The sequence below is a fragment of the Lutra lutra genome, chromosome 10 (assembly GCF_902655055.1).
Source record: "Lutra lutra chromosome 10, mLutLut1.2, whole genome shotgun sequence".
In the NCBI taxonomy this organism is placed as follows: domain Eukaryota; kingdom Metazoa; phylum Chordata; class Mammalia; order Carnivora; family Mustelidae; genus Lutra; species Lutra lutra.
In genome coordinates, this window is record NC_062287.1 from 13,492,469 (window position 1) to 13,695,055 (window position 202,587).

Below are 202,587 nucleotides of genomic sequence, written 5' to 3' on the forward strand. Positions count from 1 at the left end.
GAGACATCCATCTATTCCAACCAAAGCGAGCTTCCAGAGACGGGTAGGATTACGAAAGAGGAGGTAGTAGCCTGACAGGAGTTCAAGGTGGCTTCCAGCTGGAGGGTTGCGGCCCCTTTAAGACCCAATCCGGGACTTGGCCCTTTAAATCTGTGTCAGTTTCTCCTGACGTCAGCGGGCGGGCCGGCCGCCCTGCTGTTTACCGCCTCGCGGCACCGCGCACTCCCCGGAGTTGCGCGCACGGGGGCCGCCGCGGCCGCCCGCCCTTAAAGGGCCCGCGCCCCGGAAAACGCGCGGTGCCGCGCCGCGCGGCGAAGGGTCGCTGCCACCTTTCACGCTCCTCACCCTCAGACCCTCCTCCCTTCCCGGCCGCCCCCGCCGCCGGCTTCCCTCCCTCCCTCCCTCCCTCCCTCCCCTTTCCCCGGCGTCTCCTAGCTCCCAGCAACCAGCCGCCCCTCGGCTCTCACGGCCCCGGCCGGAGGCCGCGGGGTCTCCGGGCCGCGCTCAGCCCCTCGCGAGCTGGTCCGTACCCCACACCCTCCTCTCCCTCTCCCGCCGCCCCTCCCCGCCGGGCCCCCTGGGAGCGTCTCTGCGGCTCCGGGGAGGGGACATTTCCTAATCTCAGGCCGGGGTTAAAGTTCTGGTCCTGGTGAGATGCTGGAAGCTGCGGCCAGAGCCGCAACCCGTCCCGGAGGAGTCCTGTCGCCTGTCGCCGTCCCCGCCACCGCCGCTGTCGCCGCCGCCACTGCCGCCTTGCCGGGGCCATGTTCGCTCTGGGCTTGCCCTTCTTGGCGCTCTTGGTGGCCTCGGTCGAGAGCCATCTGGGGGTTCTGGGGCCCAAGAACGTCTCGCAGAAAGACGCCGAGTTTGAGCGCACCTACGTGGATGAGGTCAACAGCGAGCTGGTCAACATCTACACCTTCAACCACACTGTGACCCGAAACCGGGTGAGGGCTGGCCTGGGCCGGGCTGGGGGCTGGTGGTGAGTGGGTGAGCAGACCAGCGCTCTGCCAGTCAGTCAATCCTCTGCTCTTTTAGGGGGCCATGAACGCGGCACCCCACTGGGTTTCGTTTTCCCAGAACCGCAGTGGACTCTTTGACCAGTCCTCCTTGCTGTTGCCATCAGCGTTTTTCTGAGGCTCCCACTGGACAGTTTCTAAAGTTGTCTCCTTCCCATCTTCTCTTTGAGCCCCTCCTTTCCACCAGCTGTGCTCTGAGCAGGGCTGGTCCAGCACCCCAAAGCTGACAGCCCCACACGTCTGGGTGCAGGCGGAAGCAGGCTAGCTAATGGGCTTGGCCCACAAAACCCCAAGGAGGTGAGACAGACTGACTGAAAGGCTCTGCTTGGCCAAGTTATAGCTGAGACTCCCCAGAGAGATGAGTGCAGGACTTCCCACTCTCTGCCTTAGAAAGCCCGCTGGCCTTGTTCAGTCAGAGGTGGTGGAGATAAGACCAACTCCAAGTGGGATGGGAGGAGAGAGAAAGTTTGTCTCCAATGGGGAATCTACCTCACCCTGACTTTCTCTTTCATTTTTTCCCCAGCCACGTGTTAAGCATTATTGTAGCTAGATCTAGGAAGTCTAGACCCCGGGCAGAGCTGAGATTTGGAGAACTGTTGGAGCCTGGCTCTGTGGTCTCCTGCCTGGCTCTCTCCATGATTGCATTTACTAAGAAGTGGTAGAGCTGAGAGTGGCAGTGTGATTATTTTTCAGAATGGGGCAGGATCTGCCTTCTGTGGCAGACCAGCAGCTGCCTTTAGTGCCTGTTTCTCTGAAGTTTGATGTCCTCCTGCTTGGAGTGCTTTCTTCCTTCTCCCCCATAACTGGGGTCATCCTGAGAGTTACTTTCTACCCCTCTGGGAAACATTGCCCTCGGGCTCGGGTCTCAGCAGCCCAATAACAAGCATTGCCAGGATCCATTGACTGATTTTCTTAAGCTCCCACTGTACGTTCCTCCATGCACCAAGAGTGAGAGTGTCTGCATTTTACAGAGGGGGAAATCGGGGCTCAGAGGTGTGAAGTGACTTCTCCACAGCCCTGGCCCTTGGTCAGAGCTAAGGATAGAACTTGGCTTTCTTAGCTTTCAACAGTCTCGTTCCCCACCTCCCCACTGGCTCTGGCCCCCAGATTTTTTGTTGAATGGGGACTTCCTGGCTCACAAGGAAGAAAATTGAGGAACACTTCTTGCTCTCCTGTGTCCCTGTGTCCCTGTGCGAGTATATCCCGTGAACATGGATAGGTAGTGTTGTGTTTCCTGTTGGGAAGTGAGGCCCTGTGGTTGTGTGGGTCCCATTGTCCTGCACATGTCTGCCAGCCAGGACGGGCCCTCTTCCAAGAGTCTCTCCTCTAACTCAGAGCAGATCCCTCCTGGAGACTGGGGCTGCTCTGGCAGAAGGGGCAGAGCTAGCTGACCATCCTGACTGGGGTGGTTGGGGTGGAGAACAAAGTGGTCGGCATGACGGGCTCATGGTCTCCGGAGCCATGTGTCCCAAGGAACAGAGGTGGAGTCACTGCAGGCTTGACTGAGGGGCGTCTCCATGTCATTCTGCAGACAGAAGGCGTGCGTGTGTCCGTGAATGTCCTGAACAAGCAGAAGGGGGCTCCTTTGCTGTTCGTGGTCCGTCAGAAGGAGGCTGTGGTGTCCTTCCAGGTGCCCCTAATCCTGCGAGGGCTGTGAGTAGGACCTGGGGATCAGGGAGGGGGAGAGCCTCACCTAGGGCCTGATCCAGGGCCTCAGGCCACCCAGGAGCCCCTCTGTTTCTTGTCCCCGTTCCCTGAACCAGAGGGCTGCTCAGTGGCCAGGCCAGCCAGCCTAGAGCTTGTCAGCCTAGCTGGGGGAGGAGTAGGTAGACGTTGGAAACCAGAGATGGGGAGTTGGGGCCTTGCTCCTGTGGTGTGGCCTGCTGGCTGGGACAGTAATAATGTCCTGCTTTCTGCTTTGGGCTGTAGGTATCAGCGCAAGTACCTGTACCAGAAGGTGGAGCGGACTCTGTGCCAGCCCCCCACCAAGAATGAGTCCGAGGTCCAGTTCTTCTATGTGGACGTGTCCACCCTGTCACCGGTCAACACCACCTACCAGCTCCGGGTCAGCCGGATGGACGACTTTGTGCTCAGGTCTGCAAGGGCCATCCCAGGGGACCATGGGCCTGGCCTCTTTGCCAGGCTCTGCAAGTGACCATGATGGGGGGGCTCTTCTCCCTCCAGGACTGGGGAGCAGTTTAGCTTCAATACCACGGCAGCCCAGCCCCAGGTAAGATCTGTCTGGCAGCTGGACCTCAGGAGAAGCGGGGACATGGGAGCGGGAGTGGTCAGCAGAGTCCCAGGTTGACTGCACCCTGGCCGTGGAGGGACTGTCTGGAAATAGGAGCTCTGGCCCTGAGGTGGTCAGGGACAGGCCACATGGACGTGCAGAGGCATGGGGTCTGGCTGCCATCTTTCCTCCTTGCCTCTTGGGACACTATCGTGAGTGCCCAGCTGAGGTTGAGGGGAGTGATGTAATTGGGCTGCTTGGGGTCAGGGTTCTTCTCCCCCGAGAGCCTCCACTGCCCAACCCTGAGAGGGTACACACTGTTCCCTTCTAGAGGGACAGAGAGAGCATCCTTATGAGATGGGGCTCTCCTTGCCCTCCTGTGCCCTCAGTACTTCAAGTATGAGTTCCCGGAGGGAGTGGACTCAGTGATTGTCAAGGTGACCTCCAACAAGGCCTTCCCCTGCTCAGTCATCTCCATCCAGGATGTCCTGGTAGGTTGTCTGCCCTTTTTTGCTCTCCACCAGCGGGGAGCAGGACTGCTAAAGAGGGGGCCCAGGGCCTGGGTTCCTGCCCATTTGCCTCTCCCCTCCTCCTTCTGTAGTGCCCTGTCTATGACCTAGACAACAACGTAGCCTTCATCGGCATGTACCAGACTATGACCAAGAAGGCTGCCATCACTGTGCAGGTAGGAAATGTGCATGACCCTGTAGGAGATGTAGCCAGGGGATGAGCTTTCCAAACCCTTGTGCCTTCACCCCTGCCCCCATTTTTACCCTACTGATAAGACTGAGACTTGGCCTGCCAGTCTCTGAGATTTGGGGCTCTGCACTTAATGTGAGGGTTGAATCATCATCCCAATCACCTTGTGGGGTAGGAAAGAGCAGAGAACCCTTTCTGGCTGTCGTATCTATTTCATTCACTGTAATGAGAGCTAGGAGGGGGAAAAGGAGGGGCACCTGGGTGGCTCAGTCGGTTCAGCGTCTGCCTTCAGCTCAGGTCATGATCCCGGGATCCTGGGATCAAGTCCCGAATCGGGCTGTCTGCTTGTCGGGGAGCCTCCTTCTCTCTCCCTCTGCCTGCTGCTCCCCCTGCTTGAGCTCACTCTCTCTCTGTCAAATAAGTAAGTAAGATCTAAAAAAAAGAGAGAGAGGGGCGCCTGGGTGGCTCAGTGGGTTAAGCCGCTGCCTTCGGCTCAGGTCATGATCTCAGGGTCCTGGGATCGAGCCCCGCATCGGGCTCTCTGCTCAGCGGGGAGCCTGCTTCCTCCTCTCTCTCTGCCTGCCTCTCTGCCTGCTTGTGATCTCTCTGTCAAATAAATAAATAAAATCTTTAAAAAAAATAAATAAATAAATAAAAATAAAAAAAGAGAGAGAGATTGAGAAAAGGGTCCTGGCTGCCGCTGAGTGCTGCCCTTGAAAAGGCCGAAACCTGTGGTGGGGGGCAGGGGGGATGAAGCCGCACACTCACCTGACAACATCCAGTCTTGCTACTGAGGGGAGCAGCAGGCCCCTCCACTTTTTCTCATGGCTTATGCGCAGGCCGTAAGGCGCGCGCATGGGTCCCCTGCTGGTGGGTCATGCACACATGTGCTCACCTGGGTGGCACGTGGTCGCGGTTTGGGCTCTGGAGCAGACAACCCTGCTGTACCACTTACTGGCCGTGTAACCCTAAAGCCTAATTAAGGGCAGCGTTAGTGCTTATCTCGTAGGGACCCTAGTGTGGGCTAAATAAAATCAAGTGCTCATTTTGTGGATTGATTTTGATGGTGGTTGACGACAACGATGGTTTTGTCATCCCCATCGTCATCCTGCAGCGCAAAGACTTCCCCAGCAATAGCTTTTACGTGGTGGTGGTGGTGAAGACCGAAGACCAGGCCTGCGGGGGCTCCTTGCCTTTCTACCCCTTTGTAGAAGGTACACGGTGTGCCCTGGGCCTCCTGGGGTGGGGAGGGCTCGGTCGCTCCCCAGGAGGTAGAAGAACCTGCGTGGCTGATGGGTGGGTCCGCCGGGATGTGAGGTTTTGGCCCCGGACTCTCCCAGGCCTGGTCCCACAAACTTTAGCCAAGCTCCAGGCAGCTTCTTGTTTGACGTTCTGCTTCCAGATGAACCGGTTGATCAAGGGCACCGCCAGAAAACCCTGTCAGTGGTGGTATCTCGAGCAGTCACATGTGAGTGTGGGTGGCTGAGTGAGGAAGAGGGAGGCTCTTCCTCTCAGACCGGTCGGGGGGGGCGGGGAGGGGGGCGGCCTACATGCAGATGGTGGGCCTGGAAGGGGGAGTGTTCTTGGGAGCCTTCACGATGGGGGGGTGCGGAGGTGGGTCCCAGGGTGGTGTGGTACAGAGTCAGACACTAATAATTGAAGTACTGAGTTCCAGTTCTCTCTTCACCCCATGCGAGCCGTGCAGTCTCACTGGACCTCAGTTTCCCTGTCTCTCTGTCTTGATGGTAATAGATCTGTCCCAGTAGTCTCACCAAATTGTGAGGTTTAGCACAAAATTAGCCGGAAAGTGTTAGGCCCCTTAGTCATGTTTGATAAATATTTACCGAGTGATTGAATGGAGCCCTTTGTAAACTGGAAAATAGAACCTAAAAATAAGGGATTGTAACGGGAAGGGAACGAAGCTGCCTGTCTTGTAGGAAATCTTTATTCCGCAAATATTTCTTGAGCGCCGTCTTTGTGCTGGGTGTTACGCACCGGCTGGAATCCTTAGGGAGTTCCTGTCTGAAGAACAGGGGTCGGCTTCTGGGCAGTGTGCTGAAGCTGTGAAGGGCAAAGGACAGTCACTGGGATCATAGGACAGAGAAGCTTTCCTAGAGGACGCAGCCCCTGAGCTGTGTTTGGAAGGAAGCTGTGTTTAAAAAACAGGATGGAGGGGGCACCTGGGTGGCTCAGTGGGCTCAGGTCATGATCTCAGGGTCCTGGGATCGAGCCCCAGATCAGGCTCCCTGCTCAGCGGGTAGCCTGCTTCCCCCCATCTCTGTGCCTACTTGGGATCTCTTGCTCTCTCTATCAAATAAATAAATAAAACCTTAAAAAGAAAAAGAAAGAAAAGAAAACAGGATGGAGATTGTGAGAAAGAAGGAGAGGAGAAAATTCTAGCTGAGGGAGCAACAGGAACAGAGATAGGAATCACATCAGAGTTTGGCCTATTTTGGGGAACTGCCCGTTGCTCACCCTGCCGGGCCCTTGTGTGCCATGACAAGCATCCTTGGAAGGTCTGATGTGCTCATCTTCCTCTCTGCCCCCCGACAACAGCAGAGGCCTATGTTGGTGGTATGCTCTTTTGCCTGGGCATATTTCTCTCCTTCTATCTGCTGACCATCCTCCTGGCCTGTTGGGAGAACTGGAGGTAAAGCGGGGCCACTGGGCATCCCCCTTTTCTGGGGTGGGTCGAGCAGGGGAGCTGGCCTGGCAGGATCTGAGCCAGCCCAGGACCCCAGCTCCACACCATCTTGGGGCATAGGAAGGCAGGTCCCTTTCAGGGTCAGTACTCCATGGGCCTCTCCTCTGGAAACCAGCCCCTGCCCTCAACCTTCTACCCAAGCAAGGAAACCCCACATTGCTTCCCAGCCTGGGAGGAACCTTAAGGTCGCAGACAGAGGACAGGGTTATGGGTGGAGAGGGTGGAAGGCAGGCCAGCCCAGGGTAGAAGGGATCCTCATCCTGGCCCCTCTGGTTTGCCTCTGGATTCTGTTCCTGCAGGCAGAGGAAGAAGACGCTTCTGGTAGCCATGGACCGAGCCTGCCCAGAAAGCGGTACCTCCGGAGGCCTGGGCAGGGAGGGCAGAGTTTGCTCTGTGATTTTCTGGATGGTTCCCTCGGGGGCTGGAGGAGGAAAGGCCAGCTGGGGGCTTCTGGGTATTCAAATCGGGAATAACACTCTACAGATGGAAACGGGGCTGGGCTCTTGTGCCCCTGCGACCCTAACATGCCCATCTTACTGGCCGCCACTCAGTTCATTCTCTGGGTCTAGCTACACTGTCTGTCCGCCTCAGGCGATATAGCTCAGAGTCTGGGGGGGTTATTAACCTTTCATTCTCTCTCTTTTTCTTCCATCCTTCCCTCTCTGTCTATCCTCCCTCCTGCTTGGGACCTTCTCTCTCAGCTTCTCTCCTTGGTAAGCTCCAGGGGCTGTGGGCAGAGGAGCTGAGGTCCAGAATGGGCAAGGGAGGGGATGCACCAGGGGGTCTGTGCGGGACCCCGGGTAGCCCAGGGCTTGCTGTCCTAGCTGGTCATTTAGACACATCAGTTCGCTGACCGCTGTCTCTGGAGTGAGGACAAAGGATAGCAAAGGCTTCTATGGGGCCATTCGTGGGAGGTTGGGGCAGCCGTTGGGAGTGGGAGGGAGGTGCATTTGTCAGGATAGGTGCTTACTCTTTGCTGCTGCGTGGCCCTCCGTGTCTCTTCTCTGGAGTCTTCCTTCTCTCTTCTTGGCTGTGGGCCCCGCTCTGCTGCCAGAGCTTAGGGGCCCTTGATTTCTCGTTGCAGGTCACCCTCGGGTGCTCGCCGACTCCTTCCCTGGCAGCTCCCCTTATGAGGGCTACAACTACGGCTCCTTCGGTACGTGTCAACACCAGAGGTTGTCCTTGTCCACTCACAGCCTGGGCTTCCACCTCCAAGGCAGCAGAGTGGCCGCGGGGCCCCTCCCGACCCCCGCCTCCCCGTCCTCTCCCACCGAGACCTCACCATGTCCCATGCCCCATCCCCCGCAGAGAACAGTTCCGGGTCCACAGACGGCCTGGGGGATAGCACGGGCACCGGAGACCTGTCCTACAGCTACCAGGGTGAGTGAGGCGGGCAGGGCCTTGCAGGGCTGGAGCAGGCTGGGTGAAGCGTGGTGACGGGCACCCGCCTCTTCTGCCAGACGCTGGCACCAGGAGAGGGGCTGCTGGCTCCCTGCCCCTCTCCCCTCTCATGCTCTCCTCCTTGGCCCCACGTCCTGGTAACTTTCCCTTTCCTTTGAAGGGCACGACCAGTTCAAGCGGCGCCTCCCCTTTGGCCAGATGCGGCAGCTGTGCATTGCCATGGGTAGATGTGGGGTGGGGGGGCGCTGCTCTGCCAGTCTGCTCCTGCCAGGGCCGTTGACCGGGGCCGGTAGGCTCCAGGGCCAGAGAGACGCTTTGTGCATGGCTTCCCCAGCTAAAGCCAATAATTGCCCGCTCTTGTGTCTTTTGAGAGAAGCAGGCATTGGCCTCGATGCTGGTGGACTGTCACCCCAGCTACCCCTAGGCCAGATGTTCTGGTTTGCTGCCACGTTTGCCAGCACCCTCACTCCCTGGCCTGCTGGGGTAGGGCCTATGGGCAGGGATATCATGTCCTGGCCTCTGGGGACTTCGCTCCGGCAAGGTAACAGGAGGAAGCTTCTGAAGGCACCAGAAAAGAACAGGAGCAGGTGTCACCCTTGCTATACCCCAGAGCCCACTGGGTCTCTACCAAGTGGGGGCCAAGGCCGTGTCCTCTCAGAACCCACACAGCTGGGCACCTAATCAGCATGACTTCTGCCGAATTCAGTTCTGTTGCTTATGTCTGGGGCACAAGGTCTGCTCAGGGTCCTGGCCTGGAAGTCCTATGTCAGTGAGGGGGACAGGGCTGGAGGGGTCCCTCTTTGGTGGCCTCTTCCCAGAACCCACCCTTGTTTCCCTTGAGAACTTAGAAGCACCTGTGATACCTTTGCCCTGGGCCTGAGCCCACCTCCACCCCTGCTCTGAGCCCACAGTTTGCCTCTGCCCATTGCCCAGTAATTGTGACAATTGCCCTAGGTGGGTGGGGACAGACCTTAGGTTCTGTGCCTGTGGGTTAACTGTTCCCTCCTGCCCACCCCAGATCGCTCCCTCGACCCCGTGGGCACTCGGCCTCGCCTGGACTCCATGAGCTCTGTGGAAGAGGATGACTACGACACGTTGACGGACATCGATTCTGACAAGAATGTCATTCGCACCAAGGTCCGATGCCCTGTGGGCTGGCGCTGGCCATGGGTTTCCCAAGGAAAGTAGATTCTGTGTTCAGGCCCCCGCACGTCTCCCTCTGGGGTAACATCTTAGGGGAACAAAGGGAAAGAGCTCAGCTGGGGCAACGTCGATCCCAGGAGAGGATGACTCCGTTCCCAGCCCTTCCAGACCGACCAGCCAACAGCAGTGGGGTGGCCTTGAGCCGGGCCCTGCAGAATTATGGCCTGTGGGAGGGGCGGGGGGATTCTCTTGTCCTCCTCTAACCCGGGCAAGAGGGGCTTCTCCAGTCTCCCGGGCAGTGGGAAAGCGGGGCTCACTGCAGCTTCTCCCCAGCAATACCTCTATGTGGCCGACCTGGCACGCAAGGACAAACGCGTCCTTCGGAAGAAGTACCAGATCTACTTCTGGTGAGTGGGTGGAGTGGGCCAGGCTTCCTGGTACTGGCGGGGTGGCGTGGCTGTGTCTCGGGCTTGGCCTCCTCACCGCTGTCCCCCACCCCACAGGAACATCGCCACCATTGCGGTCTTTTATGCACTTCCGGTGGTGCAGCTGGTGATCACCTACCAGACGGTGAGAGGCTGGGCTGGCTCCTCTGGGCCCATGCGGAGCACCCTTGCCGAGTGTCCCAGCCTGGGGCTTTGGCATGCGCACAATTCGTAGCTCACAAGACCTGGGTTCAGATCCTGACTCTGCCTCACGGGCTGGATGACCTGGAGCGCGCTCAGGGAGCTTCAGTGTTCTCATCTGCAAAATGGGGCCGTCCAGTAACGGTGACGGCACCTTCCCCAGCTTGTTGTGGGGTTTACGCAACTAGGATCATAGGACTTTGTAGGCCTTGGTTTCTCTTCCCTTTTCTCTGGCCTGTGAGGCAAGACCCTCTGTCATGGTCATGCCCCATGATCTTGGGCTCCACGTAGTGCGAGGGGCGGGGACTGTGCCAGCCGCTTGTGTGGCACTTTGCCATCCTGCCACGTGGGACTGCGTGGTGTGGCCTAGGCCTGGCTCCCTCTTGCCTGGGCTCCGGGCCAAGTCAGGTGTTTCAGCAGCCCCTCCCACTGCCGTGCCCCACTGCAGGTGGTGAATGTCACTGGGAATCAGGACATCTGCTACTACAACTTCCTCTGCGCCCACCCGCTGGGCAACCTCAGGTGGGGGTCCTTGGGAGTGAGCTAGGGATTGGGGGTGGGGGGAGGGGCGGGGAGGGCTCCACCAATGCCGGCCGCAGGTAGGGCTGAGGCCATGCGCCCCTGTCCCTCCTTCCAGCGCCTTCAACAACATCCTGAGCAACCTGGGGTACATCCTGCTGGGGCTGCTCTTCCTGCTCATCATCCTGCAGCGGGAGATCAACCACAATCGGGCCCTGCTGCGCAACGACCTCTACGCCCTGGTGAGACAGCACCTGCTGCTGAGGCCTCGCCTCCAGGCCCTTTCCAGCAGGCATGGTCTGGCCCACATGCCCCACCACATGCCACACCGTTCCTCTCTCCTGCTGGCCCTCTTTGGGTCCCTCCCTCTGTCCCTCTTTCCCCTTCTCTTATCCCCTCCCCCTTCCTGCCTCACCTTCTCTTTCCCTTCCCTTCTCCCCACAGGAATGTGGGATCCCAAAACACTTCGGCCTGTTCTACGCCATGGGCACAGCGCTGATGATGGAGGGGCTACTTAGTGCCTGCTATCACGTCTGCCCCAACTATACCAACTTCCAGTTTGGTGAGTGGGGCCTCCTGCTTCCCTGGCTACACCTAGAGCAGGGACCTGCCTGAGGTCCTCCACCATCCCCGGGTCCCCGGCAGGGATCCCCAACACTCTGCCCCTGTGGGAGACTCCGGAGCTGGGCTTCCTGTGGGCACACATGTCCTAGTTTTATAGAAGAGAGGCAGCTGGATGCTACCAAATTCCTTTGTTGAGTATTTTCTATGGAAAGGCACGGATAAACGCCGAGACAAGGAACATACTTGAGCTCTGGTCCCTGATCTTAGGGTGCTCAGGCTAAGTTGTCCTTGCTGTCAGGGGAGGTCAGACTGGATGCCAGCCAGTGGGGCTGCAGTGTGCTGTCCTAGGGACACTGAAGGGACTGGCGTTAGAGCCTGCTGCCCTCCTGCTCTGTGGCCATGGGAAGGCGTTGGGCCTTTCTCTGCCCCCCAGGCTGTCTGGGCTGGGAGTTCACTGCTGAAGTTTGGTGGATGTGTTTGTAGCTCACTCTCCTGTCCCCCATCCCAGACACGTCGTTCATGTACATGATTGCTGGGCTGTGCATGCTGAAGCTCTACCAGAAGCGGCATCCAGACATCAACGCCAGTGCCTACAGTGCCTACGCCTGCCTGGCCATCGTCATCTTCTTCTCTGTGCTGGGCGTGGTGAGGCCCTGGCCCGCGGTACCCACCCCGCACGCACCCCCTGTCCCTTCCCTGAGGTGCCTTCCCTGGGCCTGCCCGGAGAGCCCCAGCCCCGCTGCTCCGGAGGAAGGGTGGGCTAGGGGAGCGGCTCTCCTTGGCTCCTCCTCAGTCCTGCCCGCGGCGGCCCCCGGCAGGTCTTCGGCAAAGGGAACACAGCGTTCTGGGTCGTCTTCTCGGTCATTCACATCATCGCCACCCTGCTCCTCAGCACACAGCTCTACTACATGGGCCGCTGGAAGCTGGGTGAGGACCCGCCCGGGGCAGGGCGTGGGGGTCAGGGCAGCCAGGCCCCCAGAAGGAGGGGTCGGTGGCCTTGGGGACCCGCACTCACGACCGACTTTGGGTTCTGCCCTCTTGCTGGAGGCCCTGGAAGAATCACAGTGTGAGGAGTTGGATGAGGGTTGGCACAGCCATGCCGTCCTGCTGGCGCGGGCTGGGGGCCGGGAGAGAGCAGCAGTGCCTGTGCCCGTCAGCACTGTCCCTTCTTGCAGACTCGGGGATCTGCCGCCGCATCCTCCACGTGCTCTACACAGACTGCATCCGGCAGTGCAGCGGGCCCCTCTATGTGGTACCGGCCCCTCCCCAGCCCTCCTCAACCTCTTCTGTCCTCTCTCTTCCCTCTGGGGTGGGGGCGGGGTACCACTGACAGCCCAGGGGAGGGTGGGCACCGGCTGACTTGGGCCTTCTTCCACTTTTCTCCCTGTCTCTCTTCCCCCCTCTCAGTCCCCGTGTCTCTGCTTCCCTCCAGGACCGCATGGTGCTGCTGGTTATGGGCAACATTATCAACTGGTCGCTGTGAGTCTGGCCATTGCCTGTGGTAGCCTGGCTGGGCGGACAGCTGGGGACTGGGCCAGCCACTGGCTGCCTTGGGGGCCACGAACAAAGTCTCAGCTTTGGGCATGAGAAACGGGGGCTGAGGAGAGAGATGTTGGCACCTCGGGTTCTAGAATTTCTGTGGGCCTCCAAACCCAGCCTCACGCCATCATAAAATGTGGGGTAGGGGTGAGGGAGAGCCCTTTCCTTGCTCTTGCCCTCCCCGGCCTCACCAGCTCTCCCTCCCTTTGCCAGAGCTGCCTATGGGCTCATCATGCGCCCCAATGATTTCGCCTCCTACTTGTTGGCCATTGGCATCTGCAACCTGCTTCTCTACTTCGCCTTCTACATTATCATGAAGGTGAGGGGTGCTGGGCCTCCGCCGCCCGGTGCCCTGCCTCTGTGGGACAGAGCCGGGCCCAGCCTGCTTCCAGTAGCACTGAGAGGGGGAATTTTTCCTTCAGCTCTGCCATGAGGTCTGAGGAGGGGAGAGGCTAAAGTCTCCTGCATGTACCCCAGCTGTATCCAGACTTCCCTCCTCCGGGAGTGGCCCTGTGGGTGGAAGAGCCCCGTGGATTGCAGTGGGGGTCTGAGCCGGGGGTCACAGATCTGCACAGGCAGGGGCCTCCGACGGCTGGTGTGAGAGGAGCCTCTGCACCAGGAGAGCCCCCGACCAAAGCGCCCCGTCAGCACGGGGCTCTGCGCACGGGCCTAGCTAGGGTGGACATGGGGTGAGGACCCCAGGCTGCTGGCGTGGGACACGTTCACTGTGTAGCTACGCAAAGTGAGGGTGCGAATCTAGGAAGGCTTCCCGAAGGATCCATCCTGTGTGCTGAGAAGTGGCATGAAGGCCGGAGTGGGGGGTGGGAATCGGCCGGGCCAGGGTCTGGCCCTCAGGCTGCTCTTCCCTCCCGCAGCTCCGCAGCGGGGAGCGGATCAAGCTCATCCCGCTGCTCTGCATCGTGTGCACCTCCGTGGTGTGGGGCTTCGCGCTCTTCTTCTTCTTCCAGGGACTCAGCACCTGGCAGGTGAGGAGCGACCTGCCGAGAGGGTGGGGCTTGCCCGCAAGCTCGCTGTGAGCCCACCCAGGGCCCCTTCTCTTCACAAACATCGTTTGTGAGCACTAACCCCGCCCCTTCACAGCCACCTTTTCACTTAACCCTCCTGATGGTCAACATGCCAGCATGGGGCTTCCCCCCCAACCCCCGTTTTACCTAGGAGGCTGCTGAGGTTCAGAGAGGCCAAGGGACCTGCCCAAGGTCACATAGCCAATGAGTGGCACAGCTGGGTTTTGAAGCCACAAGTGCCAGGCTCTCCCCTCTGGCCTTGCAGGCACCTGCCATGAATCAGGTTTCGATTCTGTGGTCAGAACCAAGCCTGGCTGGGTCTCTGCCTTTGAAGTACTTAGAATCTAGTTCAGAACAGAGAGACCATCAGTTCCTGGACTGCTCTTTGCAATATGATACACAAGCTGAAGCGGATAGGCAAGGATGGGAGGGAATGGACACGAAAACAGAGGACAGAGTTAGGAGGTCCAGGAAAGCTTCCTTGCAGAGGCAGACCTCGCTCATGGACTTCACAAGGCCTTGGGTGATGAGAAAGGGCCCTGTGGCCCAGCGATGCTGTGATCAGACTCATGACAAGAGGCAGAACTAGACGAAGCAGATTTGGGGTCAGAGAAAGCATGAATTTGGGGGCTGAGTGAAAACTGAAGTCCCGAGGGCAGGATGGTTGTCGTCTCAATGGCCTCAGCATGTGGCACGGATGGCCGCTAGTCGCAGTGATGTCCAGTCAGGGTTAGTTGGATAGGGTTATGGCAAGCAGGGAGGACCCAGAGTGCTGCAGGTCGGGGCCCACAGTCCTGGCTCCTGTCCTGGGCAGGGCGGGGGACGGTGTGGCCTGCTGGTAAGGCTCTGGAGAACAAGTGAGCCCGGAGTTGCTGATGAGAGCAGGGGCAGAGGCCAAGGCCGGGACCCGAGGTGGGAGGCTTTCAAGGTCTTCTAGCGTCTCCAGGTAACTCAGCCTGCTGCTCGTAGATAAGGCAGGAGACTAGGAGGGAGGAGAGTCTAAAAGGAAAGGGCAGAAGCCAGCATCCTCCGGGAGAAATCTATCACAAAAAGCCCATTCTTAGCTGTGGGAGATGAGGGCAAGGGTGAGTTGGGAGGATGGTGCACTCGCGCCTGGCATGGGCCGCAGCTTGGCCACGGGGAGCCACAGGCGGGTCTGGTCCGGCCTGGGTGGGTACGCCCCAGGCAGCTCTCCCTGTTCCTCCCCAGAAAACGCCTGCCGAGTCCCGGGAGCACAACCGCGACTGCATCCTCCTGGACTTCTTTGACGACCACGACATCTGGCACTTCCTCTCCTCCATTGCCATGTTTGGGTCATTCCTGGTCTGTGAGGCTGTCCTGCCCCAGCACGGGGGTGGAGTAGAGCCAAGGTTGCCCCATGGCCTGTGCCTGACTCACCGTCCTCCCCCACAGGTGTTGCTGACGCTGGACGACGACCTTGACACCGTGCAGCGGGACAAGATTTACGTCTTCTAGCGGGAGCCAGGCCCCTTGCTTTACTCACGGAGGGGGGCCCCGAGCTCCTCTGCCTCACTGCCTAGAGCCTCTGTAGCTCTGGGGGTGTAAGTCCTCACCCTGCGGCCCAGCGCTGGTGGTGGTGGGCCCACAAGGTCTGGCCCAAACTTGGCCTGGGATGGTCGTTGCGGGGAGCTGTGAGCCTTGCAGCTATCCTCTGCTGGGGAGGAGGCCTGCTCCCCTAACACCCCAGATGTTGGCCAATGACTGCTGCTTCAGTGTTGAGGGCCTCTGATGGGCCCTGTCCGTTGGCTCTCCATTTGTTCCTCTTCAGGGGAAGGAGAGAGTGTTGTTGCCCTGCCCATCTCACGCCTTGCATTCTGCCCGTCCTTCCCCTCTTCAGGAGCCTGCGACCCCAAGCCCTTTCTTCTTCCCGAGCTCCAGTCCAGGGCCTGGTTGGGCCTGATTCTCTGTCCTGCACCAGGGCCTCACTGCTTTTTGGGGCCGTCCCCAAATGCCATCACTGCCCGCTCCAGTCGGGAGGAATGGGGGTGTAGGATTTTGGAGGCTGGCCAGCTGGTGCCAGGCTTTTGGTGCTAAGGCCTAAGAGGGGCTGCAGGCAGTGCTGCCTCCTCCCTCTGACCTGTGCTTGGGACTGGCTCTGTAGTAGTAAGGATCAGTCCACGTGTGAGAGTCGCTTTGATCTGAGGGGTTGGATTCAGAGGTCAACTTCCTATCCCATCAGCCCCCAGACTGACGTTGGCACCAGGATTGGAGGGAGAGATCGGTTCCCCCCTTCCCTTCCTTTTTCTTTCCAGCCCTCCGTCCTGCCAAGCCCCATTTGGGGGCCTTTCAGTGCCATTGACGCTGCCCAAGAATGTCCAGGAGCAAAGGAGGGGGATACAAGGCGCCCAGCTCCTCCTGCCTCCTCACAGCCATGGGAGCCCCAGTGCCTATCTTAGAAGGAGGCTCAGGAAGGGACACCATGTTCCCCTCGGTGTCCCCGGTCCAGCCTCACTCTGGGACCCAGGCTGGCTTCCGTGTTTCCGTCCTGTCTTCGGCCCAGTTTTGTGTTAGTCACACATACACGTATGTGTAGGAGTTTACACTGAGTTGCCCCAGCTCTGGGCCCCTGGCTGCTGTGGTCCTTCGATCCCCATCACCCTACCTGGTCCATTCCAGATGCCAAGGCTGGGGGAGGTCAGGTCGGGCCTCTGCCTTGGGGATGGGAGTGTGTTTTATTTTGCCCAACTTGTTTTTATGGCTCTCCCTGGGACTGGGGAGAGGAGGTGGATCTGGATCTTTTTTCAGAACTCCATTCAATGTCTGTTTCCATGCTACAGTTGCGTTTCTGTTTTCTATGAACGAGTCTGCATTCAATTAAAGAAACAACCAGACGTGCTTCTCAGGCCCCTGTTTGCTCCCCCTTTCCAAGTGGAGGTGTTGGAGGGAGGGTGGGACAGAGGCCTTCCGTTTCCCAGCTCTTCTGGTCTGCCGTTCTCTTTTCAAGAAAGTAGAGTCCCCCTTGTTTTCCCCATGTGTCCTTGAGTCTCCCATGTCTCTTCTCTCCTTTGAGCAACTGCATCAGTTCAGGAAACATGTACCAGGGGCCTGCACCGTGCCAGGCACTGTGCTGGGCAGAGAGGATAGTGGAGTGAAGAAGTCTTAGCGGTGCCGTCTCACCACTGAGATCCGCCACTCTCCCCCACCCCCCCTGCCTTACCTGGCAAATGGCAGCAGCCTCTGCCCACCTGGCCCTTCACCTGCAAGGCAGGCCAGCTTCCCTTCTGGCCTGAGCCTCTCCCAGCCTGGCAGGCTGTGGGTGCAGCCAGTGCTCCCTGACTGTGACTTTAATGGACAGGAGAATGCAGAATGAGGCGGGGCTGGTTCTCCAAAGAACACAAGGTGGTGATTGTATGATGGGTAAGTGTGCATGTGGATGGCAGGCAGGCTCCCAGAAGAGGGAATTTGGAAACAACCCTAGAAAGTTGATTTAGGTTCCAAACAGGCCTAGGAGGCCAAGATTTGGGGGACCAGGAAGCTGGTGAATTCAGACCTAACCAGAGGTCCGAGGTCCGCCTCCCTCTAGCTGATCCCCTCCCTGCTCTTCCCAGCAATCGCCACTGGGGGGCACTCCAGCTCTGTCCCTGGGCTCTGGCGTTAGGAGGCTGGCTGTGGTGGGCGTCCCCTCCACCGCCCACTGCCCTGTGCCAAGCGCCGCTGCGCCTCCCCTGGAGGGTGTCCAGGGTGTGGCGGAGAGTATTAGCTCCTCCTTGTCAGGCCGCCGTAGGGAGAGGGGTGGGGTGGTCTCACAGCAGGCAGCCCAAGAGACCCCACTGGCAGTCTCTCACCTTCTTCGGGTACCCCTTCCCCAGACCCCTGAGACCAGCTCTAAGCCACGGTATGAGTGGGTCTGCTTCCAGGAGTGGTGGAGTCCAGTCTGTTCTCCAGGGTCGGGAGGAAGGGAAGGATAGCAGCCTCGGAGCCTCCCACCCAGCGCTGGTGTCTCAGCCCTGCCAGGCCTTAGAAACACTCTGGCTAGGGGCCAGGGTTGACTGAGCTGCCGCTGAGCCCTCAGATTCCGCCCCCAGCGAAAGCAGGGGACTCCAGACCCACCGCAACGGGACGCTTTCAACTTGAGCAGGGTGGGACAGCTGAAGGAGGGGGTCTGCCAGCCTCTCCCCTCCCACACGGGGGCCAGCAGGGACACCCAGCTTCTGCCACTCTGTGACATCCCCACCCACGTGGCCTTGAGTAAGATATTTATCTGAAAATGAGGTTAGTAATTATGCTCCCACGATATAGCCCTGAGGATTAAATGAGAACATTTGCAAAGCATTTCCCTGGCATGTCGTAGGTTCTCAGTAAAGTTTAGTTCCTATCTCCAACTGGAGCGAAACCCCCGGGACAGAGTGGTTGGTTAGTCCGATCCCCCCAGCTCTTTCCCCCTCTCTCTGGCCAGACCCTCTTGAATTCCCCCGTGGCCTCAAACTCAGGGGCAGGGAGCAGTGAGGAAGGAGCAGCGCTAAGTCCAGAGAGCAGGGGTGGCCTTCATGGTCCTGCCCATAAAAGGCTTTTCCCGGAGGCTTCCCGGCCGGCAGCTCAGCTCCGCCCTGCCCGCTCCATCTCCAAAGCACGCAGAGAATGTCTCGGGCAGCCCCCGGCAGACTGCTCCAACTTGGTGTCTTTCCCCAAATATGGAGCCTGTGTGGAGTCACTGGGGGGGCCGGGGGTGGGGAACAGGCTGGGTTCTTCTAGCAGGGAGGGGGCCGAGGGGTGAGCCAGCGGGGGAGGCTGACATCACCCCGGCAGCAGCCCTTTAAACCCCCCACTCAGCCAGCGCCCCATCCTGTCTGTCCAAGTTCAGACACGGAGTGCTCCTTCCCTCCTGCGAGCCCGAGGAACCCCTGTAAGTGCATGTATCCCTGGGTTGGAAGGCAGACAGGCTAGGGCTTGACGGTAGCAGTAGGGGCCCTGGAGACAGGGCCTTCGGGGGTCCTGGTCTCCAGCTTCCTGGGTGGAGAAGGCCACCCTCTCTGTTAGTGTGCATTCCTGATCTCCAGGTGGGGAGGTGGTCCTATTTGATGGCGGGGATGAGCCTGCCAGATCCCATCTTGCTCAGACTGGGGAGCCCGGGGCAGGTGGAAATGTTGAGGATGACTTGGCTGATGCAGAGGGACTGATGGTAAAGACCCTGATGCCTGGGGTGCAGCAGGGGGCTCCGGTGTTCAGCCCTCGTCATGCCCATGGGGTGTGTGATGGGCTCAAGGTTAGACACAAGGCCGTGTTTGGTGTCCATCCAGGAGGCTGTGCAAGGGGGTGGGAAGTTGGGCAAGTTCTCCAGTTCTGGAGAGCAAGGGCCCGTGGGTGGGTACCCAGGGCCTGAGCAGCAAAGGAGAAGCTCCGGGGAGCCACTGAGGCAGCGGGGAGGGCCGCAGGCAGGTGGGCAAGGGCACAAGAGGGGCTTTTCTGGACACCTGGCTCCTTCCATCCTATGAAAATGGGAGGTAGCCCCGCTGCAGGCAGAGGGGTAAGGGATGGGTCCTGCGGGAGTTTTGCAGTGTTGGCCTGGGTGGGCCTGGGACCCTGGGCCCTTCCCAAAGGATCTGGCTGCTTCCCCTCAGTGGTTGCTATCCAAAGGGTAGCAGTGAATAGGGCCGCTCTTCTCTCCTGCCAGAACTGAGATAATCCTGACCTCTGGCCGTGTCAGAGAGCACCAGAGGCTTGCTCCTGTCCTCCGAGAGAGCGGGGGCCCGGCGGTCCTGCAGAGACCCCTGGTTCTGCTAGTAGTTGTGGATTCCTGCTGGTGGCAGCTACACACTGTCCCTTTATAGCTGGATTTTATTCTTTCTCTGGGTGACAGGGGAAGCTGACAAGAGCCACAGGACAGGGGCTGTCCTGCCTGTCCTGTCCCAGGAAGCTTTATCAAGAAAGGCTCCTGGGTGATTTGGCTGGCAACCCTCTCCCTCTCCACTTCCCAGCAGCACATCTAGGTGGGACTGGTTGGAGGACTGAGAGGGATTTCTTGGAACTCTCCACTTTCAGACTCTTCACCAGAAGGGAGAAGGGTGGGGTGGGTGGGGTGCCTTTCATCCCCCTCCCTGTTCTGATCAAAATCCAAATACCGTCTCTAGATCTGTGGGCTGCAACTTTGTGTCCTTGTCACAGTGGGCCTCGATACCACTGTCTGCTCTGAATCTCCTAGACTGGAAGCTGCTGGGGGTGGGGGGCACTCTGCCTTGGCCTGTTCTTCACAGGTCCAGCCCACTGTCTGGGAGGGAGGGCAGATGGGAGGCCAGGTCGGTTGGAGAGTGTGTGGGGGGGCAGGCTTGTGGAAGGTGGTGGGTGCCTGGACCACAGGGATGCATATTGCCTGCCTGGGCTGGTGGGGTGAAGGCTGAGCCGGGGCCGGGATGAAGGGTGGACCCAAGGTACCTGGTCCCAACTGACTCATGGGTTTTGACCACTAGTCTTTGCCCCCCAGTGGTTGGGAAGCAGGGAAGCAGGTGTGAGACACACACACCGCAGGCGGGAAGGGGCTGGGCCGTTTATAGGGAAACAGAGCAGAGACTGCTTTGGGATTCTCTGGGTGTCAGCTGGCAGGGGAGGGGGTGGTGGTGCTCAGAGGTGGCCCAGCTCTCTGGGGCTTTACACATCCTGAGAGAAGGGAGAGTTTAGATGAGTCCATCTAGAGTTCTTTGTCTCCACCTTTGCTGTCCCCTCAGGGGATGACTTGGAAAAAGAGTGAAGGGCAGCGTGGGAAGAAGTTTTTGTCCCTGGGTCAGGGCGGGCTCTCCCAGGTCATCACCAGGAGGTGAGTTAACAAGACAGTGGCTCGGTGAAGGCAGAACCCTCTGAGAGAGATCCCTGCCTCCCCCAGGCACAGACAGGGAGTTTGAACACCGGAAAGTTGTCAGCTGGAGGGGAAGAAGGGTAGGGCAGCTGACCGGGGAGCATGGCAAGCGAGGACTTTCACTCGGCTGTCCATGGTGGCGGGGAGTGGGGAGAAGGTCTGACTCTGGCCAGAGAGGGAGTCAGGGTAGCATGCTGACTACCCGCTTCCTCCCAACCTCCGACTTGTCTGAGGCCAGGCGATGGGTCTGGCCTCATTTGTACCTTTCTCGGAGGGAGGGCTCTCCCAGGGAGCTCTGAGCACCACCCCTGGGTGACCCCTGCAGCAGGTCGGGTTCCTTGGACCAGCCACCTTGCAGGCCCTGCTCCTGCAGACTTTCCCCCACACGAGGCTCTGCCGAGCAGGGCCAGCCCCAGGCCTCACTCAGGGCAGCAGCTGGTGGCTGGTCTACACAGGGAGGGGCTCCCCGTGTTCTGGCTGGCAGATTCTTGGCTCTGGGGGGTCCCTGGAGGGCTCTGGCTCCTCATTGCTCAGCTACGAGGGTGGCGGGAGCCCAGAGCACAAGGGGAAGTCCGTGGGTCTGTCAGTTTTCTCTCTCTCTCTCTCTCTCTTCTGGGCCACTTGAGGAAGTATGGCTTCTTGGCCAAAGGCTCTTGGGTTCTGCTGGCTTCCTAGGCCTTGCCAGGGGTGGGTAAGCTGGAGCCTCTTCGGCAGCTGCAGGCTGGAGGCCAAGCTGAGCCAGCAAAGAGCAGGTGTTCTGCGGTTCCAGCTTTGGGGCTAGAGGCTAAAGTGGAGGGAGAAGGTAACTGTAACTTCAGGCGGAACCAGCAACCCCCCTCACGCCTACCTGGACAAGGAAACCTGCTGCTCTCTTTTGGTGCCAGGGGAGGGGGTGGTGTGGCCTCCTCTGTGGCCTCCAGTGCCTCTGTGGCCAGTCTTAGCAAAGAAAGAAGGCTCTAGAACAGCGATTGTCAAACTCTGGCCCGTATGCCAAATGCAGCCCTGCTGTTTGTCAAGTTTTATTGGCTCAAAGCCATGCTCCCTTGTTTACGTATTGTCTGAGGCTGTTTTCATGCTGCAGTGGCAGAGACCATACGTGCTGCACAGCCTAAGATGCCTGCCACTGTCTGGTTGTCACGAAGTCAGTTTACTATCCTTGCTCCGGACTTTCCAAAGAGCTGGTGTCCTGTTTCTCTGGTCCCTAAGTTCAGAGAGGCTCCCTGGATGGAGGGGATGATGGGCAGTGCCATGAAAACAAAATGAGGAAACCAGGGGAGGTAAATCAATGTCTAGGACGGATGGGCACCGCCCCCTCCATCCCCCTGGATCTCCAAGGCCTGCTTAGCACAAATGAGAGCTGAGCTGTTCTCTGACCCTCTGACCTCCCTTCTCTGGCCGTGCTGCTTTAGCTCTCTCACAACATGGCCAACAAGGGTCCTTCCTATGGCATGAGCCGCGAAGTACAATCCAAAATCGAGAAGAAGTACGACGAGGAGCTGGAGGAGAGGCTGGTGGAGTGGATCATAGTGCAGTGTGGCCCAGATGTGGGGCGCCCGGACCGCGGGCGCCTGGGCTTCCAGGTCTGGCTGAAGAATGGCGTGGTGAGTGGCGCCCCGGGAAGTGGGGCTGGGGCTTCGCCATCCTGCTGGGCTTGTGGGGCAGGCACCCCAAGCTGAGTACCAAGCTGCGTTCTGTACCTGGCAGATTCTGAGCAAGCTGGTGAACAGCCTGTATCCCGACGGCTCCAAGCCAGTGAAGGTGCCCGACAACCCTCCTTCCATGGTCTTCAAGCAGATGGAGCAGGTGGCTCAGTTCCTGAAGGCGGCGGAGGACTACGGGGTCACCAAGACTGACATGTTCCAGACTGTTGACCTCTTTGAAGGTACGAAGAGAAGAGGGGTGGAGGCGGCAGGTGGGGGACAGGAAGCTGAGGCAGAGGGGACAAGGCGTGGTCCAAGCATGCCACCACACATCTGCAGAGTGGGAATGGGACGTGCCCAGAGCGTGCCAGCCACACTTGAGGGCATCGTAGGATTTGCTGCAGCCTCCTCATCCCCCCGTTGACCAGTTTTCTGGGCGGGGCGGGGGGGGTCAGGCCCTGCTGTGGAGTCCTGTGGACGTGGACCTGAAGTTCACCCCCCCCTTCCTTTCTTTATTCTCGCAGGCAAAGACTTGGCGGCAGTGCAGAGGACCCTGATGGCCCTGGGCAGCTTGGCGGTGACCAAGAATGATGGGCACTACCGTGGAGACCCCAACTGGTTCATGAAGTACGTGGCCACCATGGTTCTTTGTGCGCTAAGCATGTATCTCTGTGTGAGATGGGAGGTGGCCTGGGCTAACCTGGGGCAGCAGATAGCTGGGAAGGTACAAAGTGAAGGTCTAGGCTAAGGGGAAGATGGGTCCCTGCTGCTTGCCAGTGTCCATGGCCCGTGGGACACGCAAGGTGAAGGAAACAAGAAAAGTGAGATGGGGGACGTGGGATGAGGCTAGGATTGACAGAGGAAACAGAACTCTGGTGGAGAATGTGCAGTCCTGGTGAGTCTCTATCCTGGTTTTCCCGCTTCTAGGAAAGCCCAGGAGCATAAGAGGGAATTCACAGAGAGCCAACTGCAGGAGGGCAAGCATGTCATTGGCCTACAGATGGGTAGCAACAGAGGGGCCTCCCAGGCTGGCATGACGGGCTACGGACGACCTCGGCAGATCATCAGTTAGAGGGAGTGGGCCAGCCCCCAGCCCTGCCCTTCCCCAGCTCGCCGGCCGCAGCCATCCTGCCTAGCCTGCTCACCCACACCGTGTAGTTCCTTCAGCCCTGGCCAAGCTTTGAGGCTCCGTCACTGAGCAAAGGTGACCACACTTGGGCAGCTCTCCCCCACCCCTCAGCCCAACTTCTTACCCCAAAGCACTGCTCCCCTAACCCTCCTCCCAGCTCCCCTACCGTCTCCCACCATCTCTCGCCACCCTGGGCCGGGCAATGGAGGGGGGACATGGGCTGGGGGTGGCTGGTAGGGGCAAGTCCACCATCCTCCTTGGCCGCAGATTCCCGTTGAAGGAAACCCAGCCCAAACTCCCGTTTTTTTTTTTTTGTTGTTGTTTTTTTTTTTTTTGCTGGAATATTTTGGAGGTTGAAATTCAAAAAAGAAACAAATATATACATCAATCTTTTCTCAGGCCTGGCTGGCAGAGTTTGATTTGCCCTAGTCACTTCTGGTTCCAAGAGCTGTGAGCAGGCAAGAGGCAGGGAACATTTACATTTTCCTGGCTGTCAGCTCTGAAGGACCCCCTCAATTCAAGGATCCCAGGGGGGTCAGCTTCCTTCAGAGGCTCAGGCAGAGGAGGAGTGAATCTCAGGGACCGGGGACCAAAGGCCAAGAGGAGCGACATTCATGAGCTCTGGGAGGCAGATGAAAAGGGATGGGGAGCGGCAGAGTTGCGTGGAAGGTTTTTATTTTGGAAAAGCTGTGCAGAAAAACATTCAACCAAATGTTGCTGTGAAAAGAGAAACCCAAATCTTAAGCGTTAAAAAAAAATTTAGATCAACCAACTAGCTCAGAAGAGGGGAGGAGGCCAAGGCCGGGAGGAGTCCTAGCCGGTCAGGCAGACAGCTGGCCTCAGGGGTGAGGCCGTTTCCCTGAGCGCTTTGCAGAGGAAGACAGGGAATTCGCAGGGCTGGAGTGGCAGTGGCAGACCCGTCATACTGCTGCAGACCGGCCTCGCAGGCCCTGGGGAGCCGTGCCCAACCTCCTGGCCTTGCCAGGAGCCTCGTACGGATCCCTCAGGGTGGAGGATGGGGGGCGATGGTGGAGGAGTCAGGGCTGTGTTCAAGGTTGGCTTCTGATCAGGGCGTAAGGAGGCAGCGGCTTTCAGGGTGAGTGTGCTGGGCCGAGGGCTAACTATCACACCAGTAGGTCCTAGGCTCCAGGTAGAGGCAGGAAGGGGAGGAAGGACAGGAAAAGATTGCTCTTTCTAGGTCCTGGGTCATTAAAAGGACAGGCATATACCCACAGGCTCTTCCCAGCCTTCACCCTGAGCCCTGTTCCCCCGTGACCCCGGGGACGTTTCTGCGGAGAGGCTCCTCTGGCCAAAGCAACCGCCGCCCCACCCACGCATGGGTGAGGGTCCCTGTGACCCACATCACCGGCTTGCCCAGGAGAAATGAGGAGACAGGCTTGCCCCATGGTGGGGACGCCGAGCCCTTGGTCAAGACCTTCTGACCGGAAGCTCCTGTCCCGTCGGAGGAAGACCCAGCGGCTGTGGCCACACTGTTCACACGGCACGATTCTTCTGTTGCTGCACCTTAAGAAGGCCCTCGGCCTCCCTGAACGTAGTCAGAGGGTGCTCTCCAGCCTGTGGATTCCTGATGGGAGCATTAGGCTGCCTTCTCTCCTGGGCTCCCGAGACTTCAGAGCAGGCTTCCGAGCTTCCCCAGCTTTGGGAAGGAAGAGCCTGCCCCATATTGAGCCTGTTGGGCCTTGGGTCAGCAAATCTGCTCCTCCTTCCCCTGCAGCAGGTCTGGGGCTAGGTGACGATGAGGGCAGTTCAGGGTACTCCTGTCCTGGGATAGGCCCCAGGCCCCTGGATCCAGCAGGTCTGGGGCAAGGAGATCAGAGGTGGTGGGAGGGCCCTCACTTTCTGTCTCCACTCCGTCTGGATCCTTGCTGTTGCAAAGTGGCACTGATTCTAGCTCTGTCCCCTCTTCCCTGGCTTTTTGGCTTCGTTGGGGCCAGTGGCAGGGTCCACTCCTGCAAACTCGGTGAGAGGCCACATTCCTCTGGCTCAGATAGATTTCCAGCATATAGTACACGGTCCAGAAGATGGTAAAACTGCCTACCAGCACCAGAGTCTGGGGAAAAGTCAAGCACCCAAGTTAGGGATGGTTTCCCAAAGCCTGTGGCTTTTCTCAACCCAGAACAATGAGCTCAGAAAATCTGTCACCTTTGGGACTGCCTCTCCCACCCCAAAGCACTTGCCCCAAGGAGCTCCCTCTTAGAGCTAGTAGTTGAGTGGGGGCCCAGCCAGCTCCTTGCAACCCGTCACTTCTCAAGTCACCTGGAGTCCAGGTCCAGCAAGGTCCAGACCCCCCAGGACACTCCTGCCCGCCCGCCTGCCTGGAGCTGGAGGCCGAGCCCTTGTACCTTGAGGGTGTTAGGGGTGATGGTGTAACCGTTTTCCTCGGGGATTTTCAGCCCAGGAGGGCAGGGCAGAGTGAAGCCGTCATGCAGGTATTTTCCACTCATGGCACTTTCTAATAGTCTGTGCAGAAAAAAAGAGAGGAGGACGCCCTCCTGAACTTCGTTCCCTGACCCCTTGCCCTCACTGGTTCTCCCACCTCACAGCTGGGGAGGGAGGAAGGCCCACAGCAAGAAGGGTCTCAGGGCGGTGGAGCTCCCTGCATGGCTTCTCCCGGCCCCAGGAGCTGCCTCCCCCCCGGCACCTGCGTCCGGCACCCACCTTTGCCTGTCCCTGATGTCCACTGGACTCCACACAGAGCCGTAGAGGGTCAGCTGCCACTGCCGGAGGATGCCAGCCTGGAGCATCTCGTCTCCTAGAGCCGCAAGCGGGGCAGTCCGTGAGCCCGGTCCCCCCACTGGCTGCGCAAACAGCAGAGGCCCTGCCCAGCCCCCCCGCCCCAGCCCCTGGGGGGACTCGGCCACACGGTCCACTGCCCAGGGGTTCTACAGAGGTGCTTCGCAGGGGCCCTCAGGGACAGAGACAGCGAGGCTGAAAGGTGTGGTTCCGAAGCAAAGACGTTCTGCCTTTCTCTCGTTCACATTTTAGGGTTTCAGCTGGGATTTTGCTTGGGAAAAAAAAAATGTCCTTCTACTAAATTAAAGCAAGGTTTGAAAACCAGCAGTCTAGTGAATACCTAACTTGGCAGGAAGCCAGGAGAGTTAGGTTTGGTTGTCACTCTCCTCACTGGAATAGTGTATGACTTGCGCCAGTCACTTCAGACCTTGGGTGGGCCTCAGTTAAAAAACAAAGGAAAAAAAAAAACCAAAACAAAAAAAAAAAAACAAAAAATGGTGAAAATTAGTCCTGCCCTTACCTGCCTACCAGGGCTGGTCGAAGGATGGTTATATGTGAAAGGACTTGAAATGTGGTTTCAACAAGGAATTTTTGTTGCTATCCTGAGGAAAAATGGATCAGTCACTTCTCCAAGGAACATGAGAGGTAGGATCAATGAACAGTCTCAGATCTTAGGGCCCATGTTCTAGATGGGGTGTATTTTTTGGCATCTACCCTGTCGGTCCAATGGCAGTATTCTCCATGGGGCGGTTTCTGTGGGGATTCTGAGCTCCAGAGGGACCAGATGGTGGGGGGGACATAGGGTGGGGGCCAGGCTTACCTACATCCCTGATCACAAGTCTGTAAATCCCCTTCGCTCTTTCCCCCCAGCACCGCACAGTGGAGAAGGTCCAATCATTGAAGCCATTTGGGTCTCTGGGGGGAAGAAAAGAGTAGAAAACCCAGAAGACATGGGGCAGGGAACCGACCCTCTGCCACAAACATGATTTCTAACTGTAGGAGCCATCAGAACATAGCTGTTGTGGCCAGAGCTCCAGCTACTGGGGAGCGCACCATGAGGGGTCCCCAAGTGCTATCCCTTCCCCGGAGATCCCACGAGTTGAGGGACTTGTCAGCACATGCTAGTGGGAAAAGCAGATGTGGAGAGAGCACAGGCCGGGGAGCTCGACAGATCTAGGCTTAGTGTTACTTCCTGAGGCACTTACTAGCTCTGTGACTTGTTTCCTCATTTGTAAAAAGAGGGTAAAGTCTCCTCTGCATCATTCTTGTAAGCATTAGAGGAAGTATTTGTCAAGTGCAGTGCTTAGCACATTGTAAGTGACCTCTACGAAGCAGGTAGGAAATGGCTTTCCTGCCGCCACAGTCAGCCAGTGCCACGATTGCAGAGGACAGTGTCCGTGTCTGCTTTTTCTCTATCTTTTCCTTGCAAAGACCCTCACTGCCAAAAAAAGCTCAGAAGGTGCAGGCAGGCATACGTACGAGTCCATGCTGCGGGGCGCACCGATAAGGGACATCATGCCACTGGGGCAAAACAGTTTCAGTTCCAAGCTGCCACGGCGTGGGTGAGTGATGGAGACTGTCACTGCCACGTGCTCTAGCGTCTTCAGCCCCGACATCTCCAGGTCCATCCTGCTGACTGTGGGAAGTCAGGCTGGGCAGCTGGGAAACCAGCCCCATCAACACTTACGCCCTCACTTCCTCCCAACACACACAAAGGCACATACTCACTGAACCCACATACAGATACCCAACGCAGCCCTAACCGGGACCCAGTGCAGGCGAGTGAATGGGATGTTGTGGCTGATTTCAAGGGGCTGAAAATCTCGTTTAGTGTCTCATTGGGAAGATCACATATTTAAGACACAACGTAAGAACCAAACAGGGCAGCTTCAACCATTCATTCATCCAAAGAAGAATTTACTGAGTACCTCCTACATTTCAGGCACTGTACTAGATGCTGGGGATAGAAAGGTAAGTTGGACATGATCTCTGCCTTCTACCTGCAAGGGGAGAACGAGAGGGTGTGAGGAGGACATAACTGATGCTAAAACAGAGAGGCTCTAGGCACGGGGCAGGGAGAGCCTCTGGAGAAGGGAATGAACACGGCCCGGTCGAGAGTGCTGTGGGCAGTGGTATGTTCCAGGAGGGGAGATGGCCCAAAGGCAGGGGAGAAATGAATGTGTTTCATACAGAAGGCAGTACAAATTTCTAAAAAACTAGCCAATGGAATACACTTGGAGGAAATGGTGCTGAATGAAAAAAAAGCCTGTCTCACAAGGATACGCAGAGCGCGACTTCGGCTGCGTGATCCTCATGAATGATACCAGCGTGGAGCTGGCTGCCAGGTGAGTTGCTGCCAGGCACGAGGGATGGGGCTGAGGGCATAGGCACGGCCACCAACGAGTGACACTATGGAGTCTAGTGAGGCTGGGGTGGCCTGGGTCTTGGTGGTAGTGGTGGGTACCCAAGGCTCCAGGTGTGGCAAACCTGTGAGGGAGCCCCGCCCCCACCCCGACACACACACACTCATATAAACAGGAGTGTGTGTCTGCGTATCCTTCATGGACCATAGCCATGTCCTTTCACTGGTTTTGCTACTGGGCTGGAATTGTTTCAGACATTCACGCGGGGAGAAGGGTGCATGAGACTCCCCTGGGCACTGCTTTGCAGTTCCCTGGGAATCCACAGTTATCTCAAAACAAAGTTTAAGAAAAATGAGAATGACTGCCATGGAAGAATTCCTCAGTTGGGGGATGGTGGAAAATTAGGGGGCAAGGAGACACCGTTCCTTCTAAAGCACTTCTTCCCACTGATCCGTTCCAACAGGTGAGGTGGAGACCAGCACCTCCACCTTCCAGGGTGGTGGACAGCTACATGGAAGGAAGACGGGAGGCAAAGCTCAACCCTTGACACCACCTTCTGGCCTTCCAGGCCGTGTGTCTGTGGGCCTCCCGCTTAGCCCCACTCCAGTTCGCTCACGGAAATGCACCAACCCCCGTCATCCACTATCACAGGGCACCCAGAGGACTGCTGTCCCATGTCATTGTGACCTCATACTGTTTACCTCCCGACCTCAGCACCCACTTCCATGACCACACCCCAGGCCACGTCATTATCCAGCACTGCCTCACTTCCAAACAGCTTAGAAACTCTCTTTGTGGGTTTCATCAGATAAGCAATGCACGTTAGCGAAGAACAATCAGATGAGTCGCTGAGCAAAACGACAACAAAGAAGTTCCCACACTTCTTGATAACATGTTGGGAAATACTGATATGGACCTCTCCCTGGGCATAGATGTGTGCATGTGTGAATGGTCTTTCATTCCACCTGGCAAGTCTTCCAAGCCAATGTCCCACCCACCTTCTCTGAGCACAAGGACATCTCATCTCTCTGCTTTCCTCAATCCCTTTTTGATCTCTTCCTTCATCTCCTTGGGTGCTGCCCAGCTCCTCTTTTTTTTTTTTTTAAGATTTTATTTATTTGACACACAGAGATCACAAGTAGGCAGAGAGGCAGGCAGAGAGAGAGGGAGAAGCAGGCTCCCCGCTGAGCAGAGAGCCCGATGCGGGGCTCGATCCCAGAACCCTGAGACCATGACCCGAGCTGAAGGCAGAGGCTTTAACCCACTGAGCCACCCAGGCGCCACCCCAGCTCCTCTCTAATAACAGCTCAGATCCCACAGCTCAGCTCTCCATCAACCTCTTGTTTACTTTCTCAAGTTTCGTGGGTTTTCTTTTCCTTCCACAGCAACTATCTGGCCAGAGTCCAATATCGGACCAGCCCCATTAGCCATGTCCTTGGCCTGATCTTCTTATGTCTTTGCTGCTACAGATGAAAACCAAAAACAAATAAACCCTTTCTCAACCCTTCCCTCTCTTCTGCCCACCACGTGAAGAACATGGGCTCTGGTTCCATCCAGCCTGGGTTCAAATCCCAGCTCAGCCTTGTCCTAGCTCTGAGGAGCGGATTCATTTCCTTATCTGGAAAACTTGGAGAGTAACAGTACCTACTTCCTAGGCTTGACAGGAGGATTATATTAGTTCATACACATGGACTAATACTGACGTATTATACTCAGACGTATACTGAGTATTAAGACTATGTAAGTATCAGATATTACATCTTTTCCTTTACTGTTAAACTTCTTGGAAAAGATGTCTACATTTTCTATCTCTACTTCTTACCCTCCTGTTCATTCTTAACATTTTTCCTGTCAAGACAGTATACATGGTTTTAAAAGTGAAAGAACAATTTCCTACCCCATCCCTCACCATCCTCCTGGGCCACTCTCCAGAAGCAAACACTTCTTACTGCTCTCAGTTGTTTTCTTCTGGGATCTACCTTCATGTTCCCAAATAATGGGCATGTGTGACTATTTCATGGTTAATCAGTTTTAGACATTATATATCGACTTCTAATTATAGCCCGTGAGGATTTGATACCACACCGACCTTCTTCCTCCCCTGCCGTCCCCTCTGTCCTCTCAAAATAATTATAGCACCATTTTTAGATAGATTAATATTTTGTTTCCTTACTATGGCCTTATAAATCTTATGTGGGATTTAGCCAAGTAGTATATAATGATTATATTTCGTTTTCTGAACAATCTGCTGATGTCCCCTCTGCAGTTAGTGACTGTCCTGTGTTTACTCCATGTCCCCCATCACCATGCTTCCCAAACTGCACAAAAGAACGACATGACCTTTCTGACTACTATTTCTTCAAATGAACAAACAGATCAGAAGTTCCCCCAGTGCCACTTTCCCCAGCGACTCCATCTCAGGCTCCCTGGCTCCCGTTCCCATCCGTTGCCCTGCCACTGGGTTGGGACCTTCCTCTCCTGCCTTGGGCTTCTGTCTCCTTTCTGCCTACACTCCCTTTCTCTCTCCCCCATCCTCTCCTTCCCTTGGTTTATCCTTCCTTGTGGAATCACTGCCTGTCCCACCAGTTTCAGTGAAAGTATCCTTACTCTACCTTCTCATGTATCCCCATACCTATCCTGTATCCCAGGATAAGCAGTTTGGCTGAGTTTTAGCAACCAAAAACAACATCCTTAGGATTTGGAGAGTTTTTTTGTTTTTCTTCCCCCAAAATAGCCAGTGATCCATATTGGCTTAGAGCCAGTCGGAAGCTCGAAGCATGGTGGAGTTTTGTACTGGTAGGCTTCCCTAACTAAAGTCAGCCGTCCTGGCCCTGTACTGGTTCATGGAGGAGCCCTCTGTGTCTGTATCTCCAAGTCTTTCGGTGAGGGGTCCTTCCATTGCCCCAGAGAGGAACCACCAAGCTCCTGGCTGCCAGGGCCCTGGGATCCGGGCAGCTGGCTTGGAGGGGAGGGACCACCTCTCCCAGCACATTCCCTGTCTCCGGACAAGAAATTTCCCAACTCCTGGCAGAATAAGGAAGGGACATCATCTGGCTGCCAAGGGTGGGAGAAGGTGCCCCCGCATCTACCTTTTTACGGATCCCTATTTTCCGCCTCATACCCACCACTGTCTCCTGGAGCACATGGTAATTCTGAGTCCCGAGCCCGCTGGGACTCTGGGGCATGAAGGGGCTTATTTCTTAGTATCACCCTTGCAGACACTTGGTATGCAATTTTCTCAGCCCTGCTCACTTCTCCATTCGTTTTTCATCTTCTAAAAATGTGAAGAAGTCTCTCATTTGCTAAGCTCTCTCTCCCATTCTCTTTGTCCTTGTGCTTATACCATTTTTATTCCTTTATTCTTCTTTTGGTGAGGTTTTGGGAAAAAGTAGAAATAAAAGGACATGACAATTTGCCATCTTTAACCAGAAATCTCCTGCCTCTACGAATTACTCAACCAGCTGAGATGGAGCATTTGCCCCTATGAGGACCTGGAAACGGTTCTCGAAGGCACCAGGGGCCTGTGCAGCAAACCCAGGACCGCCCCTTCTGTCCTTGTCTCCTTGCCCTCTCTCACTGAGACAGCCCTGAGTTCCCAAGATTCCATCCTCCTCACTTCCTCCTCCCCCCTTCCCCCACCAGCCCATCTCATCCCTCCTGTTCTCCTCCGGAAGGGTCTTTCCTCGGACCACCACGCTTTAACGCAGTCCCAGTCCGTTTGCCGGGTCCTCTTTCATCCTTTTATCCTTCGTCTGCCCACCTACCCTGCGGACCTCCTCCCCAGACCTTTTCTTCCCTTTTGAACTTACTTCCTGCTTTCTGGATATAACCGTTAGGTGTTGCCCGAAATCTCAAACACAGCAGAGCCAAATTCCAGGCCTTGGTCCTTCATACTGCCCAGCCCTTGCCCAGATCTGTTCTTGGGTCTGGGGTCTTCATCTCATTTTATGTCACTACCAACTAGACAGTTGCTCAAGCTCAAAAACTTGGAAATCTTTTTTATATGTTAAAAAACATAAATGCATGTATATGTTTATATATACATTCATACATTATATATATACATTATATATATATAATATATATATAATATATATATTATATACATTATATATACATTCATACATATACATTCTGACTACAGAAAATTCCAGGCATATATAAAAAATAGAACAGGTGTTCTTAACACCTAACTCCAATATTTATCAATTTATAACCAATCTTGTTCCACTAACAGTCCTCACTTCTCCTTCCCAGAGTCATGTGAAGGCAGAGACCGAGTATATAGCTCTGAAAGACAAGGGACTGGTCTCCTTCATCCTCCCCTACCAGCAACTCGTGACAACTTATCTCAAAGGCTCCCCACATACAGACCTCCAGGTCACATTTAACTTTCTTACTGAGGCACAGGCAGTTCTGTCTGGCCCTGCCCCAGCCATGCCACACAACTCGAGGCTCCCTGAAGTTCTGTGGACTCTACATGTGTGGCCCCTGCTTCTAGATGGCCCTCCTCACCTCTTCCCCCAGCTTAGGTCGGTCCCTAGCTTCTCTAAGAGCTCTCCTGTTTTGCCTGAGTGGGGGTTGTCTCTCTGACACTGTGTCATCTCTACAGCAGACAGGCTGCCTTCCCCCTCCCAGACTGTGAGGTCCTAAGGGCAGGAATCCTGTCTTATCTCTGAATCCCCAGAACTTAATGCAGTGCCTGGAACGAGGTGGGTCTCGCGTTAGCAGAATGAATGAGTGAATCGATCGAGAGACATTGCAGAGAAGTACGGAAAGACGGCTTTGCATGGGAATGGACAGGGCAAGACCTGGGGAGAAGCAAGGGGTCCGGAGTGGCTGACCACGCCAGAGCTTCAAGCGTGCGACTCTATAGCAAGGCAAGAGCACTGACGGAAAATGGGAGAAACCTGGAAAGTAAGCTGGCTTTTGGAGGGTGACAATGAAATCTGAAATGTCGTATTTGTGATGTGCCGTGTGCTGGTGGGACACCCAACACTGCACGGTGACACAGGTAGAGGAAGCTGCAGGGGGACACCGGTGGCATGGCTGGAGGAGAGCATTAACGTGGCAGACAAGGGGCTCACAAAGCATCAATGCCATGTTCCAGAATGTCACAGAACAGAATGGAATCCGAAGAGAGTCCCACGAGAGCCCGTCTGTGTTAGGATATGTGTGGGGCCATGCGACATGCCCTTTCTACTGGTGCAGACAGACTCCGGTGGCCGCGCACGTGGGGACGCTGGAACCAAGTGAGTTACGGAGTTAAATGAAGGAAAACTCAGAAGGGTGCTTGGCTCGCAAGAAGCATTCAAGTCCCAGCTGATGAGGACCGTCTAATTATTCTCATTTGGGAATAAGTCAGGGTCTTTCTCAACTCTCCCCCCTTGACCAGAAGGTCCCAGGGCTTCCTCCACTCGTGATCTTGGGGGAGCTCTGACAATCTCTATCCCTCTCACCGGTAAGGGATCAGAGGACGAGATTTCGAGCCAAGAATCCTTCGTGGAAGTCATGAGAACTGCTGCACGGCGGAGGGAGAGACCCGAGGGAAGAGACAGAGCCACAGAGGAGTGTGAGGAGGCACTCACGGGCTGGGAATGGTGACTGGGCCCAAAAAGGACGCGAGGACCTCGGCAGCGGAGCTAAGAGAGGGCTCTGGAGAGAGGAGGTCATGGAGGCTGCACAGGGAGGCTGCTGCCCGGGCCCGGTAAATAGGGTCACAGCGGCAGAAAGGTCAAGAAGGATGAACTCTGAACTAACCCCCATGCCTGACCGGGAAAGGGGGCACTGTGAGCCATGGAACTGAGTCTTTAGTGGTAGAGATGGGGTGATAAAAGTGACCAGTGGCTGGGGCACCTGTGTGGCTCAGTGGGTTAAAGCCTCTGCCTTCGGCTCAGGTCATGATCCCAGGGTCCTGGGATCGAGCCCCGCATCTGGCTTTCTGCTTGGCCGAGAGCCTGCTTCCCTTCCTCTCTCTCTGCCTGTCTCTCTGCTTACTTGTGATCTCTGTCTGACAAATAAATAAATAAAATTTTTGAAAAAAAAAAAAAAGTGACCAGTGGCTTTAGTTCATTCACTTTTAAGGGTTCCAGGTTAAAGGCCGGCAGGGACTTCCATTTGTTTCCCCATAGGTGACCCAAGGGCGTGTGAAGGCAGGAGAAGAGTCCGTGCAGAGGGAGAGGGTGGGAGGGACAGGGGAGGCACAGAGCGGCAGCAGGACTCCTGCCTCCATGGAGGCCTCGTCTGTTACACTCAGGCTTCAAGTAGGGTAACAGGGTAACTACGAGGGGCTTCATTTCCTGAAGACGTGCAGACGCGCTCGTGTGTTAGACACTCCTCCCCAACCCCGCTGCCCCTCCTGCCCTCTGGTAGTGATTTCAGACCCGGAGGCAGCTCTATGGCAACCAAGGGGCCCCGGTCCTTTTCCCCCCACATCCTCTGTCCGGCTCCCTCATGCACTGCCCAGCACGGCGGCACACGTGGTTATTTATGTGAAGTTAAATATAATACAATTAAAACTTAGCTCCTCATTCATACTAGCCACATCTTAAGTGTCGAATAGCCCTCACACGGCCAGTGGGTAGAGAGCATTTCCATCACTGTGGAAAGTTCTGTAGGACACCACCCCTCTACAGTGTTAGCAGTACCACACCTCCTCTCTTCTCTCGGTGACCTTCAGCTCCCTCCCTCTTAGAAACAGCTGACTTTGAGCCCTCGGACACCGATTCCCACCCCGCCCCCCCCCCCCGGTCTGGGGGAAAAGACCAAGCTTGGTCACAGGGGCATATCTGTGGACTGTCTAGTCACTCTAAACCATATTAACTACAGTCCCTTCAACCTCCAAGTGCGCCCACAGGCTTGTACTTTCTGTCCTGTCTGCTGGAGGATAAATGGAGCCACAAGAGAGAAGACACCTTCGCTGAACTCAGAAATTCGCAGCCGTCCTGCCTGCTGCCCTCCACGCTAGCAGAACTCTGGGTCTACACCTCCCTTTGCTTCATCCTCTCTGCCCACTAGCCCATTTCCCACTCTCCTCGGCCCAGGACAACGTGTCTTTGCTTTTATGCTTCCTAGTGACAAAGAAGCGGTTGCCGGGGAGGTTTGTCACCCGTGCTGGGGCAAGGTCCCCTGGCCAGTGGGAAGCAGAGGATGACAAGGTTGGAAAGGCCCCCAGCCCTCTTCTAAGTTAACTCCCATTTGGCAAGTGCGACTCTGCATTACTTTGCTAGTTAAAGGACAGTGGGGAGTGCTGGGTGAGAGGTCCCGGTTAAAAGGTTCACTATCTCCAAGACTCATCAGTGCAAAGCCTAGGGGTTCCGACTGAACTGCATTCCCAGGAATGTTCCTGGACTTCTCTGCCTTGGCGGATGCCCTTTCCAAGACAGCATTCCTTTTACGGAAAATGCGACGAACCGGGCCTGTGGATTTCCTTCCACGTAGAGGGAGTGGGCAAGTGACAGACACGGTTAGGGAGATAGACAATGGAACACTTCTTGGGGAAACCTCCACCGGAGGGAAGCTGCCCTGCCCCTCCCTTCTGGCTCCCTTCTTTGGCCATTCCTCGTCTTATTCTTGCTCTGGTTTGATCACTCTCTAGGATCAAACCGGGGTAAGTGAGCAGGGAGTTCTAATTTGGGCCCAAAACATGGCATGCTTCAATCTTCACAAAAAATAGCAAATAACTCTGCCTGGCAAAATTCTTTAAGGGGGAAAAAAAAAATCCCCCTCGGAGCTGGGAGTACGGAAACTCTCACTCAGAACTCGGGGGAATCTGCTGTCGGGCACAAGCGTCCCCATCCCGCTGCCCTCTTGTCCGGGAAGGGGTTCAACCGCAGCACTTCACACAACCCCACGGAGCCTGGGTGTGATGGAGGCGGGGACAGAGGACAGATAACCGCTCCCGGGGGGGGAGACATCGGCATCCTCCTGTCCCGCCCCAAACACCCCACCAGGCTTCTGTATCACACAAGCCGGAGAGTCAAAGGAAGAGATTCATTTTCTTCATCCAAAGGCCACTGGGCTGAAGGGCACTGCCTGGCCAGTCCCCAGCCTGGAAGTCAGAGCAGCATCTTTCAAGTCCTGCCTCCGGCTCAAGTCCCAGGGCCACTCCTCCCCCTGTCCCGCCCTTCTAACCGGTTGCTCAGCAGCTCCTTCCACTACTAGTAACTCAGGAGAAAGGTCTTATTTAAGCAGCCAGGGGGCCAGCCAAGTCAGAAGCGGCAACATGTCCTAAAATGGTCAAAGAAAACTCCACAGGTCTGCCTGGAGCTCAGCTCCTAAAGGAAGGGGGCAGAGTCGGGCAGGGCCGATGAGCTGGACTTCCCCGGCACCCCGCCCCAAACCTCAGGCCCGAGATTAACCCCCTTTCTGCTGACTACTTACCATTCCACAGGACCTCCAGTGAGTGGGGGGACAGCGGGATAGCCTTGTTCTCTTTTAACACAGGGCTGACATAGGAAGCTAAGTAAGGGACAGAGGTCCAGATCTAGTAAAGGAAAGGGGTGGTGGTGATGAGCGAGACGGGCCGCGCGCACTCATCCACTCGATTCTCGGGGCCCAGCTCTTCTCTCTCCTGTCCTCATCACCTCTTTTCACTCCCGAGGCTCCTGCCGACACCCAGGAGCGCTCCCTACGGCACCAAAACACGGAACCAGAGGCGAGTGGCTGCGTCCAGGGTGCGAGAGGATGACCAGAGCACCCTGGGAGCCCCAAGCTACACTCGCTAACAGTTCGGAAACTTCTGTGAGCGTGTTGAGCCTGCTTCTCCGTTTGAAAAATGGGTATCAGATGGCATGAGGGTAAACGAAACGAAGAACATTTATTAAGAGCCTACGACGTGCCAGGCAAGGTTTTAGGCATTTGCCCCCCAGCCCCCCCATCCTGCCAGGCAGGGGTCCCCGCTCTGCCAACACCCATTCACCTTGGCTGCGTTGACGAGCCTCCAGGCATTGAGCAGGCCGAATCCGTGCTGGTGGCTGTGGCTGAAGCCAGCCTCGTTGGTGACCCAGTCGGCACGGCGATCCTCATACTGCGAGAACAGAGGTGCCGCTTAGTCTCGGGGATTTCCGAGGTATGCGTGACTCTCGAACAAGTCAGTTCAACATGGCTGAAACTCCATGTGTAACTTCTAACTGCCCAAACCTTAACTACGAATAGCCCCCTGCAGACCAGGAGCTTTACGGGGAACGGAAGCAGTTGATAAACACCAATTTTGTATGTCACATCGATAATGTATTGTATTCCTACAGTAGAGTCAGCTAGAGAAAAGGGAATGTTATCAAGAAAATCTTGAGGAAAAGAAAATACATTTACAGCAGATCCATGCATCGAGACCCATGTTGTTCAAGGGGCAACTACAAGGTCAACAACGTAACTCGGGTTTCCTTGCTGCCCCTGTTGGCTGACCTGGGCCAAACTCCCACTCGGGGCCGAGGGGAATGGGTTCCCCAAGGAGAGCTGGAACAAAAGGTCCAAGCCTCATGAAGTCACCACCCTCCCGGCTTGCTCCTGGAGAGGGAGCCAGGAGTCACAGGCCCCGGAGGAAGGGAGCCCAGCGTGCTGCTCGGCTGGTGAAATGGCTCAGGCAGAGCAGGTACGAACGAGTTCGGGCCAGAAATCTTGACGGGCCACTCGCACCTGTTCTACACACCGGCAACTCTGGAAAGCATCTGGCCCCTCGAGTTTGGGCGAGTCTGAAGCCGCCTGCTCCCTGCACGTGCGCGGAAGCAGAAGCGTGGGGAAGGCGGCTGGGTCTCACCTGCGTGGCTGTGAAGACAATGATGTGTTGGACATCCCGCCACGTGAGGCACGGCCGCACCTGCAGCATCAGCGCTATCATGCCCGCTGCGAGGGGGGCCGCAGCCGAAGTCCCCGTGTGGCCCTCGGTGCAGCCTGTGCCCTTCTGAAGGTCCCAGTCAGTGGTCACCTGGGGAGTGGACGGGGGGAGGGCGGGGTTAGACACAGAGTGCACGGGTGCTATGGGGAGGGGGGGGTGGGTAGGGGAGTGGGGGATGGGCGCTCAGAGTAAGCCTCTCGGGTGGGCCCTTCCCTTGTGAGAACCAACCTCTGACCAGAGGGAGGCCCACTATCGGGTCAGCACAAAGGAGATCCTTAGCCCTTCGAGGCCCTGCAGGACAAGCTCTGGAGAACTGAGAAAAGATGAGTAAAGACTAAAGAGCTACTTTGGAGGGTCTGGCTGCAGGCAGAAAGGAGAGAGCGCTGTGGGAGATGCCTTAGGTGCAGAAGACAGCCTTTCTGATTCCTGCTCCTCTAATAATAGCTTCCCCAATTCCCCACCCTGACCCTCCAGGACCTGCGGCCATGCTAGACAGAGGAAGTGGCTGAGGGAGCTCCTGGGCCCCAGCTGGAGCTGGGACAACAGTGACGGCACCATTCAAGGAAATCCAACTTGGCAGCTCGGCGACAAGGGCTGGAGTGACATCAGTGGGAACAAAGGGAGTGTGTTCCCAGGGAGAGGGAACTGAGTCCTTGCCCACCCTGTGAGCTCAGTGCGGGCTTCGTGTCTACACGGCCTGCCCGCCCTGGCCCAAACTGCCTCACTGCTCTGGGCCTGGTGCCTCAGTGTGGTTCCCGAGAGCCCCCCTTCTCTACCTGTGGTTCTGAGGTGGGAGGCGACAGTAGGTGGGGGCGGGGAAGGGGAGTTACCTCACGGGGAGAGATGGCATCAAGCTCTTCTTTTCATGCTCTCATTCACCCTGGAGCCATAAAGGGTTTGCCTAAGTCTGCCCCACGCTGTGGCTCTTTGGATCTAGGACATGGTGCCAATGTTAAGACTAGAGAATTTTTTCCTTCCAGGCTTCTCTCTGGGTCAGATACCAGGATGCTAACTTCTGCCAAGAACCCCTTCTCCTCTGTCCTCACTGCTTCCCTCCCAGCTGTTACAGCGGCCGCCAAGAGATGGGGTTTTCACTCAGACCCCGTGTGCTCCCAGAAGAAAAAGGAAAAAGCCCTCCAAGTTGCAGCCTCAACGAGACTGGGAAGGCTGGTCTGTGCCAGGGAGCAGATTGGGTTTTTTCCTGTTAAGGAAACAGCATCACGGGATAGTCTCAGGGGTAGCTGTGAGGGCCGTGAACATGCCTAGGGCGGCAGGAGCCCCAGGCAGCCCTGGGAAAGTCCAGGGGAGCACCCCAGGCGCCCAGCGGGGGAATAGCACAGGCGGCTCGCCCTGCCCCCAAGGAGTCCGCGGTCACTGAGCGGGAACTGGCAGCGGGGTTTCCAAGGCAAAAACATCCCAAAGCTGGGACCTTGGCTACACAAACTCCTCTCACTTCTGGGCCAGTGACAGTTCAGGTGGAGGCGGGGGTGGGAGTAGGAAGGGGAGGGGAGTTAGAACAGCCAGCCACTGCCGAGCAGGTCTCAATGATGCTAGGGAGGCCTCGGCGAGTGGGCTCCCCAGTTTCTGCCAGGGCACCAAGAGCACAGTTTGCTCCTGCTCTTTCCTCTCACCCAGCCTGGCTTTGGGGAGCAGGGGGCCCTCTGAATCCGACGCCTGCCTGCTGGGCAAAGCCTCTCTGATGTGTTTCCTTTAGCCCACTCCCTTTTTCCTTCTCCCTGGGCGGGGGCGGGAGGCAGAGGGCCACAGGCACAGGGCCTTGGAACCATGCGTTGGCCAGAAGTCACTTATTGGCAAAATAGAATTTCAGTTTTGGAGAAGGAATGTGACCCAGCAGGAAGACAAAGACGTCTGTCCCTAGGCCTCTGGAGAAGGAGGACACCCCCAGGCTCTAGCCCAGCTCTTCCCTGGAGCTCTGGGGTCCCAGTCCAGAGACCTGGCCTGAACACGCCGGGATGGAGCTAAGCCAGCGGGTGTGGGCAGCAGAGCCTGAATTCTTTAAAAGGTTCCCCAGTGTGACAAGCTCCACTCCCCTGCTCTGATCCCTTGTTGGACACGGCTCCAATTCTAGCTCCAAGGAAAGAAGTGTTTCTTGGGTTTACAGACATTTCCCAGACCCCTTTTCCCACCCATCCCGTGAAAACAACCACTAGCTTTACTGCCGATGAGGAACGTGACCAGAGCTCATAGTATTTATGTAAGGGCTGAAGAGTAATGGAATGAAGATTATTTCCTAAGCCCACAGGAATTAGCCAAAGCCCAAATTCCACCAAAAGAAGACATTTCAAAAGAGTTCTTTAATCAGGGTGATGCGTACTAGTCTCTATAAAAATACATATATCCGTAAGTTAAAATGCTGAAGGTAAAAACCACGTACAGGTTTGTTCAGGGTCCTAGTTCCGATTTCCCAACAGTGGCATGCCCGGATGAGACCCCGATCTGCTGGGGAAGAGGAACTGGAGGGGCGGGCGGGGTGGGGGAGCAGCGACCCTGAGAAAGACAGCCGTGCTGCCTGAGGGGTGTCCTGTGGGACAGTGACGGGGAGCGCAGGGCACAGGAGGCACTCACAATGCTTCGGAGCATCTTGTCCCCACCACTGAAGGTGACCGCCAGCATGGAGGCACACTCCTCGGCATAGAAAGGCATCCGTCCCTCCTCGTCCACAGCGCCTGGGGGCAGAGCAGGGGAGACGCGCGCCAGGGGCCTGATGGTATCAGTTATCGTCTGGGAGGCTGTCCTGTGTTTAAAAAATGATCTCTGCCCCCCAAGTGCCTCAGAGGGCACATACGCCTCACCTGAACAGGTAACCTCAAACAGCAGAAGGGATTCTGGGCCCTAGTACCATTCTTCCAGTAGGCCCCACGGTAGAACTGGGGGTGTTCCCCTTGATTACTACTCATCTGTTCACACATTCACCATTCTCCATGTTTATTCACTCATTAATGATCTACTGCGGGTCCCACAGTGGGAGAGGCATCGGGGCCACATGGAAAAGGCCACAGTCTCGAGCTCAAGGAGCCAAAAGTCAGAGAGGAAGTAAGGTAAGTAAATGCAACTGGGGCAGCAGATGTTGTGGTGGGGGGCACAGGGATGGGGCATTTCATTCAGGCTCGTAGGGGTCAGGGAAGGCTTCAAGCAGGAGCCAAGTGGCCCATGGGAAGGGAGGCTGGAGCAGAGGCCTAACCAGATGACAGGCTGAAAGTGTTCCTGGGGTATGGTGACATCTAAGGAAGTCCTGAGATCCCCAGAAGCAGGGCTAGTCCCTCCTAACTATATGGCTCTGAAGACAAGATCATGCTCACATAGACAGACACCATGGAAGCCAGGGCACCCCGCAAATCCACAGCCCCTCCCCCCTCCCCACTGAGGGACACACACACCCCAAAATATGGAAGCCCTCTACCGCCGAGGGATACACACCCCAAAATACACAACCCCCTCCACACTGAGTCCCACACACACCAAAACAGAGTCCCCTCCCCATGGAGCGACACACCAAGCACTCCTGCACACACAACCGCAGGCCACTACCTATGGTGACGGTGTAGATGGAGTTGGCGTAGCCGTCGTAGTTGCAGTTGTCGTTGTGCTGACCGCCATTGCCACTGGCCACCACAAAGATGCTCCCGAAGCCCCTGCGGCCAGCAATCACCCCGTGTTGCAAGGCAGCCTGAGGAGGACAATGGTCATGGGTCAGCTGAGGAGCTCAGAGAAAGACCTCTACCTTCCATACCAATCCTCTCCTCCCCTTCCAGAAAGAAAAAGGGAAAAAGCCCAAAGGCATTGGGCCAACAGTGGAGAGAGATTTAAAGATGGAAAGCAAGAAAGGGAGGGAGCTGGGAGTTGAGCAAGTGTCTGATGAGTCTGCTGCTTATCAGATCTGTGGGGCCAGTGATGAGGGGGCAAGCGCAGAATCACAGGGAAATGACTCAAGGCACCGTCCACTTCTCTAAGAACTGGTGTCCCCTGTGCTGCCCCACCTCCAGGTTAGAAGGAGTCGCCCCAAAGGAGGTGGTGGGTCTGGATGCTGTAAGTCTGGCCCCACAGATGGGGTAGGCTGGGAAAGTGAACGACTTGACCTGAACTAAGAGGGTATCCTTGGTCTCGCAATCTTCACACAGTTCAGTTACCTTTCCAAGCTGGTGGGGGCCATCCACTGTCTTCCCATCATCATCTGGTCCCCAGCTGTTGAGAAATACCCAGAGGGAAGAGCCAGAGCCCCACTGTGGTGGCCCATCCAGGCTTCCCATTCCCAAGTGACCACGCCCTGCCTGGGCTCTTCCTGTCCTCCCAAGGGTTCCAGTCCAGGCCCCCATGATTAAAGGACACAGGGTTCAAAGATCCAGCCTTCACTCCAAAGTGGAAAGTGGAAGTACATGACAAGGCTCTTTTTTTCCCTTAGAAACTTTCCCCGTCTAGGACCACCTTCACCTGCCCCTGAAAATCCTTTCTTGGGTCCCAGGGAGCAGGAGACAACACATATTGGTAGAGAGGGACTGGAGGACACCCCATCTTCTGATCTAGGGATCTCAGACAAGGCTCGATGGCAGAGTACCCACAAAGGACCTACATTGTCTGTGTGAGTTCCTGGGTCTGAGGGGCTCTCTCTTCCTTCTCTAAGGGAAATGTCCTCTATGGATGACATCATGCATTTAAGGGGGTGTGGGCTGGGGGAAGAGCCGGTGCCAGGTGCCATCGGTGCTGTGAGGGCGGCGCAAATTCGGTTTCCCCTTTCTCAGGAGCCCAGGCCCCGCCCGCTCCCCACCCATTGCCAGAACCCAAAGCTGCAGTTGCATTTATGCTGCAGGGTGGCGGGAACTGGCACTGGGTGTTCTGCTGGGCTGTGGTGGGAAAGGAGCCCTTCGGAGCTCATGAAACAGGTAAACACGGGGCAGACACTCCTCGTGTGGGCCCCTGATGATGGGGTGGCGTGGGGCTTACGACGGAGAACCCAGGGCCGGGGGTTTGGAGACGCGGGTGGCGGACTTCCGGCCTGAAGGCGGCAAGAGGACCCCAGCAGGCACCTGCTGCTCCGCTGTGGGGGCTGCGCGTCCCTGCCCAGCCGTACCTGCAGCTGTAGATGTCGTTGATCTGGTAGTGTGTGTTGAACGCCACAGCCTCCATGCTGTCCGTGAGGGGCCCATCCAGGACCCGGATACCTGGGCGGTGAAGGCCGCATCAGCTCCCCGACCACGTGGGTCCCTGATGGGGAGCTGGTGGTGGTGAGCCACATAGGGAGGCTTCCTTTCCCTGCTAAGAGCTCTTTTTTTAGACCATGTGTATGTACCAGAATGGGCTTGTTTGTTTAACTAATGCTGAATCTTGGATTCTAAGGATCATTGGGGCTGGTGGAACGAGGCCTGGGCTAGAATGTAGGCAGTCAAGTTTCCCTTATTTGCATCCTTAATCTTGTAGAGCCCGGGTGCAGTGCTTGACACATACAGTGTGTCCAATAAATGGTACCTATGACCATTACTGCTCCACGGATGCCTACTTTTACCCTCTAAAATGGGGTGGGTCACATCCTGGTGGTCAGGTAGCAACAGATGGAGCTTTGGGAGGGGACTGGGGTCAGGAAGTTTCTGGCTCACTCTGGAGCTCCTTTATGGAGAGGGCTACTGCCCTCTGCTGGAGAGTAAGGGGAATACAGCCAATCCGTTCAGTCTGCAGGTTCCAAGCACTTATGAGCAGTCCGGGAGGGTTTCCGTACTCAGGCTCTTCCCGTTCCCCCTTGATGTACGTTCCCTCTTGATGTAGGAAGACTAACAGAAAGAGCCTTAGAACAAGCTCCAGTAGGGGCCAGGGCTGCTCAGCTCTCCTTAGAGGAGGGAGCGCAGACAGCAACTTTCAGAAGGGCTGGGAGATGGGAGGGGAGTCTCCACAGACAGACTGGATGAAGGAAGAGAGGCAACTAAAAGGGTACTTGGGAAATTATGGAAATACAAGTATAATCTAGATAAGGAAAAGGAGTTATTGTTATAGTGAGCTGGGTCATTTGATGGGACATAACCACGATCAGAGAAAGGGGGCAAGTGAGTGAGTGGTTGGGGCTTGAGGCCTCCGTCCCACTTCAAGACCATTCCCACTTTGATATGTTTTATATAATAGGGTTTGCGGCTAACGACATGTTTGAAACACCACTACACTGACAAAAATCAATGACCTGATACGTCCTACAGATCTATCTATCATAAACTTATCCTTTGCCTGATTCCATGTGTGTTGAAAGGGGGATCAACACGGTCAGCCCTTGGGAGAGGAGCAGGCGGGGAGTGAAGCCCACCGAGGCTAGTGTGGAAGGTACCTGCTATGCGGCTCCCGTAGGCCACTCCGACGGCACAGAAGCTGTTGTTGGGCACGGCGGCAATCTCTCCCGCACACCTCGTGCCATGGTGGTTGCCATTCTCCGCGTCTGGGTGTGGCATTGGGTCAGGGTCGTTGGAGTTGAGGTCATAGCTGCCCTCAGGGCTCTGTAACATTGGAGGGGACACGTGGTCATTCACGTGGTCATTCACAAGTTTTAATGGGTTGGGTCCTGGCGCTCAGGGGGAGAGGAGACCTGGGGGAACCTGGGACTTTGGGGCTCCCAGCCAGCACAACAGGCCCATCCCTCTCTCTCAGGCTGCAGAGGTGAGAACAGGACACATGGGGCAAAACTGAGAAGTGCCCCAGGTCTCAGCAAACTTCTCTCTTGTCCGTTACAGAAACGGGCCCAGGAGACAGCCCTGCAGCTTGGGAAGCCCAGGATAAGAGATTTAGAGCTACCTAAAGAGCAGGTTTTGGAGGAGGAAGGTGCTCAGAACTCTGGGGAGAGGCAAGTTGCCTCCAGAGGCCACTCCTTACTCCCCAGGGCAGGGAGCAGCAGCCGGAACCAGGAAGTGCCACCCCAAGTTCTCTCCCCGGGTCTTAACTGCCAGACTGGAACGCTGGCTGGGGGAGTGGGGAGGATGAAGAACACCATCCCACCTCCCAGGCCCTTCTGTGTGGCCCGGGGACCCCTAAGAAAGGGGGCCAGGCTGAGGCAGTAACAAGAAGGAGATAAGATGTGGGCGTCGGAGGGGGCGTCCCAGGGCCACTCACGTAGTTGGGTGCGATGTCCTGGATGGTATGTTCCACTCCGTCATCCACCACCACCACAGTCACCCCTCGCCCCGTGACATTGCGTTCCCATACACCTGTCACGTTGATGTCCCTGCCAGGGCTCCGCCTGTTATTCTGTGGGAAACATAGGCTCAGGAACTATTCCAGAGCCTTGGGAGCCTAGTGACACACGACATAGCTCACAGACAGATGAGTCAGAGCTCGCAGTCCCTTTTTCCTTCCCTCCCGGCCACCACCAAAGAGCCGCACAGTGGTTGTGGACTGAGAGGTCTGGGTGGGGACAGAGGGACAAGGGAGGGCTTTGCCACAGGCTCGCTCTCCAGGAAGGCCTGGCATCCTTCACCGGTGCTAAAAGTGAAACGGTGGCAAGGACAAGCGTTGGAGGATACGATTCGGCCATATAACGTATATCCTATGAACACGACAAAACATAACGTGGTACCAAGTGTTTACAAAGCATCAGGCACACACATATTAATTCACTTCTCCCAATCAGAACTCCGCCAGGTACACACTGTTACGATCTCCACATAAATGGAGGAGCTGGATCTGAGCCCGGGCAGCCTCGCCCCAGCACCCACACCCCAACTTCTGGCTCTCCAGAAGCCAGCACAGGGAAGGAGGAGCCCGAGGGCAAAACATGCCACCGAAGCCAACAGAAATGAAACGTGTCCTCAGGCAAAGGACGGGGCAACGGGAGAGTAATAGGGTCAAAGGCCCTCTAGAGAACAGAGCACCCCAATTTCTCCGCCTGAGGGCTGCAGGCGGCAGGGCCAGGCTCACCAGGTGCCACTGCTGCGGGTACTTGGGGTCGTTGAAGTGGACGCTGCGCTTGGCCCGCTTGAGCAGCCTCTGCTCTGAGTGCCAGCGCACAGCCTCGTGCCCAGCTAATACGGCCTCCGCCTGCCGCCGCACAGCCTCCGCCGGCTGCCCCTGCTGCTGCCCCGCCGGCTGGATGAGGAGGTAGTACCCCCGCAGCTCCCCGATGCGCCCAGCATTCAGCAGCCCCGCTGCCTGGGCCAAGGCATCTGCCTGCTGCTCCAGAGTCTCTTCCGGACCGCCGCCTTCCAGGCTGTCCAGGTGCACGGCCCAGCTTAGCCCCCCTGGACCGTGGGCTCTGGGCCCATCGATCCCTGCCAGGCCCATGACCCAGGGAACCAGCAAGAAGAGCCCGGCCAACTCCAGCCAGAGGCAGGTGGATAGGCCCAGGGGGGCATCCAAGTGTGGCACTTTCCGCCTCCCCTTCGGCATCAGAGCAGCAGGCTGCAGACAAACAGAAAGGAAATCAGGGACCCCTGTGGGGAATCTATAAGGAGACCAAGCCATCCCTGTAGGTCACCGACAACCAGCCTACAACCTCCCAATCCACTCCGTTTACGTTTGTAAACACGGGATCCTCTCTTTTCATAAACATTTATTCCAGAGCAACGGGCGGGGTGTGGGGTATGAGCAGGTACAACCCCAGCAGATACCCGCGAGGCGGCAGGATGGCAATGCCATCTCACCAGATAATCAGGGAGGACGTCCAACTGCTAACAGGCACCACACTGCTCTTTGCCACTGCGACTCTGAAAAGGGCTCAAAAGTCGTATCGCTCCCGTAGGTGACTGGCAAAATCATGACTGTTCTTCCTCCCTTATTTCGAGGGGACATAAATCTTCCCCCCAGCTGACATCTCAGTCCAGTTGTCCTCAGGGCTGACTCACCACGCGGGTGCCCCAGTCCTACCTGGGCTCTGTGCGAGGTTGAGCTCCTGGTCTGGCTAACCACCTCACACTCATTTTGTGCAAATGGAGACAAGGCATTTGTCTTGTGGAGTGGCGGTTCTGAGCACAGACTGCAGACCTGTGGGCCCCAAGCAAAGAAGAAATGGTGTCATTCCAAATTCAGTGGAGCCAGCAGAGGCTAGCCATGACCTGTGACCAAGGGAAGTGGCCAATGATCAAATGTCATTTCCAGGGATCTCAAGTGGGTTGCAGACTGGCACAGAAACCCCACTTCTTATCCTAACCATCATGCCACCCTCTTTTCTTTGTTCCCCAGAGGTCCAGAAGAGGGCTTGAACTGTTGCCAAGACACCCTCCTAGAGAAGCAGAGAGTACTATTTCCTAGAAGACGAGGTGGTAGCTAACGTCCTGATTTCTGTACCTCTGATGGATGCCAGGGGCAGTAAGAGGTAGGAAGCAGAGGAAATGGTGAAAACCCGAGAATGCAAACAAAACTGAACAGGCCTAAAAAGCATGTGGGCAACCAGGAAAGGAGAAATGATCAGACAGTTGGAAAGTAGCACTAAACATGGCCATCCTTCAGCACGAACTTGGCTGGGTGGCCTGTAAGTGAGGGCTTACGCTCCAAACTTGGGATCGCCAGCCATGGTTTGATTTCAGAAAGGCCACATTTAGAACCAGGGGGCAACGGTGGGGCCAGGGACAGGTGAGGGGGGCAGCAGAACCTGTGTGTACCTATTGGCGACTGGGTTCCTTTGGAGTCATCTGCTCTGTGCTGGTGTCACCCCGAGGCAGGGCTTCCTACCCACACGCGCCCAAAGGGATCCAACCCAAAACGTGACAGAAAAATAGGTATTTTACTGAAATCTCTTTGGAAAGGGAGAAGAGAACTTAGGCCACCTGACTTTTCCCTCCAAAAAGCTGCATTCCGTGTCTCCTTTGCATTCCCAGGCGCATTCCCTCTCAAATTCCTCGCGGCCCTCCAGCAGCCTCCACTGTCCCAACACACTCAGATGCCTTTCCCAGACCTTACTAAGTAAAACAACATCTTGCCAAATAGCCAGATAGTGCCCCACCTAGGCAGGCCCCTCTAAGTCCCCTAGATCCCATGCATTTCCGGAAGAGAAGAGAACCCTGACCACCACTTCCTCCTCTCTATTGGCAGGGCAGGACCGTCTCCCACTCCCACCCCAGGTTTCTGGGAAAGGAACCTTAAATAGTCCCTGGAAGCAGATCACAACCTCACCCAACTGCTTTGCGTCTCTTAACAGCTCTCAGGTGCCAAGGGGAAAAAAAGAAAGAATATGGGCAGCCCTGAGTCCTGGAAAGAGACTGTCCCAAGAGACTGACCTCCTCGCAGCCTCTCCACCCGGTTCCTAGAAACCAGGTTGAGTCCCGAGTCAGTTTCATTGATTTCCTTCTCTCCGGCCCCGACTGGCCCGTGCACTGTGACCCTCCCCTCAGAGGGACCCCTACTACCCTGGGATCCGCGACCCTGGTGTCCCGTCTCCCAGGGCTCCCCCACGCTGGGGCTGAGGGCGCCCTCGATGCGGCCCCCTGGTCCTCAGGGGCCGGTGCCCCCCCCCCCCCCGGCTCTGGGCCACTCGGACTTCCCCTGCCCCACCCCCACCGAGTTCTCAACTCACCGGCCCGGCCGCAGCTGCTGCCGCCGCCTCCCTGCGGAAACTCGCGGCTTCCCGGGAGCCCGGGGAGCCAGTGACAGTAGCATCACTTCCGCCCGGCGGCGCAGCCAATCAGCGGCGGGGCCCCGGCCCGGCCCAGCGGCCCGGAGCAACCGGCGCTAGGGGGCCTCCCGCTCCGAGCATCCTCCGCCGGGAGGGGAGCGTGCGGGCGTGCTGGGCTCCGCTCGCCTGGCCCCACCGCCCCGAGTTGTCGGGGTGTCTTCAGCGGGGGCCCTGTCCGGAGGGACGGTCTTGCCCTTCATGGCGTCCTCTGGAAAGGGTGTCTCGGTTGCGACCTTTTTAAAAACACCTCGTTCCTCTTCTCTCTCTGATCGCCATGGCCCCGACTCTCCCTGGGACCTTCCCAGAGGAGCTCCTCCCTCCGCCGGGTCTCCTTCCTTCTCGCCGTCGCCTCTCTCTCCCTCCCCGCTTCCCCGGGAGGGTCCACTTGTACGTTAGGGGGCTTCCGCGGAGTCCGCGGCTCCTCCGCGGTGCCGGCTCTGGCCGCCAGAGGGCGCCGTCGGGGGCGGCGCAGTGCCGCCGAGGCCGCTCCTCTCCAGACCGAGCCTCGCCCGCTCCGCTCGCGCCGCCGGAAGTGGGAGGTGCGGTGCGCGGGCCGGCGCTCGACCCCTCCCCCGAGGCTCGGCCGCCCCCTCCCCCCGCTCCGCCCGCTCAGGTGCGTCCCGTCCCTCCCCCACTGCCTCCCGGGGGCGCGGCGCGGGAGGTGTGTGCTGGGCGGGCGCGCGGGGAGGGGGCTGCGACGCCGGGGGCCAGGGCAGGGGCGGAGGGGGGTCGTCGAGGCGGGGGGCGTGGAGGGGGCCCGTGCGGACGGGGCAGGGGTCCCGGCCTAGGAACGGGACGGCGCCGGCGACGCGGTGGGGCGGGGGTGGGGGGCGCGATAGAGGGGGATGGGGGGGGCCCGGCCGGAGGAGGCGGCGGACTTAGCGGTCCCCGGTTGAGGCGGCCGTGGCCGCCCGGCTCTGCTTCCCCCATTGTCCCCTTCGCGGCCGTGCCCCGTTCCCCCCCCCCCCCCCCCCCCCGAGCACCCGTCGCTCCCGGCGTCGCCACCTCGCTGGCGGTCGCCCCAGGGATTCCCTTGACACGTTCGACTTCTTACCCCGCGCCGCAGCCTGCAGCCCGACGTACCTGGCCCGCTCCCCTTTGGGCTGTAGCGGCAGAGTCGCACGTAGAACCCATGCCCTGGGCACCGAGGACCCCCGACCCTGGGCTCTGTCGGGGCAGGATGTTTGCACCCAAGGGAGCAGTAATGGCGATTGGGGCCCATTTCCTCCTAGGAGCTTTGTATAATGGGGGAAACTGAGGCACAGCGGATCGCCGGCCTGTGACTGAAGTGTTGACAGCGCCCAGTCTCCATCCTTGCCCATGCTTGAAGGTTCCGGGCGGAGATGGGGCGGTGTAAATACCTGTGATGCTATTAAAATAAAAACAAGAATTTAAACTAACACTTCCACCCCCCCCCAATTTTTTTCCCCCTTTGTCTTCACCGTAGAGGGCTGTGAGTTTGTCCTGCTACACAAAGGATGACCTCCTGATCCAGGAAAGGCCTCCATCCCCATCCCCTGACTTGGATTACCCTGTTTCTCAGCCTCTCTGTTTCTTGGAGGAGTACCCAAGATTCCTGTACTCTTTTGCATTCCTGTAGTAACTCTGAAGAGTCTGTATTTTTCTCCATCAGTGGCTCTCAAACATTTCCCGTGTGTGGGGAGCACACTGACGCTAGAAGATGCTCTGATTGCCCAACATCGCATTGCTCTTTTCTCACACATGAGCACCTCCAAACAACTTTACTTAAATGAACAGAGGATGATTGTAATGATTTAAAATGTATGCTGTGGTTGATTATTAGGCCCCAAATGCATTCTTTGTAAATAATACTAGGTAAAGAAGGCATGTGGACCGTTTGGACGATTCTCACACACTGTAGTCTGTTTTAAATGACTGCATCTCTGCCAAAAGTGGGAAAGCTTTGCACAGACTCCTAGAGATTTATATAAAGCTGGTGATTTTTGAGGATCCGTGTCCACTGGGGCCTCTTGTGCCCAGAGGCTCTTTTAATACCCTGCTACAGAAAAACTCTTAGTATTTTCTCTTGGGACCCAGCTTTTTCTTTGTGTTTCTTTCCTGGAACAACTCTGGTATGGACCTTCCAACAGGGAAAGATAGGCTCGTTTTAAAAATTGGAAACATGCAGCCTGTAATTTGTTTCTGAATGTACAGAGCATGATGGCGGCGGCGTCTGAGGTAGCTGGTGTGGTGTCCAGTGCCCCCAATCCTCCAGAATCCTCCTCTAGTTTATGTGCTTCCAAATCAGACGAAGGTCTCCCAGATGGTCTAAGGTAACGTATGCATCCTTGACTGGGAAGATTTCATTCGGGCGAAGGGCTTTTGTGGGATGGCTTCTTACGGAAACGGAGTGGAGTTTTCCTCTTTTTGGCTCTAATGGCCCTGGGCCAGAGTAAGCTTTTTAAAGGTGGAGACTGTCTGATCCCTGTGTGTATTTATGGTACCTAACAGAGCATCTGGCACTCAGCAGGCATGCTAAGTGTGTCAGTGGAATACAGGGGGTGAAACTCTTCTGAAAATGCTAGTATTTCCTCACCCTTTACTGTATGTTCAATTAATTGTATATTTATAACATAATATCTGTGTCTATATCTGCATATTATGCCTGTATATTTACGTTATGATTACATATATTATAATGATATTATATATCATTATATATCATTATATTGTGTATATATATATCATGATATTATATATCATTATATATCATAGAGATACGGATGTGTACACGTATATATGTGTAAAGCACGTGTATATTCGTACATACCCACAGATATACGTGTATCTGTATTATCTACAGATAGCTTTGTTCCTATGGCTTCCTGCTTCACGTAGATATTTTGCCTCCTGTCTACACTCTTGAGGGCTGAATTACGGTTTCCCAGCTTTGCATCGTACAGTCCTTAATGCATAGTTATGTACAGTGTTGTGCTAAGTCAACTCTATATTCCTCCTCAACTCTTTTCTAGAGCACCTGGGACCCGATATAATAGATCATACTGTACCAACAGTTGAATATGTATTAACACATTTAATCCTCATAACAGCCCTAGGAGGGAGGTGCTAATGTTATTCCCATTTACAGGTGAGGAGATTGAGACACACGTGCCTCAGGGTTGCCGAGCTACACTGGAGTCAGGGTTTGAACCCAGGCTTGTCTGACTCGGTAGCACCTCATAAATACCGGTTTAAATTAGAGATTTGTTGGCTAATGGGTAATGGGGGAAAATGTTGAGTAAGCCTAACCATAATCCTGGATCTTCATTTTATAAGTAGAATCATCCACATACTCCTAGGAATAGTGATGGCACCTAGGGTTGATTGAATATGTACTGTGCCAAGCCCTGTACTAAATACTTCAGATGCCCGATTTCACGTCATCCTCCCAATAACCCTATTAGGTGGGTTATGTTTCAGTTTGACGAATGAGGTGAAGTAACTTAATGAGAGTCAGACAACTGGTAAATAGCGGAGCAGGATTTGCACCCGGGGACTGCACTGTATACGCCCAAATTAATAGTCTAAGTGTTTCCCCCACTTCCCCAGGTAACTCTCAGGAAGGAGTCAGCTAGAGGTCTTCATGAAGGTTTTCGTACCCCAAAGGCACTGTTGGTTCTTTTATTTTGAACAACATGTGTTGTTGAGGACAGGAAGGCACCGTCACCTAAAGCCTCAGTCAGTGCTGGCTTGGGGTACTTAAGGACATCAGTTGACACAATCTGTTTTTTTTTTTTTTTTTTGCTTTTTTTTTTAAAAAGGGGGCAAAGAAATTTCACACAGATGCAGTCATTATTCCTGGGTGGCAGGTTCACTGTTGTGAATGTTAGATGTCACTGTAAATCGGTTTTAAAGATCTCCTCAGAAAAAGCAATACGTAACTGGCCATGACAAACGACAGAACGGCTTTCCCAGTGTTTCTCCGTGTGCATGTATTTGTCCGGGATAAAGGTCCCACTGACAGCTTCAGTTTTGGATTTGGTGTCTGTACCTCATACAACCTCAAGTGAGGATCCTGTGTTCTGGGAAACTGTCGAGGAACCCGAAAGGTGGTTCTGGCCAAAGATCTGTGTGAGGGATTTGAATGAAAATTATTTTTATGAAACGTGAGAGTGGAATAAAAACCTTTCTTCTAAATTAATATTTTTTTATTAGAACATGATGTGTAACCAAGTCAGTACAGCTCACTTAATGAAAAACTCTTAATGAGTAGTAGGCTGTTTGAGTGACATTCCCCAAAAGTATTCAAATTGGGCCTCACAAATCTGAGGCTCTTCAGGGTCATTTATTATGTTTAGTTACGGTCACCCGACAGGAAATGTCTGTTTCCAGCACCCAGCTTCTAACCATCAGGCTCCACTCCCCGCATATGGGTCAAAATCGCTGGGCAAAGACCAAGTTCCACGTCATTCTGATAATTTGAGGGGCTTATGTAGTCTGGTTTTGTTCTTCTAGTCGTTACGTTAAAGATATTATGTCTTTAATCTTCCTTAAGATTGGGTGAAGAGTGAAACTTTTTATCTTGTGTTTTTGATAGCCCCAAAGACCCTGCACAGAAGCACAAGAACTCGCCTCTGTCGAGTGTAAGTAGCCAAACGATAACCAAGGAGAATAACAGAAATGTCCATTTGGAACACCCAGAGCAGAATCCTGGTTCATCAGCAGGTGACACTTCAGCAGCGCACCGGGCGGTTTTAGGAGAAAACTTGCTAGCCACAGCCCTTTGTCTTTCTGGCGGTGGGTCTCAGTCTGATTTGAAGGACGTGGCCGACACAGCAGGAGAGGAGGGGGACACATGCCTCCGGGAGAACCTCCATCCTGTCACTCGGTCTCTTAAGGCAGGGGGCCATACAAAGCAGCTTGCCTCCGGGAATTGTTCTGAAGAGAAATCCCCACCAGCCTCCATCCTAAAGGAAGGTAGCAGGGACACAGGCTTGGATTTCCGACCTGTGGTGCCTCCAGCAAATGGGGTTGAAGGAGTCAGAGTGGATGAGGATGATCAGGATAGCTCTGCCCTGAAGCTTTCTCAGAACATTGCTGTACAGGTCAAGTATCAAGTTTCTACTACTAACATGGAATTTGGGCTATTGATGTATTTCTATATTTATCGAGGGTAGGAGACGTTTTTCTTCGTAGGTGGTGGAGAACTACTCTGTCCCGTTTTTTTATTGGCGACTATCGTACGATTTTCGTGCGGTGCTGTGTGATGTCATCCTTCTGGTGTTCAATAAATAATAAAGCCAGGAGCCAGGGTCCTATCGTGGCGCCGAGAAACTTTATGACCTACGTATAATCTCTTTCACCGACTAATGGATGAGTGTAGGTCATTAGCATTCATATTTCCCATCTTTGTCCTTGCAGGAGGAATCCTTGTTAATTCTCTGACCTACCTCTTAAGAAGCATAGTGGATCCTGCCTCCTAGTGCTTGGCGTGCTTTGTTATAGGAGGAAAGATGGGCACAGTAGGCAGTAGGGGGAGAAATTCTTATTTCATACTTGAGGCTGTCTCTCTGTCAGCTCTTGGGTCTCATTCAGGTTCTTTTGTGGGATAAATGTTCCATGCAGTATACATGCCAGCTCCTATTTGCCAGACCTAGAGTTCTTCCCTTGTTAAGAAGCCACTAAGGGAAAACAAAATTTAGCTGCTTAGTTACTTGTCACAGATTTCTAGGTAAAATTACTAAAGAGCAGTTCTGCCTTTTAAAACGTCTCTGAACAATCCTGAATATAATTGTTTCTTTCTTTGTAGACTGACTTTAAGACGGCCGATTCAGAGGTAAACACGGATCAAGATATTGAAAAGAATCTGGTGAGTACTTAAACTGTCACAGTGAATATACAAGATCATTCACTCAGACTATCTAGAGTCATACCATCTCAGCTGGAAAAGGTGCAGGAATCTCCTTTTCAAATCCCTAACAGATGGTCAGCTAACTTCTTTCTACTTGATCACTCCCAGAGATGGGAAGCTTACTACTCGTAAAGCAACCTATTGTATTTGACAAAGAGCTCTTATTGTTGCATCTTGTTCTGAGGTGAGGATTGCACCTGTCATACTTAGAGTGCTCTCCTGAGCTGTGTAGACTAAATCCAAATCTTCCTTTACTTGTTGGCCCTGCGTATCCTTGAAGTTTGTTTATCCCTCTTCCTCTTACTCCTCAAGGATGAATCTTTCCAGAAAAAAACATTCCCAGACGTTTTTAACATTCTTCTTTTCTTCATCGAATATATTTTCCAGCCTTCCCTTGCCCTGGTGACTTTTCCACCTGGACACGTTCCATCTTATCAATGTTGCTTTGAAAATGTGATCCTGAGAACTAAATACAATAATCCAAGTACAGAATAATGAAGTCGCAACACAGTGGGGTTCTCCTTCTGTCTATCCTGCTAGACACTATTTCTCAAGTCTCCCTTGGCTAACTGTGGCAGTCTGCTCAGCATTTTGAGCTTTCAGCCAGACTCCCATCAGGTCTTTTTCTGGTGTACCGTTGAGTCGTATCTTCCCTTTTATTCCTAGTAATTGGTTTTTAAAACCTAGAAAGCTGCACATTTATCTTTGTTAAAATGGTCTCTGATCTATCTCTGGTATTTTGTGGTAGAAACTTCCACCCTCAAGAGTATGGATACCAGGGGCGCCTGGGTGGCTCAGTGAGTTAAGCCTCTGCCTTTGGCTCAGGGCACAGTCTCAGGGTCCTGGGATCGAGCCCTGCGTTGGGCTCTCTGCTCAGCCGGGAGCCTGCTTCCCCCCTCTCTCTCTGCCTGCCTCTCTGCCTGCCTCCCTGCCTACTTGTGATCTCTCTCTCTGTCAAATAAATAAATAAAATCTTAAGATTTTTTAAAAAAATTATTTGCCAGATAGAGAGAGAGTACGCACAAGCAGGCAGAGAGGCAGGCAGAGGCAGCAAGAGAAGCAAACTCCCTGCCGAGCAAGGAGCCCAATGTGGGACTTGATCCCAGGACCCTGGAATCAAGACCTGAGCCGAAGGCAGCTGCTTAACCAACTGAGCCACCCAGGTGCCCCTAAATAAATAAAATCTTAAAAAAAAAAAAAAAAAGAATATGGATATCAAAGTGTGTATTTTTCAAGAGGAAGGATGATGCTGGGAAAGGTACCCTAGCATCAGGAAAGGTTTTTAGAGTAATATGTGTTAACTGAGTGGAAAAAAAAAAGGAGAAAGTGCTTATAGCAACCAGATAAGAAAGTAGGTATTTGTTCAAGTTGAAGAAATTGAGGGGCAGATGGAAGGAAGGAAGTTATGGGAGTATATTAGCAAGATGAAGTGAATAAAGTTTTTTAAATACAGGGTAGCAACTTGGAGTTACTCCTAACAGTAGGTAAAAAGATCCTAGAGATAAGCGAGCTGGTGGAGATGTGCTGGGTGAAAACCAAGCCAGAAGAGAAGTTCCAGGGAAGGGGGCGGGGTGGGGATTCACCTTTTCTTGAATACTTACTCTAAGCACTTCACATAGAGTATTTATTTTGTCCCCACCGTTGTATGGTGGGGTTCTGATGACTATAGCAATCCAAGGGGCAACTAAGTTATAAATAAGTTTTAGCATCAGTCTGAAGCAGGAATGGAAACTACCAAGTGATTGGGCCAGAAGAGGCACAGGGTTATGTTTTGTGTGGCTGTTTTCTTTTGGGTAGCGGGGTGGCCTACATGCCTTTATTTTGTTTTATTTTATATTATTTTATTTTTTCCAAATTTTCCTTTAAATTCTAGTTAGTTAACATACACTTGGGCCCACATGCTTTTAACAAGTCAGTGGAACTAGGCAGGTGTTAAGCTTGGTAGCAATGCAAGAAATCTGGCTCCTGTTTTGTTTCCTTTTTTTGTGCATTTATGGTAATTTCCCACTGGCTGCATTTGAAATTATAACTTCTGGTTCTAGGAACTGATTAGACACTGATTAAACCAAGTAACTTTGGCTTGTTAAGATGAAATGATAATGGATGAAGTAGTTTACTCTATAGCCTTTCAGTTATGTTTTTGTATGTACTAACAGTGTGTACCTTGAGACTTCTTTCCACGAGACTGGTGGTTTTTTCCCCTGGCCCCTGTTGCTCTAAAGAAGCATTGTGGGCGGAGAAGGTACCACAAGGAAATAAAGGGAAAGAGCTGTGCTGAAGAAAGAAAATATTCCTCTTACCTACTAGTTGCATTTATTGGTTCTTAATCTTTTGCTTGGTTTAAAGTCCTCCTTTGGAATCTTTTGAAAACTTAATTCTCCTCTCAGAAAAATTTATCCTCCCCACCACATTCCCCTATTTCAAAGAGTTTAGAGACCCTTGAGGGCGATCCATAGATCCCAGGTTCAGAATCCCTATAAAGACGTGAGCCTGAGGGTGCTGGGTGGCTCAGTGGTTTAAGCCTCTGCCTTCGGCTCAGGTCATGATCCCAGGGTGCTGGGATCGAGCCCCAAATCGGGCTCTCTGCTCAGCAGGGAGCCTGCTTCCCTTCCCCCTCTCTCTCTCTGCCTGCCTCTCTGCCTACTTGTGATCTCTGTCTGTCAAATAAATAAATAAAATCTTAAAAAAAAAAAAAAAGACATGAGACTGGAGAGTCTCTGGGAGCCCTAATCACATTTCAGCACCTGGACTAAGGACTAGTTTATTGCAGAGCTAAAATCCCTTTTTTTTAAAAGATTTATTTATCTATTTTAGATAGGGAGCACAAGGAGGAGGGGCAGAGTGAGAGGGAGAGAGAATCCCAAGCAGGCTCTGTGCTGAGAACAGAGCCCTATATAGGGCTGGATCTCACAACCCTGAGACCGTGACCTGAGCTGAAACCAAGAGTCGGACACTTAACCGACTACATTACCCAGGTGCTCCGCTAAAGTCCTATCTTGAAACTTTGTTTTTATTATCATAATGTAATAAGTTTTCCTTTGTTCGCCTCTAAAACCTGTTTTTTCTTTGAAAATAGTTAATCTTTTAATGAATAAGTTCAGTTGAATGCTCTTTGTTTAAATTTGACATGGGCTGCCTTATACTAAGTGTGTTTTAAATTGACCGTCTCTTAGCATCCCTTTGAAACATAACTATCACTTTTCTTGATTTACGGATATGGGGAGGCAGAGCTGAACTGTGATCCTCAGAAACCTTTCTTCTACTCTTGTGCTCATGTATGAGAGCTTGCTGATTTGTCCAGTCTGAATATCAGGTTCCCCAGACCTCTTTAGTGGATCTGTCCATTTTCAGCGCTAATGGCCAGTAAGGAATCCTCTTTTCTGGATGCAGTTTTGAATAGGTGATCTGTTTTTTGTATTTTTGTTTTTACCTACTCATTTCTTCTTGTTCTGATAAAATGCTTCCTTCTTCTTATTCCCTAGAGCAGTGATTGGCAAATTTTTTCTGTAAAAGGTCAGAGGGTAAATGTCTTAGGCTTTGGGGCTCTGTGGGTTCTGTTGCAACCATTCCATTCATTGTAGGATAAAAGCAGCCCATAATCCATTGGGAATGTCTATTTTCCTATAAAATTTATTTATAGGGGCACTGGGTAGCTCAGTTGGTTGAGCTTCCAACTCTTGATTTTGGCTCTGGTCATGATCTCAGGGTTGTGGGATCCGAGCTTAGCACGGAGTCTGCTTTTCTTCCTCTCCCTTGGCCCCTCCACCTGCTTGTGCACGCAAGTTCGCGCGCTCTCTCTTCCCCCCTCTCCCTGAAATGAATAAATAAATCTTAAGAAAAAAATTCAGACAATGGCCGGATTTGGCCCACAGGCCATTCCTTGCCACCCCCTTCCCCCGAGCCGTGCTGTGCAACAGGGTTTCCTGTAGTGATGGAAATGTCTTCTATCTGTGTTATCCAGTGTGGTAGCCATTTATTCTTGGGACTAAGTACTGAGTACTTGGAAATGTGGCTAGGTGACTGAGGGGCTGTATTTTAAAATGTTCTTACTTTAATTAATTGAAGTTTATATAGCTACTCATGGCTAGTAGTTAGAATATTGGACCCTGCAGCTTAGAGCTCTGCACAGTGCCTCGAACAGGCAGCTGGTGTTTTTTGCAGTTAAACTTGGGAATTAAACTTTTCTTCTCTCGTTACACATAGGACAAAATGATGACAGAGAGAACACTGTTGAAGGAGCGTTACCAGGAGGTCCTGGACAAGCAGAGGCAAGTGGAGAATCAGCTCCAAGTGCAATTAAAGCAGCTCCAGCAAAGGAGAGAAGAAGAAATGAAGAATCACCAGGTACCCTGCTTATGTTAAATCTCAATAAGTATGGCTACACTCCCTAATCAGGCTGTAATTTTGTTTCTGAATTGGTGGAAGAGCAATGTTTATCTTTTTAATGGTTGTGTTAGAATTTTAAGGATAAAAGGAAGCTTTGAGGGTATCTTGTTCAAAATCTCAGTTTTTTGTTTTGATTTTATTTATTTGACAGAGAGAGCGTGCATGTCCTTGAGCCATTGGAGGGGCATAGGGAGAGAATCTCAGGCAGACTCCCCATTGAGCGCAGAGCCCAACGAGACACTTGATCCTACGACTCTGAGGTCGTGACCAGAGCTGAAACCAAGAGTTGGACACTCAGCTGACTGAGCCACCCAGGAGCCCCCAAACTCTCACTTCTATTTTAGTTTAGAGACAAAAGTTAATTAATATATTTTGTTGACATATGTTACCTGGAAAACCATGTAATTAGACTCTTATGTTATATTAAAAAACATAATTCTAGGGGCACCTGGTAACTCAGTTGTAAGCGCCTGCCTTCAGCTCAGGTCCATGATCTCAGAGTCCTGGGATGGAGCCCCACGTTAGGCTCCCTGCTCAGCGGGAAGCCTGCTTCTCCCTCTCCACCTCCCCCTGCTTGTGTTCCCTCTCTCACTGTGTCTATCTGTCAAATAAATAAATAAAATCCTAAAAAAAAACCCAAAATATAATTCTAATAGATTTTAAAAATCTACTTATGAAAACTGGAAAAAGTGTAAATTAGAAGGAAATTTAGGAGAATGTTTATAAAACCTTGGCTTGCAAGAGGTCACTTTAAGCCAGGTAAAAAACCCAGAAGCCATAGAAAAATGAATTGATTTAATTATGTATACTTTAAAACTTCTGATATGGCAGATGATACAAAAAACATCAGAAGATCAGAGGTAGATTGGGAAAGTATTTGTAGTACATCTGATAAAGGGTTTAATATCCATATCTGTGTTCTGAGTCTCCTACAAGTTCATGGTAGAAGTCAAGTACTCTAGAAAAAACTCAGGAAGGGTTATTGTATAGTTTCCTGTTTTTCCTATAACAAATTACCATCAATTTGCCACCTGAACACAACACAAATTTATTATCTCACAGTCCTATAGGTCAGAAGTCCAACAAGTCACTGGGCTAGCATCCAAGTATTGGCAGGGTTGCATCACTTTCTGGGGACTCTGGGGGAGAATACCTCTCCCTACATTTCCAGCTTCTAGAGGCTGCTTGTATTCCTTGACTTGTGGACCCCTTCTCCATCTTCAGGTTCAGCAAATTTGCATGCCTGACCACTCCTTCCTAGTCACAACTTCCTCAGATCACAATTGAGAAAGGTTCTCCACCTTGAAAGACCTGTGTGATTATATTATGCCCACCCAGATGATCCAGGACTATCTCCCTGCATCTGGGTCTTTACCTTAGTCAGATCTGCACAGTCCCTTTTCCCGTGGAAAGAAACATAGTCACAGGTCCCAGGGATTAGGTTAGATTAGAACATGGACATATTTTGGGGGAAGGTGTTATTATTTTGCCTACAACAGTTATTAATGGTGGGGCATCTTGGTGGCCTAGCCAGTCAAGCATCTGCCTTCAGCTCAGGTCAAGATCTCAGGATCCTGGGATCAAGCCCTGAGTTCGGCTCTCTGCTCATGCGCTTGTGCGCACTCTCTCTCTCAAATACATAAATAAAATCTTTAAAAACAATTATAAATGGTAGTATACAGAAGAAGAAAAGCAAGTGGATAATATATAAAAAGCTCAGCCTCAGCCTCACTGGAATTCATTCATTCATTCATTTAGCAAATATTTTCAGAGTTCCTGATCCAGTCTCTGCAAATTTAGCAGTAAAGGGAACATAGTCTCTGCACTGAATGCTTATTTTAGTTGGAGGAGGCCAACTGCACAAACAGTAGAGAATGGGAGTTAGGAGAATGTTTCTTAAAATGATTAGATACCATTCCTCTCTCTCCCCTCAGAAGATTGGCAAAAATGAAACAGGTTATCAAGAGTGAGGAAAAATGAACCCTTTTCAGACATTTGTATATGAATTGTTAACAGCGTTTTTGCAAAAGTTACTAAGAATTGTCAGTTAAGACTTAAAATATACAATGACCTAGCAATCATTTCATTAAGTCTTTTCTACAGAAATAAAAGTTTTTATATGAAAATGTAGATACACAGTGTATTTATTGCAGTATTTTGTGTAGTTAGAGAAAACTGGAGTCAACTTGACGGACTCCTTACATAGAATAGTTAGATAAATTGGATATATATACATATACATGTTATGTCATATACTGCTATTTTTAAGTTAAATCTATATATTTATTTTACTTTACTTTTTAAGATTTATTTATTTATTTGAGAAAAAGAGAGTACACTTGAGTGGGGGAGTGGTAGAGAGAGAAGGGAGAGAATCCCAGGCACATCCGCACTGAGCACGGAGCCTGACGGGGCTCGATCCTGCAGCCCTGAGATCATGACCCGAGCCGAAACCAATCACATGTTTAACCAACTGAGCCACGCAAGTGTCCCCAGTTAAATCTGTATTGACAGTATGCTCACATCAAGTGAAAAAAAGCAGGATGCAAAATAATGTGTATAAAATCATCTCATGATTGACTGAGCCTGGGTGGCTCAGTTGGTTAAGCATCTGCCTTTGGCTTAGATTGTGGTCCCGGGGTCTTGGGATCAAGTCCTGCATGGGGAGTCTGCTACTCCCTTTGCCTGCCGCTCCTCCTGCTTGTGTTCTCTCTCTGTCTCTTTCTCTGACAAGTAAATAAATAAAAATCTTTAAAAAAAAAATCATCTCATTTGGAAGAAACACAAAAGCAAAGAACTACATATTTAAGTATATGTGTGTTTGTGTGAGAATAAAGATGTGAAAGCAGTTCTACGAAACAGTGAACATATTAATTATGGGTGGAATTGGCATGGATTAAGGAGTGACTTAACTATCACTTTTTTACTATTCCACTTCTTACTGCAAAGACATATATTTTTATTAAAGTATAAGAGGAACCAAAAAACTCACACATAAGAAAGCAGAACCTTAACAAAACAAAACAGGACCATTTTTGTAGGACATAATGAATTCCCACCCCGTATAAGAATGCCTTTCTCAGCATTCTTAGCAGGTGTTCATTTGGCCTTTATCTGAACATGGGTAATGGAGGGTTGTTGCTTCTCAAGGCAGTAAATTCCATTTTGAACAGTTGTGATTGTTAGAAATTTTTGCTCCTGCTGAATTGAAATCTGCTTTATTGTAACTTTCTCTCTTACATCTAAATACTGGCTTTCAGAGCTACGCATCAACCCGATTCCTTCAATTCAGCTTGAATTTACCAGAGTCCATGTATTAACTTGTGTTCGTTGAAAATAACCTTCAGACCAAAAGAACTAATTCATTTCCTTCTTTATTTGTGTGTGACTATAATTATGGGGGACTCAGGAGATACTAAAAGCTATCCAGGATGTAACAATAAAGCGAGAAGAAACAAAGAAGAAGATAGAGAAAGAAAAGAAGGAGTTTTTGCAGAAGGAGCAGGATCTGAAAGCTGAAATCGAGAAGCTTTGTGAGAAGGGCAGAAGGTAAATGATGCTGTCAAGAGTAAAACCCCTGTGTGCGTGTGTGGATTTATACGTAGCATCCAGTCGTGTTTGTGTTCCTAGTTTTGGTCTAATTTTTATTTGAAAAACAAGTGCACAAATAAAATCCTCTAATGATTTTAGCTTTTTCAGCACATTGTGTTAGATTCAATTAAAAAAAAAAAATGTTTTTTTCAGATTCAATAATACCTTGAAAATAATAGCAGCTGATTGTTGGGTCCTAAGTATGATCAAGATTTTGAAAAGCATCTAACACCTGCTTCACTTGCTTTGAACCTGGTTTTTTTTAGAAGTTCAGGCTTTGGGAATATTTTGATTATGTTATTCAGCACCAAAACAAATTTCAAACAATAACATTGTAAGTAAGCCTTTGGAAAGAATTATTCAGTGGATCTCTGTTCTCTTTTGGGTACTACAGCAAGATCAAGGTGTGCATAGAATTTGGTCAAATATTCAGTTTTCCAAGTTTCTTAACATGGAAGTCGAAATAATGTGAACCCTGATGATTTTATTTAAATTCTAAAATGTGCTTTTATCAAGAAAATCTTGGCCTGCTGATGAGTCAGAGCTCTGAGGGAAAAGTAGCAAGCTCATTGGTTGAATCATTTTCCAGGTGTGAAAGGCGGTAACCGTAAAAGGTCAGCATGAGAAAGAATGTTTGAGAAAGAGCCTAAGGACCAATCTGTTTGAGAATTGAATGATAATGCTTTGAAGGTCGGTCAGTTGTCCATGAAGATCCATGTGTCAGCGATTATGAAGAGTGTGCTAGAAGCATAATGCTATACCTGGTATTGTTAGTGATCGGACACCCTGCCACCTCCCACCAACAACATGGCCTCTGCCATCATCTTCACAGGCTGGAGGGGGATGGTGAAACAGAGACGTTAGCAGCAGTCTTAGCAGAAGCTGGGAAGGTGAATCTGTCATGATAATTCTAGGCTCTGTGAAAGATTTCCTTTTGATGTGTACTCTACACTCTTAATGTGATCTCTGACCACTTTCTCTGCCTTCTGAGTGGATAAGCCCAGATGGTGATTGATGCTAACAGTTTACTGCTCGTGGTCTGGAAGATACAATTGGGCTTTCTTATGTGTTACAATCATTAGAATGACACTTTCTGTCATGGTTTCTGTGGAATGTGGAGTTCACTTTTCCAGAAGTAGGTGGAAGAAGTCTTCTGTATTTATCTTTGTTCTAGCAGGGATGGATGGATTGCATTCCATCATCCACAGTAACTGTGGGCCCAGAGATTTTGGTCATTGTGTTTGTCTGCTCAGACTGCCATCACAGAGTCATCACAGACTGGGTGACTTAAACAATAGTAATTTATTGTCTCACAGTTGTAAAGGCTGGAAGTCCAAGATTAAGATGCCAGCAGGGTTGGTTTCTGGTGAAGCCTGTCTTCTTGACTAGCATAGCACTGCTGCCTTCACTCTCTGTCCTCACATGGCCTTTCCTCCCCGTGTGCTTAATCGAAGTGTCTCTCGTCTTTGTGTAAGGACACCAGACCTATTGGATTAGAGCCTGATCCTTATGATCTCATTTAACTTTAATTACTTCATTAAAGGCCTTATCTCCAAATACAACCAAATTGCTGGTGAGGGCTTCAACACATGAATCTGCGGGGGACCCAATTCAGGCCATAACAGTCATGTTTCCTGTTCATAGCTCTCATTCCGCCAGCCAACACTTACTGAGTGTCTACTGCGAGCCTGACAATATGGGCCTGGAGAATAGAAGGTCCTCGTGGAGCTTATTGTTGACTAGGAGAGATGACAAGTAGATAATTACAAACTAGTATAATGATACCATAATAATGGTGGTATGAGAGCACGTAGAAGGGGTAATGGAACCCAAACGAGGCGGGGGAGTCAGAGAGGCATTCCCAGAGGAAGTGATTTCCAGAATTAAATCCTGAAAGGTGAAGGGGAATATGAACTCCGCACGCAGTGCATGAGCCTTGGTTTGATCCTGGATTAAACCGGTAACTTGCAAAGAAAGAGTTTCAGGGGTGGAGGTTGGTACATGGAGGAACTGGGGCAAAGAATAGGGGAAAAACATTGTAGGCAGGCGGCCTACAGACAAGAGAGAACAGCACCTGAGCTGTAGGGAGGTGGGGAGGAATGAGACCAGTACAGCAGTGGGAAGCCTGTCACAAAAGACTCATGTATCAGGAGTTTGGGTTTTTCCCTGATAGAGATACTGAAAGATTTTAAGTGAGGAGAGGTATCAAAGGAGGAGTTCTGCATTTTAGATAAATTACTTTGGCGGGTGGAAAGTGGATGGGAGTAGTGTAGAGGACCAGTTAGGAGACTTAACCTGTCAGAGCCTGCATGAGAGTGACAGTGGCCCACATTGCAGTGGCCCTGGCTGGGAGGAGAGAATTTCACATTGATGCTATATAAAAGTGAATTTACAGAGCGCCCGGGTGGCACAGTCAGTTAAGCGTCCAGCTCTTGGTTTCAGCTCAGTTCGTGATCTCCGGGTCGTGAGGTTAGAGTTCCGAGTCCAGCTCTGTGCTCAGCGAGTTGGGCTCTGTGATTGGTGTGGAGGCTGCTTGGATTCTCCTTCCTTCTCCCTCTGCTCCTGCCCACTCCCTGCTCTCTCTCTTTCTCACAACTAAATTAATTAATTTTAAAAAATTTAAGGTGAATTTACTTAATAGAAATCTGCTGAGTGCTTTGTACTCTTTGAGGCTAGTATGTATTTTAATGTAATTATAATTGTAAAGAGGACACCCTGAGTTAACCAAAAAAACCCCAAAACCAAGGGAGTAATATTCAGTTTAGTCACATGTTCGATGATTTTCTCCTGGATACCTGGTAGCTTTGTTATGGCCATTGTCCTGCTTTTGTGGGTCCCTTCCTAATTCCCAGATTTTATTCTTGGGGGGTATTGCTGGCCTAAGGAAGGGGAGCAATGAGTAGGACTCTTCCCCAGTAGAAGATGGTGAGCCTGCACTTTAAAAGACATCGTTAGTTGATTCATAGAAGTACCCGGGACAAAAAACAAGAACTGACATACCAAGCATGATTCTTCTTTTTAAAAAAATATTCTGAGCATGGGGCACCTGTGGGGCTCAGTTGGTTAAACGCCTGCTTTCGGCACAGGTCATGATCTCGGGGTCCTGCAGTTGAGCGCTGCACTGGGCTCCCTGCTCAGCGGGAAGCCTGCTTCTCCCTCTCCCTCTACCGCTCCCCTGGCTCATGAGGTTCATGTTCTCTCTCTCTCTCTTTCTTAAATAAATAAATAAAATCTTGAAAAAGAAAATGTTTTGAGCTCACCTGATGAACTCATATGATAGAGTGATAGGTAAGTAGCACATCGAGGGACTTACTGTTGGACATATTTTTTAAAAAAGATTTTATTTATGAGAGAGAAAGAGAAAGAGAGTAGGGGAGGAGCAGAGAGACAGAGGAACAAAGAGACTCCACGCTGAGGGCAGAGCCTGTCACAGGGCTCGATCTGAGGACCCCGAGATAATGACCTGAGCCGAAGCCAAGAGTCAGATGTTCAACCGACTGAGGCACCCTGGCACCCCTGGAAGCATTACTGTAGGTGTCATTTCAGAGTCTGCACTAAATTGAAATCAACAAGGTGCATGAAGATTTGTTTTGGAAATTTCTCTCCAAATGCTAGTTTATGTAACTGGTATGTGTAGAAGCCCTTGCAGCTTGCCTAGCAAATCACTAAGTCTTGTGAGCATCTCCTGGGTGCAGAGCAGTGAGCCAGGCTCTTTCAACATCCTGTACGTGACCATAGCTGTCCTTCCTTCCAGCAGTCCGCTCGTTCCCGTGAGTCTACGCTTTGACCACTTCATGTCCCCTTTCTTGCTCGGTGACCTCACTCCATTTCCCACCAATCTTCCAGCTCCCTGGAAGCATGTCTTCCTCATGCCAGCCTCGGGGCACGTCCCCTGCTTGGATTACCCCCTTGGTGTTACCCTCAATTCTCTTTCCTCTCATTCTTCTGTAGTACTCCAGTCCTGGGTCAGGTCAGCCGTCTGACTTCTCTGCCCTTATATCCGGGCTGCTGAGTGCTTCTGGAGACAACCCTCCACCTGTGTGTCTGCTAACATCACCTGAATCCTCGGGGCTCCCTCTTCCTCTCAGGGTTGTCCCAAACTTTTACCTCCCTTTCTCACCTTCCTCTCCCCACCATTTCTCTCCTTAGTCTTAGCAGATGATCTCACTTTTTATTTCACTGTAAAAATAGAGACCATTAAGTGAAACCTCTTTCCGTTTCTCAGCTCTCAGCAGACACAGCCATCCTTTCCTCTGGTCACTGTATCTGAGTCTAAACTTTGTACCTTATGTAAATTCAGTTCACTCTTGCTTCTACCATTTCTCCAAACATGGCAGCACTCAGTACCCCCGGTCTAAACTGAATAACCAAGAGTCATCCTAAATTCTTCTCTCTTCGCCCTTTCTACCACATCTACTTTTACCAAGTCCTGTACATTCTTAATATTAATTATCCCTTTCTTCGGGTGCCTGGGTGGCTCGTCGGTTAAGCAGCTGCCTTTGGCTCAGGTCATGATCCCAGGGTCCTGGGATTGAGCCCCACATTCTCCCCCTGTCTGTCGTTCTCTCTGCTTGTGCTTTCTCTCTGTCAAATAAATAAATTAAATTAAGTAAATAAAATCTTTAAAGAAAAATTATCCTCCTCCCTGTTCACGCTGACCCTGCCAGTTCAGGATCTCGTCAGTCCTGGATCACTGAGGTAGGGTATGAAACTTTCTATGCCTTCACTTTTCCTCCCTTTTCACTTGTATAGTACACAGCTACCGTAGAAATCTTTTTCAAATCCACGTCTGATAATGTAAATTCCCTGCTGAAAATTTTTCATAGTTCTTTATGGCTTTCAGGGTAAAGTTTTAGCTCTTTAGTGTAGTATGGAAGGCCCTCAATGACCTAGTCCCTGTTCATGTCCCCAGCTATAGTTTTACTGCTCCCCCGAAGAACCCTGCTGGTTTTTACTTACTGCTACCTGAACTCATTTAAAAATCAGCCTGTATTATCTACTCTAGAAAGCTTTTCCCAGATCCTCCCCATCTTCTCCCCTTCACACATCGTGAAGGTTTCATTTAGATGACCCTCCTCTGTATGCATTAGCATGCTGAGTATACCTCTGTCTTAACACACACCTCTGATGGTCTTTTTGTTGACCTGAATGCCTCCCCCATCATATAGTTAGTTTCTTGAGAGTAAGTGTTTTGATGATCCATTGCTGTGTAAAACAACCATCAATAACTTAATATCTTGGGGCGCCTGGGTGGCTCCATCTTTAAGTCTGCCTTCAGCTCAGGTCATGATCCCAGGGTCCTGGGATCAAGCCCCACGTCTGGCTCCCTGCTGAGTGGGGAGCCTGCTTCTCCCTCTCTCACTCCCCCTGCTTGTGTTCTCTCTCTCGCTGTATCTCTTTCTGTCAAATAAAATCTTAAAAAAAAAATTTAGTATCTTAAAACAAAATAATTTATTATTTTTCACAGCTTGGGGGGTTGATTAAGTCTCGGATGGATGGTTCTGCTAGTCTCCTCTAGGTTCATTCCTGTAGCTGTGATCAGATGGCGTCTGGGACTGGAACACCCAAGATGGCATCATTCATATTTCTGGAGCCTTGGCAGGGACCCCTGGAAGGCTGGGCCCAGCTGAGACACAGACAAGTCTAGGCCTTTTCTCATTCTCTCTCTCCATAGTGTCTTTTCCCTCTCCAGGTGGTCTTTCCAGCAGAGGGGCCAGATTTCTTACTTGGTGGCTCAGAGCTTCCAGGAGTACAAAAGTGGAAGTTTCTAGGCTTTCCTAAGGCACAGACTTGGAACTGGCACAGGGCTATTTCTGTGGCATTCTTTTGGTTAAAATGAGTCACAGGGCCAGCGCAGATTTAGTGTTGGAGGGGGCTGAGCAGGAACACCAGCAGGCCTGGTTCTTTGGGAGGGGTCCATATTTGGAAATCTGTTACTGCAGCAAGTAACACATCTCACTTAACTTTTTCTGCTCAGTATGTGTTAATATCTTTTGGATATAGGGAATCACAGAAGTTATACAAATAGGAGATGCATAATTGGAGATGTTTTAGAAATATGCGGGATGAATTTTGGGGAAAGAATGAGGCTGGGACACCAACCGGGAAGCTCTTACAATAAACTGAGTTTCTAAGGATTGTTACAAGACTCATGATGGTGGAATGAAAAGGAAGAAATGGATTCTGGAGTAATTAATGCTTGATTATTTTAGAGATTAAGGCTGGGGGAGGTGTCAAAACTAACTTCGGTATTGACCCTGGGTAACTGTGTGCTACCTGGATAGTAATTGGAGTGGAATTCCCATTTTAAGTTCTGAGGGTAAGGGTAATGTGATGATACGAGACATAGAAGTTAAAATCCTCAGTCGGCCATTGAAAGTGGGACCCTGGAGTAGAAGAAATGCTTTGTCTCGGTTTGGAGTTGACTGCATGGTGGTGACAGTTACAAGACTGAAAGTGTTCCATGAGAGAAAGTGTAGAGTAGGGCTCAGTTCTGAACGCTGAGGCACACCTACAGTTTGGGAGTACAAAGAGGAAGGGAAGGCAGAAAGAAAAGGAAACAGCTTAGAATAGTAGTATAGGGCTTCAAAGGGGGAGGTGCTTGACAGTGTCAGAAACTGCAGGGAAGTACATGAGAACCAGGTCTGAGTAAAGGCCATTGGTAATTACTGAGTGTAACCAGCAGGGATTTGTAGGCAGAGGAATTAAATTACTGGATTTACTTTTCCCCCAGTATCTTATAATGAAGATTTTTAAACATTATGAGAAGCTGGAAATGTTGTATCTTAACACTCACTCCCTAGACTCAACAATTAACTTTCTGCTAAATTTGTTTTAGGAATATCTTTCCATCCCTCTATCCATTCATCAGTCCATCTTTTCTTTCTTTCTTTTTTTTTTTTTTAAAGATTTTATTTATTTATTTGACAGACAGAGATCACAAGTAGGCAGAGAGACAGAGAGACAGGCAGAGAGAGAGGAGGAAGCAGGCTCCCCGCTGAGCAGAGAGCCAGATTCGGGGCTTGATCCCAAGACCCTGAGACCATGACCTGAGCCGAAGGCAGAGGCTTAACCCTCTAAGCCACCCAGGTGCCCCTTTTTTTTCTTTTTGAAGTATATCAGAGTAAGTGGCAGTCACCAGTAACTTCACCTTTAAATCTGTTAATGTGCATATCATTAATTAGAGTTAAATAGTATTTGTGTTTCCTTTTTTTTGGTAATGTATATGCAGTTAAATACATAAATCTTACGTATGGTGTTCCATGAGTTTTGACCAATGTCAAATGCCTGTGTAATTCAAACCCTGTTAAGATACAGAGAATACTACCCTTAAATCGAATGGTCCCTTCACACTTTCCCAGTCTTTTCTTGTCCCTTCTTCCAAAGGCAACCACTGTTCTGATTTTCTCACCGTAAGTTAACTCTGCTTGTTCTAGAGTGTCACATAAATGAAATCATGCAACATGTACTCTTTTGTCTAGGACTTCTTTCATTCAGCATAATGCCTCTGACATTCATTCATGTCTCTATATTGTCAAGTAGTATTCCTTTTGTTAATATACCACAGTTTATCCATTCCCGTTTGAGAGGTATGTAACAGTTTCCAGATTTTGACTATTATGACTAGAGCTGCTGTGAATAGTCAAGTATGTCTTTGTGTGAGCATATGCTTTTATTTCTCTTGGGTAAATTTCTAGGAGTAGAATCACCAGCTTGTAGGGTAGGTATATGTTTAGTGTTATAAGAAACTGACAGATGGGGGTGCCTGGGTGGCTCAGTGGGTTAAGCCTTTCCCTTTGGCTCAGGTCATGGTCTCGGGGTCCTGGGATCAAGCTCCACATCGCATCACATCGGGCTGTCTGCTCAGCAGGGAGCCTGCTTCCGCCGCGCTCTCTACCTATCTGTGATCTCTGTCTGTCAAATAAATAAAATCTTTTTAAAAAGTTAAAAACAAACAAACCACCCCCCCCCAAAAAAAAAGAAACTGACAGATCAATTTACCTAATGGATATACCGTTTTACACTCTACCTACAAGGTATGAGAATTCTGGTTGCTTCATATCCTTGCCTTTCAAGTGGTGCGTTACGTTGTGGTTTTATTTGGCATTTCCCTCTTTGCTAATGATGTTGATCACTTTTTCCATTTGCTTATTGGCTGTGCGTGTTTGTTTTTGTGAAGTGTCCACTCAGATTTTTGCCACCCTTTTTTTTTTTTTTTAAGATTTTATTTATTTATTTGACAGAGAGATCACAAGCAGGCAGAGAGGCAGGCAGAGAGAGAGGAGGAAGCAGGCTCCCCGCTGAGCAGAGAGCCCGATGCGGGGCTCGATCCCAGGACTCCGAGATCATGACCTGAGCCGAAGGCAGCGGCTTAACCCACTGAGCCACCCAGGCGCCCCTGCCACCCTTCTTTTTGGCTGTTTTTGTGCTTTGCCTATTGCAAATATAAAGCCCTTAGTCAGTTATATATTCTGTGAAAATGTTCTTCCACTCTCTGACTTAGCTATTCGTTTTTTAATTGTATCTTTTGATGAACAGAAGTTTTAATTTTAAGGCTGTCTAATTTATCAAGTTTTCTTTTATAGTTATTGCATTCTTTGTCCTAAGAAACCTTGGCCTACCCTGAAGTAGCAAAGGTGTTCTCGTCTGTTTTCTTATGGAAGCTTTATCATTTTAGCTTTTATCTTTATGATCCATCTCAGGGTAATTTTTGTGCATGGTGAGAAGTAGGGGCTGAGGTTCATTTTTTGAGGTTCATGTGCCTATCCAGTTGTCCCAGCACGATCCTTTTCCCCCATTGGATTGTTTGACACCTTTGCCAAAAACCAAATGACATTTTGAGTCATCTGTATAAATAGTGGGTCTCTTTCTGAGTACTATTCTATTGCATCGGTATATTTGTCCATCTTTATGCCAAATCATGCTGTTATGATGATTATGGCTTTATAGTAAGTCATGTTCACAAAATATAAAGTCTGCTTTTTTTTTTTTTCAAGGTTCTTTGGATTTTGTACTATCTTTAGGTCATTTGCACTACCATATATGTTTGAGAAACAGCCTGCCAGTGTCTACAAAAACAAAAAAAATTGGTGGTTCATAGTTCCTTTGAAACTGTAGATCAGTTTGGAGAACACTGGCATCTTAATACTGAGCCCCCCAATCCATAAATATATATCTGTCTGTTTATTTAAATCTTTATGTTACCAACATTTCAGAATTTTCAGAGTATAAGGTCTTACACAGCTTTCTTTAGGTTTCTAAAGAAATTTTTTTCCTAAGTATTTTATGTTCTTTGACACTATTTAAGGAGAATTAAATTTTCAGAAAAATTTCCAACCATTTCTTTTTGTTTTTTTCTTTAAGATTTTATTTATTTATTTGACAGACAGAGATCACAAGCAGGCAGAAAGGCAGGCAGAGAGAGGGGAGGGAAGCAGACTCCTTGCTGAGCAGAGAGCCCGATGCGGGGCTCGATCCCAGGACCCTGAGATCATGACCTGAGCCCAAGGCAGAGGCTTAACCCACTGAGCCACCCAGGTGCCCCAACCATTTCTTGCTAGTATGTAAAAATGCAATTTATTTTGTATGTTTACCTTATATCTACTACTTTGCTAAATTTACATATTAATGTTTTAGTTGTTTTGTAGATTCCTTAAGATTTTCTACATAAACAATTATAGCTTTTATGATAAATTTACATATTAATGTTTTAGTTGTTTTGTAGATTCCTTAGGATTTTCTACATAAACAATTATAGCTTTTATGAATATACAGTTTTATTTCTTCCTTTCAAATCTTAAGCCTTTTATCTCTTGTAAACATTAGTACACTGACTAGGACCTCTGGTACAGTGTTGAATACAAGTGGTAGAGTAGACATACTTAGCTTGTTTCTAGTCCTAAAGGGAAATGTTTAGTATTTTACTGTTAATTGGGATAATAGCTATAGGTTCTTTATAGATGCCCTTTATCATACTGGGGACGTTCTCTTCAGTTTCTAATTTTTTGAGAGTTTTAACGTGATTGGGTGGGTGCTTAGTTTTGTCAAATAGTTTTTCTGCACCTACTAAAATTATTGAATGGTTTTTCTCCCTTATTCTGTTAATATGGTGAATTATATTGATTTATTTTCGAATGTTAAGCCAATTATCTATTCTTGGGATAAACCCCCTTGGAAAAGATACATTATTGTTTTTATATATTGCTGGATTTGACTTGCTATTATCTTTTAGGGATATTTCTATCTATACTTACTGAGGCATATTCTACTTTTTAATTTTTAAAAATGTAATTATATCGGTTGCTTGAGGGGGTGATGTTAAGATCTCTATGATTATAAGCTTTCCTCTTTTTCCTTTTAATTTTGTGAATTTTTGTTACTTATATTTCGAAGTTATATTGTTAGATACATATACATTTATGATCATTACATATTCTTGATGAATTAGCCAGTTTGTCATTATGAAATGTTTCTTTTTCATATTCTTTATTTTTTTTTTCCGAGATTTTATTTATTTGACAGACAGAGATCACAAGTAGGCAGAGAGGCAGGCAGAGAGGCGGGGAAGCAGGCTCTCTGCTGAGCAGAGGGCCTGCTGCAGGGCTTGATCCTAGGACTCTGGGATTATGACCTGAGCCGAAGGCAGAGGATTAACTCATTGAGCTACCCAGGCGCCCCCATATTCTTCATATTAAAGTTTACTTTATGTGATATTAATATAGATGCTGCATTCTTATGCTTATTTTTTACATGGGGTATATTTTTCCATCATTCATCTTCAACCTGTGTGTCAAAGACAGCATAATAATTGGATCTTTCTTTTTGATTTATTCTGACAAGCTGCCTTTTAATTAGAGGCTTTAGTCAGTTTATATTTAATGTAAGTATTGATATGGTTGAATCTAGGTGTACTCTTTTGCTATGTAAATTGAATATTCTTGAATATTTTTTAGAATTTTATTTTAATTTGGCGTTTCCTTTCCCAAATATACATCTGTTACATTAATTCACTGGCAACATTTGTTACAAAAATTACATAACTGCTGCTTATTTTGTATTAGACTTGTAATTTTCTTGGATAAGGTATTTGGGAAATTTTCAGAGTCTTAATTGTAGAATCTTGGAGTTATGATCCTTTAGATTTTTAACAATCAAAGATTTTTAGATATAATATACATCAATAAAAGGCACTTATTTTAAGTTGCATGTAGATGAATTTTTACAAACTAATCATGCATGTAAGCACCAACACAAAGTATAGCACATAGCCATTACTCTCTAGTGTTCCTTCTCCATCACTGCCCTTTCTTCCCCTTAGTTCCCAGGTAAACACTTTGTCACTATAGATTACATTTACCTTTTCTAGAAATTTGTGTCTAGCTTTTTTCACTCAGCCTATTTTAAGGATTCATCCTTGATGTTATCATGGATATGAAATACCTCAATAGTTTATTCCTTTTCTTTTTTAAGATTTTCTCTTTTGGAGCAGTTTTAGGTTTACAACAAAATCGAGAGGAACATACAGAGATTTCTCATATACCCCTGCCTCCACACATGCAGAGCCTCCCATTAATCAACATCACTCGCCAGAATGGGACATTCTTTGCTAAGGGTGAACCTATGCAAAGTCCATAGTTTACCTTAGGGTTCACTCTTGGTTTTGCACATTCTGTGGGTTTGGACAAATGTATAATGACATATATCCATCATTATGATATCATACAGAGTATTTTTCAGTGCCCTAAAAATCCCCTGTGCACTACCTATTCATGTCCCCCTTGCACCTGTCCCCTACCAAGAGCCACTGATTTTGTTACTGTCTCCATAGTTTTGCCTCTTCCAGAATGGTATATTAGTTGGAATCATACAGTATATAGTTATGTAAGACTGGCTTTTTTTACTTAGTAATGTGTATTTGAGGTTCCTCCATGTCTTTTCATGGTTTGGTAGCTCATTTATTTTTAGTCCTGAATAATAATCCATTGTCAGGATGTACCAGTTTTTTTAAATCCATTCATCTACTAGCAGATATCTTGGTTGCTTCCAGGTTTTGGCAGTTATGAATGAACATAAACATGCTGCTGTAAACATTCATGTGTGGATTTTGTATAGACCTAAGTATTCAGCTCCTTACAGTAATTACAAAGAGTGCGGTTGCTGGATCATATGGTAAGAGTATGATTAGTTTTGTGAGATATCACTAAACTGTCTTCCAAAGTGGCTGCACCATTTTGTATTCCCACCAGTAATGTATGAGAATTATTGTTGCTCACATCCTTGTCGGCATTTGGTATTATCGGTTTTGGCCATTCTTATAGATGTGTAGTGGTATCTCATTGCTGTTTTAATTTCCGTGTTTCTGATGACAGTTGATGTGGAACATCTTTTCATATGCTTACTTACCATCTGTGTGTCTTCTTTGGTCAGGTGTCTATTAAGGACTTTGGCCCATGTTTTAATCAGGTTTATTTTCTTATTGTTGAGTATTAGGGGTTTTTTGTATATTTAACCATCCTTTATCAGATGTATCTATCATAAATATTTTCTCCCAGTCTGTGATTTGTCTTCTAATTCTTTAGATACTATCTAATGCAGAACAGAAGTTCTCAATTTTTTTTTTAAGATTTTATTTATTTGACAGAGAGAGAGTGATCACAAGCAGGCAGAGAGGCAGGCAGAGAGAGAGAGAGGAGGAAGCAGGCTTCCCGCCGAGCAGAGAGCCCGATGCGGGGCTCGATCCCAGGACCCTGAGATCATGACCCGAGCCGAAGGCAGAGGCCCAACCCACTGAGCCACCCAGGCGCCCCAGTTCTCAATTTTTTAAAAGATTTAATTATTTGAGAGAGCGGGGAGAGGGAGGGACAGAGAAACTTAAGCAGACTCTGCACAGAGCTGGTTACCAGGTTTGATCTTATAACCCTGAGATCATGACCTGAGCCGAAGCCAAGAGTTGGGTGCTCAACTGACTGCACCACTCAGGTGCCCTAAGACGTTCTCAGTCTTGAAGTCTACTTTGTCAGTTATTTCTTTCACAAATTGTGTCTTTGGTTTGTATCTAAGAAGGCATCACCACACCCAAGTTCAACTAGGTTTTCTTTTATGTTACCTTGGGAGTTTTATAGATGTTTTGTTTTTTTTTTTACATTTAGGCCTATAATCTATTTCGAGTTAACTTTTGTTAAAGGTGTAAGGTCTATGTTTAGTTTCACTTGCAGGTGGTTGTCCAATTCTTCTAGCACCATTTGTTGAAGAAACTGCTTCATTTTATGGCCTTCATTCCTTTGTCAAAGATTAGTTGTCAAAGATTGTGTGAGGATCTGAAATAGACTCTTTTTTCTGTTTTATTGATCTGTTTGTTATTTTGCCACTACCACACTGTTTTGATTACTATAGAAAATACTTAATAGAAAGGCTTGAAGTCTGGTATTAGTAGTTCTCCAAATTGGTTCTTTTCTTTCAATATTCTTACAGCTGATCTGGGTCTTTTGCCTTCCATATAAACTTTAGAATTAGTTTGTTGACATCCATAAAATAACTTGCTGAGATTTGGGTTGGGATTGCATGGAATCTATAGATCAAATTGAGAAGAATGGACATCTTGATAATGTTTGATTTCCTATCCTTGAATGTGAAATATCTCCCCATTTATTTAGTTCTGTTTTTGATTTTGCTCATCAGAGTTTTATAGTTTTCCTTATAAAGATCTTTTATATATTTTGTTGGATTTATACCTAAGTATTTCATTTTGGGGGGATGCTAATGTAAATGATACTGTTTTAAATTTAAAATTCCGGGGCGCCTGGGTGGCTCAGTGGGTTAAGCCACTTGCCTTCGGCTCAGGTCATGATCCCAGGTCCTGGGTTCGAGCCCCACATCGGGCTTTCTGCTCAGCAGGGAGCCTTCTTCCTCCTCTCTCTCTGCCTGCCTTTCTGCCTACTTGTGATTTCTCTCTGTCAAATAAATAAATAAAAATCTTTAAAAAAAATTTTTTAAATTCCATTTGCTCATTGATAGTATGTAGAAAAGCAGTTGACTTTTGTATATGAATCTTGTATCCTTCAACCTTACTTTAATCTCTTTTTTGTTCAAGGAGGGTTTTTTTATTCTTAACAATTTCCTATATAGATGATCATGTCATCTGCAAATATATTTTTGTTTTCCTTTATAATTTGTATACTTTTGATATCCTTTTCTTGTCTTATTGCATTCTTCCAGTATGATATTGATGAGTGGTGAGAGGGACATCCTTGCTTTATACCTGATCTTAATGGGAAAGCTTCAAGTTTCTAACCATTATGTATGATGTTAGCTGTAGGTTTTTTGTAGCTAGTCTTTATCAAGTTGAGAAGATTCCCTTCTATTTCTAGTTTACTGAGTTTTTATCATGAATGTTGGATTTTATCAAATGCTTTTTTTGATAGGATCTTTGGTTTTTCTTTTTTAGTCCTCTGGTGGGACAGATTATGTTAATTAATTTTTGAATGTTGAACTAGCTTTGCATACCTAGGATAAATTCCACTTGGTCATGATTTAAATTCTTTTTATATTTTTTTAGATTTGATTTGCTTACATTTTGTTGAGGATTTTGCATCTTATGTTCATGAGCGATATTGGTGTGTGGTTTTCTTCTAATATCTTTGTCTGGTTTTGGTATTAGGTTAATGTTGGCCTCATAAAATGAGCTAGGAAGTATTCCCTCTGCTTCTGTCTTTTGAGGGAGATTATAGAGAATTAGTATAGCTTTTTCTTTTTTCTCTTCTTTCTTTTTTTTTTTTTAAGTAATCTCTGGGCGTGCCTGGGTGGCTCAGTTGTTGGGCATCTGCCTTTGGCTTGGGTCGTGATCCCAGGGTCCTTGGGATGGAGCCCCACATCAGGCTCCTTGCTTGGTGGGAAGCCTGCTTCTCCCTCTCCCTCTCCCCTAACTTGTGTTCCCTCTCTTGCTGTATCTCTCTCTGTCAAATAAATAAAATCTTAAAAAAAAAAAAGTAATCTCTGCCCCCAATGAGATCCCTACCCTGAGATCAAGAGTCTTGCTTCACCAACTGAGTCAACAACTGGTCCAATTTTTTTCTTACATGTTTTGTAGTATTTATGAGTAAATCCTCTAAGCCTGATGCTTTTTTGTTTTGGAAGGTTATTAATTATTGATTCTTGAATAGATCTAGGTATTCATTCTTTTTTAATGCTGAGTTGTCCATTTTGTGAATATCTCTGTGCAGTTATTCTAATATAAACTGGCTTCTATTCTTCCTGGTGAGAAGTCAGTGACCATTCATATTATTGTTTTCTTCTATGTATTATGTCATTTTTTTCCTATGGCTTCTTTCAAGATTGTCTGTCTTTCGTTTTCAGCAATGTGGCTTTGATCTACCCAGGTGTGATTTTCTTCATATTTTTCCTGTTTAGGGTTTTCTGAGCTTCTTAATCTGTAAAGTTATGTTTTTCATCAAATTTTGTGAAATTTTCTGACATAATTTGTATATATTTTTTCTGTCCCATTTCCTCCTTTCTTTCTGGGACTCTGCTTTCACATGTTAGTCACTTTGATATTGTCTATAGTTCTTGGAGGCTCTGTTCATTTCTTTACTATGTTTTTTACACTCTTCCTTATATTGGGTAACTTCTCTTGATGTATCTTCAAGTTCACTGATTCTCTCTTGTATCATTTCTATTCTGTTGTTAAGCCCATGCAATGAATTTCATACTTCCAGTATTGTATTTTTCAGTTCGGTCATTTCAGTTTATTTCTTTTTTATAGTTTCTGTTTCTCTGCTGAAAATTCTTACTTAATGCACTCCTTGAGAATGTATTTTTTCTGTCCTTTTGCATAGTTAAAGTAAATGCTTTAAAATCCTTACCTGCGGGGCGCCTGGGTGACTCAGTGCATTAAAGCCTCTGCTTTTGGCTCAGGTCATGAGCTCAGGGTCCTGGGATCGAGCCCCACATCAGGCTCTCTGCTTAGCAGGGAGCCTGCTTCCCTCCCGCTCTCTGCCTGCCTTTCTGCCTACTTGTGATCTCTGTCTGTCAAATAAATAAATAAATAAAATCCTTACCTGCTAATTCCAGCATCTTGGTGACCTTGAAGTTCTTGTCCCTTGAATTTCTTTTTTTGTCGACAAGGATTTAGAATCACGAAGGATCATTCTAAATAAGAAACCAGCATCAAAAGTACATACTATCTATTTACATCAAGTTCTAGGATAGACAAATCTATAGTGAGAGAAAGCAGATCAATGATTGTCAGTGGCTCAGGGTAGAGGAGAGAGATTGATTGCCATATAGTAAATATCCAGGCTTGCAAACCATAAGTTTCTGTGGCAACTACTCAGCTCTGTTGTTGTAACTATGAAAGCAACCATGCACGATAAGTAAATAAAATGAGCATGATTGTGTTCCCCCCAAAAATTATAAAAATAGGTGGTGGCCTGAATTTGACTCACAGGCCATAGTTTGCCAACTGCTGCTCTTGACTGTGGATCATGTTTCCTGTTTCTCTGTGTGTTGGTAATTTTTGGTTGAATCCTGATTTGTAGAGACTCGGGATTTTGTTCTATTTCTCCAAGAAGTCTTGGTTTTTTAATTTTTATTTTATTTATTTATTTTTTTAAGGTATTTATTTATTTGACACAGAGAGAGAGAGAGATCACAAGTAGGCAGAGAGGCAGGCAGAGGGGTGGGGGGAGGCAGGCTCCCCGTTGAGCAGAGAGCCCGACCGGGGCTAGATCCCAGGACGCTGAGATTACGACGTGAACCAAAGGCAGAGGCTCAACCCTGGGAGCCACCCAGGTGCCCCTAGTCTTGGTTTAAAAAAAAAAAAAATCTGTCATGGGGCACGTGGGTGGCTCCGTGGGTTAAGCCTCTGCCTTGGGCTCAGGTCATGATCTCAGAGTCCTGGGATCAAGCCCCGCATTGGGCTTTCTGCTCAGTGGGGAGCCTGTTTCCCCCTCTCTTTCTACCTGTCTACTTGTGATCTCTGTCTGTCAAATAAATAAATAAAATCTTTAAAAAAAAAATCTGTCACATTGGGCTTAAACATCAACATCCAGTTACAGTAGTTCGCAATTTTGTCCTTTAGTTCTCAAGCTGGTAAGCCTGTAAAGTTTCTATCTCAGTTTTAGCCATCAGCATAGAACTGTCTAGGGTTGGCCCTTGGCCAGATAACTACAAAACAGGAAACAACAGTGATACTCACTTTTCGCAGGTGTCAAGTCTTCTCCAGTTTATGGCTGGTTCTTATTTGCTGTCTAATGCCTTCAGATAGGTGCGCTTTTTTTTTTGTTTTTAACATTTTGTTTAGAATTTATGGCTTTGACCTGTAAGATGTTGGTTTGTTAGAAGCAGCTCTGTCCTTATTAGAAGTGGAACCTCTCCAGATTTAATTTGTAGGATAATTCTGTCCACATCAGTTTAGATGGGCTAAAGTATCGATCAGCTGGTGTCAGGAAGACAGAGTTTCAGCCAGACAAAATGAAGGTCTGATCTAATTGGCAAAGGAACTGAAGGTAGGAGGTAGGAATTGATCTGAGGTAGGAATTGATAAGATTTGTTGACCCCTACAGAGAGAGGAGGTGTAATGACAATGAGATGTCTGAGATACAGAAATGATAACTATAGGAAGGGGAATAGGTTGCAGTGGCTTTGGGGTGGGGCTTGCAGATTTGTTTCTTTTTAACTGCAATTTATGGAGGTATACTTTATATGTGATAAAATGTACCAGTTTTAAATGGTGTATACAGTCACCCCAGCAGAAAAATGATATACAATATTTCCACTACCCCCCCAAAATTCCTTCTCTGATGTGGGATGCCCAGGACCCTGAGATCATGACCTGAGCTGAAGGCATACTCTTAAGGACTGAGCCTCCCAGGCACCCCATGTTTTTTTTATCTTGGGTAAATGCTTAGGAGTGGAATTGCTGGGCCATATGTTTGCTTAACTTTATATGGAACTGCCAAACCGTTTTCCAAGGCTGCTTTACTATTTTGCATTCCCACCAGCAAGTGTATAATACTGCCGTTATTCCATATCGTCACCAATACTTGGCATTATGAGTCTTTTTAGTTTTAGGCGTTTTCAGAAGTGTTTTAATAGTCTCTCATTGTGGTTTTAGTTTGCGTTTCCATAATGACTGTTGATGTTGTGCGTCTTTTCACGCCCTTATCTGTATCTGTCATTCTTCATTCTTTTTTTTTTTTTTTTAAGATTTTATTTTTATTTATTTGACAGATCACAAGCAGGCAGAGAGGCAGGCAGAGAGAGAGGAGGAAGCAGGCTCCCCGCTGAGCAGAGAGCCCGATGCGGGGCTCGATCCCAGGACTCTGAGATCATGACCTGAGCTGAAGGCAGCGGCTCAACCCACTGAGCCACCCAGGCGCCCCGACTTCATTCTTTTTTTGATGAAGTGTCCATTCGAGTATTTACCCATTTACAAAAAGCACGTTATTTTCTTATTGAATGTTCTTGATACAGCCCTTTCATCAGATACGTGTTTTGCAGATATTTTTCTCCCAGCCTGTGACTTGCCTTTGTGTTTTGTGATGATGCCTTTTGAATCGTAGAATTTTAAGTTTTGATGAAGTCCAGTTTTCCTGTTTATCAGTTTTTTCTCTTGTGGTTTGTGGATTTTGTGTCTTTTGAGCTCTTTGCCCAACCCAGAGCAAAAACCAATTTAAATAGAAAAATAACATTGTTTACCTTTTTGGAAGTCTCTTTTTTAGTGGAAGAAGCTTAATTCTCCTATCTTACTTCTGTAAGTAATCCATTACAGTATGGTGATTTGATTGAAGTGTGTGAAGAAAATCTGGTCATCACATAGGTATTTGGAAAGGTGAGGAGTATTTTAATAGCTTTAAAATTTTTTTTAAAATTTTTTTTAAAGGGGCGCCTGGGTGGCTCAGTGGGTTAAGCCTCTGCCTTCGGCTCGGGTCATGATCTCAGGGTCCTGGGATCGAGCCCCACATCGGGCTCTCTGCTCAGCAGGGAGCCTGCTTCCCCTCTCTCTCTGCCTGCCTCTCTGCCTACTGTGATCTCTGTCGGTCAGATAAATAAATAAAATCTTAAAAAAAAATTCTTTAAAGTTTTTATTTGAGAGCAAGAGAGAGGTTGCACATGAGTGAGGGGAAGGGCAGAGGGAGAGGGAGAAGCAGACTCTCCACTGAGCATGGAGCCTGATGTGGGGCTTGATTCCAGGATCCCAAGATCATGACCTGAACCGAAGTCAGACGCTTAACCAACTGAACCACCCAGGCACCCCTTAGTAGCCTTTTTTAGACAGTTGTGGATATTTTTTTTTATAGTATCCCAAAATGGTACTGATGATAGTTTCTTAAAAGTTAGTTGAATCCTATGTTAATTTAATTGAATTTAAATAAAAACTTTTAAAAAAGGAAAAAAAAAGTTAGTTGAATCCATTGGCTTAAGTTATACTTTGAATGGATTTTTTCACTGTGTTGTATCAGGGAAGACAAACTTCCCTCTGCCCTATTGGGTTTAATGTCTTAGCTGCAATTAAATTGACAAAACGGAGATTAACAGGAGAGCAGTTTACAAGTACAACTTGTATAGGTGTGGGAGAGTTGAGTGATGAGTAACTCAGAAGGTGGTTGGAATTTGGGGCTTATCTGCCATCTGAGTAGGTGGAGGGGAGCAGGGAGAAAGGCACTTACAGGAAAACAAATGACTTCTTAGGAAGGTGGGGAGAAAGGGGACTTAAGGGACTTTTTGGAAAGATAAGTGGCTTTTCAGGAGAACAAACAGATTAAAAGTTTGTGATAATATTTGTCTATACGGGTAGGAGTGGTTTTTCTGTCTCTTTCAGAACCATAACACTCCTCTACAGAAGGGATTTGGGGTAGTTTTTATTCACATTCTGTCTCCTGGGAGTAGATCCGCTCTGAAGAGGAATTTATGACATCCTTATTTCCCAGAAGTTGCTGCTTTTTAGGCAGATAAGGGAAGCTCCCAGAAGGCTTTTTTCTGCATCTGTTGAACCTCAGATGTCTTCAGCTTAAAATCATCTTTATGCCAAGTCTTCGGTTCCAATTGGTTCCAAAGTGGATTTGGTAACAGAGCATTGATAATTTGGATAATACTGGTTTAGAGTTACTCAGACCTTCTAAGTGTTGACTTGTTTTATCATATAACCTTTAAGGAATCTCATTTGTTTATGTCACTGTTGATCTCATCAGAATAGTCTGTAAGTAGTGGGGATCCTTCAAGCTCCCAGTGGCTGGTATAGATTTTCCAAATTCTAATTTTTGCTTGAAAGCTCAAAATTGGTTGTTGGCAATAAATACTGTCAATTGTTTTCTTTGTAATAACAAGAGTATTTCATTCATTTTCAAGGATATATTTGCCAAATACTCAAAGCTCAAATAACCATAGTTTGTCTCTCATTTGTTCTTTTAACTAAAAATGGTGTTTCATGAAAAAAGGGCTAGCTCAACTCACAATTCAAATGGTGTCACAAGTGCTTTTCCATGAGACAACCACATACTTGGGGGCATGTACATTTTATCAAACAGAATATTTTAAAAATATGTAGTTAGAGGTCAGGATTTAATTAAATTATTATTTTGTATGGCTTCATCACAACATCCTTAAGTAAAGCTTAAACCATGACAATAAAAGGTCAGTCAGCTTAGGTTATGGGAGCATCGCTTGTGTTTGTTGCCAGGAATTCACAGACAACATTCTCTCTGATGCTTGGTTGGTGCCAGTCCTAGATGAATAAAATCAAAATAGCGGATCTAACTGCAGTTGCAGATTTGTCCATTTGTGAAGCAGAATTACAACTCTGCAGATGAGATCTTAACTCTCTCACTTCAGCTGTGAAGCAGTATCTTTAATTTGATGAGTTACTGTGTCATTAAAAAGGGACATTGCCATGACTTGTTTTACTGACTTTTTATCCAGCAGGTATGTAGCAATGTCAGCTGGACAAGGTTGTGCTTCTCTGGTTAGTGAAGTACCCTAATTTCCCTGTAAGATGCTTCAGCGGCTTTTTCATTTCTGGGTTGAAAGGCTTTAACGATTTTTGTGAATTTTAAAGACTTCATCACATCTGCGTTTAAAATAGGCCCTTTTTCTTTAAATTCTGAATGATTGATCTCGAAATGTCACTCTAACTTAACTGGCACAATATAATTAGAAAATGTTTTGTGGCTGAAGAGGAAGTAAAGGAAATTATGAATGTCTGTAAAGGCAAGCGAAAGATGGCTTTTGTCATACTTTGGTTTCTTATTTATAATTATGCCCAGTTTCTTTGGAGTAGATTCTTTCTTTCCATGAGTCAGAAAACTGTAGGCCACTGCGCCTTTTTTAGGATCTTTTAGATGTATTACATTGCAGCTATGGGTTGAGAAAGTGAGTCTTCTAATCTGTCTTTTTTGAGCCAATGATTCATTTTTCAATGTAAGAGGAAAATACAAATAAATTTTCTTTTATTTTAGGAAAAAAGTTAAATTCTAAAGTAATAAATTTTATTTAAGATTTTTATTTATTTATTTATTTATTTGAAAGAGAGAGAGTGTGCATGAGCGGTGGGGTGCAGGGGACAGCAGAGGGAGAGGGAGAAGAAAACTCACCACCGAGAGGGGAGCCCGACATGGGGCTCAATCCCAGGGTCCTGAGATAGTGACCGAAGGCAGATCCTTAACTGACTGAGCCGCCCAGGCACCCCTAAAGTAATCCATTTTAGATTGAACTTAAAAATAGAGAAAATTTTCAAAAATTAAAAACATTTATTGCAAAAACAAACTAACAAAAAGTACTTGTTTCCACCCAGTTGCCTGGAGAACTTGGAAATTTTACAGTGATTATTTATTAGACACGAACGAGATTATAGAGATTATAGCAAGTATAACTAAAGATAGCTAGTAAAAGCACAACAGAGGTACGGAGAAGGAAAAAAAAAATTGAGACCTTAAATTATGCCTTAAACCTATTACTTTAGAGCATGCTAGAAAACATGAGAATACAGAAGCATATATTCCATTAGCTATCAGTGACGGTGCTGTCATGTGTCCTGTAGCCTCAGGAAAATCCACTATAGACTCGTGAGGGGACGGGAGTGACAGAGGCAGGTACCTTCAGTATCATTATGAAGTAAGTTCCAGCCTTACAGACCAGGCCCTCAAAGGGTTTTGGGGCCTGTGGACTATCCTTTGCAAACTGCTGTGCTAGATGAATTCTTCCATACTCAGGGCTCCCACTACTACTGTCTTTAGGGTTGTGGCACTCATTCGCATCCCCAGCCCAGACGATGCCACTGAGCGTTGGACTCGTGTGTCCACTGTCTGCAACTTTCTGGACCTCCCTCAGCTGAGCGCTCTCTTCCTCCTTGGCCTCTGCCCATGCTGGCTGTTCTGCCCAGTTTCCTCGTTCTCTTCATTTACCTGGCAAACTACCTAGATAGTGAGTTTTCTTGGGGCAGGACCTGGGCATCTTTATATCTCCAGGTTCTAGCATAGTGCCCACGCACACATTGCTGCTTGGTAGATGTTGTTGAATTAAATTAAATCAAGGAAGAATTCCAGCCTCATAAACAATAAGTTTGCAAATCAACCCTGAGGTAAATTTTTCTGCTTATGTCTGACCTCATGCATCCTGTATTGGTTTGTATAAGTGTTAGTTTCAGAGTAAAGGATTTTATAACTTTCACCCCTGTATATTAACTTACTCAACAGTTTTCGTTTTGTTTCCTTTTGCCTTGCCTAGAGTATAAGATATTCTAAAAGAGAGGGTATTTGGGCTGAGGATGCAAACATCTTAATTTTTAGCTTTTTCTATGACCGTGGAGAGTGTTTCACCAGAAATTTATCAGCTTCTGCCCATTAGAATCATCTGAATTCCACCGTGCCTTATGGAAAATTCATATACATATATTTTGGTTTCTCTGAAGGAAGATGTTCTACCATCCAAATGAGAGAACTAAAATTTACTCAGTTCTTCCTATATGCCAGAGACTGTTCTGTGTGTTTTACATACATTAATTCCTTTAGTACACTAACAGCTCTATAAAAGGTAAACTCTATTGCTATGCCCATTTTATGTTAGGAAAATGAGGCACAGAAAGGTTAAGTAACTTGCCAGAGGTCACATAGATAATAATAGGGTCTGGATTTGAACTCAGAGCTTAGTTCGGTTCCAGAGGCCATGCTCTTCACTACTGTGAGTAGCTTCCTTGTAAATCTAGGTACATTACTTTTATCGTTAACCTGTGTTAACAATAATAATAATGCTTATTATTATATAACATATTAATATATATATAATATATAATATAATAATAAGCTTACTATAAGTTGTACTTGTTAGCTGTATTAGTTATAATTGTAAAATTATAACTAACTTAATACGCAAATAGATAATAGTGTATATGTACAATAGATGGTTATTTAGAAATCAAATTCTTGAAGAATACTTACTGCTGTGGAAAAACATGTTTGGCTGAAAAAGTAAGAGAAAGATCACAGTTTCTGTTTGAAAGCACACATAATGGATTTATATGTGATAAATATATAAATATTTATTTTAAAAGACTGGAAAGAAGTATATGAGTGATTCTTTGTATTACAATTGTGAGAAGGTAAATTTGAAAAATACTTTTAAAATGTCGTTTGTTCAGGGTCGCCTGGGTGGCTTAGTCTTTGGCTTTGGCTCAGGTCATGATCCCAAGTTCCTGGGATCAAGCCCCACATCGGGATCCCTGCTCAGTGGGGAGCCTGCTTCTCCCTCTCCCTCTGCTGCTCTGCCTGCTCGTGCTCTCCTACTCTGTCAAATAAATAAATTTAAAAAAAAATCTTGAAAAAACAATAAAATGATGTTTGTTGGATACTTCCCACATACTAGGTCCCATAATAAATTCTTCATGGGTGTTTTCTCAGTAAATTCTCCCATCAGTCCCATGATCTAGGTATTACTCATTTTTCAGATGAAGAATCCTAGAACGTTTATGTAATTTGTCTAGGGTCATATAGCCAGTAAGTGAGAATTGGAACCTCTATACAAGATTCTTTCTGTTCTGTATTTTCTAAATTTTTCATAAGTTACGTTATTTACGTGATCAAAAACAAAATTAATTTTATAAATCATGCAAAAATTGGGAACTACAAGTCAGACTTATACGATCTGCTAGAATTTACTTATTTGAGCCATCAGTTCCCTAAACTAGCTATGCAAAATAACAGAAGTCTGGGACTTATAAGAAATGAGATGAGGCATTTAAAAAGTTTAAATAGACTCACTGGTTTCTCTTCTACCAAGAATTTTTTTGACCATTTACCATGGGGAACTGATTATTTTTCCGGTGTGAGTTGCAGGTCTGATGCATATGTTATAGGCTAGTTGACATAATGATAAAGCTGAGCATTTTTGACTGTTTAAGAATTCCTTAACTATTTTTGTTGTGGTTGCTACTGGTTCCTTTTGTGTTGCTGGATCCCAAAGTAGATGTAGCCAGTGCCCAAAGAGAAGATTACTGTATGTGAGTATGTGGACTGACTCCTCCCCATGGACATGGTTAGAAGGATTTTTCTTACAGAAATATGTATCTATAGTTGACAAATGTATTTAATGAAAGAGATACTCAGTGACGTCTCTAATCTTCAAGAATAACATCAAACAAAGAAGGAGCTGTCCCGTTTTTCTGTAGTTATTCCACTGTAAGCAAAATGGGTCACTGAATGACTCCATAGCGTATTTCACATGTTCTTTTGGTAAGAGAATTCTGACTCCTCGTGTGGTTTTTAATTTGAGGAATATGTGTCATAGCAGGGAAACACAGTTACCTATAAACCTTTGTCTGAAGAATCATTAGAGAATTCTTATTTTGGCAGGAGGTTGGTTTGGGAATGACAGTACATAGAGATCAAGGAAGAAAATGCCCACCTGGTCATTTCTGTTACGTGAATAGACCTTGTCAGTAGGAGGGTAGACTCGTGGTGAATCTGTGAATGAATGTGTGTGTGTCACCTTCTCTGTGAAAGAGGGAGCAGGGATACATGAAGGACGGGGTCAGATGTAAGGTGTGTAAGGCTACTGCTGAAAAACAGAAGGGGACTGAACCTGTTTCTTTTACCATAGAAAAGTGGCAACATTTTTCTCAAGATACAACTCTTCCCAGCCTTTTCCTTTTCTTTTCGACTTTTTAAAATACAGTGAAAACATTCCATATTCTTTCCACTGATCTGGGTAATCCTTTGCTTTCCAGCCATAAAACTTGATACAGTCCAGTGCCATGTAGTGAGCTCCTTCTATGGGCTCTGTTCCTTTAGTCCTGAGTAGGGTGCTTGACTCTGCCACCCACGGCAAGAGCTCTGGGAACAGGCGCACCAGGCGGTTGGTCACCCTGACCCTGTGCGTGTATGTTATGTTGCAGGGATGGGGCTGGGAGGGTGGTGTGAGAAGGGAGGACGCTGATGGAAAGGGTAAGTTCTGAGGAGTGAAGAGAACAGTTTTTTCTTCTGAAGAATGTTTCCTATGGCTAAGCAAATATGAAAATCAGTAAGCCAGCGTCTGTGTGCTGAGTAGTGAGTCAGAACTTGCTGCATTAGACCTGAGTATTAAATGGGTCTCTGTGTTTGGTTCTGCACTCTTCATACCTGTGCTAAAGGACAAATGGGGAAGTAAGAGGAATAGTGTAATGATTCTGAGCCTTCCCTAAGCATAGAACTTTCTGCCTGCAGTGGGCTTTGGTTCTAAGTACACTCTTTCCTGCTCTGGGCAACCTTATTTTAGCAAGTGGAGATGTGAATATGTTTACCGTTTTTGTTAAAGATTTTGTTTATGTGAGAGAGTGAGCAAGCACAAGCAGGGGCAGCTGCAGCGGGAGAGGGAGAAGCAGATTCCCCGCTGAGCAGGGAGCCCGACACAGGGCTCAATCCTGGGACCCCAGGACCACGACCTGAGGTGAAGGCAGACCCTTTACCATCCAGGCGCCCCATATTTTTACTTTCAAATATAGGGCCTTTATGCAATTATAGACCACTTTTAAACATTCTTCGTCTAGATCTATATGAATACTTAGAGTAAGACTTCCTATAATATGCCTGCTAGATCAGTTTCAGGTTTTACTTCTGCCTTGATGTCCCTTAGCAATCTTGTCTTTCTCTCCTCTCTTGTTCTTGGTTTTTGATCTTACAGAGAAGTGTGGGAAATGGAACTGGATAGACTCAAGAATCAGGATGGCGAAATAAATCGGAACATTATGGAAGAGACAGAGCGGGCCTGGAAGGCAGAGGTGAGAAGAGCTCTGTGGGAAAGCCTTGATTTGGGGCTTCCAGATAGTATAATCTTTGGGTGTGGTGTTATACTGCTAAGCTGTACAAGTATTATACCATACAGCCACTAAGCACTTGTTTTAACTAGCTGGGGGTAGCTTCGCATATGTAAAATTATTAATGTGTGTGTGTGTGTGTGTGTGTGTGTGTGGTTTCCTTAGATCTTATCACTAGAGAGTCGGAAGGAGTTGCTGGTATTGAAACTAGAAGAAGCAGAAAAAGAGGCAGAATTGCACCTTACTTACCTTAAGTAAGTACCCTCCCATTAGAGAGTTTTAATGGTCCTGCAGTTTTGCGTTTTTTCGGTGGTTTGGTTTCATTTGGTTTGGTTAGTTTTCTGAAACCCGAGGCTTGCTAGTCTGGCACTCACTCTGTCTTCACAGGAACTCCAGGGCCACCTCTATCTGCACAATAGCCATGGTTTAGTGATTTCTCTTCCTGTATCTTACAGTTTTGTATTTTTGATTGTATTGGTTCCAACTGCATAAATAGTATCTCTTCACGGTGTCAAAGCATAACAAGTACCTTTGGAGATTTGTTTCTCATAGTCATTTCTCCTCTTTCTGCCATGGAATCTGGAGGACCTCTGTGGCATTTCCAGGCAGACAAAAGCCCTCTCTCTGTGGTTGGTCCTCTTTCTCTAAGAATTGGCTTCAGAGATGCCCGACTTAGAGTGAAGCACACGAACCCCGGCCTCTTCCTGCCCCTGGTTGACCAGCCACTGTCCTGCTAGCTCCGAGAGCCAGGAGCTGGCCTTGCTCTAATTCTTTGAATTCCTGTTGGTTTCTTGAAAGGTCAACCCCCCCAACACTAGAGACAGTTCGTTCCAAACAGGAGTGGGAGACAAGGCTGAACGGAGTTCGGATGATGAAAAAGAATGTTCGGGTAAGTGTTGCACCGTGTGACCTTTATGTCACGGTTCAGTCTGTGCTTACACCTCTGGTGACTGGGAGGGACCTTGTACATTGTCACTGAGGGCCTGTACCACCCCTGCCTTTGCTCTCCTGATACCGGACAATGCCCTCTTTCTCGGGCAGCTTACTCAGCTCAGCAGAAAGGGTAATCTGCTCCTGGCTCTCTTTCTAGGACCAGTTTAACAGTCATATCCAGTTGGTGAGGAACGGAGCCAAGCTGAGCAGCCTTCCTCAAATCCCTACGCCCACTTTGCCTCCACCCCCATCAGAGGTGAGAGGGCTGGCGTGGGGCAGTCTGCCTTTCTGTGCTGGTGGCACAGCCAGAGTCTTCTCCTTGCTCCTTTTGTGAAGAGATTGGTTTTACTACCGGTATTATTTATTATAACATTATTATTGGTATTATCTGGCCTAAGAATTACTCACTGATTTCTGCTCCAGATTCCTAAACTTTCATTTTCATTCTTTCTCTCTTGTCCTTCACCTCTCCCGCTCTATAGACAGACTTCATGCTTCAGGTGTTTCAGCCGAATCCGTCTCTGCCTCCTCGGATGCCCTTCTCCATTGGGCAGGTCACAGTGCCCATGGTTATGCCCAGCGCAGATCCCCGCTCCTTGTCTTTCCCAATCCTAAACCCTGCCCTTACCCAGCCCAGCCAGCCTTCCCCACCCCTTCCTGGCTCCCATGGGAGAAGTAGCCCTGGCTTGGGTTCCCTCGTTGGCCCCCACGGTCCACACATGCCCCCTGCTGCCTCCATCCCGCCTCCCCCAGGCTTGGGTGGTGTTAAGGCTTCTACTGAAACTCCCCGGCCCCAACCAGTAGACAAACTGGAGAAGATCCTGGAGAAGCTACTGACTCGCTTCCCCCAATGCAACAAGTAAGTATCTTTCAGGACTAATTTTAATAAAAAAATGTGTCAGAGAAATGTCTGTGGTTGAAAATAGGGGAGGTTTCCTGGAGATTTCCCACAAGGACAGCGTAGAATCTGTCTCCTTCAACATACGGCTTCTTAGGGCCCAGATGACCAACATTCTTCAGCAAATCAAGACCGCACGGACCACCATGGCAGGCCTGACCATGGAGGAACTGATCCAGTTGGTAGCAGCCCGCCTGGCCGAACACGAGCGGGTGGCAGCCAGTACTCAGGTGGGAACTCAGACCCGCTCAGGTTGGGGAGAGGCAGGTTTCAGAAGAACTGGGGGTGGCGCACGGCACTGCAGCCAGGGGTCTCTAGCCTGCAGTCTTCCTCTGTCGGACTGGGAAAGAAATGAATTCTTTTTGTTATCTGCTCTGTCGCTCAGACTCTCTCTCCTTACTCTGACAATATTTCTGTCCACAGCCCCTCGGTCGGATCCGGGCCTTGTTCCCTGCTCCGCTGACCCAAATCAGTACCCCAATGTTCTTGCCTTCTGCCCAAGTTTCGTATCCTGGAAGGTCTTCACATGTAAGGCTCTCTTTCTTTGAAAACTGGGATGTGGAGAAGCTAGGGGGTGAGGAGGGAACAGGTTTACAGGTGGAGTGCAGGGAAAAAACTGCCCTCTCATCAGCTGGGCTGTTGGCCACCCCAGCTGAGAAAACGCAGGTGCTTCCAGCAAGAATCTGTATTTGAACTTCTCTTTCTTTTAGCATCATGGGCACAAGAGGCAAGGAGACCCAGAGGTTCCTTACTCTTTGGCTGTCCCTTCTCTGTCCTGCAGGCTCCAGCCACCTGTAAGCTGTGTCTAATGTGCCAGAAGCTTGTCCAGCCCAGCGAGCTGCACCCAATGGCTTGTACCCATGTGCTACACAAGGAGGTGGGTGCTGCGGACCTTCTTCCTTGCCACTCCTTCTTTGCTGAGTTTTTCTCAAACATGTTGCTGTGTTGATACTCATCATTAATATCTCAACATGAGGTTTTCAGTAGGTTGTGGCTTAAATGGTCAACAGAATTCAGAATGCTGGCAGCTAGGATCTCCCAGCTTCCTTTCCCCCCATTCTCTTTAGGGGACTGGGTGAGCAGCACGTCCTAGAGCACTGATAGGTTACTTTTCTGGAACACAGACAATAAGACATAAGTATCTAACCATTGTTTCAAATATAGCATTGTCAGGAGACTGCTTAGACAAGGATGGAATCGGGAACCTGAATGTGAGATTAGTAAATCCATTAACAGAACAGCTTGGAGGTCTGCCTGTTGGGGATGATCTTCACAGACTGACAGGTTATTCCTGTGGTGGATTATGTTACCAGACAGAGTTAAGTCTCCCAGCAGCAGGGATGATTCCTTCTTGACTGTTTTCTTTTGTTCATTTTTATTTTCCAAGAGCCAGCAACTGAATTTACGTCTAAATTCTTAGGGGAGAATCCTGAATAAGATTTGAGGTTGGCAGTATCTGGAGATGGGAACACATCTCGGCCTAAATGGATCACGAGAAGGGAACGTCCACCCCAGGTCTCCGACACAAAGCAGTGCCATATCATTCTTAGCTAATTGTTAATGGTCCCTGTAAAAAGAATAGATCCCCCTGCTCTGAAGAGTCTTTTGGGGGTAAGAGCCAATGAAATAGCCCATCTGGTCCCCATGGAAAGAGGCTGTCTGACATAGTCATGCCTTCCTCAGCCCTAGTGAACCTCGGTGGCACGCTCTCCCCTCCTTCCCTCATCTTTCCAGATAAACCTGAGATATGTCTTTCTTCCTTTCCAGTGTATCAAATTCTGGGCCCAGACCAACACAAATGACACTTGTCCCTTTTGTCCAACTCTTAAATGACGGACCTGACTGGGGAGGAAGAAGAGGAGAAACTGATGTGAACAGGAAGCGCGGGTTCAAGATTTCTAAAACTCTATATTTATACAGTGACCTATACTCATGCCATGTACATTTTTATTATATAGGTAATGTGTGTATAGAAAGTCTGTATTCAAATGTTCGTAAATGAAAGTATGTATATTATGCAGAAATGGTCTCTCCCCCTCCCCTTGCAGTTCCTTCGAGGGATGCAGATTTAGCTGATGTTTAGTTTGCCCTTGAAATTACGATATTCTTGCCTAGGGCTGTTTTCAAGTACAATATAAAAACCATCTAGGAAGCTGCTGTTGCTCTAAGGCCATCCTGCTTTGATTTGGCTCAGCCTCTAGTTCATTTTCTTAAGGCTCATGTATGCAGATTTGAACCCTGGTGCTCACCTGCTGTCCAACCAGATGCCTTGCTTACCGAAAGCCCACGGAAGCCCCAGTGTTGTTCTAGCCACTCAACGCCAAATGGATAAAATGAGACCGATGGAGAAAAAAAAATGTAACCCTAATAGTTTGAATTTCCATTGAATATTTTACTGTGTTAACGCTCATTATTTGCACATAGACATTAGGTTTACAGAATATTCCGTTTTACATCAGCAAATTCACAGTCCAAGAATAACAACATAACTGGGTCCCATTTCCCCCCATGCGTCCCGAAAACTTCTGTCCATCTGACTTCCTGGGTAGTCCTCTCTTTAGAAACTAGCACAGCCCACAGATCTTTCCTGGGCCAAGCCGTCCCTTGCTGCCACTGACTTGGCTTCCGATCAAGCTCTGACGGACCAACCTTGTGAAGGCCTCACCTCTTCCCCTTCACTTCTGGTCTCCTGCTCAGCTAGTCCCCGTCCCCACTGAAGGTTAAGGCAGTTGGTTCACAACCAAGTTGTTCGGTGACCTTGGGTGAGCTCCAGGCAGGCACTGGCGTGAGGAGATGTCTGTGCAGAATTACTTGCAGAATGATCTTGGGATGCCGGATTTTAATTTTTGAAGCAAGAAAATTATGGGGGACGTGTTTCCTGTCCTGGGAAAAATGGAGGCCAAAGTGATATGAAGGGGAGTTGGATTTCAAGTTTAGAAGTCATTTGTTCTATAGATAGCTATCTAGAACAAGATCGCTTTCCCATGTCTGCTTATCGAGCACTTCCGGTGTTTAGGTTTATACCTGTGAAAGCTGTGAATCTATGAGAGCTTTGAATCTTTTCCTATCCTTTTATCTGTACTCCTACGGGAAATGGCTTCAGCTTTCTTCTCTTTTGGAATTAAACAAGGAGAAACCAAGTGTTAATTAAAAAAAAAAAAAATCAGCTCCATGGGAAGGACGTTGTTACATTACCAACAGCTCAGTTTTTCCCCTTCTGTGACCTGGAAATGCTTCCTGGCACTGGTAGTACTATCAGGGTAGCAAAGCCTCTCCTTTTCAGATCTAATTACATTCCCTGCTCTCTTTTTTTTATCTTTTCCTTCTTTGTCCTTCATCCTTGTCCATTAGCCTCTTAGATGCAGTCTTTCCCTTCTCCTGCCTTACTTGCTCAGGCTTGTTGACTGGCTTCATTTTCAGGAGCTGGACTTCCCAGGACCACATTGGCATCTTGTGGGGTGATTGAAATGGCCTGAGTTCTCCCCTCTGTAGAGGTCAGGTGACCCACTTCTTTGGTTAATGAAATATTAATGTCCAGTTTGTAGCTATCATGAGTGGAAATGTGGCAAAATGGAAGACCGGTTCCTTTGTTCTTTTCATTTGGGGCATTTACTTTTTCTCTTGTAATCAAAAGATATTCTCTCTCATCAACTTTGCAGTAGCCTTTAGGCCACCGGGAGTGTTTTTCAGTATTCCCTAAAAATCTAGAAATTAGGAATGGGTATAAATGCTATTCTCTTTCGTTTCTACAAATATTTGAAGCCAAAGGAGTATAGAGAGAAGAAAGGAATAAGAGAGAGGGGACTTAACAGCTTCCTAGTAAAAGCCCCTTGAAAGCCAAGTATAGCAGGGGGACAGATGTTTGGGGTGTGTGGAAGTTGGGGCCTCACTGTTGCTCTCTTCTCTGTCTTGTTCGGGATCAGTCAGAAAGCAACATTTAAGTTTTGGGCACCCATGTTCTCCCTTTTCCCTCTGTCTCCTGGCCTGCAGGGGTAGAAGCCATGCAGATTGGTGGGAAAGGCCTCTAATGCAGTGAGTAGAGGTGGGACAGTCACTTTTCAGGAGTCGATTCTAAAAATAGAGATATATAATATTTTTACAAGCAAGAAACTGTTGTCAAGATTTATATATATATATATATATATATATATATATATATATATATATACTTAGACTTAATAGTTTCAGGATAGAAAAGAAGCAACTGTAAAAAGAAAAGTACGTACAAGTTAAAAAAAAAAATAGGATAGTGGGACTTACTAATGAAGGGGTTGAGTTTTATGCCCTGGAAAGAGCTGGGAAAAAGCCAGCTTTCCCCAACATGGAAAGAAATTATAAAGCAGAATGTGACGTTTTCATTACATGGTAGCAATTCTGGAAGTTTTATTTACACGGAAGTTCCGAGCTAGAAACAGTCTCCAGTCTTCCTGACAGTCTTTGTGGTTAGGAGGGGGGTGTTCCCAGTTGTCCAAAGCAGCACCAAGAGCAAGGGGAATGAAGAGAACCCAGATAAAGAACTGTGATTCAGTATTCTTTTTTTATTGGTTTATGGCTTGTGGGCAGCTGGCCGAAGCCAGGATCTCCAGAGGCCCTCCTGTATTTCCCTTTCCCTCATCAGGTAATTCCACACTCGGCAGGCAGGTCCCATACCTGGAAGCAGTGTGTTGACTCCTGTGTTAGCAACAGTACCCGGTGGGTCTACTAGGAGAATCACGTCTTCCACTAACACTGGTATCAGAGTTGACTGTGTTAGAACTGATGGGGAGGAAATGAACTTGGTCCCCACTACCTAGCCCAAGAACCAGCCTGGGTAGACAAGTACTATTTGGAGTGGGGAGTAGAGAGTAGAATAGGGGAGAAGGGTGGCCTCCCCTGAGGGGCTCTGGAGGTGAAGGAAGTACGGAAGCCCTGGGGCTGCCAGCCTTTCTCCAGCAGCCTTGTTACCGAAGGCAATGATGGTAGAGCCAGAAAGCCCCGCGGTCCGGACACTGGGTATAATACTAGTGCCACTGTGGGGTGCCAAGGTAATGGAGGTGACATCGGAGATGGGGAGAAGGTGATGAAACAGCTCTGTGTCGTGAGGAGATCTTACTGCTATGCTCAACTGAACAGGAAGAGATCCGGGCAGAGGCACAGGGGTACTTGTACCTATTGAGTGAATCTGGTAGATTTTGCCTGTGAGGGTTAAATTAGAGAGGTCTCCTGTCTATCCCTCTCGGCACCTCAGCTGCAGAGCTGCAGAGGAATAGGGATTTGGGGCAGGGAATGAACACCTAAGCAGGAGGACAGAGCCCAGCCCTGCTCTATTTGCTGTGTTCCAGTTGCTTCCTCCTAGGGCGCTGGGGGTGGGGTGGGAAATGTCAGCGTTATGAATCGTGTGTGGGGCAAAGGGTTTGGGTAGAGACAAGTGCAATCTTTCAGGTAGAAATTGAGTTGTCAGATGGAACTTCTTAGTGGGCACTTTTCATTTAAGAGAGTTAAAAAGAGCTTTTTGGCTAGGTAAGCCCTTCTTCTCAACTCACTTTTGGTCAGGCTCCAACCACAGAAAAGAAAACACTGGGCAGCAACACCCATCTTCCAGGATGGGCTTCTTTCTTGGAGATGCCGTCCGAAACTGGGACTGGCAAGTGGTCGTGGTTCTGCCTTTTCTAGCTCCAATCCCCTCTGTTCCCTGTCTTTGTGCTCCCTCTCCTCTCCTCTTCCAACCGCCCCCATCTGTACAAATATTCAGTCTCATTATTTTTTGTTTAATTCAAGAGGCAATCTTTGTACCAATGTTAGGTTTGTTTATACAGTCCCTATTACTAAAGCAAATAGCAAACTGTGCATCCGTTCCTACTGACTTGGGCCAGCAGGGAAACGACATTGGCCCTTTCTCCGCAGAGAGACACACACTGGGGTGACGTGGCTGTGATGCCGCTACTTCTGGAACTAAGAAAAGAAGAATACTTTGGGTTGGAGAATCCAAAGGGACGGTGGGCAAAGGTTCAAGGCTGAAGTGTCAAGCAGCAGAATTTCCCAACTCAGGCCTGAGGTGCCCAAGAGTATTCCTGCCACCAGAGTGCTTCTTTCTTCCGTCTCATGTTTCCTACAGGTGTCACTCCTGTAACCCACCTTGCCCGCTTTTCCTTCTTTTTTGTCAAGGCAGAGGCATCTGGTGGGTAGGTGAGGGTCTCGGGGTGCTCTGGCCACCAGTGCCATCAGTGTCTCCCACTTGTGACCAAAGTGAACCATCAGATGCGGCCCAAGGAAACCTCGGTCTCCTGCCCCTGGGCCGCCTCACTTCAGCAGGGAGATGTCATCAGCAAAGTCATCGTGTTGATGGCGCAGGCAGCGGAGGCAGCGCCACTGGCACACCATGAGGCAGAGCGGCAGCATGAAGAGGGCGCAGATGGCCGCCATGACGTAGGCTATGGTCATGAGGGTCGACTCGTCTGTCTGTGGGATGTTGTAGCCACAGTCTTCCATGTCCGGGGTGATAAATGGGCCTTCCACCGCCGCCGTCCTGAACTCATCGTGCACTGGGGAAAGGTCAAACGCGAGTGGGCAGCTCTCATCGTCACACAGCAGTTTGGGTCATATGACAAAAAGAACTGCCTGGTTGGCCTTGAAATGAGCCCGAGGGGAGGCTCCAGCCCCTCCTTCCTCGGAGATATTTAGGAGCCGGCCAGAGAAGCCGGGCTAGGTAGAACCATGTCTCCTCCCAGGGCCCTGGGAGCAACAACCCTTTCCTGTGTAACCAGGCGGTAGGAATGATACCTAAAGGTCAGTCTTCTGAGTTGACCAAAAAGACACCCCACGTATGCCCAGTACACTCACCGGCTTCTGCCGATACTACTCGCAAGACCCTGCCGCCATTCTGGAGGAGCCCTCGACCCCATCGGGTAGCAGCCCACAGGGTCACTGCCAGCTCGGCCTGCTGCCCAGGGATCTAGAGCTTCCCTAGGGGCTGAGGCGGCTCTGGGTCTCCGGCAGAGGTTACAACCTGGGCAGGCCTCACCACGCCAGGCAACACGGACAGAGCCCGAGCCAGGACGCTAGCTCTAACAGTGTGTTGACTCTGCCTTGAGGCAACTGTGACTACCTCCCAGACTGACGGGCCGGGGCTCCTAACTGCCGGACAGTGAGAACACGCACAGACGAGCCCACACCCTCCTCTGTGGCTCTCTTACCGTGACAAGCACTGACAGCAAAGCCGATTCGCTTTCGGGCCCGATCAAAGACGACGTAGAAGCCCTCCATGATCACAGCTCCCATCACAGTGCCCGTGGAGGACTGTGAGATGGCGAACTTGTAGCAGTCATCTTGGGACGTGGCCACGTCTTCCACTGGCCGTAGGTATTGCTAAGGACAAGCAGTCCGAGAGGGAGAGGATGTCCTCCCCTCTCCATGTCTCCCCCCACCCCCAGCCTTCTAGGGATCTGTGCTTAGGGGGTGCTCTTCCCTCCACCATCCCTGAGCTCCGTGGGCTTGCTTTGTGCCTCTGGACACTGCTCTCTTGTCTTCCACCTTCTGGGAAGACACACTGGCTCCCTGCCTCCCCGTGGGAACCTTGCCCTCTTCCTGGGACCCCACCGACTCCGACTGGGGACACACCTGTGGAAGGATGGTGATGCGGAAGGACTGATTGGTGACCTCGCCCATTAGGTAGAGGGAGATGACCGGGAAAATGTTCCAAGGGGTGGTGCCTGCCTGCCAGCACACCAGCTGCTCCCCCAGCCAGAACCCATCCGGGAACTTCTCCGTCTGTGTGGTCAAGAAAGGGTAACAGTGAGGAAACCGCCTCTTCTGCCATCTCACTTCTCCTGCTCTCAGATAACACTGGGCCCTCTTTTTGCTTTTCTATGGAGTGTCCAAACTAGGGAAAAGTACACTGAAACCCAAGAATTAGGGGAACAGAGCTGGAGAGTGAGGCCAAAACTCTGTACCAGGGGGCCTGTATGATGAGCACACCAAGGCCTGTCAAAGACTCGCTCTGAAGACATTGAAGTATAAGGATCTAAGGGTAAACAGCTTGGCTCTTGCTGAGGGCTGTGACCTTCACGGACTTCCTCGGACACTGTATCATCTCTTGTACCCCTGCCCTGAGTCCCACTGACCGAGGAGGCTGCCTTGATGGATTTGACGGCAGCTTCAAACACTTTCTTGGGCAAACGAAGGTTGGTGGTGCCACTATCCACGATGCTCTTGTCGTAGTTGTACTAGGATGGAGAAGGGAGGGTTAGAAGAGTCAAAAGCCTTTTTTGATGCTGGGCTCTGGCCGGAATCATAAGGGTAGATCTGACTGCTTAGGGTGGCATCCTGGCTTGGCACTTCTCTTAGGATTATACCCTTGGGCAAGTTGTTCAGCCTCTGTGCCTCAGTTTCCTCATCTTTAAAATGAGGATAATAATAGCACCTACCTCAAAGAGTTATTATAAGGATGAAATGAATACATGTGGAGCGCTTAGAATGGTGCCCGGCACGGCACCATTCTAACCATGCTAACTCTTAGTATCTTGGGTTGGGCAGACAGACATTCTCCAAATCTTGAAAATAAAATTACCTTGTATAGTGCTTTTAACTTTTCATAGTTCTTTAATATTCTCATTAAACATACATTAAGAATCTAGGTAAGGAAGACCCAAACGGTTGAGCTGCTGTTTATTGGGTACTGCTGTGTGCCAGGCACTGGGAGAAACACTTTATTTTTCTGTCTTCACCACAATCTCTGGAAAAGCTGTTTTTCCCTTTGCTTTGCAGATGAGGAAACTGAAACACAACCTAGTAACTTGCCTGTGGGCACATAGCCAGTAAATGGCAGAGCTAGAAACCTAGGTCTTTCCAGCTCCAAAGCCAGATGCTTCCCCTGCATCATTCCACACTGGCTGGCAGGCACGAGACTTGCCCAGGGCCGCCCAGCAAGGTGGTAACTGGAGCCCAGACATGCTTTTTTCCCTTACCAGACCATAAGCCACAAGGTCCCCGTGCAAGTGCCCTGCCAGTCCCTAGCCCCCAACCTCAGGTCCTGCTGTGTTACTGTTACCATTAAGCTCCCGATTGTTCTGGGCTCAGCCCCCAACTCTTTCTGCAGGTCCTGCTCCTCTGCCTCATCCTCCCAACCTCATAACTCAGGGTCTGACCTCATCCTATGTTGCCTCCCCCTTCCCTCTCCCTGGCCCCCCTTGATGGTGGTACCTCCTTGCAGTCCATTTTCAGGTCCTGCCCGTTGATCTCCACCCGCACAATGATGACCTCGTAGTACCACTCCCGCCGGATGGGTGTGTACCAGAGGCTGCCCGTGTACAGTGAGTGGTCGATACCCCCGATGATCTGGAGACAAAGGGAGGCAGGTACCCGTGTCCCGGCACAGAGGGACAGCAAGTCACCCAGAGAGCAAACAATGGGATCAGAGATTTCTGGGGGGTAGCAAAGCCCTTCACAGGCCACCTTTCTTATCTTCCTTCTTCTGATCAAATCTTGTCCCAAAGTGATTTGTAGTTTTTTAAATGTGTTAAGAATATATCAGGGGAGGACTTTACAGGATTTTAAATTATTTGTTTCAGAGTCTCACAGCCCTCAATATAAAGTTATTTAAATCCAAACTGGCACAATAAATGTTAAATGAATGATTATTTGCTTCTTTTACAAGTTTTATTTTCTCCGTGTGTTAGAGATGGAGAACCATTCACCAGTTATCCTAATTAATTAATAAATAGACTTTTAAACTCCTTACATTGCTGCCTTCTGCTCATCAGACTGAATCATCTTAATTTGAGATGTCTTTTTTTTTTAAGATTTTATTTATTTATTAGAGAGCATGGGGTGGGGGGGCAGAGGGAGAAGGAGAAGCAGACTCCCCGCCGAGCGGGGTGCCTGACATGGGGCTCGGTGAGCAACCCAGGTGCCCCAGAGGTCTTATTTACATTTCCGTTGAAGTTCCCTAATCTCATTCTTTCCAAGTTTACCATAGGTACCTAGATAATGCAAAGAAGAAAAGGATAGAAAAGAAAAGTGGAGGTGGCGAGTTTAAAGAGGTTTCTCTTGATTCTAAGTAGCAGAGCCCAAGACTGTGCTGCAGCCTTGGGGGTCGGGGGGAGGTACCCAACCCTCTTCCCAGGGCTAGAACCTGTCCTCTCCTAGGGCATACTCACCATGCTCCCTCCAACTGAGGCTAGCACTTCCGACTGGTTGAGCGGGAAGCCTGCGCCACAGAGCTGCAGGGAGAAGAGGTTGGGAACGTGGGTCTGCTTTACCAGGGAGTCAAAGAACGGCTCCAGGGAGTCATCGGGCTGTGGCAGAAACAGACAAAGAGGGAAGCCTCACACAGAGGGCCCTAATGGAGAGGCCAGCTTCCTGCCTAAACGGGAAGGCAAAAGCAAAACTCGGGGGATGTTCCTTGGCAAAGGCTATCTTGAAGTACTGAGATAGGCAGAGAGAGGGTTAGCAAGAGACACTGGCAGTGCAAACAGGAAAGATCTATAGGATCTTTGATCCCCATATGCTTAACCTGTTTCAGGTCTGGGGGTGGGGGGCTCCCTTATTCTTAAGATATTGAGAGTCAGTAGAAACCAGAGCCTAATCTTATACCTGTCACAGCATCCCTCACTATAGGCCTGACCTCTGCAGGGACGGGATTCAGACTGCCACCCTATCCCCACTAACTAATCCTTTAGGCTGATCTGTGTCCCTCCCTTAGTCAATTCCCTTTCTCTCCAAGCCCATCCCTTGGTAACATGCAGGGTGCAGTGCGGACACAGTGTCCAGGGCTTGGCCTCGCTCCTCTCACCCTGGCGATCTCAGCATAGGCCAGCCCCAGGATGCCCTCCCAGTTGGAGCCATTGATGAAGAACTTGTCTGATTCCGTGATGGCAGCGATGTTGGCGCGCACAGTGACGTTGGGGCCGTGGGGGATGCTCACCAGGTCGGTGCCCAGCTCCCCCTCCCACTTGCCCTGGGTGTAGGGCACATACACGCCCTTCCGGAGGTCCCGGTACGTGCTGGACCTGTGGAGAGGAGGAGAGGTCTGTGGAGGCGTGCCACGACCCTGGCACAGGGACCCAGCATCTAACCTACTCGCGAGGCCTCATCATATCTCAGGGGTATCCCACATAAGATAAGATGCTTTCAGGCTGCTCAGTAGAACATCCCAGATCCATCACCCAGAACAGAACATAGAGTAACCTTGCAAACAGATGAGGGGAGCTGTTGCTGCGGCTCACCGTCCTGTCTCCACAGCTCCTATCCCTAGATCTGAAGCTCAGGCCCTGCGTGGAACAAGCCTGGGCTTTGTGTATTGTGGCCACGGCCGCAGAGGGACAGCTAGCGGCATCGCTTCCTCCCCCCGGCTTCATCGGGCTCCCAGAGAAAAGGAGCCTTTGACTGTCGCTGCCTTGGGACCTGGTGGTACCATCTGAGTGGTAGAGAAAGTACCAGGCGGGAGGAACGCGGAACCTCTACAGCAAGTTCTTCCAATGAAAGAGCTGGCACCGCATCTCAGCAGAGCAGGTAAGTATTAACACACTACTTGTGTGGACCAGGCCTGTCGGCACGTGACACCTTCACCTGTGCCTCACGGCACCACGACCCAGGCCTGTGTGTGCGCCGGGTGGGGCAGGGGGCAGCGGTGGGACTGGGACCAGGAGCTGGAATGAATCCCTCTCCTGGGTCCTCACCGCGCCCCGCTCCGGGCCAGCCTTCTTCAGATGCGGAAGGCAGAAGACGCGGCAGGTGGCTTTGGCATCTGCCTACAAGTCCAAGAATGGGACGTAAGCCTCCCCTCACAGATTTCCACACACAGAGACGCCTCAGACATTAGATGTCTTCTCGCCACTTCTTGTGTTTATGCTAAGGAGGCTCCCACGTCATCTCTATGCCTCTTACCTTAAAAATTCACTTCAACCCTCCCTTCCACCAGTTAGCTAAATCTGGCTGTTGGAACCCTGGGTGGTGCAGGGAGACATTTTAGCTGTCGGGCCCTGATACTGCTCCAGTCCGTGGTGCTTATGGAAGGCTCTTCCTCCAGTCCCTTGAACTGTGTGATGCCACCAGGAGCGGCCCCTGGGCGAGGGCACAGCACAGGGAGCAGTCACAGTAGCCTGCTCCGCCTAGACCGCCTCGGTCTTGCCAGATGCCTGACAGCCCCTGTGGGGGCTGTGGGGTGGGGGTGAAGTCTCCATGTCTCCCAATTCAAGCAGAGACAAGACCCTGAGATGGCTCTGGGAGCTTTGGGGCTCCTCTCCTTCCTTCTTTCCCTCCCCAAGGGAGCTGCCCCATCTCAGTCCTGAAGAACTTCCTTCTGGCCCCTCAACCTACCCTTTCCCATAGTAGAGCGCCTCAAATCCCCCCTTTCCACTCTTTCTTGGAAAGGATCTGAGGAACTAGTCTTTCTCCCCGAAGCCCTCCCCTGACCCTTCTGGGCCCCGGATCCTTGGGAAGGGTTCTTCTGTCTAGCTCTCCCCAGGACTCACAGCTGCCTCTGGTAGTAGCGATGCAGGAAAGGGTGGGGGGCAGCCCCCACCGCAAAGTTACTGCTGCCTGTGTCCACGAGGATGTTGAGCTGTCGGAGAAAGGGGAGAGAAAAATGTTACCGACATGAGGCTCTGGGCTCACTACCTTTGTTGTCCTTCATGCCACAGCCAACAAAGTCTCCCTTTGGAACGTCCAGGGAGAAGCTTCTAGGACGCAGGGCTGGACAGCCTAGTGCCTGCTACCACCATGACCACAGACAGAATGTGGCATCCCCGGACACCCTCAGCATGGCCTTGTGCCTGCTCCTGGCTTCCCTGTGGAATCCTAACATTGTCTGTGTTGTCAGAGCCGCATTATCTCTGCATGTGTGTGGGTTTCAGTCCTCTCTTCTCTCTACCTTCAGACTGTCCTTACTTCAGGTACCTGTCCCAATCCATCTGCGAGCTCATGCCTTCCCTCCTCTGGTCCTCCTAGGAGGCATATCACCCAGCGGGCAGCTGGGCTCGCATCCCCGTCCAGCTCGGAAATGCTATTCTAGGAGCTGGCACTGGCCAGGGAAGCTACAGGGACCAGGACGGCCTGCAGGTGCCACATGTTTCTGACACTGCCTGCCAGAATGTGGCTCCCCACGAAGGGCTCCCCTCCTGTCTCAGAGGTGACATGGTCCTCTGAGTCCTACTATCAGAAAATAGGAGGGAGCCAGGAGCCCACTCTGCCGTCATGGTGAAAACCCATCTTGTCAGGGTCCTGGGTTTTGGCTAAATTGGATACGGATAGGTGTCTTCCCGGTGCCCCTTGCTGTGCAGTTCCTTCTAGCATTTCTTCTTTCTTGACCCTCCTTTCTCCTTCAATGGCCTGATCCCTCCCTCTGTCGGTCTAGAGCCATGTTTTGAATGCCGGTAGTATCCTCACAGGCAAAAAGAGGGAATGTCCCTGTCCTCGGAAGCCTGGAACCCTGAGAATTCAGCCTTCTTTTGCTGACTTTTCATGCCCATCAGCTCAGCGGCTACCCTGACCTCAGGGCCCTTTTACTCCCTCGTCCTCTCTCCTCAGTGCAGTGAAGTCAGCTGACCTCAGTTTTGGTGCAGGCTCTGACCTTGTCACCTTGGGCAAGTCACTGTGCTTCTCTGGGCTTCAGTTTCCTCCTCCCTGCCAGATCCTCGGGCTCCTTCCTGCTCTCAGTGGTCCCTGCGGCTCTGCAGATGGCACCTCCCCCAATGCCTGCGAGGGCCTCCTGCCTCCCACCCCCCCGCCAAAGCACCTCCTCTCCTCCCCATGGTGGCCCAGACCTCTGACCACCCCCCCCCCCCCGCCCTCCTCCCCAGCCCCCTACTCCTGGCCTGGTTCCCATTTGCCTGCCTGCCCTTCTTCCCTGTCTCTACTCCAGGCCCTCTCCAGGGTCTCCGAGTGGCCACCAGCTCCAGATGCTGTGCTTTCAGAATCAATAGAGCTGGAGGCACAGAAGCTCAGATTTCAGTCCACCAGGTTAATGATTAAAAGGCCCCCCCACCCCCGTCCCAGCACCCCCTCCCCCACCTGCCAGGACTCTGCTCCCAGCCCTAGGGTTGGCCTCATTCTTCCAGGGATCCCTCCTCTCACTGGACCCCAAATAAAGAGGGTCCCCAGGGCTGTGCAAGAGAGGGCTCCCTGGACCGTGTGCCTGACAGGCTCCAGGAAAACACAACCACCTTTCGCTCTGGCACAGGGTTTTTTTCTGAGGCCCCAGCTGGTCCAGGCCTCCCCACCACTCTCCCCTCCTGCAAACCACTCCCAGCCAGGAGGCCCGGCCTTTCTCAGCTGAGGAAGGCCTCCCACTTCCTCCTCCTCAAAGCAGGTCAAGCCCACCCACTCTGACACTGGGAGTTCAGGCCCTGTCTGCCCGCCACCCCCTCTCCACCCACCACCCAAAAATGAGAAACCAAAACAAACAGCTGAGATTCCCTCCTGAGCAAATGGCCAGCTGTCTGTTTGCTCTTTGCAAAGTGCTCCTGGCTTCTGGGAGAAGGGATTCCTGGTCTCATCCTTCCAACATTTCTTACTCCAGCCCCGGGCAGGTTTTCTCCCCCTCCGGCTCCCAAGGAGGCCTGTCCCAGGGCAGGGGCCTTAGGCAGCTGAGCCACTACTCATCCTGACACAGGGCAGGTAAGGGCAGCCTGGAAGAGGAGGGTTAGTGGTCATAAGCAGGGGCCGCCTGGCCTCTTACTGCTCGGAACAGACTCTCAGAGGGGGCCTCCCTCATCCTCACAGCCAGTCCTTGCAACCTGCCTGTAGCCTTGTCCGCCCGTCCTTTCTCTGCTCTGGGTGGGTGCCCGACCCTGGGAACTACACCCTTTCCCTCCAGGGGATTCGAAGCCGTTCTGCCCCCCACCCCGATCTGAGTTCCTCCTGTTGGCATTTACAAATGCTCAAGTCTGTCCATTAAAAACCTTCCTCAATCTCACCTCCACCTCCAGCTCCCCTCCCCTCCTTCACAACCGAGTTCTCAGCCAAGCTGTCTTCATTTCTTCACCTCCCACTCATTCCTCAATCCATCCCAAAGCCGGTTCTCCGCTGCCCCTCCCTCCACTATGAAACAGCCCTTACTACAGCTACCAGAGACGTCATGTCACCAAATACAAAAGGCATTTTCAAATCAGTCCTCCTCTGCCTGTGAGGACGTCTCCCTCCCAGAAACACTCTTCCCTGTCCCCCTGGCCTGTGGGTGTCCTCCCACGGCTCTGACCAGATCTCCTCTGTCTGCTTTGCAGGCTCCCTTCTCGAGGCTCGGGCTTCAGCCCTCTTCCCTGCAGGCTAGGCTCTGCTCTCCCTCAGCCACCTCCCCTGTGGCCACAGCTCCAAGGATCCCCTACGAGCCCATCACTCCTAAGCTCAGAGCCCTAAGCCCTTTTCCTCCCCTTGGAGCACCAGAAGCACAGAGCGTACTCCCTCAAAATCAGGATGTCCAAAGCTGACCTTCCACAGTCCCGCCCATCTGCCTTTTCCCAGTGTTCACTGTGTCAGTGGATGGCGTCACCGTCCATCTGTTCTGTAAGTCAGCAACTGGGGGGACATCCTAACACCTTCCTCTTCTTCACATCTCTACCCGATGCATCAAGTCCTGTCCAACTAACCTTCTCAAAAGTCTCGTGAATGTACTCATCTCTGGCCAGCTCCCTTGCCGCCCTGAGCCACGTTCTGGACTATCACAACAGCTTCTCGACTAGCCTTGGCAGCGTCCATCCACCCTTGACCTCTCCAACCTGCCTCTGCGCTGCGGCTGGGGTGGTCTTTTCTAGGTACAAATCTGACCATGTTGCCTTCCATGTCAATCATTTTCCTTTGCTACTAAAATAAAAATTTAAAGCATTGGCATTTCCTACGTGGCCCTTCATTATCGGGTCATGGCTGGACACCCAGCCTAGTTTGTTCTCTACGCCTAGACTCCTGCCCACCGGCTACACCTGCTTCTTTACAGGTCCTCAAACCAGCCACAGTCCTCCCCCTGAAGGCCATTCGCTCTGCCCAGACCACTTCCTCTCCGTTGAGTGTGTCTTACTCATCTCCCACCATCCCGCGGTCCAAGCTCTGAAGGGACGACTTTGTAAGAGGGAAAGACCAAGTCAGACGCGCTTATGAAAATGCTACCATACAATGTGTCACTCTATAGCTTCACGTTAACTCTCACCTCCCTTGTATCTAATTTTTAAAAATTCCCCATTGTATCCCCAGTGGGTATCACGGTGCCTGGCAGAAGGGACAAAGAGCTAGTCTTTTGTGCTTGTTGGGTGGCAGAGATCCTCAGGGACTCCCCAGCTGTGGGCCTTCTGAGGTGTGGTTTTAGCTCAGAGCTGTCTTCCCTTCACTGGGGCTGTGGTTTGACATGGGAAGGGGATGCAAGACTTAGGGTCCTGGAGCCGTCTTCTTCTCCATCCCTTGGGGCCAGGCTGATTTGGGAGTCTCTGCAGCTCTTTATTTAGATCCCCAGAGGATCACAACCCAGGGTCAGGGCTAGGTCACAGCCAATCACTTAACAAACAAATGTGTCCCTGGGGGCCTCTGAGGGATGGTGACTTCTTGGGAAGTGCTAATAAGCCCCTTAGGGAAAGGTGCACCTGCCCATTTCACTTGGCAAGCCGGGCTCCCCTGGAAGAGTTTTCAGCAACAGATCTTGGGTGATGAGATGGGTGTGTGGATGGGTGCGCGGCCAGTGAGTTCTGGGTTAACTCTTTGTTCCCCAAATCTCACCTGTCTTGGTCCCAGCTCTCACTAGCAGACAGGGACAGCTCAGATTATTCTGGATGAAAAGAGCCTTTGGGAGTCATCTTTTGGTTAGCCTAGGGAGATTCTGAAAGATCAACTCTGAAAGATCTCTAGTTTACTAAGATCCCAACCTCTCTTCATAGCCTATCCTGGGGCCCTAGGAGGGAGCTTTTTAACTCTAATTCTTCCTAACAAAGAGGAAGTCTCTTTCCTTCTATGTGGGCCTCTGAGTTGAAGGGGGAAGAGCTCTTACACACTTGTCTAGCAAGCCTTTTACCTGAAGCTGAGATGTAGAAGGCTTTCTTCCATTTTATAGAGAAGGAACTGACATCTGGAATGAGTGGGCAACTTGATCCGTTCTACAAAATGATCCACACAGCTGGATAGGAATCCATGGGTTCTAGGCAACTCCATATCTGGTCTTTCATGTCCTTGACCTCGGGTATCTCACTTGGAGAGGAAGTATATGGTAGATTGCTACACTAAGGAATCACACACCCCTGAATCCAGGCTCTTGTGTGATCTCCTGACGTTGACGCTAGGTTTGAGCATGTGACGGCTCTGGCCAATGGACATCAGCAAAGGAGGAAAGCAGAGGCTTGGGGAAGGCCTGCGCCCTGGGGATTCCTCTTGGAATGCTACCCTGAGACTCATCGGGAGAAGCTCCATCTTGCCTCCTTGAGGATGAAAGCCTTCATGGAGAAAGAGGTCCAACGGACCCCCCGCTCACCCCCCAGCTGAATGCGGCCACGTGAGTGAGCCCAGATAAGACCTGGAGAAGAGCCACAGCGAACCCACACAATCCTGGAAACCACTGTGACTCTTGTTCCCAGCCACCAAGTTTCAGAGTAGTTTGTTACATAGCATCAGATCCCAGATTCACCATCCAAATTCAGTCTTGAAATCCTTGTCCTTGGGGGCATCTCACCTACCATAGGTCAACTCCAATGAACATTTCTCACCACTTTTCCCCCTCCCTCACCATGCTTCTCAAAAGCACGATGCTCTCAGCTCTGCACCTTTGTGTATGCTCTTTCCTATGCCTGGAATATTCTGTTTTGGCTAATTCTAGTAATCTTTCAAGTCACAGTGTAAATATCCTTTCTCCCAAAGGTCTTGCCCTGACTCCCCTAGTCTAGATAAGGTGCCTTCTCCTGCAGGTCCACTGTACTTCTTGTATATCACTCATCAAACCTTTAACCATTTATGTAGGGCACTTGGGTGGCTCAGTGGGTTGGGCCTCTGCCTTTGGCTCAGGTCATGATCTCAGGGTCCTGGGATCGAGCCCCGCATCAGGCTCTCTGCTCAGCGGGGAGCCTGCTTCCCCCTCTCTCTCTCCCTGCCTCTCTGCCTACTTGTGATCTCTGTCTGTCAAATAAACAAATAAAATCTTTAACCATTTATATAATGTCTGTCCCCCATACTATGAGCCCCACAAGGGTAGGGAGCATGTTTGTACCCTTATTATCTTACCCATCCCTAGCCCTCAGCAGGTGCTCCATAATGATTTTTTTTCCTGCACTGACAGTAATTGCCTGATTTCCTGCAGTTCCCTGTGACCCTACAGTCTTCAGCTATTCCTTCGCAGTCCCACGTGCCTCAGATGGGTGGTTTAATCTGGGACTGTCTATGGGGACAATAACTGATGCCCACCATAGCCACGACACTGGCTGGATTTTCCACGCGGGTTCTTAGACCAAGGACTTCCTTGGTCTCAGAGCCTCGAGTCAGCTTCACCTGCTTTCCTAAGTGGATATCCCCAGACCTGAGCTTGCCCAAGGCTGAGAGAAGGGGGCAAGGAAGGACGAGAGGAGCCTAACGTCAGCATCTGGGAGAGGCTCAGGGCCAACAGAGCACACAGCTCCTGCCTCCAACTGACTCCAGTGGTTGGATCCCGTCCAGGTTCCCTCCACCTGGACCAAATCGGCTGACCCACTGGAAATCCTTTCCCTAGACGGATCCTCTGCCTTCCACTTCTCTCTCCAGGCTGAAGCTGATGACGGATACCTGGGGGTAAGCAGGCTCCCTGGTTGTTTTGTTTTTAGGGAATTCTAAGGTGGCAGGGTCACCCCAAACCTTATTTGCTTGTCCTCTTAGACAGGATGCTGCATGTCCTCCAGCGTCAAACCCAGCTCAAATGGTATTTATTAAGGCTTCCTATTCAGATGATATGATGGATGTGAATAATCCAAAAATGTCCATGTCTGTTCTTAAAGAACAGATCTACAATGATGGTTTTCCAAACTTTTTTCTTTCTTTTTTTTTTTTTAAGCAGCAGAACCCTTTTCCAACCTTACGCAGGATCCCACGTACCAAAGAGAAAAGAACAAGAGTTGTTCTTTTGGAGAAGAGGTTTTACTTCCTTGGTTTCTGTCCCCTCCCTGCGGTGGCTCTTCACACAGCTCCCCAGTGCCCGCAGGCTCCACAGAACCTGCCCGGGCACCCCCAGTCTGTGAGGTCTCACAGCAGCTACTGGCACCCTGCTTTTCACTGTCAGACAGCAAGTGTCTCCTACTGTCTAACCGTGTCCCTGTGCACAGGTTGCGGCGGCTTTAATCTTCTCTTGGTCTGTCCTCAGTTGAAAACATAGCTGATCTCTGGCAGAAGCCCAGTCTCCTCCAGGGCACCTGGGTCATGCTCGGTACAGGCTTGTTTGAGCCATTGGGAGATGCCATCGCTCATGCCTCGTGCCATTTGGCAAAAAGTCTACAGGCACTGGAAAAGAGTTGGTGGTGTTCACCAGCTCTGAGAGGCCAGTGTAGCCCAGACACAGGGTCTGGGTGGGGGGCATGGTGGGCAGTGGAGAGAGTAGCCACAGGTTGCTAGCAGTCCAGGAGACCTGCGGACAGGAGACAGGCTGGCACGGCAGAGCTCAGCCAGCTTGCTCTGTGGTTTTGTCACAATCTTGAGAAAAAAAGCCCAGGGAGTCCTGATTCCCCATTCTCCTCAGAGGGAGCACTGCCTCCCTCTCAGGAACCACTGGCTACAGCAGCTGCGCGTGTGGCGTCAGCAAATGCTTCCCAGCCTTCCGGGCCCATCCTGCCTGGGGCAGCTCCGGGCAGCTCACGGACTGGGAAAAGGGTCTGGCTCCTGCCCAGACCTCTCCACTGCCCAGGCCCCAAAGACAGATGCTCCCAGAAGAGAAGTTAGTGGTCAGACATGGCAGTTTCCCTGAGAGATGTTTCTCTCCCTGGATTTTCAACCAGAATTTTCTGCTTAGATCTTTATTGGAGATACCCAAGAAGGGTTCCTGACCTACTTTAGTGGGAGGTCCCAGTCTTTCCCATACCCCCACTCACAGCTGAACTCTTCCTCTCCTGACTTGGGGAGGCAGAGGAGAAGTGTGTGAAATGACAGTGTGAGGGTCCTAGCAAAGCCCTCTGTGCAACCTGCGGGGAGCTGCAGTCTCAGGGACGAGGTGGGCAACTTAGAAGTGGGATCTTGTCTCATCTTGCTTTGTCTAATTTGGATAGTGGCTCTTTGAGGTCAATGGTTTTCAACCTTTTTGGTATAGGAAGGAAGGAAGGAAGGAAGGAAGGAAGGAAGGAAGGAAGGAAGGAAGGAAGGGAGGGTGGAAGGATGGAAGGATGGAAGGATCTGGAATTCCACTATACAAAAACAATAAAAGTTGACTTGCAAGCAGGGAGAAGGGGGAGGGCTTGGTGATGGGAGGTATGAAAGGTCCAAAGTCTTGCCTCATACCTTCTTCCTAACCTCCTTCATCCTTGAGGTTCTTCTATAGAATCCCACAAATCACAGTTGAAAACCATTTGAGGGAGAGGGGGTGGAAAACCACTTGGCTCTTCTTGGTTTTCAGTACCCTGAACCCTCATTTTTCTACTTCTCTGATCATTTTCTCTTGCACCATTGAGTCCCAGTCTACATTCAACATTCTTTCCCTAATCATTGCCCCCCACTTTCCTCCACTCTCTCAAACAACAAGCCCGTTTGCGAACTTGGTTTCCAAACCATCTCTGCAGGTGACTCCAGAGTCTACCTGTCAAGTCCTAACATCTCTCCTGGTTTCCGGATCCCCATGCTTAGCTAGCTGCTGGATCCATCGACAAGAATGGCCCACTGGCATCTCAAAGGCAACCAACATGTCCCAGACTAGAGAACACAAGAAAGAACCCAGTATTTAGACTTGGAATCCAAAGACCCAGATTTGAACCCCGGCTCTGTTTTCCTTAGTTGAGTGTCCTTGGGCAAACCCCTTAGTCTCTCTGAGCCTCAGTTCCCTTACCTCCCCACCCTCCACCAAAGGACACACTAGTACTTATCCCTTGCAATTAAAGCAGAATCATAGGCATGAGATTTTGATAACCTATATTATGCTTTAAAAGTTCGCTCCTTTTGTTGTGTTCCAACAACCTCTTCTCTTCCCTCTCCCTCCCCAGGAGCACAGAACTCCTGGTTGAACTTCCACGTGAAGGCTGGATCTCTGAGGACCTCCCATCCTTTCTGTCCTCCCTGCCATCAGCATCTTTCAGGCCCCTGGGCCTTGAGTCAGGTCTTAGTCTTGGGCTCTAGACTATCCAGCTACGTTCCACCCAGAGTTGTTTTCCTCGAACCAGAACGATACTGGACCATTGCCCTTCTCATATACTCAAAGAACTCTCGCCTGCCTGCAGAATACAGCCCAACCTCCACTCCACCTCCCAGCACCACTGCCGCAACTCCCAGCTTCTCAGCCAGGCTCGTGCATCCTCTCTTCACGAAGCCTTTCTACCCCCCACTCTCCAAATAGCAAAGCTTTCTCATCTTTCTAGGCCATACTCAAATGCTACCTTTTTCAGCAAGCCTATCCTAACACCCTGTCAGTAGTAACTGCTTCTTTCTTTGCACTTCTAAGACTCACTGTTCTTCTTTTTGTACCAAATGCTTTTGGTCTTATATGATATTTAGCTGTTCATATGTCTGCATCTCACACCAAACCCCGAGCTCTCCAAGGGCGAGGGCAATGACATTATTTTTCTCTTCTGCACACAGTAGGTGCTCGACAAGCATTTGCTACACTGCATTGACTGCCACCAGATTTCAGTCCTAACAGCCATCATTATCCTGGGTTTGGAGACTGAGGCTCATCCCATTAGAATGAGATGATATCCTTTCATTTAAGTGAAAAGGATGAAATTGCTTCTTTCTCCCAGAGCGCCAGTCCTGCACTTAGAATTGCCCACCATGAGTTCTATTTAGATGTCTTACATTTTATTTATTCACTCGCTCAGTGTTTTTTAGGTGCGTGTTCTGAATCTGCTGCTATCATGGATATGAAAGACAAATAAGACACTGCAAAAAAAAAATCTTTTTAAAAGAACTTGTTCTCAAGAGCTTGATGTTCTGGGAGGGAAACAAATAAAAAACCAGTTATAGTATGTTCTATAATACTACTTAAGTCTAGTAAGGGACACAGGAGCAGGTGTCATGGGAAAATGAAAAGGAATGCTCTTCTCCCTCTCCTGTCCCCCAGACACCCAGGCAGGTGGCTGGGTGAGTATCCGGGATCCAGACGACAAAGGGTCTCAGCTTACAGGCCCGTCTCCTGGCCAACTGTTTAAACTTTCACTCCCCATTTCTTTTGCAAGAAGGGATGAGACCATTTGTATATATTGCAGGAATTACTGTCAAGAAGAAAATGATGTAGAACATATTAGAAAACTTTACATAAACTGCCACCACAAATATGAGGTATGTATTTGTATCCGGCAACCCCTCCTGGCAGCTCTCCGGGTCCCTCGGATGGTCTTGTTATCTTCCAGTTCAGCCCAGATCAGGATCGTGAAAATCATCTCATGCCTTCCTCCTCACCTGTCACACCAGTGTCCCTGAATCCTGTGTCTGGCTGCCCTGGGACGTTCCCACACCCTGGTCTTCCCTTCCCTTTCCGTCTTATTACGGCCACATGCAGTCCTCGTGGTGCCTCACACCCGGACTGCTGTGACAGAGCCCGTCACCCCTGTACCTCTCAGTCCCATTCCTCCTCAAAGTCAGATGTCTCGTCCTCAAAGATTGCTTTCTCTATGTCAGCCCCAGTACAAAGAAACTCAAGCTTTCCCTGATATCTGCCAACCCCAGCCCAAACCGTAGAGCTTCATATTTAAGGCTTCTGGTGATTTGGTTCTATCCTCTTTACCCAGACCTGTAGCATTAACAGAACTGGGTTTCTTGCTGTCTCCTGAGCAAATGCACACGACTCATTCTCTCATTCGCTGTGGCTTCCAGTCCTAGGGACCCAGGCTAATGGTGGGGAAGCAGTGGACATTCGAGTTAAGTGCAATGACAGTTTGATGGGAGGGATGCCACTTCTCCGCTGGGAACAGCCTCCCCTCTCCTAGCCATCCTTCAAGACCCTGCTCACAGCACACCTCCCCCCCCGGTGGGGGGGGTCTTCCCTGATTTTACCTCCTGAACACCTATAGTACTCACTCTTTGTACGACGGCACATCAGTGCTTCTCAAACTTGAGCGATAACCGCCCCCCCCCCGGCCGGCAAATTCTAACTCAGTAGGTCTGGGATGGGGCCAGAGAGGTTTGTAATAGATTCGGTAGCGAGGGTCTGGGAGCCCGCCTTTGGGTGCTGCTCTGGATAACCTTGTCCCAGCACTTACACTTCCATGCTCTATGCTCCTTATGGGCAGAAAACTTATCTCCTGTTTCTTGGTGGGTCAGTTCTCAACCCCTGAGCCTAAACACCTGGCGTTAGAAAGTGCTCTGCCCACCAGGTCCTCATCTGGTGCTCACAACAGCCCCACCAGCTGAGCAGAAAGGGCCCCCTTCTCGAGACTGCTGGGGAGAGAGTCAAAGTCACCACAGGGTACAGACAGCTGGCGCTGGCTTGGGTTCCCAGCCAAAGGGTGAACCAGAGTCATTCCAACTGTGGGCTCCCTGGCAATGGTTCCTTGGGCCAGTTTTGAACCATAGGCCCACCTTCCCTTTCTAGGAAGGGAGGGGAAGGAACTGGCTTTTGTTGGGCAATTACTCTTGGCCAATTTCTGGCCCAGGCCGGGGGATATACATATGATCTCAGGGGTCCAGTGAAGTCTAGTACCTGTCCCCTGAGTTCCATATGTGTGACACGTGGTGGTCCAGAGCATCCAAGCTCTTAGGCTTCATTGCATAGCCCAGAAGAGACACACATGGCTGGAGAAGTTAGCGGAAAGTCACTTCATATGTACTAGATGTCAGCTGTGTGTCTGGGTGCATTGTTCAAGGTGATGTCCCCTACAGAGTCCCATTTAATCCCTCATGAGAACCTTGCAAAGGAGATCCCATTTCTCCCACTTTGGAGACAGGGCCCTAAGCTCAGAGAGCTTCCCAGAATTTGCCCCAGGCCACACGACTGAGAAAAGGAAAAGCTGTGGGTTGGTGCTGGAATTCCTGGTCTGTCAGGTGGCTCCACAGCCCCTTTGTGTGTCCCCTTGGTGTGTCCATGCCCCAGGGTATAAGTCCTTGCATCACTTATCGGTAGCAGAGGTGTTTCAGGTCTCCAAGTCCCCCTGTTATCTGATCATACCTCGCCTCCTGTTGGTCCCGGCTGCTAGGGGCCTATGATCACCCTGATTTGAGCCTTTCTGGAGAAGTTAAGGTACACAGGAAAGAGAAGGGGAAGTGGGGGAGACCAGAGCCTTGCATCAGCTGGGAGGTGGGAAGCAGGCCTGGGCGGTGGGGACTGGGAAGACTTGCTTCTGTCAGGTAATTGGGAGATGGAGGTTTGTGTTTCTCCCAGATCCAGGGTAAGAGCTGTCTGAGAAGTTCACAGAAGTGTGGCTCTTCCCTCTCCGCAAGTAAACACACTCCCACCTTCACAGACCCTCCCAAGGGCAGGCCTCCCGGACACAGATCCCACAGATCCGGGGGGGGGGGGGGGGGAGGGGGTTGGCTCAGCAAAGTGCAGGCTCAGATTCAAGGTGACACACACCAGCACATACAGAACCGTCCCGCCACCCGCGCCCAGGCCCACCACCCACGGAGAAGGCAGATGTGCCCTGGGGGCAGCCCCAACACCCCACCCACGCAGGCACAGAGGGTGCAACCTCCACCCGCCACCTCAAAGGACTGGAAGGATGGGGACAGCGGGCGGTGTTTTCTCCATCCACTCCACCACGCTCCCGTCCCCCCCCCGCCCCCACCCCCGCGCCTATCGCCTCATAGAGGGAGTCGCATTCTTAGAAGGGGGCTCTGGCTCCTGGGCTGTGGTTAGTCCTTTCCCCAGGCTCAATTCAGTCCCCTCCGGCCTGTGCTCCGAAGCACGGGGAGGGGGAGGGGCTGGAGTGCAGAAGGCACTGGGGGAGGGGGAGGAGTTGGGAGGGGCTGGGGAAGCAGGAGTCTGTCCAGGGCTTCTGGGCTGGAGTGGAGGTCAGGAGGAGCTGAGAAACCTCACTTTGCTGTCCCCGTGCCAGCCCAGACAGTGGGAGCAAGGGGCTGCTCCAACTCGTGCCAGGATTCCTGGGTCCTCAGGGTGCTGGGAATGTTGGTCAGAAGCCCAGGTTCCCGGAACACCGGAGGAGGGGAGAGGGTTGGGTGGACCAAGATCCCCAGTGCCAGGGTTGGGAGACTCAGGCTTGGCAGGGCTGACACCTGTTCACAGTGCCCCTATTGCTTGAACCCTCCCCCCAGGCCAGGCTCTCCCATGGAGTGTTTCTCTGGCCCCAAATCCTTACTGAGGGGTAGGTGAGTGAGGCTGGGGCAAGGGGAGGGCAGTCAGATGAGGGAGGCAGGGAAGCCTGTGGGGGGAAGAGAGGTGGGAAAGGGGAACTTTGGGGGTGACTGCTACCAATCAGATCCCAGAGAAAACATCTGGGAGATGGTCCCTCCAGTCCACACCTCCCGCCCATTTTAGCAGGGGCCAGCATGCTGCACCCTTCCACCCCCATGCAGAAAGGAGGATAGGGCTGGCCTGGAGACCTTACCGTCTGCGGGGGGCTGCCCACGGTCATTTCCACGTAGTAGCCCTGACCGGACTTGCCCCTCAGGTTGTCCACCATCTCCACAAAGCTGCCCCTCCGGCTGGGCTCCTCGGGCTCCTCCACCGTCTCCCGGGGCAGCCGCAGCCCAAGGGGGGGCGCCCCCAGCCCGCTTCGAAGGGGCAGCCGGATGCCGGGCTGGGAGCAGCGGGCGGGCAGCACTCCCCAGCCCATCCACAGCAGGAGCCAGGGCAGCGCTTGGGCCATGGTGGGCCTGGCCTCTGGGGTCCTCTGGGCTCACTCCGGGACCACGTCCGGCCCTGTTGCTGCCCTCAACTCCGGGAGCCGGTGGTGGCCGCTCAGGACAGTGGGCTGAGAGGCATCAGGGCTCCGGAGCCTGCAGGCCCCTCGCCGGCCCCCGGGTGCAGGCTGTGGGGATCAGACAGGAGAAATCCGCAGAGAGAGAGGGGAGGAGACGGATCCGAAGCCGGCTACATCTGGCCAGTGGCGCCCAGCCTCAGCAGAGGTCTGGGAGAGGACGGCTCGGGCCCCCCGGGCGGCTGGGAGGGGCGGGCATGGCAGGTCGGCGGCCGCGGGCTTCTCGGTCCTCTGGCTGGCCGGGCGGCCGGGCAAGGCGCAGGGGCTCCAGGCGCCGCAGCTGCGTGTGCTGGTCAGGCCACCGTAACCCAGCTCCCAGCTCCCAGGCAGGCTGGGGAGGCGGAAAGACTTGTGGCGGCGGCTGTCAAAGCCAAAGGGTTTTCGCTCTTCCCTGGGATCGCTGGGAAGTGTAGTCTTCCCATGGCCGGCAGCCCGGCTTCCGGGGTTGGCGAGGGGTCTGGGATGCCCTCTGCCGAGGTGGAGTCCATCCTGCAGGACCCTGGCGGGGCGGGAGGGACCGTAGGAGAGAGTGGCGGCAGACCTCCCATTCGGTCAGTTCCTTCATTCTGCAAGTATTGAGCACCCACTGGATGCCTGGCATTCTTCCAGGCATTGGGGCTACTTGGAGAGAGAAAACCCATGTGCCCCATACCAGACAATGTGGCATGGATGAGTAAGGATTTGGGGAGACATCTGGGGATCTGGACCGGCTGGGTGGGAGGAGGAGCATTTAATTTGAGCTGTAAAGAATGGGTGGGATTTCCACCAGCAGAGATTGGGGGAGCAAGAGTAAGAGGGATAGAAGGGTATTCTGTTCGAGGCAGCCAAGTGCATAAGCAAGGTGCAAAGGGGAAAGTGCAGGGACAGTTTGTCTCCACAGGAATCTGCAGTCTGTGGGTCTTTTGTCACCTGAATCTCTGTGTGCCTTTGATACTCTACCTGCCCTCACCTCCACCTTGAATGCTGTGAGTCCCCAAGAGCCCCCTCCTTTCTGGGCTGCCCTTCAGACTCAGGGTAAGTGGCTGCTGTCAGCTTCAAAGTCTTGCCACTTGGAGAAGTATCTGTACTTTATTTTTATTTTTTTAAAAGATTTTCTTTATTTATTTGACAGACAGAGATCACAAGCAGGCAGAGAGAGAGGAAGGGAAGCAGGCTCCCCGCTGAGCAGAGAGCCCGATGTGGGGGGGGGGGGAGGGGGTTGGGGGGCATTGAGCCCAGGAACTGTAGGCAGAAGCTTTAACCCCCTGAGACACCAAGATGCCCCTAGTATCTGTACTTTAACTGGTAAGACCTTCAAACAAAAAGCTTGAGAGCTCTAACAGCTTAAAGGAGAAAAGCCGTATGATTATATCAACATATTATTTAACCAATGTGGAAAGCTGTTGTTAGAATTCAGCAGTTCTGATAAAAACTAAGAGGGAACTTCTTAAACAACCTAACAGAAAATCACAGAAAACACAGTAGTGGACAGGCTGAACTTACTCCCATTAGAATTTGGCTTAGCCAAGGGAAGGTCATTATCACTACTCTTCTCCCGCGTAGCTCATACATTTTTAATTTTATTTATTTATTTATTAGTAGGCTCCACACCCAGCATGGGGCTTGAACTGATGACCCTGAGATCAAAAGAGTGCCATACTTGGCTGCAGGAGCCAGCGAGGCGCCCCTCCCACGGAGTGTAGATCAGCCTAGCTAGCTGAGTAGGATGATAGCACGTACTTGTGCTATAAATACTAGAGAGCAAACAGTGGAGTGGTGGTTGCCTGACCATCTGCTCTGAGCCGCAGCCGAGGAGAGCGATGGAGCTGCCGGAGACCGCCTGCACCCCAGACGGACCACAGAATGGCATGTGCCAGAGGTGGACGTCCAACGTAGAAGGACAGCCCTGCTGAGCCACCAAGAGCGTCAGCCGTACCCAAGGCGATGTCAGCACCAGCAGGTGCCTGGGGTGGATTTCCAGGAGGAACTGAGCTGGGCATGCTTAGCTGAGGCACCAAGAGATGGTGAAAGCAGGATCCGAATATCCAGGTAGCTGATTTCCCAGTGAGAAACCAGGCTCCATCTACCGCCTGAAGCCTCTGCCCCACGTTTGCACTGTTAGTAAGAGAAGCTGCATGACACCTTCATCTGGAGCCTTCCCGCAGGTCTTAAGGATCCTGAAACCTTGCTGCAGACCTTGGATTTGGTGGAGCAGCAACCGTGACTGTGGGAAAGAACAGCGAGATGCTGCAGCACATTGACTGTAGAATGAGAGGTACCTGCAAGACGGCCAAATCTTCATTGGCAAGATTTTATGTTTTAAGTGCTCTCTACAGCCAACATGGGGCTCAAACTTACAACCCTGAGATCTGGAGACACAAGTCTACCGACTGAGCCATTGGCACATTCATTGACACCTTTAAGGCTTTTGCCAGGCATGTGAGCTTGATCCTCTGTGATTGTGATGAATTCAGGAAGATCAAGCCCAAGAATCTGAAGCAGCCAGACCATGAAGAAAGGTGGGTTTGGGGTCAAGGTGGGGCTATAAGGGGAGAACTTGGTTTCTATGACCGTGGGAGGACTGCCCCCCAAAGATGCTGGGATTGCTTGGGTACCACTTGTTGGAGCTGCAGGAGGCCCTGGGGTTGGCAGGGCAGCTGGCAGAGGAGTGCCTGCTGGTTTTGCAATTCCCCAGGCTTCTGTTGGATTAGCAGGCCCTGTTTGAGGGGTTGGGGGGGCCTCAGGGAAGAGGTTCTAGAGCAGCTGTGCCGATGTTGCTCCTACCAGCAGTGCTGGAGTCCCATCTCAATGCCCATCTAGATGGGGGACCCCACCTACTTCTGAGGGCCAAAGAACACTCCCCCAGGCATGTGGCCCCTCCACTTGGCATATGACCACCCACAAGCCCCACCACTTGGGTTCCCTGTGCTCAAAGGATGCCAATAGGAAGACCCCCTCCAGGAATGAGACCCTCTCCCCCAGGAATTAGGGGTCCACTCCCCCCAGGAGTGCATCCACCAAGACCCTATGATACTGTCAATCCTTCTAAGTCACGTTTTCCCCTGCAGTATCTCTTGCAAATCTGTGTAGGGTGTTTGTATTAGTAGCTAATAAATGCACAGAGCAATTAAAACATATATCAGAAAGCAAAGGAATGCTCATTTGCAGATATGGTAAGAGTAGAAAATCCTAACCAACAAGGTGATTAGAAACAAGTTTAAAAATAAAAATCAGTTAAAAAAATCAGTAGATCAATGTATGCGTGGAAATTCTGTATATGATAAAGATGACATTGCTACTACTCAGCCATCAAAAAAATGAAATCTTGCTATTTGCAACAATGTGGATGGAACTAGAGGGTATGATGCTAAGCAAAATAAGTCAAAGGGAAAGACCATTATCATATGATCTCACTTATGTGGAATTTAAGAAATAAAACAGAGGATCATTGGGGAAGAGAGGAAAAATAAAACAAGACAAAATCAGAGACTCTTTTTTTTTTAAGATTTTTTTTAAAAGATTTTATTTATTTCCTTCCATTTGGAAGGAAAGAAAACGAACTCTCTATCTCATGTAAAAATCACCTTCAGGTAGATCGAAGGGTTTAACGTGAAAAATAAAACTACAGAAAAAATAGAGGAACATTTAATAATCTTATGTTAAAGAAGGTCTCTCTAACAAAACTCGGAGTTTTGTTGTTGTTGTTATTGTTTTATTTTTTTTAATATATTTTTTATTTTTTTTTAAGATTTTATTTATTTATTTGACAGAGATCACAAGTAGGCAGAGAGGCAGACAGAAAGGAAGGGAAGCAGGCTCCCTGCCAAGTAGAGAGCCTGATCCCAGGACCCTGGGATCATGACCCGAGCCGAAGGCAGAGGCTTTAACCCACTGAGCCACCCAGGCGCCCCTGTTGTTGTTTTTTTGAAGGACAGGTTTGACTACTTGAATTTTTAAAACTTCTATAGAATCACTTCTAGTATTCCAAGTCTCTGTCATTTAGAACACAGGAGACTACAGCCTAGTTCCTTATCCTTTGTAGGTCTCAATTTTTAAAATGGGGATAACAGTAGTACCTACCTTGTAATAGAAGATTTAAATGAGGTAATCCATATAAAGCACTTAGAATGGTGTCTGGCATTTTGTAAATGCTCAGTAAAATTTAGCTATTGGCTTTATTATCACTATGACATTTACCAAATGAAAAATGACATTTACAAAGTTAAAGATAAGTCACAGACTAGGAGATATTTGTCACATAATAAACAGCCAAAGGGTTAATGTCTATACTATACAAAGACCATCTACAAGTCAATAAAATCCCCAACCAACCTGGTAGAAAAATGAATAAGAATGTGAATTGATAATTAATAGAAGAAATTCAAATGGCTAATAAACACGTGGGGGAAAAGTTCAGCTTCATTAACAGTGAAAGAACGCAGTCACAATAATATTTAGATACCATCACCATTTACTTATTTATTGCCTTTCACGTTGGACATTTTTGGTGTTGGTGAAAGGCTTGGTTGGGCTAAAATTATTCCATTTTTAGAGAGAAATTTGGCAATGTCTATTAAAATGTAAAAAAATGTAAACTCTCTGAGCAGTGTCACTTCTTTTTTATTTTTTTTTTTAAAGATTTTATTTATTTGACAGAGAGAGATCACAAGTAGGCCGAGAGGCAGGCAGAGAGAGAGGGGAGGAAGCAGGCTCCCTGCGGAGCAGAGAGCCCGATGTGGGGCTCGATGTGGGGCTCGATGTGGGGCTCGATCCCAGGACCCTGGGATCATGACCTGAACTGAAGGCAGAGGCCTTAACCCACTGAGCCACCCAGGCGCCCCCAGCAGTGTCACTTCTAAGATCCTATTCAATGAATCCAATGAATGCAGCATGTATGTAATGCCGAAACTTTGGAAACAAAATGAATGATTAAGGAGACAGTCACTGGGACGCCTGGGTGGCTCAGTTGGTTAAGCAGCTGCCTTCGGCTCAGGTCATGATCCCGGCGTCCTGGGATCGAGTCCCACATCGGGCTCCTTGCTTGTCAGGGAGCCTGCTTCTCCCTCTGCCTCTGCCTGCCATTCTGTCTGCCTGTGCTCGCTCTCTCTCCTCTCTCTCTCTGACAAATAAATAAAATCTTTAAAAAAAAAAAAAAAAAAAAGGAGACAGTCACTTAATGGAATCCTACTTCACCATTATAAAGAATGGAGTAACTCCTTATGAACTCTCCTTGAAAGCTGTCAAGTGAAAAAAGCGCATTGTAGAACAATATGTATGTTAAGATCTCATTTCTGCAAAACTTAAAAAGGATGCACGTGTGCATATATATGCATGCATATAAATATACATCTGCATAAACATTAAAAAGTCTGGAAGACAGAAACCAAAATGTCAACAGTGATTTCTTCTGAAGTGTGAAATTCCTTCCTTCAGTTGGCTTATTTATTCATTCAGCAAGTGTGTATTGAGAACCTACTACTACATGCTAAGTTCCGTTTTAGGCACCATGGATACAGCAATAAATAAAATGGACAAAATTCCTGTCTTCATGCAATTTACATCTTCCATAGGGAGACAGATAGTAAGAAAAATAAAATAAAATATCCAGTGTTTCAGATGGTGATATACACTATGGGGGAAAATAAAGCAGAGAAGGGAGGTAGAAGCGCAGCTTGCAATTTTAAATATGGTGGATTGAAAGAACAGAGGGAACATTTCACAATTTTATATACTTAAAAAATCATAGGGTTAACAAGTGTTTTTCTTTCTTATGTGGGTGATTGTCTGTATATTACCAGTAAACAGTATGAAAAGAGAAGAAAAAGTTGTAACGGTGAAAATTCTGACTTCACGGGTATGGCATAAATTTGGGGACCGATTTCGTTTTCTTCTTCCCACATCTTTGAGTGCAGAAGCTAACCTACAAAGGATGAAATTCTCAATCTCTCTTCCTCATTCATTGGGTATATTACTGGCATATCAATTGGTGTGTCATTTTTGTTATTTCCCCCCAAAGATTTACTTTTCTTAATTATGTTTGCCTAAGGGCATTTTATAAATTGGTTTGCATTTCGAAGAACAAACCTACAGGGAAAGCTGATAAAATGTAAATTGTTTATCTGTGTGGGGTAATCCCATTAATCCCCTGGTGACCCTGACTTTATTAGCTCTCCCCATGAGATGGAAAGGGACCGATGCTATGGAATACAAGTTAAGAATTTTGACGGCAGTTCAAGTCAACCGAATTGATTAGAAGTTCTGGGACATAGAGACCAAATCTACCAATGTTTTTTTTTGGATCCTGTTTTGTTTAAGGTCTGTGGTAGATGAGCGGGTGAGCCCTCAGAGACCCATCCCAGTCTGTCCCTCTTGCTGCTCAGGGAGACTTTATGTGTCGGGGGGTGGGAGGCAATGATTTGTCATCTGAAGGCAGAATAAAGGAAGTACGGGCAGAGCTGTTGCACAAAAGGCTGAAGTTAAACAAGAGAAATACATCCGGGATGTCTGGCTTGGGATCTACAGGGACAACAACCTGAGTTCCGCATTCTGGGTCCAGGGTCCCGTGGTTTCAGGACCCCATAGGAGTTGGTAGGAGTCAGATCCATATCCACAACAGAACCTGTCAGGATCTGCTCTAGGTGCTTCATTCTCTCCAACTGGGAAGTTCACTTTTCTGCCCTGCAGTTTCCCATTGGTGTATTGACCCTCTTAACTTCTTTGTTAGAAGGAGGTTGAGGACAAAAAAGATCTGCCCTCCACCTGAGCCAGATTAAGCTCTTTGGGATTATATTAATAGCAATCCTTCTGCCAGACTGAGCCTGTGGAGGGGGCTACACATTGTGTCACTTTCTTCTTAAAAATGTATTTAAGTCATCCCGACACCCAGCGTGTGGCCCCAACTCACGACTCCCAGATCAAGAGCCACAGCCACCCCTCCTCCGGGCCAGAGCCAGCCAGGCATCCTTGTCACCTTTTTCTTCTTAAACAGACTCTTTGAAATAGTTATGAGAGATATTATCATCCCCAATGTTCCAGACATTCAACAGCCCTGCGCTCTGAGTCAAAGGTAAACACCGGGAAAACACAGCTCTCAAGTCCTGATCAGGTGCTCACTGATTTCATCTGAGCCCAGGGAAGCATCTTCTGTTGGGGTGGGGGAGGTGGTCTCCCCTTACCTTACATTCATATTTCTTCTGTTTATTAAAGACTCAACGGGTTACTGATGATCAGTGTCTTCTTCACCTGATATTAATCACACTACTTAAAAAATGATGACGAATAGATTTCTTTAGTTAATTCACGTTACCATAAATACTGTGAATGACCCTTTCCTGCCCCGGGAAGAAATTCCCCTCCTAATCGAATTCAGAGCTCTCCAAGCACCCCTTGCGGCCCCTTCATTAACAATCTTGGACTACATCTCCCATCGTGCAATGGGAAAACGTGCACAAGTCCTCCGTGACCCGACGGGACCTCTAACCAATCCAGTGCCACTGCTCTCGTTCAGCGACCTCTTGGTTCCGTGGAGAGGCGGGACTCTCAGTTGCTAAGTCGGTACCCTTTCCGGAAGTGGTTGTTGGCCGCTGCAGGGCAACACCCCGGCGTCCCTGGAAGCGGGGAGCCGGGGTGGTGCTGGGGAAGCAGCGCAGAGCCGGGAGCGTTGGCCCAGTGCCTCCCCGGGCGGGGGGCAGGTGAGGACCTCCTGGAGAAAGGGGTCGCGTGGCGGGGGAAGGAAGGAAGCGGGAGAGTTGGGACACACTCGTGTGCCCGCCAGCGGGAGGAGCACGAGTGTGGGCGGGAACTGGGGAGAGAGGTTGGGAAGGAGCGGCCGGACTAGGGTGCATCCATCCAGAATCTCTCCGAGTGTTGGAAGGGGCGCTGGGCTGGGCTGGGGTGCCGGCGGGGAGCGAGCGGCGAGCCGGAGCTTGAGTGACGGCGTGTGAGCTTGCTGGGGCGCCCGTTTACTTTTACGGTCCGTGGAGAGTGAGGCCCGGCTTCCGAACCGCGCTCGAATACTTTCGTGGGGAGGCTTTCCCCGTGCCCGAATCCAGGGCTAGCCCGACCTTCTGCCGTCTTTGGGCCAGCTGGGGAAGTCGGGAAGTTTTGGAGGTTTGTTTTCCCCTTCCTTTCCTTGCACGGATTAAAAAAATCTATCTCCTCCACCTGGAATCGCAGCCCTCATTTGGCTTCCACGACTCCTCGCTCCCGGGCCTCCGAACTCAGCGGTCTTTGCAGGCCTGTCCTTTCTGCTCACCACAGGCCGCGTCTGGGTCTGGGTGATTTCGCCCGCAGTTCAGTGACCGTCTGTTTAACTACCGTGAGCCCCAGCCACACCTGTTTCCTGAGCTCAGACCTGCTTACCGATCATCTCCAGCTGCGTCCCTCCCCCGCCATCCTGGACCCCGATCATCTCCAGCTGCGTCCCTCCCCCGCCATCCTGGACCCCCAGGTCTGCGCCTCCTTCAGTAGTTCCTGTGTCCGTGAAGGACTGCCCCTGGAATTCAGTCTTAGGATATACACGGCAAACATTTGCTGGGCATTTCCTATATTCTAGGGAGTAGGCTAGGTGGGGCTATTGGGCAAGGCATAGAAGTGAACAGATAATCCCACGCTAGTCTAAGTGCCCTGATTTCCCTCCTCCCCATCCCTCACTTGCTGCAGACTTCAGGTCCTGTGATTCTGCAGCCTAATACCATACGCATCTGGTCCTTCCTTTCAATTCTCACAGCCACTGGCTTAGTTCATAATTTCTTGCCTGTGCTTTCAGGAAAGCTTCCTGAGTGGTCGTTCTGCTTCTGTTCTTGCCCTCCTGAAATTAGTTCTTAGACAGCTGTCAGAATATCTTGCTAAACTGCAGATCTCATCATGCCTGTCTCTTTTGTGAAATCCTGTGCTGGCTCCTCCTCACATACAGAATTCAACCTAAATCCTTCCAAGCCCTTTATAGTGTGCTCTGGGCCTTCCAACTGTAGCTCTCTCTCCTGCCACTCCACCCATTCATTGTCCCTTGCGTGCTGGCCCTGTCGGAGTGGTGAAGAGCTCAGGCTTTGGGGTCAGAGAGACATGGGGGTGGCATGTCAGTTAGGCTGTGCCCTTTGCTGTCTGTGAAGCCTTGGGAAGTTGTTCTTTTTTTTCTTTAACCTTGCCGAGCCTCACTTTCCTTATTTGAAAAATGGGAAAAATATTTTCTACCCCTTGGAGAGAACGGGGTGAGATGATGTATATATAGTATTAGGACCGTTCTTGGAACATAGGAATTATTCAGGGAATATAAACTTTTGTTGTCAAAATGAATTCTCTGCACCCACCGTGTTCTTCCTGCCTCTGTGCCTTTGTGCATGCTGTTTCTTCTGCCTTCTCTTCCCATATCCTGGTGAGCTCCTGCTGATTCTTGAAGAGTCCTCTCATTGGTCCTCTACTCTGATGCTTTCCCTGAGCTTCCAGAATAAGGTTAGTTGTCCTTACCTTGGTTTCTCATTGTACCTCCTGCTATTTAACATGCCTCACACATTCTACAACCACATCTTTATGTGTTTGGCTTCTCAGCTAGGCTTAGCTGGAGTTCAGGACCTCATGTAATCAGGCTTGTAGCCTTAACAGTTAGCACAGTGCCAGCCCATGGTTGGTGTTCAATAAGTGGTCATTGAATGTCAGAAAGGCCTTCACTTACATTCCCTGGTACTCGATCTGTCCTCTGGAACAAGGTAGAATAGGCCTTTCAGATATGTAATAGTAATAACAACAACCCATTTATTGAGATTTTACTATGTTTTAAGTATTTTATGTGTATTGAATAATTTATTTTTATTTAATTTTTTAAAAGATTTATTTTTTTAGAGAGAGCATTCACGCAAGAGTGAGCATGAGCAGGAGGGGCAGAGGGAGACAGAGAATCTCAAGCAGACTCCATGCTGAGCGTGGAGCCAGACGTGGGTCTCGATCTCATGACCCTGAGATCATGACCTGAGCAGAAATCAAGAGTCAGAGGCCTGATTGAGCCACCCAGGCGTTACCCCTCCCCCCGGCCCATGTATTGAATAATTTGATTCTCACCGCCCTCTGGGATAGACCTTGTTATCTCCATTTTACAGATGAGAAAATTGAGGCAGCTTGCTCTGCTGGTAAATGGCAGAGCTGGGGTTCAGAGCCAAGAACGTTCCCAGACCTGCACTCAGTTACCACTACATAATCACTTCTCACGTCTCCCGCCTTCTCCCCAGTGCCTTCTTCAGTAAGGCTGCTTTTCTCGGCTGCACTTTCTCTGTAATTGTTCCAGCAGAGTGGCAGAAATCCATACCCAGGGAACTCTGATTATGCGTATGTGTGTGTAAGTATGCTCTGTTAGCTCGCGGGTGTTTTTACTCCTCATCACGTCTCTAGTGCCAGCAAGAAGTGAACTTAGTAGGTGTTCAATAAATATTTCTCGAATGAATAAATGATGTCCAGTAGTCATTAAAGGCATAGGATTTCTCTTCCCTCCACTTTCCTCGTTCCTACAGTTCCTGTTCTTTTGGTCCTGCCCTTACCCACATCCTTTCTTAAGCCAGGCAAAGCAAAGAGAGGAGGGAGAATATAGCCCACCCACATCTTGATTTTTTTCTGACGGAAAAATTTGTTTGATATTGGAGTGATCCGTGAATTTAGATTTTCCGGGTTCTTCCTGACCTTTTCAGTATAGCTAATCAGGCATTCTGCGGCAACAAGATTTTACCTGCCGTCTGCTTTCCTGAGATGGGATGTGTCTAGGGATATGTGACATCTCCCACATGTGAGATTTCTCAGTTGCTCGGGGGTGGTTGATAAAGTACCTTGTAAAAGATCACTGCCGTGGGGCGCCTGAGTGGCTCAGTGAGTTAAGCCGCTGCCTTTGGCTTGGGTCATGATCTCGGGGTCCTGGGATCAAGCCCCGCATCAGGCTCTCTGCTCTGCGGGGAGCCTGCTTCTCCCTCTCCCCCACCTGCCTCTCTGCCTACTTGTGATCTTGCTCGCTGTCAAATAAATAAAATCTTAAAAAAAAAAAAAAAAAGATCACTGCCTTGTTGGATCGAATGATGGCTAGCCTAATGTCCCCAGCGATCCTTTCCCTCTTTTTCCTAACTCAGAGAACTCGAGATTCCCTTGGCTCCTTTAGCCACATCTGGTTCCTGCTCTGCTTTTCCAGAGTCAGTGACCCTACTTACCTCTGCTGTGTGTGGAGGGAACGTTACTTCGGCAGGGTGTTATGGGATCTTCAGGTAGGAAGCAGATCCCCACTTGGGTTGATGCACGGCAGAGGAGAACGCTTCTTCCATTAGCCTGTCTTCCTGAGGCACGAAGTTACTGCTTGGAGGTGTCACGGTGGGAGTGAGAGGGGGCAGAGTCTGACTCCCTTGGCTCCGGTGTGCTGACAGAGGGAGCCATCTCTCGTGAGTCCTGAGGCAAGATACGTTCCTTGGCCGGCTGTCAACTCTCAGGGTACGGAGAGGGCCACAGCAACAGTCCCTCCTCTGTCCTGTGCTGTTCATCACGGGTCCCTCTCTGGGGGTCCTGGGACAGATTCTGAGCTACCAGGTAAGGCCGTGAACACTCCTGACCTTCTTTTGGATGACAGGGTCTTTCTGCTCACTTCCCCTGCTAGAAGAGGGCTGTGTTGTGCTTGCTGCTCCGGGTGGAGCAGTGACAGCTTCTGAAGAGGCTGCTCTAGGCTCGTGTCAGTCACACCAGGGTGGTGACAGCCCTCCCAGCAGTGCCGTACGCGGTAGCCCCTGTCCAGGGTGACTTGTCTCTGCATCCTGGGGAGCTTCGGTGTGGGAGCTGCCTGAGGGGAGAGTTGTGACCCGGGGTCCTCAGTAGTTACAGGAGGAGGGATTAGAAGGGAGGAGCAATTCTAGAACGGGGACAGCTCGTCAGTTGAACAATTTGACACTGGTCCATCCCTGGAGCTACAAACCTTGGTTTCAAGTCAGACTCCCAACTTCCCTCAACTGTCCTCCTTCCTGGTCCTATGAAGCCTGCCATCACAGCCTCTGCCCCTTCTGCCTTCTCTCTGCTTCTGCCCTCGTTTAAGGCCTCCTCAGTGGTTTTCCACCAGTCTCATTCCTCCGGTCCTGCCGTGCCACTCCTGCCAATGTTCTCAATCTAGAAAAAGGCCAGTCTGTGCCACTTTCTTTCACCAAAGCCCTCAGCAGCTCCCTTTGCCACAGGGGAAAGGCGAGGCTCTTCTGCATGGTCTACACGGCTCTCCTCCGTGACCTGGCTTTCTGCCTCAGCCCCTGCCATGCCCGCTGGGGTCCAGCACTCCAGAACCGCTTGTCTGCACACGATGTCCCCTTGCCTAGAACACCTCTCTCCACTCACGCCACTCTTGACTGCCCTTCATCCCCAGCCCCTTGACAAAGCCTGCGATCCTCCCTTCAGCGGGAATGTTCTTTCTCTCCTAGTATTTCCAGAGCTGTATGGTTTTACTCCCCTTCTGCCTTCTAACATTAAAGTTGGGTTTGCTACTGCCACTAGATCGTCAGCTCCCTGAGGACATGGTTGAAGGCAAATAGGGATGTGTGCTGAGACTGTGGGACTGCCCTGGGATACGTTGGTATGTGGGAGTGAGGGGTGCTTCTAGTTCCTCTGGTGTTTCACTAGGGTTTTCTAGCTGGGGGTCCTATACTGTGAATTATTCCTCCTGTGTTGGGGGCGGGCGGCATATGAAGTCAAACTCAGAGAAGGCTGGGTTTCCAGATCCTTTGTGACTCACTATGTGTTCAGCAAGCCTTTGGGAGGTGTGTCTCAGGGAACTTTCCCAGGTGCAAAGCCTAGAAGGCCTGGGTTTTGAGCTGTTTGTCCCACACTTCACTGTCCCTGGAGTTGGAAAATCCCTGGCTAAGCTGGTGTGCTGCATGACCCAGCTCCGGTTTTTCCCCTTTTAAGCCGGGTCACTGATTTTCTCTTTGGGCGCAGGTGTTTGAGCCCAGACCAGTCATGGCCGGAAGACCCATCCGCATAGGAGACCAGCTGGTTCTAGAGGAAGATTATGATGAGACCTACATCCCCAGTGAGCAAGGTAGGAGGCCGGGGGTGCAGTTCGAGGGCCGGGATGATCTCGGATTGAGCTCTGTCCTTCCAATACGAAGCATGCTGTGTGTGCAGGGCCACTCCGTGTATTCGGTTAAATCAGGGAAAACTGTAGTCCATGGACCTGACCTGGCCTGTTGCCTTCTTGTAAATAAAGTTTTATTAGAAAATAGCCATGGTTTTGCTTATGTATTGTCTGTGGCTGCTTTTCATGGCACATGGGCAGTGTTGAGGGGTTGTGACAGGAGCCCTGTCATGCACAAAGCCTAAAATACTTACTGTCTAGCTCTTTACACAAAAGGTTTGCTGACTGGGTTGGATCAGTGATTAATTTAATTTATTTTTATTTATTTATTAGAGAGAGAATGAGCAAGGAGAAGAGGGAGAAGCAGACTCCCCACTGAACAGGGAGCCTGATGTGGGGCTCAATCCTAGGACCCTGGGATCATGACCTGAGTCTGAGGCAGACGCTTGACTGACTGAGCCATCCAGGTGCCCCTGACCAATGATTAATTTTAAAATGAAAATATAGGGGCGCCTGGCTGACACAGTCCATAGAGCATGTGACCCAATTTCAGGGTTGTGAGTTTGAGCCCTACGTTGGGTATAGAGATTACTTAAAACCTTAAAAATGAATGAATGAATGAATGAATATTAAAAAAAAGGAGTCCATCTTAAGAAAAAACAATATAGTAGGGGATATTGTGAAATATAGTGTGTCCTAAAGCCAGGAGGTAACCCAATTTCATAAGATGAAAACGAAAGCCTTTTTTTTTTTTTTTTTTTAAAGATTGTATGTATTTATTTGACAGAGATAGACACAGTGAGAGAGGGAACACAAGCAGGGGGAGTGGGAGAGGGAGAAGCAGGCTTCCCGCTGAGCAGGGAGCCCCGTGCAGGGCTCCATCCCAGGACTCTGGGATCATGACCTGAGTCAAAGGCAGATGCTTAACGACTGAGCCACCCCGGTGCCCCTTGTTTTGAAACAGCAGAAATAACAGAATTTACTGAGTGCTCCTCTGTACTGGTTTCTGTGCTAAGAACTTTACATGTATCTCCTTTACTCTTTTTTTTTTTTTTTTTTTTTTTTAACTTAAGTGATCTCTGTACCCCATGGGGGACTTGAACTCCTAACTCTGAGATCAGGAGTTGCATGCTCTTCCAATGGAGTCAACCAGGTGCCCCACATCTACTTCTTTTCAACCCTCACAGCAGCTCCATGAGTTAGGTACTGTTACCATTCCCATTTTACAGATGAGGAAATGGGGCACAGGAAGGTAAACCAACTTCCGTCAAGGCACAGGTCTGCTGAGCAGCGCAGCTGCGACCCACAGCCAGGTGTCCTCACAAAAAGCACCACCTTCCTGTTTATGCTCCCCCTTGCACCAGAGTGTTCTTACAGTGTAAAGCAGATCATTGCAGGGCTCTGCTTTTAGTAATAATCTATTTTATTTAGCAGAGCACCCTTAGTGGGGTGTGTGGGACTCTGCATGACCCAGTCTGCCACCTGGCTGGGCTCACCCAGTGCCGTTCTCTCTTTCCCACTCTGCCAGTCACATGACCTTTCTGACAGCCCCCAGAGGGGCCAAACTACCACTTGCCACAGGCCTTTTGCACCTGAGTGCTCTTTCCTCAGTGCTCTGCATGGCCAGCTCCCTTGTCTCCTCTAGGTTTCATTTGTGTTCCATTCTGAGAGGTTTCCCTTGGCCCTTTCCAAAGGAGTGCCCTCTCCACCTTGACATTCTCTCTCTCATTCCTCATTTACTTCCTTCATTTCCTTTATCAGAAGCTGTAATTCTTTGTGCAGTTGTCTGTTCACTTCTTTACTGGTGGTTTCTTCTCCATAAGGACAGACACTGTTTCTCTTATTCACAGCAAACAGGAAGCACTCAAAAACTGTGAGCTCTGTGAATAAGTTTGTCCCTGGCTAGCCAAATTCCAGCTGGTCCTTTGAAAACGTGCTTTTTCTTCCCTGGTCCCCAGGTATGTCATCCTCCCCATTCCCCCTGAGATGACCCAAACTGGTGATGCTTTTCTGGCCTGGGCTCTTAGTAGCTGAAGTATCGATGTGTTTATTTCATTATTCCTGGGGGCTCTGGTGACATTCCAGTGGTTAGCTCATCTGTCTTTTTCCCTGTTGGTGTGAGCTAGCTCTTAGTATGTATATGTATATATATATATCTCCGTGGTTCCTCCAGATCTCTGGTGAAAGAGCTTTCTAAATGCTTCCCACAAGAGTATAAAGCAAGTCTCAGAGTCTATAATATATAGCAAAATTGGAAAAGAAACAACTGCCGTCATGGGTGAGAGGGTTGAGTGGAGAACAAGGCTGCTCAAGTATCATCCCCCTTTCCCAGCTCAGACATCCCCGGACCCCGAGCAGAAGTCACTGCTCTGTCTCTGCTCCTGGGCACACAGTGCAGATCTCCATTCAGACACCTGCCCCGTGGTTTAGACTCCGTTCGTGGGTCGGTAAGGTCCTCCGGGTGCTTAGTCTTATCTAGTTGCGTTCATGCTAGTTGACTGAGTGACGAGCACTTTTGCAGCAAGATTTTGGAAATCTTGGGAGAGCTTGTGTCTCGGTAAGGCTGCCCTCATTCAGGATGGCTTTGGTTGTGGCTGGTGTGCTTCTTCCCCAGGTCCCTACCACACTGATGATCTTGGTCTTACCATTTTGCCTTGGCTTCAGATGACATTCCTGGAGTATGGCAGTAGCATGCCTTGGTTCAGTTGTACCATTTATCATTTAAGAAGATGAAATTAGGGGCGCCTGGGTGGCTCAGTGGGTTAAAGCCTCTGCCTTCGGCTCAGGTCATGGTCCCAGGGTTTTGGGATCAAGCCCCACATTGAGCTCTCTGCTTGGCAGGGAGCCTGCTTCCCCCTCTCTCTCTGCCTGCCTCTCTGCCTACTTGTGATCTCTGTCTGTCAAATAAATAAAATCTTAAAAAAAGATGAAATTATGTAAATTTATTGTTTATAGTTAGAGACATAACACTTGCTCACCTAGGAAAATTTAGAGAGTAAAGGTGAAGTAGAAAAAAAAATTGTCTAGGAAGAAACTCTGCTTTTCCTTTATTCTCACAGTCAAAATGCTGGCACTAGATGTCTGGGGGTTTCCTAACACCAGCTGTATGTCCTACAATTCAGTTCAGCCCTGACACTGTGTCCCCGGAGAGAGCATCTGATCCCATAGGCTAAGGGCTCAGTCCCACAAGACTGCCCTTACTTCAGACTTGCTGTAGCAAGTCCCAGGCTGTCCCTGGTACTTCTGACCAACAAGTGAGACACCAGAGTCCCATGTCCCCCTCCTTGGGTTTGATAATTTGCTAAAACAGGCCACAGAACTCAGGGAAACACTTAAAACTTATATTTTCCAGTTTATCGTATAATAAAGGGTATCCTAAAGGAAACAGATGAATAGCCAGATGTGGAGATCCAATGCGTGAGGTCCGAGAGGGCCCCACTGCAGGAGCGTCTGTCTCTGTAGACCTGGGACGCAGGTTCCCCCGGCACGTGGCAGTGCTCACCAACCACCACAGCTCTCTGAGCCCCGTAGTTTAGGGATCTTCATGGAAGCTTCTTCACCAAGTCATGATTGATCGAGCCCCTCTCCGGGGAACGGGTGAGGCCAAAAGTTCCAAGCTGCTGCTTTTTTTTTTAAAGATTTTATTTATTTGTTTGTTTGTTTTAGAGAGAGAGGGCATGTGTGCACCGGAGCCTGGGAGAGGCGTGTAGGGAGAAGTCGATTCCCTGCTTATCAGGGCTGACATGGGGCTCGAGCCCAGGATCCCGTGGATCATGACCTGAGCCCAAGGCAGATGCTTAACCGACTGAGCCACCCAGGTGGCCACCCCCTTTTTTCCAGATTTTTAATTTACATAATCTCTACACCAGCATGGGGCTCGAACTCACCACCCCGAGATCAAGAGTTGCATGGTTTACCAGCTGAGCCAGCCAGGTGCCCCAAGGCCCAAGCTTCTAAACATGGCTTGGTCTCTCTGGTGACCGTCCCCCATCCAGGAGTCTGCCCAGAGTCACCTCATTGGTAGAAAAGCTGCTTTGGAAGTTCCCGGGGCTTTCGGAGCTCTGGTCAGGAACTTGGGTCCAAAGTCAAATAGTAACGGGAACCGGGAGCCAACAGGTATATTTCTTATTATTTCTTATTATTGTACAAGTTACACTACTGCACAGCTATGATTTTTTTTCTCCTTTCCACATCCCCAGCTTTCTTCCTTTCTCATTCTCCTGCCTCTTCTTGCAGAAATTCTCGAGTTCGCCAGAGAGATTGGTATCGACCCCGTCAAAGAGCCGGAACTGATGTGGCTGGCGAGGGAGGGCATTGTGGCCCCGCTGCCTGTGGAGTGGAAGCCCTGGTAAGTTGGCTTGGCCTCTCCCAGGCAGAGGGAGCTGGCCCTGGAGGTCAGCTTGCATTTGCCACCTTTCGAAGCCTGGCCTGCACAGAGCTGGGAATGGCAGTGGGCTCTGCCCCTGCTGCGCCACCTGATGCCTTGGGCCTGAGCTTACGCCGACCTGCTTGGTCCAGGGTCCCAGGAGCGGCTGCCTTGGGTCGGGTCTCGCAAGGGCAGCATCTGTTTCCCACACGCTGGGGAGGTGTCATTGCTACTCTTTGCAGACTGCCATGGAGAGTGACAATACTGAGACCCGGTCAGCATGTCCACGGTGGATCGGGTGCTAAGGAGGGCTGGGTGGGGCCCCACAGCCTGGTGGGGATTCTGTCTCCCTTGGCAACCTGTCTCTGACTTTGAGTTGTGGATTTGTTCCTATTTTCAGTTTGGCTCTGAGCTCTCTGAATGGTGGCGAGCGGAGCCACTCAGCTTATGTCAGGGAACCGGGTTGATGGTGACGAGGCTAACAGGGTCTTGGAAGCTGTTGCCAGCCTGTCGCCGCCTGAGAACTGCATCCTGCCCCACTCTCGGGGGACGGTGACACCTGTTCTCTCTTCTGGCCGCCTGCTCTGTTCTTCCTGTCACCGGTGCAGTGCGCACCGGCTTGCCTCTGCAAGTGTGTGCTAAGTTTACTTCCTCTTGGAGTATGCCACTTGCCTATGCTTGTCCCCACCTAGTGCCTAGGTGTCTTCTGGGGTCCTCCGTTCTGCCAGTGTGGCACAGTTTTGTGGGCACGGTGTAATTATTCTGCTCTTACCCATCCATTCAATGTGTTGGCCAAGCTTCAAAATGACTGCATCTGTGGCCTTACCCATCCCTGCTGAAGAATCATATGTAATCCTTTTAGCTTCACCTTAGGTGGCAGGCTCCGCGTTCTCTTGATCTTTTTAGCTGCATCTCCTCGGATCTCCTCCAGTTTCATCTTTCTCGTAAGAAGTCCGTCCGTGCTGTACACGGTATTCCAGGTGCCGAGGACGCATGTTGGGTTTGTAGGATAAGTTCGTAGGAAGTGGTTTCTGTTTTGTTGCCAGTATCCACCCTGATACCCACATTTGCCTTATCTGTTTTTTTCACAGATTTGTTCGTTTGTTTTAGAGAGTACACATGGTGGGAGGGGTAGAGGGAGAGAATCTTCAAGCAGATTCCACGCCCAGGGCAGAGCCTGATGCGGGACCTTGATCCCAGGAGATCATGACCTTGATGGTGACCAAGAGTCCGTGGCTTACCTGACTCATCTGCTCTGGGCCGGACATTTGCCTCATCCATTAATCTCTATCTTCTGTTTTTGTTTTTATGTTTGTTGGTACATGTGCTGTTTTGCTTTTGGATCCATTTTTGAATGAAAAACCACATGAGAAGTATAATCAGTATAGTAATACCTTAATGCACACATACCTAATAAATAAATGGCAGCCGTGTTTGTGAAAAGGAAAGCGGAGGGTGGAAGGGAAGACACCGTCGTCGGTCATGGGTCAGCCGGGCGCCCGTGTGCCGGGCTTTGTGCCTGCTGCCTTCACGGTCCTGCTTGTGGTGGCCGGCGCTCCCTCAGCCTAGAAGGGAGCATGAACTCTCCTGCAATTTTTAAAACACTGTAAGTCATTAAAATTTATCTGCGCGTGCCATCTTCTATCCTGTCAATTCCAAGAGTAACTACTGTTAATTGGTGACTTTCTTCCTGGCCTTGAAAACACACCCGGCAGGACGCACATGGTTTTGTTTGTTACACTAAGTGTGTGCAGTATACATTGTTGCTGTTCTCTTGTAGACGTGTGGCCCACCTTAGCCTTTTATCAGCTACACACTTTTGCATGTAGAGATGTGCCCTAATTTTTAAAGATCCTGATTTATTTAACCACTCTTGTACTGAAGGGTGCTTCGATTTTTCTTGCAAATTAACCCTATGTGTGGGTCTACTTCTGGCTTCTCTGCTCTCTTCCATTGATCTGTTTGTCTTCCTTAACAGTGATACTGTATGTACTATCTTGATTACTGTAGCTTTATTGTAAGTCTTGAGGTCATTTAGGGTAAATCCTCCAGCTTTTGTTCACCATTTTCCAAGTTGTAATTATTGTAGGTCCTCTGCATTTCCATATGAATTTTAGAATCAGCTTGTCATTTTCTACAAGAAAAAGAAAATCCTATTAAGATTTTGATTGGCATTGCACCGAATCTATAAATCAATTTAGGGAGAATTGACCTCTAAAATTACATGGAGTCTTTCAACCCATGAGCAGGGCCCGTCTCTGTTTATTTAGATGGTTCTAAGAAATGTTTCCTGGTTTTTAGTGCACATGTCTTGCCCATATTTTGTTAAATTTATTCCTGAGTAGGGACGCCTGGGTGGCTCAGTTGGTTAGGCGGCTGCCTTCGGCTCAGGTCATGATCCCAGCGTCCTGGGATCGAGTCCCACATCGGGCTCCTTGCTTGGCAGGGAGCCTGCTTCTCCCTCTGCCTCTGCCTGCCATTCTGTCTGCCTGTGCTCACTCGCTCTCCTCTCTCTCTGACAAATAAATAAAATCTTAAAAAAAAAAAATTTATTCCTGAGTAGTGTGTATTTTTGATGTTTCTGTAAATGGTATATATTAAAATTTCAATTTCCTATTGTTTTTATATAGAAATAAAATTAGCTTTTGTATATTGATCTTGTAGCTGGCAACCTTGTAAACTCATGTGTCAGTTCTTTTTTTTTTAATAGATAGATTTATTTATTTATTTATTTATTTATTTATTTGAGAGAGAAGTGTGTGTGCTCTTGGGCACACAGTGAGCTGGGGGAGTAGGAGGGAGGGAGAGGGAGAGAGCAGACTCCCCTCTGAGCATGGAACCCAAAGCAGGAGATGGGGCGGGGGGCCCAGTCTCATGACCCCAAGATCATGACCTGAGCCGAAATCAAGAGTCTGACACTCAACTGACTGAGCCACCCAGGTGCCCCACATATGTCATTTCTAATAGTTTTGTAGATTACATAGGATTTCCTATATATGTGATCACAGTCTTCGTGCAAAAGACATTTTTACTTCTTCCTTTCCAATCTGGATGCCTTTTATTTTTATTTCTTTCCTTACTGTACTGACTAAAGCTGCCAATAATAGAAGTGGTGACAATGAATATTTTTGCTTTGTTCCTGATCTTAAGGGATTGAGTATGATGTTAGCTGTAGTTTTTGTAAATGCCCTTTGTCAAGGTGAAGAAGTTCCCTGTATTCCTGGCTTGCTCAGAGTCTAAATCAAAAAGCATATAGGTTTTTACCAAATGCTTTTTCTGTATCTATTGATACGATCGTGGGGTTTTTTTTTTTTTTTTTCTGTTTTAGTCTTAATATGGTCAATGATATTGATTGATTTTCAAATATTAAACTGACCTTACATTCCTGGGATAAAGTCCACCTGGTTGTGATCATATATTATTGGATTTGATTTTCTAAAATTTTGTTAAGTATCTTTATTCTAAAATAATAGTTTGAAGGGGATGAGGTAGATAGAGTTTGGGTATTTTTTTTTATTATTGACTTCCAATTTATTCATTTTTTTGTTACAAGTCAAGACCTCTTTTCTGGCTCAGTAAGTGGTTCTATTTGTGTAAATGTTCTAGGTGTTTTCAATAAGAATGTAGTCTCTCATTTTTCAATATAGGGTTCTATAAATATCCTTTCTATCAAGCATCTAGATGTGTTTATGTCTTCCTGTGTCCCTAGGCACTTTTGTCTGGTCTCACTCTGAATAACAGTTTGAGTACAGAATTGTCTCTTGAATTTGAACAGCCTTGGCCAATATTATGTACCATTATCTTCTGACTTACGGTTTTCCTTAATAAGACATATTTTCTTGGTCTCATTTGTTGTTCCTTAGTGGGTAGTAAATCTTTCCCCCCTCTGGTTATTTTTATAATTTTATTTTTATCTTTGGTGTTCTATAATTTCACTGCAGTGTATCAGGTGTATATTTATTTCTATTTCCCAAGTTCAGGATTTGGGTGCTTTCTTTCTTTGAGGAGTCCTGTCTCTTCATCCCCCTTTCCTCCCCTAATTTAATGATTTTACCAATTCTTACAAGTTCTGTTATGTTTTTTCAATATGTCTTTTTTTTTTTTTAGAGTTCTGTTCTTTCATTATAGCTTCTACTCTTTTTATCTCTACAGTAATTTTAGTTGTAGTTAATTTTAGTCTTCTTTTGATGATTCTACCATGCCAAGTGTCCTTGTGTGCTAATGCTTGTCTTCGCTGGCTCTGATTCCCCTTCACCATGAACTGTCTCCCCCATGGGGTTTGTTAATTAAGTATTGGGACTTTTGGACTCCATCTTCTTTTTTTTTTTTTAAGAGTTTATTTATTTAACAGACAGAGATCACAAGTAGGCAGAGAGGCAGGCAGAGAGAGAGGGGGAAGCAGGCTCTCCACTGAGCAGAGAGCCCGACGTGGGGCTCGAACCCAGGACCCTGAGATCATGACCCGAGCCAAAGGCAGAGGCTTTAACCCACTGAACCACCCAGGCACCCCTGGACTCCATCTTCTATAGAGTATCTTCTGTGTTTTATTCCTAGGTTGTTGAGTGGCTTTAACAATAGCTTATGCCAAGGATTTTTCAGTGGGTTTAGGACTAAATTTTTACATTAATTTTCTGATTTGGGATTTCCTTACCAAATTTGGACTCTATGTCTACAAGTGTCTTGGGGTTTTAATTTTTTTTTTTAATTTTATTTATTTATTTGACAGAGAGAGATCACAAGTAGACAGAGAGGCAGGCAGAGAGAGGGAGGGAAGCAGGCTCCCCGCTGAGCAGAGAGCCCGATGCGGGACTCGATCCCAGGACCCTGAGATCATGACCTGAGCCGAAGGCAGCGGCCCAACCCACTGAGCCACCCAGGCACCCCATTGGGGTTTTAATATTTAATGAAATTTGATTTTGCCTGCCTAGACCTGGATTGGGTGACATGTTTCCTTGCTCCACTATGTTTTTCTACTCAGGGAGCAAGAAGCCTTAAGGGCCCAGCCATATGCAAGGGTCTCATTCCTGGTTTCCAGATTCCTGAAAGCCTAAGGTCATCTCTTGTGTCTGTCAGTTGGCATTAAAACCCAGGTTTGAAAGGTCTCTGTCTAGGTCAGACACCAGACTATTGACCTGTTACTTCTCATACTAATCAGGCTTCATGTGTTCTTTCTTTTTCTGGCCTCTGAGAATTTGGCCCCAGGTGAGGAGAGGTGAGATGTTTCCTTCAGTTTGGTTAAGCATGTTGCCTGAGATTTTGTATGTGTATCTTGAGAAGAAATTTCTAGAATTTGATTTTAGATGTAATTTGATTTTAGATTTCTAGATTTTGAATCGATGTGTTTAAAGATATGCCGAATTTAAATATCATTAGTTAATGCCAAATGACTTTCCATTACAGTTTAACAATCCCTCCAATAATAGTACATGTGGTTCATTTAAAAATACTATCGATTATAACATTGTCAACCCCCCAGAAATGATCAGTACAAAAAAAATTGTCACTCCAAGGGCAGGAAATTATACCTGATCGTTTGAATTTGCATTTCTCAAATTGTTCATTGAGTGGAACTGGCTGTCTGTTGGCCGTTTGCTTCTTTATACCCTTTGCCAACTTTGTCTGCTGGGTCGCTTATCTTTTTATTTTGGAGAAGGTGAAACTCGGATATTTCTGTGTATTAATCTTCTACTACGGTTTCTGTTATTTTCTTCCATTCTCCTGTTTTTTATTGTCTTTACTCTTTCTTTTATCACACTGAAATTATACATTTTTTGTTATTTTTTTTCCTGGTAAAACATACATAACATAAAATGTCCTGTTTTAACCATTTTTAGATAGACAGTTGAGTGGCACGAAGCACATTCACAGTGTTGTGTAAGCATTACCACCATCCAGTTCTAGAACTTTTTCAGCTTCCTAAACTGAAAGTCTGTGCCCATTCTCCCCACCTGCCAGCTCTGGGCAAGCTCAGATCTACTTTCCGTCTCTGCTTATTAACCTGTTCTAGACGGCATCAGTGGACCCACAGTATTGGTCCTTTTGTGTCTGGCTTATTTTACTTAGCATCACATCTGCGGGCTTCATCTGTGTGGTAGCCCGTGTCGGTACCTCCTTCCTCTTCAAGGTGGAATAAAATTCTAGGGTATGTCTGTGCTACATTTTGTTCCTTCGTTTGTCTGTCGGTGCGCATTTGGGCTGCTTGCACCCTTCTGCCATTATGAATAATGCTGCTGTGAACATGGTGTACAAAAGTCTGCTCGAATCCCTGCTTTTGGTGTTTTTGGGCAGAATTACTGGATCATATGGGAGTTCTGATTTTAATTTTTAGGGAACTGCCACACTGTTTCTCATGGTGGCTGCACCCCTTTCCATCCCCACCAAGAGTGTACAAGGGTCCGGTGTCCGCACATCCTCGCCCACACCTGTTCGTCCCTGCTCGTTTGGCAGTAGCTGTGCTGCTGGGCATGAAGTGGCCGCCCATGTTCCCTGATGGTCATGGGTGTCGTGCATCTTCTGATGTGCTTCTTTGTCGTTTGTTAGCTTTTTGTCTTTCATCCCTGATATTTTCCCTGCTTATATCTGCATGTTTTCTCTTTTATTAGAATCGCGATTGAGCTTGTCAGGTTTTATAAGGAGCCTGTTTGGGATTCTACTGGGATTGTATTGGATTTATACATTAATTTGAGGATTATCAGTATGTTTATAGACGTGAGTCTTTTTTTTTTTTTAATGTAGTCTCTACACCCAGTGTGGGGCTTGAACTCACAACCCCGAGATCAACAATCATGTGCTCTGCCAACTGAACCAGCCAGGCGCCCCCAGACTCAAGTCTTTCTATTCAGTAACAGGGACTGTCTCTCCAAGTGCTTTTTCTTTTTTCCTTTTTCCTGATTTTTTGGTAAAGCTTTATAAAGATTTTGCACACTTTGGATTTAGTCCTGGGTATTGTGTCTTTTTATATGGCTATTGTGAATGTGTGGTTGGTTCTTTGTTTTTCTAATAGTTGTCCCAATGGATTGTTGATAACAGCAGATGTAATGAATGGCTTGTTTTGGGCTTGTCTATGTCAAAACACAGATTCTTGAAATGCACCTTTTATGTTGTTTTTCTTCTTTTTATTTTTTTTTTTTAGAGGGAGAGAGAGAGAAAAAGAGAGAATTGGCGGGGTGGCGGGGGGAGAGGCAGAGGGAGAGAGAGAATCTTAAGCAGGCTCCATGACCCTGCGATCGAGACCTGAGCCCAAATCAAGAGTCGTACGTTCAACCGACTGTGCCACCCAGGTGTCCCTACGTTATCTTCTTCTATTGTTGATCCCCACTGACTTGGATTGTCACCTCTTGTGAGTTCAGAGTCTTCTGCAAAACCAGAGCTTTTGGAATGGCTCTTTCTTCCTTATGCCATTTATAAAAATAGTAAGCAAGGTTGACCCTTGAATTTATCTCCAGGATCCCATGGCATCTGTACTTACCATCTAAAACCAAGATTATACCTACTCCAGTCCAGCATGAATTCCCAGGAACCCCGATGATTATATATCTTCTTCTAGAGAAGTCCTTAGGCATCCCAGTCCTTTGTTCCTAGCTAAGTTAAGTCCTGTCTTAGCCACATGGTACCCTTCCGTTCTGTGTTAATCCTCCCTATGTCCTCTTGCCCTCTTCTTTCTCCTTCTGCTCCTCTCTTCCTTCTTCACCGTTCTTCCTTCTTCTCCATCTCCTGGCCACTTTTCTTCCTTTCTTTTTTCCCCCTAAGTAGCTTTGGGCCTGAGCAGAGACTAATTTCTGATCTCTGCTCTCCACAGCCAGGACATCACAGGTGATATTTACTATTTCAACTTTGCCAATGGGCAGTCCACGTGGGACCATCCGTGTGACGAGCACTATCGGAATTTGGTGATCCAAGAGCGGGGGAAGCTATCAGCTCCTGGAGCCATTAAGAAGAAAGACAAGAAAAAGAAAAAGGAAAAGAAAGACAAGAAGGACAAAGAGAACCCCAAAAGTCCTCTGGTGAGTCCGTGGCTGCCAGTTCCCAGAGAGGCCAGGGCTGAGACCTAAGGGAATGTTGGGAGCCTCTAGGCCTTTCTAGCTGGGAGGTTAAGAACAGCATCAATAATACAGTGATTTCTTCATAGTATATCACCTCCGATCTGCCTATCTCTTGGCAAATTTTCCTTTTAGCTTCTGGAAGTTCTTATTGCCTCTGAACAATTCCTTTTATCCCCCTTAGGAAGCACGTGCTGTGTGGTGGGATTGGGGAGTGAGAGCACTCTGCCGAGCTCTGCGGCGGTCCGGGAAGCGGTGTCGTTTGTCCCTGTGGAGAGTGGGGGACGGGGGACAGTTGACGGAGAACCCAGACGAGTGGAGTGTCCTCCTTGCCCCTTCAGAGCCAGGTCTTCCCAGGGTGGTGCAAATTCCTAGATGTCAGATGTAGCCCTGATTCAACTGTCAGGATGCCAGTGCCTTCCACATCCAGCAAGGAAAGCTCTGGGCTGTATCTGCTCCTGTGGATTGTCTGTGTGGCCGGCGTCGGCTGTTAGTGGTGCATAATTGACATTTGATGGCAGTGTGATCATCTTAGTCTCGGGTAGCTTTGTTTTTTTAACTTGGAGTTGAAAGCGCTCTTTGCCCTTGTTTTGTTTCATTTGTTCCTCCAGTGTGTCTGAACTCTAGAGACAGAGTTATGGCCGTGACTTTATAGGTAAAGAAGCTAAGACTTGGAGCCATCCCGATGTGAGGCCCAGGCTCGTCCAGAGTGCTCTGGTGGTCCAGGAAGTCCTTCACCCAGGTGTGGGGCAGGTGTGAGGCAGGTGTGGCACAGGTGCGGAGCAGGTGTGGCGCAGGTGCGGAGCAGGTGTGGCACAGTGAGGAGAGGGAGGCCCCATAGGAACCCAGGCCAGCCGGGGGGTGGGGGGTGGGGGGGGAACACTGACTTTATCTTTTCAACCCTCTCATTTGTCCAGATTTCTGTTTGTAGTCTGTTTCCCACAGTGCTTAGTGCTTGCTTCTCAGTGAAGGTTTCCTCCAACTAACTAACTAACTAACTTCCTTCCTTCCTTCCTTCCCCAAGGCATCAGTTCTGCCACTGGATGGTTGCTGGTGAATTTGTCTCTTTCAACATTTCCAACCTCTAAACATACTCTTCCTTCCCTCCCCCTTCCCCATGTACTGCTACTCATGATCCCAAGAAATAAGATAGCAAGCCCATCCCTCCAGATGGAGAAAAGAGGTTGGGTAACATCCACATCAGTTGAATTTTCTGATGTTACATGTTTGAAAGGCCCAAGATGGATAATGGGCTTTTCGTTAGCCCAGAACTACTTTAAATGATAATCAGTGTCTGGGCAGGCTCTGGCATGGCTAAAGGTGATAGAGGGAATGAGGCGAGTGTTCTGGGGCAGAGGGTTGGGTGGCAGAGTTCTGGGTACGTGAGTAAGTGCTTGGAGCTCCCTGTTAAAAAGGATTCCTTTGTGGTTTCAGGAGCTGAGGACGATTGGATAGCCCTGGGCTGCCAGCCTGGATCTCGGGGCTCAGGACAGTGCCTCAGACCTGGGTTTGTGCAGAGGGCAGGCCTGAGCCAGGTGGGTGACCTGGGCTCAGGTGTCTTGGGCTCTCTGGCGGTGTGCGTGCATAGGCCGGCTGGACCTTAGTGTGAATGTTTGCAGGATGAGGTCTGTCTTTTAGGGTCTCTTCGAGACTGAAGATTCTCTGGTGTGGACCTCTCTTGAGCAGTACCAGTTTGGATCTCTGCTGGAAGACCTAGATGGAATTCCCACGGCTCAGCTCACTGGCCACGTTTCCCTTCTCTCCCTTCTTAGACAATTTCTGGTGGTCTTTGGTAAGGCGGGTGGATTTCATGAAATTCACCAGTCCCAGAACTGAGAGCCTGATGACACCTTAGGGATAATCTGGTTGGTGACTCAGACCTTTGTGAATAGTGAAACGCTGTCTTCCAGTCATTTCCTCCGTGGAGGTATAGCTTATTAAGAAAAAGTGGACCTTGGGGTGTAGGTCTTGGTGTCGCCCCTTCCCCATTACATGTACACTAGAGTGATCTACCGGCAGGTTCTGTGAAGCAGGGGGGTAAGCCATTGATCTAGTCCAGCTTCCTCTATAGGTGAGGAAACTAGGGCCCAGAAAACAATGGAGCTGAAAGGAGTTTTTAGCTCTTTCTTTTCTTTTCTTTTTTTTTCCCTCTTAGTTTTTGTTTTCCTTTAAATGGCGGGTGGGTTTCTGCTAAGGGCTTTCCCAGGACTGAGGTAGCAAGTATAAAACAGAAGTGCTTTGTCTTCGTTCTCTCTGCATGTTTATATACCCATCTAGGAAACACAGCCTGAGCAGGGACTTCTGCCTTCTTCCTCCCTTCTCCGTGGCCCACTCCCTCTCTCGGCACCTGGGCTTGCTGATCTGGACCCAGACCAGGAGATGCAGGCTAGAAGTGAGGGCTCCTTTAAGAAAGGGAAGAGCCCCAGCGTGCTGGGTGACATGCCCTGGCCTCTCCTGGGCACCCTGCCCAGCAAGCTACAGCCACTCTCCAAAGGCCAAGCTTCTCGCACCCACCAGATCTTTGCCGATGTGGAGGAAATCTTAGGCAGGGCCCCAGCCCAGTGCAGGACAGAATTGGGTGACCAGCAGGGCCTGGGGAAACCCCAGAAGCCGACAGACAAAATCTACCTGGGGTTTTCCGACCCTGAAATAGAAGAGCTGGAACTGAGGACCAGACAGCAGAAGCCTAGCACCCTGGGCGCTAAGAACACCAGGCTCCTCCAGAATGGGCAGGATGTGCTGGAAGGCAGGAGCCAGGCCTCTGTGTACTCAGGGCTTTCTGAAACCATCACCGGCCTACAGCTGAGAGGGGAGCAGCATGGCCACCACGTGGCCAAATGGGGCTCCACTGGCCCCGGGGGAGACAAGAGCCAGAGTCCCATTCCCTCACTGTCCCTGGAGGAGGACCGCTCCCAGTCCCTGTGTTCCTCTGACCACCTGCTGCCTACCAGGAAGAGCCAAGCGCTCTTGATAGATAGCGCCGCGGCCGATGGCCTGAGCTGGCGGGGCGTTTCTGGGGAAGGTGGTAGTGTGGGCAGGGGGAGGAGGAGGAAAGAGCCCCCAGAACTGTGGATGGGGCAGGTCTCCAAGCTTGTCAACCAGGACACCCTGGGGAGCTGCAAGGAGACAGGACCCGATGCCCCTGAGGTTCTAGGGGCATCAGCCAAAGACCCGCCGCAGGAGCTCTTCCTGCTGCCGCCCGCCCCGCTGGCCTTAGAGCTGGCCCAGAATGCCCCTGCCGGGAGTGCCCCCGGACGCTCCCCTGACCGTGAGGAGAGACAACCCCCGGGGTCCCTAGAGCCCCCTGAAGAAGACAGGAAGCCTAGTGAGTCTGAGCCTGACGTGGAGAGCAGCAGCCTGGCTTCTCACCTGGGCTCGCAGATCCTGGGTGAGGTGAGCAACTTCCCTTGGGACCTGCAGAGCTCGCAGGGCTCTGAGCAGGGCGGGGGCCAGCCGGCTCCTAGGGCCGGAGGGCAGTGCTGCAGCCCCTTCCTGGGACTGCAGTTGGCCCACTTGCAGAGCTCTGCCGACGAGCAGTCAGAGAGCGAAGACTACTCTGAGGACCAGAGATTCTACCGGCACATCCTGCAGATGGTCAAGATCTCCAGGCAGCTGGAGGGCCTGGAGCTGCCCGAGAGCACGCGGGAGACGCCGTGTAAGGCTTTCGCCAGCATGGTCTGTTGCTTGGCGGCCGAGTCTCCCAGAATGTCTAGTGAGGGTGAGCACGAGGCTGGCAGAGCCGTGGAGAGGGACCCGAGGCTCCTGGCTTGGGGGCCGGAGATGCTGGAGCGCCCTCAGGAGGTGGCTCTTGCCCCTGCTGGCCAGGCGGTCCCTCAGCAAGCCTGTGTCCAGCCCAGCAGCAGCCCCCTCAGCCAGGGGCCGGTCGAGCTGAGGTGCAGCAGAGGGCTCGCTTCGGAGCGGGGCAAGGTGAGGCTTCTCGGCCAGGTAGGCCTCTTAGTGAGTGGGGCCTATGGGCCTCCGTGAACCTGGCGGGGAGGGGCCGGGTCCAGCTGACGTTCTCACTTGTCCTCACTCAGCCGTCGGGCCTGCTTTCCTGTTGTGTGCTCTCCTCTGGTAACTGCTGATCTCTTAGCTACCTGGGCCAGCCCTCTTGTGGGCTGACGGGCCTTCTGTTTCTTATACCTGTCACCTCCAAAACAGCGGCCGAGGGCAGCTAGCCTTCCCTTCCCTGGAGCTTAGGTTCCGGGTGGGTCATCAGTTCTGAAGGTGAGCAAGGTGGTGCCGATCCTGGCACGCAGGTGGGATCTAGGTGCCTTCCCAGGACCTGGGAGGCCTTTCCCATCAGCCGGTTGTGGACAGAGGCTTCCCCAAGTGACACCCTCCTCACAAGCTCTGAATTTAGTCCCTTCTTGGAGTTCCCCGGAACTGGAAAGTTAATACAGTCATGGGGTGGGGGGGGAGCTGAGGCCCAGAATCTCTCTGTTGTTGGGTGAGCTGCTTCTGCTTCTTGCGTCCCAGGGGTCCCAGGAACCCGGGACTAACTGGCGTCAGGCTTCGCAGACCTTGTTTGTACCTTCACTTCCCCCGCTGTGGGGATTTGACATAGGATTCTGCCTTCCCTGTCATTCTGACCCTTTGTCCTTTTAAAGAGTCTCTCCGTATTCTTCACTCAGAAGTCAGGTCAGATCAGAGACTGGGGCGTCAGTCGGAATTTCCCAGGCGATCCTTTCTCTGTCGCCTGGCTGCGGGCGCGCCCGGTTGTTCCCTCCGGTTTCTAATTGCTCGAGTGTCCTGGTTCCCTGTTGGCTTTAATAACTACTGTAGCATGATAAATCTCGGATAAGCTGCAGATGATCCTGAAAGTTTTCATTAGTCCGATGGCAGCAAGTTTATCTCTTCTGAAGGGCAAGGCCATGCACAGCCCACAGTCAGAGTTAATGGCCAGCTCTAGAAGATGACCAGCTAGGAGCCAAGGATGTGTCCTTTCCCTGCCAACTGCTGATTTGGTAAAGGCCTGGGAGAACAGAGCCCTCAGCATGCCTGTCTCCCTCCCTCAATCCCCCAGCATGCCTGCAAATTAGCCACCAGGGGAGTCTATACGTTTCCGTAAATGTAGCGTGGGAGGAATTCTGGGGCTGGTTGGGAGTGCTGAAGTCAGGAGGAGCAGACCAGTATGCTCCCAGTTACCTTAGAGAAGCTTTCCTGGGCTCCTTTTTGGCCACAACCAAGACATGGTGTGAAGTACTGGCTGGGAGATAGCCCTGGGTCCAGTCCCGTGCCTGTGCCCCCCCTGGCTGGCCTGTGACTGCGAGCCAGGGGTCTTTACCTCCACCATCTGCCTTTGTAGGGACTCAGGCCTCAGGTTGTCATGAGAGCAGGAGAGATGGCACCTAAGGGCTGAGCCCAGCCCCTGATACTGGGTTATGTGGGCGTCTGATCCTTACCCGCTCCTTTCTGCCTGCCAGAAGTACTCTGCAGCAGGCCAGATGGTTGGGCAGTGACTTGGGCGTTTAAAGTCTTGGGAGTGGTTCTCATCCCTCTTGCAGATGAGCGTCTGTTGCTCTTCCCACACAGGAAGGGGCCCTGGTCAGAACCTGCCCGATGGTCTGGGCCCTTCAGCCCGGGCTGGGGAGGAGATGGCGGGCTGCCTGCGCGTCTTCAGCCTGACCTCCTCTGGGTTCCCCTTTCTTCAGTCCCCTTGGGATAGACAGGAGTGGTTTTGTGTTGTTTTATACACTTTAAGTTTGAGAAATGAATTTTAAAGAGCTTTTTGTGAATTATCCCCAGAATGCTCTCCTTGCTCCTGCTGCTCTGCCTGATCTATGGGAATGTGTGTCCTTCTCGCGGCTGTTGCACGGTGGCGTAGCCCTGGACTGCTCCCATGTGCTCCCCACCTTCATGGTCTCTCTTCAGCTTCCCAGCAAACCTTCTTAAGTCGCAAGACACCTATCATCTCTGTCTTGTCGATGAGTAAACTGAGAATCCGGGAGTCTGTGAATGAGCTGAGGTCTTGCAAATTCTGACTCCCAGCCTGGTTTCTTTTCCCATCCTCCCTAGCTGGAAGCCTTCATATGGCCAACATGAGAACAGGGAAACCGTCAGTCGTTTGAGCAAGGCTTCATTCAGCCGCCTTCCTTGTCTGTGGCAGAGGGAGAGGGTTCTTCTTTTGTCATTCATGTATTTAAAAAAAATTGTACTTATTTATTTGCGAGAGCAAAGAGGGAGAGAGAGAGCATGAGCAGGGCAGAGGGGCTGACGGAGAGGGAGAAACAGATTCCCCACTGAGCTGGAACCCCAGCGTGGGGTTTGATCCCAGGACCCCAGGATCATGACCTGAGCCGAAGGCAGACGCTTAACCTACTGAGCCCCCCAGGCGCCCCCATGTATTCGTTTCATAGTTGATATGTATTTTAATGAAAGGAATACATGCCCGTATCGAGCAAAGTCGAATAGTACCAGAAAGCGTATAATGAAATACAGTTCTCTGGTGTGCGTACCCCTCCCCAGAGGCAACCGCTTTCTGCTGCTGTGTACTTCCACATTTGTAAATAATATGCTTCGACTGCTTTTTCTTGGTTCATCAGTTCTGAACTTCCATCTATTGAGACTTCTTATTCTGCTAGATGAGGCTTTTGTCTCTGTCCTCCCCCCGCACCCCCCCCCCCACTTCCTATGTGGCTTCTGAAAGGGGAGCAGAACCCGCTGCGGCATCTGCCAGATGTGAGGGAACCGTGCGCTGTGTGCCGGCAGCGGAGTTAGGAGAATCAGCAAGCCAGCCTGTGATTTCTCACACAGTTGGCACAATGGTAATTTCTGGATGTTGTGTTTCATTAGCAGCCTCCGAGCGGAGGTGGTTTAAATTTGAGCGGGGAGGATTTAGATGTTTTATTTTTATATCTGTCTCTGGCACTCTGAGAGCCATGTGGTTTCTTGGATTTGTAACAAGATGTTTTGTGTTGCCCAGGCCCTGGGCTCCTCATTAGCCCCAGTCCACGTCCCTCCCGGGGGCCTGGCTCCCTTGAGAGGCCTTGTGGATGCCCCCGCCTCCACTCTTCGTGGATCGCAAAACCTGAGCTTGGGGAGCTCGGCAGAGTCTGGTCAGCTCGGAGAACTCACGCAGGTAAATGGTTTCTCTCACATTCAGTCTATCTAGTGGCCCTGGGGTCTCTGTGTGCCTCGCTAGGAATGGTGGCCCCTAGATAAGGAAGAAGGCATAGGCTGAGTCCTCAGAGTTTATGGGCAAACTGGGAAGCTGGGAAAATAAATCACGCTTCTGTGATGCTAGATGTGTAGTCTGAGCTCCAGAGGGTAGACCCGTGGCAGGGAAGCGGGTGGTGGGGGTGGTGGGAGGGGACTGCAGTGCTGATTTCCCAGTCCTTACGGCTGGGGCATTGGGAGTCAGGAAGGGATCCGTGTGACCTGGGATCATTTCCTGGGCATGGCAGACTTGTGGTGTGAGACCTCCAAAGAGAGTGGGAAGAGCATTCTGCAGGTCCTTAACGTGCCCCTTGACTTTCCTTCTCTACTTTGGAGCCTTCACAGGGTCTCAAGACTTCTGCTTATACGAAGGGTCTCTTGGGCTCCATCCATGAGGACAAGAATGCTCTCAGCCTCTTGGCTTTAGGGGAGGAGACCAACGCAGAGGATGAGGTGGAGAGCGACAACCAGGTAACGACGAACCCTCCTCCTGCCTTGGAAACCCTGCGTGCTGTTGAACAAGGAGTTTATTTTATTGTGGGCAACTACGTACCACGCGCAAGTTACTATTGTAACCACTTGGAAGCGTGCAGTTCAGTGGCATTAACTACTTTACAGTGTTAGACGGTCATTACCACTATCCGTCTCCGGAACTTGCTCACAATTCCAAACAGAAACTCTGTGCCCATTAAGTAAATAGTAACTTCCCCAACCCCTTCTCTCCCCTTTCGTCTCTTCTGTTCTGTGTTCTATCTTTGAATTTGCCTGTTCTGGATATTTCATATAAGTGGACTCCTACAACGTTGGCCATTTTATGTCTGCCTTCTTTTACGTAGCCTGTTTTCAGGGGTCATCGTGAATAGCAATGGTGGCTGACTAGACCACATTTTGTCCAGCCATCCATCTGTTGACGGACACTTGGACTGTTTCCACCTTTTGGCCAACTCTATGCTCCTTTAAAAATAAGTAAGATGATTTTCCAGCCCACAGCTTCATTTCTTACCCAATCTCTAACTTTGTGGGCCCGACCCAGATAGCGTAACCAACAAGGTGCTTCTTGGCCCCCTCACCCCCGGCTGACCTGTTTCCTTGACTTACCACCTGTAATCGTGTTTGTTTTCAGAGTGTTCGAAGTTCAAGTGAGCTTTTTAAGAACCTGCACCTGGACATTGGGGCGCTGGGGGGTGACTTTGAGTATGAGGTAAGAGTCTGAGGCCCGGCAGGCAAATGATTTAGCCTGGTCTGTCCCTCCTTCCTTCCTAAGCTTTTCTGCTTGGGGGTTACGGATTTGGAAAGAGAACTGTTTTGTCCCAGTGCTGTCTAGATGGGCTTTCTGTGGTTTGGGGAAGCACAAAGAAGAATAGGACTCCATCCTTCCGCTCGTTTGCTGGATAACCACCAGTGGTTGAGTGTTGTCATGTGGGCCACTTTGCTGGGGGCTGTCAGTCGTGCAAGCCTAAGTTAGGTGGGATTACTGCCCCCTAAGGGTTTGCGGCCTCACAGAAAGAGGGGCTTCTTTTCCCAGAAGACAGGGTAGAAGGCAGTGAGACTGTGAGGGAGGTGAGACGGGGCATCATGGGAAGGAGAATCTGGGGTCTCCAAGCTGCACGGATCGACCAGGCAGGGCTCTGTTGAGAAATTGCCATGTGAGGTGAGCCCGGAAGGACAGTGGGCAGGACTGGGCGGGCAGGGGTGAGTGGGGAGAGAGAAGCCCACATGCAGGGCCTTGCACAGACAGAGGCAGAGGGTACAGGGTGAGATTGGGGAGGGTGAGGCTGTCCCCTTTGCCTGGAGCACAGACAGAGCGCCTGTGGGAGACGAGTGGGAGATGGTCTGTGGAGGTAGCTTGGGCTGTCATGGAGGCCCTGAGTGCCAGCAAAGGAGTTTGCTTTGGGGTACGCAGGCACCGGGGGCCAGGGGTGGGCTTTGAACAGAGGTGTGACAGCCAGAGTCTTAGCAGTTGTCGAACGTTGGCTGCTGCGCTAGGCCCCGTGGAGATACAGAGGTTGGAAAGATGGGTTGGGCTGGCCTCATGGAGTTTGCAGCTGGAGAGAGAGAAAGGACAGCAGGTCTTTGGCGTTTAGCGAGTACTCGCTGTGGAGTAAAACGCCCATCTAGCAGGGCAGCTTGGGCAAAGAGCTCCGGCTGGCACAGGTGCCTGGCCTAGAGGAGCTCTGAGCGGAGAGGATATGACTTGCCTGGAGATCAGGAAAAGCTTGGAAGAGATGACATTTGACCTTGCTCTTAAAGAGTAGGTAAGTTCCAGACGTGGGGGTGTAAGGGTTATTTTAGGCAAGCAAACAGCTTGAGCAAAGGCGAGGGGCCTGGGAAGTGTGGACTGCAGTGGGGAATAGCTTCCAGAGTCTTCCCACAGTACTCCTGTCACTTCTAATCTCCGTCCCCCGGTCTGTCCTCCCATTGCCACCGGAATGTTCTTGAAAACAAACCAAACCCAAGACTCATCATGGTGTCGTAATAATCTGCAAACCCCCAGTGTGGTTTTCTGCTTGAAAAGGAACATTCCCTATCGTATGCTGTTTCTCTAATGTCCGATTTACTAGTTCTTAGCAGTTAGGATTTCTCTCAGTATTCCTGTGGTGTTCATACACCCAGTAGTAAATCATGATGTCAGGAACTCAGATTTCCCCAAACTTTTAAATATTGATTGCAAGCTGAATTAAATTTTTCGTAAGTCTAATACATAAAATTCTTTCACATACTTGCAGCACTTTGAAATGAAACCAGTCACTCACCTTTCATTAGAATGATCCCAAAGCTGGCCAGGAAAACAATAGTGCCTAAATTGTGGTTTTAAGTTTGTTTCCTTATTATCTCTTAACTGTGTTCTTATTATCCCTTACCGTGCTCTTACTGTTTCTGACTTCTTGGTTTTCAGCTCACGTCAACAGCCAGGGCTCCCATCTCAGCGGGCGGGGGTCGCGGGTGCTGGCGCACAGGACTGGGGTTGTAGCTGGGCCTTCTTGGATGGTCCAGCTCTAGGCACTGGGCAGTCTCCATTTTATTGTACTGCTTCTTCCTGGAAGCATGTCCCCATCTTTAGCCCAGAAATTATCCACGTTTTGGGCGGTGCCCAATTAGATACCTTTTGCTTGTGACTTTAACACTTCGCGTGAAATGTGATGTTGTGTTCCCCAGTGTCCCATCTTTATCATCAACCTGGTTTGTGTCCACTTTGAAACTTCCTTGTGTGCGGGGCCTGGTCTCTTTGCATTATATCGAAAGCCTTCCGTGTGTTTTGTTCCCTGAAATGACAACTTTGTTTCTTCCCATCGACCATTAAGACCTTATCCTGCCGATGTAATCAGCAGCTCAGGTCTGTAGCTGAGAAGGATGGCCATGAGCGGGAATGGGGCATCAAGAGGGCTTAAGTGGCTCTCGGAGAGAGGAGAAAGTCTCCCCAGGAGACTGAGCAGATTGGGAGTGAGATTTATGTGTATATGGCCAACACTGGCCTGTGCCTGGAGCATAGGAAGGATGTAGGTATGTTTTGCTAAGCGGCTGGGAGAATGAAGGAGAGTGAGCCCCTCTGGGACAAGGAGGGAATCCCCATAGGTTGTGTTGTGCTGTTTCTTTCCCTCTGCTGTTCCAGACCCTGGGTAGAATGGATGCTTGGTCCCTGCTGTCAGCCGGCCAGTTGAAGATCCCACTGTGGATCAAACAGGATGCACTTTGAATTTGAACTTGTTAATTTTTACTTCATAATGGATTACAAATGTCAGCAAAAAAGGGATCTTTGACATGTCCTGGATTTCCAAAAGCTTCCCTTCTGATGACTCTGTGTTTCTTTGGGGGAGTGGGAGCTTTTAAACATATTTTTTTAATGACCTTTTTAGTATAAATAGACAACCCAGTGTGATGGGAGAAATGTCTGAAGTCGAAGGTGTTAAATACACCTCTGACCCCTGTCTCTAGGATCCCAGCGGATCTCATTCTTTTTGCCACAGGGAGTGTTGGGTTCCTGTGTTTGAACCCCAGGTAGGAACCCGGAGGGCTTTTCCTGGTGTAGGAATGAATGGGGCTTTCAGGATAGACAAAGCTGCCTCTGCTTGGACCACACCCTTGGCAAATGGCTTTTGTCCATGTTTATAGAGCTTGGGTCCTATGAGTGGCCCGTTTCTTCCTGCTCCTGGGCATCCTGGGCAGTTCTAGATGAGGGCTCCTGCCCTAGTGGGTTCTGCCCTGTCCCTGTGCTATTCACAGTCACTTTGCTCATGATTCCATGAGAGGGCAGTAGGATGGCAAGAATGCTTCTCTCTCTCTCTTTCCCTCCTCCCTTCCCGCTCCCCTCCTCTCTCCTGCCTTCAGTGTAAACCCATTTCTTGATGATTACAGAACCAAAGGGGATAGGTTCACGGACTGGACACTGAGAATGGATGTGAGTGAGGAGGGGAGGGAGTGGGTGGGTGAGCAGGCAGTGTGTGGCCTGGTGGCGCTGTCCTGTCTGTCCTGTGGAGAACCCATCCTGGGATCAAAGGAGAAGGAGGGAGCTGGGCTTAGAAATCACAGGATGATGTCCGAGTAATTGGGAAGCGCTAACGACATGGGGTGGGGGGTGGCAGCGCAAAGAATTGAGACCAACTGGGTGGGAAGGAGACTTGGCAAAGAACCTGACTGATGGTTAGCTTGGGGGTTCCGCTCTCCCGCTCTCCCGTCCTCCACTCTCTTCCCCCACCAAGCCTGCCTTTGTGCTCTGGGAAGGAGGGCACTGCAGTGTTGGAGATCTTATAGCTTTTGGGGGTATGTTAAATATTCATGCGATGCTCTTACGGGGACTCACAGGCACCGCCTTCCTCATGCAGATGACAAGGTTGTTTTTAAAAAGGCAGCGATACTTGCCTAGAGATGCTCAGGGGCCTGCGGCTGTGACAGGAGGAGACAGAAGGAGTCTGAGCACGGATGAGCTGGGGAGCAAAGGGTGCCGTGGGGGCAGCCCTGCCCTGCGTCCCCCTCCCCCCTGTTTCCCCTCCCCCCCTGACACCAAAGCCGGAGCCGGCACACCGGGGCCAGGCCTGGCTTGCGCTGAGCCGAGTCGGGGGAGAGGGGTCTGGAGTCGGATTATTTTCCCCAGTACCCTCCGTTGTGCGTTGGCATCGCGGCTCATCTTCAACGACCTCTGGTCTCCCTCTGCCATCCAGACCCACCGGCCCTACCTCCAGCGGCCGACTTGTTGCACTTAGTTGACACGGGCTCAGAGAGCACAAACTCCTTTACATAGTAGCCACGTTTTCATATCTTAACATTTAGGTAGACAGAACAGAATAAAGTCCATCATGGGAAAATCTTCTTTTGAAAACTTTAAGCTTGAGAATGGCACAGATCGGCTTACCGTTCTTCACCTGACCGCGTTCTCTCATGCCTAAGAGTGGGAGTCTCTTCCTGCGCCTGATGTCCTCTGGTTTTTGAAAGGTTACATGCTTTTCCCTCATCTTGAATATTCACAGTTAACATTTGCTCAGCATTTTCCATTTCATAAGCACTGTGACGGGTAGAGGCTGACCCCTTTGTAACCTTGTGAAATGAACAGTTCATCTCCATTTCACAGAGTGGGAGCTCCTTTATCTGCATGAGACAATCACTTTAAAAAGCTCAGCCAACAGATATTTGCTGAGCACTTAGTATGTGCCAGAAACTTGGCACTGAGGGTGGCCGGGAGCTGATCTGTGAGGGACACAGAGAGGAAGTTAGCAGCGATGTTAGAGTAGCTGTGGTGACCGGCCACGAAGGCTTATCTCAGGACGGCTGTCCCGGGGATCAAGGAGGCCTTCCTGGAAGATGTGGTACTATGAGGGCCAGTGGGAGTTTGTCTAGGTAGATCGTGTGTGTTTGTGTGTGTGTGTGTGTGTGTGTGTGTGTGTGTTAAGAATGTGCATGGCATCTCAGGAGCAATGGGGAGTCTGTGCCTGGAGCTGGGCCCTGGCAGGTGGCTCTTGGGCACTGGGGGCCCCCTACCCCCCTGGGGAGGGTGCCTGAGGATGTAGGCGGTGATTTTGTGCTGTGCTGTGTGGTGTGTGTTGGTGGAAGAGGAGCCTCACTGGGGAACCCGGGCCCTCCTGGTCGCCCTCTGAGCTGCTTCCTGAGGCAGACCCTCGAGTGAGGCTGGAGGACTAATTTGGTGGGGCTCAGAGTGTGACTGTTGGCTAAATAAAGTGAAATAACCAACCTCAAGGAAAAAAAAAATAAAAGGACATGCATGGCCAGGTAGCGCGATGGCACAAGGTTCATCCGTCGGCTGGGGCAGGGGAATGCGTGCAGGGTGTGGCTGCCCGTGACCCTTGAGAAGCAGGCAGGGCTGGGCGAGAAAGGATCTGGGCCATGTGAGGTGCTGTGGACTTTAGCTTGAAGGCCGTGGGTGCTGCGGTGTCTGACCCTCCCCTGTGCTCATGTCATCATGAGATGAGCGTGGCCAGGGTGGTTTGGCTCTGCCAGACACCCCTCAGTCACCCTGACAAACTCTCACCCCTTGGAGGTCTGTGGAGCCCCTCGGGCTGGGGGCTGCCCTCCACCGCGCGGTGGCCACTGTCTCGGGGCTTGCGATGAGCAGGCCTGGCCTCCCCTTGCTCCTGAGGAGGAGGGGCTCACCTCCCCACTTTCTCTGGGATCACAGCAGATTGCTTGTGAAGCCCCAGGCTATGGATGTGGCGAGGATGGGCAGTACTGGAGGGTACCCTGCCTTCGAGCTGCCAAGGCATGAGGGAAGCCTCCCCTTCTCTCTGTCACCTTCTGCTTTTCTCCCTGGGACAGGCCTGGGGCCGAGGACAGTATCAGCACTGTGTCCAGTGCCCTTTGCTTTGGGCAGCAAAGGCTCATGACCTGGGGCATGTCACGCTCCTCCATACTGGGAGCAAAATCTATGTCTTGTTCATGTAGGTGTCCCCAGAGCAGTGCTTGGCACACAGAAGGCACCTGGGGAGTGACCATGTGTGTCTCACAGGAAAACATTAGTGGAACATGTGTGGGACGCTCAGGGTCTGTCGGGCAGGGGCTTGGTTCTTTAGCTCACTTGGTGAGTGTTAACTCACTGAATCTTCCCCCAGACCCAGTGAGGTATGTCCTTCTGTGTCCCCATATTTTAGAGAAAGACACTGAGGCACAGAGAAGTTAAATAATGGGCCTCAGGTCCCTGTAAGGGTCGGGTGAGGATTTGAACCTAAGTCGTGTGTCTCAGTGTCTCTGAAGCTCACCTCTGAACTGCTGAGCTCCCCTCCCTCTCCTGACCACCCTTGGAAGGTTCTGGGAGGCTGGTCAGTAGGCGGGTGGGCTTGTCCGTAGATCTTTTAACAGGCAGCATGGAGGAATGCCGTGTTCCAGGCTTCTGCGGGGACCTCTGGACTCCAGTCACCAGGCTCCTTCTGTGAGTCCCCAGGCTGAGGAATCTGGAAGCGTCACGTGTCCCTGCTCAGAAGTTGTTCACACCAGCATTCCAAGCGATGTGTTCTTGGAGGAAGGCTTCTCGGAGCCCAGGAGAGCACTCGCTGTATTTCGAGGAAGGGGTTTCTTTTGTTACTTTGGCCGGCTTTCAGGGTTCTTCCTGAACTTTCATTCATTTCAGAGTGAGGTTTGTGGTGAGAGGCAGGGTACGGCAGCTGGACAGGGGCTCTAAGTGAGAGACCGTGCTGAGGGGGACCTCTGCGATGTCAGCCTCAAGCTACGGCACCTCTGATCTGGCTGGGCTCATGCCAAGGCCGTGCTTGTCCACAGAGAACACCAGGCCCTAGAGCAGGACTGTCCCTGGCAGACGTGGGACTCTGTGGTGCAGGCCAAGACTTTCTCAGAACCGGGCGGAGGCCCAAGGCGCTGTGGGTTTCAGCCGCCCCCTCCCTGCTCCCGCACCCCAGGTCAGACCTGCGTTCTGAAGGCCTCCCAACCCCTTTATCCTTCAGAGCCATTTCCCCCAGGAAATCTTGTCTTGGCTTCTGCTTCTCAGAAGCAGATAGGGTGGCGTGTGCGGAGGAGGCTTTTGGGGGAGAGCCACCCTCGTCACACCGATGAAGGGCATTCTCCTTCTGTTTTCCCTGCTGCCTTTTAAAAGGGAAAAAACCCCAAATTTTAGGCATTGGTACTTTTATTGATTTTTCTATCATCATCGTAAGTACAGACTGACTTTCTAAAAAGTAAATACTGACTTCTGAGTCTGCAGTCCTGTGGTTTGGCTACTGGGGCTGGAATGAGACATTTCTTCCTTGAGAACCTGGTAGGCGGTGATGGAGTTCAGTGCACTGGTTTCCACGCCTGTCCCTGGACGAGGCCAGATGGGTGTCTGTAAATCACCACGGATGTTTAGATTCCGCAGATCTGGAGTGGAACAAGGAGTCTGGGTTTTAAATAGCTGTTGGGGTGCTGGATAACCACTGGGGTCAGAACCGGAGCACTGTCCCGTTCGAGTCGAGGAATGACAGTTCCATCTTGTTGCAAGTCTCTGAAATCATTTTATTAATTCTTGACGCCTCCTTGTCTGACGTGGTCTGCTGCTGCCTAGGAGTCTCCGAGAACAAGCCAGCCGGAGGAGAGGAAGGACACTTCTCTGTATTCTGATGCTTCCGGGCCCCCCACCCCCGGCAAGCTCGTCAGCCAGGGAGCAGACGGCGGTCTGAGCAGCGCTGATGGCAGAGAGCAGCAGGGAAGAGGGGCGAGTGCTCGGCTCCCGGCAAAAGAAACGGATGAGAAGAGTGATCCTGGGATGTCCAGGATTGAGGTGGACCCTGGGGGTGGTCAGCCTACCCAAGCCACCGAAAAGGAGGCACCAGAAGACTCATTGGATGCAGGAGAAGAGGGTTCCAGGAGGGGAGAGGCCCAGGTGGTGGAGGAAAAGGAGCCCAAGGAGGAGACTTCGGTCCCCAAAGAGAGCAGATCAGACCGGAGCCAGGTGAGTCCCCCTGTGCCCTGGGGAGTTGCTGCTCCCTCCCTCTGCTGCTCTCTTAAGCCCCGTGCAGATCGGGGTCCCCAACATCTTCATTACCTACTTGGAGGAGGAGTCTGGAGCTTAGCTTCGTTAGCAGGCCCTGCGGTGGGCTGTCACCAACAGCTGGCCAGAACTCTTCATGGTGACAGATCTGCCCAGACCCAGCAGGCAGCCAGAGCCTGAATGAAACTCCAAACCTACTGGCCTTAGAAATTCAGGATAGAAATTTGCCTTTCCATTGGCACCCTCCTGGGACATTCCTGTTCTTCTGTAGTACCTTTCTCTTCCTGCCTGCCCCCTCTTACTTCTTGACAGCAGCCGGTTGCTGTAGTCTGTTTCTGTAGAGTTTCTGTAGAGAGGGGAGGATATGGAGGGGGTGGGACCATGGGGAGTACTTGGCCCCAGCAGCGGTCAGTTAGGTTACCAGAAGACTCCTCTCACTGATGGCGTGGGAGTCTTGCTTTGGCAAGACCGGGCCAATGACCCAGATGCCCACAAGTACTTCCCAGTGCCTTTGGCATTTTCAGTTTTCCATCCCGTAGTCCTGCTCCTTTCCAGGTAGATGGTGAGGGAGTTCATTTAAGGAGCTTTAAGCTGCTTCCTGGGAAAGATACTCTCATTCTGCTTTTTAGGACAGCATGAACCTTCCCTACTGCCAACTTCTAACTGTCTCCACGCCACTTCTCCGGGCTCTCCTTACATGCATAAATCCTTGTTGACCTGAGTCACAGTGTGGGTTCAACTGGGCTGTTCATCCCCAGTGAGGTGGGGCTGGTGCCCATGTCCAGAAGGAAGGGGAGGGTCCACAGCCCTCTTTCAGGTTTTCTGGAAGAGGTGGATTTTGGTGAGAGCTTCGCCCTGTGTTGGCACCAATGGCCTGAGCGGAATTCCCTGGGTGGTCATCCCTCTCCGTGCTGTGCCCTGGGCAACTTCTCAGGGGTCTTGTCCGCAGGATTCGGACATTAGTGAACACATGAAAGAGCTGCAGCTCTCGGACTCCGCCGCGCCTGACCCCACGTCCTTCCCGGGCCTGGTGAGTCTGAGGTGGGGGGCAGCAGAGTGGGCTGTAGGGGGGGGGTCTCTGCGTCCCTGTGGCTCATTTGCTTGGCGCCACACAGCTTGAGGGGGGACGTCAGAATTCAGACTTGGGTCTTGTCTCCACTTTGGTTCCTCTGCCCATCTGCTAAGAGTAACACTACCGATTCCATAGGTTTGTTGGGAGAAGAAGGTGAGGTAAAGAGCGTAAAACGTTAGCAAATCAATGTCAGGTAACTGTGAGCAGTTGTGACCCTTTCTTGTTTCTGCAGTGTGACTGGTCTGGGAGATATGGGATCTAGAGCCTCTGGCCTGTAGCAGAAATACTACATGAATCTAGGGGGTTAGAGGTGTGTGTGTGTGTTTATGGGATCACCAAGCAATGGCGAGGACCAGTCCTCAGGCTGTAGCTGGGAGGGATGCTGGGGTTACATTTCCAAAGAGGAGACATTGTCCTGGAATGTCAGCAGTGGATGGATGGTTGCTCTCTCCCAGGCCTTCCAGCCAGCCTGCTGTCTCCTGGCTTCATATGCCAGGTCTGTATCTATGGGGAGTAGTTGAGGGTGCTTTTTGGCAGAACATCACCTCTGGAAACCATGCTCCATCTGTTTGGAGGAGGCAGATCAAAGGGAAGGGATTAGCGGGAGAGGGTCAGGGATGAGTGGTAAATGACGGGAGGGGGTGCGGAGGAGTTAGGCGGCTGTGTGCTCTAGCCCCTCGCTGAGCCACAGGCTTAGGAGGCAGATGGCGGCTGCATTAAGTGGAGTAGAACTCAAACTGAAAGGAAAATGTCACCAAAAAAGAAAACACACAATCTAGGAGGGGCACGTTTTTGTTGACAAAAACCATCATGAAGAATAGTCAGGTTCTAGGACTCTTGGAAGCAAGGGCTCCGTCCCTCCTGAGGGAGTCCCCGTGTGCAGAAAGAAGTATGCCTGTCAGTGTTTTTCTTCTCTGAGGGAGTGGGTGGAGGAAGCCACAGGACAGCAGGACCAGACCTAGGCCTGGGCCTCCTGCCATTCATCAGGGCTGATGACAGAACTGTCCCTATTAGCATGCTGTCAGGTAGCAATCCTTCACTTAGCCCAGCAGGCGTCTTGGGCTCGGAGGGGGCTGGATCAGGGTCCTGTGGCAGCCAGAGAACAGCAGGGAACTGGCACTGGTGTGGGCACTTGCTGTCTGTCCCAAAGAGAAGCCTGCCTAGGGAGCACCACTAATCAATCCCTATAGTCCAGAGGGGCCCCGGAGAAGGGGAAAAGAGCTAGCGGTGAACAGCCCACCATGCCTCATTTCTAAGCTGCCAGCAGGTCTGCTGGACCCTTTGGCCTCCCTGCTGGCACCCTGTTTGGGCACCAGGAGGGCAAGACAGCTGGAAAGTGACATGCTTGCAGCACGAGTCCTGCAGAGAGCTTGGGCTTGGGAGTGAGCCCAGGGCACATCTGACCCACCAGCCCCATTGCTAATGAGCTGTGTGACCTCGGGCGAATTACATGTGCTCTCAGACCTGCTTCCCCGTCCGTGAGAGGCCTTAAGAGTATCAGTCTCACAGGCTTATTTTCCCCCCATGGTTTTATTATTAAAAATTTCAGACATACGGAAAAACTAAAAGGATTTTCAAGTGAATGCATACATCCTTACCCCCAGAGTCTATAGTGAACATTACACCTGCCGTATCACGTATCTTTTTCTAGACTCCTCAGTGTTATTTTGAAGATGAGAATAAGCAGTAGATGTGGCAATGTTTCACATGGTGCCTGGCCTGCATTAGGCCCCTTTCTGGAAGGTGGGGAGGTGGAGGAGAGGCCCAGGGGGATGCTGTGACGGGGGCAGTGTTGACTTCCCCCTCCACTGTCTCTAGGACTTCGGTTTTCATGGCCGGATCTCGGAGCACCTGCTGGATGTCAACGTGCTTTCCCCAGTCCTGGATGGAGCCCACTGGGAGGTGAGTGTCTCTGGGTGACAGATAAGGCCCAGCCAAGCTCTGCCCATCTGAGGGTGCATTTCCGGGAGCTCCCTCCCTTCTGATTCAATAAGGGATGGCCCTGACTGTGCCTGCGATGGGCTGTCAATCATTCCTGCGCTTTGCTGCCATGAATGAAGTCATCCTTTCTCCCCGCCCTGCAGTGTACATCTATGTGTTTATCCATTTTTCTAGCAACTGAGGGATGACCACTTGCTCATGTGCAAAGCACTGTAGACTGTGGATTCCAAGCCACTTCCTGACCTGGCCCTTTCAGCCCCTGTAGGCTCCCCCTCGGCCCACCTGCCACGCGCCAGCCGTGCCCACCACTCACTGTTCCCGGGGCGCACCACCCGCCTCCTTCACTGCGCCACCTGCCGTGCTGCTTCCCCATTTGTACCTTCCCAGAGGTGGTCATGGAGGTCCACTTCTGATGTCACCTCCTCCAGGCAGGATGAATCGTTCTGTCCCTTTGCTCCCCATAGTTCTGCTTCTTCTCTTTTATGGTTCTTGGGTCTGTCTCCCTCCCAGCTGGAAGCTCTCTGTGGGGACATCTGGCCCGCAGCGGGATACAAAGATGACTTAGACACAGATCCTGTCCTTAAGGAGCCTTGAAGCCAAGGAGGCCATCCTTTCGGACTCAGGGCTCAAGACCCTCATTTTTATTACGGTTGCCCCATGTTGTTACCCGTTTTACATTTTAGTTTGTTACATAGATTGGCCTGTGTGGGTTTTCATTTTTCCCCTGAAAGTGAGAGAGGGAGCTCTCTGCTGAGCTCAGTGTGATTTGTAGGGGAGATGGTGGTGAGTTGAACACTGGAAGGGGTGAGGGGGTGGGGGCCACCAGCTGCGGGCTCTGCCCAGGCTGACATGATAAGCAGTGGCAGCGCTGCGGGAGCCGTCTGCTGCGGGCACTGGGAGGTACTCAGGCAGCATTTCTCTTTTTAATGGAATTTGGGGGAGCTGACTTTTAGTTCGGGCCCTACCCTTCCTCACCCGTCTGGATGGTAGCGTCGGCCCCAGCTGCTGGGGCTCCGGCTGCCAGCAGAGAGGCATGGGCGGCTGTGGGGACAGGGCTGGGGACACGGCCATGGGCCAGCCCGGCCGGAGCCCCGCGGGCAATGATGGAGTGACTTGTCACCTGCCCTACCTCTCCTGTTAACCCTGCTGTCCCAGAACAGACGGGACTCCCTTCGGCATGACAGAGGAGTGTGGGGTCTTGGATGCGGACTGGCCCTGCCAGCGCTGGGGTTTTGTGCCTTAGGGTGGGGAGAGGGGAGGAGCAGGAACAGGGGAGCTGACATGTGGGGCCTGCCTTCTCTGGGCCAGGAGTCGGGCTTTATGCTCGTGAGCTGCTGTAATCCTCGCCGCCAGCCCTGTGAGCTGTGGAGTTACTGTCCCCTCTTTTAGTGGAGGAGACTGGGTCCCCGGCTAGGAAGTGGTGGAGTAAGAGCTCGAGTCCAGGCCGACGGTGCGGCCATCCCCGAGGCCCCACCCCTGCAGGAAATATTTGAACTTACCAGCAGTAGACCTTTCACCAGCTTGCTAGATCAGCCTAGACACGCAAGCTTTAAAATGAGATGGGGGCAGCGGGCGCCTGGGTGGCTCAGTCGGTTAAGTGTTCGACTCTTGATTTCGGCTCATGATCTCAGGGTCGTGAGATCGAGCCCTGTGTCAGGCTCCGTGCTCCACGAGGCGTCTGCTTGACATTCTCCCCCTCTGTGCCCCCACCACCTCACTCCATGAGGTTTGGTTTTGTTTTGTTTTTTTTTTTAGATGGTATAATCAGTCCCTGACTGGGAGGGGGGGGCATCATTGGCTACTGATGGGACCTGGGTATCTGGGGGGGCCTGGAGTGAAGCAGTGGACTACCTTGTCTTCCTCCTTGGGGCTGCCCAAATGGTATCCTTTCCGTCTGGAATGTAGTAGTGCCCTCTCCTTTCACCACGTCCCCATCTCTCCAGGATCTTTCCTCTTCCACGTGCTTGGCTGCTGCCTCAGTGACCAATGCCCATCACACAGCCTCCCTGTACGTCACTGGCGCTGCACGTCTGGGCCTCTGTGGGTTTGAGGTGTTCATGGATGTCTCCGCTTTCTCTTTGCAGCTCTCAGTGAAGGCTTCCAATGACAGGAGGCAGGATTTTCTTTTTTATATGTTTTCTCCTTTAGCCTCTGGCTTCTGGCTCTGCAGGCAGTGGCTGTGGCCTCTGGCTCTTCCTCCCTAGCCAGCCAAGCCAGTCCTGGAAGTAGCTGTGAGCCTGGCGGCTTAGCCACAGCCCTCGGAGGGGCCATGATACAGCAGCTGGGCCTCCTCTTCTGGGTCCCAAGTGGTCATCCTTCTCAAGAGCCACTTCCTGGTACTTCCTCCTAGGCGCAGGAGTTGGCTAGAGAATTAAGGCACCCGAATGCCGACCTCTCCAATATATATACTTGTCCCTGCTCCTTCCCTACAGGCCCAGAGGTTGGGAAGAGAAGACAAGGATGGCAGCCAGTCCAGCCAAGATGAGCAGCGGAGCAAGCCGTCCAGAGGCTTGGAGAGGTACAGTACGTGGGAGGCCGCCCTCCGGGACCTTCGGGATGGGGTGGACTTGGGCAGGACTCCTGGCTTTCGTGCTCCTGGCTCAGTGTGGTCCTGCCTGAAGGCAGACGGTGAGCTGACCTGATGGCCTCGCAGAGTCTGTATGTGCATGTGCACGTGTGTACACGAGCGTACCCTTGGATTCTGCCCCGAGACAGGAATGTCGGTACATTTGGTGGGACTTTGTGCAGTGCTGTGGGCTGAGGCTGGAGGAACTGGCTTGGAGCTGTTGCCTTGCACATCAGCAGTGGTTGGTAGCCCACTGTGGGTGCTCACGCGCGAGGCAGACAAACGGGGATGGAGAGCAGAGAGACTGGGAGAGGGGGACAGAGCCTTCCAGCTTCTGAGGCCCGGGCTACCGTGAGAGGAGAGCCACCACTCTGGAAGAGGAAGCGGGCCAGTTATTCTGCTTTTTGAACCTTGAGGCTCTGTCAGCCTTCCCACAAGCCAAAAGCTCCAGCTTCCCACATTTTCTGTCGTCTGACCTTTCTGTAGTCTGGCTTCTCTCTTTCTCCCTGTTTTCCGCTCAGTTCTTCCATCCCTGCCTGGCTTCAGTGATGGTGAGCACTGGGAGTGGACACAGCCGTGAGAGGGCCCAGCTGTCACCCCGGGACAAGCAGATGCAGTGCAGGGACCTGAGCAGGCTGAGTCTGGTCCAGGCAAAGGGAGAGCTCAGTAGGGAGGTTCCCCTTCCTGCTTTTCTGACTGCTTTGCCCTCCGTGGCTCCCCATGGATGTAGGGCTGGGGCTGGAGCCCTGTCTGAGAAGAGGGATGGACCTAGGTCCACGTATCACACTCTCCAGTTCTCTCCCTACTCTCCCTGCAGGACTTACTCAGCTGCCCTGGCTGGTCTGACCAGGTTGTCTCCTCCACTGGTGCCTGGGAGGTGGCACCAGAGTCCCCTTCACAGCCAGGCCACCGAAGAAGGGCCTCTGCAGGCCTCTGAGGGGCAGCTTAAGCAGGAGCAGGCAGAGGAGCCTGGGGACTCTGCAGGCAGCCCCGTCCCTCCCGGTTCCCTGCAGAGGTAAGGGGGAGTGGGAGGCCTTCCAGGCATGTAGTTGTGTGCACAGGGGCTGACAGCGACTGCTGGGGGAGCCTGGAGTGGTGGGGAGCTGGGGTGGGTTCGCAGGTTTCCACGAGTGCACAATGTGAGCTGGGGAATGAGGAAACCTGCTTCTTCCTAGTCCTTAGTCTACAGCTAAAACTGGGGTGCACCATCCGATTGGGGAGCCTAGAAACTCTTGAACGATGGAGCATCTCTTGTGATCCAGCTATCTTCCTGCCGGGGGCTGGGGCAGAGACTGTCTCCCACCTGGGCTGTGCCCCCCATTAGGGGGGCATTTGTTCCCATCCCCACCTGCCCGTGCTCCCCATGCCCTTAGCAGTCATCCCACTTCTAGTCCTACAGCAAACCCAAGGAGAGCCCTGTCATGTGGGCCGGGCCCTTCGGGGAGGGAAGTGCAGAGTCCTGGGCCTCCCTGAGGCCAGCTGAGGGGACCTTTGTGCCCCAGCCCCTCCCAGAGCCTGGCTTGCCTTTGCTAGTCCTTCTGTTCCCCCAGTGAAAGCAAGAGGCTGGCGTCAGAGCTGGTTTGGAGCATGTTCAGTTGGGATGAGTCCCCGGGAAAGCCGAGCCGCAGCAATGTTGGGTCCACAGACTACCTGCTGTGTGCAGAGCTTCTCCCCGGGCACCGTAACCCTCCCGCAGCCCGCGTGGGTGCGTCTGCAGCCCTCTGTAAACAGCCAGAGGAGAGGCAGACCAGGGAGAGTGAGGCCCGAGACAGGGACACATAGCTGGGGCTGATTCCCTTGTCCTCATCAGGGCTCTCTGACCCCAAATGGGTACACCTGGAGCCTCTTGTCTTTCCACCAGCTATAACACGGTTGCTTCCTTATTGTTATCAAGGGAGGAGACCCCAAGCCCACCTGCCGCCCATGAGAGAGGCAGGGAGCAGCGCTCCTGGGCCACGGAGCTGGGCCTTGGGCAGGAAGAGGCCAAGGAGCCCGAGGAGAAGGTGGCGGCCCACCCTGCCCCGCCAGTCTTCCCAGAGGCGTAAGGGCCAGTGTTAACGTCTGTCCCTGTCCTCCCTTATGTGTGCATTGCTTGAGTGCCCACCACCCCTGGGGGCCCTGCCGAGGGGGTGGGGTGGGGCAGACTGAGTGCGCCCTTTGTTGCGTGTGCCGCTTTGAGACCCCAGCCAGCCGTGGATGAAGGTGGACATGAGGCTAGCAGAAACCTGGTAATCCCGTTTTCTGCTCTCCAAAGCACTGTTTTTCACTTTCTTAGCAACATTTTATTGAGGTATTTACCGAAAGTACATAAACCTGAACTGTACGAATCAACCCATGCTTACACACGGATCAGAGGTAGAACATTTCCGTCCCTCCAGAAGGTTTCCTCATGTCCCCTTCCTCCCCGTGCACCACCCCAGGTCCCCAGGCTTCTGGCTTCGGTCCCCTAGGTGCGTCTCTCCAGTTCTCCGACTTGACATAAATGGAATTATACCATATCCAGTATATGCATTTTGGGCCTGGTCCAAAGCTCACCTCTGTTGTTCTACTCGCACTTCTCAAACTTTGAGATCATTGAGCTTTCCTCCTCCTATTGTCTCCTTCCCCTCTACCCCTTCTACAGATGAGGAGACTGAGGCTTGCGGTGAAGGGATTTGCCCCACATCACTTGTTGGTGGGTTGTATCACTAGGACGAGGCTCTGGTCGCTGGAGCCCTAGACTTCCTACTCAGTGTGCAGCCGGTGGTCCTTTTCTCTGCATGGAGAGATTGGAGCCAGGGTTGTGCCGTTTGTCACGTCTGTGAGCCGAGTGCCACGAAAGATTTAGAGGAGTCCTTGGGATGGGGGCCGATGTTGAGTAGAGACGGGTCGGTGCCCTACTCACAGCTAGCAGGGCGCGTGAGCTCCTGACTCTTGTCCTCACCACCGCACTGCAGTGATGCAGGGAAGGGGCAGCCCCGTGGCTCAGGTGGTGACAGCTCTGACACCGAGGAATGACATGGCCTTCCCAAGTCTCCTTGGCAGCTGTGGACAGAGGGTCAGGGTGCTTTCTATGAGGACAGGAGGCAATCGTGTTTCGGAGACTGGACTTAGGCCCCGTAACCTCCTCATTACCCATCTTCACAGCTCCATTTCTGTGTGTCATGAGGAGTAGCTCTGTGTCTGGGTCTCATTTGTACCCGTGGGATTTTAATTTATGGAGGTGACTGAGTGACCAATGCCATTAAGGAAGAATTTATTACTTACATTTCCAGAGAGAGGAGGGCATGCCATGCCGTGCTAGGCCACATGGGGAAGGAGCAGGGTATGCCAGGAGGCAGAAGAGGCGAGAAGGGAGACCATGGCCCAGAGCCTTTATTGGGGTTTCCGTGGGAAGGCATGGGCGAGTCAGGGTAAGTATCTTCAGTGAGTGTGGGATTGGATAGTTTGACTACATAGGGCGGGATTTCGGCTATGGGGGAGGGCCTCCAGTTGCCTGGTACCCGGCCGGCCCCTGCACGATTTGGTGTGAGTTCTGGAAGGAGGTGCTTGTGGTGTTGAAAGACATGTTCCCGGCTGTCAGTAAGAGCTGGCTAGTCCCGGGACCCGCAGTCTCTCCTCTATCAGCAAACTTCCACAGATGTCAGTACATCGTAAAATAACAAAAAAAGAAAAACCATGATTCCTTGAGTCCGTTGCCTTTCACAGATGTTGTCAAGCTGGATCAGAAGCAGTTAGGGGCAGAGGGGCCAGCAAGCGACTGCCCCTGTGTGCGCTCTGTGGCCTGAAGACCTGGGTCCCAGAGTCTGGGATTTGGTGATCCCAGCACCTTTCATGACGTGTTTGTAGAAAGCGGGTAAATGAGTTCAGACCACTGGGCCAAACGTGAAAGGGCATGGGATCTCTTTGGTTGCAATTTTAGTGGCCGTGCAGCCAGTTGAGAATGTCCCGGGCGCCACCATGTCCTCCCTCCGCAGCGCCTGCCCTCCCTGCTGCTCGCCTTCCTTGGTGGCCAGCCTGAAATGATGATGCCCCTGCGGGGTGTCCTCTCGGCTGCTGACTGTTGGAAACTGGGTCTCTGATGCTGACACCTGAGGAGTGGCCTCGAAATCAGACCCACCTCTTCCTCTGAGGCTTCGTTTTCTCTGTTGTCTCCTCAATCATCTGGGCCATTGCTGACGGCCTTGGACCTAAGTGGGACATTGGGGACACTAGAGTTCTCAAACGAGGACACAGGGAAGAGCCTGCTGGAAGCCAGCCCTTCTTGCCCGCATGCCAGCTTGCAGGCACGCTCACCCGTGCGTGTCGCTGGGCCGCAGTTTGCCACGCCGTCTGAGGCCCCATCTTCCCGCAGCATCTGTCCCTCGGGCCCCACGTAGCTCCACAGCCCACGGGGGAAAGAGACATTCAGAGGTACCATCTCAGGGAAAAAAGATGTTTTCAGCCAAGGCTGGAAATGAGTTGGAGGGTTGATGAGGCGGAGAGCTGCGGGGAGAGGCTCTCTCTCGGAGAGCAGGACTCTCAGAGGAGGTGGCGGCCACGTCTCTTAGATCCGCATCTGCTGGTCTGTGTCAGGGGACCTGGAGGAGAGCCGGCAATGGGAAGCAGGGCGGAGGTGGGTTTGGGAGCAGAGGAGAACTGAAGGCCTAGCTCAAGGCTGGTCCCAGTCTGAGTTAATGATTTTAGGAAAGTGGGAAGGAGGGCTTTTAATGGTATTCAGAGACATTAGGAGCCTCTAATGTCTTCCTTTTCTCTCTGGTCTCAAGGGGCTGAGATGGAATTCCAAAGCCCTTGTTTTCTTCTGCTCTTCTGATCTCATCGCAGCCACTGCCTTCCGTCTGCTGCAGTGAGGGGAAGGGGGCCCTGTGTCCCTTCTTTGCTCTTGTCCCAGTGCTCCTTGGTGTGGGCTGTGCCCAAGTGTTGCTGAGGCTGACGGGGCCAGCGTGCCCGGCCTGCTGCGCTGCACACTGTCGGGGAAGGGTGGCGGTTGTGTGGCGAGACTAATTTCTAATGGAAGATCAGGGACCTGGGAATGCGCATAGGCGCTGGCCTTTAGGGAAGCTGCTCCGGGAGGCGAAGTACTTTATGCTGCTTATGCTTTCGTGCCTCCAGATGTTCTTGGGTTTCTCTCTGGGCATTTCCTTCGAGAACCCTCATGACTTCATAGACATCTCTTCCACCAGGACCATTATTCTGTATCTTAACACTCACCTTAGGCATCCAGGTTAGCGCTGAATTGCTTTTACCTGTTTCTAAACATGGAGTTCACTCTGAGCAGATGAAAACATGGCATCGTCAAGGAGAGATGGAGCAAGACGTTCTTGGTGCGCTCCTGCTGCTGTCTCTGGAGGAGGGAACAGTCTCCTGCCTGGCTCCTTGGCCTTCCTGTGCTAGACCTCTATGGACACTTCTGGGTGGCAGGGCTAGGAGACTTGCTGCTGCTCCTGCCGGCTCATAAGCATTGGCCTGTGTTCGATTTGGGCGGCAGAGAGCAGCCTCTGGGGGCTCCCCGAATTGCTGGTGGAAATCTTGAGTAGCAGGCAGAGCCCTGCTGGGGAGACAGAAACAGGGCCAGGAGCCATTCCGGGAAGCAGTCCGTTACTGACAGAGCTTCAGTCTTTGGCTGCCAGATCTGGAGCCACATCTTTAGGTTTTCACCTTGGGCTAAGCCTACCAGGTCCCCTGAGAGCCTACTATGGGCTACCCTTCTCCTTCGGCTCTTGGGGCCTTAGCCACAGTGGGGCTTGCTCTATGAACAATTCCTGCCTGTATCTTTGAGGGGCTAGGCTTCTCTCTGGCCTGGGGCGCGGCCTGATTGGCGTGTGTGATTCTGGACCCCTGGGCCCTCCGTGAGGATTCCGCGTGCGTTGTTCTGTATCTAACGGGTGGGATATCAAATCTGGTGAGATGCTGTCTCCCCCACTTGGCAGGCGATCTGCGGAGCCTGCAGCTCCCCCAAAGCAGGCTTCACTGAAGGCCATGGAAGAGGCTGTGGCCCAGGAACTGGAGCGAGACCGGAGGCGGCTCCTGGAATCGAAGCAGGAGAAGATGCAGCAGCTGCGGGAGAAGCTGTGGCAGGAGGAGGAGGAGGAGATGCTCCAGCTGCAGCAGCAGAAAGAGAAGTCTCTCAGGTCCTGCCCCTCCCCTTAGGCGAGCTGCCGGGGCCCCGCAGTGAGGTGGGGGGCGAGTGATTCCCCTCCCCCTTCCCTGGAGACCCGGTGGCCCCACTGAGACTCCCCCTCCTCCGTGGCCCTATGTGGAGGAAGGGGCTCCCTGGTTTATCTTTTTGGGACGGAGTTGGGAGGCGTGATAATAGTGGGAGTAGCCAATACTTTTTGAGAGATCACACCAGTCCCCATGCTTTGTTTCGTTAACTGGTGTAGTTCTGAGAGTGGTTCTGAGGAGGTGTTGCTCTCCCCCCATCTTATAGGACTGTGATACGGATAAAGAGACTAAGGCACAGAAAGGCTAAGTGACTTGCCCAAGATGTTGAAGTTAATAAGCAACAGGGCCCAGGCAGTCGGTGCCTGGAGCCTGTTTTCCTAACCACAATGTTGTCCTCTCTTGGGAGTCAGGGCCCTGTTGGGACCCAGTGAGGTTGGTGGGGACTACATGATACAGTGTGAGGTGCTGTTTCCCAGGACCCAGAAGTTTCTAACTGGGTTCCTGCTCTTTGTGTAGCTGGCTGGGAGGCCCTTGACAAGTAAAACACTGTAAGGCTGGGCTGGATCTGTGTGGATGAGATTGTGTGTACACATGTGAACAAGCTGGAGGTTATTTTTATAAGGAAGGCATCTGGGGCTGGCATGGTGGCTCCAGAGTCACCAGGTCCTTTATTCTCTTTGCTGCCTATAGTGCTGGCTGCTAGCAGGGTCTCTTCAGAGTGCAGCATAGCTGCTGGCTCCCCAGCCATCATGTCTGGGCTGCAGGCAGGAAGAACAGGAATAGAGTACAAAAGGGGTAGCTTCCAGCTCATTCTGTCCCTTTTAAGGTGCTGTCTTGGAAACTTCACCCAATAACTTACGTTTATTCTTTAAAGAAGTTTTCTTGGAAAGTTTACTTAATAATTTCCATTTATATCTCCTGAGTTACCCCTGGCTGCAAAGGAAACGGGGAAATGTCGTCCTTGAGCTGGGCCTCTCTACCTGGCGGCATAAAATTGGTGCCCCTTTAGGAGGAGAGCGTGGGAGAGTGGCGGCTGAGAACGTAGTCAGCCTTCTGTCACAGGCCCAGGGAGGGACAGGTGCTACAAAAAGGTGTGAATATGTTTTCCACTTATTGAGCAATGTAACTGAAGGCTCAGTCTTTTTCTCTTGGATAGAGCATGCAAAAGTGGTAGACTTACTTTTATATCATACGTAGCAAAGAGTGTATAAAATGTTTATTTAGAGAGAGTAATAGAAAACCCATTTCCAGCTACCTAGAGGACTGGGGACAGTCGCTGTCATTAGCCCAACACAGAATCTGGTGACCCAGGGCCCACCCTTCTGTTACCCCTCTGGGATCCCCTGCCAGGCAGCAGCATCCTCTTCCAGTCAAATGAAAATTGGGGCCGGTGTCCCCCAAACGTGGTATGACTTGGCTGATCTTAATAGGCAGAGCCTAAGAGGAAATCCTGGTAGTGTCTCCCTGCCAGCCTGCCAGGCTCCTTCCTTCTTCCTGGCTACCTACCCCAGGCCTGGCTGACTGTGCTTTCTATCCCTTGCTAAACCCCCAGCTCTAGAAGGCCTCTAGGAACCCTCTTAGGTTGTGCTGAAGACTAGCCTGCCAAAAGTAGCTGACTCAGGACCTGAAACATGGTAGTTGCTCAATAAATTGTAGCTCTAGATTTCATTTCCAGTTGAAATCAGTGGTTTCAGTGGCCTTCATGAAGTGATTTTTCTGTCAGTAGTGCCCTGTCAGACTTGCTTTGAAATAGTTCTTTGTGAGAACCCTGTTGCTGCTTACACATGAGACTATCTGAGGGCTGGGGCTGTCTCTGCTGGGCAACTTCCACCTGGTAGAAATTTCTGGAAGCCACAGATGACTCTGTAGCAGATATTTCTTGACTGAGAAGGCAGGCAGGAAGACAGGCTTGACCCTTAGTTTCTTTAGTTGTAAAAGGAAGAGATTGAATTTAATTGTGAGATGAAGAGAGACTGTTGTAAAATGAAGGACTTGACCTCTCAGGGCCCTCCCAGCTCTGACATCCTGTGGTGCTGTGTGGAAAATGGAGCCACCGGACAAGGAGAAGGGGTTTCTGGGGAATCCAGGAGGAAGGATTTTCATTTAACTCAAATTTTTTGTCACAATGGAAGAGAGCAGTGGTGCAAGTCACTTGAAATAGAAAATGACCCTAAAGGGGCTCCTGGGGGGCTCTGTCGTTAAACATCTGCTTTCAGCTCGGGTCATGATTCCCCAGGGCCCTGGGATCGACTTGCACTGGGCTCCCTGCTCATCGGGAAGCCTGCTTCTCCCTCTCCCACTCCCCTTGCTTGTGTTCCCTCTCTTGCTGTGTCTCTGTCAAATAAATAAATAAAATCTTTTTTTTTTAATTTTTTTAAAATTTATTTATTTGAGAGAGATCACAAGTAGACAGAGAGGCAGGCAGAGAGAGAGAGAGAGGGAAGCAGGCTCCCTGCTGAGCAGAGAGCCCGATGCGGGACTCGATCCCAGGACCCTGAGATCATGACCTGAGCCGAAGGCAGCGGCTTAACCCACTGAGCCACCCAGGCGCCCAATAAATAAAATCTTTAAAAAAACTTAAAAAAGAAAGAAAGGAAAATGACCCGAAATCTTCTTTGGCTTTGGAATTCACCAGGAAGATTTTCAAAGACATTGTCTTCTGAATCATGTTTTTTTCTTTTCTCTCTTTTTTCAAAGATTTTATTTACTTATTTGTCAGAGAGAAAGAGCCAGCGAGCAGAAGCAGGCTCCCTGCTGAACTGGGAGCCCAATGCAGGACTCCATCCCAGGACCCTCGGGATCATGACCTGAGCCAAAGGCAGTGGCTTAACCAGCTGAGCCACCCAGGCGTTCTGAATCACGTTTTTGTTAGGCTTGAGTTCCCTGAGTGCACAGCACACAGCCCCTGGTCTTGTGGGGGCCGTGTGGGCGGGGTATCTGCCTGGGATGAAATGCTTACTGTCGTTTGACCATAAATAAGACGTCCCTCACGGATCATCGGCGCTTGCTTGTAGGTTGGGGCTGGGTGATGCTGTTCCAATCCCACAGACATTTATGGAGCACCTACTTCATGTCAGCAACTGTGTTTGGCACCTCAGATATAACAGACTCTAAGACATGATTCTTTCTCTGGAGAAGCTCCCAGACTTGTAAGGAAAAGGCACACACAAAAGATGAAATTACGATATGCGGTACGGAGCAGCATGGGACAAGTGAGGGCCTCACAGAAAGGGCAAGGGGAACAGAAAGGCTTATTGGTGAACCCAGATGGACTTGGAGAGACTTCTCTGAGAGGAGGAAGTTGGGTGTGAGCGGTGAATGTGACTCGGTCAAGTGAAAAAGGGGTTTCTCGGGGGAGGCAGCAGCACGAGCAGGGGCCCAGAGGCCAGGGGGAGTGTGGTGGCATTGAGAGGCGGTGTCTCCCCTGACGTGGCTGGAACTGTTGATCAGGCTGTGAGTGAGAGGACGTGGCGCCAGAGTCGGGCTGGGACCAGACTCCATCTGTCCTTGAGTAAATGCCGTGCCGAAGTGTACCTGTTCGCAGAGGGGAGCCCCTGCAGAAATGCTGTTCTGGGTTCAAGCAGCCTGTCGTCCTCTTGCTGCAGCAAAGAGCAGGAAGTGTTCCTGGCCCCCTCCTACCCTGGAAGGTCTTACATGGAGGCAGCAGGACCCGGATTTAGGAAACTTCGTGGGCAAGCTACAGGCATTTGGAGACCGAGAGTTGGGGATGATGACAAACTTGCCTTTCTTTTCCATCTCAGTTCCCTGAAGGAGCAGCTGCGGAAAGCCACCGAGGAGGAGGAGACTCAGATGAGAGAGGAGGAGAGCCGGAGGCTGTCCCAGCTCCGGGCCCAGGTGCAGTCCAGCACCGAAGCAGACGAGGGCCGCATCAGGTGAGCACGCCGCGAGCCGGCCGCCCTGGAGGAGCTGCCCCGAATGCACGGGCACGTCCCACTCCGTCTGTCTGTCCGCCCAGGGCCGAGCAGGAGGCTTCCCTGAAGAGGCTGAAAGAAGAGCTGGAGTCTCTCCAGAAGGCTGAGAGGGCCAGCTCGGAGCGGCGGAGCAGACAGATGCTGGAGCAGCTCAGGGAAGAGATGGAGGCCTCGGAGAAGAGAGAGCAGGCTGCTCTGAATGCCGAGAAGGAGGCGGCTTTGCAGCAGCTCAGGGAGCGGCTGGAGCAGGAGAGGAAAGACGTGAGCCTGCAGCATGGAGCCTCCCGTCTGACATGCCCCTGGGCTGCCTGGGGAGGGGCTGGGTGCCAGGCTGGGCATGTGGGGTGGGGGACCGGGCACGGAGGAGGTGTCTGCACTGCTGGCACGGGAGATGGGGGACGGTTGGTAGGCCGACCGTCTGGGCCCACCAGTCCTCGCGGGCCCAACTGTCTCAGGGCAAGGTGCTAGGCCAGGTCTGAGTACAAGGTGCCCTGTCCCCATCCCTGTCCCGGAGGGGCATCTGTGATGACCTTTCACCTCTCCTGCTGTAGAGAGATTGCACACTTGCGGGGGGGCGGGGTTCTCCTTAGTCTTTACTCCCTGTGCCTTCAGTCCTGTCTCTTGATGGTCTGTCTCCAGATAAGAGCAGGAAGTAAGGAACAGTCTGGCCACTTGGAACTTTTTTTGCTAGATAAGGAGAGACTACAGGAGGTGGGGCAGGGCGTCCCTGTCGCACAGGTGCTCGGGCAGATTGTGCTGGACCTCCAGCCCTCACAGCCTCAGGCCCTTGGAGGCCTAAGTATGACCTGTGTATCTGGGGCCTAGCCCAGGGGCAAGGGTTTGGGAGTGGTGACCTGAGGCTTACTGAAATGGCCCTCCACTCTGGCCTTCATTTCCTGTTCATTTGCTAGTTGTAACCTTTAGGGACGGAGTTATTCTGGGGGAACAAAGATGTGTCTGTGTTTCCCCTTGGCCCTTTAGCAGGAAGGGAGTCAGGCATGGGCTTCCTCCCTCCGGGGTCAGTGCCCGGCCAGGCTTCCCTGCCCTGCAGCCCTCACGGGCCCCCTGTTGCTCCCCAGGCAGCGGCAGCGCTGGAGAGGGAGCACAGGGCCGAGCTGGAGCAGCTCTCTTCCTCGCTGGAGGCCAAGCACAGAGAGGTGAGATGCAGCCGGCCCTGGGCTGCCTGGCAGAGCCTGTGTCCTGTTCCCTCAGGGACAGCCTCAAGGCCCCTTTGCTGCTGGCGGGCAGAACTCGACCCCAGGCCTGCCACTGGGGCGGGAGCCTCCTTGCCCCCGAAGCCCCCTGGGGTTGGGTGCTGGGCCCCCAGCAGGGGAGTCCCTGAGGCTGCTCCGTGGCGCTGAGTGTCCCGTCCCCTGTGCTGGGGCCTCCTCAGGTTGTCTCCAGCCTGCAGAGGAAGATGGAGGAAGCCCAGCAGAAAGAGGTGGTCCAGGTGCAGGAGAGCCTCAGTTGGGCGGAGCAGAGGGCTCAGCAGAGGGCTCACCACGTGCTCGAATACGAGCAAGAGGTAAGTGCTGCTGGGCAACCTCGACCTCACATGTGCCTGTCCTGGGTGCTCCGTCCTGGCCCTGCAGACCCAGCTCTGCTCTGGAGGTGTGGCGGGGACTGGATCTTCTGGTTGCGTTTCTGTGCCTCCGCTCCCTCGAGCCGGCTGCTTCTCAAGCCCCGTGCCCTCGGGCGTGCATGTGCTCCCCCTTCCAGTGCCTCGGTCCCCATGTGCTGGGCCCTCACACCTGCATGTCCCGTCCCCACTGCCTACTCTACAGCTCAGCGGCCTCCTTCGAGAGAAGCGCCAGGAGGTGGAGAGGGAACACGAGAGGAAGATGGACAGGATGAAGGAGGAGCACCAGCAGGTGGTGGCTGAAGCCAGAGAGCAGTACGAGGCCGAGGTGACTTGCCCCCGTGCACAGACCCGGCACACGCATGCACACGCACAGACACGGCACACGCGTGCACACGCACAGACACGGCACACGCGTGCACACGCACAGACCCGACACACACGCACACGCCCTGCGGTCCCCGGCAGCTGGCTGGCCTACACTGGTGCAGTCCTGACGGCCAGGTTACTCCAGCAGCCGCAGCAGACCTGCGCTCTTCCTTTCCCGAGCGGCTGGGCCCGCAGGTACTGAGTTCCTACCCCGTGTTAGCACTGTTCGCAGCCCCTGACGGGTGTGGACTCAGTCCTCCCAGCACGCCGAGGAGGTGCGGACTATTGTGACCTCCAGTCTGAAAGTGGAACGGAGACTTGGAGCATAAGCACCTTTCCCAAGGGCTCCAGGCTAGTAAGTCGCGGAGCTGAGATTCAAGTCCAGATTGTCTGACCCCAAAGCCTTCGGCTTTAACCAGCCCGACACCGAGCCATTAGGGTTAACCAGACTTTCCAGCACACACAGACTGGCAAGAGCCTGACCCTCCTTGGGTCTGATCTGCCCCTCTTCAGCCTCCCCCATACGTGGGCTGGCTCACAGGGTGAACAGGGGCGGCGGTGGGGCCTCACTTTGGCTCACAGCTGGGCCTCGGCCCAGGGTTCCTAGGCTCCTGTTCTACTACCTGAAACCCATATCCCAGCCTGTCCGGATGGTCCTTTCCCACACAGAAGTAGCTGGTCTGTGATAAAATGTCGCAGCTCCCTTTCTAAACCGATGCAGACCTTGCTCAAGAGTAGTGAGAATTTATTAATGGGCTCTCTTCCCTCGAGGAGCTGCACACAGCGGACAGCAGGGCAGGCAGATTTCCACTGTGGGGGTGGGAGGTCTCAGACCAGCGCCTGCTTCAGTGGCAGAGAGGGGTGCAGGCTTTCTTGGGGGGAGGCCCGGGTGCTCCTCCGTGCTCTCCTCTTCTCGAAGAGCTGGCCCTGGAGAGCCACTGAGGTCCCCGACCTCCCTGACCCGAGCCCGCCAGTGTGAGGGGCTGTGGCTTTCGGCGGGTGAGTGCCACTGCCGTTGCCCGCCAGCAGCCTCCTGTCCCGGGCAGGAGAGGAAGCAGCGGGCGGAACTGCTGGGCCATCTGACCGGGGAGCTGGAGCGCCTGCGCAGGTCCCACGAGCGAGAACTGGAGGCTGTGAGGCAGATGCAGGACAGGCAGCTTGAGGACTTGCGGCGTCGGCATCGGGAGCAGGTGGGGACTCCGGGTGGTCACCGGGGACCAGGGTGGGTGAGCCCGCCTCGGACACCTCCATGCAGGAGAGGTGGGGGTGGGGGCAGACGGCCAGCAGAGCCTGGACAACTTCAGGCATGGGGGTCTCTCTCAGGCCATTTCCAGCCAAGGCACATGTGCTCCTTTGTTTTCTGGGCCAGCAAACATCCCTGGGATTAGAGGAGGTCAACCCCCCCCAGGACCCTGGGGTGGGTGCTTTGTCTCTCCTTGCCCCCACTGGGAAGACACAAGGTGGTGCTTTCACGGGGGCCTCAAGGGCAAGCGGGACGAGGCTGAGCCTAGCTTGGAGGGTGTGCTGTGGAAAGGGGGTCCTGGAGCTCCCTCCTGTCCCCTCAGCTAATGCCTGGCACACTCTCTACACCTACATCTTTCGCTCCACCTATTTCTGTGCAGGAAAGGAAACTCCAGGATTTAGAGGTGGAACTTGAAACCAGAACCAAAGATGTCAAGGCCAAATTGGCTCACCTGGGCCTCCAGGTGAGAGAGCGGGAGCCCCGGACCTTGGAGTTGTAGTTCCCCTAGGAGAGCTCGGAACCTCCTGCCCCTTAGAGCCGGGGTGCCTGGACACACACTTCTTTCCCTCCCCCGCAGGAGGAGACGGCCCGAAAGGAGCAGCAGCAGCTCCTCGACGCGCGGAGGCAGGCTGCGCTGGAGAGCGAGGTTCGGCTGGCTCCCTTGGCCTCCCTCACCTCCGCCCCCTTCCCTCCCTCTCTCCCCGCAACATCCCACCTTTGGCTCACCGGCTCTGTCCCCAGCTTTAGGGTTCCAAATGCTGGTGGTAGGATGACAGCACGGCCCCCTGGAAGGAGCCCAGCTGGGGACCCCCGTGGGCGGGGGCCATGGAGGGTGGCAGAGTCTGCACACTTCCTGCCCTCGGCACAGCGACTTCACAGGGCTTGAGGTCCACGCTTGCTCCCGTGCTGCTGCCGCCTGCCTTTGTCCCATGTGTCTCCGGGTGCTTCTGTCTTTTCAGGAGGTCACAGCCAGCTACCAGCACTTGGAGGAGGCAAAGAAGGAGCACACGAACCTGTTGGAGTCCAACCGACAGCTCCGAAGACTCCTGGATGAGCTTCGGGCCCGCAGGGCGGAGCTGGAGTCCCAGGTGGAGGCGCTGCAGACCCAGAGTTGGAGGCTGCAGAAGCACATCAGGTGGCCTGGGGCCCTGCACTTGGCCTCCCTGCTGCCCGCTGCCTGCCAGTGACATGCCTGGGCCCCCCTGCTCCAGTGGGGCTGGAGATGGGTGGAGGGGCTCTGCTGCATTCGGCAGGGCTTAGGCGTGAGAAGTGTGAACGGCTCCGGTCGTGCCCCGTCCTGCTGTCTTTCTGAGATCAAGGCTGGAAGCCCACCCCAGCAGTCACCATGACCTGCTGCCCCCCTATCCCCCAATCACAGCGACCTGGAGGCTGAAGCTCAGAGGAAGCAGGACATGTTGAAAGAGCTGGAAGCTAAGGAGAGCAGCGCTGCCCCACGTTTTGAGCCAGACCTCCACATTGAGGACCTGAGGAAGTCCCTTGGGACCGTGAGTTTCTCTGTGCCGTGGAAGGGACAGGGTGGTGGGACAGGGGCAGGGCTCCCGGGGGGTCCTGGCTTTGCTTTACCACCTTAGCCTCCTGTCCTTAATAGTCCCCCTTCCTCATTGCCATCAGTCACATGATGGTTATAAGCGAATGGTGCCCAGCAGCCCCCAGAGCCATTTCTGTGTTGAGGATCCTGGGAGAGGCTTTGGGGGTCCCTTGAGCCGGCGGTGTACCGGATGTTGACTGGGCCTTTTTTACTGTGTGTCCTTAGAACCAGACCAAAGAGGTACCCTCTTTTCTCTCCCAGAGCAAGGAGGAGACCGACTTGTCCTTGGACAGGTGAGTTCTGATAGCCTTAGTTTGGGTCCAGGAGTCCATGAGAGGGTGAGTGCCTGCACCACAGACCTGGGGTGAATGGAAATGGGTTGACCGTGACCACCACTGGGGCTTGGTTCAGGGCTAAGGACCTGGGGGACCGAAGGAATTTCTTTAGCAAGCCAAGAAGCTGCCCCTGGTGACCGCTGGCACAGCATGCTGGGATATGCTGCCCTCTGGGAGTGTCTGGGCATCTCTCTGGAGGCCCCAGGCCCAGTCCCTTTAAAGGCAGGATGGAGGCACCCTGCAGCAGGCCGTGCACTATAGTGCGAGGGCCTCGCAGTCTGTGCTCAGGGTGGGCCCCTTGGGGAAGCACCCAGGTGACCCGGAGCCGTTCTCAGCGCGCATGTGCTTTCCCTTTCCAACCCCTCTGCCCTGGCCCGGCCTCCCCCCAGCGTCCGGCACTACCTCTCTGCCGAGGGAATGGCTCTCCGCAGTGCCAAGGAGTTCCTGGTACGGCAGACGCGCTCCATGCGGCGGCGGCAGTCGGCTCTGAAGGCCGCGCAGCAGCACTGGCGCCGGGAGCTGGCCCGTGCTCCGGAGGCCACCAAGGACCCCCTGGGCACCAAGGCCCTGGAGGACGCGCGCCAGGACCTGGAGGAGGTTGGGAGCCTTGAGGGGAGCCCGCTGGTCCTGCGGGGCGCTGGGTTGGGGGACAGGACCAGTCGCCTCCAGTGACTGTGGGTTCCCCACAGTGTGGTCACATTAGCCCTGGGGCCATGGGACAGGGGCTGCAGGTTATCCATATCTGTGAGAATGAGAGTCCCTGATGTTGACATGGCAGTGCACCGCGCATGATGCTTTCTCGGTCCTCATGGTAACCAGAGGTGATTGTCCTCTTCAATTCCTAGGTGAAAAGGACAAGTAAGGTTTTTAAAGTTGTACATCCATGTTTTGCTGGCCCATTCCGTCCCACTAAAGACGTGGTTCATCAGGGAGTCTTCTGAGCGCACAGGGTGGAACCGCCTGTCTGATGGCCTTTTCACTGGGAATTGGGCCAGGACTTTAGGGAGCCAGCCGAGGGTCTAGGCAGTGGCCGGGGCCGGCTCCCTAGACTTCCGTTGGTGCTTGGGGCTGCTACGGGGCAGGCTTCCCAGGGCCGTCTGCAGGCTGCCCTCGGGCCCTCGCGGCTCTGCTGAGTGCTGAGAGGCCGGGCGGCGGGAGCGGGGGCACTAGTGACCCTGGGGTGACAGTAACCCTTTGAGACCGGGTTAGGTGCGGGCCCAGGGCTCAGCCTGGAACAGTCTACCTCACTGAATCCTTATGAGCCTGGAACAGTAGTGTTCTCCTCTCGAGAGGACGGTCCACACTGAGAACTACCTTGTCCAGCATCACCCAGACAACAGCACACAGAGCCGGGACTCCAGCGCCTTTCCTGAGCCCCCGGGTCTGTCGTCCCCTCTCTCTCTGGCACCAGGAGACCAGGCACCTGGATGAGATGAAGTCAGCCATGCGGAAGGGCCACGACCTGCTGAAGAAGAAGGAGGAGAAGCTGAATCAGCTGGAGTCCTCTCTCCGGGAGGAGGTGCAGTGCGGCCTCCCTCCTCTGTTCCTGGGCTGCGGGTGGTTCTTCGGTCCCGTGGGGGAGGAGCTGGGGCTTGTGGGCTGGTGAGATGGCAGTGGCTTTGAGGTTGCTGAGGCCGGCTGTGCGCAGAGGTCCTAAGGAGACCCGGAGCCTCGTGCTGCAGCTTCTCGAGAGACCCTGGCCCCTGCTGTAATTCCTGAGGAGAGCTGGGCCCTGGGGTCAGCAGTGGGTCGGGAATGGACACACCTAGGCTTTCCTCCCTTCTCTGTGGCCTCATCCATGTTGCTCTGGATGCTGGAGGCATGGGGGTGGCAGGAGGGAAGCCTGAGTTTGCTGCAGGACAGGGGCTCTTGTCCTGTGTCCTCTTAGCCCCCACCTCCCTCCCCTCCCCCATGCTGCAAGGCAGCCTGTGTGTGTCCTTCTCCCAGAACTTCGGGTCCCAGAGAGGCCCCAGCCATCATATGGACAGGGGACAGAAGACACAGGGCAAGTGCCAGTACTCACTGCTGCTTGTACCCCTCAGGCTTTAGATGAGGACACTCGGCGCCAGACCCCCAAGAAGGGGGTGACATTTGACCTCAGCGACACGGACGACGTGAGCAGTGCAAGCTCCGAATCCTGCCCCCTGCCTCCCCATGAGTGGCAATGTCGGCAGGGGGAGGACCATGGTATCCATGGAGAGGGAGGGGCTTACGGGGGGGCCAAGGGGCAGCCTCCCTCCTTCAGCAGTGCATGGGTGGGTCTGTGGGAGCCCGTGTCTGGAGCAGGCACTCGGGAGGAGGGACCCCGTGGGGGTTTGCCAGCACATAGGGCAGAAAGGGTCCGGAGCTACCTGAATGCACAGGGACCTTCCCGTGCCTTCTGAGAAGTGTTCTCCCTCTGCCGCTCTGGTCTGCAGCCGGGCAGAGGGCCATCTCCTCCTCCTTCCTTGCCCGCTCCCTGGAGAGGCTTTCTCCCCTCTGCCAGCTTCCCGTCTGCACCATCTGGAACACAGAAGCTCTGCTGCCCATCTTGTCCCCATGGGCTGTGGTCCAGACCAGGAGGGCAGCCAGGAGGGTGCTGCCGTGCCTGGGGCCGTCCTGGGCCCTGAAGCCGAGTCCTTCCCTCCCTTTTAGTCAACCTGACTGCAAGTGCCACGTTGCCCTACAAGTTCCACTACCTGAGCAGCAGCCTTCAGCGGATCAGCAGCCAGCTGAACGGCGTCCTCAGCATGCTGGGTGGTCTCAACCTCCCACCGCCGCCGCCGTTCTTCACCTCCACGCCAGTGCCTGCCCCGCCCCGGAACCCCAGGAGTACCCCCGTACCCGCCTGCCCCTCCCTGGCCCGGGTCTCGGCCTGGCCACCAGTGGAGCCCACAACCACCCAGTGGGCCTGGGACCCTGGGCTGGGCCCCACGCTCTCCTCCTCCGTGGCTCAATCAGTGGACGACTTCCTGCTGGAGAAGTGGCGCAAGTATTTCCCAAGTAAGCCTCTGTCCCTTCTTCTTCCTTTGCTGGCTCCTTGCCACCGCCTGCTTTGCCGTGGCCCATCCCATTATGGGAGGAAGGCTTGCTTGCAACCCTGTAGCCACAGGCTCTGTGGGCCATGACAGTTGACCTAGAGCCTTTCTGATGGGAGCTGGAGCTCAGCAGAACCTAAAAGGTCATCCCTGTCCTCATTGTAAAAACTGCCATTTTGTGTGAGGGGCCAGGCCTGAGTCCTTCTAATAACCCTCTGAGAGAGGAATATTTATCCCCACCTTACAGATGACAAAACTGAGACTCAGGTTAAGGGCTATGCTCCAGGGTACCGAGGAGTAAATAACACACTGGAGTTTGGTTCTCTGGCTCTGTGATTTCAGGCTTCTGCCCAGAACCCCCTGGCCATACAGCTTTGCCCAAAAGTTACAAATCTGTTCCCTGCCTCAACCCAAATAGAAAAGTAGATTCGATTTTACAAGTAAATAGGACAATTCCTGTCTCTCACCTCCAACCACTGAAGCCTGTGCTGTTGTGTTGTCCGTGGGAGGCAGGAGGCGTGCTGGTGAGCTGGGAGGCGGCCTGCTGGGGCTGGCTTCTGCAACCCATTGCTGGATGATTTCCTCCCACTTTTCCAGCTGGAGTACCGTTCCTCAGCAGTCGCCCCGCGCCCCTGGAGAACAGGCTGGGTTACGTGTCTGCCAGGTAAGCTTCCTGTGGGCTCAGGGTGGAATCACACAGGCTGCTGCTTGCGGTTCTTCCCAGCAGAGCAGAAGTTTGGTCACGTTGCCCAGAGAGCCCGGACAGGTCCCCACAAAGCTGCCTGGGTCTCAGGTGCCTCTACCACCATCAGAGAAAAGTCTACCCTGCCGAGGTCCCAGGGGCGGCTGGTCTCACCTGGCCCAGCTCTATGAGGAAGCTGCCTGGTAGCACCTGCAGGGAGAAAGCAGCCTTGGCAGGACCCTGCTCCTTGCCTGGCCCCTCCTGCCCTTGAGTGTGGCTTTTGTCTTTGCCATGGAGCTCGCTGTCTGCTTCATAGGCTCCCTTCTTCCCGCTGTCCTGCTAGCCACATCTGGAGTGAGAGGGGCACGCTGTGGGAGAGGCAGATGGGCAGTTATCTAAACCTGTTAATTTCCCATTCATCTTCTTCCTTGCCCAGTGTAGCCCCGCCCCACCACAGGTGCCCAATCTTAAGCAGCCCCGCTTACCCCCTGGTCCACTCGGAAGCGGATGCTGGGCAGGTACTGGAGTCACCAGGGGAAAGCTTTTACTGATCAGATGTGCTGGGACCAGGCAGAAGTGGGAGCCCTGACACCAGGAGTGCTCACCTAGGGGAGGGAGGGGAGGGTGCCGTTCACCACCTTGTCTTGGGGGAACTGATGCTCGTCATTCCAGAAGGGCATTCTTGCCAATAAAGGAAACTTGGAGTTGCTAAAGCCACCCCGCAGAGGCCATGGCTGGTGTATGGGGTGTGCAGAGAGGAGGAGGGAGAGGCTTGGGGCTGGTCTGCTGTGCCACATATGCGTCCCCTCCTCTCTCCTCCTCACGCTGGCCTCTGCCTTCCCAGCGAGCAGCTGCGTCTCCTGCAGCGGGCCCATTCCCATGGCTCCAGCCTCCAGGTGGGCAGCACAGACTTCCAGAGCATGATGGAGGCTAACCGAAAGTGGCTAGAACATTACAGGAATGACCCCAAGTTGTATCCTTTGTCTGATCCCTGAGCCTTGGTCCCTCCCTGCTGTCGTTGCTGGGATGGCAGAGGTGTGGTTGTGCCCTGGGCGGTGGGAGTGTCCAAGGGGGGGTGCCCGTCTGGGCCTTGGCCCTGCCCTGGACCCGCTTAACTGACCTGACCGCAGAGTCTTCCTTTACCTTGTGGCCAGACATCTCTTCTCTTCGGTGCCCAAGCCCGCAGCTACCTCAGGCCTTCTGCATCTGGGCCTGGATGAGGACAGCAGACTGAGGGTGTATCATTACTAAGGCCCCGAGCCCCTCCCGCACCCCCGACCAAGTGCCTGTGAAGCCGCCCGTGCTCTGGACCCAACACAGCATTCTCCTGCCCTGTTTGCTGCCTGCCCCGCTCGGAGGAACCCGGGGCTGCGCTAGAAACCATGAGCTGCCCCCCACCCCCTGAGACCGCGTACCTCAGGCTGAAGAGTGTGGCCTCCTGCGAGATCCTGTCTGGACAAGGTGACACTGATGGGGGGGCGGAGGGGTGTCTGAGTCCGGGCACCTGCAGGAGGACAAGAACAAGGTATTAAGAGTTGCCTTCTGAGGCCAAGGGCCTACGGGCTCTCTGTGCATGGGATTCTGGCAGTTGTGGACGTGTGGCCCTTAATTCACCAGGACGAAGCCCCCAGCATGTCTGGACCCTGGGCCCCATCTCTGATACCTCAGCCTCAGAGAGATCAGAACCTTTCCTTTATCTTTTTTGTAAGTCTCCTTTCTTGAGCACTCTGTCTCAGGATTGGGCCCAGAGCCCTACCAGAGGTGGCTGGAAGTTGGCCCCCAGACGCTCTGCTGCCCCTCCTCCCTCCGCTGGCTCCTTGCTTTCCTCAGGGGCGCTCCTTCCCTTCCCTCGTGCTCCTCCCCAGAGTCCTCCCCCCACCCCACCCCTAGCTCAAGTCTCAGGTCACAAGTGCACGACTTACAAGAAGCCAACAAGCCGTAGGAGGGGTCTGGGGTGTCTCTGGGTCCGCATCGTGGTTTTCTCTTTCCGGACCATCATGGGGAGAGCTGTGGGTTCTTGTTTCTGTCCCCGGCAACCTCCTCTGGGCTGGGCCACACAGGGTCGCGCTCCCTGCAGTCCTGCTTCCCGTCAGAGGGCTCTACTGGGGGCTGCAGTGGTTGTTCTCAGACATCTGTCCCATCGTTTAAATAAAATGCCCCCATGTTTGTCTTGAAGGCTCTGGGGTTGCCCCTTGCCTCTCCGCTGCACAGCCACCAAGTCTCTGCAAGCCTACCTCTCATTTCTTTGTCTGAGAAACTTTTGACCCCACCCCATGCCCACTTTTTAGGCATCATCTACCATAGAGAAAAAATTCCGTTTCATGATTTGGCTCCTCCCGGGTGCTTTGGGGCTAGCGCCTGTGTTATAGCCAGCTCTGTGACAAGCCTGTGTTTTCTACATCAATTAAATCCCTGCACATCCATTTGCCACAAGGCAGTCGTGTGAATGTGTCTCCTTCTCTTTGAAGGCCTTTGCCTCCCTCCTCTTAAGAATAAAGGGAGCGAAAACTAACATGCACAGGCCACCTCCTAGGTTCTCATCTGCTCCTGACAGCAAGCCTGTAATCTCAAGTGGACGGATGGAAACCCGGAGGCTCGGAGACCCGGAAGGGGCTGAGGTCCTGAAGGAAGTAGCCCAGTGTCCACCCAGCACAGAGCCCGCGGCCCCCTCTGTGCACCCCAGAGCTCCTTGTCCCTGAAGTGCTGATTTGCTTCACCTCTCTCCCCCAACCCCTACTCTGCCACCTACCAGCTGGAGACTCATCCTGCGTCCTGCTGTTTCCCAAAGGCCGTTGGGCATTGTTTTCTGACGTACACAAATGACAGCTAAGCCCCCTGAAGGCCCAAGCTGGCAAAGTTAGGTGGGTTTTGTTTTCTGCTCCAGTGGTGTGAGCAGCTGGCATAGTTTGAGTTTGTAGCAACAAAATTGCTGGGAGAACCAACTGAGAAGGCCATGTTTCATGGATTTGCATGAGAAAACCAACTTAAAACATACAAATTAACCCAGCTTCCATCAGTGGCCTAGCTGCTCTGCTGCAGGGAGGGAGGAAAGATGTAACATTTGTCCAATATCTTCCGTGTGTGGGTTCTCTTCAAATATTATCTCATTTAACCCTCTTAACCTGCGAAGTTGGTATTATCTTATAGATGGGGAACTTCAGGCTCAGAGAGGTTAAATGAGTACAGCTCAGGTTCGCCCAGGATTTGAACCGAGATCTCTGCGTCTCTAAAAGCGGAGTTTTGAGCCTGCTCCCCAGGTCGGCGTCGGCACCTTCTGTCCTTCTGACTCACACAACGGTCCTGGCCAGCTTGATCTGAAGACCCGTGTCCCAGGGAGGGAGTGGCTTCTAGCTGGGTGAGCAAACCCCCCAACCTCAGACCCCAGCCAAGCTTTACTGGGGGGCTTTTTCCAAAGACCCCAAAACTGTCCCCTCTCTCCCTTCAGAGACTGTAAAATCTAGCTGGGGAGTCTAGAATCCTAGAGCTTTGTAGCTGAATGGAACCTTGCAGATCACTCTTCAGCCCACTCCCGTTTATAGAGGCAGAAACAGCCTAAAGAGATTAGGGTTACCCAAAGTTACAGCCGGGCTGTGGCAGAAGCAGGACCGAGACCTGGTCGGGCCCACCAGCCTGGGGCTTCAGGAAAGCGTGTCTTAGATACTGATTTTGAACAGGCTACACGTTCACGTGGTTCAGTATTCAAGTGACACGAGTTACTTCATCCACTGCCTGTCTTCTCCTTGAAGGCTCCTTCCGGAGGTTTTATGCAAATACAAGAAAAGAAGGGGCAGTGTTTTGATCTTGTTCCCTTACTGGTGGGTAAGGGGCATTCCTACCGTAGGATCAGACAACCTCCCAAAGCTGTCTTGGGAAATGTTCACTGTTTTCTTAAGGGAGCAGTGTTGGCCATGGCAGCCCCCTGCCGTGCAGACTTCCCCACAAAGTGGCAGCTTGCGGAGGGGACATAACCCTGACCCGAGGATGGCCGGGTGTGCCTTTGGCTGGAGCACCTACAGGCTCTGACCTGAACAAGTCCTCTTCAGGCCTGTGTCTCCGCGGTTAAAAGCTCAAAGACTGAGCCCACATTCTAGGAGTGAAGCAGGCTGCCGCCTTGGGTGGGGAGCTGCTCTTACCCAGAGGGAGGCTGGAAAGCCTCCAGTAGCCCAAGATAGGCTCTGGTGGGGAGGTTGACTGGTGGGGGGTTTCCGGTCCCACCACCATCTTTTGTGGGGGGCAGGGGGGAGGTGGAGAAGTGAGGACACATTCTTCAGTGTCCTGAAGAATGGGGAAATCCCTTTGTTTCTCCTTTTGCATCTCCTGCCTCCCCCATGGACTCTGCCATCTCTAGCAGGTGTGTCCCACGGAGGGCCCCGCGAGGGGTCATGGTGGAGGAGAGGGATGCCTGCTCTTGGGAGGTGGGAAGCAGAGGGACAGTGCGTGGAGTTCCACTCTCACAATTAAAAGCAGAGGGGTTGTGAGTCAAACAAGAGTTCCCATTTTATCCTCTCTGTGCCTCAATTATCCTGTCTGTAAAATGGGGTGACCTGGCCCATAAAGTTGTTGGGAGGATAATTTTTTTTTTAAGATTTTATTTATTTATTAGACAGAGATCACAAGTAGGCAGCGAGAGAAGAGGAAGCAGGCTCCCCGCTGAGCAGAGAGCCAGATGCGGGGCTTGATCCCAGGACTCTGGGATCATGACCTGAACAGAAGGCAGAGGCTTTACCCCACTGAGCCACCCAGGCGCCCCCTGGGGAGGATTAAAGAAATTAATCCACATGATGGCCTCATAACAGTGTTCAATGCATAGTAAGGGCAGTGACCTCACCAAGATAGCCACAAAGATTCCTGACCTCACGGCCCTTCATAAGAACAACTAGCAACTATTCACGGACAAGACACCACAGAGAACCCTAGAACAGCGCCAAGGCTGCAGCAGCACCTGCAGCACAGAGACCAAGACGGACTGCCCGGGAAGGGTAAGGGAAGTGGTACCTGCTGGCCTTACTGCCCCCACCCCAGGCCAGGGCAGCACCACGCTGAGAGGTCCCCCACTACGATGCCTCCAAGGGAGGTGAGTTCAGGTTAGACACCCAGTTCCCCCAGCATTGTGGGTCACTGGGTGGGAGCCCCTACTGTGGTTCTGCCCCATGGGGATTGCAGGGGGGTCTGTGACGTAAGTGGGGAAGGATTTCCAACAACCGGCACTTAGATCTTGGCCAACCAAGTTCATACTTGCAGGGCCCAAGTAGTTAGTACTTAATCCCAACCAGGGGCTTTATCTAAACCAAGTTAATGGTATGGTCTGGCCAGGAAACTAGGCAGGGTGCAGGTCTGCCTGATTTAGGTCTTCCTCCTCAAAGAGGAGTCTGTAGGCTCTGTAGTCTGGGCTGCCCGTGCCCAGGCAGCAGGGCTGTTGATAGCCCCCCAGCTGTGGAGTGTGGCTCCTAGCCCCTCCTGACCAGAAAGTCTGGTTTGGGAAAATTGGAGAGTTGCCTAAAGGGGGCTCTTCGTGTTCCACTGAGGCTGGAGAAGCTGAATCATGGCCGCACTTGCTACGGAGCATGGTGCTCGGCCCCATCTGATAGGAAGGGCCGGTAAGAACACCTGGAATCTTCTGCATAACCCAGCCACACTTGGGTCAAGAGGCACCCCTAGAGCAAAGCTAGTGGCCCTGTTTGGTCAGCGAAGTGGGGACATGGGCCAGTTTGAGTCAGGACCGCAAATAGCCTTCACGGCCTTGGAGCTGCTTCTCCCCCTGCGCCTCGGCAGGGGAACTAAATTCGTAGCCCACCCTGCGGCCCATGTGACTAAGGAGCTTTACCAGAACACAGAGGAAAATGCACGGCCGCCCAGCAGCCCTGTTTACAGTGGCACTTGAACAGAGAGCATAGCCTGGGGCTTTCCCTGTCTACAGAGCAAAACCAGTGACCTCATGTGAGCAGGATATTCAAAGCACACTCTTGTCTGATTTGGGTCCCAAGACTGTGAACCATGCAGGCCTTGGGTACTGTCCTGCTGCCTGGCCAGGGCAGGGAAGCAAATTCATAGCCTTAAAATGTAGGCAACCATGGAGCTCATCCTATGGCCTCACTTGGGCAGGGACCAAGCCAGCGGTCCTGTCTAGCTGCTTTCAGCCAGTGGTATACCCAGCACCCTTGTTCTCAGAGCTTAAACAGTTGCCTTGTCCAAAAATAGACCCTAATAGCAGACTTCATCTACCCAAGCCGTTACCAGTAGATTTGTCCAGAATCCCAAACTGACCTGACTTTTGAAATACTGTTTCTGCCAAAGCAAACCTGCAAAGTCTGGAAACAAAGACCAATTACTCAAATGCAGATAACCAATATAAGGAATCAAGGATCAAGAAAATCAGATGTGATACAACCAAAGGAAACAAAGAAAGCTTAATAACTTACTCTAAAGAAATGTAGGTCTAGGAACTGTCAAAGAATTCTGCATAATCCTTTTAAAGTAGTTTAATGATCTACAAGAACATGTACACAACTAAATAAAATTAGGAAAACCGTTCATGAACAGAAGTTCAACAAAGAAGCAAAAGCCATCAAAAAAACCCAACAACTCCTCGGGCTGAAAAAATACAATAACTGCACTGAAGAATTCAGTCAGAGCTTCGAAAGCAGACCCAAACAGGCAGAAGAATCAGCAACTCGGAAGATTGGACATTTGAAATTATCCAGTCAAAGGAACAAAAAGAAAAAAGAATGAAAAAGACTGAAGAAAGCCAGTGGGGCTTATAGGATACAATGAAAGGAAACAATATTCACATTATGGGAATTCTAGAAGAAGAGGAAGGGACAGAAACTATATTTAAAGCAATAATAGGGGCTCCTGGGTGACTCAGTTGTTAAGTGTTTGCCTTTAGCTCAGGTCATGATCCCAGGGTTCTGGGATTAAGCCCTGCATCCGGCTCCCTGCTCAGTGGGAAGCCTGCTTCTCCCTCTCCCACTCCCCCTGCTTGTGTTCCCGCTCTTGCTGTGTCTCTATCAGATAAATAAAATCTTTTTTTTAAAAGATTTTATTTATTAATTTGACACACAGAGAGAGATCACAAGTAGAGCAGCAGGCAGAGAGAGAAGGGGAAGCAGGCTCCCTGCTGAGCAGAGAGCCCGATGCGGGGCTCGATCCCAGGACTCTGGGATCATGACCTGAGCCGAAGGCAGAAGCTTAACCCACTGAACCACCCAGGCGCCCCTAAATAAAATCTTTTTTAAAAATAAAGCAGTAATAGCTGAAAAGTTCCTAAACTTGGGGAAAGAAAAAGATATCCAGATCCAAGAGGCCCAAAGGACCCCAAGTAGGAACCCAAATAGGGCTACACTGAGACACCTTAAATTACTAAAAGCTAAGCACAGAATTGTATTTATTTTTAATTTTTTAAAATGATTTATTTGAGAGAGGGAGGATGTGAACATGTGCTCCTATGGGGGGAGGGGCAGATGAGGAGAGAGAGAATCCCAAGCAGAGTCCCTGCCAAACACAGAATTTTAAAAGCAGCAAGAGAAAAGTATACACAAGTGACCCTCCATAAAGCTTTTTGGCAGACTGCTCAGCAGAAAATTTTCAGACCAGAAGAGAACAGGATGGAATATTCAAAACTTTGAAAGGAAAAAACAAACAAAAAAAACTGTACGTAGTAAAACTCTTCTTTGCAAATGAAGGAGGGAAGAGACTTTCCCAAACAGGAGTTGAGGGATTCACTAACAGATGTGCCTTCCAAGAAATGAGAGAGGGAATTCTTTGAGTGGAAATAAAATTAACATCATAAAAACATAAGACGTTGTAAAATCCAGTGATAATCGTAAGTATATAGTCAAAGTTAGATTCTGTAATGTAGTAAAGGTGGTGAATAATTCACTTACAACGAGGGTTTTAAAGTTACCAACAGAGTTCCGGTCTAGGATGGCAATGTTGGAAGACCTTGAACTCACCTGCTCCACGGACAAACCAAATCCACACTATTTATAGAGTGATTCCTTCTGAAGAACATCTGGGGGCTGACTGAACAGCTTCTGCACCAGCAAGGGTAAACCATATAGAGAATGGCAAGAGAGAAGAGACACAATCACAAAGGGAGTCTCTACCCCAACTTCGGAACTTCAGTGGGGAGGGATAGGACGGAGGGACTTGGAGCAGATGCGTCTGCACTGGGGCACACAAAAAAAAGAAAGCTGCAGTTTAAAAGGGCAACTAGAATAAAGGAGTCACCCCTAGGACCTTGCCAAATGGCTGGGGAGCTGTTGGAGCACTCTGGGTGGACAGGGGCTTATGACATCACTGTCTGTTTCCCCTTAGTCTCGATAGCATGGACAGGAGTGAAGTCTGGGCACTCGAGCTGGCCAACCCCCTTAGTAAGCACCAGGGCCCTAACCCACACCAGCCCCAGGCATCCCACCAAGGTGGCCCCAGTGCAGCACATGTAGGATACCTCTGGCCAGGGCTCACTACAGCTCTAGTCGGTGCAGCAAGGTTATAGAGGCACAGAGCACCCCAGAAGACCCCAGGCCTGCACCATTTCAGCTCCAATTACCCTTTCAGGTACCCCTGTGCTGAGCACCTTGGGACATCCTGCCTTGTGCCCGTTTTAGTTGCAGCTGTCCTCCCAGGGTCCCCTATACGCAGGGAGCCCCAGGACCTCCCTGGCCTATACCTACTTCAACTACAGTTCTGTCCTGTCAGGGCTCCTGCATGGAGAGTCCTAGGACTGCCCCATGCTCTGCCCACTTCAGCTCTGACCATCACACCAGGGCGGACCCAGCACAAGTGCCTAGGATGCCCAACCTATGCCAGACATGGTTCCAGCCAGCTGGCCAAAGTCACCATGCGCACAGTCTACATAGGGATGACCATCAACAAGACCATCCCTTCAAGTTTAGGAGAAGTGGCTATTCCACCCAATTCAGAAAGAAGAACAGAAAAGCGAAATGAGACAGGAATATGCCCTACATGAAAGAATAAGACAAAACCTTAGGGAAAAAACCCCAAGTGAAGTAGAAATAAGCAATATGCTTGATAAAGAATTTAAGCAATATGATCACAAAGATGCATTTCAGACTCGGGAGCGGAATAACACAGTGGGAGCTCCAACGCTGCGATAGATAATATAGAAAAGAACCAATCAGAGTTGAAGGATACAGTCCCAGAAATCAGAAGCACAGTGTTAGATTAGCGGAGGCACAGGAATGGACCGGTGATCTGGAAGACAGGCTAATGGAAAGCTGAACAGCACGAAGAAAAAATTAACGAGGATAGATTAAGGGAGGTCTTGGACAACATCAAGCAAACATTTGAATTATCAGGGTCCCAGAAAAAGAGAGAGAGGAAGGTGCAGAAAACTTATTGAAGAAATTATAGCTGATAATTTCCCTAACCTGCGGAAAACAGTTTCAGGAAGAGTGTGGTTCCAGATAAGATCAACCCAGGGAGGCCCACAACGTGACATACAATAATCAAAATGTAAAAGATTAAAGATGAGGAATTTCAAAAGCAAGAGGGAAGCAAAAATTTACATAAAGGGAACCCCCATAAGGCTATCAGCTGATTTTACAGTAGAAAGTTTGCAGGCCAGAAGGGAGTAGTATATTATTTTCAAAGAAGTTCTGAACAGAAAAAAGCTACAGTCAAAACTACACTACTTAGCAAGGTTATCATTTAGAATTGAAGGAGAGTGAGTTTTCCAGACAAAAGTCAAAGGCGTTTATCATCACTAAATTGGCCTTAGAAGAAACATTAAAGGGACTTCATTAAGTGCAAAAGAATAGACTAATTAGAAAAAAAATTATGAATAAAAAGATATAAAATATGATGGTAAATGCATAAAATGTGGAGGGGCGAATGAAGTTTTTTTGTGTTCAAACTTAAGTGACCATCAACTTAATACAGACTGCTAAATACTTAGGATGTTATACATGCATATGATGATAAACACAAACCCAAAACTGTAATAGTTAAGCAAAAAAGAAAGAAAGGAATCCAAGCATAACACCAAAGAAAATAATCACAAGGAAAGAGAGCAAGAGAAAAAGAAAGGAACAGAGAAAAACTACAAAATCAACAAGAAGTAATTAGCAATATGGCGATAAGTACATACCTATCGATACTTACTGTAAATGTAAATGTCTAAATGTTCCAGTCAAAAGACAGGGTGGCAGAATGAATTAAAGAAACAAGTCCCATGTATAGGCTGCCTACAAGCATTTCAGACCTAAAGACACATACAGACTGAAAGCAAAAGTATGGAAGAAGATACTCCATGCAAATGGAAATAAGAAGAGAAAAGCTGGATTGCATTCTTGTATCAAATAGTCCTTAAAACACAAAGTCCTTTAAAGCAAAAGTGCCCTCCTATGTAACAGACATAGCAGGGCACTGCATAAAGGGTCCCTCCCGCAAGATATAAAAATTGTAAACATCAATGTACCGAAAATTGGAGTACCCAAATACATAAAGCAAATATTCACAGACAAAAAGGGAGAAATTGACACCAATACAATAATAGGAAACTTTAACACTCCACTTACATCAACATCTAGATCACCAATGCAGAAAACCAGTATAGAGTGTGTCCCAGTGATACAGCAGACTGGAGGGATTTAACAGGTACATGCAGAACATTCCATCTAAAAACAACCGAAGGTACATTCACGTGCACATAGAACATCCTCCCTGGTAGATCACGTGTTAGTCCACAAAACAAGTCTCCATAAATTTAAGAAGACTAAATCGTATCATCTTTTCTGACCACGGAAGTATGAAACTAGAAATCAATCATAAGAAAACAATGGACAAAACCCCACAAACACATGGAGGCTAAATGTGCTAGTAAACAACCAACGTGTTGACAAAGAATCAAAGAGGAAATTAAAAAAAAATACACAGAGACAAAGGAAAATGGAAACATAATGGTCCAAAATCTGTAGAATACAGAGAAACTAGTAGTTCTAAGAAGGAAAGTTTTAGTAATACAGGCCCACCTTAAGAAAAAAAAATCTCAAATAATCTAACCTTACAGCTAAAGGATCTAGAAAAAGAAGAACAATCAAAGCCCAATATTAGAAGAAAGAAGGAAATAAAAATCAGAGCAGAAATAAGTACAACTGTATAAGACAACAAAGAATAGAGAAATGAAACCAAGGGTGGTTCTTTGACAAGATAACCAAAATTGATGAATCTTTAGATGGACTCATCAAGAAAAAAGTAAGGACACTGATAAAATAAAAAATGTAAGAGAAGTAATGACTGACCCCACAGAAACACAATGGATTCTAAGAAACAACTACAGGAAATTCTATGTCTACAAACTGGACAACCTAGAAGAAATGGATAAATTCCTAGAAACATATAACTTCTCGAAACTGAATCAGGAACGAAGAGAAAAACAATGGGCCAATTACTAGTAACAAAATTGAATTGGTAATCAAAAAAACTCCCAAAAAATACAAGTTTGGGAACAGGTAGAACACAGGTGAATTCCATCAAACATTTAAAGAAGAGTTAATATCTATTTTTCTCAAACTATTCCAAAAAATAGAAGGGGAGGGAAAGCTTCCAAGTACATTCTACAAGGCTAGCAATACCCTGATACCAAAACCAGACAAAGAGATTGAAACAAAGAAAGAAAAGAAAGGAAGGAAGAAGAAAAACTAGAGGCCAATATTCCTGATAAACACAGATGCAAAAATCCTCAACAAAATGTTAGCAAACCACATCTTCAGTACTTTTAAAAAGATCATTCACCATTATCAAGTAAGATTTATTGTGGGGAATGCAAGGGATAGTTCCATATTTGCAAATCTGTCAACATGATACACTACATTAACAAAATGAAGGAGGAAAATCATATGATCACCTCAATAGATGCATGAACATTTGGCAAAATTCAACATCCTTCATGAACCAAAACTCTCAACAATGTGGGTTTAGAGGGAACATACCTCAACACAGTAAAGGCCATATATGAAAACCCACTGCTAACATCATACTCAAAGTGGAAAAACTGAGAGCTTTGCCTTTAAGATCAGAAACAAGACAAGGATGTTCACTCTAGCCACTTTATTTTATTTTTTTTTTATTTATTTACTTGACAGAGATCACAAGTAGGCAGAGAGGCAGGCAGAGAGAGAGAGAGAGGAGGAGGAGGCAGGCTCCCCGCCAAGCAGAGAGCCCGACGTGGGGCTCGATCCCAGGACCCTGGGATCATGACCTGAGCCGAAGGCAGAGGCTTTAACCCACTGAGCCACCCAGGTGCCCCCACTCTAGCCACTTTTATTCAATATAGTACTAGAAGTCCTAGCCACAGCAATCAGACAAATAATAGAAGGCATCCAAATTGGTAAGGAAGAACTTAAACTTTCACTATTTGCACATGACATAATACTATATATAGAAAACCCTAGGGGCACCTGGGTGGCTCAGTGGGTTAAAGCCTCTGCCTTTGGCTCAGATCATGGTCTCAGGGTCCTGGGATTGAGCCCTGCATTGGGCTCTCTGCTCAGCAGGGAGCCTGCTTCCTCCTCTCTCTCTCTGCCTGCCTCTCTGCCTACGTGTGATCTCTGTCAAATAAATAAATAAAATCTTAAAAAAAAAGCAAACCCTAAAACGCTGTCAAAAAACTATTAGACGTAGTAATACATGGTAATACACAGAAATGGATGAATTTCTTTACAATAATAATGAAGTAGCAGAAAGAGATTAAGAAAAACAATTCCACTTAAAATTGCACCAAAAAGAATACAATACTTAGGAATAAACTTAATCAAGGAGGGGAAAGACCTACATTCTGAAAACTATAAAACATTCATAGAAGAAACTGAAGAGGACACAAATGGAAAGATATTTCACACTTTTGAGTTGGAAGAATATTATTAAAATGTCTATATTACCAAAGTCATCTATCGATTCAATGCAATCCCTATCAAAATACTAAGAGCATTTTTCACAGCACTACAATAAATAATACTAAAATGTATAGGGGTCAAATAGCCAAAGCAATCTTGAGAAAGAAGAAAAAACTGGAGGTATCACCATCCTAGATTTCAATTTATATCACAAAGCTGTAGAAATCAAAACAGTATGGTACTGGCACAAAAACAGACACAGAGGGGGCACTTGGGTGACTCAGTGGGTTAAGCAGCTGCTTTCAGTTTGGGTCAGGATCTCACAGTTCCTGGGATTAAGCTCTGTGTTAAGCTTGTTGCTCAGCAGGGATTCTGCTTCTCCCTCTCCCTCTGATCCTCCTCCCGGCTTGTGTTCTGTCTCAAATAAATAAAAATCTTAAAAAAAAAATAGACACAGATCAGGGGCGCCTGGGTGGCTCAGTGGGTTAAAGCCTCTGCCTTCAGTTTCAGGTCATGATCCTAGGGTTCTGGGATCGAGCCCCGCCTCGGGCTCTCTGCTCAGCAGGGAGCCTGCTTCCCCCCTTCTCTCTGCCTGCCTCTCTGCCTACTTGTGATCTCTAATAAATAAATAAAATCTTTAAAAAAAATAAAAAAATAGACACAGATCAATGGTACAGAATAGAGCCCAGAAATAAACCCACAATTATATGGTCCATTAATCTACAACAAAGGAGGTAAGAATATACAGTGGAAAAAAGACAGTCTTTTCAATAAATGGTGCTGGGGAGACTGGACAAGTACATGCAAAAAATCCTTCTGGGCCACCTGCTTGCACCTACACAGAGTCAAACTCAAATGGATTAAAGACCTAACTTTGAGACAAGAAATGATAAAACTCCTAGGAGAAAACATATGCGGTAATTCCTTTGACATTGGTCTTGGCAACATTTCTGTAGATATGTCTCCTCAGGCAGGGGAAACAAAAGCAAAAAGAAACAACTGGAACTACACCAAAAAACAAAAACAAACAAAAAAACCACACACACACACAAAAACAAAAAGAACCCAACTTTGCACAGCTTAGGAAACCATCAACAAAATGAAAAGACAGCCTACTCAATGGGGGAACTTATTTTTCAAATGATATATCCAATAAGGGGTTAATACCAAAAATATATAAAAAAAAACTTATACAACTCGACACCCCCCCACCAATAATCTGATTCAAAAGTGGGCAGTGGACCTGAATAGACAATTTCCCAAAGAAGACATACAAACGGCCAACAGACACATGAAAACAAGTTCAGTATCACTAATCATCAGGAAAATGCAAATCAAAATCACAATGAAATATTACTTTACACCTGTCAGAATGGCTTGAATCAAAAAGGTAAGAAATAACAGGTGTTGGCAAGGATGCGGAAAAAGGAAACGGTGTGTACTATTGGTAGGAAGATAAATTGGAGCAGTCCTCAAAAATTTAAAAATAGAAATGCTGTGTGGTCTAGTACTTCCGCTACTGGGTATTTACTCAAAGAAAACACAAACGCTAATTCAAAAAGATACGTGCACATGCACCCCTCTATTTATTATAGCATTATTTAAAATAGCCAAGATATGGCAGCAATCCAAGTGTCCATCAATAGAGGTATGGATAAAGAACATGTGGTGTATATAATACAATGAAACATTGTATTGTATATTGTATTGTGTTATATACTGTAAGTACTGTATTATATAATATTTCATATACAATGAAATATTACTTGTCATAAAAAAGAATGAAATCTTGCCATTTGTGACATGGGTAGACCTAAAGGGTATTATGTTAAGTGGAATAAGTCAGAGAAAGACAAATACCATATGGACTGTGGGATCTAAGCAACAAAACAAATAAAAAGCAGAAAAAGACCCAGAAATACAGAGAACACACTGATGACTGCCAGAAGGGAGGGTAGGATGGGGGGGATGGGAAAATGGGTGGAATGAGAGCTACAGACTTCCATTTATAGAATAAGCTGCAAGGATAAAATGTATATCCTGGGGAATATAAGTTAGTGGTGTTAGAACAGTGTTGTATGGAGACCAACAGTAGCCACACTTGTTGCATCATTGTGTTGTACACCTGAAACTAATGTAACATTGTGTCAACTCTACTTCAACAAAAAATAAAAGAAACTAATGTAGTAAAAATAACCATAACTATAATAATCTGCTATTAGTTACACAATGTAGGGAATATATACATTGTAAATGTGAAGAGAAGAGGTTAAAGTGTAAAGCTTAGAAATTCTATTGAAATTGTCATTAGTTTAGGGTGTTATCATTTTAAGATATTTTATGTTAGCCTTACAGTAGCCACAAGGGAAAACGTATAATTACACAAAAGAACTTGACAAAGAAGTCAAAACATATTGATACAAGACATAAAAACATCAAAACAAACTAAAAAGCAGGATAAAAAAATAAGAAACAATGAACAAAATGGCAATAGTTAAGACCTTACTGTATAGGAATACTTTAAATGAAAACAGATAAAATTCTGCAGAATGGCTGACTGGATAAGCAGACAAAAAACAAGGTCCAATGATATGCTATCTACTAGAAACTCACTTTAGCTTTAAAGACACAGAGACTGAGAATGAAGGGATGGAAAAAGATTTCAAGCAAATTGTAACTGCCCAAAAGGCAAGGGTAGCTCTATGTACATCAGAAGAAACAGACTTTAAAAATGGCCCAAACTGACAAGATCATTATATAATGACAAAGGAGTTGTATCAAGAAAATATAATAAGTATGCCCAACACTGGAGTATCTCAATACACAGAGCAAAAACTAAGAGCTACAAGGAGAAAAAGAGTAACACAATAATAAATGGGGACCCTAACACCCCACTCTCAACGATGGATTAATCATACCAGCAGAGAATCAGTGAAGACACAGCAGATGAACAACACCATATACCGAATGGATCCAGCAGACACACACATACCCTTCCATCCAGCAGAATATGCATTCTCCAGTGCCCAGGGAACGTTTTCCAGGACAGATGATAGGTTAGGCTGCAAAACAAGTCTTAGGAGACTTAGTCAAGGAGACTAAAATCATACCAATCTCTTCTCTTAACACAGTGGTATGAGACTAGAAATCAACAAGAGGAAAAGTGGCATATTCATGAATCCATGGAAATTACACCACACTCTCCTGAACAACCAATTGGTCAAAAGAGAAATTAAATGGGAAGTAAAGAAGTATCTTAAGACAAAAATGTAAATAACATACCCAAATTTACAGGATGCAGCAAAAGCAGTTGTATGAGAGAAGTTCATAGCAGTGAGTGCCTACATTAAGAAGAAAGGGGAGAAAAAAAAAAGCAAGAAAGCTCCTACACAATCTAGATTTACACCCCTTAGTCAAGGAACTAAGCAAAGAACAAACTGAGCCCAAAGTTAGCAAAGGAGGATAAAACAGAAACAGAAAAACAATAAAAAAGATTAAAAACAATAAAAAAGATTAAAAACAATAAAAAAGATTAAAAAAAAAGAGTTAGTTCTTTGAGAAGATAAACAAAATTTACAATCTTTTAGCTAGGCTACCCAAGGAGAGAAACCTAATTAACAAAATTATAAACAAAACAGGACACATTGACGACTGACACCAGGGACCTATAAGGATCATTAGAGGCAACTATGAAAAATTTATACACCAACAATCTGGACAATGAAGAAATGGATAAATTCTAGAAATGTACAAACTGCCAAGACTGAATCAGGAAGAAATAAAAGTCCACACAGCTGATCACTAGTAAGGAGATTGAATCAGTAGTAAAAATTATTTTTTTCCAATGATGAAAAGCCAAGCTGTATGGTTTCACTGGTGAATTTTATCAAACAGTTAAAGAATTAATGCCAGGGGGTACCTGGGTGGCTCAGTTGGTTAAGTGGCTACCTTTGCCTCAGGTTAGGATCTCGGGGTCCTGGGAATGAGCCCTGCGTCAGGCTCCCTGCTCAGGGGGGAGTCTGCTTCTCCCTCTCCCTCTACCTCCCCCCACTCATGCACGTGCATGCTTTCTTTTAAATAAATAAACAAGATCTTAAAAAATAGTTAATGCCAATCCTTCTCAAACTCTTTAAAAAAACTGAAAAATTGAGTACACCTCCAAAGTCAGTTTCTGAAGTCAGCATTAACTTGATACCAAAGCTAGAAAAAGATACTATTAGAAAAGAAAACTATAGGTCAATATCCCTGCTGCATATAGATGTAAAAACTCTCAATAAAATACTGGCAAACAGAATTCACAGCACACCAAAAGGATCATTCACCCAAGTGCGATTTATGCCTGGGATGCAAGGATGGTTCAACATATGTAAATCAATGTGATACATCACATTAATAAAGAAAAAAAAGTCATGCAATAATTTTATTAGATGCCAAAAAAGCATCTGACGAAATTTAACATCCATTCATGATAAATTAGGTAGGGAAGGAGTATACCTAGGATTACTAAAGGCTATATATGCTAAGTCCATAGCTAACATCATACTCAATGGTGAAAGTTTCAAAGCTTCTCCTCTAAGATCAGGACTAAGAAAAGGGTGCCCACTCCCACCACTTCTATTCAATATAGTCCTGGAAGTCCTTGTCAGAGCCATCAGGCATGAGAAAGAAAAGGCAACATTGTTAAGGAAGAGGTACTGTCTATTTGTAGATGACATGATTTTATATGGAGAAAATTCCTAAAGACTCCATCCACCAAAAAAACCCTGTTAGATCTAAACAATAAATTCAGTAAAGTTGCAGGATACAAAATTACCATACAAAAATCAATAGCATGTCTATACACTACCAACAAATTCTGTGAAAAAGAAATAAAGAAAATGACCCAACTTACAATAGCATTGAAACAATAAAATACTTAGCAAATAAACTTAACCAAGGAGGTGAAAAATCTCTACTCTGAATACTAGAAGACACTGATGAAAGGAATTGAAGACACAAATAGATGGAAAGGTATTCCGTGTTCATGGATTGGAAGAATTAATTAAAATGTCAATAGTGGGCACCTGGGTGTCTCAGCGGGTTAATCCACTGCCTTCAGCTCAGGTCGTGATCCCAGGGTCCTGGGATCGAGTCCCCCATCGGGCTCTCTGCTTCAGCGGGGAGCCTGCTCCCCCCCCCGCCCCCGCCTGCCTCTCTGCCTACTAGTGCTCTCTGTCTGTCAAATAAATAAATTAATTAAAAATAAATAACATGTCAATAGTATCAAAGCCATCTACAGATTCATTGTAATCCCTATCAAGATTTCAAAAGCATTTTTTATAGAAGTAGTAAAAACAATCTTAAAATTTGTATGGAACCATGGGGCGCCTGGGTGGCTCACTGGGTTAAGCCTCTGCCTTCGGCTCAGGTCATGATCTCAGGATCCTGGGATTGAGCCTCGCATCAGGCTCTCTGCTAAGCCGGGAGTCTGCTTGCTCCCAACCCCACCTACCTCCCTGCCTACATATGATCTGTGTCAAATAAATAAATAAAATATTTTAAAAATTTATATGGAACCACAAAAAACCCTGAATAGCCAAAGCAATCCTGATAAAGAACAAACCAGGAGGCATCATACTTCTTGATTTCAAGCCACACTATACAGCCACAGAAATCGAATCATCAAATGAGATTTATTGTGGGGTATGCAAGGACAGTTCAGTATTTGAAGTCTGCCAACATGATGCATCACATTAACAAAATGAAGGGTAAAAATCACATGGTCATCTCAATAGATGCATAAAAAATCATTGGCAAAATTCACATCCTTTCATGATCAAATTTCTCAACAAAGTGGGTTTAGAGGGAGCATACCTCATCATAATAAAGGCCATATATGAAAACTCACAGCTAACATCATAATGAGGAAAAACTGTGAGCTTTCCCTTTAAGATCAGGAACAACACAAGGATGTCCCCTCTAGCCACTTTTATTAAACCTAGTACTGGAAGTCCTAGCCACAGCAATCAGACAAGAAATCAAAGGTATCCAAATTGGTATGAAAGAAGAAAAACTTTGTTTGTAGATGACATGACACTGTACACAGAAAACCCTAAAACTCCATAAAAAAAAACTAGTAGAACTGATAAATGACTTCAGCAAGGTTGAAGAATACAAAATCAATATACAGAAATCCATTGCATTTCTATACACTATTAATGAAGTAGCAGAAAGAGAAATTAGGAAAATAATCCTATTTATAACTGCACCAGTAATAATAAAATACACAGGAATAAACTTAACCAAGGAGGGGACACCAGTGTACTCTGAAACTTATAAAACCTTGATGAAGGAAACTGAAGACAGCACAAACAAATGGAAAGATTTGATTGGAAGAATATTGTTAAAATGTCCACACTACCCAGAGAAATCTACAGATTTAATGCAATCTCTATCAAAATACCAACAGCATTTCCCACAGAACTAGAACAGATAAAAAATTTTATGGAACCACAAAAGAACCCAAATAGCCAAAGCACTCTTGAAAAAGAACAAAGTTGGAGATGTCATGATCCCACATGTCAAAACATACTACAGAGCTACAGTGATCAAAACTGTATGGTATGCTATATGGCACAGCCAGAGACACACAGATTAAAGGAGAGATAGCCCAGAAATAAACCCAGATTATATGGTCCGTTAATCTCTGACAAGGAGGCAAGAATACACAAAGGGAAAAAGAAAGTCTCTTCAACAAATGGTGTTGGGAAAACTGGACAGCTACATGCAAAGAATGAAATGGGACCACTTTCTCACACCACACACAAAATGAACTCAAGATGGATTAAAGACCTAAATGTGAGACCTGAAACCATAAAAATCCTAGAAGAAAACACTGACAGTAATTTCTTTGACATCAGCTATAACAACATTTTTGTAGATAGGTCTTCTGGGCAAGGAAACAAAAGCAAAAATAAACCATTGGGGCTACATCAAAATAGGAACAGAACAGAAACAATCGACAAAACTAAAAGATAACCTACTGAATGGGAAAAGATATTTGCAAATGACAGATCTGATAAAGAGTGGGTATCGAAAATATATAAAGAACTTACACAAGTCAATGCCCAATAAAACAAATAGTCCAATTAAAAATGGGCAGAAGACATGAACAGGTATTTCTCCGGAGAGAAATACGGATGGCCCTCAGACACATGGAAAGATGCTCGGCATCCCTCCTCCCTCCTCACCGGGGAAATGCAAATCAAAAC

The 202,587-nt window shown here is 50.3% G+C and overlaps 6 protein-coding genes across 24 annotated transcripts; 4 read left to right on the plus strand and 2 right to left on the minus strand.

Moving 5' to 3' along the window:
- The first annotated feature begins 241 nt into the window (after positions 1 to 241).
- On the plus strand, positions 242 to 16,321 carry SIDT2 (SID1 transmembrane family member 2). 5 transcript variants are annotated; one of them, XM_047747362.1, is made up of 28 exons: positions 242 to 947; positions 2,551 to 2,672; positions 2,949 to 3,113; positions 3,204 to 3,249; positions 3,639 to 3,740; positions 3,851 to 3,934; positions 5,063 to 5,162; positions 5,351 to 5,416; positions 6,505 to 6,598; positions 6,952 to 7,004; positions 7,354 to 7,365; positions 7,737 to 7,808; positions 7,961 to 8,032; positions 8,214 to 8,276; positions 9,072 to 9,190; positions 9,530 to 9,603; positions 9,700 to 9,766; positions 10,271 to 10,344; positions 10,460 to 10,583; positions 10,786 to 10,903; positions 11,414 to 11,550; positions 11,724 to 11,832; positions 12,081 to 12,157; positions 12,338 to 12,384; positions 12,658 to 12,763; positions 13,320 to 13,430; positions 14,679 to 14,792; positions 14,883 to 16,321. In XM_047747362.1, the coding sequence occupies exons 1-28, from the start codon at positions 765 to 767 to the stop codon at positions 14,943 to 14,945; spliced, it is 2,574 nt and encodes an 857-aa protein (XP_047603318.1). In that variant the 5' UTR covers positions 242 to 764; the 3' UTR covers positions 14,946 to 16,321. The 5 variants fall into 5 exon arrangements, with proteins under 5 accessions (XP_047603318.1, XP_047603323.1, XP_047603319.1 ...); XM_047747363.1 differs by lacking the exon at positions 7,354 to 7,365 and having other exon boundaries at positions 243 to 947; XM_047747364.1 differs by lacking the exon at positions 8,214 to 8,276 and having other exon boundaries at positions 244 to 947.
- Positions 16,322 to 18,179: 1,858 nt separating this feature from the next.
- TAGLN (transgelin) lies at positions 18,180 to 23,444 on the plus strand. Its single transcript, XM_047747378.1, has 5 exons — positions 18,180 to 18,333; positions 21,687 to 21,878; positions 21,982 to 22,159; positions 22,442 to 22,544; positions 22,845 to 23,444. Exons 2-5 carry the CDS (start codon positions 21,699 to 21,701, stop codon positions 22,987 to 22,989), a joined length of 606 nt encoding a protein of 201 aa, XP_047603334.1. The 5' UTR covers positions 18,180 to 18,333; positions 21,687 to 21,698; the 3' UTR covers positions 22,990 to 23,444.
- Positions 23,445 to 23,704: 260 nt separating this feature from the next.
- PCSK7 (proprotein convertase subtilisin/kexin type 7) lies at positions 23,705 to 48,622 on the minus strand. Of its 3 annotated transcripts, none has more exons than XM_047747371.1 (17): positions 48,491 to 48,622; positions 46,846 to 46,962; positions 45,901 to 46,380; positions 45,097 to 45,231; positions 44,321 to 44,486; positions 43,085 to 43,175; positions 42,147 to 42,201; positions 41,548 to 41,686; positions 40,585 to 40,685; positions 37,921 to 38,088; positions 37,084 to 37,191; positions 36,546 to 36,648; positions 27,280 to 27,436; positions 26,621 to 26,715; positions 25,726 to 25,819; positions 25,410 to 25,527; positions 23,705 to 25,117 (listed from the first exon to the last, which is right to left on the minus strand). In XM_047747371.1, exons 3-17 carry the CDS (start codon positions 46,366 to 46,368, stop codon positions 24,752 to 24,754), a joined length of 2,364 nt encoding a protein of 787 aa, XP_047603327.1. In that variant the 5' UTR covers positions 46,369 to 46,380; positions 46,846 to 46,962; positions 48,491 to 48,622; the 3' UTR covers positions 23,705 to 24,751. The 3 variants fall into 3 exon arrangements, 2 of the variants coding, with proteins under 2 accessions (XP_047603327.1, XP_047603328.1); XM_047747372.1 differs by lacking the exon at positions 48,491 to 48,622 and adding an exon at positions 48,324 to 48,342; XR_007130543.1 differs by lacking the exon at positions 23,705 to 25,117 and adding an exon at positions 26,321 to 26,402 and having other exon boundaries at positions 25,510 to 25,527.
- A 55-nt stretch (positions 48,623 to 48,677) lies between these two features.
- Positions 48,678 to 92,932, plus strand: RNF214 (ring finger protein 214). Of its 3 annotated transcripts, none has more exons than XM_047747368.1 (15): positions 48,678 to 49,250; positions 50,765 to 50,883; positions 53,148 to 53,655; positions 54,360 to 54,419; positions 58,665 to 58,805; positions 62,257 to 62,396; positions 88,581 to 88,677; positions 88,879 to 88,967; positions 89,512 to 89,602; positions 89,804 to 89,902; positions 90,129 to 90,505; positions 90,642 to 90,774; positions 90,968 to 91,072; positions 91,326 to 91,421; positions 92,312 to 92,932. In XM_047747368.1, exons 1-15 carry the CDS (start codon positions 48,864 to 48,866, stop codon positions 92,375 to 92,377), a joined length of 2,508 nt encoding a protein of 835 aa, XP_047603324.1. In that variant the 5' UTR covers positions 48,678 to 48,863; the 3' UTR covers positions 92,378 to 92,932. The 3 variants fall into 3 exon arrangements, with proteins under 3 accessions (XP_047603324.1, XP_047603326.1, XP_047603325.1); XM_047747370.1 differs by having other exon boundaries at positions 48,680 to 49,250; positions 53,148 to 53,193; XM_047747369.1 differs by having other exon boundaries at positions 48,680 to 49,202.
- On the minus strand, positions 92,913 to 116,895 carry BACE1 (beta-secretase 1). 3 transcript variants are annotated; one of them, XM_047747375.1, is made up of 9 exons: positions 116,143 to 116,895; positions 102,994 to 103,082; positions 101,313 to 101,529; positions 100,678 to 100,815; positions 99,722 to 99,856; positions 98,644 to 98,745; positions 98,141 to 98,290; positions 97,717 to 97,888; positions 92,913 to 94,615 (listed from the first exon to the last, which is right to left on the minus strand). In XM_047747375.1, the coding sequence occupies exons 1-9, from the start codon at positions 116,401 to 116,403 to the stop codon at positions 94,596 to 94,598; spliced, it is 1,284 nt and encodes a 427-aa protein (XP_047603331.1). In that variant the 5' UTR covers positions 116,404 to 116,895; the 3' UTR covers positions 92,913 to 94,595. The 3 variants fall into 3 exon arrangements, with proteins under 3 accessions (XP_047603331.1, XP_047603330.1, XP_047603329.1); XM_047747374.1 differs by lacking the exon at positions 92,913 to 94,615 and adding an exon at positions 94,703 to 97,065 and having other exon boundaries at positions 101,445 to 101,529; positions 116,143 to 116,893; XM_047747373.1 differs by lacking the exon at positions 92,913 to 94,615 and adding an exon at positions 94,703 to 97,065 and having other exon boundaries at positions 116,143 to 116,893.
- A 7,167-nt stretch (positions 116,896 to 124,062) lies between these two features.
- On the plus strand, positions 124,063 to 184,913 carry CEP164 (centrosomal protein 164). 9 transcript variants are annotated; one of them, XM_047691714.1, is made up of 35 exons: positions 124,063 to 124,184; positions 129,427 to 129,529; positions 133,802 to 133,913; positions 141,730 to 141,934; positions 144,248 to 145,897; positions 148,896 to 149,051; positions 149,465 to 149,599; positions 150,252 to 150,329; positions 157,626 to 158,012; positions 159,001 to 159,081; positions 160,942 to 161,025; positions 163,497 to 163,582; positions 164,448 to 164,645; positions 165,525 to 165,671; positions 166,885 to 167,022; positions 169,540 to 169,740; positions 173,536 to 173,667; positions 173,751 to 173,967; positions 174,786 to 174,863; positions 175,100 to 175,231; positions 175,491 to 175,613; positions 176,701 to 176,844; positions 177,277 to 177,360; positions 177,475 to 177,543; positions 177,857 to 178,032; positions 178,276 to 178,402; positions 178,672 to 178,739; positions 179,171 to 179,378; positions 180,193 to 180,300; positions 180,824 to 180,968; positions 181,416 to 181,763; positions 182,396 to 182,462; positions 182,922 to 182,998; positions 183,325 to 183,453; positions 183,635 to 184,913. In XM_047691714.1, the coding sequence occupies exons 2-34, from the start codon at positions 129,448 to 129,450 to the stop codon at positions 183,402 to 183,404; spliced, it is 6,123 nt and encodes a 2,040-aa protein (XP_047547670.1). In that variant the 5' UTR covers positions 124,063 to 124,184; positions 129,427 to 129,447; the 3' UTR covers positions 183,405 to 183,453; positions 183,635 to 184,913. The 9 variants fall into 9 exon arrangements, with proteins under 9 accessions (XP_047547670.1, XP_047547668.1, XP_047547667.1 ...); XM_047691712.1 differs by lacking the exon at positions 182,922 to 182,998 and having other exon boundaries at positions 183,631 to 184,913; XM_047691711.1 differs by lacking the exon at positions 182,922 to 182,998.
- The last annotated feature ends 17,674 nt before the right edge of the window (positions 184,914 to 202,587 follow it).

What these genes read in the sequence shown, in the direction of transcription:
- SIDT2 (XM_047747362.1), top strand. Translation starts at nt 765, where the DNA reads ATGTTCGCTCTGGGCTTGCCCTTCTTGGCGCTCTTGGTGGCCTCGGTC. An exon ending in AGGCTGCCATCACTGTGCAG is followed by an intron (nt 3,935 to 5,062) that starts GTAGGAAATGTG and finishes GTCATCCTGCAG; the next exon opens with CGCAAAGACTTCCCCAGCAA. An exon ending in AGAATGTCATTCGCACCAAG is followed by an intron (nt 9,191 to 9,529) that starts GTCCGATGCCCT and finishes GCTTCTCCCCAG; the next exon opens with CAATACCTCTATGTGGCCGA.
- TAGLN (XM_047747378.1), top strand. Translation starts at nt 21,699, where the DNA reads ATGGCCAACAAGGGTCCTTCCTATGGCATGAGCCGCGAAGTACAATCC. An exon ending in TCTGGCTGAAGAATGGCGTG is followed by an intron (nt 21,879 to 21,981) that starts GTGAGTGGCGCC and finishes TGTACCTGGCAG; the next exon opens with ATTCTGAGCAAGCTGGTGAA. An exon ending in GACTGTTGACCTCTTTGAAG is followed by an intron (nt 22,160 to 22,441) that starts GTACGAAGAGAA and finishes TTATTCTCGCAG; the next exon opens with GCAAAGACTTGGCGGCAGTG.
- PCSK7 (XM_047747371.1), bottom strand. Translation starts at nt 46,368, where the DNA reads ATGCCGAAGGGGAGGCGGAAAGTGCCACACTTGGATGCCCCCCTGGGC. An exon ending in CTACGGGAGCCGCATAGCAG is followed by an intron (nt 43,176 to 44,320) that starts GTACCTTCCACA and finishes TTCACCGCCCAG; the next exon opens with GTATCCGGGTCCTGGATGGG. An exon ending in TCACCCCTAACACCCTCAAG is followed by an intron (nt 25,118 to 25,409) that starts GTACAAGGGCTC and finishes ACTTTTCCCCAG; the next exon opens with ACTCTGGTGCTGGTAGGCAG.
- RNF214 (XM_047747368.1), top strand. Translation starts at nt 48,864, where the DNA reads ATGGCCCCGACTCTCCCTGGGACCTTCCCAGAGGAGCTCCTCCCTCCG. An exon ending in GGTCTCCCAGATGGTCTAAG is followed by an intron (nt 50,884 to 53,147) that starts GTAACGTATGCA and finishes TGTTTTTGATAG; the next exon opens with CCCCAAAGACCCTGCACAGA. An exon ending in TTGCACCTTACTTACCTTAA is followed by an intron (nt 88,968 to 89,511) that starts GTAAGTACCCTC and finishes GTTTCTTGAAAG; the next exon opens with GTCAACCCCCCCAACACTAG.
- BACE1 (XM_047747373.1), bottom strand. Translation starts at nt 116,403, where the DNA reads ATGGCCCAAGCGCTGCCCTGGCTCCTGCTGTGGATGGGCTGGGGAGTG. An exon ending in TGAAAATGGACTGCAAGGAG is followed by an intron (nt 98,746 to 99,721) that starts GTACCACCATCA and finishes TCTCCATCCTAG; the next exon opens with TACAACTACGACAAGAGCAT. An exon ending in TGCTGTCAGTGCTTGTCACG is followed by an intron (nt 97,066 to 97,716) that starts GTAAGAGAGCCA and finishes ACCTTTCCCCAG; the next exon opens with TGCACGATGAGTTCAGGACG.
- CEP164 (XM_047691711.1), top strand. Translation starts at nt 129,448, where the DNA reads ATGGCCGGAAGACCCATCCGCATAGGAGACCAGCTGGTTCTAGAGGAA. An exon ending in TGCTCGAATACGAGCAAGAG is followed by an intron (nt 175,232 to 175,490) that starts GTAAGTGCTGCT and finishes CCTACTCTACAG; the next exon opens with CTCAGCGGCCTCCTTCGAGA. An exon ending in AGGCTGCGCTGGAGAGCGAG is followed by an intron (nt 177,544 to 177,856) that starts GTTCGGCTGGCT and finishes CTGTCTTTTCAG; the next exon opens with GAGGTCACAGCCAGCTACCA.